Genomic DNA, 252,282 nt, shown 5'->3' on the forward strand with positions numbered 1-252,282 from the left:
CAACCTCTAGAACTGCATTTCTGGGTGTATTTCAAATGAGGGTGACTCTCAGTTTTTCCATTCCTTAGTAAAAATTCCCTGTGTAGTCCACACCCATCGGAGAATTGAGACACATTCTTTTAGATCCATGTATTCTGGCATAATTTGTGTCATCGCTCTATTAGACACACCTTCCAGGGACAAATACTGCGGGGAAGTATTTTTTGATAGTTGTTTCATATGTTATTTCAGAATATAAAAATTATGCATATTCACTGTATAAAATTTGAAAACTATAGAAAAGTATTAGCAAGAAAATGTTTTCTTCACTGACAAACCATCTACCCAGAAATAATTACTATTAACAGTTTATGAACTTTCTTCCCTTTATTTTACTTTTGTGATCATATCCATATAAGTTTTTTCACACCATGAGAATAAACTGCCTAGATTGTTTTATTTCTTCCATTAAAGGATTTTTAAATAACTTCGCCTTGCTTTTTAGGCTTTGATTACTGGGAGAAAATGAAGTAAATTAGAATGGAAGATTATCTAGTAAATATATAGATACTGTGTATGTATATTAATACATTCATTATAAACATGCATATACATGCACATATATACACATAGTATACATGATACATACATACACACGTACACACACATATATATACATCTCTATATAAATATCATTATACCTACTATCTTTCTCTCTTTCCCTCTCTTTCTTCTACCTCTTCAAACTCTTGTCCTTATATATTATGCTGAGGGTCTCATGATCTGAAAAGAAGATGATTTTTACTTTGAAAATACATTGATGCAGTCATTATCATAGCATAAATAGTTATTTAGGTCCATGGGGGAAATTATTTATTCTGTTCAGAAGTATAATATGGGAGATACGGATAGGAATCCAGATGGTTTAAATGGATCAGTGGCTGAGTGGCAGAGTAGTGTGTTACCTACCTAAAAGCAGCCAAGATGGGATGATCACTGGGTGTTATGCTATATGTTGGCAAATTGATCTCCAATTAAAAAAATAATGAATAAATAAATAAATAGAAAAAAAAAAGCAGCCAAGAGTAGTTGTGTTTTCAGATTGGTGTTATTCCTCCAAGGTTGTACTTTAAATTTACCCCTTAGAAACTTGGGTGAGAGATGTTGCTGTAAACAAGACATATTCAAGGGTCATCCCATGTGGATTCCCCTGTGAGGGTGCCCTGAGAATCACTTCCATCCCACAGAAGCATTTTATCAGTACATCCACTCCCACATGCTTGAACAGTGTGCACAACCCAGATTTCAAAATAAGCAGAGTTAACATTCTTGACTCCTCGCCTAAATGTGGGTGCTTGTCATGAGCTCATGCCTTTCTTTAAGGGTTGGCATTTGTGGTGCTTATGTTATCATAGGCTAACTGGACCAGGAAAAATAACATTGAGAGACATGTGCTAGGGACCATGCCTGGGACTCCAAAACATAAAAATGCACCCAGTGTATTCTGAGTCTTTTAGGGGGTCAGAAGTGTGGCAATAATTTTAGGGAAACTAATTTGTTCAGATCATGGCTCTAACACTGTCTGGCCAACTGTCTCTTCCTCTGAAAAATGGAGATAATACTAACTCCTAGGGCTTCTAGGTTTTTATCTAAATAGATAATGGACATAAAACATTTAGTAAATGCAAACACTATAAAAATTCTGGATTTGCACAGGTACTATGGAGGAAAGAGACTGTATTTTACTTACTTTTATTTTTTCAGAGCCCTGCACAATACCAGGTATACCACAGGAGTTAATTAATGCTATCCTATTGAGCAAATGAGTTCAGAGCTGGAAGTAAGAGTTGGGTCTACTATAGGCTACTGCCACTGATAGTTATGTAATTGTGAGTTTATCCAAGTTGTCTGTGTCTTAGTTTCCTCATGCATGTGATACCACTTATTCTGGTCTTCACATGGCTTCTGGGAGTATCTGATGAGAGAATGTATGTGAAAGTGCTCAGTAAAATTTAAAGCACTATATGAAGGCTTGTTATTTTTAAACCATTCTGTTTGCTGGGACATGTTCTGAGTAAATTTTCTCTAAATTCCCTTTTAACTTTGAGTATAGGTGATTTTCAAAAATAAAAATTAACAAGCCTTTGCAAATGTCCTTAACCCCTCTTTTGGGGTCTGTGCTCCATAGACAAAGAGTGTATTTCAGGAATCTACACAGCAGAAAGCACTCACTGATTTAAGAAATAGGGGCACCTGGGTGGCTCAGTTGGTTAAATGTCAGACTCTTGATTTCGGCTCAGGTCATGATCTTTTTTTTTTTTAATTTTTATTTATTTATGATAGTCACACAGAGAGAGAGAGAGACAGAGACAGAAGCAGGCTCCATGCACCGGGAGCCCGACATGGGATTCGATCCTGGGTCTCCAGGATATCGCCCTGGGCCAAAGGCAGGCGCCAAACCGCTGCGCCACCCAGGGATCCCTCAGGTCATGATCTTAGAGTCCTGAGATCCAGCTCCACATCACTCCATGCTGATTGTGATGCCTGTTTAAGATTCTCTCTCCCTCTCCCTTTGCCCTTCGCCACCCTGGTCCCCACACCCCACCCTTACACACACTCTCTAAGGAAGAGAGAGAGAGAGAGAGAGAGAGAAGGAAGGAAGAAAGGAGGAAAGAAAGAAAGGAGGAAAGAAAGAAAGAAAGAAGAAAGAAAGAAAGAAAGAAAGAAAGAAAGAAAGAAAGAAAGAAAGAAGAAAGAAAGAAAAAAGAAGGAAGGAAGGAAGGAAGGAAAGAAAGGAGGAAAGAAAGGAGGAAAGAAAGAGAAAGAAAGAAAGAAAGAAAGAAAGAAAGAAAGAAAGAAAGAAAGAAAGAAAGAAGAAAGAGAGAGAGAGAAATCATCATGTCTTTGGGATATACAGATCAGACCTTGTTTTGTTTTCTTGGCTTACACCCACAGCCCTTTCTTCCACAAATGATAGCTTTTCTGACTTTCTGATGATCAGAACTCAAACAATAAGACACAAATTTGTGAATGAATGTGTGTCTGAGGGAGAGGTTCAGCTATAGCTGACTCTCTTGGGCTCAAACTACAAAAAAAATGAATAAGAATGCTGCATTATATTTCCCTACCTACATACATGTTTCATGAATTCTAGTAAATATATTCTTAACTCATCTGCATTAATCAGGCACCAAATACCCCAAACCAAAAGCTCAAGGGACAAATCGGTCATCAGTAACTCAAAGACACAACTATGTTATCATTATCCTTTTGTCTAGGAAGCTTAAAATACAAAAACAACAACAACAAAAAAGAAAGAAGAAGAAGGAGGAGGAGAAGGAGGAGGAGGAGGAGGAGGAGGAGGAGGAGGAGGAGGAGGGAAGAAAAGAAAAAAAATCATTTTCAACTTTACTGAGGGTTATTTGAATGCAAGGATTGAATCAAAGTGACTCACTTGCTACCCAGAGCCCCCGGTTCCCTGATGGGCACATGGAGGAAGCCTTCAAGGAATATACATATTGAATCTCTGAATTAATTGTCAAATCAGTAAGTGCCGTAGAGTCCTGTAAGAGAATTATACTGGAAGCCACTAGAAAGTCAGGTCTCATTACAAAATCATCCACTATTATAATAAGCAATCAAATAAATGCATTAGATTGACAGTCTAGAAGCCAAAGGTTAGTTTTTTGAAGACTCATATATGCCATAATTTCTCCCTTATTTTTTAACAGATATATTTTATACCTAGAATGTGCTATATATAACAAGTCTAAGCTATTATTGTGGATCAAAAACATGACATGTAAGTCTTCCTTCCATTAACTTCTTAGAAGTTTACAGATAAGTTCACTGCCCTTAAACACAAGTATAGAACTTGATGTACTATTTTGTGAACAAATACTGTTCTTGATTTTCTATTTTTCCTACCTTTGATGTTTTTACTGGTTATTGGTTTCCTCATTTACTGACATGCTGTTAAATTAAAATATTTTTAAGTTGTAGTAAAAAAAAAATGCCTAACGCTGAATTTACTGTCAATTTAAGTGTACTATTAGGTAGTGTTAGATATAATCACATTGCTGTGCAATAAACCTCCTGAACTTACTCATCTTGCAAAACTGAAACTCTATACCCATTCAACAACAACTCCCCATTTTATCCTATTTTTGGCCACTGATAATGCTGCATATGTATTCCTTAGTCTTCTTACAAACATATGTATTTTATAAATTACCTCAAATCATTTTGGAACAAAGTGATTTAATGTAGATAGATAAATAGATGGATCATATATAAATACAGCCTGCAAGTTTAGAGTCATAGAATCTTGGTCTCTTACATATATCACATATAAAGTCTTAACATCACATATATGACCTCATTCTAAGGCTGAGCAAACACACTTGCTGCCACACATTTGTGTTCCTACAAATACAAACATAAGGATAAATTCTATTTAATGCATCACTCATCATAAATTACCAGATAATACATGGTTCACTTATAATTGTATATGCCACATAATAGATAGGAGAGAACCTGGGTCTTGCTAAATACTGATAAGTACTGATTCCACTGCTTATAATTCTAAACGTCTGATAAAAAAGAAGGAATAGTTTCCACAGTTTAGTTTCTGGCTCTGTATATTCTAGCCTGTGTTTCTCCTCCACTATTCACACATTTCCAATAGTAGTTATTATAGGGGATATCTATATGACCTCCAGCCGCAGGCTCAGGTGACACTGTGCCTAGTGAGTCAATATACATGGGCAAAAGGAGTATTCTTGGAAGTCATTCCCACTACAGGATGAGTGGCAATAACTGAACCCTGCACAAAGATAACTACAAACCACATAAATGTATCCCTCTGAAACACAAACTATAAGAATCTCCTGTCTAACTTGCTCTTGGTTGGATCCTAAAACTCCCACTGCCCCTCTACAGCCACTCTGTGTGAAGCAAAAGGCAATGAAGGGGAAATTGGAGTAGAATGGTACAGTAACATTAGAAGATTATAGTTCAAATATTTTACATTCATCTATTTTACAGAAACACAATGGCAATGTAGAAATATTGCTAAGTAGTTCCCAGGACTGTGCAGACAAGAGGTCTTGGCATTTATCTCTATTAAATTTATGCTAAATCTAGTTCTGAGATGAACCCTGGGGAAAACTTTTTGGTGGGCTTCAAAAACTGAGCAATTCTTGAAATGATGCAATCTTATGGTCACAGTATCACTTTTGTGATGTATCTGCCAAAAGTGCATTACTGCCTCTAATCATGAGGAAACATTAGTCAAACCGAAAATAGGGGATGTTCTACAAAATAAGTAGCCTACACCTTTCAAAAATATCTATGCCATGAGACATAAGGACATGAGTGAGTCAGGGTTTTCTCTTGCTATAAAGGACATTATTGGGATAATTGGAGAAATCTGAATAAGGTGTATACAGAAGATTAAATTTTATAAAGTTTATTGATCTGAAATTTCCTCATTTTCGAAAACGCACACCAAGACATTCAGAATAAGATGCATCATATCTGCACCTCAATGAATAGTTCAGGGGAAAAAAAATCTGGCGAGTGCCAAATAAGGACTTCCTGTGTCTTCTTATTTATCTCTCACTCACGTGGGCATTAAGCAAAGAAGGGGTGGGAGTGAGGAGCAGCCCTCACACAGCTGTTCAGGGATGTCTGGAAAAGAAGCCCACCCACATTGCTTTGGGACACTGGGTGTGACTTAGAGAGTATCAGGTTTGTCTGTTAGGGAAACTGCCAACCTCCTCCCTCCCCAGTGGGCCTCTGTGTTTCCTCCCATGTCCTCTGAATAGAGAAGTGTCCCTTTTCTCAGAGCCCCCCACCCCCAAAGCATCTTCTTTCTTCTCAGTAGACTCTGAGACATTAGCTTACCTATGTGTTTTTTTCTATTTGATGAATTCCAGTGACCTATGAAAGGTAAAGGTCAAATCTGAGGAAGCATGTTCCTAAGGCTGCAATGCATCTACTTTCTCATTGATATAAAAAAGCATTTGACCTTAATCCAGCACACTGAAGTTCTAGGTCCAGCCTTACTCCTATGAGATGCCCAACTTCAGCAAATATCATATTCATAGAGCACAAAGTTGGAAGGGTTAGTAGGATCCTCACCAAAGCAGAACTTGGTTTCCACTAAGATAGAAATTTTGGGGTTGATCTGAAGGAATGGTCTATAGAGTATTGTAGGACTCAAAAATCACCAAACTCCTCCGTCCCTCAGTCCCTCATCAACACTTGATGAGTTTACTCTATCACCTTGTGTGCTAAAAGGTTCTCTCCTAATTCCCGCATTATAAAAGAGGCACAGCCAGGATGACTTGGAGAGGATGGGACCTGAAGTTTAGTTACCCGAAATAAAGACATTCAGCTTCTCCAATCCCACAGCCACAGACAGCCAGAGCTCTAAGGAATGTGCGAGATCATCCACTTTAAGCCCCTCATAAGGCATCTGTTGTTTTCAATTGTCCTGTACTGACCCTTTCCTTGGGTAATAGAAACTCTATTTTCTCTTTGCTCCAGTCTTGGTGGGGCTATTGATCAGTGTGTTCAGACTTCTCCTGGCCAAACATGGCATCTTCCTTCGAAGAATTTGAACCTTAAGCTAAATGACTCAAGTTCAGAAAAACCTGTTGGGTCTGCTGTATTCTTGCTGTGGCATTATGAAGTGACTCTATTCATTCCTATTACTTACACCCCTGAAGCTATCCTGATTCTAGCCCTTTCCTGAATCTCATTTTTCAACTTTCTCTTCCACTCTGAATCTTCATGTTTTTTTAAACATATTTTCACATTTTTGGTTTCATTCAGCCAGAGTAACTTTTTATTGCTTATAATAAAAGAATCCTCTTAAAGATCAAAAATCTAAGGTTTAAACAAAGTAGGCTGCTTGCCTAAGGTCAGGGAGTAAGTTGGCACAAAAGAGCAGACAAAATCCAGGTTAGCCAGTTTCTTTACATATCTGCTGTCTCCTCTAGAGCTTTAGCAACCTTGGAAGAAAACAAGCTATTTCACATGGCTAAGGTATCCACTAGGATATATTATTATTGAACTCTTTAAAAGTCTAATGGACTTTTGCTTCTAGCCATAATTGAGTATCCAAGACCAGATTTGTTCTTCACAACAAGAAGGAAAAAAAAGGGAAGAATTCACACATTCAACAGCCATAAAAAAGAACCAGTTATTCATATATGGAGAACATCTTGAAGACAAGGAAAGAACCGAGACACAAAAGAATACATAAATACTACGTGCTCTCATTTATGTGATATTCTATATTTGCACTATCCGACATAGTAGCCACTAGCCATATGTGACTACATTTAAGTTGATTAAAATTCAATAAAAATAAAATAAAAATGTATTCCCCCAATCACAATAGTCACATGTGCCTAGTGGCTGCCTTGTTGGGCAGGGGAAATATAGAACATTCCCTTCATCAGAGAAAATTCTCTAGGATAATGCTGTTCTGGAAAATATACATCTAAAATATAATGACAAAAAGTAAAACAGTGATTGTCTAAGGTCCATGGTGAGAGAATTAACTATGAAGGGGATGTGAGGGGACCTTTGGCGTAAAGGAATAGTCTGTATTTTGGATGTGGTGGAGGCTACATGGTATATAATGTGTCCAAACTCCTCAAATTGAACACTTAGGACTAATGAATTTCATTGTACGTAAATTACACATCAATAAAGTTGATTCTAAAAAGCCAAGTGTTTTATGGAAGATCTCTTTAAATCACTTGTATTACTTATGATTAGATAATTTTTGCAGAGATATAAATATGTTATTCATCCACTGAACTGTATTTTGCTAGTCTCTGGAGATGCAGCGACAAATCAGCTAGCAGGCTCACCCTCAACCTGTTCATAGTCCAGTGCATAAGTCCAGGGCTTATGCAAAACTTTCTCAGATCCACAAAGGACGTAGCAGGTGCCCTTACACAAGTGCCGATATGATTCAGGACATTAGAGGTAGAGGAGTTTCCTTTCACTTGGAGGGATGAGAAAGGCTTCCTGTTCTCTAAAGGATTTGTGAGATGTGGATATATACAGATAGGGTTTAAAAACATTCGGAGGGCAGGGGACACAAAATATGATCCGAGGCAGGAAAGCAACCGTGAAAATATGTAATCAGTGGATGGATGCACAAAGAAGAGCTGTAGTGAAATAATGCTCATGGATGTAAGTGAGAAAACTTTGTGCTTTGAATACCTGAGTTTGGCAGAGTGCATACTCTCAGCTGCTAGGAGCTGGGAAAGAGAAAAGTGTCCCTTTCACTTATGTCCAGAATTTCAGGTCATAAATCCTGCTGTTTCCCTAAGCCCTTAGCTTTCTCTTCCTCTACATGCACATTAAAAGTCGTCACATGCAACGTCATTCAGACTTGAAAGTCTTGATCAAAGAGGCAATTTTCTTCTCCTAGGCTTCTGTGTACCTCATTCTATGATAGTCTTTTGCCTAAGAGACTTAAGTTGCTGGAAAAGCATGTAACTTGCGCACCACAGAAATAATTTATGCATTTGTAACCTGAGATTCCAGGGGGAAGACAGATGTAATATTAATATAAGTGGCAATTATGGTAATTATAGTATAATTGCTACTTATTTTCCCAGGTTATAGATGGTTGTGTGCTACGGGTTGGTGTGCTGTTGAATCTTAGAGAGTTTGCCTTTCTTCCCTTGGGCAAGGTAGCTCTCTGCATTTATTTCTGCAATGCAACAGGACCCAATATATTTCATAATTATTTATGTAAATTTTTTTGTCATTTAATATCTATCCTTCTTAGCTAAGTAAGTTTAGGATTTTTTATAACAGCTATTGATGTCAAGATATGCATTTAAATGGTCTTTTTTATAAATTAGGCCATAAACCTTTTGAAATTAAAAACACGCTAGAAATGTTTGCAAATTGATAACTTATTTGGGGGTCTGGAGCCTCTCCTGGTAATTTAAAATATTTAGATGAGTTCTGCTTATTTCCTAGAAGTAAACAAATATCACTAGGTCTTGCTATTTCAAATGTGATGCAAGCACCGGCAGCATCAGCATCACGTGGGAGCTTTTTAGAAATACAGAGTCTCAGGCCTTGCCACAGACCTACTGAACCAGCAGATGTGTTAACAAGATTTCTAGGTGACTCATAGATGCACTAACATTTGAGAAGCACTGCACTAGAGATCATTATTTCACCTCTCATTTCATAAATGGGAAAAAGAAGGCCCTGTGTGATGGTGCGGCTTGGGCATAGTCAAAGGAAATTGAGTGTTTCAATTTAAGAACTTTGTGTGGTCAGTCACCTGTATTCCAATAGCAGGAGTAAAGCCAAACACTCTGGCTCCAATTAACAAATCTATAATTAATTAGTAAAATGATCTTCCCTTCAAGTTTCACATTTTGTAGAACAAGCTGTTTGATTTGGCTGGGGCTCAGGCCCACATGTTTGTGAATTTCACAATTCACAGATGTTAGACACTCTGGTTAAGTAAGGGAAGAGAATGACAAGTTTTAAATAGCTTCTCCCTTCTATCCTGGCTGAAGCGACAAATGAAATATTTTTATGAAACACATTTTGAAAGAGGATTTCTTTTAAGGAAATGTCAAATTTCTCCGAAAGGAACCTTAGATTGTCTCACAACTTTGACTACGAATGTTACCCGTTTGCAGGTGACCTGTGATTAGCGGGGTGACTGGAGGATGTGAACTTGCCATATTAGTGACGCTTGAGCACACAAGCGTCACTTTTTTTTTTTTTCCTGCAGGAGTCTATTTTAATTTAGCTTCTGAATCATATTTCATTCAATTTCCAAATCCACAAAACCAGGATAGGTTTACAGCCTGTCTTCAGAAAGGAAGCAACTTAGGCTGTATGTAGACTTTTCTGATATTTTTATTTTTTGGATATATGAAGAATTTAGTGATGTGACTCTAAAGTAAGTCAAGCCGAAGCAAAACCAAAACCAGCAAAAAGGATAAGACACAATAAGAAAGCAAGACAGACTGATAGAGATGGAATAAACCAGAATGTTTTCAATAAGAGGCAATTTAAAATAATTTTGTAAGCTTCAAAATAGTCTGAAATAATATACTATTATTACTTTAAGAAAATGGTGTGTGTGTGTGTGTGTGTGTGTGTGTGTGTGTGTTGAGGTAAACTATTTTAAAAAAGAAACACAACTCGATGAAAGTTATTTTCTTTTATTTGGGGCAGGAAAAACTTCTCCGGGATGTGAATGGATATCTCTTTCTCTCAGTGGAGACGAAGAGTGAGTTCTAGGTTAAATATAATCAAGGAATTTCCCTGTCTTTGCTATTTGAGATTGTGACCACAACAGGCGGTTGGCTGAAAGGGAGAATGGGGGGGGCAGGGGGGAAGGAGATGAAAAAAAAAAAAAAAAGCTCCAGAAGCAGTTGCAGAAGTCCTCAAATCAAATCAGTATGCAGATACAAGGAAACATTAATTAGCTGGAGCAGGATGGACACTCATCAGCTCAGTCCTGTTATAAAAGTCCAGGCTGCTGAAATTAAACTCTGATGCCATTCATGCCAGCCTCCAATCACCAGAGACCAGAAGTTCAGAGATGCCTCCAAGTTGCCAACAAGTGTGGCCACTCTACCTCCAGGACTCTAAAGCCTTGGTAGAGGGGAAAGGACAACTTTGGAGAGGATGCCGGGCTGGTAAGAATCAACTGTTTCTGATGTTTTCGTCACTTGCTGAATCTCATTGGCTAAAATCAAGAAACGCTCCGCCTCTTTGCAAATGTGTGTGAAGGGGGAAGTGTCTAAACTTCTATGTCTGATAGCATTTGACCCTATTGCTTCTAGCCTCCTGGCTTTATATCTGGATATACACAGGTATATGTGTATGTGTTCTAGAAGTGTTCTCCATCTGTTGATTGTCAAAGAGAGTTGAAGGAAATGAATTGTGGAACTTCCCGGTGTGCCACCCTTCAGTACTGTCCTGACCCATACATCCAGCGGTGAGTTGAAACGTGACGTAACTTCTATCAAAACTTAATTGGAGTGCCTGGTGTATTATGAGTGTTTCTGCTGTCTACAAAGAGCAACCCCTCCTTGTTTATGAGCACAGTGATATTATTGCGGACTTTTTGTGAACTTAAAGTGGTCTGTGGGCATCTTTCTAATTTCCTTTTTGATTTCATGTCTGGATCTACAAAGTGACAAAGTTGGAAGACAATCTTCCTATGATTTCTTTAAAAAAAAAATCACACCATTTGAAGATATTTAAAATCTGTTATTTGCCTTGCTCAGCGGTCACCCACCCAAGAAGAAGAAATTTCATTGGACAGGGATGTAATAATCTATGGACTGTCTTCAAGTCAAAATAAACACAGAATTATGTTGATTTATACATTAAAAATAGATGAATAGCCATTGTTATCCTAACAGATGGTGGCTTGTCATTTTGGCTCTAAGAAATATTTTCTTCTTGATTTGTTTCATAACAAACATCATCTTTTGACAAGTCTGAATTTTGAAATTTGTGATTATACTGAATTTTATGTTGATAGAAGGGAACATTTGCCTAGCCCTAAGAGGGAATATTAGTGAGTGTGCACGATATGTGTGTATGTGTTTCAAATTAGAGTTTGCTATTTTTAAACTGGTAAATGAAATCTGAACAGTGTTTTTCCAGTCATAAAGTTATGGGAGATATTCAAGTCATATGTAGCAGTGTGATGTTGTTAATTTAACAGCATGTGATTTGATGTTGGAATTTCATACTTTATTTTATAAGACTAATGAGAGAGGTCCTCTGAGTGTTGAAAATGGTGGGGTTCCAAAGGGGTTAACTTGTCATTCACCACCGATGCTTATTGGAACCTCACACCAGAAGTAGAGTGGGCTCTCTAAGCAGGGCTCAGTTACTGTCACATTGCCTAGGCAATTATGGAAGATGTGTGATCTTTCTTCATTAATATGACTTGTCACCATGTAGGCCACTAATGTGCACTATGTCGACTTTGTTCCTCTTCCTGTGAGGTCTCTGGTAGGCTGAGAAAGCAGAAGCAGAAAAGTGAGGCAGAAAGGTATATGGTGGAGAAAGATAAGAGAGGGACAAAAAGGAAAAAAAGAGAGAGAGAGGGAGCAAGAGAGCTAGAGGGAGCAAGTTTGTGTTCTTCCAGGTTGAAATGAGAAATGTGAATGGTGATCTGATTCCTGCCTTGCTGTCTGCCACAAATCACAATGTTAGCAAAAAATAAAGGGCTCTGGAGTTTATGTTCTCAGGTAACTTGCAAATTAGATTTCGTTGGAGTTGGGGATTGGGTCAATAAAGAGCAAAACACCGAACATTTTCTAGTTCTCAAAATTATTTCTCCAGACTCAAAATTTTCTATTCTACTAAAAATCTTTTGGAGTGGTATTCTAAGAGCATGGTTCTGATGAAATATTAGCTATATAATGCTTCCCTTACAGACATCTTTTTTAAAGTAGGTACTTGGATCTACCTCAGCTCTAGTAGAAACTTTCTTCTATTGACTAGCAACCCACACGTCAACCCTGTACACCCCTGTCTACAGGCATTTCAAGTGATTGATGAGAGAAGCGTGTAAATATAAATAAATAAGAAAACTGCTTCTCATATTGTCCCAACAACCTGTTAATTCCTGGAACAAAAATCATCTGCTTTTGACATACTGTAAAATTCAAAATATTAATTGTACTTTAAAATAGTTTAATAAACTTTGTTAGCCAAGATTGTGTACTCTCCATTTATAATGAAAACTTGCAAATAAACTAAGGAGCCGAAAAATGCTTGTTGATGAGCATCTATTCTGTGCAAGGCACTGGAAATAGCAAAATGAGTAAGATCTGGCTGTAATATTCATTATTTAACTCTATGGTGCTTAATATATTTAATAACAGATATATTCTCCTCAAATATTTTAACTGTTTTACCACATATTTAAAGACTAATTATTACTATTTTCCTGTCTATACTATTTAGTGAATAAATGAGTAAGTGGATTATCACTGTAGGAAACCAACAATTCTGTGTATTGTCAAAGTAAGAATAAGTAATAGTCTCTTTAATGCCTAGTGAGTGAATGGGTTTTGAGCTGCTTTTTCTTAGCAGACAAACCTTGTAGTTCTCAGTTTACAAAATCTATTTTAAGAAAGACCAAATTTAATCATTCCATAATCATAGTCATCTACATAGTTAAATTTGTCTTTTTTCCTGACCTTGTCTTTAGAAAGAAGTCATGAAAGGGAATTTTCAAAAAGGGAAAGAACAGAATATCTTGTTATTTTTAACCCCAAGCTACCTTAATGCAGAGCTTCCTTTTATCACAGAATAGACTAAATGAGAGATGCTATTATCATTTATTACTGAATGTCAATGCCATTCCCCAAAAGCCAATGTTCTATGATAATCATTCTCTCAGCTAAAATTGAGATTTCACCCTCTGTTTTTATTTTTCCATTGCACCTAAACATATGGAAATAGTATACATTTAGTTGTGTTTTAGTGTTGATGCTAATTTACCTTAGTCTTTGCAAAAAGATTTTCTGATGATCAAAAGAGCGTGAAAACTACAGAGATAAGATTTCCCCTTTGATGATATTGACCATTACAAGGAAGAAGAAAAGGTGGGGAAAATCACAAGTTGAGCCATTTTATTGCTAACCAAATTTTAACAAAAATATCAAAGCATAGGTGAAATTACGCCAGATCAATAAATAAGAGCCAATGAGTAAGTTATCATTTCCTTAAAAATGAAAAGTATAAACAATGAATCCTGTTTATTTTTGTATTAGGTGAAAATTCAAAATGAACCTAAAATCTAGCATTTTAGAATCTAAATCTCCATTAGTTTATTGTTGGGTAATGATTCGGGCCTTCTTTCATCCCCCAGTTTTTAGAATTGTGATCTAATTTTTTAAATAGATTTTTAAACTAACTCTAAAATATTAAATCTTTTCAAAATAGAATTTTGAAAATAAACCAAAGTGATAAAAATGAATCAAGATTAAATTTTGAAATATGATAGCTGAGAGCTACAGATAAAACAAGACCTTTTACAATTTGAACCACTTGCAAGATGATTTTGTATTATTTTTGCCAGTCACCCTCTATTCAAAAAAGCTCAGAATGCTAACATGTCATATGGCTGAGTAAGAAGCATTTCCTGTGTAAATTACAGATCGATTGTGAATTTTATGCTTTGCTAGGTAAAAGGTCAACTTTATTAAGTATGTTTTCTAAATATATCTGAAAAGGAAATGTGGTGACAGAGAACTTATAGTGGAACATCACTTCATTTATCAGAGAAAATCACATAAGGGCAGAGGTAGCTCTGTGTTGGGTATCCTCCGCTGGCCTCTCCACATGCTTCCTCCGTTCTTCTTCTTGTTCTGCACCTCTGAAAGCTGATTTTTATTTTTATTTTTTAAAAGATTTTATTTATTTATTAAAGAGAGAGAGAGAGAGCAAGGCGGAGACACAGGCAGAGGGAGAAGCGGGCTCCATGCAGGAGTCTGATCTGGGACTCGATCCCGGGACTCCAGGATCACACCCTGGGCCAAAGGCAGGCGCTAAACCACTGAGCCACCCAGGAATCCCCCTGGAAGCTGATTTTTAAAGACTGCACTGACAGTTCCTTTCTCCTCTGGTTTCCTCTTGGGTTAGAAGTACATAGAATTAGGGTATATGTTTCCCTGGCCACTTCCCTCTTGAGTTTTCTACTAAAGGTTGCAGGTCCTATCAGATGCCCTTGCTGTAGGTCCAGATGTTCTGAGTTCAAGTAACTGGTCCCTACCCTCCCTTTCCTTCAAGCTTAGAGATGGTAACTATTCCTGGCCACTACTAACTCTAACAAGCCATGTACTGTCCCTTACGCCTTGGAAAATAGTCCCTTCATTAAGCTCTCCACAATCACTCTTTTTTTCAAGTGCTCTTACTCCTGTCAGGATCATGGCAAGTACAGAAAGTCAATATGTGCCCATAGTGTTGTTTATGCACACACAAAGCCTTCCAAAATTGATATAACATATAATGATACAACTTCTGTTGTGACATAAAGGATGTATCCATTCACTGCAGTGAGCAAACCACTTTTTAGTAAGGCTAATCCATCCATTTCAGCCATCTCCATAATCACTGTTTCTCTAGAACAAGCCAATATGCAGCAGTCTGTATATGCCATTTCTATCAGTACTTGAAGCAAGGCAGAAGGCAGGAAGAATTGGCTCATAAAGAAATATGAAGGGACAATTTATCAACAGGGACTAATGTATCCATCAGCTGTAATCAAGAGAAAATAAAAAACTACTTTAAACCCTTAAAATTTCACGAGAATAAGTTCTAAAAGACTTTTATGATCATTTGTGGTTAGTCCAAAGTATGATGTATCATAATTCTATATGCTACTCCTGGGCTGTAAGTGCATTTAAATGGCAGAGAGGTAGGGAAGTGTGTTAGCTGAATGCGCATGGAACTTGTCAAAAGATCTGAATAATAGTCTTAACTCCACCACTAACTGATTATATGACCTTCGTGAAACCATTTAAGCTATTTAAATAAAAGCTTCCTCATAAAGTAATTAGGGATTACAACCTCTGATCTACTCTGCACAGTTGGGACTTGGAGAATTATATATGAACCCAACAGAACTCTGAAAAGCATTCCCTTAGTGTACTCCTCAGACTTACTACTAAATCTGTAGCACACCAGGAAATGGGAGATTCCTTTCCAGTAATAATTGTGTCCTCACGTGGACATACCTTAAGTTCTATTTTGCTTGATATCATCTTTAAGAACAACAATTATGGGTCATAGTATGATGTTGGCTTATCTCTCTCAATGTCTATACTTCACAATTCAAATTGGGAAATCTGAATCCCAGAGGGGTTGAGTGATTTTTTTCCCCAAATCACAAAACAAAATAGTAGCAGAACCAGATCTAGAATTTAAGTTTTATGATCCAGTTCAATGTTATTTCTACCACAGCTCATAATATCCTTTTATTAGGACTGTATAGAATTTTAACAAAGTGTTTTCCAGTACCTTATGTATCTGATCCACCCGGGAGGTGGGCAGGTGTGGTAGGCAGAATAATGGACTCTAAAGATGACCAGATCCTAATCTCCAAAATCTGTGAGTATGTTCTATTACACTGCAAAGGGGGATTAAGGTTTCAGATGGAATTAAGACTACTAATCTGCTGACTTTAAAATAGATGATTTTGGATTACCCATGTGGGTTCAGTGTAATCATGAGAGTCCTTAAAAGTGGAAGTTGGAGGGAGAAAAAAGAGTCAACGATGTGGTGTGAGAACTCAACAGATTTTGAAGTTGAAAGGGGATCATGAGCCAAGGAAGGCTGGCACCTCCAGACACTGAAAAAGGCGAGATAACAGATTTTCCTCTACAGCCTCCAGAAGGAACGTAGCCCAGCCAACACCTTGATTTCAGTCCAGTGAGACTTGTGCCAGGCTTCTGACCTAAAGAACTGTAAGACAATGCATTTGTATTGGCTTAAACCACAAATTTGTGGTAACTTGTTATATCAACAATAAGAAACAAATTCACTGGGTAAATGATTTTTATCCCAAATTGTAGATATGATAATGGAAACTATCTTTTTGTTGTTGTTATTTGTTTGGATTTGTTTAACTAAAGGATGCCAGGAACTTATTGATTTTTTTCAATTTCTTGGTGCTGGGTAGGGATAGTAGATTATATGTTAGTATAATCCTAGACTCAAGGAATCTAAAGTAGAATCACACACATGGAAGTAATACAATGAGGTTTGAGGAAGGGTAGCAAGCATGTGCCGAGAACTGCAAATGCAAAGCGCCCACCCCAGAGGCAGCAAGTTCAAAGGATGATTTTTATTTATAGCATCTGTTAAAAATCCTCAACATGCTTTCCACAGAGGTATATTTATATTCAAATTGTCGATGATAACTGATGCCCAAGGTTGTAATGCCCAACTTCAGATTTAGGAAAACATAGTAATAGGCATTTTCACTTCCAGTGTTGTCAGGAATCCAAAGAGATGTTACATCAGTAGCCTCAGACTATGATTTGATAAGTCTAGGTGGAGCCTTGGGATTGCACTGCAAATAAAAACAAACTATTTCATTTCATGTAATTCTCAGACCACTATTGAGAAAAACTGCTCTAGACCTTCTGATGCTGTAAGTTTCCCAGTTAATTTGAGGTTTACAATTACTTTGATACCTCTCTCTGGGAAATTGAGGGTGAGGAGAAAGAATGCAAAACTAAAGCTTTTTTTGTTTTATCAAGCACCACAGATGATTCATTTGTTTGCACACTCCATTTTGAGACCACTATAGTGAGGCAAACTTGCACCTAGGGTCCCAACAGAAGCTTATAGAAAGGTACCCAATGATATGGACAACAGACATATGCCTTCCTAAAGGAGACTTCATGTTCTCACTTTTCTTTAGAGCCAAATGGATTGTGAGATTAAAGTGGCAATTTTCAATCTGTTTCAAGTCAAGAGAGCCAAATTTCTGATTAGCTGTTTTGCAGCTCAAATTTGTCCTGACAGAGTTCCTATCTCCTCTAAATAACTCACCAAGGAACAGTCCTCAAGCAACAAGTGATGGATGGATAAAGCACTATAATTATGATCAAAGTCCAAAGACTTCAGTCTATATAATTATGCACTTGCCAACCTCTGAAAGTCACTTTGTTCCATTTAAAATAGGATGAGAAATGGACATGAGGTGATGTGAACTTATTGGTTAGTCAAGGTTTTGGAAATGACAGTTATTACCATGTCGGTTTTACCTTAAGCCACAATATTTGGGGGATAATTTAAATGGAGAGAATTGTCACTCTGTTCTTATTGTTTGCCTTCTAGTCTCCCTTTATATATAAGTCTTTATTATGAATTAGCCTCTAAGTTCAGAAAGAGTTAAGGTAAAAGAAAAAAAATGGAAGGCTCAAAATCCCCTTGCCAATTTCAAATTTCTGGTACCTTTTTCTCTTTTTCAAATGAACAAGCTTATTTTGTCAAGTTGAACAGAAAACACCCTTTCTCACTTTCCATGAATTTTGTTAACTCTCTCATAATTGAGGGGAAAACCAGCATTACTATGTTGCTAAAACTGATAAAGCATTTTGACTCAAGAAGTACAAAATTGGATACTGGTGTGATTAATTTAATTAACCACATGGTTACCTAAGGTGGATTTTTTTCTTAAAGACTTTATTTATTCATTCATGAGACAGAGAGAGAGGCAGAGACACAGGCAGAGGGAGAAGCAGGCTTCACGCAGGGAGCCTGAAGTGGGACTTGATCCCGGGTCTCCAGGATCACACCCCCAGGCCGAAGGCAGTGCTAAACTGCTGAGCCACCTGGGCTGCCCCCTAAGGTGGATTTTTAATGTCAGCTTTGTTACAAATGGTAGTGTAGGTTGAAATAAATAATAGAAAATACACAAATTCACAAGGGTGATAACACTGAAATAGACTTGTTGACAGCATTTAACCTGCTTGCCCCATCATATCCTGACATTTTATCAAGGTGGGCAATTTTTAGACCTTTAAAAATACCAAGCTCTATGGGAGTGTCTGGATGGCTCAGTTGATTAAGCACCTGGCTCTTGATTTTGGCCCAGGTCGTGATCTCAGGACATCAGGCTCTGTACTGGGCATGAAGCCTGCTCAAGATTCTCCCTGTAACCCTCTCATTCTCTCTCTTAAAATAAAAAAAATAATATGCGCTGAGTGAAATAAGTCAATCGGAGAAGGACAAACATTATATGTTCTCATTCATTTGGGGAATATAAATAATAGTGAAGGGGAATATAAGGGAAGGGAGAAGAAATGTGTGGGAGGTGTCAGAAGGGGAGACAGGACATGAAGATTCCTAACTCTGGGAAATGAACTAGGGAGGGTGGAAGGGGAGGAGGGGGGGGTGGGGGTGAGTGGTTGACGGTCACTGAGGGGGGCACTTGACGGGATGAGCACTGGGTGTTGTTCTGTATGTTGGCAAATTGAACACCAATAAAAAATAAATTTATTATGAAAAATAATAATAAAAATAAAACAAAACAAAAACAAGCTTTATGTATTTTATCTGAAATTCATCATAGGCTTTTCTTCTTTATTTTTTTCTGTTTCAGCCAAACTTCTATTTTTATACTTGAATTTGATAAAGTCATTTATTTCTTAACTATGCAAATACAATAAACATAGTATATTTATCAAAGCTTTCACTGAGAAAAATCTCCTCCAGCTTTTCCATAATATTGATAACTTTGTCCAAAGAGAAAGTGCTAATAAGATGTGTTTCCATTTTCTTTTTCACACTTTTGTTATCTCAGAGAATGAATTAAAACCTTCTGCTAGACTTAGTTTTCAAACTAAATTTTGAGCAATCTAAACACTTCTAGTCAAAATGAATTTTTTTCAGCATCTTAATTGATACTATCTGATGGGATAAAGATTTGCACCTGTGTCAATGATTTTTTACTATTCTGTAGAGGCTGATGTGGATCTAATTGAGATTTCTTCACTAAAAGTTGGCATATTCATGAATCCCTTATCTTAAAGTTAGTACTGGCAAGTATAGGTCATCCTAGACGTTGCATGTGTACTGATGGGCTTTCTAACAGAATCTCATGTAGAATCAAGTCTCACGGAGCACAAGCCTTCAGGGTTGTCCTCTCTATTAATGCAATATCGGCCCTTCTATCTTCCATTCAAGGTACCACTTTATCTTCCTACATACAATCTATATTCAATTTTATCTCTAATTCTTGAATCCTTCAAAGCAATAAAGTAGAAAGTTTCTTATTTTGTTTTTGTTTTTTTTTTCTCTCTCTCTCTACTTCTCTTTTTTTCTTTCACAGAAGCTCTGGTTTTCTTTGCTTCTTGGGAAGACAGAATGTATATGAAAAAGCTAAAAATATCACAAAGCACTTTTCTTTTTAACCAGTCCAAGCTTCGCTCTGCAAAAGTGAAATTGGGGCATTTTGTAAACAAAAAGTAAGAAATTGTGACTGTAACATATCCAAAATAAAAACACATAAAGCTGATGTACAATTTTGTTTTTGTTTTTTTAAAGAAACTGATTTTTTTAATATATAGTTTATCTGAATTGGTAAGCACTTTTTTTTGGGGTAAGCACATTTTTAAAGAACATTTGTATTTACATTTTGTACATTAGCTCAGTAATGTATAAAAATAAATTGATAAATACTGCTGGTTTGGATAATCAGGAATAGAAAGAGAAAGACTAATCTTTTAAGTCATTTAACATTGCAAACTACAAAACTATCCAATAATGTTCAGCAAATATTTAATAAATCCTGGATTTTGGATATATGATAGGAAATTTAAAAATTCAGAGATTTTTAGTACCATTTTTACTGTAACAAAACTAGTTCTAGAATCATTCCTCTGGAATCAAGGAAGATCATTGAAGCTCAGGAGGAAGCATAAATGCTAGAACACTTTCGGTATTCTCAGATGAAACATTCAGATAAAGGTACTCGTGACTTGATATTAATGATATCAAAAATGATTTACAAGACACATAACACATTCTCAATAATAATGGAAGCCAACAAGGAAAAATGTAGCAAAACCGTTGTTTTGTAGCTCCGTAATTTTTTATACGTGGAAGTCAAAATAATTAATGTTTTATTCATTATATAAATTATATAGTAATTTTTAATTTATCATATATTTTTGCATTTAACATAAACTACATAAGGATCTCATTATTAATGCAATTTAAAATATTTATTTCCTTTTTGAGCATTTAGGTTGATTATAGTTTTTATTAAAATTTTTTTTAAGATTTATTTACTTGAGATAAAGCATAGAGAAGAAGAGGGAGAGAGAATCCAAAGCAGACTTTATGCTGACTGTGACTCGGGGCTTGATCTCACAATTTCAAGATCATTATCTGAGCCAAAACCAAGAGTCAGCCAAGTTACCCTATAATTTAAATTTAAAAATTTTAAATATTATATAATCATCTTTCTTTTGATTTATTTCCTTGGGATCATTCCATAAAACAAATATTTAAGGAAACCAAACTAATAATACATGTTCAATCCATACAAAGTGCCATGTAATTTACCTGAATCACTTTACATAATATATTTTTTAAGTAAGTAATAACCCAATTTGCCAACAAGGAAAAATTGCTCAGGGAGATAACCAATTTTACCAATGTGACTAACTAGTAACTGCCATCTAAGAAGTGAGAGGGTTGACAAATAAAAGGCAGTGTACTTTTTCAAGTTCCTGGAAAAAATTACTATTTTAAAGGACATGACAATGTATTTTGCCAGAGTCCTAGCTTTGGTTATTACTATTTTTAAATTTTGCTAATTCGATGGCTGTAAAATGATGTGGTCTTAATGAGCATTTATTTATTAACTAGGGCAGTGACAGGAACTACAATTACTAATTTTTAAAACCTCAACTTTTGATACTGTATTTTTAGAAAATGATGGTGAGACATAAGGCAGTTGAGTAGCTAATATGTATTGAATTATTACTGTGTGCCAGAAACTACTCAGCATTTTGTATATTTAATTTTACATATTTACTCCTCAAACCACCTTAAGATTTACTGGTATAATCAACTGCTAACCAATTAGGTAGTATAACATTTAAGAGACTGGATTTTGGGGCCAGTGTGCCTTGGTTCGGATTCTCTTTCTGCCAGTTGTTAGATCTCCTAACTTAATCTCTTTGTTTCCTCATGTATAGTAGCATCTACTTGACTGGAGTTGTTTGAGAATTAAGTGAATTAATTGTGTAAATGGCTTAAGATAGCATCTGGCCCATGGTAAACACTCTTTAGGTTGTAGCTCTTATTATTCAGATTCCATAGATGAAGAAATTGAGTCACAGAGTGACTTGTCCAGGTTAAAAATAGCTAGACACTGGTGGAGATGAGTAGGGTCCTGATTTCTACAACATTATCCTTTTATGATCAGTACTAAGTTAACACTCAATTTTATGGAGGAATGGTTTTGTCATGTCTTGTCTTTTTTATGCTTAGAGACCATAAAACTAAACATTTAACATTTTACAAAAACAGTCTAAAGAAGGGATATGTTACCAAGTATCTTTTGTACCATAAATACAACCCCAGAGAGCCACATTTGAGGACAAACTTTTCTACAAATGCATGGTGTGTGAGTGAGTGAATGAGTGAGTGAATGAATGAAACCCTTGCTTATCACAAATAATGTGTTATGTTCCTCTGTGATATAACATAGAACTTTGTTTTTATCTGATGGCATTTATATTTGCTTAAGTAAGCTCTTAATTACTTCAACTACATTGAGTCCCATACATAGCGGGTATCAATAATTATTAAACTCCACTGAAATGTTTTTGCTGTATATTTGTATATTTGTATTCCCTCTCCTTCTGTCCTCCTTGGCCTTTCTCTATCTTGATACATGATTTTAGACCAAGTAAAAGACCAAATAGAAGATATAGGTGGGTAGGAACCCAACCTATCGCAATTTTCCTCCTTGAAACAGAAGTAAATGTTGGCCAAAAAGCTGAAAAAAATAAGAAAGGCAAATGAATCTGGTTTGAGACTGGAGATGGTTCCTGGCCACACCCATCATTTACTCCCTGATAAAATGGTTTTGGTCATCATGTCAAACCACATGAGAATGTGTGTTGGGCAGATGCTGCTAGAAAGCAGAGGCAGCTTGAGTCTGAAACAGGCTTCACTAGTCACAAGGGAGGGGAGTGCCATAATTTTCATTGCTCAAGAATTCTGTTCAGTCTCCACCAATGGGAACCCCGAAATGAAACTGTCAGACTGGGTAACTAATGCTACTCTTGGTGGCAGCAGCCTATGGATCCTTTTCATTGGATGGAGACAGACTATAAATTTGTCTAGCACTTTGTCACTTCTAAGAACTCCAGAGGTCATAACAGACCCTAATGTTCCACCTCAGCCTGCAGGTGGTAGTTTTTCATGCACAAAGAGGAAGGTATTATAAACAGATACCAATCTAAATGCTAATGTGATTCTTCAGTTTCAGATTTTATTCTGGACTTTTTCTTAATTAGTAATGCCTTAAAATTAGGTCATTGCTGGGGCATAAAAATTTTCTAAAAATGGGAGTATCGGTGCTAAGACAGTGACTTGTTTTGTATGTCCATGTTCTGTGATGCGTAGTTAACCAAAGCTACTAAATATAACCTATAATTTCAACAACCTCTCTTAGAGGGCACAATTCAATAGGTCCTCCTCTGGTGGCCTCTTTAGGAACACAATGCAAACCAGAGGGCTGATGGAAAGAAATGATTCATTGTGTTTACCAAGAAAGCCATACTTGGCTTGCTCTCAGGAAACTGGCCTCCCTTTAACCATCATCCTCTTATAAGGTACAGTGACCTGGGCAGCAGTGTGCATACAGCCCCCCTAGGAAGGTAGAAATCAAATTGTCTTAAAAAAAAAAAAAAAAAAAAAGAAAGGTCTCTATCCTTCCTCTATTCTTTTGCTATATAAGTTTATAAGAATAAAAAAGTTAACACTAAAAATAATGAATTCCCAAATAAGTGGACTAAAGGATATGCAGAGTTTTGAAGATAATACTATTTATTTCATTTGCAATAAATATATTGCTTTTTTATTTTATAAATAGAAATAGCATATAGCATAATGTTTCAAGTGTATAGTGATCAACACTTCCATACATCACCAGATGCTCATCACACCAAGTGAGCTCCTTAATCCCCACACGTATTTCACTCATCCCCTTACCCACCTCCCCTCTGGTAACCATCAGTTTGTTCTCTATAGTTAAGAGTCTGTTTCTTGGTTTGCCTCCCTCTCTTTTTTCCCTTTGCTCATTTGCTTTGCTTTTTACATTCTGCTTATGAGAGAAATTATGAGTTATTTGTTTTTCTCTGACTGACTTATTTCACTTAGCATGATACACCAGCTCCATTCTTGTCATTTCAAATGGCAAGATTTCATTCTTGTTTGTGGCTGAGTAATATTCCACATCTTCATGGCTAAAAACAACAACACAAGAAACAACAGGTATTGGTGAGGATGCAGAGAATGGGGAACCCTCTCGCACTATGGGTGGGAATGCAACTAGGGTGGCCACTCTGGAAAACAGTATGGAGGTGCGCCATGTTAAAAATAAAACTATCTAATGACCCAGTAATTGTACTACTATTTACCCAAGGAATACAAAAATATAAAAAAAAATTTTTAAAAATACGAAAATATTAATTCAAAGGAATACGTGCACACTAATGCTTCTAGCAGCATTATCTGCAATAACCAGATTATGGAAACAGCCCAAGTGTCCATTCGCAGATGAATGGATACAAAATATTACTTCTTTTTTCAAGAAATTGATAGTAAGAGACCCAATGACATCATCTGCATGTCATAATTAAGATGCTAACAGATTTCTGCATGCAAAGATTAAATAATTTCAAAGTTCTTTTATAATAGTACTTCTTCAAAGGCATATTATTATGATATGCTACTCTGAGAATAATATTCTCTGAGCAGCGAGAATACGTAATTCTATAATTTTAAGTAAAATATATTTATAGTAAAGTTTCAATTTTTTATGCACCTCTATGTTCATTGCAGCATCATTCACAATACCTACAGTTTCAAATTTTTAAGGGGAAGAAAAAGGTGAGGATGGAGAGGAGAGTATGAAGAAGAAAAGACTTTCAAAAAGAAGTGTCATGGCCTCTTATTTAATTGTAACTTGACCCCCTTCCCTACATACATCCCTTTGACAGAGTGAGTCCTTCAGTTCCTTACTATGCTGTTTGGCCCATGTAACATCTTTCAAAATACTACTTTGTTTACTTGTTATATTTACAGTTTATCTGTCCATAGTGGAAGTTAAACTCTATAAAGGTGGAATATTTGTCTTGTTTCTGCCCTGATTTATCCCAGACACCTAGAATAGGGCTAGGCACATGTGGGTGTTCAGTAGATTACTGTTGGCTAATGAGTTACAGAGAAAGAGCTAATAAAAATTCCCTAGTCATTATTACTTATATTGTTTTTTCTGATACGATATAATTTCTTTAAAATGAGTGGACACAATTGTACTGGAAAAAAAGAGTTTCTCTTTCATTAGGAAAATAAGGCTTGAAAGAGTTGGATGAGTGAGCCAATGTCACAGAACAGGTCAGTGGAGAAATCAGGACTCAGTCACCATTGCTCACAGTACAGTGTTCTTCCCGCTAAACTTGGCCACCTCTCCTGTTTATAAACTTGGACATCTTGTTTGTCCAAATCCCTTATAGTTGTTCAGGGTTTTATCATGTTAAACCCTTTCACCTATAGGATTTGAGCCATAGAGCTATTATTTCCACTTTATAGGTAAAGAACCTGAAGGAGGAGAGCTAGTGACTTGACAAACATCACACAGATGCCTACTTGAGGGCAAAGGTAGGATTAGACTCCTGGAATCTAATCAATTGCCTTTTGTTATTAGATATTTTTCTCTTGCAACTGTTAATTTTGAAAAAATGTACTAAATACCATCCATGTGCCAAGCCCTATTCCACACTCTGGTGAGCAAAAAATTGTCACTGTTATCATGGAACTTATACCTTCAGCCCACAAATAAACACATCATATGTTGAGTGGTAGAAACTTTCCGTATAAAAGTGAGACAAGGTAAGGGGTATATAGAGGGAATGACAGGTTTGGAAGAAGTACTATATTAAATACATGGCCATCTTTAAATTTTCCTAGATGAAGTGACTTTGAGTGGAGATCTGAAAGGAATAAGGAGGGAATCTGGGAGAGAAAGAGAATCCCAGGCAGGGAGTGAGTGCAGAGAGATCAGAGTGACTAGAACAGTTAAGAGGTGAGACCAATTGTCAGACAGCAGGGCCACAGAAGGTGGATGTAAAGATTTTATTTTTCCTTATATGTTAAAGAATCACTCTGGCTGTGCTTGGTGGAGAAAAGACTATAGTCTTTAGAGTCTCTACAGCCTATAGAGCTCCATGGTTTCTTAGCATCTATGGAGAGTCTCTGGGCTTTTGTTCCAGATAAGGGCCGGTGGTGCTTTGTACCTAGGTGATAAATAGTGGTGATATCAAGGACATATTTCAAAAGATGACCAATACAGTTGTTGAAGTTTATAGATGGACCCTATTTGGGACTTGGCTGTCATCTGTAAAAGGGCATCACATTTCCACAGGATGGCAATACCTGAGTGAGTGTATGTCCATTCAAAGATAGTTCTCAATCTTGAAAGCTTAGAAACCTGATGTTTCAGCATAAGATGAGTTTCTTGGTTAACCAAATACTCTGAGGTTGATATGTGAAAATGAGAAAGTCAGCGTGTTAATTCTTTTAATGAGAAATATGACCGTCTTGAATAAGCTTCTGTTGACTGATAAGCATATTCTTTTCCTATAGACATATTATAGGGGACAGTGGATTAGATTCGGAATGTTGCTAGATGAATATGGCATAGCAGAAAAAAATGGAGGAAAATGGATAATTTGTTAACTCGATCTATCCATCTCCATATAACTAACTCCATAAAAATAGACTACTTAAAGGAACATATAAACACTCATATTCTTGGGCCAGAATATACAGGTGTCAGGACGGACCTGGAGACCCAACAGAATGTACCTCTCTTCTTATTTTTCAGCCCTGAGCAAGGACTAAGAAATTCTCTACTCTACTCTGACCAGCACATTCTGCATTTAAATATGTTAATATGTCTGATCAGAGTTAACTCTAGTTTTGGCCTAAGATCATTTCTCTTTGGTGACTTTGCCAATGAAACCCACTATCTTTTTGCTTTACTAGGAAAAGACAATGAATCTTATATCTCAGTTCCTGAGTTGTCCCTAGGGTATGTAACTATTATGAACTATCTTACGTAATCATCCGGAAATTCTGCTCAATAGTGTTCTCCTAAATTTAGACTGATTGAATCAAAACAAGTACAGTTTTCTTTTTAAATCATGATATCTGCTGGTCATGCTGTTGCTGCAGTTACTTTTATAATAATAATACTCAAGTAACCTAATTTCCCAGATGTCTCAGTTGAGTCTACCTAAAACTAGACCTTTTTGGATATATGGTAGGCAAGCTTTCACGAGCTGTAATTACTAAGCAAAAATTCCTTTGGGTGTTTAATTTTCTTAAATCTTTTCCCCTAAACCATGTTTCATTTATAGCAAGATGCCTATCTAGTTGTCTATAACATTTATATTTTTTAAGGGATTAAATCTAAACGGATTCCTAGTCTTTGTTGTTTTAGCTCTGAAAGAGTGTGTTAGGGAGAAACATCTCAAGTCTTTCATGTGGTCCTTTGTGCTTAGGGGAGAAATGGTTGAATTTCAGCCCACCCTCCAGTAGGGCTGAAGAGATTAAAGAATCAAATGATGATTAGATCCTCTCTTTATGTGTGTTTATGTTATTCATAGTAAATGCTATATACCTAATCCCCCATTTATTTGTGAGACAACTCTGTGCTTATTAGCTAAAGCTGGGAAAGTATGAGACCCATTTGCCAGCAAATGTATTAAAGTATAAAACCAGTGGAAGTGGAACCTCACTAAACATATAAAATAAGTAAATATTTAAATAAAATAATGTTTTTTTATTTTAAAAATGTAATCATGCCAAAGAGACAGATGACAGGTTATCTCTTTGTGACAAAATGAAATACAGATTATTAAAACAGAAATGATTGTGAAAGGAAGATAAGTTGGATTTTCTTCTACGTGTTATATGGCAAGAAATCAGTTTGATCTTAGAATCAATTTGTGATTATTTGTTTACTGGCTTTTATACTTTTATATTAGAATCTAAAAGTATCTGAAGTTACTATTTAGGGAATTTACTAAGAAGTAAAAAGTATACAAATTTTTATACATATATATATATTTTTTTTAATTTAAGAAGTATTTTTCAGCTGATTTTTTTGGTGGGACATATATGATATTACTAATGTTTACCTTGTAAGTGACTAAAGTTCTAAGTTATTTTTTTGCTTATATTATGTTATTTCTTTTTTTTAATAATAAATTTATTTTTTATTGGTGTGCAATTTGCCAACATACAGAATAACACCCAGTGCTCATCCCGTCAAGTGCCCCCCTCAGTGCCTGTCACCCATTCACCCCCACCCCCCGCCCAAAGTTCTAAGTTATGCCAATGTTATAACACCTTCTTATAATAAATACCTAAATATCAAACAAAAAAAAAAAAGAAAAGAAAAGAAAGAAAAGCCTAAAGGAATAACCAATAGAACAAATTGAAAGACCCAGAAATTATGAAGCCCTTCCATATTTGTGTTAATGACCTAGTTATTTAGAAATCTCTCTTGTACTGGGATACCTCACACTCAGATTTCAACATAAAATTTCTTGGCCCGACTCTTTCATGCCGTGTCCTCTTATTTTCCATTGTCACATGCCCTTAATGTAATTTTTGTTCAGCTTGATGAGCTGGAAGGGATCTTAATTGGGTTGGTGGAGAAAAGCCAAATTCTAGCTTTTGCATTCCACTGAGAACACCTGAGTGGGAAGATCATGGGACAGCTCTTGAGCTGTAACTCCCTGAAATGAATTTCATAGTGATTATAACCCTTGATCATCAGTTAGGAAAGAAATACCATAGCTTATCTACCCAGGGACTCACAGAATTTGCAGAAGTGAAAGGAACACTGGTAATATTTTTAAGAGCTACCTTTAGTCTATTGGAATGTAATTAAATGGAAATTGAGACATCTGCTTATGTGAAATCTTTAAAAATTAGTGACTCTTTGTTTAACTCCAACATGTAAGAAGCTTAGAGGTTGCCATCCTTTCTCTTACAACAAAGAAAAGCTGGATGCAACAAAAGTCTATTACTTTTCTTGGACCCATCAGTGAAGTGAAATTGCAGGACAAATGGCTACCATAAAACCTAAAACGATAGGTTCATCCAGAGAGACATACTAGAGATCTGCTTCATTGCTGCTGAAGCCATAAGATGGCAGGAACCCTTTAGTTGGTAATATTGTTTAATTGCTGGAGGTTGTGTCAACTAGCTCAGCAGTGAGAGACCCCTTGGAACTGCAGACTTAGGGGAGATCCACACTTTCCCAGGCTTCTCCCAGGAACCCCCCCAGGTTCTCCATATGGAGATTGAATAAAATCCTCCATTGAAGGGAAGAGAAAGAGAAACCATTGTGAAATAAATGGTTTTCTCCATAACACCACAAAAGGACTATTATTTAAAGAAAAGACTTTGTTAGAAGCTCATCATTTGGGAATCTTCTGACTCAGGCCCCAGTTGGGCTTAATGTCTTAGTAAGGAGCAAAAGTAACAAACATTGTTGATGATGTCAGCGTCTGCCTTTCAAGGAAACAGACCAGGAATGATGCAATCTGAAAGGGAGTAGTAGTCAGGTGGAATAAAGCCACTTCAGGGAAGAAACACTTCTGAAGATTACATCCCCGTGATATAAACACAGTGAAAGACTGAGATTTAATTGTCTCTATAATGGAGCCTTTTCCTTTACAGCATCACACCACTGTATCAACGGGACTTAAGTGTAAGAGGAGCGGATTGCAATGGAAAGACCTACAAGGCAGACTCTCGTAGAGGGAACCAGCCCTCCAAATCCCTCCCCCCGACACACAAAAGCACCAGAGGAATTTAAACCTGTGACACCTATACCTGTAGCAAACTTTAATTTAGCCTGGCTTCTAGCAGGATTGGCGTAAATTATTCCACTAAAAGCAAATTTATTTGTTTCTATCGTTGTATTACATACCAGTTTTCAAAAAAAATCCCAAGTGTGTGAAAGGTACAGTCACAGTATTAAAAACAAAACAATCATCGTAACCAGTCTCAGATATGATATAACCGTTGGAATTATCCAAAAGAAGATCAGTATGTTAAGGGCTCTCATAGAAAAAGTCAAAACATGCAAGAACTGATGAATCATATTAGAAGAGAAATAGTATATTTAAGAATCAAAAAGAAATGATAAAATCAAAAACACTGTAACAGTACAGTTTGTCCCGGGTATGCATTCAAAAATCAACTAATGTAATCTATCATATTAATAGGCTAAACAACAACAACAACAACAAAAATCACATGATCATATCAACAGATGTAGAGAAAGTATTTGATAGAACCTAACACCCATTCATGACACAAACTCTCAGCAAACTAGGAATGAATGGTATCTTCTCAAATTGATTTTTTTTTTAAATCTACAAAAACACCTAACAGTATCAAAAAGTTTAACATCCTTGTAATTAGAATACCAGGAAAAGAGAGAAGATAGAAGATATATTTAGAGTAATAATGGTTGAGGACCTTCTCAAACTAGTGGAACAAGAACTACAGATCTCAGAACCTCAGAAAACAAGAAGCAGAATAACCACAAACACCAAACATACACATACACCCCGCCTTGTAGGAATATCATATTTGAACCATATAAAACCGAAGACAGAGGAAATCTTGAGAGCAGCTAAGGGGGAAGGGATCATCTTACCCAAAGGGAAACAAGGATAAGAATTACAGCAGGCTTCTAAAAATTATTCAGACAAACAAGAAAAAAAAAAGTAGAGTGAAATAATAAAAGTATTGCAGAGGGAAACCCCCCACAAATGTACAAGTCTACATCCAGTGAGATTATGCTTCAAAAGTGAAAGAGAAAAGACTTTTCAGACAAACAAAAACCAAGGGAATTTATTGTCATCAGACCTGACTTCAATAAATCTTACAAGAAGTCCTTATGGCAGAAGGAAAATAATATAGGTAAGATGCTTGAATCAAAAGATCTTTCCTATATGAGAGAAGGAAGAGGATTGAAGAAAGAATGAAATGAAAGTAAAATAAAATTTTTCTTATTTTTTTTTCCTTAGAGATGGAGAGTGGGGAAAGGGAGAGAGAGAGAGAGAGAGAATCTTAAGCCGGCTCCATGCCTATTGCAGAGCCCCCACTGGGGAGCCCAACACAGGGCTCGATCCCCTGACCCCAAGATCATGATCTGAGCTGAAATCAAAAGTCAGATGCTTAACTGACTGAACCACCCAGGTGCCTAAGATTTTTCTTATTCTTAATTGATCTAAAAGAAAACCATTTAAAGAACAATAGTAACAATGTATTAAGTGATTAAAACATATAGCTAAGTGAAATAAATGACAGCAGTGTCCCAAGAGATGAGAAAGAGGAATCAGAAGGCTTTTTGTTATAGGTGCCTACTGTATGAAGTCGTATAGTGTTATTTGAAGGCAGACTTAGGTTACTAAAAACCATAGGGCAGATGTTTAATTGTAAATTGATACACAGAGAGGATATAAAATTATATCATATAATATGCTCAATTAAAAACAAAGCATGCGTAAAAAGGCTTGATGGTGGTGCAATCAAATAACAAACACAGCGAATAAAAAACCGTTCCAAACATGATCAATATAAATCCATCTAAACCCATAATCACCTTAATGCAAACAGTCCAAATAAAACAACTAAAAGACAGAGATAGCCTAAATATATATTGTCTGCAAAAAACTCACTTTAAGTATAAACGCTAAGTATACTCAAAGTCATAGATTTTTTTTAAAACTCATAATGACAAAATTTCAAACTAGAGGAGACCTTCAAGACGATCTTGTATTGCCTCCCAATTTTCTAACAGAAAAATCACACCCCATGATGCACTTTGCCCTGACCAAGAACACACTGGAACCAGAGCCAGGCTGAGGAAACACTGACTCAGAATTTGAGACTTCTGGCCCTGTCATTTATTCAAGATGCCATTTTTCAGTTTTCTTTCCTTTTGATCAAATATTAGTAAAATGGGATGACTTTATTATTTAGGCCTTTCCACTTACTTTATAAAACATTTTAATGTTCTCAACCTGTGCCCAATTTTCTGCCTTGGATATTAACTATAACAAAGTTCATCTACTTTTATAAAGAATAAAAATTTTTGTGTAGAGTGTTTAAGAAACACCTTAACTGGGCAGCACCGGTGGCTCAGTGGTTTAGCGCCGCCTTCAGTCCAGAGCGTGATCCTGGAGACTTGGGATCGAGTCCCACGTCGGGCTCCCTGCATGGAGCCTGCTTCTCCCTCTGCCTGTGTCTCTGCCTCTCTCTGTGTCTCTTGTGAATAAATAAATAAAGTCTTAGAAAGAAAGAAACACCTTAACCTTTTATGTGTGTGCATGGTATAAGGCTATAATTTTCATAAAGACAGAAGGGAGATGACTGGCGGGGGACAGTGGTGTGCTGAAGCTAGCTCATACCCAGCTCAGAACAGCTGATCATCATATTTCCAGGAATTCTGCAAGCCAGTTAAATATGGCCATTATTAAAATATAAAGTATATAAGCTTATAACTAAGTAAATCATATTAAAGGTAAATGCCATAAATAACCAAAAAATCATCACTTATTAATTATATACCACATTTTACAATTGTCCATGCTCCTCAGTGTTTATACTAATTGCATTTGTGTGACAAAACTACTCATTTTTAAGAGTGTGCTGCTACCCATGTCTTCTCAACTCTCCATTCGAAGATATCATTCTCATAGCTTAATATTGGCCACAATAGGAGTAGTTTCACTATGGAAATTAACATATGCTACAACTTAGGGATATTTTTTCTCCAGAAATCCAATTGTTAAGCATGTCCCAGATACCACTGTGAATAGGGGAATATCACAAATATTGATTGACTCCTGCTAGTCACATAGTCAAGCCTAGTTTGATATTACAATCTTGCACTTATTCCTGTTAAACTGCTTTTGCACAGGATCAGGTCCCAGTTTGGTGTGTTCTGTGTAAAAATTCCAAATAGTTTGGTGCCTATGCAGCTTAACAAATTTTACTTGAACAAGTAAATGATACTCGTAGCCCTTGAACTTGCTTGAAACTGTGAGGGTGCATGTCTGAGGGCATAGCCAATCCGCTGAGGATGGCAGAGTAGGGATAAGAGGATTCAGGTCCTTGATGATGCTATTGAACCACTGAATTAATTCTGGAATCATACTTCAGGCATCTTGTTATATGAAAAAATATATTATTTTAAAGTCACTTTTAATTGGGGTGTCTATTACTTGCAGCAGAAAGTAACCTACCTAATATACCAATTACCCTTTTTATAGATAAAAGTCAGCTAATTTATACAGCCAAGACATGAAAGTTCACTTAAGGTCTTATTAGCACTTCTATTTTAAAAGCTTGTCTTTTTTATTTTTAATTTTAAGTTCAACTTTGACTTAATAATAGCCTCCAGTATATGAAAGTGTTATTTGAACCTAGGTTCTTTATGTGAAACATCACCAGAAAGAAACTTGAAGTGTGAACACTCCAAATATATATTCATATAATTATGAGTACTAATGACTATGATGAATAACTGATATCTAACTTGAAATAAGTATAGTTTTCCTTAGCAAAGGAAATAAAAACAGAGGCCCATTATTCAAATATTTAGTAGGGCTTTCTTATTTTTGGAAGTTGTTGATAGCCATGATATACTTATCAAATATATTATCAGTAAGTCTGCATCCAGTTATAAACTGATAAGTATTATCTAATTAAACATCGTTTGTCCAATTCCTTGAGAATTCTAATAGTTATAAAAATAACACCTAGTTGGGGGCACCTGGGTGGCTCAGCAGTTAGTTGAGCATCTGTCTTCAGCTTATGATGTGATCCTGGAGTCCTGGGACTGAGTCCCACCTTGGGCTCCCTGCATGGAGCCTGCTTCTCCCTCTCCCTGTGTCTCTTCCTCTCTGTGTGTGTCTCTCATGAATAAATAAATAAAATCTTTAAAAAAAAGACATAGTGATCTGACTTTATGCTATTAAAATTGCAACCCTTTAACAGAGAAACTCCATTTTGGTTAAATTAGAAATAAGTATACACTCTATCATAACTCAAAACCCCTAAAGAGTGTTATACAGAAGTAGCACAGGATGTAATTCCTCTATGTAGTGTAGGGACAGAGAGTAATGAAATACATTTCTATGGTAAGCATGATGTTGCACACTCTAGCAAAAACAGTATAATTGGAAGTGTTCAAAGTCAACCTACAGCCTGAATTTCAACATTCTAGAGAAATAAGAATATTAATAAATGATTCAGAATAGGTAAACAAAGTAAAATAGTAATAGATTCTACAATATTGGTTAATCTGCTAGATTTGCCTTGTAGGATTTTAGGGGTCTTGAGGGCAGCTGAAGAAATTATTTGCAGCTTTTAAGGAGAATAGAATGATGCATTTTCCTAAATTCAAGCTTATTCCATATAGTTAGTACATATTTTACTATAATCCTATAACTGGCTCAGTGTATATTAACAGGAAAATGCTTTCATATGTTTTCTCAGTCACATGCATTTGTAAAAAAAAAAAAAAAGCCAATTTGGTATTTTAAAGTGACAATAAAATAACTTATACTTGTGATCATATATAAACACTATAACATTAAACAAGCATATAGGAAAGCTGTTTTAAAGCATTGAACAACAAATAGTGCAAGCTTGAAATCCTTGAAAGGAAAACTCACGAAGTGTGTTCCATGATTGTCCTGGCTCTCTGCCTGGGAACAATTTTCTAAACTATGATAGCAAACTATAGCCTGGGCAAAACACAGAGGTGCTATTGAAGCCAGAGCAAAGAGCAGAATTAAAATTTGCTGAAACAGTTGGAATCTGTAGAAGAACTCGCCAGGAGGGTTGAGCTGGGTAGGGATCCTAGAAATGGCTTCTATCAAGTCTCTAGCTGAGAACTGAACTTCCCAAGTGCAGGAAGAAGACTAGGGGAAGCTCACCAGCAAACAAATGCTACAGAGATGAGAGCAGAACAGAAAGACTGAAAGGTGTGCCCTTTTGGGAGACATGGATGTTCCATACCCAGCCAGCTTGAAGAAGTCGTGTTGATATCCTGAGCTGTCAGCTGAGACATCAGAATGATCATGCATTAAGAATATGGATCACGAGGGTGCCTGGCTGGTTCAGTTGGTAGAGCACGTGACTCTTGATCTCAGGGTTGTAAATTCAAGCTCACATTGGGTGTAGAGATTACTTAAAAATAAAATATTTTTAGAAAGAATATGGATCATGTCCTGCCTAGAACAAGCATCAGGACACTTTCTGTAAAGGGCCACAGAGTAAATATTTTAGGGTCCATAGGTTCTCTGTTGCTTTCATTGTACAAAGCATCTCTACACAATGCATAAATGAATGAATGTGTCTGTGGGCCAGTAAAGCTTTATTTACAAAAGATCCAAGTACTGGGCCATGCTTGACTCAGATAGTAGTTTCCTGACTCCTATCAGTCTTATATAAATTCTTTCAAAATATAGAGGAGAGAATTCTTCTCAGTTCATTTAAGAAATCACTGTATTCCTGATACTAACATGTGGTAAAGACATTACAAAAAAGAGAAAATTGCACATCAATATTTCTCATGAACACAGATGCAAACATCCTAACAAAAATATTAGCATATTGAATCTAGTGGTAGATAAACTAATAGCATATAATGACTAAGTTTTACCCTAGAAATGCAAGGTTTGTTTAATTATTTTTTTATCATTAGTTTCAGATGCACAGCTTAGAGATTTATCAGTTGCCTATAAAATCCAGTGCTCATTACATCAAGTACCCTCCTTAATGCCCATCATTTAGTTACTCCATCCTCCCACCCACCTACCCTCCCGCCAACCCTCAGTCTGTTTCCTAGAGTTAAGTCTCTTATGGTTTGTCTCCCTCTCTGATTTTGTCTTATTTGCCCCTGCCTTACCCTATGTTCATCTGTTTTGTTTCTTAAATTCCACATATGAGTGAAATCATACAATTGTCTTTCTCTGACTGACTTATTTCACTTAGCATAATACTCTACAGTTCCATCCACCCCGGGTTTGTTCAAAATTTGAAAGTAAATTTAATCCATCACATTATCAGAACAAAAGAAAAAACACATTATCTAAATAGATATAGAAAAAGTGTTTGGCAGAATTTAACATCCCTTTATAACTCTAGGAGCTAAGAAGGAAGGCATCTTCCTCAACCTGATAAAAAGCATCTACAAAAAACCATAACAAAACAAAACCCCAAAACCTACAGCTAACATTCTGCTGAATGATAAAACATTGAATCATTTCCTCCTTAAGTGAAGAATAAGGAAGGTTTGCTCTTGCCAATGAATATAATTAGTAATTTTTAAATATTACTCTGAAGGCTCTAGTCAAAGCAATAAAGCTAAACAAACAAATAAGTAAAATAAATTATAAAGATTGGAAACCGGGACACCTGGGTGGCACAGCGGTTGAGCGTCTGCCGTTGGCTCAGGGCGTGATCCTGTAGTCCTGGGATTGGGTCCCACATCGGGCTTCCAGCATGGAGCCTGCTTCTCCCTCTGTGTATATCTCTGTTTCTTTCTGTGTCTCTCAGGAATAAATAAAATCTTTTAAAAATAAATAAATAAATAAATAAATAAATAAATAAATAAATAAATAAATAAAAAATAAAGATTAGAAACATATAAAGTACATCAAAGAAATCCCTAAGGGATTTACTAAAACAACTTATTAGACTTGATAATTTACCAAGGTCACATAGTGTAATTACAAAAAAATACTTATTTTATTTCTGTGCATCAATAATAAAAAGTTGGAAGACAAACAATATATTATTTATAATAGTGTAAAAATAAAACCACAAAATACTTAGTAATAAATTTGCAAAAGATGGACAAGACATCTATATTGAAACACTGATGAGAGAAATTTAATCATATGTTTTAGCATCTGACATTCCTGGGGTAAAAAGAACAGCAACAACACAATTCCATCACCCACAGTTGTTCCACTCCCACAGTTCTCTTAACTTAGCTTAAACTCAGCTTCATTACGAAGATCTACTTTGCAGGTGGGTTGTTAATGGAGTTAGAAATATAATATGTAAAATAACTGGCATAGACTCTGTATCTGATGTAAGTTCAGCAAATGGAAATAATTTTGTTATTGTGACTATTATAAATAATAAATAAGATAGAAACTGAGATCCTTAGTGCTTGTGTTTCTTATATTAGTAGTAAAGAAGTCATAGGCAAGCCTTTGAATAAGCCAAAAAATATAATTGATGTCATGAGTGAAGATTAATTTTGCTAATGGTGAGAAAATGGTCTCTTTAGCCTTGTGTTTATTAATAAATTCTAAAGATGAGAAGCTAGAGAACAATATATGAATGGTGCATACACTAGGGTACCTATTTTATCCCAGATCTCTGCAGAAGTGCTTAGTGACCCAAGACTATGTCAATATGAGGGATTCTTTTCCTAGGAAAATGTTTCAGGACTTCTAAGCCAGACCCATTGGAACCTAGAACATGCCACTGAAAATCTGCATATATCTAAAAATCACAACTGCAATTATTGTTTGGAATGATGATCTGAAGTATCTTACGTAATTCACGCTCCTTGAAATGCAGAGACTGAGACAAGGACTTGACTGCTCATGGTTTATTTGGGTGACAATCCCATGGAACAAGAATGACTGTGCAGAGGAGAGAGGATAGGGAAAAAGTCCATATAAAGTGACTTATCAAGGTTACTACTGTGAGAACTGATGAACATCCAGAATGACTCCCAGAACTTTCTACTAAGAGAATAGAAATCAAGAATATTTATCCACAACCTCCTTTAATTGAAGATAATTTTAGGGGCACTAAGTCCCTGACACTCTCCCGTGCCCTAACTAGGCTGAGCAGATTTTTGCAGCATCAGAGGACAATTTGAAGCAGAATAGAGACATGAAATGGGTTTGAGATGACACTCCATTAATATATGGTAGTTCTAACTAGCATGGAAATGCTCTTTGTCACTAGGGCTGAAATCAGAAATAAGCTGAAGTGTTAATGACCTCCAAGTTGAAGCCCAATCTATGACACTGAGTTTGAAAACATAGGTTAGGTGTTGTTCACTCAACTAGGGCTGGAAAGTGGATCATATATTTTAGAAGTTTTTTCATCAAAGAAAAGTTACTCAATCAGAATATCTAATTGTTATGCTATATAGAAAAGATTGCCATGTCTATAGATTATTTTCAAAAGTTTGTCAGCAATTCTTCCATTTAACCCATTTGCCAGTAAAATTTGATTCTAACATCCAGGGCAACAAGGCTGTGTCCTCCCTGGATCCCTCCCAGACCTGAGTCAGGTAGGCTGCATCAAAGGAAATGAAGCCAAATGCAGCCGTGAGATACAATGCTGCCTAAATCTGTCTTCTAATCTAAGTGTGACCTCATTTAAAAGCCTCAAGACAGAGGTTTAGTTCTTAAGTGAAAAGTTACTCTGGTTTGGTACTAGTTCTATGGTGTGGGAAGACACAGCTCTTTCTTCAATGGAGCTAGAACCCTTCCCCTGGCCATTGATACACTTACAGAGAAAAACTTCTGCACCCCTTGAAAATCATTAGTATACATTTTAAAGTTTGAAATTAGGTAAGTTAGGTTATAATACTGAAATATTAACTTATTAACATCTTGCTCATATACTAACAAAATCATGTTTAAATTTTAATGGAAAAATATTTTATTCAGAAGAATAAAGGCAAAGGCATCAATTATTTGGATTTGACTTAACAAGAAAAATGCCAGATGTATAGGAGGAAGAACACAAAATAAACTTCAATGAGATATAGAGAAGACCTGAATAAGTATAGAAAATGCATAATCTTGATGGAAATACTCCATAATGTAAAGATGTCAGTTCTTCCCCAAATAAGGTACACGTGAGATGGAATTCCAATCACAATTCTAAGTGACTTTTGTTGTGTTGTTAGAAACTGACAAAACTATCTGGAGAAGTAAAGGGCAAGGGAACAGTGAAAAAAAAGTTAGATTTTTATTACAAGTTATTAAAACACGTTACAATTTCATAGTAACAAATTTGTAAGGTGAATAAAGGTGCAAGAGTAAACAAACAAGTCAATCAAACACAACAGAGATCTAAGGAGTGGATCCTGCTACTTACAGTTAAAAATCATTATTTGTGCTTATGCCAGTGAAAGAAATAGGAAAGTTTAACAGTTAAGTACCAAAACAACAAAAATGAGTCCCCAAAATTGTATATTTGTTAGAATTTGAAGAAGGCCTAAGTATAAAAGCAAAGGTAGAAACCATAAAGGAAAAGAAACAAAGGAAAACTGCCTTTGTTATAAAAATTCTAATTGTTTACATTGAAATAATACTACAACATATAAAATGAAAAGGCAAACAAGGAAAAATATTTCGATACATGGCACAGTGTTAATAGACTTAAGGTGTAGTATATTCACATATTGGGCAAAATAAAAGATCCATAGAAAATTTAAAGAGAAAGAATGCAAACGTCCAATGCATATATGAAAAATGCTCAACTTTGCCAGAAACTAAAGAAAGGCAAATTCAGGATGAGCTACCACTTTTATGCTGAATGATAAGTAGGCACATTCCTTTTCCTTTTAAAATTTAATACCCAGTGTTGTATGGGTTTCTGGGGAGTTGTACTTTCCTACATTGCTTAAAATTGTTACACCATTCTGTCAGAAAAGAAGACAATATTTTGCAAAAGCCTTAAGAATGTTTACCATTTGACCTGGCAATTTCATTTCTTGGAATTGACCATAGGGAAAAATTAGATATAGACTGTGTACAAAGTTTTTCATTGAATATTATTTATAATATATTATAATATATATTCAAAACAAATATTCAAAAACAAACCGAAGAAAATCAATATCGAAATGTCTTCTATGGCTTTACATTTTATTGATTTTGCCTAGAAAGCCTTTCACCCTTGTTCTGCATTGAAAATTTCTACTCAGAAGTAAGATGAGCATCACTTCTGCCTCTGTGACCTTATGGTCTTCTCTACATACTGCCAGGGTTCTTCTTCCCCCACTGCACCAAACCATCCATCCACTTCTTACACTAGCCTGAAATTTCTTTTTTTTTTTAAGATTTTATTTATTTATTCATGAGAGACATACAGAGAGAGGCAGAGACACAGGCAGAGGGATAAGCAGGCTCCCTGCAAGGAGCCCAATGCGGGACTCAATCCCGGGACCCCAGGATCACGCCCTGAGCCAAAGGCAAACGTTCAACCACTGAGCCACCCATGGCCTGGAATTCTTAAAGACAATGAATCTTTGACTCCCGGGAGCCTCAGTTACCAAATGGCACATAGAAGGTATTACAAATGATACTAATGAGCACTCAAATATGCTAGGAATCATGCTATGTGTATTGCACATGCTATTTCTTTTAATCTTCACACACATCTTATATAAATCTTAGATGATTTTATCATTTCCATCACACAGATGAGAAAACTCAGGATTAGCAGTTAATGAACTTGCATATCCATGCAGCTATTAAGTGATAAAGCTGAGATATAAGCCCAGGGTTATCTTATTCTATGGCTCAAATCCCCAGTGATTATGAAGACATTACCTAAAAATATAATAATATCTAACTGGTAGATAGCCATGTGCCAAGCATTGAATTAATGCCTTTATATCTATATATTCACTTAAGCTTAATGAAGATCGGTACTATTATTATCTCCATCTTACAGATGAGAAAATAGGCACAGAGCAATCAGATAAGTCACCCAAGGCCTTATGGCTAGTGAGTAGCAGTGCTAGAATGAAGCCACATCCATTACGCTTTGTTGCCTTGTGAAGCCCCTGCCATCTATGCTCTCATAACAATTTAGAACTCATGCTCAACCCCTTTACCTCCTCTAGGGACAAATCTTTCTGCAAAAATTCAATTGCTGACATACAAGATGCCAGAGCAACGGGAGGAATGCCATCTCTAAAATACAAAGGGCTACATTTCTCTGTCAGTATCCGGTGAATCAGTTCCATCCCCTATCACATTTAGCATATTGAATGTCCCACCATATAGTTGGACGACTTCAGTTCCTGAACACGGCCAAGATGATGACTTCATCCTCTGATCCTTCATTGGGAACGCGGGCTCCTCTTTATACTTGCACATGAAGTCATCGCAGTAGCCTGCCAGTCATACCCCCGGCTCACTACTTCTGAATTTACAGAATTTCTGTCTTGCATGACCTAGAATAACAACAGCTCAGCACCTGCTCGCAAAGTGTTAAAGCGCCCAATGTTCTCACCAGAAGGAAATCTGCAGAATTTAGACATGTCGCCTAAGATGACATGTAGGTTCAGTAAGGTTTTGTATTCAAAGTTTTGGGGACTAATGATATTTGATTACATCCTAGACATCTGCAGTTTCAACAACTGCAGAAGAGCAGTTGGTGGAATACTATTGTGACTAAATTGGGGTGTGAGTGGGTGAAAGACAACACACAGCATGATGTGGTCTTCTTGTAGAATTGTGACAATCTATCCTGAATACAGGGTCATATCACCCCAAATAAATGCTTTTCTTTCATTCTTTATTCTTCCAGCCAGTAATTCAACATTGATTCGGTACCTATCGTGTGCCAGGTACTTTGTTAGGTGCCAGTAATGTAAAGGGGAGCATGACCCATTCTTTGTCTTCAAAAACCTAACATTTTGTAAGAAAGAGAGATAGTTAATCAAACAATTGCCATATGCATTACAAATGCTGTGGTGGATAGCTGGATGGAGAGTTTGGAGAGCAATATAAACAGAGTAACATATTCCACTTTAGGAAGTGGAAAAAAAAAAGGAGTAAAGGGAATTTCGGAAAGTGGGAACTGCATATGTATGTTCCATGGAAAAAAGAGGGAAGGATAGGAAAGAGAAAAAGAAGAAAGATCTTTTTATCTTAATTGGTTTTTCCATGGAATTGGTAATTTGATAATAATAGTTATTTATCGCCCTTGTCTCTTCCCATTGATCTTAACTTTAAAGGGTTAAAGGCTGAAACAGAAGTCATATATTACTCCTTCAAAAATAACCCTGAGGCAATATGAACTAAAAACAAAAAATGAGAGTGGCTAAAAAGCAAATTAACAGAAAGATCATGGAGCCGTAAGATGAGCCCTGCTTTGGGAATTGGAAACCCCATATTCTAGAGACCTCGCACCAAATGGCCCAAAAACCTTGAATACTGTGCTTCACATTTCTGAGTCACAATGTTTCCCCTATAAAATGAGGACTTTGGCTAGAGGGTCATTAAATTATTTAATTTTATAGTAAAAGGACAGGAAGAAAGGGTGCAAATCTGTGGGTAGTCATTCCAGGAGAGATAAGAAAGCAGGTGGGAATGCTCTGAATGTCCAGGTCTAGGTCCATCCTAGGCACTGACTTCTGCCTTTGTCTTCTGATATATTTTAGAATCAGTCATTACAGCTTCTTCTCCTTAATACCGAGCATGAGAATGAGTAGGAAGAGATGTAAACAGAACTCTCTCCAAGGCAGAGGGTAATGCCATACAGAGAACCTGAGATACAGCACAGTAGAATGTCCTCAGTTCTCTGGGACCATAGATCCTACATCTTAAGTTTCAGAGAATGAATGGCAGGTGGCCTTGCCTGTGGCTCTCTTGGATATATGGATTCATGGACAATTCCCAAGAATTATGAAGTTCACTAACTTGTCAGGTGAGGGAAGACAGTGAAACATTTCAGTGGGAAGTTTATTTAAGGGAAAGTCGGGGGTTTTTAATGTACTAGACAGAGGAGGTCCATGGGTATTGGACTAACAAAGGACTAAAAATTTGCACTCTGGATAAGAGAGATGGAGATTATAAGGCAAAATAAGTCCCATTGTTGCCTGGTCAGAAAAGAGTCTTCAGTTAGAGACTAGGGAACTAGGATCACTGAAATCCATGGTCCTTTTTTTTTTTAATTCACTCAGTTGTGATGAAACAACTGTTTTGATATTTCCTAGGCTAGTGTTCATGCAAATGCAAAGCTTTTCTTTTACACAATCCAACCCCATCATTCCAGAGATGGGAAAACCAGCACAAGAAATGGGAAAGCTGGTTTGAATGAGCCCCTCTCTGTGTTGGAATCAGTTTGCCTGTATTTACCCCTGATGGCAGACTCATACATGACTTTGATGCCCTCTCCCAGCAATCCCTTATATTTTTATGTCCTTTGTGTAATGGGAACCTGTTTTGTGCTCTTCTTACATAATTTCAAAGGAATATGAATTAGAAATGAAAAATGAAATGGGCTGACCCATGAAAGAATGGGACGCCTGATTATCTGAGTTGGCCAAAGACTAGCAAGACAACCACATGGTAGGGCCACTGTAAAGAAATGCCAAGCTTCAAATGGGTGGTTGTATTAGGAGTCCTTCAAGGAACCTTTAAATTCTAAAGCTATGGTAGAGGGACTGTGAGCATTGTGTTATTTTCCCAGTAATGTTTCCTCTACCATGAGCCTGTTCAAAGTGGAAGTGGTGTCTTATTCGTAACATATTGGAATGTAGCAGGTGTCCAGAAAGTGCTTGCTAAAAAACCGAGTGGACACAAAATAACCGAGAGAAAGCAAAACAACTGGAGATCCCTTCCGGAAGGATGTCTATCAAGATTAGAGTGTGTTGTTGCCCTTTCTTTCCTTTTCATTTCAAAGAAACCCTCAACGCAGAGTGGTCTGAAAGGTTGCAACTTGCTTTATCTGTTATAGCTCTGCAATTGTATTAGAGGCAAAGTGAAGCAATGGTTGTATCAAGAAGTCCAGAAATAAGATTCAATGTCTGCTTCCTGAAAAAGAATTGGTGGTTGGGGGGATAGAGCGTAAAGAAAGATTTTGGTTTTGAGAAAAATATGCTAAAAATCTTCAGATGGTAAAACGCCTTCCAGTTGATCTTGTCTAACTCTCTCTTCACTCCTCACCCCAGCCCCCCAACAATTGCAAAGATGAGTAACTGGAGACCTACAAGGCGGTATGATTTAACTCAAGTCTCCAAATCTCAAAATTTTATAAATGCTATCAGTGAATGCTAGTATAGGGTGTGATCTTCCCTAAGATAAGAAAGATTTATTCTGATCCCTTTGTGTTTGAGGAAAGCTCTTTGATTTCAAACTGATACTTGATTGCTTAAGAGGGTGCAGTTTACACACTTCTGACCCTGAGAGTATTGGCTACAACGCCCCTCTGTCCAAAAAACAGCTGTTTAGTTTCCTCTAATTCTGAAGTTACTTCCTGGCCCATTCTCTCCCCAAAACCAAATGAGTCCTTATCAACTGTGCACTTTAGCAAGTGAAGATGTGGCTGCTGATAGGGTTCAGTCCTCCAGGGGTTTATGGTCACAAAGCTTGGCAAGGGAACTGATCAGAAAACTGATAGCCACTGCTCCAGCATCCCTACTCACCTGTCACCCCAGGACCTAGCCAGGAGCAAGCATGATGTCTTTATAAATGGTAGCTTGAGAGGTCCAGTCGTGTTCTGTTATAAGCAGGTGACTCGGGCTTTAAATGCTTCTTAAGCACATAAAACTGTTTCCTGCCGCCACATTATTCTTCCTTGAATTAGGAATCTCAGACCATTAGAGCTGAAAGGTACTTGACAGGTGATCTTTTATGAACTCCTCACTTCACAACTACAGAAAATAAGCCCCAGAAAGGAGAAATAAACCTCCTTGGACCACACATCTGTGATAGCAAATGGAGTTTTCTGACTTCTGGAATACCTTCCACCATACTCTGTTGCTTTCATCAGCTACATAGAATGACAAATCTAGAGCCCAAATCTGCCTTCTTAAATTGGAAAACAGACCCTGAGTTTCATTTATTTGTTCAAAGTCATACATCTACTTGGTGGCAGAGCTTATTCTAAAACAAAAATTCAGGCAGCTTGGGTGACTCAGAGGTTTAGCACCACCTTCGGCCCAGGGTGTGACCCTGGAGATCTGGGGTGGAGTCCCATGGTAGGCTCCCTGCATGGAGCCTGCTTGTGTCTCTCTCTCTCTCTCTCTCTCTCATGAATAAATAAATAAAAATCTTTTTAAAAAAATAATAATAATAAAATTCTTCCCCTAAAGAATTTGAGGTCCACTGATGGGCTTCTGGTATTTCCACGAATTGTTTATATGTGAACATGCGTCTGAACCGTGTGCATTTTTTCTGAGAGAATTGGTAACTTTCATTAGATTGTCAAAAGGGTCATGACCCCCAAAAGAATAAGTATATCCTAGATTACCTGCTCCTTGAAGCAGTTGTGATTTTTTTTATGTCTTCTGGTCATACACAGAAAAATTTTCTGTCTCGAATTATTGAAAATCTCTTTCTGGTAGTTCATTGCCTTGTTACAGTAATATTTATCTGTTATGGGACAGAGAATTGATCTTATACATATTGTATCCTCATGTTGTTATCCGAAATCCTTGTGCTTTTCATCTCCAATATGATGGTAACCCTTGCCTCTTTTCCTCTACCTTGTTATTTTCCCTGGCACAGGGAGTAACCCAAACACTTCCCATATTTTGAATTTGGAATGAGATGACATTGGTTTAAATCCAGGTTCTGCCCCTTGCTAGCTTTGTGACCTTGGAAAAGTTGCTTTTTTTTCTTTTCAGACTTCCAATCTTCAGGAAAGTCTTTTCAGTAGAATGAAATATAGTGCTTCCCACTCTGTGGGCAGAAACAACCACATAAAGTTAGGACAACAAAGTTAGGACAGTTTAGGTAGAGTACATGTTTACTTAATTTGCTCTTCTATCACCCAATGAATGGGAGCCAGGCGTGGCTCTTCCGGAGAACAGGATTCTGGCTCTGACATTAAATTGTTATTTGACATGGGAGCAGTCATTCTCCTCCACCTCCCATCTCAGGACCTCTGTTTCCTGAGGTTAGGGTGATTACAGTAACCCCTCCCTTACTTCTCACTAGCATTCTGTGGTCTATTTCGCTGTCACTGCAGTGTCATGTGGATCTTGGACATTATCATCATTCTTTGGGTTCCCCAGAGCTACACCTTGTAGAACTTCTTACGGACACATTCCTTCAAACTAATGCTGGGTGATACCTTCAGAGTCCAATAATTGAATTCCTCAGGAAGGAATCCAATCCAGGCTGAAATGAAGGGGGAGTGAGGAATAACGGCTGAGGCTTATTATTGACATGCGTAGCTGTTGTGTTATATTCTTTTTCTTTTGTCTAGGCCAACCCAATGTAGGTATTATTTACTTTTGTCAAATCCCTCTATTCATGCAGTTGCTGATAATTAACAGAACTATTTTTAGAGGCATACTTAATTCTTCTGTTTTATACCTTATGTTTTCAAAAGAGTTGGAATATGTTTCCACATCTTTGAAGTTTGTCCTGAGGATGTTTATTTGACCAGACTCTTTTTTTAAAAGGTTTTATTCATTTGAGAGAAAGAGAGAGAGATAGAGAATGCAAAAGTAGGGAGAAGGAGAAGCAGGCTCCCCACTGAGCAGGGAGCCTGACACGGGAGTCTATCCCAGGACCCTGTGATCATGACCTGAGAGCTGAAAGCAAATGCTTACTGACTGAGCCACCCAGGTGTCCCTTGACCAGACTCTTGAATCCAGTGTATTATGTAATAGAAAGTTAACAAGAGTTGGCACTCAAGAATTTTCAGTCTCTGCTCCATCATGATGAGCAAAATGCAATGATTTCAATGATCCACAGTATATTTAGTAATATAACCTTCTCCCTTACTCCTGGACACATAGAAAGGTAACTAGCTTACTTCATTGTGTGGCAACTCAGGGCTTCTTCACCTCCATACTGTAGACATTAGGGGCTGGATCATTCTTTGTTGGAGGAAGGGAAGGCTTGTCTGTGTAGGATGTCTCACAGCATCCCTGGCCCCTTTTCACTGGATGCCAAGAGGATGCCTATTCCTCAAGTTCTCTAACAAACAAAACTGTCTCCAAGCATTTCCAAATATTCCCCGAGGGTCAAAATCACCTTTAATTGAGAAGTTCTTCTTTATATGATTCATTTGCCTGTTTAAACTTCACAGTTCTCATCTGTAAAAGGAAAGCAACTTTCCCATTCAAGGAGTCATGAGTCTATATCGCTGTCCTCTGTTGCCTACAGCACCAGATGTTCCTTTGTTTTTCTGCTCCTGTACTTTTGGAGTCTATTACGATTTACTCTATAAACAGGCCAGTTTTTTTTTTTTTTTTAACTGAGTGACCAACAGAAATGTAGAACACAGAGCTAAAAGAATTCAAGTAGATCCTCTTGCCCAAGACAAATTCTTTACCAGTATGAAAATTCTCTTACCTTTAGATTAGCACAAATTCAAAATAATTGTCCCTACTCAAATTTCATTCAGTGACTCCTTTTTTGGCTTACGTAGTATTCCATGCTTTATAAAATAATTTGTTGGTTACTAATGCAAAGCCATATTTAGATGTAGGTATTATCATTCCCCAAATAAGCACTCATGTTTCGGGTATTTTACCAAGTTTAGTTCATACAGAAAAACTGTTATGCCTTATTGTCTACAACTACTGGTTTTAATTAATGTATATTTCCAAGAAAAGCATTTCCTTGGATAGCCACTCCTCAAAATCCAAAGTTTTTCTGAAGAAGGTAAATATATGAAAGAGTAACAAATCTATAATGGATTAGTTCAAGTAATTTGAAGAGTTAGTTGAGTACTAGAATATATATGCTTTATATAGCCCTTTGTTTCCATTTATAGCCTTTATTAAAAATAGGCCAATAATAGGATCTTTCTTATGAAGTTTAAATACACTGACACATGTAAAGTTCTTAGAACAATAGAATCTTTATATAGTAGATTACAGTATCTACACATAGTAGATGATATAAATATTTTTTATTAATTTGCTTAACACTCACATGTTCAGCAGATTACTTTGTGCATTGTAAGTAAAGGTCTATTGATTTTACTTGAACCAAATTACATTTAAATTGCTGCCAAGATAATTTTTTAAACAATATTTGAATACTTGGTATCATGTTTTATTGTAGATAGAGGATTATAGTATTCTGGATGTGATGATGATAATAAGAAAAATAGTATCTACTATACTTGTCTCACACAAATGGAAAAGAGTTAAAATGAATAACAGACATCAATACAAGCAGTTTCAATTTAATCGTTATTGAATTATTCAACTTAACTGTTATTGAACCAACTGTGGACTATGGTTAAGTCCTAGGCACAAAATAACAAAATGGCCAACAAGATTCCTACTTTTACAGACCTTATAGTATGATAGGAAAGAAAGACCATTTTTTCTGTTGTTGTTGTGTGTTTTTCTTAACTCATAAATTCTTCCCTTCAGAAAAAAATAGTAAGCCCCTCCTTTGTCCCAGGAGTTCCACCCTCACTGCCTCATTTTAATACTCAAAGCAACTCAGGTTGCTCTTAATACCCTGGTCTTCATCATGAAGAAACTAATGCACAGAGAGGTGAAGATCAGCCTTGGGGCCCAAAACCAATACGTGGTTTTAGCTCACTCATTTCTCTTGACTTAAAGTCATTGCTCTTTTTGTGCAAGTCTCCACATACTACATGCTACCTTGGTGTTTGGAAAATATTTTATTTTTATTAACTTCATGCATGTGGCATTTGAACAATAAAAAAACCTAAATTCAAAGTTGTGACATATTCTTCTTATTTTGTTTTAGAGTAGGAAAGGACTCTGGAGACTACATTTCAATGATTCTAAAACACCGAGTTTGGATTCAAGTACCATCAATTAATCATCCAGTTTTCCATTGTTTTCTCCGCAGAATTGATGTAAAAAAAAAAAAAATCCAGAATGACTAAATGATTGGAAAATAGGACTTAGTTACACTTCATCAACATAAATGTGATATCTTTGAGTAAAAAAAAAAATGATTATATATATTAAACATTTCTAGAGTTTGTAAAACTATAAATCTGTATTCTGACATAGTTTTGGGCATACCAGCATTAGTTTGTTGAAAGCCACCTCTGTTATTATATAGAGAAGTTGAATCTTTTTTCAACCTGAAATAAAATGGGGGAAAAAAATGAATCCTCATATTTAAGATTTTAAAGTTAAGTAGTTATTACGCTTGAGTTGTGATACTTTATACCAATTTTTACCAACTAGCTACTAAAGGAATTTAAGTCATCCCAGTTTGGCAGGGCTTTTTCTAGAAAGAGAAGAGTTTTGTGTGCTGATGCTGTTTTGTGACTAGGAACCACTTGTCTGATTGCAGTACTGAGTGGATAAATCCCCTTGTACCTTTTAGAAGTCTTAGTAGCTTAATCTGCATGGACATGTGAAGTGTCTGGAGTGAGCCTTGATAAAAGGTGGATCAACAGGTTGTGCAATAACTTGAGGTTAAATGCTTGCCCAGAGGCTCCTCTTGGTTGACAATTCTTTTGGTTTTTCTAATTGAGGTTGTTAAACAACAGCAGTAGAAGCAACATTGTGGTGATCAGAAACACAAGCAGCAATAATTTTTGACAGGTCTCCATCTTAGTTAATATGGCCTTTATAAGAAAGTTGTGCCATCATTTACAGACTATTTTAACAAGCATTTATTGAACACCTCACTTTGGGTCAGGCACAGTGTATGGTGCTCCCCGTACTGTCTCTTTTGGTTATCACTAAATCACTGCTGCTTAAGCATTGTTATTATCCCAAAATTACAGATGAGAAAGGGAAGCCACATTTGGTTAAGACCAATAAATCTTCTAGTTGCAAATACAGGAACTCCAGTATAGGGCAGGTAGATAGGTATCGCAGCTTGGGTGCGGTATCACCATTGAGAATCAGATATTCATGAGAACTATTGACCAGGCAGCCAATATAATAGCCGTGACAACAACATGTCTTATGCCCCTAGATGTGATCAAAGTAAATCTTCCGTTTTCACCTCAATACTGACACATTGTAAGGAAAAGAGTTGACACACAAATAGCTAGAAACAGGGCCATCTAGTAGCACTGACTTCTCTACTTCTTGAAGTTAAGATAGTGAGCTCTCTTACGCCCTTTAAATATTCCATGGATAATTTTATGAATGAGTATGGTATGTTAATAATCACAGTATACCATTCTAGAAACGTAAAAAGCCTTGGGTCATATTAATATATTCCAAATTTTCTTGACAGTCAATATAACACACAAATGATGTTGATGAACCATGGTTAGGCAGATTATCAAAGTCTACCCAAAACAAAGGATCTATGATTTGTGATTTCTTAAAGGGTAGTTAAGATGGGTTTCCAAGCTTTCTCAAGAGAGAGAGAGGCTTTGATGAGCGCCTGGATGGCTCAGTTGGTTAAACATCTGCCTTCAGCTCAGGTCATGATCCCAGGGTCCTGGGATGGAGTTCTGCACCAGGTACCCTGCTCCACAGGGAGCCTGCTTCTCCTTCTCCCTCTGCCTGCTACTCCCCCTACTTACGCTCTCTCTGTCAGATAAGTAAAAAAAAAAAAAAAAAATCTTTAAAAAAAAAGAGAGACTTTGAAACTAGAGATGGACCTGTGCTTACATATAATATCAAGATAAAGCTATTATCTTAACATAGTTTATGATAAAAGAGATTGAATAAGAAAGGCTCTAGAGATTAGTTTAAAGCTACTGTGCTCTCTCCTGCTGCCAGTTTATCAGCTCCTTGGAGTCAGTTATTACACCTCTCTAGGACTCAGTTTCCTCAATTGTAAAAAGGAGAAAATAAATTTTACCTGTCTCATGTGATTAGTATGAAGATTAAATGAGCAAATGTATATAAAAGTCTTTAAAGTCTAACACAGAGTAAGTCTCAGTAAATAATTGATTATTACCATTGCTGTGAATATTATTGTATTGGTCCTCAAGAAAGCTTTTGTTTTGTTTTGTTTTTAAGATTTTAATTATTTATTTGAGAGAGAGAGAGAGCATGAGCAGGGGAGGGGCAGAGGGAGAAGCAGAACCCCCACTGAGCAGGGAGCCCCAACTTGGCACTTGATTCCAGGACTCCAGGATTATGACCTGAGTTGAAGGCAGATGTTTAACTGACTGAGCTACCCAGACTCCCCTCAAGAAAGCCTTTGTATAGCAGATGACAACTCCAATAATTGATCCTAAAGAGTTATGTATGACAAAAAGGAATTAAGAATGTGTCTGTTTTTGTGAGGATATAAAGACTATGAAAATTCCTCTCTGAATATTTCTAAAACTCCCAGTTAAAGAAAGAGATAAAACAGAAATTTAGGGACACCTGGGTGGCTCAGCGGTTGAGCATCTGCCTTTAGCTCAGGGCATGATCCCAGAGTCCCAGGATCAAGTCCCACATCGGGTTTTGTGCATGGAGCCTGCTTCTCCCTCTGCCTATGTCTCTGCCTCTCTCTGTCTCTCTGTCTCTGTCTCTCTCTCTCTCTCTCTCTCTCTCTCTCTGTCTCTCATGAATAAATAAATAAATAAAATCTTAAAAAACAAACAAACAGAAATTTAAGTGAGGAATACCTGACTGAGAGATCATGGGAAAGTCCAACTGATTATGGGAAACTACTTCTCAGGACACCAGATAAAGGTATATGAGAACTGATGTATAGTAACATGAGGATTTATGTAATGTTTAAATTGAGCAGGAAATGTGAGAAGAATACAAAACAGTATTTTTTTGGATAATATTTACTTCTAAGGAGAGTAAAAATGGGGAAAAAAAAATCACAAGTTCACAAGGCCCAGTGGAAAGAATCTTAAACTTAAACTTCCCAATATGAAGCCAATCCACTTTCTGTCATTTTTTCAGGATAAGTGACCTTAGATAGTTTGCTCATTGTCTCTATACTCGTTTTTCACTTTTGCAAAGTGAGGATGATAATGCCTGACACACAGTCATGATTAATAATGTTAGTTGAATGAATTTTTTGAAACTGACCTCTCTTTTGATTTGACATGAGGCTTTTTTTCCCCTCTGTTTTTCTTTTCCCATACAGATCAACATAAATGCACAATTTACTCTTAATAAGTTGGATGGGTGGGTAATTCTTCTACAGATTTGAAATTCCTGAGTGTGAGCATGTTTTTTTTTTGTTTGTTTGTTTTTTTATGGGGCCTTAGAAATCCCTAATAGTGTATGGTTGTCCCAAGAACTTTCCTCATATGAGCACTGACAGACCTGTGCTTGTAGGTTAGTCCTGCTTAATTGGCCCTGGGGGCTCCTTGGTTCTGGAGCTGCCTAAGTGGGTTGATTACTAAGCTTCCAAAGGGCCTCTTGTTGTTTTAGTAGTTTCCCTGGGGGAATTAAAGGTTTTAACTGAATGTGAAACATCAGACAGAAACTGTAGGGAAGATTTATTGACAATGAATCTCAACTTTCCAAAAGTTCATTTTGAAACCAACTTCCTTCTCAGCCAAAATGATTCAGATTTGAAACCCTCCGGGGGCCTCTTTGGGACTTTAGAGCATTTGGGAGCTTTTTCCTTGCTGTCATAGATTATCTTTCCATTGTTTCTTGACTTGTTGAAGGGGAGATGTGATTGGTAAATCGTCTCTTCCCTTAGGGCCTCAAATTCTTTACTCATTCAGAAGATAAGTAGGACTCTACAATGCATTCCTCAAAGCTTTCTCCCCTGCATGGTCCTAGGCAACCAGCATGAGCCATGCCAAGGGTATACTGAGCAGGGTAGACGCCACAGGGAAAGAGCCAAAAGAGAAGGATGAGGTTGAGCCTTGCTGAGAGTTTCCATGACTGCTATTCTGTTTTTAACGAAGTAAAGAGTCAGGATTAAGTAGAGCAAAAAGCACAGACCTGAATTTGAGTTTTAACTCTGTTCTTTGAAATGTGTCTTGGGAAACTTAACAAACTTCTCTCATGTTCCTTTTCCTCTTCTGTAAAGTGTGCATTGAATAATTTTTGTCTCGGAGTGTTATTGATTGTATTGGAAATTACGTGTGTATAAAGAAGAGTAGGAAATTAATAAATCACACCATTAACAACAGGTGTTGAGACTGACTCGGGCAGTATGTGCCAAGCATTGTACTATGTACCCCATATGTATTTTCACATTAATCCTCTTGAAACCTGCACATGGGGTGCCTTGTCACTTTTATTTTGCAGATGAGAAACACCACATGGTGAGGCTAAATAACTTTCTGCCAGCCCATTGGTGAGTGGTACAGCCAGAACTGGAACCAAGGCTGACTCCAAATCCTGCCTTAGGTCCATAAACAACTTTCACTGTTCCTGCTTCCAGGGCTCCCAACTGAAGGTCTGCCTCTATGAAAAGGAAAAAATAAGGCCGGTGGCCACTGGTCTGAGTAGTTTATATATGACGGGATTGAAAGGAGAAGTAGAAGGGATGTGTACAGCTTTCATAAAAGTAAGTAGTTTTCAGAATCCAGCTCCTCAAATCCTAATGCAGAGAAGAGCCAGGAAGTATATAACAAGGCTCCATATTTTGGTCACACAGTCATCACTGATCCACAGGAGAATTTAGAGCTCTGTCACTTATATTTCTTTCTCAGAATAGAAGGAAACAGATGCTCAAAAAGTGGTCATGATTTATCTAGAGTTTCACAAGTCAGTTGTTAAGAGAGTTAAGGCCAGAACACAAGTCCCCAGCACGCTTTATGCAACCTCACCTCGTCCTCTAACGGAAGGACCACAATTAATGACACAGCCTCAAGATATCTAACAAAAATTTTCTCACTGGAAAGAACCTGATAGCAACCACTCACACTTCAGTGTGAATTAAAGGTACTTTGTCGTTACCTATCTTGGAGACCATTTTTCTGGGTTCCTATTTGAACAGCCAAGCCACATGTATCTTCTGTCTTCTTACCAACCAGATTTTCCTTACACATTAGACTAGTCCTTTGCAATAGACTGGAGGAAGAAGAGCCTTTGTAGTGGCAAAATGGTCAGTATGCTGGAGTGCGTATATGTGTGGGTATGTGTTAGCCTGCATGTGTGAGGGGTTCTGTCCTGCTCTGACTTAAAAGGTTAAGTAGCGAGGTCATGTCGGCTCATGTTATTTTTCTTTCCATGGGGCTCTTTTTTTGGTTCCCTACTTGGCAATGTTGAATTAACTTTTCAAGCCTCAGTTCCCATCATTTCGCTTGTGAAGCCATCCACAGCTTATAAAGTAGTTTCTTCAGCCTTCTAGACAGCCTAATACTTAGATAACATCTACCCACTGTTCAAATCTCAGTGTAATTGTCACTCTCAGGGAAATACCTTGACATCAGGCGTAGGCCCCTCTAATGCATGCTTTCATTGTGCCCTGTCTTCTCTTCTTCATGCACTTGTCAGAGGTCTATGAGGGCAATTACTGTGTCTCACTGTTGGCTCTCTCCCTCACCATGCTCTAAGTTTAAGGAGGGACAGGTCTCTTTTGTCCCGATCTCCATTTCCTCAAGACATAGTAGAGTGCTTAGCATAGAAGAATCATTCAATCAATATGTCTAGATTGAATGAGTAGCATGTGTCACTTTGTACTATACATAAATTTTTGCACTTCTGGCACTATTATTGTGTTTTGTTTCCTTAGAATTTAGTATAATGTTGGCAATTAACAAATGCTTTTAGAAATTAGAAAAACATAGTTTTTAAAATTCAAATTCCATTTAGTTAGCATATAGTGTAATAATAGTTTTGGGTGTACAATATAGTGATTCAACGTTTCCACACAATACCCAGTGCTCATTATTACAAGTGTACCCCTTAATCCCCATCACCTATGTCACCCATCCCCTGACCCACCTCCCCCTACCACCAGTTTGTTCTCTATAGTTAAGAGTCTGTTTCTTGAGTTGCCTGTCTCTTTCTTCCTATGCTTTTTGTTTTTGCCTTGTTTCTTAAATCCTACATATGAGTGGAATCATACGGTATTTATCTTTCTCCTACTGACTTATTTCAGTTAGCATAATACTCTCTAGCTCCATTCATGTCATTGCAGACGACAAGAGTTCATTCTCTTTTATGGCTGAATAGTATTCCATCACACACACACACACACATCTTCCAGATAGATAGATAGATAGATAGATAGATAGATGATAGATAGATAGATATAGATATATATACACACACATATATATGGATAAACAGATATTCATACATGTATATACATATATACATACATTTATATGTATATTTTAATGGTTTCATGTCTCAAATGTAGGTCTTTCATCCATTTTGGATTTATCTTTGTGCATACCTTAAGAAAGTGGTCCTATTTCATTCTTCTGCATGTTGCTGTCCAGTTTTCCCAATACCATTTGTTAAGGAGACTGTCCTTTTCCCATTGGATATTCTTCTCTTTGTCAAAGATTAATTGACTATATAGTTGCAGGTTCATTTCTGGATTTTTCTGTTCTGTTCCATCTATTTGTCTATATTTGCACCAGTATCATACTATTTTGATCACTTTAGCTTTGTAATGTAACTTGAATCCAGAATTGGGATGGCTCTAGATTTACTTTTCTTTTTCAAGTTTGCTTTGGCTATTTGGGGTCTTTTGTGGAAATTTTAGGATCCTTTGTAGAAAAAAATAATTTTGAATGAGTAAAATGAATAAAAGGCAAAAACTCGTTTCTGATGGAAGTTTTATAAATTTTGATAAATCCACACAGGTTAAAAAAACATTCGTAGAAGTGACATTTTTTTTCCTTTTAGAGGAAAAATACAAAAATTACAGAAATCTAGTGTTAAAAGTATTGTAATGTGCTATGATGTTTAGGTTTACATTTATTCAGTTGTATAACTGGGGAACTTCCCTCAAATGTTGTCCACATTGGTTTTTATATATAATATGTGGTCATTAAACATCTTCCTTAGTGATTGGCAGCCCAGGTTTTCCATGCCAAAGCTGCCTGGGAAGGAGTACATTGTAGGCTAATGAGCTTGAGCTTTGGTATCAAAGCTTTGGTTATGGTCTCAGCTCTGTCACTTTCTGGGAGTGTCCTTAGGACAAATTGCCTAACCACTCTGCATCTCAGTTTCCTCATATATAAAATAGGGATAATAATGAAACCTACTTCATAGGATTGGTATCTGGGTTCATTGGATAATAAAGATTAATTTGTAATAAGGGTTGATAAAGCACCATGTCTGGTATGTAGTAAGTGATAAAGGGGTTTGAGCTTAAAAAATAACAATATAGTTATCTCAGCTTTTCAAAAAAAAAAAAAAGTTCTCATAACAGAATTTTTGCTATATAAAAGAATTTAAGTAACTAATTTTTAGGACTTTGAGACAGGAAAGAGAGGGCCAGAAAATCAAACAGATGTAAGTCACCTATCTCAGCAAGTGTTTGTTAAAGGCATTAGTTTTCATTAGTATGTGATATATATGTCTTCAAATAAGCAATATTACATCAAATAATAAGTCATTCACAAAATGATTCCATATGGTAACATCCTAATTTATAATGGGAATATTAATACCTAAGAGTGGTACTGGGATTGCTAAGTATTTGGGGGTATGAATTTCTGCTTATTTCTACTGAAGCAGAGGAGTAACATCAAGGCACTGCTGGGGAGTAGAAAAAAACCTATGCTCTGGAAATTTAAAAAGTAAAGGCTTAGCTCTTATCTAGAACATGGTATCCTTGAGAAAGGTAGAGTCCCTTATCTGGGGGTCTCATGTCCTTATTGATATGAGGAGAAAGTTGTTGATTGGCCTAGGGTTTTCATCTTACTTCTGAAGTTTGTTTGTTTGTTTGTTTGTTTTTTCAAATAAAACTTTACTAAGAAACAGAGACAACTCAATGAATACAATTTGAACTGCTTTTCTCAATAAAAATGAAGAAATAAACACAGAGGGACAAGCATTGGACAAGATCATCTTCAGGACTCTTTCCCTCTAACATTCTGCAATCTGTTTACTTGAAAGGTTCCAACCCTGGCTATACCTTAGAATTGCCTGGGGAGTTTGTGAAAAAAACTAATATCCTTACCCAATCCCTCCAGATTCTGATTTAATGAATCTGGAACCTGTGCACCAGATATATATTTATCTATCTATTATATAGATAAATATTTTATAGCTTTCCAGATCATTCTAATAGGCATCCAGGGAGTTTAAAAAAAAAGTATTAATTCTCAGACACACTCCTTCTGCACAACCTCTCCATATACATTTAAAGATCAAATGTTTAAGTGCCTGGCATAATTCAGTGAAATGATTAGACACATTTCAATGTTTGTATACTTTTGAAAGACATTCCTATAGAACAAGTGATTGTCTTGATCTCATAGAAACTTCTGCCAAATATATATATATATACACACACACACACACAGAGATACACACACACACACACACACAGATTTCAGTATTCTTTATTTTTAGCCTATGGTTGTTGCTACCTAAGAGATGTCATCACTATACTTAAGTTGCACCTTAGCACAGAGCTGCTGCCTTTCTCACCTGAAGAGGTCCCGCCTCCCAAAACCTCTAGTGGGCTGGAGAGCATGTAGAGTTTGTTTAAAAAAAAAAATTTAATTTACAACATAATTTTATATTTGGAAAACTGAAAAGGAACCTATTATTTTCAAGACTCTCACTGAGGGAAAATCCTTTTAAGGGTACAATGGATTCTCCAGGTGTGCGAAAGATTTTTTAGATGTCAAAAAGTAGAGAGAAACACTGGTATAGACCTGAAAGGAGATCATCTGCCACTTTAAATTGCTCACACAAGGGGGGGAAATATCAGTTTGCTGTGGTTTAACAACGCCATCAATCCTTTAACAGTAGACGTGGCACTTCAGAGCCTAGAACGTCTGAAAAAAAAGGCCAACATTGACCTGACTTGCGAAACTAAAGAATTTATTGAGGAACCTGGGTGGCTCAAACAGTTAAGCACTGGACTCTTGATTTTGGCTCAGGTGATGATCTCAGGGTTCTGAGATCGAGCCCTGAGTCAGACTTCACACTGGGCATGGAGCCTGCTTAAGATTTTCTCTCTCCCTCTGCCCCTCCCAAAAAGAAATCAAAACTAAAGAATTTATTAATTCCATATTACACAAACATGTCTACCAAGCCAAGGACTTCTCTCACCTTGCTCTTAAATGTGCTTTTTAAATATGGAGAAAATCTCTACAGAACATTGTAATATTTTCCAATCACTCTCTAGTCTCAGCATTACCATCACCCAATCCAAACAATTTAGCACGCAGGATGACAATTATAGTAAGCTTATTTTGGCAGGAAAATAGATCAGCTTGCCGCTGTGACCTTAGTCCTTAATTCAGGTTTTTGCCCTAGAGACTCTTCCTATCTTCTGCCTGTGGGCTCTCAGCATCTTGTGACACATCAAGCTATACATCTGATGATGGTGTACTTCTTCTCCATCTAACACCGATAAATCAGACCCAGAATTACCTAGATCCTCCTATCAGCCAGGCAAAAGGTAAATTTCTCAAAGACCAAGGAACACAGGTTATCAGCAGCTGTGTTTAATAGATAAGGTAGGGCCACAAAGAAGACTTGAAATGTTGCCTAACGTACGAGCAGTTCTGACTCCAGAACCAGGCTGTTTCATGGAAAACCCAAACACGGCCCCCAAACAATGCTCTACATCTTGCATAATTTCACGCATACTTTCACACACAAGAGAAGATCCCGAAGTGTATATAACAAGTCTTGCTTCATATTACTTCATTATGTTTCCTTGAAAGCACTCTTGCTAGCCCACTTTCCTGAGATTTTAGCAATATGTAGACAGGGAATTTTAACTTTGCTGATAATTGTTGTCAATATTGATTATATTTTAGAACCATACTAAGCTATGATAATTGTTTTCAAAGATTTATTTCTTTATTTGAGAGAGAGTGCATAAGCAGGAGGGTTTGGGGAGACGGAGAGAGAATCCCAAGCTGACTTCTTGCTGGACGTGAGCCCAACATGGGCTCAAGTCCCCGACCCTGAGATCATGACCCTAGTCAAAACCAAGAATCGGATGCTCAATGAACTGTGCTACCCAAGTGCCTTATGATATGATAATCTTTAATAGCACAGGTTTATGATAACATTGGCTAAAACCAGAATTTAAAAAACTACTTTTATGGCTCCAACAGTTTAAACATTTCTTCCTTCCAATATCTAGCTTAGATTCTTGCATAATATTTGAATAGCTATAATCACAGCGCAGATAAAGTTGGATTAATTAAATATATCATATACACACTTTTCTGAATTTAACAGAGTGATCTTTTAATGACTGTACATAATATTGTACTATGTATATTTGCTGGTAGATAATAAAAAACAGTTCTTTCATGTTGACTTTTAGGTGAGTTACATATTTTTTGTTATTATTAACAATTGTCATAATCTGTACATTCATATATTTTATTTGTCTAAACATTTTCCTTCGGAAATAACCCCAGGCATAGGTTTGCTGTCTCAGAAGGTAGGATATGTTTATGATTACAGCATATTAAAATGTTTGCTCTTTTAGGTATTTCATAGTAAAACTTTATTAAGCAGAATGCCCCAAATGTAAAATTTAGATTTTCCTGAAAATTATTATTTTAAAAATAATATAAATATCAATACATTATAAGCATTATAAATTAAAAATCAGAAGTGCAAATCAAAACCACTAGGTGATATCACTCCATACCTGTTTAGAATGGCTGTTATGAAAAAGACAAGAAATAACAAGTATTGTTGAAGATGTGGAGAAAAGGGAAAACTTGTCCACTGTTGGTGAGATGTAATTGGTGCAGCCATTATGGAAAACAGTATGGCTATCTCTCAAAAAATTAAGAATAGAAGGACCATATAATCCAGCAATTCACTTTGGAGTATTTACCTTCATTTTCATACATATTAACTCAAGAAAATTTACATCTGTATGTTTATTGCAGCCTTATTTACAATAGCCAAGATACAGAGACTACCTGTATGTGTCGTTGGATAAATGGATAAAGAAGATGTGGAATAAATATATACAATTAAGATTATTCAGCCATTAAAAAAGAGTGAAATTGACATTTGTGACAACATGGCTGGGCTTTGAGGGCATTTTGCTAAGTGAAATAAGTCAGACAAAGAAAGAAATACTGTATGATTTCATTAAAGAGTAAATCTTTAAACTTCTTATTAAGGGAAAAAATTCTAAAGCTATATATGATGATGAATGTAAAGTGGACCTATTGTGGTGATCATTTTACAATCTCTACAAGTATCAAATCATTATGTTGTACACCTGAATTTAATATATAGTCCTATGTAAAATATACCTCAATAAAAAAAATTAAAAGTCAGTGAGACAGGGTGCTTGGATGACTCAGTTGGTTAACGTCTGCCTTTGGCTCAGGTCATGATCCCAGGGTCCTGGGATGGAGCCCAGCTTCTCCTTCTCCCTCAGCTGCTCCCCCTGCTTGTGCTCTCTCTCTCTCTCTCTCTGAAATAAATAAAATCTTTTGTAAAAAAGTCAGTAAGACAAATTTAAAGCCCACAAATATACTTTTTTTTATAAATTTATTTTTTATTGGTGTTCAGTTTGCCAACATATAGAATAACATCCAGTGCTCATCCCATCAAGTACCCCCCTCAGTGCCCGTCACCCAGTCACCCCCACCCCCCGCCCACCTCCCTTTCTACCACCCCTAGTTCGTTTCCCAGAGTTAGGTGTCTCTCATGTTCTGTCTCCCTTTCTGATATTTTTTCTCCTTTCCCCATTATTCCCTTTCATTTTTTTTTATATTCCCCAAATGAATGAGACCATATAATGTTTGTCCTTCTCCGACTGACTTACTTCACTCAGCATAATACCCTCCAGGTCCATCCACGTTGAAGCAAATGGTGGGTATTTGTCATTTCTAATGGCTGAGGAATATTCCACTGTATACATAGACCACAGCTTCTTTACCCATTCGTCTTTCGATGGACACCAAGGCTCCTTCCACAGTTTGGCTATTGTGGACATTGCTGCTAGAAACATCGGGGTGCAGGTGTCTCGGCGTTTCACTGCATCTGTATCTTTGGGGTAAATCCCCAGCAGTGCAATTGCTGGGTCATAGGGCAGGTCTATTTTTAACTCTTTGAGGAACCTCCACACAGTTTTCCAGAGTGGCTGCACCAGTTCACATTCCCACCAACAGTGCAAGAGCGTTTCCCTTTCTCCACATCCTCCCCAACATTTGTTGTTTTCTGCCTTGTTAATTTTCCCCATTCTCACTGGTGTGAGGTGGTATCTCATTGTGGTTTTGATTTGTATTTCCCTGATGGCAAGTGATGCAGAGCATTTTCTCATGTGCTTGTTGGCCATGTCTATGTCTTCCTCTGTGAGATTTCTGTTCATGTCTTTTGCCCATTTCATGATTGGATCCACAAATATACTTTAAAAAAATTTTGCTACACTTAATTTAATTATAAACTTACTACTAATTCAAGACAGATCTTAGGGGTACCTGGCTGGCTCAGTTGGTAAAGCATGTGACTCTTCATCTTGGGGTTGTAAGTTCAAGTCCCACATAGGATGTAGAGATTACTTAAAAATAAAACCAAGAGAGAAAGAAAGAAAGAAAGAAAGAAAGAAAGAAAGAAAGAAAGAAAGAAAGGCCATTCTATAGAATAGTCCTTCAATATATTTGGTCACTAGTCATAATAAAAGTATGCTGTTTGTGTAGCATATGTGTACTGTGCACACACACATATATATACATAGACGTGTAACTATCTATAAATTGAACCACAAAATTTCATGAAACAATACTGTATGCAATGGGATCTGATATATTCCAATTATTCCCTTGTGATTTATCCTATTCCAGTGTCATCCCTCACATTTACATGATTGATCATTTTCTCTTTTTCTTTTCTTAAGCTAGCTATAGCTCACTAAATTGATTTTATGATCTTGACCAGTAGATTAATAAACAGTCTTTAAAAGCAGCCTTGACAATATGTACAACTTAAGAAAATGATTTACTAACATTTCACTTCAATAACTATAGGCCCTATTTTTAACTATTTTAGCCAGTTTCAGCAAATAATTTTTCTGTCAGTGTTAGTAGTTATGATAGTTTCATTTAAAGAAACCAACTTGTTTTGTGAATGAAAGTCTAAAAGAAACCACAGTCTTTCAGCTTCCTCTTTTGCTCATTAGCCAGAATCTGATTTTTGGGTCTGTCATTTGTAAATTCTGTGTCAAAATTCACACTCTAACCAATGGCATATAAAAGCATTCAGTTTGGCTGTTCAATTTCTTCTCTGGCCTGAATACATCTAACCTTTGAGGAAAAATTCAAATGGATATACTTGCTGAGATACGGTATGTACAAGGGGCTGGGAGTGCCTGACACGGAGCAGACTTCTAGAGCATGTTTGCTGATCACAAACGAACAGATTACAAAAGGGAGCACATGCAGGAGTGTGGAGAATCAACAGGCCAGGGGCTTTTTTTTTGCGTGTAATGTTTTCCAACTTTTAATCTAAATAGCCTTTTTTTCCCCACAAAAGAGTTGATCTATGAGTTAGTTATCGCTTTATTTCACAAGCCTCTGGCTAACAGAAAGATTATATTTCTGTCTAACCTTTTCTTTGTTCCCTTGTATTTTTTTTCTTTTTTCTATTATGGGTATGAAAATCTAAAGCTGAAGTACAATGTTAAAAGATTAATTTGTCTTTGTTTTAATTCATCCACTGCATGTAGTGGAACATGTAGTAAATAGAACACTGGTTTGTTTTGGGTTTTGTTTTGTTTTGTTTTTTGTTTTTTGTTTTTTGTTTTTGTTTTGTTTTGTTTTGTTTTGCTTTATTTAAGAATTACAGTTGCTTTTTTATTTATGATGTCTTTATAAACATTTCCTGGATAATTAGTCTTGTCTTTGATTTATCACTCCAAGGAGGATACTTTGAGATCATACAGGGAAAGCTATAATAAGAGATGATAGAACTCAAGGATTATAGTCCTGCTTTAAGGATTTGGTCATACAACTTAAACTTTGTCCCCATTTTCTCTATCCATAGGATGGATACTTATGACCTTATATTTTGTAAGAATACTTTGGAATTGAATAAATATATGTATTGATAAATGCTCTGAGTTATTAAAATAAAGACATCATTATCGTATTATTTACTTAGCAATAGCAAGAAAAATGTGTGACACCTCAGATACCAAGTACTTCCTTGGGTCTATTATGTTTCTTTTAAAGCTTTTATTTATTTATTTGAGAAAGAGAGAGAGAGCAAAGAGCACAAGGGGTGGGGAGAGGAGCAGAGGGAGAGGGAGAACCAGACTCCCCACTGAGCAGGGAGCCATACTCAGGGTTTGATCCCAGGACCCCTAGATCACGTCCTGAGCTGAAGGCAAACACTTAACCAACTGAGCCACCCAGGTGCCCGGAATCTATTATTTTAAAAAGAAGTCTATTTTATACTGGACTTACATGACACTATTGAGTCATGGAGGTTTATGGATGTGTTGGGGGAGTAGGATAAGGGAGGAAAGGAAAAGAGAAAACACACTGAGTGTCCCTAGGTGTCAGACCTTGTAAATATACTTTCTCAGGTTAACTCTCCTAACATCCCCAGTGGATATAACCTATTATCCTAGAGGAGGAAAACATAGCTCAAAGAGGCCACGTGAACTTGTCCTTACCTCACGATATGTAAGTTACTGAGCTAGAATTTGAGCCCCACTACAAAATTCAGCTTCATAGGAAACCATGAGGTTTCTCAACTTCCAAATTGCTGCTTTGGAAACGTCTGTTTGCAGCTAAAATAGGAAAGGGCAGGGCTAATTTAATTAAAAGAAATAATTTATAATATTATCCAAAGAGATTTCATTTTTAGCTTCCCTCAATGTTTCCATTACAATTTTAGCTGAAGATTTGGATCATTTCTTATTTTATCTTGCAGGTTTAGCCACTCTAGTTCCTGGACTTATAAAAATACACTTGCTAAAGATGAGTTAAAGGGCAAGACTTATACTGAAATTTCTCTGCTTGGTTATTTGTGTAAATAAAATGGTCCTTTGGGAGAGTGACTGGAGGTTGAGTTGGAAGGGGGAAAGCTTGACTGAGTTAGGGAAATTCCAGATGACAGGATTGCCAGATCTCCTGCTGACCCTGTATTGCCAAACTCCACCTCCTGCTCTTGTGCAGGTGTGTGTTCCTTAAATAGTGATGTCTACAAATCAAGCAGTGTTAAAATGCAAAGCAGGGGGAATTCCTGTGCACTGGTTGCTGCCAAGTTCCTAGAGTTTTAACAGCGCACTCACCAAACTGCCTCCTTCCCCTCCAAAAAATATAAATAAGTTCAATATCAAGAATGTATTCATCAATTAGAGTGCCTCTCTGTTCTCTTGGAGGGTGTGAAATTTCTGTAAACGCATCAGTAATGGTAGCCAAGTCTAAGGCAACTAACTCTGTGTGGGTCTTGTGTTGTCAGAGATAAGGCTTTTGACCTTGATGTTGCCACCAGTCTTCTAGTTGAGACAAGGACTATTACCTCATCATCTGAAACAGATTTTCCCGTCTATGATTTGGGTGTAGTGCTTTTCAGAAACCTGCCTTGTAGAATTTAGGGCCAAGAACCCGGTTGCTACTGCTCAGGAGAAGGATGAAAGATCTGGGTTTTAATTCAAGGGTATATACAGAGTCTATATGTGTGTCCAGCACTATGCTGAAGGAGATGGAGGATGACAACATAAGAAAGAGCTATTGTATCCTAATAGGACTAGTGTGAGGTATGCTCTAACCAGGGGTAGACAAGAGCTGTTACCATGTGAACAAGGGTAAAAAGTTAAAAAAAAAAAAAAATTGCAAATTCTACCCGGAGGGCTTGGAGAAGATTCAAAGAGGGAAGTAACATTAGCTCCATGTCTTGAAGGATAGAGAAGATGGAGGCACTTCAGGTGGAGGGAAAAAAAAGCAAACAAAAGTACAGAGAATAGAGTTTAATTGGGGAGGGTGTGTTGCCTTGTGTTAAGGTGGTAGCATTATAACTGCATTATAATATACACGATATTGTCTGGCAACTAGAAAAATAATATGTGGACATACTGTCTCCATTTGGGTCCATCTCCTTATTTCATATCAGTTGGATTCTTGCACTGATGTTCTATGTCTTATGCTTATGGCCATTTGAATTTGTGACCCTGGGCTTGAATAAAGAATATGAGGGCAGGGGGTGGGTTGATGGAACTTCTATAATAGGAGGCTCTTGATCTGGGTGTTGGTGGATGGACAGGGAAAAAATAAAATATCCTTTATTTGAAGGATAAAGTGGAGAAGGTCTGGAGGCCCCGGGATAAAAGCAGTAGCTAGCTGGTAGGCAGAACTTGAGTTTCTTTTGGAGAGTTATAGGACCCAAGCTGGACAAGGAAAATACAGGGCAATTCAAATTACTGTACATTTATTGAGGTCATACCTTGCACCAACACTGCTAATAGGCACAGTGGTGGATATTGAGATACAGTAATACATTGCCCTTGTTCTCAATTATAAGGAATGGAGACAGACACATAAGCAAACTATTGCACAAGGCAGAGGGTAGTAATAGCTAGCAGTTTGCCGTGGAAGAATGGAAGACAGATTTATTGTGACTGGAGAGGGATAAGAAACATTTCTGAAGAATTATATTTGAGGTGCCATGTAAAGATTAGCTAGGTCACTAATTTGTAAACAAATATGACTGAAAGAAAGGAAAGGATGCAAAGAAAGAGGCCATCAAATGCAAGAACTATTTCAGAAGTTAAGACTAAGTTATGAATTATATTTTATTATAAGATGATATTAGATCATCAAGCATCTTCAAAGCTGTGCCATTGAATCTGGACTTCAAACTTGATAGGGAGCCATTGAAGATATCTGCCATAATCAAGTCAATTTATGAACTCCAGGGTGCTGGTGGACTCCATTACTGCCATATCTTATAGCTCTAAGAAAGAGCTAGATTCGTGTGGAATTTCCCCAGACCACCATACCATCAAAAGATAGGTCAGGATCAGAATTCCTTCTTATTTGGCTTAAAGATTAGATATGTATTGAGATGCACAAACCTAGCTCCTTAATATGGGCTGATGGCCCCTCCATCTCCACCTCCACCCTTGGGCTCTGAGAGCATTTGATTTATTCTCTGTATTTCTGGCACTTAACACACTGCCTGGCAAGTAATAGGTACTCAGTAAATGTTTGCTGAATGAATGGACAAACTACTAACTTGTTTTAACAAGTGGGGAAGAGCCTGGTTATCAGTGCTTGAGTAAACAATCTACACATGAGCATCTGGTTTTGAGCGGGCCTGAAAGCTAGCCTTTGATATTTCCTCTTTGGTCTTTGAGTTCTTGGACAAATAGCTGGTTTTCCTGAGGTGAGTCTCCTTCATTTGAAACAAATTTATCTTATCCCAAACCACCAGAAAGCAGTCTTAAACATGCTACACCAGCCTCAGGGGACTGATCCAGTTGCAATTTCACAAAGTCAAGCTTCCCATCTCTCTGACTTACTTCCTTTTTGAATTTTGAAAGGAGCGGAGATTAAAGGCTGCCATAAGATAACAAAATATATTTCAAATCTTTCTCTTACAAATACTACAGATGAACAATTAAATTACATATGAATTGCAGTTTCATATGCAGGGTTAATTGAGCAAGTTATTAAATTTCTAATATTATATTAAATAATCTATTTCCTGGAAAAATTTTATATCCCTTTTTATAATTGCAACTGATGCTCTCTTTACAATTGCATATTATATTAATAAACATGCCAATGGTAATGAGTGCACATCAGTTTTTAAGTCTTTTAAGAGATTGTACAAATCACTAATTAGGAAATATTTGATCAAGTGAAAAGATTGCGTCCACCAGAGAAAGAGTGGTTAAGGCCTTGTCTTTCATTCTCTCTGAAGCGTATTTTTTAAAGTTTCCATTTTTTTAAAAACACATTTGAAATCTAAAAGCAATTTGGGGGAGAGTTGGTTTCCAACTCTCCAGTTTATGTGAGATACACATGGATACTCAGTGGTATGTTGTTGGTACCTGGAATTAAATTAAAGACACCACGTGGGCACCCTGGGTGGCTCAGCGGTTTAATGCTGCCTTCAGCCCAGGGCCTGATCCTGGAGACCCAGGATCGAGTCCCATGTCGGGCTCACTGCATGGAGCCTGCTTCTCTCTCTGCCTGTGTCTCTACCTTTCTCTCTCTCTCTCTCATGAATAAATAAATAAAATCTTAAAAAAAAAAGACACCACGTGAATGGAATTGTGTATGTGTGATCTATGGTAACACAGTATTCTTACAAGTTGGAATGCGGAAAAAGAACTATTTCTAAGTGTTTTCTCTTCAAGTTCTGGGCTCATTTCTTCCTTGTCATGACATTTTAAAAGGTGCTTCTGTTCCCAGTCTTCTCTCCTAACCCTGGTGTTCTGCTTGTCCTGAAAACCTGCTGAGACATATGCCAAGAGATTAGGTCTCAGTTTACATCCCTGGGGTCATCCTTTCACATAGTGCAGGCCCATTGCAGAGATATCAACATTCAAAGGACACATACAGAAAAACAAGAAAACAGAAATCTTGCTTTGGCAGTTTCATTAAGTTGTAGGCTTGTAAGTTAGGTGCTTGGAAATCTTGAGAAGTTTCCTTTATGTAAACTTTGGCACTGTGTGAGTGACTCCTTTTGTGTCTTCAAGATCTCTTTCAAGATTTCCTTATTGGTGTACATGACTGTCTTTGATAGATTTCCCTTGATTAGCAATCATCTTTGCATCTTTCCAAAGTTCTCTCAAAAATGAGAGGCCACTAGGTTCTTAAGAGGGAGTATGAAAAAAAAAAGTGGTAAATAGATGTCAAAGCTTTCATTCAGCATGCACCTTAGAACTGAGTCAATTTTACACACACACACACACACACACACACACACACACACACACGAAAGTCACCTTTTTGAAAAAGCGTGACCCGAAAACCAAAACCAAAGTCCAAAGAAAGATTTGTTGGTGTGTATTTAGCAAACAGTTTTTATTTCCATGATTGACTATATTTTCCATCTTCCATTAAAGTTAGATGTGGCTATGTGATTTGGTTCCTATCAACGCAATATGGACAGGAGTGCTGCTTCCTATGTCCCCACTTCCTAAGATTACCATAAGATCCTTCTCACACCTTCAACCTTCCTCTCTTCTCTCCTCCCCTTCCCTCCCTTTCCCTCCCCTTCTCTCCTCTCTCTACTTATAGGCTGGATAGGGAGGACCCAGAGTAAGTTTTGGAGGCCCTAGAGGATAGTCTGGCATGGACAGAGGATTCTGGATCTTTGAGTCACTGCTAATAGGAAAGCTGCCTGAAAGGAAATGTCCTCCTAAGATTTTGTGTGAATGTGAAATAAAGTCTGGCTGTGGCATTTGTTTTGAGATTATGGCATTTATTTTCCACTGTAGTTAGCTTTTACTGTAAAACAAGGATCATATAGGATATTTTCTGATCATTGAGAAGATGAAGTTTTCAGGGAGGATACATTTGGTGTCTCTACGAATGTGCCTTGATCAGCATGAATACCTAATAGGTGTATGTCTGTCAGCCAAAGATTATTTCAATTACATACTGACGCTGATGGAAAATAACTGTACCTGTAATAAGGTCACAAGTGGATTCCTGGGTGGCTCAGTTGGTTAAGTATCTGCCTTCGGCTAAGTGTCATGGGATCAAGTCCCACATTGGGAGTCTGCTTCTCCCTCTACCTCTCCACCATGTCTGTGCACTCACTCACTGTCTCTCAAATAAAGAAATAAAATCTTAAAAAAAAAAAAAAAAAAGGTCACAAGTGCTGAGTCTGAGACCGGCCCTATGGTGGTTTTGGGTCCAGCCATCCTGGTATTATAAATCTGATGCTAAAAATCAAAGCAGCGAGCCGTGTATAGAATTTGGGCACTGTACATACACCACAATGAATCTTAATGTGGAATTGTGAAGATTGATCACTGTATAAATTTCTGTGCAGTGGTTTGGGTTGTTTTTCTTTTGTTTAAAAAAAATCAAGAGACCATAAAGCTGTCTGAGAAATAACTGTAAGTCTCTATGGAACCAAACTATGCTTCTCATTATAATTGCTGTGACTCATCATTCTTAGGGGATGGGAATTTCAGACCACAATTTAGGACAGTGATAGCCATTACCTACCTTTTATTGAGTAGCTACCAGGATCTGGACCAGATACTTTATTCTTACTGAAATGTACTGCATTAGATATTTGTATCTCTGTTTTCCAAATGAGGAAACTGAGGTTTAGAAAGCTTATATATAACTTGCTCAAGGTCAGGCATTTGTAGTGTGGCAAAATCAGGATTCCAAAGTTCATGTTCCCAATCAGTATGAAGGGTCACCCATCATAGACCCTTAGAATCTTTATCTTTAATTATATTAGATACTCCCCTTTCATGTATTACGCTCCCTTTGTGAAATCTATTTTTATTCTCTCTTCTTGAGTGAGGCCATACCCCAAGTGATAGCATATTTGTTCAAGACAATTTTGTTGTAATAAATTTACATCATAAGATTTTCTTAGATTCTCAGAAACTAGGCTTTAAATACATTGTGTAAATAATATGACGATTTACATATTTTTGTCAGCCTTTACTTACTTTGAATTCCAAAATATAATGGAACTCTTCCATGATCACCTCTCTATTAAAGAGATAGAACTTACCACACTTCCCCCCTCCCCAACTCTGTACCAATAGTGGATTGGTTTCATTAGAAGAAGAACTTTTCAGCTTTCATTTCACTCAACACGGTGGAGAAGCAAGAAACCTATAGCTTTTATTGCAATGGGTCTTAAGGATTTTATGGTAGCCTGAATTTTATAGCCGAATATTTGAAAGTTAGCCAAAATAAAAAGTTATCTTATTGGGGTACCTGGGTGGCTCAGTCAGTTAAGCATCTGACTCTTGGATTCAGCTCAGGTCATGATCTCAGGTTGTGGGATCAAGCCCCAAGAGAGGCTCTGTGCTCAGAGTTGGCTTGTGATTCTCTCCACCACCCTCTGCCCTCTCCTCACTCTCTCTCTCAAATAAATCAATTCAATCTTAAAAAAAAAAAAAACAAACAAACAACTTACCTTACCCACATTCCTTCCCCATAATGGCATTCATCTATTCTGAAATTTCTCTTTAGTCCATCTACAAATCATAGACCTCATCTCCTTTAAGAGTGAGTTACCAGAATCTCCAAGAATCTTTGCACCTAATTCATAATCATTTATTGCAATAACTTGCTAAAACATAGATGTACACATGTACAAAGTAAACACATGGATACACAGACACACAGTGTGTTCTGGCCTTAAACTGCTCCCATGTTCCGGCATCCCTAAAACTAAGTAGTTGTTGCTACTCCATTTAATAATCTGACGGACCCACAAACACATGCCCTTGTCTGGACCAATCACAGATCATCTCATAATAGATAATATCCTAAATATCATCTTTCCCATGGATCAAAGCACTTATTCGCTTGAGAGAGGTGTCAAGCCATACTTGCAACTTAATAACTTTGAAAAACAAACAAATGAATGAAGTTGTTTTGATAACTAAGATGCAGGAGACTTAGCTCCAGATGGCAGCCAACTGGTCCTAAGGCAAGGTGGGTAGAATGGCAAGTGAGAAGTTATACTGTTTTAAACAGCTGCACTATAGCTTTTTTTCACACAACTAGGCTACATTTGATTTTTTCCTATGCTCAATGTAGTCTTGTGACCTCACAAGCCTGCAGGTCACAGAGAATATCTGAAATTGGGATTATAAATATCCTTTGTAAACGAGGTTAGTCTCATTAATCAAAAGTAATCATGTTTGTCCAATCCCTATGTTGTTTATTGCTTCTGTAAAACCTGGGAATGAGGCCCGAGAAGATCTGTTCTGCACTGGATAAGCCCCGTCCTCTAGTGCAGTTTACTTTGCTTCCTCTTTCCTTTTAGCCTGAAATTGGATCCACTCTCCAAAAGTTGGTCTTCACACTGAACTTAGAAAGGGAAGACAAAATTCATAGTAATGAGGAACATATATATAAGGGATAGAACAGAGAAGTACATTTCTGTGGGAAAAGGAGAAAGCTTGCACTGTGATCCATTTTCCTCAGGCTCCGAGAACTAAAATTAAAAATTGATAAAGACAGATAACAGCACGATGGGCTGCCAATTGGAAAAACAGGAAGTGCTCATCTGTAACAGAATCAGCTATGAGGATGTGTCACAAGCATCAACTAGGGGTGGACTTAACACCATTGATTACCAAGAGTCTGGAGGGAAATCCCAGAGACGACATTGCAGTGATCAGAGAACCATAAGACCATTCTGCTCCTGGTATCCATAGTTTCCTTTCTTCCCTGCTCCTAGGGCACCTGGTTTAGCAGCAGTCTGTAGTGTTACGTGGCACAGCTCAGCAACTTCTTAGCCCTAAGCTTCTGAATGTGCTTCTGCAGCAGCCACCATGTCCCATTTGTCTCCCTGTTGCAGTGCCCAGACGTCACACTTCCATAGGTGCTCTTTTGGCATCTCATTTGTTAGAAATCTTTTTATACCCCAAACCATTTTTATAAACACTCCACTTGACCAACCCTGTGCCTCCTTTGTAATGTGAAATCTTCATGATTATGCAGTTACACTTTTATTTTTAAAGTCATGGTCAGCAAACTTTTCATATAAAGGGTCGAACAGTAAGAATTCTAGCCTGACAGGCCACACAGTCTTTGTTGGAACTACTGGACTCTGCCCCTGTGATGTGAGAGCTGCCTTGGACCGTCCTGAGATGATGCACAAAGCTGTACTCCAAAGAGCTGTCCAGAAACAGACAACAGTCATTTAGTGGGTGGTAGTTTGTAGACCTCTGTTTTACCAGAAAGTGTTACACTTTTTTTTCAGTCAGGTTTCCTTTGAGAGTCTTTCTCTATGGAATTATACCTCTCCTTTTCTCTTTGAATTCTTTGGAAATCTTCTCTGAAATGCAGATAAATGTCTTAAAGATCATGCTTCATTTATCTTTGGTCCTCTGACCAGTCTGGGTTGGCTAAGTGGTGTGGCATTTAAAAAGCATGGAGCAATCAACTACACCTTAAAAGAATTTTCATTTTTCACATGTGTTTAATTCCATCTATTTTATTTTTTATTATTTATTTATTTTTTGCTCTTTAGATGGATGTTAAAGAAGAGTCAGTTCACAGTCTTGAGGAACACATTTGTACCTTTCTTCTTTTCTCTTCAGGTTTCACAGGTTGCTCTATTAATCTTTTTCCACCCAACCTTGCCCCAAACCCACCTTCTCTAGCAAGCTCAATCTACAGATATCTCATCCCCTCCCCCAACCTCTGATTCAAAGCACTTTATTTTGCAGATTGACAAAAATACCCTTGCTAATTTTTTTTCTTCTTTCCTTTTCTCGTTTCTCCACTCCCAGATTCAAAAGCCAAAGAGCTAGGGCAAAGAGGGAGGATCGAGGCCACTGGAGGGAGTTCAGATCAAAATCCATGAACATTCCTCATTTTAATTTTTCATCTTGTCTAAATTTTCACATTTTTATTATCATTATTAGCTTAAGGATGTTCCAACTACGTGTGAAAAAAAAAACCCCTTGTACACAGTACCTAGAAAGAATATCAGTGAAAGTGGCCTCAGAGGCCATCCTCCCCAGCACACTTAGATGGTGTGTCTCCCAACATAAAGGGGATTGCAAGCCAGAGGGAGGGGACGAGAGAGACTGGCTACTGCTTCTCTGCCACACATTTATCAGTCACCACCTCCTCACAGACTTAGCCATTTCCCACGAAGACAAAGTAAGCAAACAGAAGAAGGCTTCCAGGGCCAAGGGCCACAGTGCAGTCACCATATAACCAGCTCCTGCACGTCGCTGGACAACTTAGAGTGCTCATCACACTGCCTTCGTACAGGAGGTGGGAAGTCCAGAAATGTGGAGTGTCACTGCTACCAGATGGGGTTGCTATCAGAGGACACTGACAGGGAGGACCTTCATGAAGACCTAGAGGCCTGAATCGAAACTTGGGCAACAGTAGCTCTTGGTATGCTGAGAAAGTTTCCAAGAGCCTTGATAGTCCTGGTCTCGGCTTGCAGCGGGCAGTCTTTACCAGGGGTTATTTATAGGTTTGCCTAGGTGTGTTGTCTGGCACCAGCTGAATGTAGAAAGAACCAGGGCTGGTTGTGTAATAGTGAAGAACAGTAGGCTTGGGATCCTAAAACAGTAGAATAATAAAATAGGAAGGAAACTTAATGGGTATCTAATAATCCAATTACCTTCTTTGACACAGAGGGGGAAAATGAAGCTTTGACAGGAAAAGGGAATCACAGAAGTTACCTCGCCAGTTAGTCCAGACAGAGAAAAAGAATATGGATTTTACTGTCAAGTGCTTTTTCCTCTGCATTACTCTTCTTGATGAGAAATAAGAACTTGGTGCAGGATGCAGGGAGAAGCCTTGGGATATCCCACTGAGGTGAGCCAGAGGAAGGTGTAGTGATCCATCTTGCTTTTAGAGGATCAGCTAGGACTTTGTTTCATAAAGGGCCTTCTCCAAACCACCTGGAAGGTGGCTCCTTGTTTGCCTCACATGCCCAGGCTCCTCTCCATGGATGTAAGGAAGAGCCGGCTGCTCAGGTGATTCCGATTTGCTTACCCCCCACTGGAGAATCACCAGCATGAGATGCCAATGGCGCTTAACAATGCCACAAATTAGAATCCCCTGTGGAACTTCTCAATTTTTTAAATAATCCTCCTTCCCAATTCCATTCTTTAATGTTCTGATTTAATTGGTTTGGGGTAGCACCCAGGCAATCTGGATTTTAACCCCCTCCCCCCTCCACCGACCCCCCCCCCCCCCCCAGGGATTCTAATGTGTAGTCAGACTGGAGAAAAGGGAGGCTGCAGGAAGCCTGGGAGTTGAAGCATGGAATGGGATGATAGCACAGAAGTACAGGCGTAAGGGGGACAGTCTGGAGAGAGGTGACTGAGGAGGAAATAGGTCTGAAGGCTGTGGCTCAAGAGAACAGGAAAGCAGAGACAAGGTGTCTCTTTCGGAGAGTAATGAGGTTCGAACAGGCTCAGGCGGAAGCACTTCGGAAGCCAGATTAAACAAAACAGCAAGACTGAGGAGGAAGTCTGTGGAGACCAGATCTACCTACCGGCTCTAGAGGGAAGGGCCTTTGGTTTTCTCACCGAGAAGAAAAGACTAAGGACAGGTGACTCAGAGGAAACTTCTGAACTGGCAGGTAAAGAAGAAATAATGGGACAGTTCTAGAAGAGGGATGCAGCTTGCTGTCAGCAATTCTAGAATCTTCGACCTTCAAATAACAGGGTTAAAAGTCTCTTGTAAAATGAATGATAAGATCTTTGGACCAGAAGGCCTGAGAGGTCGCTAGGGGCAGCCCCCTCACTTCCTAGCAGAGGAACTTGAATCCCAGGGAGGAGCTGGGGCTTGACTAAGAGCACCTGTTACCTGGGGTTCTGACCTCTGCCTGTCTCTGGGAGAGTCAGCACAGTGTGAGAGTCGGGATTACAGACTCTGGAGCCAGCCTATTGAGTTTACTGCCCTCATGTACTGAGTGTGTACTTTGGGGAACTTACTGATATTCTCTGTGCCTCAGTTTCCTGGTCTATAAAATGAGGATTAATATAGTCAAAGGCTATCCTGGATCGTTGGATGGATGAAGTACGTTAATATCCATAACGCATTTAGAACAATGCCTAGCATGTAGGATGTGTTATACAATATTAACTGTAATCATTACACCATACTGTTTTATTCAGGTGATAAAGAGATACTTTAGTGAGTAGGATTGTGGTAATCCCTTGCCCATGTGAGGATGGATATTTGGAGAAAATGCAGATTGGTCATAGTGCCCCATTTTTGATAAAAACTTCAAAGGGATTAGAATGTAGGTGAATCCCCAAGGCATATCTTTGCACACCCAATTTCTTTAAAGTGCAGATTTTGGAGCCTCATTCTAGATCATCACAAACAGAATCTTTGGGAGTTAGGGATAGGGAATTTGTGTTTTCCAAATGTGAGCCAGGTAGTTCTGTTGAACTTTAAAGTGTGACACTTACTGTCCCTAGCTGAGGAAGTGCAGCAGCCTTCCATGGTAAGATTCCAGGGCCTTCCCTCTTGTATGAGATAGGCACTATCCCCTTTTTCCACCATTACAGATCTGGAAATTGAGATTTACGGAGGCAGAATAACTTCCCCAGAGTCATTAGCTTTGTAATGAACAGACTAGAGACTGAAACCAAATCCTTTAGACTCCAGACTCACCATCCTCTCAGTTATCATGTGCTCTGGAGGAAGTAAATTGCCACTTGGCTTCGGTTTTCTTATCTGTAAAATGGGATAATTTTGGTATCTACATTGTAAGATGTTGTGAAAATTAATGCATATGAGGCATATTGCAGAGGACCTTGCCCATAGGAGCAATCAAATATTAACTGTTGTTTCTGCTCTAGATATTGGCATTGTTATGTGTACTCTACTTTCCAAATATTTCCTTCTACAGGCATCTGCTTGACACCCCCTTGGTGCCTGATACTGTGTCAGACTATTGAAATAAATAAATAAATGGTAATGTGAACTTTATCTCCAAGAACCAACTATTCCATGGGAAACTATAAATAAGAAACTGTACTATAAGATAAGATGCAATCCTGACCAGAAAGGAACAAAGAGTCATACTGTCTTAGTAAGAATAAAACTTATTTACCAGGAGCCCTTAGGAAATATGTCAGTCTGGGCAGTTCCATTTTCTAGATAAACATATACTCTTTAAATGGCATTTTAAAAAAATATATATTGGAAGGTAGATATTTCTGAAAATAAAGCATGCTTCTCTGTCTTTTAAACCAAGAATAGTATATACCATGTGAACTCCTCTTAATGATTCAGGATCACCATTGGGAGCCTTTTTTATTGGATTATCATCACATCAAAGTCCTCAGAAGCATCTGAGATGTATCTCTCTCATTAACCTTGTGCTTTTAAAAAAATTTTTCTTTCATTGTTGCAAAATATCCACTTCCCCACAGAAGTCATTGTGATCTGTCAGAAAGAATAGACTTGGAAAACAATTTGATCTTTATTTGTACACTAACTCTGCTAGTCTGTGTGAACAAAGGCCATTCGTCCTTCTGTTCATTCAACAAATATTTATGAATGTCCCATTATTATGTAAGGAATTCTGTTATTTACTGGGATGCAAAAATATATTCATGTAAGTTTTTGTCCTCAGGAGGCTGTAATGTGGACTTTCTTTATTCGTAGCTATAATTTCCTCACATCTTTAAGTGGAACTGAGGCAATAGCTAACATTGCAATGTTAGGAACTTGGGGTGGAGGGCAGTTGGAGAGGGAAATAGTAAATACAGATAGGATTCCAATTCAGGAAATCTCCTATGCTATATCATTCTTTATTAACAAGCATTATGGAGCATTTCCAAGCACTGTTCTGGACCTCAGCGAAGCAGCAGTGAACAAGGCAATCTGTTCGCATTGAGTTTACATTCCTGTGATGGGAAACTGACAATGTACAAGTAAATATATAATACAGTTTTAGATAAGTAATCTGAAATTATATATAGAAGAAGGCCATAGAGGATGAACCAGAGGTGGAAGGGTCTCTCTCTTTTTCTCCTGGTTCTTTGCCCAATGATGTCCATAAGTGTATTGCTTAAGAAATAAATCCTTATGATCTGTTAATTCAATATCAGACATTATTGCTAGGTACTATCCTTTAACATGTATCATATCACATTCAAGAAAAAGATCTCTAAAATTCATTGTTTCTTATTATATACAATTTATTTCCTCCCCTTAGCCAATTTCTATGTTTAATTTTCTTAGAATAAAATTTACCAGGACAAATTATTGAAGTAGTCATGGCATAAAAATTGTTACATCATATGTGAAGGAATTAGATAAACATGGTAATATGAACTTTATACAGAAGATAGACCCTGTAAAACCCTTTCTGTAAAGTGGGTTAAGCAAGGTCAAAAGGAAGTAGAAAGAAGATAACAAGAAAGTGGAGGGGCTGTGAGGATCAGGAATACCAAGATAATTGATTTTTAATGTTTAAAAACTTCTATTTTTTATACCACAGAAATCTTATCTCCTGTTATGATAAAATAAAATACATATTAAAAATTTTAGGTTAAGCTGTTTCAGTACCAAGACTTAGAATGAATGGAGCCTGGGCAGGTGAAAATATATGGTGCTCTTACTTTGAAGGGAGCCAATAAGCTAATTTAGCAAATTGATGGGGGTGAGTACTCCAAAGAATTTGTTCTTGAGTTCTCAGCTTCCTGCCATAATTCATTTTATTTTATTTATTTTATTTTATTTTATTTTATTTTATTTTATTTTATTTATTTTATTTTATTATTTTGTTTTATTTTACTCATTCTTAATTCTTCAGCCCATCACATACAGCCAATAAAACATGTAAAAGTATTTTGCTATAATTTACAGATAATATTGAGACTAAAATATACAGATTAGGTAAATTTATCTTTTAAAAAACAGAATATCTCTTATTACTCAATACAAACATAGCTTACTATTACTCTATTGGTGAGCTGTTCATCTTATCACTCCTAAGAATGAGGCTCATGACTTGGAAGTACCACTGGCTCTTGGAATATATGACCTGAATAAGTCTTTTAATCAGTTATTCAGCTGTAGAATATTGACAGTAATATCCATTCTATGAATTTGAGCCATAAATCCCTGCTATGTCTCACCATTTTTACCTCCAAAATAATGATTTCATAGGGTTCATATGATACACATTTTAGAATATGGCTATCAAGTGAGATGTATGTGGGTATAATTTCATACTAAAGTATAATAAATGTGAATCATTATTTATGTAGTGATAAAATATTGACCACTATGTGTGTGAGCTATGCTCTATGAATTGAGTTACCATCCCATATTTAAAATACTGATATATTAATAGAGATGATTAGACAACTACATAATTATAATACAAAGTAAAGTATGCACTGGGGCAAGAAGAGAAAAGCTTTGACGGGATCTGATGATAATTTATCATCTTCCAGATGATAAATTCTAGATCTGATAGTAGTCTTTAAGCATCCAGGGTGAGGAGCATATCCTTTGGTCTTCTAGTTTGTTTTTTTTTTTTTTTTTCTTTTTTCCTCATTGGTCCAAGATCACTTCTTATTTTTAGGTCCACCTCTGATATTCAAGTTGCTTGTCACTTCTTGAATTCTATGCTGAGCAAATTGTTGTTTCTTCCCTTTTTATACTCCCTAATATAATCGGCCATGAGGAAATTTTTCCAATTTCACACAGTATTAATCAATTGAAACTATAATTTGTCTTAAACTCTCAGAAGATCTTTCATACAGATCAGAGCTTGGCAAACATTTTTGTAAAGGGCCAGACAATAAACATATTAGGCTTTGTGGGCCACATGGTTGCTATTCCAGTTCTGTCAATTCTGCTGCTGTTGCTCAAAAGCAGCCATATATAGCACACAAATAAATTTAGCTCTGTCCAAAAAAAAATTTTTCCCCCAAAACAGCCAGTGGGGCCTGATTTGGTTCATGGGTAGGAGTTTGTCCACAGCTGGTCTAGATGAAAGATTACACTGAAAGTTCTTGGCTTCTAGTTGGGGATTTTGGTTGGAAATGTGTAGGAAATTTATGGAATCTTTGAAAACCAAATACAATCATTTATGTATATGTCAGTATGTGCATTTCTTTCTTTTGTCTTTTTCTATGCATTTATTGTGTGAAGCTATTGCTATGATCAGATTCCCAAAATAGGTCTATAACTAAGAAAAGATTGAAGACCAATGTGAGTAAAGTATTTTCTGAATGAAATCAGATGAATTTCTGGAGGTTTTAGGGAAGTGAACTTTTCTTCAATTTCTAAAACAACTCACTTTGAGTTGTCTGACAACAAATGAAGAACCATCTGTGGTGGTGACATTTTCTTCAGCTGACATTGTAAAATCACTCTCACTGATAGATCTCTGTTGTTATCCACGGTTTCTATTCTCCAGAGACTAGGTAACCAGTAAGGTCCTCCAATCCTGAGATCTTCTGGTCTTCTATGTGTCTCAAAAAAAAGTTTACTTCTATTTTTCCCCATTTTCTTACAATTATTTTTTGTCTAAATTCAATTTGGCATATTCCTCAATTCTAAGAAAATCCTCTGTGGATTTGTATTTCCCCATAGTCCTTCCAGAGCTCTGTTTTCACATATCTGAGTCATGGATGCTACAGGAACTTCCTATCGGGTCTTCACATTGGTGGAAACCCTAACATATCCAAACCCTGATGCCATGGTGATTACAGCTATTCAAATGTCTCTATATTGTAACTTGGGAGCAGTTCATGGATAAGTTCCTTGTGTGTAAGCTCGTATGTATCTATATTTGCATGGTGTAATGGTAAAAATGGCATAAAAGTAAGATGGACTCAAGTCTCCCCTGTCATTATCTTCTACCAAATGCCAAATTCTAAACTGAAATGGATCAGACTGTATTAACTGATCAATCAATTTATAGAAAGTGATGTTGGATGTTAACTTTTTTTGTATGTTCATGGATTTAGAAAGACTGCTCAGTTTACAAAAAAAAATTTTTTTTAATTTTGTTTATTTGGAGAGAGAGAGCATGGGGAAGGGCAGAGAGAGAGAATGAGAGAGAATCCCAAGCAGCTCTGTGCATGGGCTTGATCTCATGATCCTGAGATCATGACCCAAACCAAAATCAAGAGTCAGACGCTTAACTGAATGAGCCACCCAGGTGTCCCACAAAAAGTTTTAATTGTCTACTTTCTTCAGAGCATTTGCAGAGGAATCCAGGATGCCCTGGGTTTAGTATTGGAACCCTGCGGGCTTTCCGTGGGACTGTGAATAAAATCCCTGGGAGTACTTATATGTAGAAAGAAAGTATAGAGGATGAGAAATAAAGCCCTTTTCAGGTTTTGTTGTTGTTGTTGTTCTGTAACTCTGTGCTATAAAAAAAAACTAGGAAAATGGTAATATGACTTTTGACTCCCAATTCTTCATTTGTTAGAGGGCCTGTGTAAACAAAATGGAAACATCATTTCAATATATATATATAGATTACAATAGAACTAACGAAGAACAAGAATGCTTAAAACATGCTGAACTGAGGAAGTAAACTCAAACAATAAAAATAATAATAATAATAATAATAATAATAATAATAATAATAATATAGATGTCTTAGTCTATTCAGGCTGCTACAATGAAATACCATAGATTGGTGGCTTATAGACAACAGAAATTTATTTTTCATAATTCTGAAGGCTAGGAAATCCAAGATCAAGTTGCTGGCAGAGTTGTTTCTTGTGAGGTTCTGCTTCCTAGTTCATAGATGGCAGTCTTCATTCTCTGTAACCTCACTTGGTAGAAGGGGGAGAGAGCTCTTTGGGTTCCCTTTTATAGGGGCATGAATCATTTATGGGGGCTTTACCATGATGACCTAATCATCTCCCAAAGACCCCATCTCCAAATACTATCAGGTTGGGGATTAAATTTCAAACTATGAAGTCTGGAGAGGACAGAAACATCTAGTACATTGCAGTACCCTTTCTAGGGGAGCTGAGCTTTGTATTGAATGATAGCAAAAGTAAAGATTATGACGTAGGAGAAGATGGTGGAGTACAAGAGGTCATAATTTGAAAAGACTCCTGGCTGAAAAGAAACAACCTGTAGGATATATCTGGCTGAATAATTTGGAAAAGAGCATCTGCCCAAAGGAATAAAAAGGATGAGGGATGAAGTCTTATTACATTTTGTCCAGGGCACAAAGATGAGTGATTGTGAATTCTGAGTCAGAAAGGAGTAGCCGGATAAAAATGCTGTTTGGGGAAGATTGATGATCACACATCAGTTAGGAGAGACTGCTGACAAATGAAATGAGGGGCGTGGGGAGCTTCAGTGGGCTGGAGGTGTGAGAGATGGGGGCTATAATCAGAGAAATCGTTACCTTTAAGGCAGTAATTGGTTAGGATGGAGAGTGAAACAAAAAATATGGGATTTAGAGGATTTGGTACTTGAGAGAAGAAAAGATCACTCCCTCAGCGTTAACAACTTATGAGTTGACACTAGATATATAGACTTTGATGGGAGAATTGGGATTTTGTTATATACAATAAAGTATTATGGCAGAAGCAAGCTGTGGGCAATCCGATCTTCAGACAGGTGATAGTGGGAGGAGAAAAGTCTTCTGAATATGAAAGAGAAGTGAACTAATCATGGCAGAAAGGAAAATACAAGAGATTTTTCTTAAGAATTTAGTTTATTAGTTCAGTAATAAAATATATTATTTTATTGGTTATGACACTTTGTTGTTCAAGTTGATTATGACACTAAATGCATATTATCCATGTAAGTTTTTCTTTGCCAGGACTGAAGGTGTCATATGGGTGTGATGATGGGGTGAATATGGAGATAAGGAACAGAGTGGTCATTTTTCAACATGAAGTTAAAAAGGAAAGAATTCTATTTAATGAAGACAAGATGTTAATAGACTTGATTTAGATTGTGTAAGAAGCTTTCTGGAGGTGGACATATCTCAAGCATATGAATAAATTTACTCCTCCAAGGCTCTTGGGCATTGTTGCATGAGATGATGAGACAATTTATTAAAGGGAATCAAGGTGCTCTTTGGCATGCCTAGAACTAAGTATAACAATTAATAATCATAACGGTTGTCATAATAGCAGAGTAAACTGAAAAGATAGGAGCGTTTCCAAACTAAAAATAAAAATGGAATTATGTGATTTGAATGCTCCTGAAGCTAACTGGAAGACTCATTCTGGGGAAGATTTAGAGAGGTTGGTAGTAAAAGCTTAAGTAAAAATTTGATGGATTGATAGATTAGACAGATGGATAGATGGATATACAGAAGAAGTCAGGTTCAGAGTTTTAAACCACTTTTATCTGAGAAGTGGGGACACTCCCATAGTATTTGAGTGCTCAAGTCTCCTTGGAAAACAATAGGGACCTCAGCCGCCTTTACTTACACTACATTTGAGAGTCAGCTCCCATGAATATTGAGAATTTGCAGAAAGGACAGATATTCTGTTAATACCATGCATTGATCAGTACTTCATTTCCTGCTCATCTGAAGGAAAAAGGATAATTCTTGTGATGAGATAGAATTAGTAGGAAATTTTGTTCTTTCACAAATATCCTCCTATGAAAAAAACCTTCATATTGGTCAAATTCTATAGCGAATGAAAATAAGAACCACATATGTATAATATATATAGTTTAATAAATCATGAGCTCATACAATCTTAAATTTAAAGCCTTGCTCTATCATAAATAAATAAATAATAAATAAATAAATAACAAGCCCAGCTCTCTTATTAACTAGCTGAGTGACCTTGAACAATTTCCTTATCCTCTCTGAGCCTAAAATTGTCATGTGGAAAACTGGAAAAGCAGGTCCAGTGAAGTAAAATCCTATCATAATCAATGGCAATCCTTTCCTGCCAATCACCAGGCAAATAGAACACAAACCCAAATGAATGGCCCATGCTGGCTTTTCTGCCCTTTAGAAGGTCACAGTCCAGTGGGAAATTAGGAGCACAGAAGGTTATGGCAGAAGGTAAAAATTAGACATTGAAGGTGTTCTATTTCTGGGATGGAAGTACAAAAACTTTCAAAGGAGCAACATGCATGTCTCACTTAATACTAAATCCCTCACATCGTCTTTCACATAATACTCAATATATTTATTGTCGAGCCCTTTGCACATAAACCTTTGACTAAAATACATTATTAGATGAGGGTAGCAATACATTCACAGAGGGTTTTTTTTTTTTTAAATCTGAGCAATTTCACTGCGTTTTTTTCAATGGCTTTCAAGAACACAGATAATAGTACAACAATTAGAAAGTAATCAGTTTTGGGTATTTGCTTTTAACATAATTTAATTTTAAGTTTAATATTTTTAAATTTATAATAATGGCTGTGTTTAACAACTGGCTTGGAAAATTCTAGAATATTGAACATTCTGCTTTCATTAGCCAATATCCTAGCACATCAATGGATCTAGGCTAAATTCTTCAGGTCTCAGCCTCAGTTCCCTTGTGAAATAAGGTAGCAAGACTAGATGGTCTTTTATTTTTAAGATTTTATTTATTTATTCTTGAGAGACACAGAGAGGGAGGCAGAGACACAGGCAGAGAGAAAAGCAGGCTTTCCCCCAGGAAGCCTGATGTGGGACTCAATCCCAGGATCCTGGGATCATGACTGGGATCACGACCTGAGCCAAAGGCAGATGCCGAACCACTGAACCACCCAGGTGCCCCAGCTAGGCAGTCTTTAAGGGCACAACCAACCTTGACATTCTATGTGGTTCACAAAGGTTTAGATTCGCGTGTGATGCCATCTTTCCAAGTGCGGGCACAATTAGAAGGGAGAACTCCAGGTATGTTTTCCTGGAATTCCTTGTGCCACATTCTCTCTCTACCAGAGGAATGATATCCTGTCAAAGGAGCCTTTGAGTCAGGAAGCCTAGGAGCAGCCAGTGAGCTTCTGGTCTGCATCACTACTAAATCTTGTTTTATTTTGTTAAGTGGATTAGAAGATGTTTAATCAAATATACTTCTACTCTCATAGTATTAAGTTTGGTTCTAAAGGGGAGTAAGGAGGCTTTAAATACCCAGAAAATGATAAGGATGGGAACTGTTATAAGAGGTCAAGGGTTGGGTAATTCATGATGGTGGTTAGTGTCTCATGCATCAATTTATTCTTCCTGGGCTGTGGTTAAAGACCGATGCTGGGGAAAAAAAAAAGACCGATGCTGAATACAATATAGCTAGGGTGAACTGGTTCTTTTTTAATTTTTAGCTTTTCCATCTATTAAATAAGAAAAAAGTATGCTGAATGATCTCAGAGGTCTATTAATTCTAAAATCCATCTATAAAACTAAAGTTGTTTGGACTCTGAAATACTAGATTTGGAGATTTTTCAGGAGTGCTGAAAGAAAATGTGTGAGATTTGAGTGGTGACTTCTTGGGCAGAACAGGAATAGCAAGAGGAAATGAGACTGTTAGCAGATACCTCTTGGGGTTTTTAGGTCATTTCTACAGAGTAGGGTTTTGGGGGCGGGGTACATTTTGCTGAGTTAATGCAGAGAGTATAGGAGAGTTAATCCACAAAAAACAAGCTGAAAAGAAAAAAAATATGACTTGAGACTTCCTACTTTTGGGTGTGACTGGTTTGACAAAACCATTTGAACAGAGTGATTGTTCCATGAGTAAATTGATACTCAGATTCACCCAAAGGCAAAGCCTCTGAAGATAGGTAGGATTTACTTCACTCTTCCTGCCCTATGGCACTAGCTGATCTCCTTCCTTCCTTTCTCTCAATAATGTTTTACAACTTTATTCAGAGACTAAGAATCAATTCTGGGTTTGCTCAGGAAAGACCTTGAGGATTCTCTCACCTAGACTCCTGATTTTTAACTTTTTAACAGAACCTGTTTTTCAAATGAAATCTTGCTCAGAACACTAATATACTTAAGACAGGCAGAAGCCAAACTTCGTGGTGTTAAGGAGTGTCTGGAGTCCTACCAGTAGGGCCATTTCTTTATATCTGGTAAATACACTGAGGTACCAGAAACCCTAAAGTACCATGAAACCAATTTGAAAATCACTGATCTATTCCAAACCCCACTCCCATCTTTTGGAATAAAGTCCCCTTAAAGCTTGAGATCCTGGACTGAGGTACAGTAGGGGTAAGGGTGGGGAGGAGCTGTCGCCTAGTTCAGTGTAGCAAGCCTGAGATAAAGGTCAGCTAGGGGAAGATGAAAGGTAATGGGAGCATTGTTTTGGCCCAAGGACACAGAAAGAGAAAGAAAAATTTGAAATGGAGAGAAAGGAGGGTTAATTCAGGTTTAATAGAATTACTTTTGTGTGATACTTTTACAGCTTTAACAGGCCTTTCAAATATACTATTTAATTAATTCAATTCAGCAAGTATGTCCTGGATACAAATTATGTATTTGATCTAATCCAACCAATGTATTAACTACCAGGCACTGTATAGAAAGCGTGTAGCACATTATTTCGAGAGGGCCTTTCAACCACCCTGTGAAGCAAGCATAGTTGAAGAAAATACGGTGCAGAGGTGAAGTAACTTTACGATGTGTGAGTAGTAGACCTAAAATGTGAACCCAAGTCTGTCACACTTCAAAACCCATGTTCCTTCCACTCTACCGTCAAGGAAGTATAAAACTAAGAAATGCCAGGAGATATGGGCTTTGCCTTCAAGTTACTTAAAATCCTCTACACTTGGTTAATTGTCGAACAAACGAAATAGGATGAGTTAGCATTGATGAGATATAACAAAAGGCCAACAAAGTTTGGAGAAAGACAACTATATTTCAAGTAAGGGACAAGGAAACGCTTTGTGGGGAGGAAATCACTGAGGACTGCGTAGGCATCTGTGAGGCAACAGAGCAGAGATGACTGTCCCTATGTCACAATCAAGGAAGCTGAAGTTCATGGAGCTGGGAGGCTTGTCCTTTGCAGCTGGTTAGTGGTGACATCAGAAATACAGGGAAGGTCTTTTAGGAGTTGGAGAGAAACTAGAGAGAAAATGTGAACATAACATAAAGTGTCTGACTTAACCTTTTTGCTGATAATTGACTTTGTCCCGGTTTTCTCTGTCCCTAATTCTGCTAGCATTTGATTGTCTTCCCTGGACTGGTATGACCACTTTGCCTATAAACTGATATACTTATAAATCTTTCCTCCACACAGCTTCCAGATTTATTAATATAAAATGTATTCTGTAAGTCTCATGCTTCAAATCCTTTAACACTGCAGAGGTGGATATGCCAACCTCCACGTGTGATCAAAAATTTGTGTAGAACTAAATACACAATATATGCATGTGTGCAAATAAGTACAAGTAAAACTGAGAATTTCTGAATAAGATAAATGGATTGTAGTGGTATCAATATCCTAGTTCTAATATTTTAAGGGTTTTGTAAGTTGTTCCTTACCATTGGGGAAGTTGCATAAAGGGTGTATGAACTCTGTGTATAATTCATTACAACTGCATGCAAATCTATACTGATCTCAAAAAGTTCATTTAAAAATCTTTTGCAAAAACTAGAAGTATCGAAATATTTAAGCTTCTTTGAACATAGCATACAATTTTCTTCTTCTCTCTCTGGCTCTATTTTCTAGCATTCTCTGCCCCAGATCTTACACTATGCTAACATAGAATTGTTTGCAATTTTCTCACATACAACCGAAGTATTTTCCATTTTAGTATTTTGTTTATGTTGTTGCCATAGACTACTCACTCATATCATTATCCTTACCTGGCATAGCTAATTTCTTTGCACTGTTTAAGGCTCTTTCTTTGATCCCTCAGATGAGATGATATACTTTATCTTTGTAGTTTCATAGTGTTATACATACTCTTACTGTATTTATTAGAGGTTTGGTTTCTTGTCTTACCTTCAATACAGTGACCTTCTAGAGAGTGAGATAGTTTTACTTGCTTTTTATTTTCAGTGGCCTTTATTTTTGCTAGTAAATAATAGATACTGTCAATGTGTTAAACTTGAGTAAATGAATGTACTTCTTCATATAGTTTGGAAATTACCAACAATAAATCCAATGCTATTATCTTCTATTATGTAACCAGACCAGAGTATTCATTTGCAAATTTAAGATGATTGACTATCTTAGTACACTATTTATTAACACTTTATGATATTAACAGTAATGATTAAGAGCTTAGTTAATTTCATCCTGGGGTAAAATTAGTCTACTGACAATCACAATGAATCATAGACTGAGATGATCTGTGTAGATAATATGCAGACTTGGAGACAGCTTCACCTGAGAAAGGTATTTTCCTTCATGTATACAGGGATCAAGGTTATTTTTTTTAAGTAAAGGCAAACTTGGGGACCCAGCAACAAAATGGGGCAAACAGAAATAGTATTCATTTGCATCTTATTGAGATGTTTACTTATCCTTTAGTTGAACACAGAATTTTACACTCCAATTAAAAACCACCCACACACACATCAAAGTAAGCTAACCGGTGATTCAAAAAAAAAAAAAAAATCTAGGTTCAGAGGTTTGAGTTTATTCTCCCTGGGCACAATGCTAAGATGGTAGTTATGAAAGGTAAACTTCTTACTGTTTTCTGACTCTCCTTTTAACCTGCTAGAGGCAGAATGGACAGATAATCAGTAGAGAAATTTATACAACGGGTTTAATAATAGGTCACCCTGGCTGTCAGACTTAATGAAAGGAATGTTTGTTTTCTTTTTGAAATCTTCAGAACATAGATGCTGGGTAGTGGAAGCGTGGAGTTTAACAACATTATTAGATACAAAAGAATTTGTTCGAGGGTGTGATTATCTGACTTTATGGCAAAATGGGATCCATGACACTACCCAAAGGAACACCAATCACGCAACTTACAAACTTTGCTATGTATGCCTGGATGGTTCTGAAAATTCACCTGAGTTTTTCTTGATTGAATATGCTTTGGTTTAAATATTCAATATTGTAAATATGGGAACTATAATTCTAGTTTCATTTTTATTCTCTTAAGGTTCGTAGAAACCCCAGCTCATTTCTCTTGGAAAGAAAGTTATTACCGATCCACTATGTCCCAGAGCACACAGACAAATGAATTCCTTAGTCCAGAGGTCTTCCAGCATATCTGGGATTTTCTGGAACAGTAAGTATCAAATAAGCAAAAAATGTTGTACTTGATTTATTACAAATAGGAAAATGGGGTTTGTAAAAATATTGCTTACTAGGGCATGTTTCTAGAATCAATAAAAATCAGTCAATATTGTTGGAAAAATTTATTTCCTCTAATAGTATTTCTGTGTTCAAAATTCAGCAGAGATTTACTAAGTTTATATCACCAAAAAACCAGTATTCCAAGGTGGTATAATTTTGGAGCATCAGAAGGGCTCTCCTTAAACCATAAGAGACCATAATCATAGGAAACAAACTGAGGGTTGCTGGAGGGGAGCTGGGTGGGAGGATGGGGTAACTGGGTGATGGGCATTAAGGAGGGCATGTGATATAATGAACACTGGGGTGTTGTTTGCAACTGATGAATCATTGAACAATACCTCTGAAACTAATAATACAATATATGTTAATTAATTGAATTGAAATTTTAAAAAGGAAGTAGATGGGGATCCCTGGGGCTCAGTGGTTTAGTGCCTTCCTTCAGTTCAGGGAGTGATCCTGGAGTCCCGGGACTGAGTCCCACATCGGGCTCCCTGCATGGAGCCTGCTTCTCCCTCTGCCTGTGTCTCTGCCTCTCTCTCTTTCTCTCAATCTGTCTCTCATGAATAAATAGATAAATTTTTTTTTTTTTTTAAAAAAAGGGAGGTAGCTTTCCTTCCTAACTCCAAATAACTTCCCTAATGACTCCCTTGATACCCAAAATCTCTTCCTTTGGCTTAAAGACTCTCATCTGCTATTACAATACAAATACCCCCGAGAAGGTAAAATACTAAATTTGGTTGGTCATTTATGCCTTACTCGGAAAATGATTATTGTCTCTATTATTAATATTGAACTTGGGTAAGTGAATAAATTCAGGGAAAGATAAAAGAATATCAGAGTACTTGGCACACTAAAGGATAGGTTATAAAATAATACTTATAAATTGAGTATAAAAATACTCAATTCCTGATATATCCTTTCTCTCCCATGTTCCACCCAGCAATTTTCTGACAAGGGCAGGGATCACCGATTCCCATGGTACCAATAGGACTTAGATTTGAACTGTCTGAGAGGATACATTTGGCATGTGGTTGAGCTACAGTCCAAACCTAGAGTTTCTGAGTCCAATCAATGAGCTTTGGCAACTTTGAAACAGATAGCTCATTGTTATCAACTGGGTTCTTGTGTTTTAGTCCCATTCCCTGCCTAACATACCTTTGTTTGTCCTTGATGGTAGGCCCATATGTTCAGTTCAGCCTATTGACTTGAACTTTGCGGATGAGCCATCAGAAAATGGTGCAAGAAACAAGATTGAGATTAGCATGGACTGTATCCGGATGCAAGACTCGGACCTCAGTGACCCCATGTGGGTGAGTGGCAGGAGCTTTTCCTTTCATCTGTGGGCCATGTCCATCTTGAATGGATAAGACCATTGGGCAGAGAGTCAATGTGGTCAGCAGAGAGAAAATTAGGTGTTTGTGGATTTTGTGTCTTCTTCAACTCTTCTTTACTGTATATGTTTCCACTGGTGTGAGGAAGGTGGGTTGGGAATAATCCCTTACATTCTTTATCTAAATCGTTCCTTGTTTCTATTCCAACTTGGAGTGGATGATACCAGTCCACGGTTTTACAGGAGGTAGAGAGAGTCAGAACCAGAGTCTAGGTCTGAATTTTATCCAAATTCTATACTACGGCAGACCCTTCTCCCATGGAACTATCCTTCTTAAATAAAGGAGGAAGAAGTGAATTCAATGTGAACACACAGATTTAAGTACCTGGTAACAGAGTTAGAGGAAAGAAGGTAAGTAATGCATAAAATAGTATTTTTTGGGGGGGTGGAGCTTTGCCACTGAGTCACTCATGACTTCAGGCTTCAGTTTCTCATTATAAAGGAGACCAGGAGTGTAATGGGCTAGTAATAATAAAACACTTTTCTGAAATGTCTAGATGAAATTTTCTGTATTTATAGAATACGTAGTACTGGTGGGCTTTTTTTTTTTTTGTCTTGTCTTTTATTATTCTTTAGAAATTATTATTCATTCACCATACAAATCCTGCTGCTTTTTCTGTAAAAAAAAATATATACACACACATACGCACACACACAATTCAAACAAATCCTTCTAGAAAAATAGAGGGAAGAAAGAGCTAGGGAAAAAAGGTGATTTCATAGATCACATGTGGACATGATTTTGAACATCGCTTTAAAAAGACCTTGCCTTTCTTGTCTGATAGAAGATTTTACTGGAATTTTCACCATCTATATATTTTTCTAATCTGGATTGTACTATTTTTTTTTAATATTGAGATAAAGTGTGTCAGGACAGGGAAGAAGAAATATCCGAAAATATAAAGTTGCAACTTTGCAAATGTACTTATGTTTTGTCACTAAATTGTTAAAAAAAATATTCTTCAGTGGCCCCTTCCATTCTAATACCAATACAGTTCTCAATGATCTTTGAGCTAGTGAAAGGAAATGCATGGATAAATCCAAGGAGCAGGGCAGGTCACTTAAGGCCTTATAATGTATTACAATTAAACATAAGTAGTGGTAAATTCTGATTCGACAGTGACTTTGAAATTAGGATATTTCCAACTCACTTAATAATATCACCTTTGGATAGGTAGCACAAGCCTAGGCAAACCTATCTTTTTATATTCTCTCCAGGGATTTTCTGTTCTAATTCCTGAATTCATAAAAGCAAATTAATTTATATAAAGCTTACAATGGAGAATCAAGCCTTTTTATTTACAGTTTCTACTATAATTTCACATACTTTCACACACTGAAGCATATGGTTTCTTAATGTGCCATGCCCTGTTTTACCTTTTATATTATTAGAAATTTTCTCCTTAGGAACATCTTAGTTTTTTGTTTGTTTTTGGTTTGGTTCTCCCCCTCTAGCCAATTCCTATCTATCTCTCAACAACCAGTTTACCCTGTCTTCTCTGGGAAAATTTCCATATCACTATTCACCACCAGTTTGAGTTAGGTACCATCCTCTGAAGCAATCTAGGGTATCTTTTTAGTCCTATTACTTATTATGTTATCATAATATTATCATTGTTTATTTCTCTGTCTCTTGAGGGGACGGGGTCGTATCTTATTGTGCTTAGTATTTGTTACCACAGTGTCATACAATAGACCCTCAGGAAATTGTGCAGTCATATGAAATGAGACTTGGAAGTTATCTAAAAAAGTCAAAAAGCTCTCTTTAAAGCAGTCCTGTCCAAAAGAACTTTCTTTCAATGATGGAAATGTTCTAAATTCTGTACTGTTTAATGCAGTAGCAACTAGCCACATTTTTCCTATGGGCATTTGAAGTGTGGCAAGAGCAACTGAGAAACTTAATTTTAACTTTAGTCAATTCAAAGTTAAATGACCACATGTGGCTAGTTGGTAGAATATTGGGTAGCACGGTTCTAGAATATCTCCAGTCAGAGCACTCTTCTCTCCTTGAACATTCACAACAGCAAAGCTTCCTGTCCCATCCACCTCTTGGATTCCTTCCCTTGTGACTATGGTCTGTCAATGTAGAAAATGTTATGATTTTAGGTAATTTATTCTTTACTTTCACTGTTTTCTCAATTCTGTTAGAAAATACCCAGATTTGCTATCTGAGCAAAAGTTCAGTTATTTATTTATTTATTTATTTATTTATTTTTTTATTTTATTTTATTTTTAAACTTCAGTTATTTAAAGTCCATTTGGGTGTTTTTAGTCCATTTTTTAGCTTTGGAGAAATCCTAGTGGAGTATCTGAGTAAGAGTCATGGAAGCTATACAATGATGTTAGGGAAAAAGGAAGAATAAGAAGGGGAGAAAGCCAAGACAATACATTGATGAGATTGTCCTCATGGATAAGAGTCTAGCTGAGAATGCACTGCTGTATGGGTTAGAGGCTATTGTTATTTAAGAAATACTGATATTTAAGAGAATTATCCATTTGTACTCAACAATTTTTTCCTGTCAATTATTTATATATATGTACTTGATATTGGTTCTTTGAAATAGATGTTTAATAATGTTGCTAGGATGACTGACCTGATTGAAACTTAGAGTGTTCAATTTGAAATTGATCCAGATTTTCCTGTTATAATTATAAATTTTTGAAACTGCATTTTCTTAAGCATCAATGTTTGATAATTAACATATTTGATATTTCATTTAATATTTCCAATCACTTTGTGAATTTTATAAATTAATAAATCAAAGAAAAAAATAGTTCAATAACTTTCCTAGGATGACGTGTACATTCCACAGCAGTGTCAGTGTCCTATCCATGCTATCGGACTTAATCTTTTCTTTTCTCATTTTTACTACACAGTACTATATTTAAGAGGAATTTGAACTCTATTTCTATTTATGTATCTGTCTCTTCCATGAGCATTAGGATGACTGTGTGGAGAAACCACTTCTCCCCATGAGATGGTCCTATGGTAGAGTCTCCACACTTTTCCTTCTCTGAAGAGGCACAGGTCGCCATCAGTAATGATGGATAATAAAACAGTTGTCCCATTACTTGTTGGCACCTTCAAGCTTGAAATTGTTTACCAGATTAAACTGAGGGTAACACAAAATCAGGAAATAAGACCTAGGAACATTGCAAGGAATAAGGGATTGAAATAATTCAGGAAAAGCTGGAAAACAAAATGAAAATATGATTTTTCCAGTGATAGTTCATTTAGGAACTTAGGAAAGAAATATACAAGTTAAGGGAGAAGAAACTTGATTACATAAGCTTGCTTCTCAATTGCTGTTCTGTTTTTAATCTCCAAAGAAGTGAAATATTGCTAATAAGTTATAGTTTTGTATGAATCCTTTGTTTTCCCTTGTCTTAAGACCATTCCAACACCCTTATCTATGTCCACACGTGGAGGATACATAGATGGGAATATGTAACAATGACAGTGCTCAGCAACGGGAATGGCAAAATGGTAGATGTGGTCAAGATCCTGTAACTAGTGTTCTGGTTTGTAAAGTATTCTAAAAGAATCCTGGTTCTTCAAACAGACAACTGCTGCTACTTGGTAGCATATTTTCACTTTCCTTATGTATATAGGTTAATAGCTAAATAGTTCTAAAACTCTGCACATAAATTACTTTCTCTTTGCATATGGTATTTTTAAAATATGGATTTTCGCTAAGTGTATCCTCACCTTACTATGCAAGAAATATGAATCTGTGGACACAACATGAAACAGGATGTCAGATTATTAAGGACAGAAATCTTGAAATTGAGAATGGCATCCCATTTTCATTGAGATTTAATACAACTTTCACCTTAATAATTAGTCATGAAATGGAATCATGATGTTTTGCTCTGATTATTAAAAAAAAGGAATTTGAATTAGAATGATTTTAATATCCCTACACAATGAACTACATTGAATAGCAAATGAAGGTTGAATGAGATTTCTCAAAAATTTTTCATAATTTAGCCTATGTTTCCAAGATCCTGTTGGCTTTAGATTCTAATATATTCCTTTGTATCTCACCCTTGCCTTATTTACAAACTGTCTAAACATGCCTGCCATGTCTTCAAGAGGGAGATAGTGACATCAACATTTACATGTTTTCCTGGAATGACTGATGGAAACTATGTAACTTTTATTTTTGCATTTATTGGTCCTTTGTGCTTGAAAGGAAGCCCTATTTAGTTGAATTGGGTTTTTCCCTAGTGATTTGAGTGGCAATTACCTAAAACCATCCATTTTTGTAAATTCTTATTGTAGCATCCCATATATACATGAAGAGTCATCAGTTCTTCAGCTCTGTATCTCAAAAGAGCGGAAATTGTGTTTGTGTTTTGGAAAGGCTTAGGCCACAGCACCAAGCATTTTGCCCTACATTTTAACTGATCCAAGATTTCTATAAGATTTCAAGTATATATACTAGATCTAGCCACAAGCATTTCCTTAGTACTTTACTGTAAGCTATGTTCTTTGTGATACAGATGAAAAAATCATGGTCTCTAGCTTTGAGAATACCATAATATATCAAATGAGCAAATGTGTACAAAATTACACATATGTATGCATTTTTTTAAAGACACACGCAAAAGGAATGATTTATTGTGCCTGAGAAAGACTAGCAATATGTACAGAGAAGGTTATTTTTATATAGGCCTTGAAATATGAGTCAAATTGATCAAAACAGAATGGAAAAGAGGTCCAAGTTTCAGTAACTTTTTATGAAAATAATGTATTAAAAACTATAATATAATGCTCAGACATTTTAAAATACAAGACATAAGCGTTTGGCTAAGGAGAAATTTCTAAAGAAAAAAAGAACAAAATAAAAATTTGAAAAATCGATAGCACATGTCAAAGGTTTAATGGCCCTAATAAACTAAATGTTTAAAAATTAATAAGAGAAAGATGAAGTCCCTGCTTTCTGGCAAAGAGTCTAAGTAATTCACAAATATTTAGCAGATAAAATAGTTCAACCTCTCTAATAAAAAAAAATTGTGAATTCCAACAATTCATAGATGGTATCATAGATTATCATCTACCTGGTCAGCAAAGATTTAAATGATTGACGATATCCAGTGCTGATGATATTGTTGAGAAACAATCTTTTCACTTTGAGCAGGAATATAAATTGATATATTTGGAGGACAATTTTGCCCATTCTAATTTATTTAATTTTAAAGATAATTACCCTTCATCCATAAGTGCCACTTGTAGGAATTTTTTTTTGCACAACAATTTAAAATATGTAAATAAGTCTACACACAAACATACATGTGTACATATGGACATATGTACAAACACACACATATACGCAGAAATGAAGGCTTCATTGCAGCATTGTTTAAAATATCTATGAAATGGTAAGACCAGATAGAATTTTTTAGGCTTGAAAGTTTTAGATGCAGATAGGAAAGAAACTAGAGTTTAAAGCAAATGAGGGTTAAGCTCACCATTGAGAGATGGTATTAGCAATTATGATGCATGGTCATTTTCATCTTGCCAGTTTTATTGTTCATGAACCCCAGTGTGATTTCTGTGTTTGTGCTTTGTGTGGGGTATCTTTATGTTCTGGGAAAGATTATGTAGAATTGATATTATTTCTTATGAAATGTTTAGAAGAATTTGCTAATGAAATCATCTGGGCCTGAATATTTCTTTTTGGAAAGCTCTTTAATTATAAGTTCAGTTCTGGTAATTGTTACAGAACTATTGAGATGATTTATTTTGTCTTGGGTAAGTTTTCATAAATAGTGGTTTGTAGGGGCACCTGGGTGGTGCAGTTGGTGAAGCAGGAGACTCTTGATTTCAGCTTGGGTTGTAATCTCATGGCCATGATCTTATGGTTGAGAGATCGAACTCCATGTAGGTCTCTGCGCTCAGCATGGACTTTCCTTGAATTTCTCTCTCCTCCCTCTGCCTCTCCCACCCATGTGTGCTCTCTCTTTCTCTGTCTCTCTAAAGTAAAAAAAATAAATCTTTAAAAAACAGTGGTTTATAAGGAATTGGTTGATTGCATCAACATTTTGAAATTTTGTATGAAGAATTGTTGGGAGTATTCCCTTACTACTTTTAATGTTTGTGGGAACTGTAATATCTTCCTGTTTCATTTCTGATATTGGTAACGTGTGTCCCCTCTCTTTTTCTCTAACAGTCTCACTGAGGGTTATTAATTGTATTGATCTTCCAAAAAGCCAGCTCAGTTTCTTTGGTTTCACTGTTTTTCTCTACTATCTTTCCATTTTCAGCTTTATTATTTCTAGTCTTATTTTCTTCTGCTTCTTTGGGTTTATTTTGCTCTTCTTTTTCAGGTTTCTTAAACTGAAAGTTCTCATTATTGAGTTGAGATATTTCCTGTCTTCTAATGTTAGTATTTATGTTTATAAATTTCCCATGAAACACTATATTAGTGGCATCTCCTAAATGTTGATATGTTGTATTTTTATATTGTTCAGTTTAAAATATTTTCTGATATCCCTTGAGACTTTCCCTTTGACCTGTGTGTATTTATAAGCATGTTTAATTTCCAAGAATTTGGGTATTTTCTGTTATGTATCCATTTCAGACTTCTAGTTTAATTCCATGATGATCAGAAAACCTACTTTATATGATTTCAAAATTTTGAAATTTGTTAAGTTCATTCCATATATCAGTTTATGGTTTATCTTGGCAAATGTTCTGCGGGCACTTGAAAAGACTGAATTCTTCTTTTCTTGGGCAGAGTGCTCTGGAAATGTCAATTAGGGCCTGTTGGTTTATGGTATTATGAAGTTTTTCTCCATCCTTGCTTATTTTCAGGCTACTGGTTCTATTGATTACTGAGAGAAGGATATTGAATTCTTCAACTCCAATTATGGATTTATCTCTTTCTTCTTTCACATCTGTCTGGTTTTGCTTCATGTATATTGAAGCTCTATTTTTAGGTGCATTATTTTTGAGTTTGTTACATCTTCCCGGTGAATTGATCTTTTTGTCATTATATATTTCTCTTTATTCCTGGTAACATACTTTTTTCTAAAATCTCCTTTGTTTTTATATTAATGTAGCCAATTTAACTTTTGAGTAATGTTTGCATGGTAAATGTTTTCTTCATCCTTTTACTTTTGACCCATATTTATCATTATATTTGAAGTGAGTTGCTTCTTGACAACATATAGTTGGTCACTTTTTACCCATTCTGGCCATCTCTATTAATTGGTGTACTTACATCATATATATATATATATATACATACACACACATACAGTGTGTGTGTGTGTTTCTCTCCATTGCTCTTTTGTTTCCTTTTCTCTGACACTATTTAGATCAGTTGGCCTATTTTTAGTATTTCCTTTTAATTATTCTATCTTGGTTTTGGCTATATTTCTTTGCATAATTTTAATTGATTCTTTAGGGGTTGTCACGCCCATAATTTCTCATAGTCTATTAAGAATCAATATTTTACCACTTCAAATGGAATGTAGAAAATTTGCCACAATATTGGTTTCATAACCCTCCCTCATGATGTTGTATTTGTCATATATCTATGTACATTGAACACTTCATCAGACAATGTTATAATTTTTTATTTTAACTATCAAGTGTATTTTTTAAAGATTTTATTTATTTATTCATGAGAGGCACAGAGAGAGAGGCAGAGACACAGGCAGAGGGAGCAGCAGGCTACCCGCAAGGAGCCTGATGTGGGACTCGATCATGGATCCCGGGATCACACCCTGAGTCAAAGGCAGAGACTCAACAACTGAGCCACCCAGGCATCCCTGTCAAATGTATTTTTAATGAACTCAAGAGAGTAAGTCTATTTTATTGAACAGGAGGCTATTTATCATTGATGTTGTTCTTTGTTCATACTAAAGTTACAATTCTCACTAAATATAAATCAGAAAGAATAGGAAATTCCATGAACAGTTTAATCAGAATGATTTTTTTCAGAGAACAATAGGTACTTATATGTTCTAAGCAGGACCATAAATCATGTCAGAACTCTAATTTGCTGAATTTTTATTGAATGTTTATAGTTTATAAACATTCCCTCCATACCTCCCTCAACCTTTTCTCTCTCCCTGACTATACACACATATGCGTGTACACAGACATACACACACTGACTCACTGTAACTCAATTTGAACCTCATCTCTAGATGATTTTTAAATTGCAGAATTGTGTCAAAGTTGTTTTTGATATGCCAATTGTTTGTCCTCATTTGACAGATTTCTTTCTTTCTATCATCTATCTATCTATCTATCTATCTATCTATCTATCATCATCTATCTATCTGAAGAACATACACTGTGAACAAAGTATTCTTCAGTAAGTCTCTCTAGTGAGGCTACAAGGGACTAGTTAACAACATTGCTGAATGGGTCACTCAAAAATCCTAAATTTCCCTCCCTATGTGCCTCCTCCTGACTCAAAAGGTAGAAGAATCCTTGATATGTCATATAAACAGCAATTGCTTTCTGTATGTCTTGGTATCCCAGGCATCTGAGATGCATAATGTCTGCCAACTGTAAATCTGACACCAATATCAAGAGGTCACTTGAAGGAAAGTATCTCTGTTTTCCTTCTTCTCTCTTCCTACTTGATCTCCTTCAGGCTTCCAGGGCGACCCTCACATTGCTACTACCACTCTCTTTTTGCTTCTCCTACACATTCCCTTGTTCCTTTCTGAATGTCCTACTTCTTTCCCATCTCTACTTTCTCCTTGCCGGGTCTTCTAGAAAAATACTATGGTTTAGTGTAGGGAGACTCGATTAGAGGTTGTTTTTTGTTTTTGTTTTTACTTTGATGACTGCATTCTAATAGGATTTTACAGTTTATTACTTTAGAATTATGACATAAGATTTTTAGTCAGATACACTGTGGTTGGAATTCTGTCTATACCAGTTTTAGCTGTGTGAACCTCATAATCTCTATGAGCCTCTCTTTCCTCATTTTTATGGATAGACAATAACACCTATCATTGGCCTAAGAGAATTGCAATGATTTGTTTCATTATCTGATTTGTTTTCATTCAGAGTTCCTGGCATCTAAAAATATAGTCATTTAAAAATTATTATTTTTGTTATCACTTGTCTGTCTATCATAAGAACTCTGAAATAGGTGAATATATATTACCTTTCATAATAAAATACAGATTAGTAATTGCTCTGGTTATAAAAGCAATGCATACTAATGCAAAAGAACTTTAGAAGGAAGTATCAAAAGCATATGTAATCTCTATTTGGTGATAAAAGTTATAAAACTTTTAGGTTTTTTTTCCAGTTTTTTCCTTGAAGAAACAGATTCTATAAGAAGTATTTGGATCATGTCATATATAAATTTATAATCTACTTTTTTTCATTCAGTGGTGAACATATTTCTCTTATTCACTAATCTTTAAAACAACTTTAATTGCTATATTATGTCATTACATAGATGTACAATGATTTATTTAACTGTTCTCTTACTCATAGATTTTTAAGAGGAATATTTATATAGAAAATATTTTCTTGTGCTGGATCTTAGAAGTGTAATTATTAAGTAAGATTGTATGAACACCAGTGTTACTTACTTATTATCAAATTTCTTTTCATGAGTTTGTTTTCTTTTCAATTTATACTCCTACAACTGTGCAAAAGTGTCTATAAACTTTAAATTTTGGTTAAATAATCTCTTCTTTAAACAATGCAAATACTTCTAGGTAACTAAAGGAGACTCTAGGCATTTGCACATAGAAGGGAAAGAGTCCCTCTCAATATACCTTTGATTGCAATCTGTGGAAGGGATGGAATTTTGACTGGAGATGAGTGAGACATTTTGGAGAATAGAGCATCTGTGAGTGGGGTGAGCAGGCCTCATTGGAATGGAAACAATATGAAGAAAGAGGTGGAGAAAGAAGAGTGCACAATGTATTTCCAAGCTGTCCCCTAGGATTAGCCCTGAACATGAGAATGCACATAACCTTTTCTCCTATCTGTGTAGCACTTCTTAACTCTTGCTCTTGGGATCTTTGCTACTCTTACTTCTTGGTTACCCATTAAAATAATCATTCAACCATAATTTGTACCAAATAAGCTTTTGTTTGTTAGTTCTATGAAAACAAATGAAACAAACAAAATATATTCCACATAGAAAAAGCCCTCCAATTTTTAAAAGGTGGGTTTGTAGTTACTTATTTGTTTATGAGATGGCTCAATATCCACTCAGATCAGACTGAGTTCAGGTGTCCCCAGAAGAGCAGACTGTTTTCCTGTTCTGTTCTTTGTGCAGTGTAGCCAATCAGATGGCACCACTTTGTTCAAGATTGCCAAGCCAGGGACTTTTACCTTAAACACAAGTATGCATTTCAAACCTTGAACAAACAGTCTGCTTAATAAAATAAGGGAAAGGGTTTTCTTTCTTTCTTTCTTTTTCTTCTCTAGAAATTCACAAACATCACTTGACAGGTGACAGCTCCTCCCTTACAAAAGGGGCTGTTTGCTTTTTGCTTTGGTGTTTGGGTAAACTGCAGCACGCACTGGCAGAGAATTTATTGCCTAAGGGAAGGTGTTTGCAGTCGCTGTGTTTAATCTGAAAAGAAACCCTTTTCCTTCAGTCCCCTCCCTCTTTTTTGGGGAGGGAGAGTTAGAAATGATAGCCCCAGGGAAATAGTTCCCCAACACCTGTCTTTGGTGTAACCTCAGCAATGTTACTTAAGACACTATGCTTAGTGTGTATGCATTCAAAATGACAAAGTTGAAGAGGGCAGATAAACAGAAAGGGATTTCAGCAGAAACACAGGAGCTAATTCTGACCTTGCATCCTCTTAAAAACTGATGAGTTTGAAATCTTAGCATGCTGGTTTAGAGAGAATCTGATTTATTTGAAGCAATATGCCGTGAGTCACCTGTTCTTTCTGTTAGCTACCAGTTTACTTAATATAGTTTAATCTGCAAAACTTGGAAAATTCTAGAATATTAGACATAGGAACTGTAAACATGATGTAATTCTACTCTAGCCTTCTTTAAGAGATGGGAAAAATAAAATCCAAGTTGATTAGGGTGAATTTCTCCAATGTTTCCACTAGGGTTTGTGGTTGACTCTGGATTAAACCTAACTTTCTGGATTTGTAGTTCTGCCTTTACATCTACTATTAGAGAGGGTTGCTGATGAGCTCAAGCTCTGGAGGTACCTTGCTGCCTGCATTTGAATCCAGATCTCTCATCTACTGCTTGAATGACCTTGGCTAAATTCTGGTATGTTTCTGAGCTTCCATTTATGCATTTGCAAAATGAAGATGATAGTATAGGTGACATACCAGAGAAAAGTTATTTAGAGTATTGAGATGAGACATGTAAAGCAGTTTACATAAAATCTTGCATGAGGTCAGCTCTTAGTGGTGATGGTCATCACTGTTACTTCTTAGGATATGATAAATCTGGAAACAGGAAATTAGTAATCCCAAATAGAGCAATAACAGAATGCAGAAAAAAAAAGGTTATTTGCATGGATTTGTATTTTTGTATTGAAAAAGAAGAGGTAATATTTGGAGATAAACTAGTATGCTCTACAATGTGTTAAGCCCATTTTTTTTTCCCACTTGAAACTAGTTTCCTTCAAATTAAATCAAATTTTGAAGTAGATTTTTCTTAAAAGCTCATATACTGTGGTGTCCATTCAAGTCTCACTTTAATTACTAAATAGTATTTTGTTAAAAAAAATAGTATTTTATTTTAGTTAGTTGGGTATCATTCAATGTTAATATAATAACATTTTCTCTACTCCAGAGCACAAGCTTTGGGATTGGATATTGGATATCCCTGTGTTTGAATCTTATGTGATAAAGTCAGAGCTGCAAGGACTCCCAACAGTTTAGTCCAGTGGTTCTCAAAATGTGGTGCTGATGGCCAGCACCATCAGGAACTTTAAAAAATGTGAATATTTTGGGTTCCACTCCAGATCTGCTGAATCAGAAACAAGGAGAGGGAGGGCAACAATCTTTCAATAAGCCCTCTAGGTGATTCTGAGGGTGGAGAAACATTGGTGTAATCCAGTGTTTTAACCTATGTCTTTTTATAGGCCAAGAAACTCAGGCTCTGAGTGGAAAGTGACTTGTCCAAGGGTACAAAGCCATAATGACAGAGAAGAAACTTCAAGGCCAGTCTCTACTTTAAGATAGACATTTTTAGCTGTGGCTCATCTTAAAACATGTGGGAAGTTCTTCTGGGTAATGCCATTGAGAAAATAAAAAGGTAGAATGTCATAGTTTAGAAAAAGTAATAAGCATTATTTATTAAGTGGTTTGCTTTATGTCTTTATCAGTAAGATGTTGTTAAACAAATTCTCATACCTGGTTTTCTTAAATTTTAAGTTCATAAGAATCTTTTCCCTGGTAAAAAGACTAAAATTTCAAGCTTGTATTCTTGTCTATTCAACAAGAATTTACTGATTATTTACTAAGTTCAAGGCACTCTGCTAAGGTTATAAAGTTTAAATAAAAGAGCTAAGTCTTTCACTGCCTATAACTTAAAATCAGTGGGGGAGACAGCTGTGAAGTTAATGAACTAGGTTATAACTGATCTAAGTGATCATATCAAAGAAAATATTATTGCTTACCTATTGAGAGATAAACAATAAATGGGTACCCATATTGGATAACGGACCAGTTTAGTCATCAGCAATGACTGCTAGGCTTTGTAACTTTGGAGACAGTATTCACATCATACTCTATCAGAATCATAACTTTTAGGCATTAAGCAACTCAGTTGTCTGGCATCTAGCTAACATTTGCTTCTTTCTATACATGAGACTATTTTTTAATAAATTTATTTTTTATTGGTGTTCAATTTGCCAACATATAGAATAACACCCAGTACATGAGACATTTTCGGGAATGAATGAATAAATAGCATGTTCTACTCCCTAGGACCTCACAATTTATTATCAGACAGGAAACACATACAAACAATTCTTATCAAGATAGAAAGTGATAAGCACCAGAAGAGAATATAGACAAACTTCAACAGGAATTCTGATAATCATGTCTATATAAAAGCTCAGGAAACATACTGCCTATGTGAAAGAGGAGAAAGAGAAGTTATTTTAGACTATGAGAACTATCTAAGTTAGTTAGGGACCAGGCTTAAATGTGTGAAGCATTCTATGCAAGAGAATAAAAAATTTAGGTAAGAACTGGAGAATATTTGCCTCACTTTAGAATAACGCAAATTATTATTATTTTTTTAAGTTCTCTGGATCCACAAAACATATATGTGGGCTACTAGGTTGAGACCCCTTGAGTTAAATGTATAAATTAATTTGGTAAATTATGTATTAGAAGGAAGGTCAGTTTGGTTTGGCTGGAACCCAACAGGCAAGAGAAGGAATAAGGAAATAGACAAAGAGTTGGGTTGGGATCAATTTAAGGAAAATAGGAATACATTCTAACCTGGTGGTCTTGCAGAATTGATTATTGGATACAGAGTATGAATAACTAAAGGATTGTGGCTGGAGATGTGGAGGTGCCTGCACATGCATATGACTCCAAACTCTACAATGTCATGGGCTTACTGTTAAGTAGAAGTAGGTGTATTGGGATTAAGATTGCATTTCTCTCTAGGACTATTCTTTTCAGAGAAGAACCTGTTCACTTTCTACTTTTTCTTCCCTAGCTCTTAAAGTAGAACAAAGATGAAAATGAGAATTCCTTTACTTTAGGGAATAGGTGAATAGGCTACTAACTAAAAAATAAGAACCATGTTGACAAAAAACTGGAATAGAAATGGAAAAAAAAAGACACCCCCCCCCCCAAAACAAAACAAAACAAAACAAAAAAAAGAACCCAAGGTTGATAAAACCAATAGCCAGATTGACTATTTCTGAGTAGAAGGGTTATGGGGATTTTCATCTAGTAAAAGGTAGCATCTAAATGTAGGTGGGGGGGGGGGAGAGGAGAGAGGGAGAAAGCGAGACAGAGAAACAGAAAGACAGACTTCATTTGTGCAGTAAAAGCCTCTTACTTCATTTGTGGGCTATAGGTTACCTGAGTAAGGTGTCCGTCAGAACTATATTGTCTGCAGTGATTTGAACTTCATTTTTATCTCTTTTGTCTATCAAAGTTATTTTTTTAAAGATTTTATGTATTTATTTTGAGAGAGAGAGGGCACACATGAATGCATGAGTGGGAGGGGGTGGAGAAGGAGGAGCAGAGGGAGAGGGAGAGAGAAAATCTCAAGCAGACTCCCTGTTGAGCATAGAGCTCAAAGCTGGGCTCAATCTCACCACCCTGAGATCCTGACCCGAGAAGAAACCAAGAGTTGGCCACTTAACCAATTGAGACACCTAGGCGCTCCAAAGTTATTCTTTGTGTTTAGCAAAGACATACATATAATTCATCTATAGATTAATAAAAAAAAGTTCTTACTTCATTGTATTTATCATCCTCCCAAGAAGCTGAAGAGCTCTTAATGTACATTATTCAAAGCGTTTCTCACCACACCCTCTTAAAGAGATAGAAAGCAGGTGTTTTAATGTCTCAGCTGTGTACCTCCATGGCACAGAATAGTGAATCAGAAATTAGATATAAAATCCGCATGATTTGTCTTGGAATTGAGTGTGCTTTATTCCAGTGGATGTTACTACCTAATTAGAACTTAGATGGCCTTATAAAATATGGCTTTTAAAAATAGCCCTCTCCTTTAGACATCTGGGTTGGGTATCAAGATGACTTTTCTAAACCTGAACATTAGTGGAGTGTTAAGGATATAATGATGTTGGCTGCTGTGGACAAAGGGAGGCAGCACAAACTCTCTAGTGAATTCAATAGATACAGCCCATTCCCCATTTAACCAAGGTATTTATGTGCCTTCCAGCAATAGTTTATTTTGAAAAAGTAGCAACTCAGCTGCTTGGAATGGATCAGATAGAAAATGAAGAAGGATATGGAGGAGGAAAAAAATCTATTTTGTGATCATCGATAATAGGAAACTGATGTGTTCTAGTATGTCATCTCTTTTTCTTGAGATTCAAGAATTAACACATCACATATAAAATTAAGATCTTGGGAGGTCTTTTGGCATAGGAAGATAACTTTACTATCTCTTCCATTTTGATAAACACTCAAACGTTAGCAGTCGTGAGGTTTAGTGAAAAGCCACCTAGGAGTCAGAGGTCCAGGCTACCAGTCCTCGTGCTGCTGTCACTAACTGGCTTTCTTCTGATGAACAAATAACCTCCCCGTCTGAGTCCTATTTTCCTAACTTGTAAAAGCATGGAATTGGACTGGTTGATATCTCAATCCCTTCATCCATATAATGGATAAATCACCAATCTTTGCTTCTGAGTTCAGTCTTCGGCTAAAACTCCTTTTGTGTCTTAATGTGACTTTGATGGGAACATAGTGCAGGCACACATATTTTCCTAAACCATTAGTGAAAAACATATAAACTAATGTGCCCTGTTTGGAACATAAAAACCTGTTCTAAATAATAGCAATGTGGCATGGAATCTAAAGGGTTAGTGACTGTCTTTCTTTTCCTTTAATTCTCTAGGTCAAGGGGAAGGGGGACTTGCAAAAATCAGTACACGAAAGCAACATTTTCATGTTTGAGAAAATGAGTACTTCCTAATCAGTGCTGCTGGTGGAGGCGAGGTGGGCGGTGAGGGATTGTACTCCTGAAGATTAGTCATGAATATGAATACTGTCTGGAGCTGGAGAAAGGAGAATGGCCTGAGTCCTGCTACTCCCCCACTCCTCCTCCACTGTGCTACCTCCATCTGCCTCATAAGCCCGGAGGCAGTGTTCCTTCCAAACAACTACTTGCCTAACCAGTTCATTGGAATGTCTTTCTACAGACTGTGTCCTCATTCAGATTTCTTCTGAAAATGAACCTCTCTAAAAGCATAAATCACATTTAAAAAACAAAACACAGTGGTAAATGTTACACACAAAAATCTCTTCTTTGGTTTAAAAAAAATGCACAAACAAGCCTGCCCACCCTACCTTGACACTACAACAAAAATAAGAGCAATTAGGAAAACAGTTGCCTTGCACCTTTAAAGAGAAGGCTTTTTCTCTTGGTTGCATCTGTTCTTTGGGGTGACAGGTATTAAACTCACTTGATGTAATCTTTCCTGCTTACCACACAAACACACACCATGTCGATCCCTCGACTTGCAGTCTAGGAGTGATTTTATAAAAATATTAAATATATGTTCTCCTTGCTGGCATTTTAAAATAACAAATAATAAAGTGTGAAGGAAAAGATAAGAACTGTAGATGGACACAAATTTTACCCTGTAACAATCATGCCTTCAAACAAACATATGAAAGGTCTTTATCTATGAAAGAAGTTTAATAACTTGGAGTATGCACTGAGAAACCTTTCTTCATTGTATAATAGCATCTTAGACAAAAACTGAGGTGTCCATGGATTTTTTTTTACTTTCTTTTCTTCTTTTCTGACCCCATTGCTCATCTGCATCATACTAAAAAACCTTGAGTGGCAATGACTCACATGATATTTTCTTATTCTGGCTGCATACAGTTCCTAAATAAATAGGAATCATTTGTGATTTAAATTCATTGAAAAAAAAAATAAAAGTGTGCTGATCTTTTATGTAGTGGTAGTGGGATGGTGTTCACAGTGTTATAGACCTTGAATTTCTTGCTTTTTCTGGTGAAATTCTGAATGGTGAAGGATAAAAATAAGCATTTGCTTTGCTGGTTTTATTTTTGAAGGAATTCCCATAATCGTTTGAGGTTTGGCAAATTTGAAGTTTGGTTTTAATTTCAATTATTCTTCTGTAAAGACAGAATGAAACTTGCCTTATTAATCTCTCAAGAGGTTCAGCTAAAGAATAGTTCATGGTTGGAAACCCATGAATCTCAACCTTACCATGCAGAGTCTAGGACACTAAATCGTCTGATGGGTGATAGAATCAAGCCATTATCTTATGACTGAATTACCAAGAGGAAAGAAACGCTTCGTTCACACATTTCAATAGACTGTACAGTCTATACAAAAATAGGCCATTGTACAGCGAGGAGGGTGTTGCCATAGAAGTTTGGGAACCTAAATTCTGGTCATGAATTCTACACCCTTTACCTGAGTGACCTGACACATGTAACTACCACTCGCTAGTTTCAGTTTCTTTACTTACAAAATAGGTAACTGATATTCAAATCTAGACATCTTGATATCTAGATTTTGATATCCAAGTTTTCCTAGAATAACCCATAAAAATGAAAACTCATGAATATGTCAACACACAAAACAAATGAAGTAGCATTTTATTATTAGAGATTTATTCCAAGAGCTAAGTACTGTGAACTCTGTGTTTAAATATCCTGGGTGTATGAATAACTAACTCATCCTAAGCATTAGGGTTGTTGTATTTTTTCTTTTATAAAATGGGATTAATATGATTATTGTGAAAGCTAAATGAGATAGTAAATAGAAAGAAATCACAATAGCATTGCTCAATATTTTTTTAATATTAACTTTTTATTAGGCCAATCATGGAACACAATGAGTTGTTTTAAATAAACACAATTTAAGGGGTGGTTTTAATAAAAATTATGATTTAGGGCAGCCTGGGTGGCTCAGCGGCTTAGTGCCATCTTCAGCCCAGAGCACGATCCTGGAGACCCAGGATCAAGTCCCATGTCGGGCTCCCTGCATGGAGCCTGCTTCTCCCTCTGCCTGTGTCTCTGCCTCTCTCTCTCTCTCTCTCCCTCTCCCTCTCCTTCTCTGTTTGGATCTCATGAATAAATAAATAAAATCTTTAAAAAAAAAGAAATTATGATTTATCACCTTTAAGATCCAGCCTTTTTTTGTTTGTTTTGTTAGCGGTGTTATTTTTATAATGTAATTCTTTTTCTTTTTAAAAAAAATCTTGAGTCACAAAGATTATAAGTGGTTGCAGATTATTTTTTAAACTTTCTTTACAATTTCTAGATAATTGTTCATCAAATTGTTCCAAATCTGGAAAGACCAATAGCAAATATATATATATATGTATATATATTAAATTCAAAGCACTACAATCAAGCAATTATTTTCATTTTTATCATAAACAAAAAATTCTGACACCAAATCTTGAATTTAGCATATGCATCAAAACTTGCTATGATACAATAGTACCGACTGCACAATGAGGGTTGACTTGCCATACAGTTGACTCAACTTTAGACTGTCACAAGACCATGTACTGAAAATGTATTTGGCAGTGGTGTATGGATGTCATAGTGAGAGTTCTTATAGATTCAAGTGCAGGTAATGGATAAAATACAGGCCTAAAAAACAAGCATGCACACAAACACGCACACACACACACACACCCCTTCCTAATCAGTGACATTGATGAAAAGTACAAGCAAGTGTGCAGAGATGGCCAGAGAAGCATCATGCCATGTTCAACACAAAAGCAAGTTAATGTAGCTGCAGAAAACTTGTTTAAAGCCCATAGCCCATATCTACTACTTAACCAGTTATGTGACTTACAACAAGTTATCTCACCACCCTGTGCATCTTCCCTCATTTGTAAAATGTGAATTATAATAACACCTCCCTAATAGGCCAATATGAATATAAAATCATAAATAAAAATCATGTAAATTAAAGCACTAAGAATCATACCCTAGTCTTAAGAAGTGCTGAACCAATGCTTGCTCCCTACTGTTGTTGTTTTCTGACAACAGATGATTTATGTATAATCATGATATAGATGATTTATATTCCATGTTAGGGATGTATCAAAAGAGAAAGTTTTTAAAATGACTGTACCCGTTTAGACATCCAAACATGCTATGCTTCACAGTGGCCATCTTGGGCAGCATGGGCAGTTCCATGCTTGACCTTCTCCTTGTCACTCACCTTCAATGACAGCTTATCAGGTATATAAGAAAATATATGTCCTTGTTTCAAAACTACTCTTTTTTTCTCAGTTAGAACTGTCTTATCCAATTGGATCCCTCACTTTATACACTAAATTTGGCAGTGCTAAATACAGTTTTGGTTTTTGTTTTTTTTAAAGGCTGAAAATTTGTCACCATTAATTTTATTCCAATAATGAGTCACAAACTGATTTATAAATTATGACAGATTGTTCTTGAAGCTTGAAGCGCCATGAAAACAGGAATCATTACTTTCTTTTCTGTAAAACATATTAGAAAGCCTGGCCTAATCAAGTGCTCAGCAAATGTTTGTTGAATGGTTTGAAGGTCCAGTTGGCTCATCTCTTTAACCAATTTCTTAGCTCCCTAAGGAAGTAACACAATGTGAGTCTTCTGAGTGCCGCACAGAACCTAATGGACACCACATAATCATTCTACTCTGCTATTGTCTTGATCTAAGTTTTGAAAAGTAGACACAATCCCTCCAAAAATTTCTTGTCCGTCCTCATTGGATTTTTTTTTATCATTTCTATATGCCATCTATTGCTTCTTTTGTTCATCTAGAATATGTAAATATTAATTTAAAATGCTTCTTTGACATCTATTAAACAATTTGTAATAGAATCAAGGAACAGAAGTTTGGGCATTTGGGGAATTATCAAAAAGTATCGTGCCTAGAAGGCTGTTCTTTTTTCTTTGAAGAACATTTTTCTCTGAGTTTATGCAAATTTGAGGAGGCTAAACCAAATCTCTAAAGATTGTTAGGCAGGACAAAATGTTTAATGTTGCAAGTTTTCTCTTGAAATTAATCAGTCACTTCTGTATAAATCATGTTCTATGTCAGAGGTTTTCGTTTGAATGAATCAAAGCTAATTGCAGTAAGGATTTAGAAAATGATACCTATTCATCAAAAGCAAACAAATAAATAAAATAGCTTATGTTTGAATAACCTTCTGCAGTTTAAAAAAGTTATTTCATGTCCATTATCACTCTTGATCTTCACAACTACATGTAATATATATCTCATGCCATTAGAAGTACATTAACTCTTTGGATTTTTGCTGTAATTAAATGTTATTAAAAGCAATTTGACTTCATTAGTGAACAGGTTAGTATGTATGTCCAAATAAAAGGCACCCATAACATTCTATATGTTAAACAATTGAAAATATGACTCTTGTTCTGGAGTTCCAAGTTAAAGAATAGGATCTCAAAGATGCATATTCTTCTTTTTTTTTTTTTTTAATTTATTCATGATAGGCACACAGGGAGAGAGAGAGAGAGAGGCAGAGACACAGGCAGAGGGAGAAGCAGGCTCCATGCAACAGGAGCCCGACGTGGGATTCTAACCCGGGTATCCAGGATCGCGCCCTGGCCCAAAGGCAGGCGCCAAACCGCTGCGCCACCCAGGGATCCCAAAGATGCATATTCTTTAACATTGCTTCACACCCTACTTGCAGGTCATATTTATAAAAAGCTAACCGTGAAAGATATTTTCAGCATTGATCACCTGATTGACCTTGAAGAAACCCTTACTTTCTTGAATTACTCAAGATTGCCTTCTTTTTACTACAGATTCTTTTTTTAGACTTTCTGAGTTGAGTATTTGGGCATACTCAATGGTATCAGCACCACTTGGGACTGAATAAAGGATTGTTTGGTTGATTGCTTGGTTATCGGAGAGTGAGATCTTGGCTCTCATTCAACTAAAACAGAAAATGTCTGGGCAATGTCTGCTAATGTTGATCAGTAGGGTCAGTTCTCACCAACATTCAGCAAAATCATCAATTGATTCACTTATTAGAGTGTATTTGAAACTTTTTGCCGTATAAGACCCTGTTTAATATTTGTATGCCCAACCTAACAGTGTTAGTGGGGATATTATCCTCAGTAGGATGTGATAGTGTATCAGAAACTTTGTTTGCTGAGCACTGTGAAGTGATAAATTGTCCTTTGTTTACATGGCTAATTGTAAGTATTTGGAAACACTCCTTTTATGTACTAAGAGCAGCTAATGAAGACAGTTAAATGAACCTTTATAATGAATCTAGGAGTTCAAGTCAGCTAGGAGCTCTGCACAGTCTGCTAATTTGCTTCTTATCCCTGGCCAAATTTTTATGTATCACTTCCCAAGCAGGACGCCTATTCTGAATGGAATGGCAAGCCAACTTGTTTTTCTTTATAACTTAACACAGTATGCACTCTTTTAGAACGTTGGTGCTGGAACAAGTTTTAGAGATCATCTATTCAGTAAAGGAAATGAAGCTCAGAGAAGTAAAATGGCAAACCCTAGATTACATAGCCAGTTGATGAAGAAACCAGCCTAGCATCTACACGTCCTGATTGTTTGCATTATACTGTGATGCACTCTTTAGAAAAATAAGTGCTGGGGTTGCCCAGGTGGCTTGGTGGTTGAACGTCTGCCTTTGGTTCAGGGTCATGATCCTGGGGTCCTGGAATCGAGTCCCGCATCGGGCTCCCCATGGGGAGTCTGCTTCTCCTTAAAAAGGAAGGAAAGAGAAAGAAAAGAAAAGAAAAGAAAAGAAAAAAAGAAAAGAAAAGAAAAGAAAAGAAAAGAAAAAGAAAAGGAAGGGAAAGGGAGGGAAGGAAGGGAGGGAGGGAGGGAGGGAGGGAGGGAGGGAGGGAAAGAAAAGTAAAGTGCCTGTATACTATCTCTTGGGGAAACTCTATTTCCCCAATCTATATATACCAACTTGAGACCGTCAATTTGTCTTGGATAATGTGAAATAGTTGCTCTCACATTATCATTTTGCCTAACCACAGCATATTCTTATTCGGAGAAATTATCAAGATTCTTCTAATGTGTTTTGGTGTTTACTCAATGCCAAGTTAGGTGCCTAGACTACCATGTTTGATGGAAAGGTAGATTGAATTTCTGCAGCATTTCCAAGACTTGTGCTCTAAGAACATAGCACGCCCACCCCCCACATAATCTTGTCCTGCAGCCTTGGTGGTGTAATGAATTAGTCTTGCACGAGTCTGCTGCTTCTGGAGAGCTAAGCAGGGGATCAAATCCTCCCTTTGTAGTGAGACAAGCTGCCGGAGAAGTGATTGATATTGCAGACAGAAGTAGGACTTCAAGGAAGAAATAAGCAGATAAGTGGGGTAATAAGTAGATAATACTACTACTTTGCACTTAGTGTCTTTTATCTGAGCATCTGAAGGCAGCTGTATCCTCAAACATCAAGGACTCTCAATGTAAAGAGAGAATGGGGTCTCTCCTTTTACTTGGTGGCCTACTCTACAATCCATAAATCAATGAAAAGATTTCCTAAGGAAGACCAGTGGTGAAGATTTTTTTTTCCTTCTTTTCTCTGGGAAGTTAAGCCACCAGGATATGAAGCAATCTCTCTAAAAGTTATCTTGATCTTGATGCAATGTTCTGTGTGCACTTTCCCCTACAATGTTTGAATCTGAAAAAAGAAACTTCTACTGTACCAACTAAGGCATTTACTGTGTTTTTTAAAATCCCTTCTGATCATGTCAGACTCACTCCCTTTGAGTAATTCTCATGCTTGCATTTATATTACTCCTCAAAAATTTCCCTTGTAAATCTTATTTTAGGTCAAAGTCCTTAGACAGTAAATCTTTCAGACAGCTTCAGGCCATTATGGCTCCAAGAAACCATTGTGAAGCGAAGCTGTGTTTAATAAGGTTGATGGGCTCAGTTAGAGATCTGAGTATGCCTTCATTAATTTTGTACACATCTTGTTAATTCAGACAAAGAGTGTGAGTTGCCAAGCCAAAATTGTTTCCTTTAGCAGACCATGACTCAAAATTCAGAAGCCAGTTCCTAGCAGAGTTAGAGAACAATACTGGCTGCTGTGAGTTTTTGTATGTAAATTTGTTCCCTACTTAACAGAGACTAGAATCATTTTCTAGACATTGAACAACCAAAGATAAATACTAAGTGGCATTAAAAGTACTGTTGAACACCCTCTCCATTTTTCTTGCTGGATCAACTCTGTTGTGGGCTCCCCACATTTTTATTTGTTTGTTACTCATAGAAATCTTATGGTTAGGAGAGATCTTCAGGGTCATCAGATCTCACCACACGCAAGCAGTCTGGCATTTTGCTCCCTAATTGTAATATGTAAGTAAGTGGCATAACCTTGGGAGGGAAAGAAGACACAGATTCATCCAGTCTGCGTTCCCTAAACATCAAAAAAAATTTCACTGGATATGCAAAAAAAAAAAAAAACCCCTCAATTCATGGCTGTTTCACATTTTATGGTTTGTCTAAAGACAAATTTGCTTTCTTTTAACAAAAACTATTTCCTTTAAAACAAATTTCATACTTGGCAGAGGATAAAAAAGAACTATGTATATTTAATAGTGCTCCACAGCCATCTTTCACTGTGACTGAATTCTTTCGTGAGCTGATGGTTCTCAAGTCGAGATAGTTAAAGATAAAATGTAAAAGAGATTGTGAGTTTGTATCTGTGTGTGTTTGGGGAAGTAATATGATTAGAACACACAGATATTACATGTATCACTGTTTTGAGAATCTTAATACCTCTATTGGTAATTTTGGTAATTCTAATATCCTCTATTTTTCCCTTCCACTTTATAGATTGTAAACACTTTCTTTTTCTTTCTTTTCTTTTTTTTCTTTTTTTTTTCTTTTTTTTTTAAGTAGTCTCTATACGCGATTTGGGGCTCAAACTCACAACCCCGAGGTCAAGAATTGCGTGCTCACTGACTGGGCCAACTGAGCCAACTGTCCCAACACTTTTTCTTATTTGACAATCCTCACAGGTACCTTGTAAGTAAGGTAACGTACTAGTGATGTCCTCGTGTAATAAGTATGGAAACAGAATTTTCAGTTTTCACCGAGCCCACAGACTTGGCAAGTACCAGAACCAGGACTCTACCCTGGTTCTCTACCCTGCACACCTTTTGACTTGGAGCCATTGCTCTCTAATCCGAGTTCAAAGTGCTTTTAGGTATAGCATCAGATCCAGAGCATTAGTCTGCTATGATGAAGTGCTGTACAAAATCAGTAAATACCATCATTAAATATAACCTCAAAACATCATTTCCTTAATTGATCGTTTTGAGTATAAATCTTTCTACAGAGAGGAAAGAGTTAACAACTATGTATAAATAAGTCATTAGCCATGAACTGAATCCACTTGATTTAGCTTAATATGTAGGTAAAGTTTTTATGACTCCAAATTCACTCTCCCCCAAATCAGTCTTATTTCTTTCTTTTTCCTTCTTTTTTTTTTTTCATCCCAAACCCAGAGGATGCTGCTCTTCCTGCTAGATTCTACTTTCCTTTCAGAGAAGAGTAGAGACTACCTTCTGCACAATTACCTAGATCCTAATGTCACTTTTGTTTGTCTCCTTCTCTCCGTTTAGTTTTGTCTACTTGAGTACGCACTTTGCTTCCAAGCTTTTGTGAGGTGACAACCAATATACTCGGGCACTTCTTCCACTTCTCTACTTGTCTGACACATTTTGTCCTCAGTTTCTACTGTTATGTAACTTTTCCTTTCTCATTTAATTCACATATTTCTTTTACCTTTTAAATGGCCTAAACTTAAATCTGAAAAAAAAAAATGTGTTACCAGAGGGAAACAGAGATTAATATTTACTAATAGCTTAATGTATTTATTAGAAAAACTGTCCTAGTGACCAAAACTTAACTGATTTCAAAGCAGAACTTGAGGGATGCCTGGGTGGCTCAGTGGTCAAGCATTTGCCTTCAGCTCAGTTCCTGATCCCAGAGTCCTGGGATCAAGTCCCACATTGGGCTCCCCACAGGGAACCTGCTTCTCCCTCTGCCTAGGTCTCTGCCTCTTTCTCTGGGTCTCTCAGGAATAAATATATAAAATCTTAAAAAATAAAAATAAAAAAAAAACAAAGCAGAACTTGAGGCAGCCAAATGGGTACATAAGATGCAATTCTAGTACCCTTAGAATATAAACCCTGGTGGCATACATAAACATGCATTTCTCTTTGTGTGTGTGTGTGTGTGTGTGTGTATTTCTCTTAGTTAAAAACAGTGTATAATGTAATTCTTTCAAATAGAAATGTAAAACTGAGAATGATGAGACAATTTCATGTTCACAAACTTGTTGCCAAGTATTGGGACACTTAAGTTCCATTTGGGGGTTTTATATTGTCAGCCTCTAAAATGAAAAAGGTTTGGTTATATGATTTCTAGAGTCTTAATCAAGTCAGGGTTTTTAGTTCTGTTTTTACCAGTGCTTAGTACTGCTCATATCATCATCACTGTAAGCCAAGCATTCTCTTTCATCCCTTATCTTTGGAATACTGCATTTCCCTCCCAGATAAAATGGCAGAGAGCTTTCTCCCTTCCCTGCTCTTCTTGCTGAGGCATGAGAGAAAGTGGCACTCATTATGGGTATGCCCACTTATAGTTCTAGGAAATAATGTGAAAAGAATTTATGAGCAAATGCCTAATTGATTGCTAACTATGGAGACTCATAGACTTATATAGAAGAGTGTGATGGAAAAAAAAATGGGTCCTTGTGGTTGAATCCCTAAATAATCATGAAAACCGAGGCTAGTCCCTGCTAGGTTAGAGTCCTCCAAGGCTAGGGATCTATTAGGAGCACTGGTTTTGCTTTACAGTTCTGAGTGTAAATGTTAGCCCCAGATGGACGGAACATTGAACTCTCTAATTAGCCTCGCAGGTCTGTCTTTAAAGAAACAAGTGTGTAGCATCTAGCAGTTTAAAAAGCCATTCTCTGCATTGTTTGCTGAAGGTCAGAGGGCAAACGCTGTTGTGACAGTTGGGTGGACTTGGCAGGCACACTTCTCTGGAGAGGGTGAGAAAGAGGAGACCAGTTGATGTTAATCTTTGGTGATGGCAATGGCAGAAGACAGTTCCCTCTAATTCTAGAATCTTTTTGATATTTTTTCAATTCACGTGAAAATTTCTGATTTTTAACCCAAGGAGTTAGAAAAATAGAGTCATACGGAATAAGAGATGATCTAGCCCATACCTTTATTTCCAGGGAAGCTAACTCTTAAACCACAAGCCAGATGGTTTAGTTACCTTAAGCATAAGAAAGACAGAAATAATTCAAGCCCACCACAGTCTTATCCCAACAAATATTTCCTACTCCACCTTCCATCTTCCAAGTCCCCCCCATGCTCACCTAACTCCATTTTATTATTCTGAATACAGAATTCCATGTCTTTGTCTTTTGTCCCATGCTGTGGTTTTAGGAATATTTGATTTCTCTTGTCTTCCTTCCAAATCCTGCCCAACTGTAAGACTAAACTCCCTATTTCTTCACAGGGAACTAATCGTTCCTTCTCTCTTGTTTCCATATAATTGTTATTGGAACTTAACACTTAGCATTTGTTTTATTTAGCATCTATTTTATATATATTTAATCCTGACTTTATTGTTTTTTGTGGTTGTTTGGTTGTGTGTTTGTGTGTATTTTCAGAGATGTCTCTTCTATCTGAGGACAGATACTGACTCATATTCTTCTCTTTGAATCTTATTTTAAGACCATGGAGGGTCTCTAATATCCCTTCTAGCACTAACATTTATGACTTAATCAGGATAAAATGAAATCAACTAATGTTTATTAAAATTAACCCTGACTTTTATTATTCTGTTTATATTGCCCAGTTAGGAAGGAGGAGGAGGTAAAACTCAAATTTGACAATTTTCCCAGTAAGTGAACCAACAAGCATTTTTGACCCATTTCCTTCTAGAGTAACAGTGGAAACAAAGGAGAGGTGGTCTGATGATTGAGGACCACGCATGAGTTTTAGTCTATCTACACAGACTTCAAGCTGTTGACCATGACTAAAGAATTCACTATGGTTGCTAAATAAAAACTGAAAGAATGTGGACCATTTGGGGAATTAATTGGGAGAAATGATGCTGAATGTATCTTTTAAAGCGATGCTCAGACTGAAGCATCAGAGTCCGGGTTTGGTCATAATCTTACAGGTTTAGGACACAACACATACTGTCATCAACTCAGCCTTTCAGTACTGTAGCTCAAACATTTTACCCTGAAGAGAATCTATCCAAATTACAAAACCCAGTGAATAAAAAAGAATACTTAAAAGAAGAGAGCATAAGGAGTTCATTAAAATGGGGGTAGTATACCTATTTCATTCATTTGGCACCTGAATTACAAATAATTCCTCACCTTTATTTTTATTTTGTTGTGACTGCTCTGTAGCTTGTGTGTGTGTGTGTGTGTGTGTTCAGATTATTTATAATGGAACCTGACATTGCCACATGTCTCTCCCTTTTTTTTTTTTTTAAGATTTTATTTATTTGAGAGAGTGAGACAGAGCATGAGCAGGGGGTAGAGCAGAGGGAGAGGGAGAAGCAGGTGCCCCACTGAGCAGGGAGTCCGGGGCTGGTCTCCACCCCAGAACCCGGAGAGCATGACCTGAGCCAGAGGCAGATGCTCAACCAACTGAGCCAACCAGGCACCCCACCACATGTTTTTCTGTGATTTGAACACAATAATTTGAACTGTACTGGTTTCCATCTGAAGAAAGGATTTCTGCATTGTTATTAAGAGCTGTTAATCCTTAGTTTCTCTTTACTTTCAAGCAACATCTATTTTAATCCTAAAATAAATTCCTGTCTTTGCTGGAAATTACCTATATTTTTTTAGATGCAGCACTCTTCCTGAGTCTTTTTTTTTTTTTTTTTTCAATCTTTCTGTAACAAGTGTTGCAGAGTTGTCTAGGTAATGATCAATGCAAGTAATGTTTTCTCACAAAATCAAACCAGTGGCCTAGGGAGGCCAGAAGATCTGGCTCAACCACCTGGGTCACAAGGGGCACACCTACTTGGTTGCACCACTTTTTAATCGACTTGTGAATCAGGCTTGGGAAGCTGCAACTCAGTTTATTGTGTCTGTGACAGTAGGAAGCTCAGGAGATAAACAATAAGGGGGAAAAGCTGTTAAGTAGGAAAGTATCTTTGGGAGTCATTTGTGACAACAGGACCTCTCCTCTTTCCTGTGGAGCATGCAAACAAATTGATTTGCTCAGAGACCAGATTCCTCCCCCTTGTTGGGGCATGCATTGTGAGAGGGCAGGCTCTTTTCTGACTGGGCAACCTGTGTGGTGCAGGAGCACATGCAGCCTTAAGCAAAGCATATGTGTGAACTTGAATATAACATTTAACCCCTCTGCTACCTGGTTTCCTTATCTGAGATTTGGAGGTAATAAGGACTGCTTCACAGGTATATCTTAGGTATCACCAGAATGGTCATCCAAGAAATAGAATTTGAATGCCTATTATGTACACTCTCCAAGCTACAGGGATTACAGAACTAAACTGGGCATCATACTTGTCCCCAAGCTCATTGTTTAGTGTGAGATTCATGAAAATAGAACCAAAAAGTAATGAGATGAGATCTACAATCACGCAATATTGCTAGGACTGGGTAATTTAGAGCTGAAAGTAACTGGCTGCCTAGACAACGTGATTCATAGATGCAAACACAATGCTGTGTACACAGCAGACACTCAAGTGTTGAATAAAATAGAGGAAACAAGGTATATGGGTGTTGAAGAACACATTTGAGTTTGCCTGTTGGAGAGAATAAAAGAACCAAGGGGCACAGAGCTGCAAAATTATGAAATATAAAATCTATATGCTCTTAAGCTTCAAAGAATGCTAATACCCAATACTCTTACAGTATAGCTTCAAACTATTCCATCCTTCTTAGCCCATGAATAAGACTATTCAATAAAAGTACTCGACACTATGATAGGTAGAAATATAGACTATTTGAAAGCCAGAATTTATCATGCGGTTCTTACCACAACATTTTCAGGTACTCTTCAAGTTGGATTTGGTTTTCCAATTTGGTCATAAATCCCCAGAGTTCACCTCCAGGCCTTCTTGGCTAGGTACTGCCTTCTGATATTGTGAGTGCTTTACCTTCTTCTGTACTCAGTGTGCCTGGGACAACAATAATATCAGGAACAATTTTCAACTTTATCATTTTTACTTTTATTATTTTCATTTATTTAAATTTTTTAGAGGGGGGTGGAGAGAGAGAATCTTAAGCAGGCTCCATGCCCAGCATGGAGCCCCACACAGGGCTCAATCTCACAATCCTGAGATTATGACCAAGCTGAAATCAAGAGTCCAACACTCAACCAACCAAGCCAATCACGCACCCCTATTATTTTTATTTTTATGTCTTCCCTACTATTATTTTTGGATCAAGGCCTCCAATATCCTATACTTAGAATGAATGAAAATGGTTTTCAGAGACAGGTACTTTTGCCTGTTGTCATAGAGTGAAGATTACAGCAGCCTGGTAGCATTGCTGCCTAGGAGAGTGGCCAGGACATACTGCTTTGCCATTTCAGAGAAACATGATGGCTTGTCAGACTTTAATAGCCTCCACCTCTCTGCTGGAAGTGACAGGCAGGGATAGTGATCTTGGGTCCAGCTAGGGCTTCAGTCTTTTTTTTTTTTCCTTCTTTTGATCATTCTGACTTCTTTTTTTAAAGTGGTGTTCCTTGTTTTATTTTGTGGTAAAGAGTTGTTTTCTGCCCAAGCAGACATTATCCAAATAGTTGCACAGTAAGAGAGTAATTAGTGTCCCTTAGACACCTATGGAGAATCTGAGAATGTCAGGCCAAGAAAGGACTTTAGAAATCCCATGGGAATTGACAAACACTTTATTGTAGTTCTGAGGGACTGAGAAACAGAGAGGCTTTAAGGTCATGTAGCAATTTGTAAGGTTAATATAGTAGAACTTTAAAAATGTATTTAAGTCACCTATACATACACTATTTTTTTATACTTAGGATGTGGACACAGTGCTCATGTGAATAGTGTAACAGAGAGGATGAGTGGAAAACAGGGCTTCAGGAATGGCTTGATCCATTCATCACAGGCCCTAAAGCAAAGATGGTGTACATACTGCAGAAGGATATTCACAGATGGGATCACTGATGTTTTCCCAAAGCAACAAACCAGTGACTTCTCCATCCTCTGAACACATATCCTGTAACTAATAATGAGTGCAGACCACTGAGTTGAAACCCTAAAAGGACATTGGAATTCTCTGAAAGTCTGAATTAAAATAGGCAAAATGTGATTTTTCCCTGGAGTTCATCCAGAATGCCAAAGTTAATGCACCTTCTTTTTATTTTGCCTAGGGTTTTTTTTTTTTTTTTTCCTGGAAAGGGTGGAGATAATTTACATAAGAAAGAAAGCTGAGTTGCCTCAAGTATGGCCTCCAAGGAGACTGAGACAGCCCCACCCCCTTCCCCTGCCACCCAACCTAATATTCTTGCTGAGGAGCAAAAAATAGAGGAACTAAAAGAAGCATAAAATCTCTAGGGATGAAAACGTCATAGAAATTAACTGGTCTATAATATTAACTGCCTCACAAGCTTTTTAGGAAGGAAATACCACAAGGAAAAGATGTGAGATATAAAGTTGATAGGGAAGGTGTCTGTCTTCAGCAGTAGTAAAATCCAGATTATGGTTACATAGGCAAACACAAACTTCAAGGTGACTAGAGTTGTAATAATATAGGCTGCCAAATATATAGGAAAATTAAATCCAATGAACAGATTGGAAAACTGCAAAATGGACAGGGAACTGTCTTGTTTTGTATAATATATAAATTTACCCTCAGAGCCAGAGCTTAAGCCAAAATCCGTGACTCTTGGGAGAATACTCTTCATGCACGATTCTTAAAGACAAGATAGATCGCCTTTCTGTGGTTTTAGGTAGGGAAAATTATTTAAAAGCTAGTATTGTATTGAAATATATCTCAGCGTGGAACCAGAATGAAAGGGGATGTGTTGTACAATTAGCTTGAATTAATATTTGTTCATGATCTATCCATTCAAAAAAAAAAAAAAAAGGAGACTCAGAGGTGAGACCTAAATCACAGTTTTCTGCTGGTGATACCAGAACTCTTTCCACTATTCCAAACTGACAGTTGGCGCAGACCACTTCCTCCGGCAGCAGCCATTTGGAGGCTATGGCAGGAGAAGGATGAAAGTTAGTGAAACACTAAAAAATCCAGTATTTATGGAAATAAGAATTTATAAAAGGTATCTAGTAGCCATGTCCAGAACTACAGATATGAATAAGTAAGAGGATGAAAAAGTAGTAAAATCTATTCAGAACTTACTATAAGCTAATTACTGCCATGGGATTGGTTAGGAAGTTAAATGTTATAATTTGGCATGGTATTTTGATTTTATCGATGAAGGTTCAAAAAATCTAAGTAAACACATCAGTATTCAAATACAACTTAGTTTGATTTGAAGACTTGCATTTCCCAAAGCAGAGCGATCAATGGGGATGGAAATGAATATGTTCATTTTAATGAATAATGTATAATAGCAATGGAAGGACGTTAATTTTGTTTGTGCATTTTTACTCTAAACTATGAAAAATATTTTAAGTAATAGTAGCTGCTAAAGATATCGTGGTAAGGTAAGCTCTGTTTTACATTGTTAGTCTAATGATAAACAGGTATAATATCCAGAAATCATTATAGTAGTATCTTTTGGCCCTTAAAACATTGAATGTCTTTTAATTGAATAATTCAACTCCTAATAATGTGCTTTTTGCTTTAAATTTATAGTGTTAAAGAGAAATAGAAGCAAATGAATGCCCAATTAGTATGAAGTGGCTAAATTAATTCAATAACAATATGTAGCAATTTAAAAACAGTGTTTAAAAAAATACATGTAAAGAGTTGAGTATACAGTCATATTAAAAGGTTAATTTTTGAAAAGAGGCATATGCAGATATTTACACAGACCCATATACATACATAACAAATATATCTTTAATGTATACTATCACAGTATAGAGTAGTATATATCTCTGGAAGAGAATCTACCAAAATTTTAAGTGTTTACCTCTAGATTCTGGGATAAATGACATAGAAGTAATTTTTATGTAATAAAGTGATAAGAATTCTTATTTCAATATATATAATACTAAAAAAGCAAAGAAACTTGGAAAAGGTGACAAAAATGGGTGATATCTTATTAATATGGAAAACACTACTCCAGTGGGGTAGTGATTGGAAGGGAAAACAAAGGACATTAACACATCATTTAAAGAAGAAATGCAAAGAGCTAATTAAACATATTAAAATATATTTAATCTTGTTCATAATCTGGGGGATTCATGTTAAAATAAGGAAATAGTTCTTTTTATTTGTAAAATTGGGAAAGATAATCTTCAATATTGTGGTTCTTATCCTCCTATAAATGCAACCCTTTTGGAAAACAACTTGATTCTATGCCTGTCCAGAGACTTAAGTTCATAACCTCTGACCCAGTACTTTTAGTGGTAGAAATACTTAACATGGGAAAACGCTCATAATAGTATGAAAACTAAACATATCTATATATATATAATTTTAAAACTATACCTATATCTATATCTATACCTGTATCTATATCTATATCTATATATTTGATCCTACCTTTGGCTACAGAATACATACATAAACAGAGGAGGAAGATCGTGGAAACTTAACAGTAATTCTCTTTGAGAAGTTTGCTTATAGATGGTATGCAATTTTTTTTTCACCTTTTGCCTCTAAGTATCACAATTTTTGTAATCTAAAAATTTAAATGCATATTAAAGGCAGTGCTAGGAGAGGATCTTATCTGCATGCATTTGTGTATCTCTTTACCTGGACTGCTTTGGAGTCCTTCCAAAGGAAGGCACTATCTAAATTTGGAGAAGTGGTTAACAATACCGTTATTTTTATAATCATGGAGTGAGGTGTCTGGTGAAGGAGCTATGAGCATGGCATTGAAGGAGGGATAAATATTGGGGTGGGAGGAGGTATGAAGACATAATCTTCTTGAGCAGACACAATCTTCTTGTGTGGATTAGAGGGCCAAAATACAGAGGTTCTACTCTTGATTTCATCATTTAGTATTTGTCTGCATTTAGGTGTCTTCATCTTCATCTGCAAGATAGCTACAGTAACAGTACCTAAATGATAATTTTGTATGAGAATTAAACAAATTTGATACATATATATAATACTTTGAAACATATATATAATACTTTGAAGAGTGCCTGCTCCATTAAAAGTACAAAGAGAGAGAGAATCTAAATCCTGTCCCCATTTTACCTTCTACTTGACAGTTTACAAAGATAAAAAATGATAGCCTGAGTACATCTGTAAGATTTAGGAGGAATTCGGCTCCCTTTGTATGCCTTATAAGACTCATTTTTCAGTCTAGCTAGTGACCCTAAGATGGATATCATCTTGTATCTTGCTTTGGAACTTAGCCTTAGAATAAAGAGAACATTGCTTTGGTGAATTAATTAAGTGGCTTTCAATAGCTTCTATGAATGCTAATTCTCACCTATCCAGAGCAGGAGGGGAGAGAAATCACTTGGGAAGGATTCGAGCTCTGAAAGTTAACTACTGAGTGTGTTCTGTGTTGGCCATCTTTTATGGTAGCTGGCATTGAAATGATATAATTGATTTTGTTCTGCAGCAGCTTGGAAAGTCCCCACATTTGTCAGCTTTTACACATGCTCTATAAAACCCCAATCCCTTTTAACTATCACGTTTTGTTATTCTGACAATTTTCCTTTTGATGGATAATTATTAAGAACTTGAGGTAACTGTACTGAGATTGAAATCATCATTTTTTCCTCTTTTCTATTTTCATTACATACTGTGCATTGATGCCCAAGAAAAGGCATCTGTGTCATGATAGATTCCTGAGGGAAAAAAAATCTTCTAATTCTTTCTTACAGAATGAACTGCTCAATAGAACTTATATTCATCACATTTTTAGACATTTACTGTGATATGACGATCAAAAATGTACTCCAACCTCAAAGTGCATAGCCCACTGGGGAAACAGACAAGTATACAAAATTTGGCATTGTAAGGTAACATTTTATTACTGTTTTTTATATACATTCATATAAAATAAAAGAAGATTTAACTTCAACTAGGGATTTGGAGAATTCCTCATGAAGATGGCATGTAAGGAATATGAAAATGTTTTGATTAATCAGGTAAAGAGAAAGAACTGAGGAACTAGACTGAACAGAAGGGCAGAAATGGTCAGCTGGGGCCAGCATGTGGCAAGCAGAGTGGAATATGGAAAGTGTAGTTGAGAGCATAGCATGAGGCCAGACTGCTTGTTTACTTTAATAAATGTCTACCTAATCCTGGGCAAATTTACCCAAGCCCTCTTTAACTTCTCTTTTCTCTCATTCAGTAGAACTGAGGTCTTCATGAGGGAACCCACTAAAACACAGATCTCCAATCTGTGGCTTCATGAAACCTAAGCATTTCCCTACCCTCTACACCTACCTCCAACCATCGGAGGCAGACATAGATCTAGGAACACAAAATTGCTTCCATTTTTTGGGGTTTTTGTTTTTTACTTTTTAAAATGCTGTAGGTACAATGGTGTTCCCTACCCACTTCACACAGCATGGATTAAGAAGTTCAAGCAAATGTTTTATGTGTACCAAGGACTTCTACACTTGCTTAGCTTTCTTACATAGAGATATAAAATGGAACTATTGATGTTTGGTATATTAAAGATAATATGGCAAGTCAGAGAGAAAAAAATGATAAAATGATAAAGGTAAATTATCTGTTTTGAGTGGAAGTGGATCTTCATTTGTTTCTCATACCAATATAAGTTCCAAAGAGTTAAAAGATTCACATGTGAAAAAAATGTTAAAAACTATAATAATATAAGGTGATATTATGGTTAAAGAATTTCATAATGGTGGGCTGGGAGAAGCCTTTCAAGCTATGTTTGAAAAATAATACATCATAAGGGGAAAAATGATAAATTTGACTATAGAAAAATTAGGATTGTTCTACACCAGAAAAGCAACCTGTAAAACCATATATAAGTTTGAAGGACCAGACACACACATGCACACAGCAGAAAAATATTTCCAGTGCTTATAATAAAGGGTTAATATCTGCAAAACATAAAGAGCTCCTGCAGGATTAACTGTTAAAGGGGATAGGCAACAAAATGTTAATAGTATTATGTCTGGAAGTCAGAGATGTTGAACCCACATTTTAGATGACTACTCTTTCCGGTGCACTAGATTTACAACAGTGGCATTTTCACCCCTGCTTCTGAGGCCATGAAGCTTTGAGGAATCTAGAAGAAAGGGCTGAGAACAGAAAGTTGTGAGCTCTTGATAGAGTTGTTCTGACTCCTATTTGGGAAACTCACTTAAAATTTTTGAGTTTATTTATTTGCAAAATGGGGATAACAATACTGACATACATCACTAAGTCATTAGGGAAATTAATGCACATTGCTAAACTTTTCATATCCCAGGATAGGCATTATTAGTACAGAGTGTGTGTGGGAAGTGGCTTCTCTAGAACTTCCTGCTTAAGTAAATGTCTGTTATTTATATAGTATTTGTGCTAAATTCAAATTTAAATGAATTGGTAACTAGTAGCTTATTTTTTTTATCATGAGAATACTAAAAGCATAAAACACAGTTTTCCCCCACAATACTGTACCTGCTTCTTTAAGTCGTTTAAGCATCTTGATATCTGTACACCTTAATGGCTTAAATTGCGCAGTTTGGAGATGAGCAGATTGTTATATAAATATCCAAGTAAAATAGGAAGGATCCTCTAAATTGCTTCCATGGATTCTAGACAGAGAGTCTTACCTTTGTAATGCTCTTTAGAATCATTTAGCTCTGCCCCTCACTTCACAAAGAAGGAACTTGAATTCAGAGTGATTCAGTGACCTGCCCCAGAGGGGCAGAGCTAAATAAAGGCAGAGCTGGGATTAGAGCCTGCATTTCCTAGTTACTGCTGTAACCCCCAGTCCTGTGCTGTATCCCCTCAGCTATCCAAAGTACCTGAATAGCAGTGGCAGGCAGGCAGATAGATAGATAGATAGATAGATAGATAGATGATAGATAGATAGATAGATAAAGATTCATATGTCTTAGATTTTGTTCAGCATCTTAGTAGCTATGTTAGACACAGACCATCATCCTCAGAACTGACTGTGCTGAAGGCTGAGTTGCTCAATAGAATTTGGCATTTTAGTCTATTGAATCCTGCTGGGAATCTTCGACTTTGTAAAAGATGAAATTTGTTTACATTTGGATAGAACATCAACAACATTTGAGTCTGTGAACCCTAGATTTAGGATTCAAAAAGTTATGCTACCCCACTATTGTACAAAATCATCCAATATTGGCTTTCTGGGCAGTTGTCCTAATGGCATTTACTTTGCAGCATTGATTCCCATGCATTCAGATTCTGATACATTCAGAACTGCCTCATGGGCTGCACAAAAAACAACTGAGACCAGGTCTACACATCTGTTTTTAAAAAGCACCTTGGTTGATTCTCAGGGTCATACAAGTTTTTGAACCACTGGAATAGAACACAGATTAAGGAAGCAATAATCTTCACTGTTGACCTGAAAGTTGTCAGTGGGTATAGAATTTAAATACATGATACAAATAGTTATACTGCATTTTGTAAGTAATTTCTTTTCCTTTTTTATTTTTTTGCCTTGTACCAGAGCTCATTTGGTTAATCACGTGTAGTAAGAAGTCATCCTCCTAATATTTCAGAGAAAAAAAATGCACATTACGTCTGATATAAATTTGTAATGTTACAAGATATTGTCATATTCTTGGACACTTGATCAAATGATGTTATTGAAATTTTTGCAAAAACAAAAAACAAAAAAACATTCCTACCAGTGACTCAGGCTTTAAAATAAATATGCCAATAATCATATCGTCCTTTATGTACATGCCTTTAATGGATGCAAAAATAGAAGTAAAAAGGAGGCAAATCTAAGGTCATGAATACATTTATAAACTCTGTTTCTAAAGTTTATATACTAACCTAGCCTGGCTTCTGATTCTCTTATCTTCTTACCTTTTAAATTTTAGAAAAAAATATCTAAGGATTTATTTCTAGCTGTCTTGGCTAGTGGTACCTTGAGGCAGGACAGAGGGACTTAGCTTTCTAAGCGGGGGTGGAGGTGAGGAGTCATGTTTTGACATAGTTCTGACTGAATTACATGGAATACTCAGCAGTAACAAGAATATTTTAGTGAATCTAACAATAACCATCAGGGTACCTCTCATCTTCACTAAATTATGGTAACCAGGACCAGGTTCTATAATAATGTTCTTCTGTATCTATGTATATATATTTTTAAGGCAAAGGCTAACTGATTTCTCATACTTTAAGATTTATTCTATTTATACTTTATTAACTGTTTATAGTAAAAGATATTACCTTTGAGCATTAATTAAGAAACAATAAGTAAAGAAAATATTTAAATAGATAAACTTGTATCGATTCCTAGTCCTAAGAACTAATGATAGAAAGAAGTGGTGCTTTTTTTTTTTTTAATGGGCTTAAAAAAATGGGCACTTTTCCCAGGATTTCTATTTCCTGTACATAATGTGGATGTTTGTTTGTTTTTACAAGTTAACGGGACCAATGGTTTAAATTGTACTTTGATTATGTTCTGAAAAAAACTAAATGGCTTGTGTTGGCATAACTTTGTGTTAAACCACTGGCATTTCTCTGTGGAGAATAAATTGAAAACTTTTTAGCTATCATGCAGTGGATTTTAATTTTTATATTGAGAAAACATAACCATGGATTTGAGTATTTAGTAATGGATTTGAGTTTTTAGTAATTAGTTAGAAATTACTAACTTTATGTAGTCATTCTTAAAACTTGACATCTAGTTTAAAAAAAATAAAATAAAAGCCTTCCAAAAGCTTTCCCTGAAGTTTTACTTTTCAATTGCAAAGGGTAAAATAACCTTCTGAAATGCCTTCTCTAAGTCCTGGTGGTGGTACGGTCTGTGGTTTGTTTGGGGAGATTTTGTTTTGTTTTTAAGAGAGAGCACTTTCTTATGAAAGACAAGGGAAAGTTTTACCTGTCTCTCTCCTGCTTTTTTTTTTTTTTCTTTCTTTCTTTTTCTTTTAAAGATTGGTGATAAGGAATTCTAACTACTTAATGAGATGGGAGAGGCCTCACTCCATTGGAGTGGAGGACTCCAGGTGGAAGTTGATGGATTGGACAGGTAAAGAGAAGAGTCCCGCCCCCTCATGCCTATAGTTGGGTATATATTAGGGAACCTAAAATTATGTACAGAGAGAGAAAGAGAGAGAGGGACTTGAGTTCTGTTATCTTCTTAGTAGATTCCTATTGTCAGGGTCTCAGAGGGGGTGGGGGGGTTGGAAAATCCTGGAGCCAGAAGAGAGGACAGCGGCATTGATCAATCTTACTGCTAACATGTTGTACCTGGAAAACAATGCCCAGACTCAATTTAGTGAGGTAAGGATTTTAGATTTTAGCCCTCCATTTAGAGATGCTTATTCAGTTTTATTTTTTAAATAAAAGCTTACATATTTGTGGTTCTTGGTCACCCAATGTAATGTTTTTGCAAATTGTGTATAGGAATCTCCTTTTCTTGGTTAATGTTTTCTGTGGTGACTGTAAGATTTTTTTTCCTTTAAGTAGGAGATGAAATTAATAGGAGAAGAGGGAGAAGAAAAATTTCTGGGTGACATTATGTATTTGAAGAAACCCAATATTCAGGAGTTTGTAAAATCATTTTTTGTAAGAACAGACTGGGAGATCAGCTCACATTCTGCTAGATACATGGAAATAACTTCTCTGTTGGGTATTCACAAACCAGTAAGACAAATTAGTTGACTGTCTTAACTCAGTTAAGTTCTCAGTTCTATCTCCAGACTTCATCCTAAAAGCAAATGAAGCTTTTTCAAAATAATCCAGGTGAGATTTTTTTTTTTTTAAAGCCATCTTCATTTTGAATTCTATCAATCCAGAGACCCACCTAAATCCTCAGGGGACTTCATTCATGTCCCTATTGTCTGGTGATTGACTTAAGACTTTCACTGTGTAATGACAAAATTATTTGGGGGTGATGGATTATTAAATATTTATACATGTGTGCATGGCAATGTGTATCATAGCGTGTAAGATTTTATGTAAGGAACTGATGGTTTGCCTCTCAGATCGCTCCTCAAATTTGTCTCAGGGATTTAAATCACTGGGCAGAGGGATACGGAAACAAAACTCCTGAAGAGACTGCAAGGCTTTGAGGAAGTTTCCTAAGGTTGAGGGAGGTCTAACAACAATATTAGTTTACATTCCTCAGAATAGGGCAGCTGTGTTGACACTAATCAGATTGGGGGGGGGGGGTGCGCGCGGGTGGTGAACGTGAGTTCAGTGTTTCGGATGAAAATGCTTGCAGGCGAATGCTTGGAAAAGTAGACTGGAGTGCTCAACCTGAGCTCCTTAAAAATCAAAACAAAGTGCATAGGACTCGGGTGCACACGGCAAAAGGAAGAGTCGCGCGAAGGGCACCAGAGTGGGGCCTGCCCTGTCATATTGACCATGCTATTGTCTAGACACCTGAACTGTGTAAATATAGCAGGGGAAATATCGAGTTATCTGCAGAAGGAAAAGGAAGTGCCTATTTTCCTTTAAAACATTCAAGCAGGCTTGCTTGTCCTCAGTGGAGAAACTTGAGTTTCTTGTTTTGCTTTACCATGGAAAGGTAGCTTAAAATGTTACCAAACGGTTAAAAAAAAAAAAAAAAATGGAGGTGACTTTAAAGATGATCTTGTGTCTATGTGATCCCGTGTTGGCCAGTCTGAATCACTAGAGACGTGGTCTGGCAGTCCTATCATATCTGACTTTGTGTTTGTTCACGAGTTTTTTCACACCTATATTTATAAGCAGGCTGGGATCTGCTTTTGTGTCTAAGTTGGAGGGGGTACATAGGGAAGGTGGTCTAGAGATGTCTGTAAGAAAAGTATGAAGTTGCTGCAACATGGAAAGTAATGACTATTTCTCAGGAAGGGAAAAACTATGTAAATGATTTGCTTTAGGAGATACCAGTAAGAATTCTTGCCTTTTATGGGGGCAAAAGAATCATGTCGTATGTGAGCGTATAGCAGACTTATGGTGAGAGAAAACACCTTTCCGTGGGTTTGCAGTTTCAAAACTTTGGGTAAATGTGTATAATTGGGTGTCCAAGTTGTCTCTTTTCTCTTGGAATGCTGCTAACATGTATAAGAGCGTATCTCTAAAAAATATGGCTGAATTTCTCCAACTTCCTGCATCTTTTCGTATATTGCTGTGGTGAATTTTATATCTTTCTACTAATGTGTATATTATGAGTAATTTTATAGCTTGATTTTCATCCTGTTGCTTAAAAATGGCTTTCTTTGCTATGTAGTGTTACGTTTTAATATCTTGTCCTCCGTAAAAATGCAGCTCTCTATCTGACTAGACAAAATGTCTGGGACCGCATGGCCCTGAGAATCCGGAAATTTAATACAAAAGTTGTAGTGTTTTAGGATTCATCTTGAGATAACATTCGTTAGAAACCATTAATACAGAAACAGTGATCTATTATCGCACAAAAATATTTAAAAAATGGACAGATGAAGAATAAAGAAGCATGTAACTCCCATGAGAGTGAAAATCACTTTGAAACTAGAACCCAATTCTCTAACTTCAGTAATTTTTAAGTTTAATTTGTTAGTAACGTCTTTGGGCCGATAACTCCAAAACAATCTAAGAAGACCGTTCTTTCTCTACTCCCTGTTCCACAGATTTCCAATTCTCTCCCTCTGAGCAGAGGTAGATTTTGGGAAGCTGTTCGTGAACAGGCAGGGGCCCGGAAGGGAGGAGAACATGGGCAGGATGTAACAGGCTCGGCTGAAGGAGCCACCCTTGGGTTACAATGGAGAGAGTCTTCCAGTAAGCACCTCTCCACTGTGCCATGCTTGGAATGGTGCAGCCTCTGGGACTGTCTTAGCCTGAGAGGGAGACTCAAAAGAAGGGAAATTCTTCATAGATTAAGTTTTAGTTCAATTTTCTTGCTAAACAACAACAACAACAACCACAACCACAACCCTGGTCTCTGTGTGCGTCTACATGTGTGCGTGTGCACGTGTGTGTGTGTGTGTGTGTGTGAGAGAGAGACACAGAGAGAAAGAGAGACAGAGAAACAGATTCTCATATCTTTCTTAGAAGGACATTTGGGACATTTCTTATTAAAAGTCTATCTGGGTTTCTGTGTGAAGATGGAAAGGTACTCAGGTTAATGGGCTCCTGCTTTCTAAAACTAAACAGGACATCAAGGCTCATATACTGAGACACGTCATTTTACAAATCAAGGTCAAGAATCCCTCTTTCTGTAGTTCAGAGAGCTATAGGTGTCTAAATCAGCCCCATTTACTTAATTTAACCTTTTTCATGTCAAGAGAGAGAGAATTCATTCTGAAAAGGGCTATTGTAATTCCTAGTAAATGCTCCAAAAATAAAAAAAAAAATTGTATAAAGAACTGATGTGCAAATCTACTTGAGAGCGAGAAGAGTAATTGGAAGGCAGCAGTATAAGATCTCAGAGTTCAGGACCGTGCCATTTCACTGACCTCTGGGCCTGCGTGGTCAAGGGAACCAGTCTTTTCTATCCTAATGCTGTCTCCAAGAGACATTTTTCCCATGGGAGTGATTTTTCTCTTAATAGTTAATAAATGTATTATCTCAAGCTTTCCCATCTCATCCATGTTTGAAATGTTTAGCGCCATAGGTAAAAGCATAGTAGGGAAGAAGCAGAAGCTGCAGATTTAATTTAGCTGTCAGCCAGCCTGTGTTCCTCACTCCATGCCATGGTCTTAGATTGCATTGCTTGTTTTACAATTGGTTGCTCTCAAGCCCAGAGGGGACTGGGAGAAAGAGATCTTAGATCACAGATCATAGATCATACTTTCTTTTGCTACTATTGGAAAAATGAGTGGTGATAATAAATCACTTATCCTTTACCTAGATAAGGAAAAAGCATGTTTGGTTTGTTTTGTTTTTTAGAAGAGCAGTGATCCTCGACTGGTATGGAGAGTACACTAAGAAACATGAATGAATGTCTGGTTAGCTATGGCAACCAAAAAAGAATTGGTTGGGTTTTCGTCATACCACATGCATCTCCTGAGTGCAAAGTTACTAAAAATTTTTTAGACAATGAGTATGTATGGAATTTGGATTCTATATTCTTCTTATTAAGGGAGCTAAGTCTGAGGTTAAGAGATTTTATATTTATCAAGGAAGGAGATGGGTCAAATGGATGAGAAGTATGTTGTCACAGATGTTCCTGAGCTTTCTTTGAGGTGCATAGGATTGCTTTGGGTGAGACCTGAGCTTGTAAGATAGAGGAATATAAGTAAAAGTCCTCCCTTCATAATAATATTTTGAAAGTAAACTCCCCCTCCGTTGAATACCCTAATTTATTCTTTTAAGTGGTTTATGTCAATAAACAAGGAAGAGTGAAGACAGATACCAAAAGATACCTTTGTGAAAAATAACTTGTTTATTCCATAAAAGCCTTACTATTCTGAAGATGAAGAGTTTTCCAAGTCCAGTGGACTCAGAATTTTCTTTTGAATGTATGATGAAAAAAAAAAAGGTGAGATGACTGATAGACCATTATTGTTCAGTGCCAATTTAGTGGACGGAGTCACCTATGCAGGATATCCAGTACAGTAATAGATTTGGGTTCGGGAAGAAAATGGATTGAAGTGTGAAGGTCAAACAGTGAATCCAAGAATGAAGCTATGGCCGTAATTCCTAATCTCTTAAGAACACAATTTGGAGGCATAAGAAAATAGTAAAATGTAGGTTATTGATGTGCTACCTCTCTATACATTTTTTAATTTTCACTGGTGCCTTTTCATTAAGTTGAATTTTGTCAATAGTCATGAATACCAAGTATTGAATGAGGAGATACTTAGAAGTCCAGAGGACCGACTTACTCTTTTTAAATAAGTGTGTACTGAGCATCCGTTATGTATAAGATGGTGTGTAGGATATGAAAATACACCAAGAAGATTAAAGTTCACAGAGGAAATGACCATATACAGTTATAATACAGGGCAGATCTTCATTGTCATATGAGGAGTGTGAGCTAGATAATATAAAGAATCAAAGAGAAAGAGAGTACCTTGAAACAGGAGGGTCAAGAAAGTCTGTATGTGTAAGTAGAATGCAGCTGCACTTGGAAGGTCAGTTAGAACTTTCTATGTCCTTGAAATATGAGAGGGAAGGAGGATTTTGGGTGAAGAAACAAGCATCAGCAGAGGCATGGAGTTGGGGTGAATGCTGGTGTACTCAGCAATGTCAAAGAGTTCAGATGGAATCGAAAGCATGAAAAAATTAGGAAATAAAGTTAGAAATGTCAGATAGAGTGACTCATGGAGGGCCATGTCGCATGTAATAATGTGGCGGTGATAAATCATGGAAGGGTTTTGAACAGAGGCTTGGTATAATTGGAGCTGTGGCAGGGCACACTTGGGGAGGATACATGACTCTGCTCAAGACCACCTAGGGGTATAAAAATGGGTTTCTCCACATTGCACATTGGCTATCTGTCTTTGCAAGAATATTCACTGCTTCTCTGGAACCTTTGGAAGGGTAGAAATGGATTGCGTCTGAAGTCTTATACAAATTAGGTATTCTCCGTGTGTTGCTCTCTTTAATAGCTATGGTCTCTGCCATGGATAAGTTGGTTTTGGTTTGTCCTAATTTATGCTTGCTATTCAAATGTAATCACAAATAGAGCCACTTTCGCTTTCGAAAAGTGTTCCATTTAGAAGACAAAGCATATGATCACCCTACAAATAAAGACCTGCTCTTTCATTTCATATTTTCCCCAACCCCCACCCCAAAATGGAAAAGTTAAATAAATTTGTTTGTAAACAAACACAGTAGTGCTCCACAAACTTAGATTTATTTCGTCCACTTAGATTATTTCCCCCACAAAAGCAGCATTTCCCTACAACCCAATATTTACTGAGAGTTAATTAAGAATGGTCACAGTGCTAGGCACTGTAGGGAAAACAGAAGTGAATAGGTTGCAGCCACTGGTATCTGAGAACTCACAATTCTCTAGTGCACATAAGGTATTAAAAATGACTTCAGTATGAAATAGAATGTGGTAGGAGACACTAAAGGCTTTCAAAGATAGTGAAATAGGTTCAAACTATTCATGATGAAGGTAACATTTCACTTCATTTAGGGACCAGATTTTTGCCAGGGTGGGGAAGGCAGGTCATTCTGGGTAGAGTAGAAAATTATTACAAATACAAGGAAAAACTTCACAGGACCAGATGAAAGAGCATGATATATTGACTGGGAAAGAGAATGTTGATTTAAATACAGATCTGTATTTAGTATGAATGTCAAAATGAAAAGCTGTTGTAGAAACAGCAACAAAATATGGTAGGGACTTCTATCTTACTAAGAACTAGAACCTATGAATATTTTGAGAGCATGGACAATGTTCAGATTTAGAGATTCAAAACACTGTCTACATGCTGCAGGCATGACAAGTATCATTCTGCAGGGAAGGAGAAAAATTAGCCCAAATGTTGGGGCTGGGTGAAGTCGAGGGTTTCCTGATCTCCCTCCTTAGACCTATGTAGGGATAGATATGATATCTTATCCCTAAAAGGACCCAGTAATTACATTCTTAAATTATCAACACCAAGAACAAAATCCAGACTGCTTCTTTATGTTAATTAGAATTAACTTTATTAAATAGTCACCTTAGAATCAGGATGAGAAGACCATTTCTCTGGTCACTGCTCTAAATGCAAATAGTAATGCTGCAGCTAAATGTGAGAGAATACACCAAGTATGATATTTGTTGAAGATGAGAATCACAATTGGGAAATAATAGAACAGAAGCAAATATGAATGTCCCATTTAAGAAACAAACACCCCTCCCCCAAATTAAACAAAAAAACAATAAAAAAAATCAAGATTTTGGTATCTCAAGTGAAAAAATCTTTACCATATTTTTTTTCAAATTTCATTTTGGATGAGGATACACATTTGCATTTAAGATTTGAACAGAAATATGAGGGGAGGACTTGTCTTCACCCATATTAATATCCTTTCCTTCTCCACTCTCCTTCATTACTTCCATCTCACCCAGGAAGAAAATGTAGACAATTAAGGAGATAATAGAGGGGTAGGTTGTTGGGGGAGGTAACTCAGTGACTTGATTTAAATGCAAAGAGGCGGGCAGGAGGGAGAATTGGCCCTTCAGATAAGTGGGGGGAAGTCCAAGCTTGTGTCTCATTCCTGTGTCTCCTTACACACCTAATCCTCCATTAACATAAAGTGGATTTTGAAAATATCCAATATTGAAAAATGATTGTCCTGCTTTCAACTCTGTACAGACATTCAGGGAAACAGTGCAGTTCCAGAAATCACCAAATTGCTTATAACCTCCTTTGCAGAACTAAATAGTTAAATAAAGTGCCTGTAAAGTCTTTTCAGAAACAGTATTTTATAGTTCCCCATATTGGGTTTTCTTACTGGTCTCATAATCTAGCACACCTATCCTATTCAAAAGGTATTCCTTTTTATATTCTGAAAAAAAAATTCTTGGGAAGTTCTCATTGCTAAATTTATTTCTTATTTGATAATGACTAAGTTTCTACACCCTGCTTAAGGTTGTTTTTCAAAGACAAAGTAAAATCAGGCTGTTGTGTAGATGGCAAGATGGCTTTACCAGGTGATATTTACCTGTCAATTTGAAATTCAGTAACTGGTGTTAAGGGAAAGCAGATATTGGTTCTAGGTAAGGGAATAACTGGCAACAATAAAACATTTTTGGAATGTTAGTGGATGAGGGTAGAGTGTAAATTGATATCTCATGCTAACCCTGTGATCTGAATTGCATCTTGTCTGTGTTTCTTCAATGTTAAAAAAAAAAAAAAAAAAAAAAGATTTCCTTATAAAAGCCGAAAGAGGGAATTTTGAGTCAAGCGGTGGTGTGTTGCCAGAGGCGGAAATTTATGAAACACTCTCGTCAGCTCTTCTGGAAACACTACAAAAGAAATAGTTCTACTTTCTTATTGGTGCTAAAGCCACTAATAGGTGCAGTTTAGTATAATACCCCGATGAGAATTACCACCCCCAAAGTCAGCTTGCCTTGGAAAGAACTCCATACAGGCATTTTCTTTTTCCTTTCAAGCTTGCGCAAAAACACCCAAAGGGGCCATTTCCAATCCAGGCAGTGAGCTTTCTCAAGTTTATTCTTTCTCAGATCACAGAGACAATGGAGAATATGCCCTGTTTACTCAAATCAGTCTGGATTAGTGTCACTCTATTGATGGAATCAGAATTAAAAGGAAAACCATTACCCTCTCAACGGGCAACATCAGATGTTTTGGGAATGGCTTGATTACTTTTAAATAGACCATGGGAGACTGTCACCAGACTAAGGCTGAGGACTCCACAGTTAGACACAGTGAGAAAGAGAGACCCTGGGTGAAGTCCAAAGCCCTTAATAAGCCTGAGGCTGGGAAATGATTTCCATAGCCAGTCCCAAAGTGCTTGAAAGGCTGAAAATCAGAATAGTAAATTTCCAGAGAAGGTACTTTTCCTGGCTTCTTTCTATAACTCCAATACCACCCCACAGATATTTCTCTTCAGGTCAAATGGTTTCTACTTTTTAAGGCCCTGCTGGGAGGCTATTTCACCTTTAAACATTTCTCACCCTCCCTGACCACACACACACACACACACACACACACACTTCAGAATAACCCCCCTTCCCCTTGAACTCTCCTGCACATCTCTGTTCATCCCTCATTGGTCTCCCTATGGACCAGGGGCCTTCTCCCCAATTCTAGACTGAAGACTCTTGGTGCGTAGGGATGCATGCTATGTATCTCCATATCCTCTCCAAGACCACCAAAGGAGGTCCCTGAATGTGACGGAGGCATGCATCTGCTGCTATTGCATGAAGGGGTATCTTCAGATAAAAATATGGCATGTTGTATGTACTTTTACAGAAATGGCTCTTTGTAACTGACCTGTGCAAAAAGCAAACTGATTGCATACATTGTACAAAGCCTTGTCTCCACCTGTATGTTCTGAATGGTGTGGTTTTCTTTGACATCTTACAAGTCTCTCTCAAGCTCTCTCTCTCTCTCTCTCTGTCTCTCTCCCTCTCTGTCTTTTTAAATGAGCCCTGGTATTTATTTCCATTATACTTCAAGTAGCAAGAAAGTTTTTAAAAGACAGGGAAGTTTCCTGAGTAAGAAATGGCTTGTATTCTAACAGAGGTAAACAGTGTAAAGTGTGTGCTGCTTTCATTTAATTGATTACCCATGAGAACAGAGAATGTGTTTGATTTAAAAAAAAAATAAAAAACGAAATAGATTTAGATTGTTATCTTGCTTTGCAGTCACTTTTTAAAAGTGTTTACTTGCTTCCACACTGATTCATTTTGTCCCCTGATTCATTTTGTCCCCTGTTTGTCTCTTGATCATCACCAGAGATCTGGGGTGGTTTGCTGTGGGTGAATAAGCTTGATGATTTGCAAACACTTTCCCGTTTCATTTTCTGTGGTGTTATTATTACTAAAGGATGTCTGAGAAATCTTTAAGTCATTTTGTTCTTAAACATGGTGTCCTAGTTTTTTGTTTGTTTGTTTTCTCGTGTTCAAATAAGACACCAAGGAGCTGTTGTAATTATAAAACTGATTGATTATTACTTTCAAAATGGGATAAAGAGGATGAAATGAATAGATGGCTGTCTTTTCAAAGTAAGGCATGTCTTCTGCATAGCTGGAAACTTTGGTTTTATTTTGTAGTTAAAAGTGACAGCTTAAAGGAATACTGCAATGTTACATAAGTCACCATGTCTAATTATAAAGCGTAGTAAATCACTGAAAATTTTAATCTCAAATACAATGGAAAATGGAGCAATCAGCAAAGAACCTGACAAGCAAAAGCAAATTAGAATGCATGAAAGTGTCTCTCATTTGAATATGTATAGAATAGTAAAACTGAGTAGTATACTCCTTGTTTCATGTTTTACTTTTCTATCTGCAAATCAAGGCTAATGTTTTAACCTCTGTGTGTGTATTATAAAGTCTGGGAAATGAAGTCATGAATTTAGACCATTTGCAGGAAAGGTTTGTAAGTCTGATAAAGTACAGTCTCAGTTCCACAAAACATACATTGTAAATCCTTAATTAGGGCATTATTCTAAACTGACTTCTAGCTAACTGGGCAGAAAATCATGGAAATTAGGGAGGGAGGGACAAATTTTGTGGCCTATCCACCAGAAACTAATGTCTTACTCCAAGCTTGTTTCTGGGTGGTTTCTTTCCCAAGAAATCTGCATTTGGCCACAAACACCATCCCTAGGAAGTGAATAATTATATAACCACAAAAATTTGGATTCTTACTGCTGACCTAGATGCATTAGAAACAAACTCTAGGCCATTAGGTAAAAAATATTGCCTTGGCACAAAAATGTGTATGTGTTTGTTTTAAGGAAGTAGAAGCTCATTAATAAACTTCCCAGCTAGGCGTGAGCTACCAAGTATTACTCATTGCCGTGTGAGTGACAGGACTGGCTATTCTGCTACTAGTTCCCATAAAAGCTGAAGCTAAAAGCCCAATTCTCACCTACCAAAACAAAGCAAAACACAGAGTAAAGGTCATAGAGATTATTTGGAGATGCACCATAACATTAATTTAGCAGTAGTATGTGCAGACATGAATCGGATTTGAAGGCAGACTTCTCTCAGCATAAAAATCAACACTTAGTTGTTTTAGAATAAAAAAAGACATCTTCTGGAAGTGATTTTTATTTTGAAATGATTTGCACTTATTCCTTCAATAAATATTTCTGGAACAGCTACCGTGCCTCAGACCCTGTTCCAGGTACGAGACTCCATTATAACAAGAAATAATCTCTCAGAGGGCTGTGGTCTAGCAGAAAAGACAAATATTTAAAAAATATATATTTGTACGGATAATCCACATCAATTACGTGATGCCAGGGGAAATTTCAAGCAGGATCCCCATCGTGGGGGAAGACATGGAACTAAAACGTACAAGATGAGCTAGGATGCATGTTGCCAGCATGAAGGCTGACAACTGAAAGAGTTTGCCTTTGAAAACCTGGAGGAGTGCCTATTTGCTGGTTCTTTAGTCAGCAAAGGAAAGAGTTTCAAATAGCGTGGCATAGACCACTTTAAAGATCTGGGGCCTTTATTCTATGACAGTTGGGACCTACTCAAAATCTTCAAGCTCAAGAGGGACGATGTGATGTCACCCGCACTGAGTTTCTGGTGGCCAAGCTCTAACGGTCTCTCACTCTTTGCAATTACACGTATTCTAAGAATGGTTAGTTTTATCTCCTGTCTTTAATATGAAAAACTTTTTTTTAAAAGAAATATGTCATTTGTAGCGAAAGATTCCAGGCAGATATTTGAGCGACTCAGATTTACATGCAATCAGAATGAGAGATCCGTAACAATACGGGTTCTCAAGCCAGATTTACTGGTTTCTCACTTGGACTCTGTCACTTGCTACCTTAAGGGAGTTACTTAATCTTGTGGAGCTTCAGTTTCCTCATCTATAAAATATGCATAAAACATAGGACAATAATGCCATTTAGCTCATGAGGATTAAGTGAATAAATAGAACTTAAAGACTATAAACATAAAACACATAGTTATGGACTCAGAAAGATGATCCGTAGTGGTAGTGGTGGTAGTAGTAGTAGTAATAGCTAATACTCTTTTTTTTTTTCGTAGAGAGGATTGGATATTGATACTACTTGTGTTTCTGATTTTTTTTTTAAATCCTGATGGTCACTATTTATTGAAATTGTTATCTTTCAATTTCGCAACGTGGTAAACAAAACTATCTTCTGTGATTCAGTGTTAATCACATTCAATCACCCCATTGATTTAGGTCATAATTTCTGATACGGCCTAGACAGATATATCCTATATATAATATAAGACAGATATATACATTATGTGGTCTGACAGATATATCTTTAAGTATTTTAAATTCACTTTGAAAACCAATGAGACATTATTGATGGGCCTCTAAAATCACCATGGTATGCTTTCCATACAGGTGGCCTCATCGTCACTGAAAATTTTCATTGCTATGTACTCTCTTCTTTTCACATTACCAGTTCTGCTCAAGAAAGCTATAGAAATAGTGGCTGTTACAGATTGAAAATGTCCTCCCACATATTTTTGTTTCAACTTTGAAGAAATTGAAACTCTGTGTATTTTTCCTTCATATCTGCATCTAGAGTTACTGAATATTAGAATTATACCTTCCTGCTTTCTGCTCAGCCCCATGTTTCTTTGGTATATGATGATGACAGAAATTTCTTGCAGACTTCAGATGCTCGTGATTCTAATTTTGTTCACTTGGTCATTACTTCAAGGGAATACTGGCTTAAGGCAGAATGTGAAGTTTATTTTTTCTTAATTGAGCTCTCCACAGTGTAAAGTGGGAATATTTGGGTTGAGTTTCAACTTCAACACAATTCATTTCCTGGATTTGCAAATGCTATTGTCTAGTATTTGCCAACATTGCTGACCACCTGATCGCCCAACTTGTATTTTATTTGTCTCACCTGCGGTTGTCTGGCGTTGGTTGGGGCTTTTCGGGAGCTCTTTCCTGAGTTATGGAATCTCAGACCTCAAAGGAATCTCAGCACTTTGCGTCAGAACATAAAACCGTCTAGTAAACCCTCTGCCTGCTGTCAGAAGTCCCTGTGTGCTTAGGTGCTTTATTCTCACATGTTGTTTATTGGAAGGGATGAGTGTATTTTACCTCCAAATGTTCACTTTGGGGGATCATTTGGAAGATAAAAGAAGGGAAATATTTTACAACGGAAAAAAAATCTGGTCTTGAGAATAACGTGATGCTAAATAAATTCTTAAGGTTGAAGGATTGTACTTAAACTTGACATTATAACACAAATATCTTCTTGGCTGCGGATGGAGCACTTTAAATTCTAGCATAAAAGAAGCCATCATTCCTTTAGGTGAGGCAGGTGATAGAAAACTAAAACACGACAAGTATTTCTCCCTAAGGCAGTGCTTGTTGAAAAGTCACTATCCTGCTGATATTTGGGGATGAAAATGTAGTACCGCCTGCTAGCACATATTTGAAATGAATGTTTTGTCAAGCCAGGGTCAGGAGGAAAACCGTTTTCTTTTCCCAAGAGGTAGCTTTAGAATCTTCACGAAAGTCCTGAGGTGAAAGGTCCCCTCAGCTGAGGAAAGCATGTGCATGCTGCCTGGAACATTGTTGATTTTTAAGCTTGGCCTGACCAATCTGTCTTAAAAAGTAATAATAATAATAATAAAACAGGTTATCTCATTTTTTGAAAGTAGCCTCGTGGCACCCTAAAATAGCTTTGTGGATGAGTGTGGTCATTCACCGGAATGTTAGAATTGATGTGCCTTTTATGTTTGATCCTCAGAATCAATCTCCTTATAGGAAGCTAAGGACCAGGTGGTGCATGTGCCTTACACAGAGATTTTTCAGCACGTTAGTGGCACAGGGCTGGGGGTTAGACTCCACATCACCCAGTCTAAGTTTGGAGTTCTTTTGTGTTACTCAGATCTATTCAGGAATGTAAGTGCCAAAGAACATTTAATTCCTTAGCTTGGTCTTATAGTAAGTCAAAGATTATAGATATAATTTCTTGAAATAAAATTTGGGCAAGTGATTGTTTCCTGTGACAAGGGGACATTTAAATGGAAGTAAACAAGTTGTGATTTTGCCTCTCAGCAGTAACATGTCCTATTCCTGATTTGGCTCTCATTTTTTTTTATTAACTTCTTGCTATAGACTGTGGCTCTTATTGCCATGTGGTCATAAACTATCTATTACAGATAGTAGTATCTGATGAATAGAACTTACACAATTTCTCTTATACAGATAAATTGGAGGAGAAAGAGTTGCAGGAGCACAAATTACATCTAAGTCTCTCTTTGCATTTCACTGGTCAAATGACTTAATGGGGATCCTTTTTTGATGTTAAATTCTTTTATAGGAAAGTGATGACAATGCCAACTTTAAGCATAACCCAAGTATTCAATACTGAGTTTTGTTTACAGTGCTACATACTGGCACATTATTTCTGAGCAGATGAGAAGAAAATTTAGGCTCACATTACTTTCAGATTTAATGATAACTTATTAATGTAATCCAGGAAAGAAAAAGAGATGAAACTACAGGGATTGCATTTATAGGATACTCCTAAAGCAGTGCCCACTCAGGAAAAATCTAGTCTTCTATATTTTAATTCTAATCATCCAAATTGAAGTTCAGTGAAGAAATAAATCAGACCCTAGAGATGGCTATGAGAATGAAAAAGGTGGAAAAGAGGAGAAAAGCAGGAAAATACTCTTTTCTGTATTTGGAATAGTTCTTACCTATACTTACTCTTTCCTGATGGTAAAAGCAAACAGTTTGAGATTCAGCCCCTGAGTATCTCTTCACTTCATGACAGTTCCGTGTTTCAGAACACCCCCAAGGTATCCTGGGATTACCTGAAATATAAGTCTCAGGGAACAAGGTGCGTTTCATCCTTTCTGTGGTCAGATTGGCTAGTCTGTGATGAACCTGAATATATTCCAGTTATAGATGTTGCTAAAAAAAAGAACAACAACAACAAAAAAACAAAAAAAAAACAACAAACTAGGGTCCAGGGGGTGAGTCTTCTACTTCAAAGTTATTTTATAGGAAATGAGGCATCTGTCTGAAGCCAGAGGAAATCAATTGTTATACTTTATTCGGCATATTGTGTTCATTTTACCTTTCAGGATTTGTGGAAAGATGACTGCCTCCTCTTCCAGATGTGTTAGGGTAGATAGATAACATTTCCATTCATTCATTCATTCACTCATTGCGTATCTCGAGAGTATGTGAAGTTTATTTCAAGATCAAGATACCTTGTGGCTAGAAAGGAACAATTCTTATTTCATTTCAAAAATTCTAATATTTTTTGTTGAATAAGAAATACATGGGACATAGGAGACCCCATAGAGTTCTACTGAGGGCTTTTTTTTTTTTTTTTTTGACTAGCATGAAAATGTCCAGTTCTAACTTCTGAAGCTCTTCTCCTGGTCATCATAAATAGGCATTACATTAGCATCCTAGCATAACACCCCTCCATGTTCATGGAATTATAGTAAAGAAGGGGCACAGGCATTACTTCCTTTACCCCACCAGCTTCACTTTGGTGGAAAATGAATTAATCCTCATTAACCTGGTACAGAGCTAACTCCATACATACATACAAAAGTGTGTAGTTGCAATGGGTTCTGGTTCTTTTTTTTTTTTTTTTTAATGTTTTGCTATCACCATTTTAAAACAATAATCTATGACCCAGAGGCCCTGCATTTTCATTTTGTAATGGGTCACACAAATTATTTTGCTGGTCCTGCCTACATAGCGCTTATCTTCTTGGCTACGTCAATCTGCCCTCAGCCTCCAATCCCACTTTGTGGACATGTCCACTCTCTTGTCAAATCAAAGAGGCAAATAAGAAACTGTTGCTGTTGTTAAGTGAATGCTCCTTAAATTAACCGCAAAAGTACTCTTTCTTATGGCAAATTTATGACACTGATTTTTAATAAAGCTCTGCAAAGTATCCAAGTAGATTCCCAATCATGCAATTCCTACTTTGTGTTCTAGGCAAATTAAAAGCAAGTAGTGTTGGTTTTATGCTTTTAAATGGTTTTGAAAGACAATTGAGGACACTACTTGACATATGTTTCCTTAAAGTAAAATTCGAGAAAAGTTTGAATTGAAATGCGTTTTCCCACTTTTGTCTTGGATAGTAAGCAGCCCTGTGTCTAAAGCTGAGAATTCCAATGCGTAAGTGGAGGCATTAGCATTGGAAGCACACTCTGTTGTTATTAAGTAAAATATTTCTCCTAAACTGTATAGAATTAAAAATGCTGGCATTTAAAAGCTTTGCCATCAGCACCTACGGTGCTATGAAATGACTGGGAATATGGTTTCTGCTTTTTTAGTACCACCTGATATGTTCAGTTCTACAGCTACACCAGGGGTCTCCTTTGTGCTTCCCAAGTAAATGCATTCTCTATTTCTCTTAAGACCTTCGAGAAGCACTGAGTGTTTGCTCACTGGCTTTTAAAACTGGACCCCAAACTTTTCTCTTTACATATATTGAAAAAAAAAAATTCAAAGGGCTATGTTTCTTTGTTCTCATCCAAGCCCACAATTAGCCAAAGTTCCATTCTGTGTAGCTGGAAGGAGGAGGAAAGGGGTGGCTCAACAGGCATTTTACTGCCTGTGAGAAAGTGCTCGGCGGGTTTCTTTGTCCTTTCTGTCAGGGCCGACTGCTTCCCTAATTGTAGTGCTGTAGGGAAGCACGTGCCTCTATGAGCATTATCTGATTCCTACAGGACGTACAGGAGTGCTTTGCATGCTGACCCTTAACTTGAACACAAATAATATCTTTGCAATCCCATTCCTAGGCCCCTGCTGCTGGCCTGCATGCCTCCAGACTTGAGTTCAGCTGGGGTTGGGAGTGTGGACACTGGGGCAAGGGGTGGGGGCTCCTATGTTGTTCGCTTCTCCCCTAGTTGTATCACCTGCAGTTTTGGCCTCACCTGTTAGAAGAGTACAAATTGAAGCTGGACCAGAGGACAGGAGTAGGAGCTGCAGAAGTCAGAGGAGAGAGAAGGCAAGACAAACAGCTGCTCTTGTCAGCAGGGGGAGAAGTGTAAAGAGATTAATAGTTATTTGAAGAGCAAATGGGGACGTGGCATTCGGGCAGTGGAATGCGAATGTATAAATGTCCTGGGATGGGCATGCGGCCTGTAACATTTAGCCAGATGCTCTCTGGACTGAATGGAATGGCCGAGTTCGTCCTTTCGCCTCCCTGTGGGAAATACCTAAAGTTTAGTCGAATAATTCAATGTCGTTAAGATTTTCGTCCACCTTCTATTTCTTTGTGAGCTTGCTTGTTCTCCATCACTTGACTTGGTCGGGACTCTGCAAGTGCTACCTCAACCGAAGCACCTGACTCCTCATTTCCTTTATAAAATCTGTATCAACAAGACTGCTTTTTCTCTTCTTGCTTTTGCTTTGTTCCCCCTTCCTGGGCTTGAAGAGACAATGAGATTGACGTGGGTCAGAAGTGTTTACACGGGGAAAACTGGACCATACAGTGGGTGCCACTTCTGGAAACTGTCCCATTTGCGTCCACTTTAGGAATGCTTCGAATTATCTCATCGGGCTGACAGGTGTGCTGGTGTTGGGCAGGGCCCTGGACTCCATCAGAGTCAGAAGATTTGGTTTCAGAATTCCCACTCTTTGCTTATTAGCTGGTACTTGAGTAAATCACTCCTGCTCTCTGATAGTAATACATTTGTGTGTGTGTGTGTGTGTGTGTGTATTAAATGACAAGTTAACTCATTCTTTCCATACACATCGTATCTAGTGCCTACTCTGTGCTTGTTGGCACAAAAGACATAAGAGCATCTGGCAGAGGAGCTACATGAGCTAATATACTTCTGAATTGTATCAAATATAGAATGTTAATCATAACGAGATGGGATTCCTCTTCCACATGTTCTATGCTGGCAAAGAATAAACTGCTACAAAGAAAATGAAAGAATGGATAAAAAATTAGGCTGTGTTTGGATGACATACTAGCATGCTACATTTAAAGATATCTAGATGGCTTTCCCTAACCTTGCTACCTGTGTGCTTCTCCAGTCTCGAAGAAGTGGGTCCTTGTGGGGTGGGGGTGGAAGCATTCTTGTTACCCTGGGGCAGAATTTAGAGTGTAAGACTACAAGGACATTTGGAGGACATCTGATTTTGCTCCATATACAACTATTTGATGCTTCAAATCCCCTTTAGAACATACCATCCAGTGGTCTTTCTCATTCTGAATACTATGGCAGGAGGTGGAAAATACAAAGAAATAGGAGGTGGTATTTATTTATTTTAAATACCTTTTTTTAAAGATTTTATTTATTCATGAGAGACACACAGAGAGAGGCAGAGACACAGGCAGAGGGAGAAGCAGACTCCCTGCGGGGAGCCCGGTGTGGGACTCCATCCCAGGACCCTGGGATCACGATTTGAGCCAAAGGCAGATGCCCAACCGCTCAGCCACCCAGGTGCCCCTTAAAGACCTTCTATAGAGCTACTGAGCCCTGAACATTGTTGCCCAGTTTACTAATAAATGCATATTTTACTTTATCTTTAAATTTAAGTATAGTGGACATTCAATGTTACATCAGTTTCATGAGTAGTGATCCCAAGGCTCTGCCCTATGCTTTGCTCCCGTGCATGTGGCCACTGTCTGATACCATGCAACGCTTCCACAGCATCACTGTGCGCGTTCTCCTCTCAGTGGCTCCTCAGGGGACCACAGTCTCCAAAGGCCGCACAAAAACCCGTGTGACCTGTGCCAGGTCCTGACGAAACACACACAGGCCTCAGACGTCCCTTGGTCCTCCTATGACGAAGCGGTCGTTTGGCTTGGGCTGTGAGGTCTCAGAGGCCCACGGTGCATTTCTGTAGAATGCACGCACCAAGCGACGCCTTTTTCGGAGCAATGGCCTGCCGCGTGCAAGAGCTAACACTGGGCTTTCTGGGCGTCCCGCAGCCACAGTACACGAACCTGGGGCTCCTGAACAGCATGGACCAGCAGATTCAGAACGGCTCCTCGTCCACCAGCCCCTACAACACAGACCACGCGCAGAACAGCGTCACGGCACCGTCGCCCTACGCGCAGCCCAGCTCCACCTTCGACGCGCTGTCCCCGTCCCCCGCCATCCCCTCCAACACCGACTACCCGGGCCCGCACAGCTTCGACGTGTCCTTCCAGCAGTCCAGCACCGCCAAGTCGGCCACCTGGACGGTAAGCGCCCCCCCGCCCCAGCCCACCCCCGAGGGCTAGGGCCGGCTTGGCCGCCCTGCGCAGGGACCACCTGCCACAGCTTAGAGACCCGCGCCGCGGCCGCCAGCGACCTTTCGTGGCTGGGTCTTTAACACCGAGCAGAGCGAGGAGAAGTGCCCCTGGGTGGTTAGAGCCCCGATGCGGGAGCCGAAGCCCAGGTTCTGGCGGGTTCCTAACAATGTCAGCAGATCTGTGCCTGCCTGCTTCACCCCGGGGGGTGGGGGGGTGGGGTTGGGGTGGGAGGAGGTCCGTCCTGCATGAGGGTGGGGGGATGAGGTAGGGGTGGGAGGGGGTCCGTCCTGCAAAAGTTTTTGGGAGACTCTAAAGCATTGTGCCAACAAAAAGTATCATGAGCATGGGATGCGTAATTGCATGTCCAAGAATGCAGGATAGTGATCAGTCTCATTACGCGGAAGAAGTAAAAGTCCTTTTTTTTTTTTTTTTTAAGATTTTATTTATTTATTCATGAAGATTTTATTTATTTATTCATGAGAGACACACACAGAGAGAGAGAGAGAGAGAGAGAGAGAGAAGAGAGGCAGAGACACAGGCAGTGGGAGAAGCAGGCCCGGTGCAGGGAACCCGACGTGGGACTCGATCCAGGCCTCCAGGATCACGCCCTGGGCCTAAGGCAGGTGCTAAACCACTGAGCCACCCAGGCTGCCCATAAACGTCCTGTTAATATGCGATTAAAAAAATGAAATCACCAAAACGGAGTAATAAGAAATTAAAATCTCACTTATTACCAAAGGGCTAAGTTTGCTTATACATGTAGACTCTGTAGCACGAGTCATGACTTAACTGATACTTAGGAATTTAATACATTTAGAATTTTTTTTTCCTCAAAGAAGCCTCCAAAACTGTACATCAGAGTCATCAATTAGTCCAAAGAGACTCCGATTAAATAGTTGAAAAAAAAAAAAAAGGACTTTACGTATATAATGTTTCCAGAAAAACATAGAGATATATTCAAAAATTAGAAAGGTGTAAGAATGTTTATTCTCTTTCAGAGTTTGTTTTGTAATGTATTATAAATAAAATTCATATATAAGGGAGGAGACTTACAAGACCGGTTTTAATTACTTGATCAAAGAATGCCCAACACCAAAGTGGCATGCATGTTTTTCAAGCAACTTAAAATTTGCATGGATTATAAGTGCTTCCCAATATTATCACCTTATTGAGAAGTAGCTTTACAGTTGTTTTAACAGTTTTTTTCCCCCATCTTTGGCAAATAGGTTTCTTTGGAAAGTATTTTACTTTTTTATGTTACAGCGTCTAGCTCGCTATAGCATTAATCCAACTGTATATCCTTTATAAAACAATCTACATTTGTGACACTATGTCCCATGTAGTTTCACATGTGTTCCCTCATTTTGTCTTCACTTCTTAGTGAACTAGGTAGGACACAATTTATGATTCCCATTTTCCTAGCAAGAGAAGCTTAAGAATGTGGAGGTTAAGTGACACCCCTCAAGGGACAGAGGCTTTTGTGTAGCTGGACCTATTTCTGATTGTCCCCTCCCCAACTAGATTGTGTTCTTTTTCTCCCATTCCACATCAGGATGTTCAAAATGGTCTAAAATTTTATTTTTGTGCTTTTCTTTCATGGTTTGAGAAGCGGTTCTGTCATGGTTCATATTTCAAACATAAAGTCTAAGTATGAGCCTAAAATCTGATCTTCCTCCCATGTGTTATTTATCAATTGTGTCACAGTCTTGAGTGTCTTTTATATTAATAATCCTGGAGAATGGATCCTAAAGGTGAGTAAACTTAGAGTCCATTGGCCTTAAATAAATATTGGTTGATCCATCTAAGTAATATCTTGCTGAAAACCTGCTGGAATAGCCATTTTATAAATGGAGCATGATGTGCGTTAGAATAGAGGTCGCTGCTTGGGTGTTCACAATCCCTGATCTTCCTGGCTAACAGGTTCTTGTTTGCATACTCAGGCCAACCTCCACTATGTTAGGAATAAGCACGTCGGAAGGGCTAATGGGCCTACTGAGGCAACTAATGATTGAGCATTTCCCTTCTAAAATGCTTTAAGAACCATGGTTGTGGAACTTGCTACAAGTGGAACATTAAATCCCATCTCCCCTCACCTCCCTCATCACCTCCTCATACAGAAATCTTAAGGTTTTTCTCAGATTGAACATCATTCTGAACCATCAAAGAAAGCCCCATTCTCAGAGAAGTAAATTGTGTCACAGAAAAAAAAAAAAAAAAAAAGGCTGGGGAGACATACCTAAGTGGTAGGTTAAAAAAGAAAAAAAAAAATCTTACGGAGCATACTGGTAAAATTTCCTTATGAGGGACAGCAGTGAGATCAGTACCCTGCGTGAAGGGGTAGGCACTGCTGCAATGGGGAGGGCCCCTGTTTGGGGGCCAGAAAACCTGGATTCTAGACATGATCATCTTTGTGACTTTAGCCAAGTCACTTCGTCTTTCTCGAGATCAGTCGGTACCTTTGTGAGGATAGGGAAGAGTCCGGTGAAACCTACTTTCTTTTCTTTTATGGTGGAGTCCTATTAAATCATCATCATAGGACATTTGTAGAAGGACTTAAGTTCTTATTATGTATTTTGCCTGCCATGAATGAACAGCCTTGATTAAGCTGTGTTGCCTTTCTTGGCTTTCCTCCAGTCCACCCTACAAATTTCATGAGACAAGGTGATTGAGTTAGTTGTCCATTCTCTCCTACTAGAGTATCACATGGTGTTTAGAGTTTTAGTTTTAGTAAGTACGTTAGAAAACCATCAGTTTTCTTTTAGGCCCAAGTGCATTTCTCCTAAATTTAGGGCATCTGAGTAGCTGTTGAAATCACCTAAAAAAACCCCTAAGATCTTAGCCAAGGACACCAGAATCTTGTACACAACAGCATCTAACTCTCTGAACCAAATTATATATCTTCCCACATAGGCACAGAACCTCACTGTTTTTAAAAGTACACTCTCACCTGTTTATTTTGTTGGGCCTCACGACTATGGCTGTTAGCCCCACTTTTCTAAATGAGGAAAGTTAGAGAAGTAAAGGTGACAAGTCTGATCACCAGTCAAGGTGGGTGAGGAACCCAGGGCCCCTCACTCTCAGCTCAAGTCTCTCTGCCATCCTGTCTAGACGGCCTTTCCTCCTGATTGATAGAAGGAGACGTACAGGGACATCCAGGCCCTGTGTGGTATGGTGCTGAAGCCCAGCTGATGGAGAACTTTTTAAATATCAGATCATATAACACCTATTTATTTGACATCTGTGCATTTGAAAGCAACTTTCCAAAATAAAATACTATCATTTAAAACTGCCCACAAACAGAAAGCAGCAGAAGCAGCTGTCATTAGGAGGAGCCACACTTACTGCATCGTCTTCTGGTAATTTTTTAATAAAAATCTTTTTAGTACCATTTTATCACTTGTCATCATCCTCTCGTGTTTTCTCTTTTAATTCTCATTTTACTCAGACTTTTTGCCAAAATGTAATTAATATCTTTACAGCATGTATGCTTATTTGCTTTCTCTATTTTTTAAATAACAAATGTGTTTCCAGTTTCTTAAACACGTGATATTTATTTTAAACTTCTTCCACCGAGATAAAATGAAGTGCGGTAACCTTTTTCCATATTCTCTATCTCACAGACATGCACACACATACGTTCAAACCCAAACCCAAACCCACCCGAATTTAGGACTTAGTTTTAGATTCCTTTCTTATTTCTATAATCTGATGGCTGCTATAATCAGAGAGGCCTCCCATGTAACATCACGAGGTGCCGGTCTACTATGGTAGCAAGGAATCATTAGCCAGGAGATAGTTGACAGGTTTAAAGATGGCAAGAAACTTAGGTGCAGATTTTGATTCTGCAAGTTGCTAGCAGCACATGGGAGCTGGCCAAATGGGGATGTTAATACATTTTTATTATGGGGATTGTATGACCAGTGTCATGCTCTCATGGGCACCTGGCTTGTCATAGGGATGGATATAAATGTTTACTGAATCTGAATTTTGATCCCTTCGTTTCATGAGTTTCCTAGTTTTGTGAGAGTTCAGTTGTGCAAGTAATAATTTGAAAGCAAAGCAAAATGTTTCTACTTTTTTTTTCATGCTTTTGGGCTATTCACATGCATGCTCTAGCCCCAAGAGACTGTGATACTATCCACTATCTAAATATATGAGTAAGATAATATGGAATGATAACAGGTTGTCCTATAGGCAGACGTCTGCAGGATGGCTGTTCTGTTTTCCTATGCCTGCCCAAGTGTTTTCCTCTTTGCCAGCGCAAGGAAGGGCCCTCTCCAGATTTGAATTAAAAAACAGTTGACTTCAGCATGTATTTCTCATTTTCAGTCCACCACTTCATTTATGGGGATGCCTTTTTTTTTTTTTTTTTTTTTAGTCACCATGTTAAATAAAGGATAACAGTGGATTTCACTTATGGAAGAGTCGATATATTGATTTGTGGTGGCGGAGTACTGGAAAGAGCCTACGTACTCATCAGTGGGAACCATTTCAATATTTGGTGACATATCCAAATAATGCATTACTCTGTGGCCATTGAAAAGATTCATACGTACTGCCTGGAATGCTTTTGGACTGGTGGTTGAGTAAAAGATAAGCTTTCTACGGCACCTACTTGAGAATCGAGAGGTCTGGTGAGAACACCACTTTGGGCGGCAGAGTGTTCCCTCTCACTGGACTCTAGTGACCAGGCCTCTTTGTGAATATAAGTCAATCTGTCTTGATTACCAGCCTCACACACATTTGTCAGTTTGTGAACTCTTTTTCTCATAACCCATGACCCACAGTATTATCTGTGTGCAAACACTGAAAAGCCTCAAGTTAGTGTTTTTTGCTGTGCTTTGAGAAAAAGACCTGGCCTTTGGACATACAATCACTTTTTTTGGTATTATGATTTTTCCCTTCATAGATTTCAAGGTCTTGGAGGACAGGCCTCCTGACCCACTGCCCAGCACATTTTCCAGCATACAGTAGGCCCTTAATAAATATTAAGAAACTTTGTTTTCTCTTCATGGCTAAAGGAAGCAATTCTAGTTCCAAGCAGTGTTCCTCAATTCTGACTCTGATTGTTAACCATCCGTAAATTTGATGCTTTTCCCTCCACCCATGATTTATAGACAGCATTCTTCCTTTGCCTCTCCTGCTCATGCCAGCCTCGTGTCCTGCTCAGAGCTTTGAAGAATCTGACTTGAGCAAGTGGAGAGATTAGGGAGGTGGCATTTGAAAGGGGAACAGCCAGTTCCCCGGAGAGTTTCATTGATCCCAGCGTATCAGTCCTGCAAGCTCTCTTGCGTTGGCTTCACAGGCGAGCTGAGATGCATGCCTGTGGCCCACCCTCCCTGTCATCAGGTTACCTGTAATGTAAGACTTCCAGAATAAGGCTGCCAGCTTTGCAGAAATCTAATGCAAGCCAGCCCGTTGCGTGGCCCTCTGGAATCTTGGGACTCTTAAGAATAGCCCATCAAAGGACATGATGTACAGACAAACTTTTTCACGGCGAATATGATTTATCAACTTCTTTTCACAAAGGAAACACTTTTGTCCTCAAACTTTGAGCTGTAATTGGGGCTTGAGCTGATCTCATAATCGAGTGGCTGTTAGATTTTATTGCTGAGGGACAGGAGAGAAGTCGGCAGACTTGGCTCCTGCTGGTGATACATTTGTTATCCATAATGAGGTTATTTTCACTTCCTGACATAGCTGTCCTGTAAATCTCCTGAGATACATATAGGAGTCCCTTTTTTGTGCCCCTCTCATGATAAAGAAAATAATGACACTGAATGTCATTCAGTGAATGAGCACATTCACCTGTTATCTGAGCTATTTCTTAGTTCCACAGTATTGAGGAAGAATCTCCTAAAGAAAGGACTTGAAGATTCTTGGTGATGGTTCATGTTTAAATCCAACACTTGATTGGATTTATTTACTCATTTTTTTTTTTTTAGTATTTTATTTATTTATTTATTTATTTATTTATTTATTTATTTATTTATTTATTTATGAGAGACACAGAAAGAGAGGCAGAGACACAAGCAGAGGGAGAAGCAGGCTCCATTCAGGGAGCCCGATGTGGGACTCAATCTTGGGACCCCAGGATCATGCCCTGAGTCAAAGGCAGGTGCTCAACTGTTGAGCTACTCAGGCGTCCCCCTTGATTGGATTTAAAAGTGAATTTCCATTACAAGACATGCTGCAGAGGTATTGTCCCCAGGGCAGAGCAGAATAACTTCATCAGTATATTTGCCCTAATTTGTTTGGATTGACTCTAGGTCAATGTATTTGTGATAAGCCAGTTTCACCTAATGTTTATGACCCTCCCATACTGTCCTGAGTGATTCGTTGAATGCACTTTAGAGTTTTTATTTAAAGATAACTTTTTAAATATTTTATTTATTTATTCATGAGAAACCACAGAGAGAGAGAGAGAGAGAGAGAGAAAGAGAGAAAGGCAGAGACACAGGCAGAGGGAGAAGCAGGCTCCATGCAGGGAGCCCTAGGTGGGACTCGATCCCAGTTATCCAGGATCAGGCCCTGGGCTGAAGGCGGCACTAAACCGCTGAGCCACCCGGGCTGCCCTAAAGATAAAAATTTTGACACTGATCTCTTATATCTAATATAATGAGAACTGACCACTTATTTTTTTTTATATTTTATTTATTCATGAGAAACACACAGAGAGAGAGAGACAGGGACAGAGACAGAGACGGAGGCAGAAGGAAAAGCAGGCTCCATGCGGGGAGCCCAATGTGGGACTCCATCCTGTGACCGCGGGATCACAACCTGAGCCAAAGGCAGACACTCAACCACTGAGCCACCCAGGCATCCCAAGAACTGACCACTTATTAAAAAGAAATAAATAGCAAATTTAAATAAAGCTGGCATTTCTTTTTTCCCACTACAAAGTTTCCTTTTTTCCTCCTTGTTCTCTCTCCTGATCCTTTTTTTCCTTCCTCCTTCCCTCCCTTTTTCCCCTTCCTCCTCCTTTTATCTCCTTCACTCTGTTATTATTAGTAGTGGTCACTTTTTTTTGTTTTGATTTTAGTTTTATAAGTATTACCAGCCACTCAGTATCTTGTTTTTTTTTCACTGAAGCGTTGAGTTCTTGGAATGGTGGATTAATATTAGGAAGATCATGTTATAAATCAGTCACCATGGGCATTTTCATAAAAATAGGAATTGGATCATCAGGCCCTTTTGGTTTAACAAGGCATTTTGACTAGAAAAGGGCTACCTGAGAGGTGGCAAATCCAAATGTCAGTGGGAATCAAAGATGATAATGGGGATGGCGGCAAGATGAGATCATATACGCTGTCTGCAGGGGTATGTCTTTTGCACCCCAGCCTGTTGTCATGGGGGAAAGTAGACCTGGCATTAAAATAATATTTTTTCAGAAACAGCTAGAAATCTGGATTTGCATGTAATAGCTCTAGATCTTTAAATGACAGTAGTAATATTGCTTTTAAAAAATAAGTTATAGGGGCACGTGGGTGGTTCAGTGGTTGATCATCTGCCTTGGGCTCAGGGCATGATCTCAGGGTCCTGAGATTGAGTCCCACATCGGGCTCCCTGCAGGGAGCCTGCTTCTCCCTCTGCCTGTGTCTCTGCTTCTCTCTCTGTGTCTCTCATGAATAAATGAATAAAATCTTTTTTTTAAAGTTATAAAACTCTATAGACCAAACAAAACAATAGGCATGCTGAAAGAACAGTGACAAGGGAAGATTATGTGAAGTTTAAATACTGTAACTGGAAACTAGAACAAGCATCTAAGGGAAAGATTATCAGTAAATATATTTCATTCAGAAACAATAATTCTCCATCTCTTTAAAAACTTGTATAGATTAATCCCTTTCTTCAATAAATTGAGCTGGCATTTATTTTTTTCCCACTACGAAGTTTTCTTTTTTCTCCTTGTTCTCTTTCCTAATCCTTCTTTTCCTCCATTCTTCCCTCCTTTTTTCCCTTCCTCCTTTTCTCTCCTTCACTCTTTTGCAACACAGTTTCATTGAAGATTTTTTTTCTTGCAATAAATGACTTTCACCTTCTCATTCCTCATAAAAATTTTACTGTATAAAAAATATAATAGTGTGCATTGTTGGATCCATTGTCTAAGGAAAAGATCTCATTTCTTTGTTTTTGTTTTTATCATTAGAGAATTTATAGGACTCTATAACTCACATCTCTAAAATTGGCCAAAACTGTAACCAGAAAAGGGCGGTGAGAGTTAAAGAGCTTCCAAATCAGTTTTCTCCCCTCACTGATGGCTTATTTTTAATTGGCATGTAGAAAGTGTGCTGGAACAAAAATCACCTGAAAATTGAGGTATAAACAGAGAATAGTGTCATAAGAAATTTTAATGACTCAAAAGAAATATAGTGTATCATTAAGCTTGACAAAGATCCCCTAAAATCAGCCCAGAATGATGTGAGCCATTTATGAGGAAATATTGCTATGAGTGCATATCTTTACCTGAGTTCTACACTTCTTCCACTTGCACTCCTGATATTAGCCATTTTCTTAGTACGACCAAGTCTTGCAGTGGTTCCTATCCCCTCTGATGGTGAAGGGCAGATGTATTTTTTTCATGAAAGGGGTTAGCAATCAGCTGTCATGTCATGAGTAAAGCAACTGTGTGTAAAATAAATCCTCATAATTTTATATCAGTAGCAATTACTATGTCTACTAGGTCACCATGACTGGAAGACGACTTGAGATAACATAGCTTTCTCCACAACCACTTCCAATTCTCTGAGATGAAAGGAGAGTTTATTGTAAGGAAAAATCTTAGACTCTTTGAAGCCCTGCAGATGTTCCATAGACGTGGAATGGCTTTTAGAACAAGGGGTCCTGTAATTAGACACATGGAGGTCTAAAGGTAATGATCTTAGCAGCAGTCTCTCCTGTGGTTTTTAATAATGATTATGGCCCCATCATCAGGTTACCCTCAGGTGAAATTTAAAAGAAAATTTGATAGTAGCCAGAGATCTCATTCATTGTAGGGTAAATTAGGGAAGGATTCTCACTTTACAAATAGACTGAAATTCTCATTTTAGTTTGAATCTAATGATGAAGCCTCATGATGTCTTAGTAGAAAAGAAAACAATATAATTTGCCACTTTGCTATTGTATTACTAAGGTCTGAAGACTCGGAATGTGACTTTTGAGTGTGTTATATGTGGAATAGAGAATTTTCAAGTTTGTCAGCCATACAGGTGTTTCTTCGTGGGTTATTAATTCAGTTTTTATTTTTTGCTTTTTATGCTGTTTAACCAGCACCATCTACTAAGTCTTGTGCAAGAGTAATGAAGATGAATACTCCATTTCAAAATACTTTTTTTTTTTTTTTTTTTTTGGCTGGAGAGGGAATCTTAAGCAGGCTCCCGGCTCAGCCAGTGAGCCTGATGGGGGGCTTGATCTCCCAAGACAATGACCTGACCCAACATCAAGAGTCTGATAATCAACTGAGCCACCAAGGTGCCCCCAAATTACTTTTCTTTCTATTGGTTGGTTCCCATATTGTATTAGACAGGAAGAACACTATCACTAACACTTAAGCTAAGAACACTTAGCTGAAGGGTCCTCATTTGAATCTGAGAAGTCACCTGACAGGCTCATGAAGGGCGTGGCCCATAAAATAGAGCAAGGACTCAGAGGGCAACTTTTGGGTGCTATCAAGCTTTTGAGCTGGGGCAGGTTGTTCTGTTTCTGCCCACCATCTGTTCAATAGGTCTTACAGTATTTACTTGGCAGGATTGTTGTGAGGCCTAATTAAAGTTTATGAAGCTCTTTGGGAGCCTGAGAGATCAAATTCTAAAAACATGATATGTTATTATCTCATCCTGGATTTTTGCTTTTAGATTTACCTGCTTGAATGCTACATCAACCCACGCTTACAATTTAGTCAGTTTCCCGAGGTTTTCCATTTATAAGCAGAGATGAATAAAACAGTATCAATATATAAATCCCTAGAAATAAAAGTGGGATGAAAACATATGTTATGTGTGTGTATGTGTGTGTTTTTCTAATGTAAAATAATTTCTTTTTAAAGCATGTTTAATTGGATCCTGCAATTGTTAATCAGTTAACTTTTTTTCTTAGTGTATTATCGATAACATTTCAGCAGAACCAATGATAAAGTTTTAAATTGTGATCATTTTTATGAGATCAGTAAAAGAAAAATACTTTTTCTTAAAAATACAAAAATAAATATTTATACTTATTTATTTATAAAGATACACATATGTTACTCTAGTTGAGTAACAAAGGCATTAATTTACAATAATTATGATTTGGGCTTGAAAGATATTTCTTTCTTCTCTCTCTCCTGCTTACTTACTTTTCCTTCTACCCTGTGTGTTAAGATTTTCACATTTGTGAATATAGAGCCTTGATGCTAAAGAATATCCATTGCTTCTACCTTTTCTTTTCTTTTCTTTTCTTTTCTTTTCTTTTCTTTTCTTTTCTTTTCTTTTTTTCTTTCTTTTCTTTTCTTTTCTTTTCTTTTTTTTTCTTTTCTTTTCTTTTTTTTTTTTACTATTTTGTATTTTTGGAAAAGCAAATCTCATTTTCCCATAGGAACAACATACTTATTATGGATTATATTTCTGACCAAGGACTTGTCATCAAGGAAGTCATAGATATGATTAACTTTATGTCAAAAAACAAAAATCTGCTACTGTGAGCCACTGTAATAGTTTAAAATAGCAAAATAATTCTCATAATCCTATAAAACTTGCTTCAATATCTTGAATGTCTCAACATTATTAAGTTTACTTATAACTTAGAATTTTAAGTTATTTTTATGAAGTTGACTTATCTAAAACTGATATGCTGTAATAATAAACATTTTAATTAATATTTTGATATGCCAGAATTTTGATGCATTTGATGTGTAATGATCTGAGATGCCTATGTTTCTCTAAATTTTCCCTAGAAAATTAGAATGAATACTTATAAAACATCTTCCTGTTGCTAAGAATTCTTTTTTTTTAAAAGATTTTATTTATTTATGCATGAGGGACACACACACACAGAGAGAGAGAGAGAGAGAGAGAGAGAGGCAGAGACACAGGCAGAGGGAGAAGCAGGCTCCATGCAGGGAGCCCGATGTGGGACTTGATCCTGGGAATCCAGGATCACACCCTGAGCTAAAGGCAGACGCTCAACCACTGAGCCACCCAGGCGTCCCCTGTTGCTAAGAATTCTATTCAAAAAAGAATTCTATAGTGTTGCCCAGGCTTTATTTTAAAAATTTGAATAATTTTTAAGGTATTATTAAAGATTTTGCTTATAAGGAAAAAAAGAAAAGTCTCGATCCTATTGAATTTGAAATTCTAGTTTTTGTGTATGTCTAATACTCCTGACCGTCACTACTATTTCCAAAGCAGAACAGTCTTGAAAAGATAAAATGTTTCCAAAAGCAAGTGTTTACAAGAAAGGCTGTTAGTACTCATGAAGTGAACTCTGTTCCTTTGCTTTAGTAATGGATCTTTGAGGATTCAAGTTGTATATTCGACCCAGGATTTGGTGCTTACCTTGAAATATTATCTATTCGAATTTATCACCTACCCTCACTCTTTTGACCTTCTGTACAAAAACATGGAATTTGTACATAAGGCTTTTGGGAAATGGTGTTTGATAGTTAGATGAAGTAGATTTATCAGTAAGTACATTACAAAGTATTTTCGTAATACAAATTTGGAGTAACTTTTTTTATACTTGCACAGTTAGAATAGATGTGCAGAGAATGTATCCTATTATGATCATTAATAATTTCTTCTTAAACTAACCCACATAGATAACTAACCTCTTTCTCCTTTGCTATACTTATGTAAGTATGAGTCAATGCACACTTGTTTAAAATGGTTTACCTTTATTCCCTTTGAGTTTAGAAAGGTACCTGACAAATAACCATTTTAATCAGCCTCTGAAAAATCTTATCCTCCACCTCTAAGAGTTACCATAGGTAACTCATTCTTTAGGCTTATATTGTTCTTTCATAGTATTCACTGGTAATGGACCATATTGACGTTTATCTACGAAGACTATAGCTTACATTTTTATATTTAGGTGTAACAAAAGCATTTTTTTTTGCAGGTATGTTTATTTTATGCCTGAAGGTCATCACGTAATTTAATAAACAGTAACTCATCTATGCATTTTTTTGGTATAAAAGCTAGAATGGGAACTATTCTAGTGAGGGGGAACTGAGAACTGAGGTGTCTAGAGAAAAGAAGATGTCTCAGCTGCAGGACCTAAAGGAAATATAGACTCCTTCCAGGCTAGTTTCCTACTCAAGAAGCATTAAAAGGATAGCTATTTGTTTAAGTTCCCATAATGTATTCATATCTCAGCAGTGATTTCTTGCCTAGTGCCCCATGGTTTCAGCTATAATGCTTCTCTTTGCACAAATGTTGGAGGTGTAGGTAGAAGAATTGTCCTGAGAAGAGTCCCTTTGTTAAGTTTTTATAGAATCTTCTTTCAGCCTCTACCCAAGTATAATCATCATCTTGGATACTTGGGGATTAGGAACAGGGAGGGGGAAGGCCAATCAAAAGGAAGAGCAGAGAGTGAAGGAGAACATGGTTTTTTGAAAACATCAAGTGGATTCTTCTGGGAAAGTATCATGTGCACTCTTGGTTAGTTGGGTGTTACCTAAGATGCCTTAATAGAATATTTTCATAATATGGACTTTTTATTATTATTTTTTTAATATGGACTTAAAAAAAAAGATTGATTTTATTTATTTATTTATTTATTTATTCATTCATTCATTCATTCATTCATTCATGAGAGACACAGAGAGAGAGGCAGAGACACAAGCAGAGGGAGAAGCAGGTTCCCTGTAGGGAACCTGATTCAGGACTCTATCCCAGGACCCCAGGATCACTGCCCCAGTGAGCTGAAGGCAGACACTCAACCACTGAGCCACTGAGGCGTCCCTATAATATGGACTTCTAAAATGAGAAGAAGAGTCAAGCCAGTTGAAACTGAATGCTAAATTCCATCTCAAATCTTGACTTCCTTGATTAATGCATTCTGTAATCTACTAGATATTTTTGCTTCCAAGAGTGAGAACATGTATCTCTTATTTCCTTCAGTTTTCTTCTTAGGAGGGTTGACTAAGTTATTTCAGGAAAGGAGAAGAAAGGGGACTTCTTATTTTCTTTTACCTAGCAAGTCTTATTCTTTTTTGAGGAATCTGCATTTTATACCCAAAACTAGGTGATCTTAGTCAATACAGTAAGTATGTCATTCTATATACTTTTCTTTTAAATGCTTTGAAATTTCCAGGAAAGAGGGTCTCCATAATTGTCTGCTGGTATTGTAGTGAAATAAAGACAAGTAATACAATTTCCAGGTCTGTTTTCTGTGTGAAGTACTGATGGTTTGACTTTGGTAGGTGTGAGGCTTAGCTCTTCAGTTAGTGCCACAATGTAATTGAAGCAGTATTTTAAGATAGATGCATTTTTAAAATGTTTTATGTTCTTTTACCCATTAGCAATATTCTCTTATTATAATTACTTGTAAATCTAAGCTTTCCTTCCCGCTGTCTCAGAATACAACCTAGCTTTACAGAATTTCATAGAGTCTGCCTTTGAGGGTCATGTTGAGTATCTTACAAGGAAATGACCAGAGCTGCTTGGACATCTTTTGTCATTGATCTCAGTAGAGGGTCAGTTGTGCTCAGAATGTGGAGATTGTCAGGACAAAAAAAATTAAAAGTGTAAGGGGATAAAAAAAAAAGTGTAAGGGGATTAGAATGGATATATTTTGCCTGGGTACTGCCCACACTGTTGTATGAGCAGTGTGAGAGGTTACATCCTTCTAAACTTGCTTACAAGCATTCCCAAACTAGCAGATTTTCTTTTTAAAAATGACTTGACAATTTGTTTTGAAGTTGTCACTTGGGCATATGGTTGTGGGGCACAGATTAGCTCCTAATTTATTGCTCTCTAAATGTGTTTGACATCGGAATTTAGACTTTGGAAGCAAAAAAAAAAAAAAGGAATACTTTGAAACATTTAAGCTATTAGAATAGGAGATTTATCTCTTTTCCATCAATTCCTGGTTTAAGATGGAAATGTTTTCTCGACTGCTAACTTTCAGTGAAATGTGATATTGGTACTTACAGTGTATCATTTTTAGTTATCTTACAGGGCTGACGGTTACATATACTGTGACCATCCTAATAGGTATCCAGCACATCTTTGCCTTTTCCTGAAAACAGGGACCATGGCTCTTTTCCTAAGATGAGGACAAGTAAAAGTGCCTAAGGAGGCAGGGTGATGAGTGGAAAGAATTCAGTCTTTGTGGATAGAATAGACCAGGGGTTGAATTCCTCCTCTCTCTATCTATGTGGCCTTGGGCAAGATACTCCCTAGGGCAGCTTCTTCATCCCTAAAATGGGAATAATACATCTTTAGGTAACACTTTATTGATAGGATTAAATATAATGGCTGTAAAGTGCCTAACACTGTACCTGGTCAATGGTGATTTTTAATTGGATGGGTCATAGATTTAGGATTAGAATTTAAACTAAAGCCACCACACTCATGGATTCCTTGGGAACTGTAGTAGGGAATCCTCTTTATGGGGTAACTCTAGTTTCTGGTGCCACCACTTTATGGTGGAGGTGAATACATTAGAAGAGTATTTTAAAACTTTTATCATGATTAGGAGCAGAGGAAAATGAATCTCTACCTTGGCATCCTGAGGGTATAATCTGAGTTGGTCCTGATCCTTAGAAGATATACACTTTCTAGGCTTTTGTTTTGTTCCTGTAAAACATTTCTTTTTTTTTTTTTCATTTTAATATCTTTAAATGTTAACTCCCGAAAGTTAAATAGCATTTATCTTGTGGCTTTGAGCTACATACTGCCATGTATATTTCTGATGTATAAGTACCTTAAACAATTGTTGAAGAAGAACAATTTTTGAGGTAAATTAATGTACTCTGGAAGACAGCACTGAGAAGTAATTATTTTTACAGCCTCAACCCTAACATGGCTAGGACCCATGCTATGAAAAGATAATATTGTTATTCCTTTATTGTCAGCTTTTCTGAAACTAGCTACATTCTAGACTCGTTTGGATGGCCTGAGAAGGCCCAGTCTCCACAAAAGAGAGGAAGTCACAGGGCAGCAGATTTAGCTCAATGTGAAGAACGGACTGGGTTCTACAGGGACAGAATGCACTGCCTCCAGTGGTCGTGAGCTCAGCCACCACGGTGTGTGAAAGCAGGTGGGACCCTTGACTCAAATTTTAGATGAGAGAATGAATCCAGTAGCCTCTGGAAGTTCCTTTGAATTAAAAAATCTGTGCATCCAGACGGGAAGTCCTTTGTGGCTGGAAAGAAAGAGAAGGCCAGCAATGGATGACCTGCTCCGTGCCAAGCAGTTGGTGAAATGGGGAAGAGAGCAGACTTTCCAGACAGGCCATGGGGTAGGAACACGAGGGCAAGCAAGCCTGCTTCTGCCCTCCCAGGACAGCAATCCCACTCTCTGCCTGAAGCTGTGGTGATGTATGGGAGACTGCACAAGTTAAAACTCAGAAGGTAGGATGAGGCCAGCCTACGCAGATCAAGGCACTTGGACTGTGTCCCACGCGCAGTGTGCTGACATGGAAGACTTCTCGAGCACAGGGATTATCGTGCTCAGATCCGTACACAAAGCCCACTAATCCAGCAGTGTGTGGAGGACGGGTGAAGAGAGATGGGAATAAAGGAAGCAGCTTGGAAAATGCTAGATTGTGCAGGCACTCAGTGGTGGGCCTGAGCGCTCCCCCGTGATATGGGGCATGTGAGGTGGGAAGGGCAGACGTGAGGGAGCACCGGAGTCAGCTGTGGAAGTCCCTGCTCCCGGGGGCCGCGCAGGGAGGACGGAGGAGGAACAGAGAGCCGAGGAAGGCGCTGAAATGAGGAGCTCTCTCACTGGAGGGTATCTGTTAGTAAGGGGCTGGCAGCCATTTTTCGGCTGGAGCTTTTGCAGATCACGTAGCCTCCCTGCTGCCTCCATTTCCTCATCTTTCAAAGAAGGATCATGACACCGACCCCCAGGCTTGCTGTGAGGGTCAAGTGAGATGACAAGGTGCAAACCCTCGAGTTTGTAAACCCTGAAGTCCCTCCCCGTGCAAACCATGGCTGCTGTCCTGGGGTAGAAGCAGCAGGTAGGCCTGGTAGCTTCCTGTCTTGCAAAATTAACGTTCACGTCCTTTTACTGAAGTTCAAGCTGAAGGTGCTGCTTGAATGAGATGATTATTATCCAGCCTATTTCAAAACTTCCTGCCGTGTTCTCTCTCACCCCTGGTAACAAAAGCCAGAGGCCTACTAGCCTCCAGACACTTGACCCTCCTGCTTTTCCTCTCTCCCTGAGGAGAAAGCCAAGTAGCCTTTAGAATAGAATTCACACTCCTCTCCGGGCCGATGGAGACGGCTGGCTGTGGGAGATAAGGACCTTTTCGTAACTGGGGTGTGCTGGTTGCTTATGTCGCGTTTTCTCATTAGGATGACTGCTGTCACACAGGTCGCATTGCCCCTTCTCGCGGTGCTTGAGCACAGACACATTAACATGTGTGCCTAGGTCAGAAGCCATCCCTTCCAGGGACTGATTTCCCCTTGAAGCACTGGTGAGGGGAGAGGCCCTTGTCAGAATTCTCATGACTGAATCATTGCCATGAGCTAATGTCTCCAGCTTTATGAGTCACTGCTGGCCCAGGCATCAGTTTTGTAGGTCAGAGAAATGAAGACGCAAGTGAGACTCCCCTGTTGTCCTTAGCACGCATGGGGGAAGGCAGGCAATTGTCAGGTTGGAGGCCTTTTGGAAATCAGATGTTTGGTCTTCTCCGTAAGGACATAAATTAGTGGAAGCGTTTAAGAGTTAATAATAATATTTCAAAAATCCTCTAATTTTTGTGTGTGTTTTGTTTTGCTTTAGGCAAAGTAGGTGAAATGATGTGTTTGGGAGATGAATGTTCTTGTAATAGGCAAGATATAGCTTGCAGGAGAACATCTGTAACCAACCCATTCTGCATGAGACAGGGCCAAGGCTTGTTTGTGTTTTAGTGCCTGTTCGAACATGTCTAATTTTAAAAAGATTTATAAAGTTTTAGAGGATTCTCCTTAAAATATCATTTCTTCACATAGCAGGTATATGCATTAATAGCCTACTGGCTAAAATATATACCCTCATGGAGTGTACGCAGTGCCAACATTGAGCCATATGGTATAAAAATAGCTGCTGATCTGAAGTGGATGTAGAAAATATTAGGAATATCAGGAACGGTTCATGAATCTACCTGTTAATTTAGCAATAGGCACAAAGAAATTATGCTTTCCAGATTTTTTATGTTTCTGATACAGATTTTATAGAAAACATGAGAGAAATACTTGGATATTTGCTCCCAAATATTCAGGGTTATTGCTCAAATATTGATCAAAAAGACGGTAACAGAAGGGGGTACAGAAGTTAGTAAGGGGGAATAAGCTTAAGTGCCGTCAATATCAGTTAAACAACAGGATTTTTAATTGTCTTTGCCTGTCTCTGTGCTTTGTTTTTATTGTGTGTGTGTGTGTGTATATATATATATATGCAGACACATCATATACATATGATGTACATAATCATATATATACATCTATATATAATTTATGTACATATTCTTATATATGTGTATAATATATGTAGTACATATATACGTATACACATGTATATTATATATACATTATATATGTACATATGCATTCTGTATTGTATATGCATATATATGTGTATACACACACACACACACACACACACACACACACACATATAGGTAATACCCTGTGGTGGGGAGAGAAACTGGGAAACCTACTTGCTTTTTTGTTTTTCTGTTTTTTTGTTTTAAGATTTTATTTATTTATTCATGAGGGATACACACAGAGAGAGAGAGAGAGAGGCAGAGACACAGGCAGAGGGAGAGGCAGGCTCCATGCAGGGAGCCTGACGTGGAACTCAATCCCGGGTCTCCAGGATCACACCCCGGGTTGAAGGCAGCACTAAACCACTGAGCCACCCAGGCTGCCCTGTTTTTGTTTTTTAATAGACATTATTACATACCTTCTTAAGTCTTTGTGCTTTAAAAAGTAATAACATTTTATGGCAGTGATCTGCTTCTTGACAAACCTTTTGAGAAGAAGGTTGGGTGTCTGTGCAGTAATTTATAACAAATACTCAGGGTTTACAAGAAAGACGGTTCTTCCCCCACGACTCCTGCAGCCCATCCTATTTTCCCTCACCTTCCTCCTTCTGGTTCCTTTTTTGTTCTGTCAAGGAAATAGGCTGCATGGATAAAAGGGCAGAGAAAGCAAGGAAAGGATAGGGAGTTGTAAGAAAAATAGTCAGGAAACTTCCCAAGCTTCACATGTAGTAGTTTGTTTCAGCAAAATGAATCTTTTCAGATTCTAAAAGGGAAATTGGTATCATGAAAGTTTCCCGACCCACAAAACTGAACTTTTTCATACTTTCTGAGGCATCAGTAAGCATTTCATGCATGAAGGACAGGTGTTGCCCTCTGTATTAGAAAATTCAGAAGCGTTTTGTCACTTAAATTTTGATTATATTTGATCAGTTTCTTGGAAAAGGCATTAGTTTGCATGTGAAAGCTTTTGTTAATAGATATTTTAAAGATTTTTTTGGACACCAAAATGTTAACAATGGATCTCTCTAAGAAACAAAACTATACATGTTGTTCGTTTTAACTATTTTTCCATTTTCAATTTTTAACTTTTTTGGTATATCAAGACACAATTTTTAAATTTTTTTTTCTTTTATTTATTATTTATGATAGTCACAGAGAGAGAGAGAGAGAGGCAGAGACACAGGCAGAGGGAGAAGCAGGCTCCAAGCACCGGGAGCCCGATCTGGGATTCGATCCCGGGTCTCCAGGATCGCGCCCTGGGCCAAAGGCAGGCACCAAACCGCTGCGCCACCCAGGGATCCCAAGATACAATTTTTTTAGGGGAATTATTCTTTTAAAAGATTTTACTTATTTATTTGAGAGAGAGAGAAAGAGAGAGAGAGAGAGCATGAGCCGGGGGCAGAGGCAAAGGGAGAGGGAGAAGCAAGGAGCTGGATGCGGGGCTGAGCAAGGAGCTGGATGCGGGGCTCATCCCAGGACCTTGGAATCCTGACCTGAACCAAAGGCAGACACTTAACTGACTGAATCACCTAGGTACCCCTTTTTGAGGGGAAATATTAATAAAATGCAGTATCAAGGAACTATATAGAGATAAGGATCTGAGTGAAATATCCCAATAAAAAGATAGAATATTTTATTTATTTTACCAGTAAGTTTTAAGAAATTTCAGCTATGTGGAGATTCAGTAATTATGTGAAAAACAGCATTTTTTTTCTTGCAATATTCCAAATTTTACCTTTGCAGAAACTTTAGAATAATTACCCACCCAAAGTGGGATGACCAAGCATACACTTATCATTGTTGTCATAGTATTTCCCATCTGATGCTTCATGTGTTTTATATGCTGTGTCTATGCACTCATATCTCCAAGTACCTTTGTTGAAGCTAAGTCGGAGGCCCCAAATCAGTAGGGTCCTGATTGTTGTTGCAGTTTGCTAAACAACACCTTAGTGTCAAAACTCATTTCTTAACATCAAAAGGTACAATTTGAAGAAAAACGTGCATAATCCATAGTTTACAAGTTGGGGTGATGAAACTAGTTACCAGAGCCCTATGGGACTCAATTTCCTCCTCTTTCAGATGTAAATGACCTTGCTTGCAGGATATTCAGAGTACAGTATGTGATGCCCATAGTCCAGTGCCTGCCACCGAGCAGGCCCTTGATCAATCAGCCTTGTGATTATTAGACCTAGTTGCTGTGGGGTAATCATATTAATAGACAGGTAAGCTCACCTTCTTCAAAGAGCTCACAGTCTATCAGGCAAACTGATAAAGCTAGCTGTAATTCAGTGTGACAGGTGCTATAATCTGTCTGGAATGTCCCCCTACCCACCACCCTCCTCGTCAGCCAGACAGACTCCTACTCATCCTCTAAAACTCACTGAAAGCTGTAATTGTAGATGAAGCTTTTCCTTGGCATATCCCTCCCCCTGACATGCGTGTGCACACGTGCACATACACACACTCAGGAGTTCCTTCTCTATGTTCACTACGCTTGGTATACGTAATCGGAATCCCAGTGTATGGCATGTATGTCTCACGATTACCATGTGAACTCACAGGCTATAGCTTTTTCATCTTTATATCTGAGTGCTGGAACATATAATGGGTCTCAACAGATATTCGTTGGAGAATATTCCTTGTCTGAACAAGGTGTGATACAGCACAGAAAGCAGACCAATTTGCCCAGCCTCCCAGAGGAGTTAACATTTAAAGCTGGCTCTCCAGAGACGAGCAAGGTCTTGCAGCGTGGGAGAAGGAGAAAGGACATTCCAGATAGAGGATCCAGGTGAGTAACAGCATGGACATGGAAACATGCTGTGTTAAGTGTCAGAGGAGGAAATAGGTATACCTGGACCAGGCAATTTGGAGAGAACCAGAAAGGAGCAGGAAATGGGGCTGGGGAGAAGTTCACAGAGCCAGCCTGAGAGCGGCTCTGAATCATCTCTTGGAGTTTGCCTTCAGTCTTGCAAGCACTGAGGAGGCATGGAAGGACCGTGAATGGGGCAGCAGCGGTGTGGAGGCAGGAAGACTGAAGGCAGAGACGATGATTGGGTGGCTGTTGTAATAATCAGATCAGAGATAAGTGCTTGGGAAATGCAGGTCAGTGTGGGGTTTGGAGCGGATTCGGAGTATACGGTGCAGAGACAGAAACTCACTCTCCCTGGTTGGGGTTGTTTTGACTACTAACATAGCATTTTCTGCAGAGTTGATTTAGAGCTGCTTTTAATCACGACTATGGTAACAAAGGCGTCGATGATATATTCCTGAAACATTAGGGGAGGTTTGGGTGCAAGGCTTTACTTTTTTTTCTCTTGAATTAGTCTTCGCTATTTATCCTATTGTTTTTTTGTGTGTGAGAAAGTACCCACATGTCTGTAGTGGGCAGATTTAAAAAAAAAAAAACAAACACTTCCTGTTCTCTCTGCTTCTGCCTTTCATTGGAAATGTCTGGGGGGAAGTTTTATTGATTGAAGAAGGAAGAGCTCTTGCCAGGGAGCTGGTGATTGCCTTGATGGTTTTGACCAGGCCATTCTGCTGCTTTGGGCCATGATTTTCTTATCTATGAAACAAACATTTTGAACTAAATATTTAAGCCTTATTCCTGTTTCTTATCCTAGATGTGAGAATTAACACTTCGGGCCTTTTACTGAGCCAAAATAATATATTTAACAGTAGCTCAAAGAAAACAGAGGCATCTTTTACTCCAGTTTGGGGCGTAATGAAAAAAATCAATGCTATTTTATAGTCAACCATTAGAAAAATGTATTTGTGCTTTAACCCATGGTTGGCCCTCAACATTCAGTGAATTGAGTTATAAAGTCTCTTCATTCCCCTTGCTGACCATTAGGGTTCATGAATTTATTACAAGGGATATTTATTGTTAACAGACTACTTTTATTTTTACTGATACACAATAAAGGATTCAAAATTCTTTACAGGTACCATATTTCTAGGCCTTGCTGTAGGAATTGGACCAAAAGAGGATATTTTGTAAATCACCTGCCTAGAAACCCAAGCATCTGAAAAGAGGGATCAGGAAATCAATTTCATGCTTCTTCCTGCTTTAGTGCCTGAAACGTGCTGTTTCTGAGAAGCATGCTACCCAGATTGCTTTAATTGATACTAAATATAATACGATTAAGAGCTTTAAGCATTTATTTAGAAAGGTAGATCCATGTAAAGAAGTTAGAATCTACTGTCAATCTTTACAGAACCTGCTTCTCTTTCTTGTCTCCCTGATTATTTGACCCACATATGAAGGGAGGGAAAGGAACAGATAGAGAAAAGTGCATGTATTATTTTAAAGGTATAACGAGACAGTCTTCGGAGCAACTTCTTTGAAAATTAGTTCATTTCATTTCTTAACTAAATTGCGTGTCCACGATTTCTACAACCTCTGACAGTTTTCTTCAAATATTTGCCCTTTTTTCCCCTTTAATTAACAAACCAAAATGTAACCTTCACTTTTTTTCAACCAAGTAAACTCTTTCTCCGGGGTAGATTTGTATTCATTGCACAGGCATACCTCACCTGACATACAGTCTCTCTTTGTACCATTCAGGAGTTGTTAGTACTGTGTTAAGTATGAGCTAAATGGTCAACCTTCATTTTCTTGGACTCTGGAAGGAAAGGCAAGTGGCTATTTAGTGGGATTAGAATAGGATGTGGGGATAGGGGGTTGATGAGAGAGTATCAAACTATTATTGAGGCAAAGACAGTCTGGCATATCTGAAGTTCAGATTTTAGATCTGACAAAGGGAATCTGGGTGGTGAAGAAAGCTAGACCTTTATAAATTATAGTTAAGAGCTACCCTTTTAACAGTCTGCCACAGTTCTTGATACAAAGGATTGATAACTTGTGGGTTTGCAAAACAAAACAAAAAGCTATCTACTTTTCAATTTGATTTATAGTCTCTCCCATTTTCATGGCAAGGGTTAGGGACAAAGTTCATTTTATCACACTAAAGAAATATTCTGAAGCCATCTGGAAATTGGATATCAGCATTTATTATTATTATTATTATTATTTTGGAGTAAAACCTTGCAGTTTAGAAATAGAGTTGAAAAATCATTAGCGTATTTCCTTTTCATAAGAGTGAGTTTGTGTCATGGACCTCAGTGATGTATTTATTCATTTCAAATATATTTTTATTTGTTTTACATGTGTCATTTCCCTTTACATAGCATGCAATTTTGTTCTTGTTTTGTTGTGCTTACCACTTGAGTGAAGGATGGACAAGGTAAGGTCTCTGTCTAGAAGTTCATAGCCTTCTGGCTGGGAAGACAAATGAACACCTATAATTATAATAAAGAAATTAATACGTTTCACAAGAAAAATAGAGATAAATACATTTTCTCTGGGCTTTGAAGGAATCAGAGAGTGTATAGACAATCGGTAAATACTGTTGGGATAAAAGAATGAGTGTGTAAAAGTAGAATGGACACCACTTACAAAGTCTGGTACAATTAAGACACAAAATGATCATATAGAACTCTGTAAGGGTAAAAATACTATATATGATTATTCTACTACACTACTAGGGAAACAGAAAAAACCCAAAAGTTTCTATACCTGCTTTTTCTGGAAGAGATGGGCCAGAAGTGCTCACTCAGAGGAGCAGGCTGTCCTTATGTTGTCTGTGTGGTTTCCTTTCTCAGTGCCAAAGCTGCCAACTCACCCTGAAATGAAAATGGATAGGGACTTCAGAGCTGAGATAGGTGAGAAGAGTCTTGTACCCTCTGTCACAACAACAACAAAAACCCTTGTGATTTCAAAGGGGGGAGGGATAGTTATTTAACTCTTCCATTTTGGGTTCCTTAGCTCCTGAATTCTTTCTATGTCCATTAAATATTTCAATTTGACTTGATTAGTCACCTTTATTATTAATTTTCCACCTAGTCATTGATTTCAATATAAATCTACCGCAGAGGATAGTTTACATAGGCAGAAAGTTCCACACTTTCTAGAAAGTTCTTTTTGAGGATATTTCTTAGTTTATTTTTTTAAGTAATGGTTTTACTGATACCTTTATTATGTATGGAACATTATCATTTCCATGATATCACTTGAGCCTCACAACAGCATCAAAGTTCAGTGTTGTTATCCTCATCTTAATGTTAAGGATGAGGACACAGAAGTTCACAGGTGGAATGAGGAGCCTGTGTCTCCAGACCACCAGACTTTGGTTTTGGTCATACGTTCACTGTATAGTAGCAACTTTAGGACATTCTGCCCTAATCTGTCCTGTTTAAGCCCCCTCCCCATTCCTAATCTTATTTCTGTATTACAGGAGCACTGTCATTAAAGAAGTGGGCACTTGGCCTATAAGTGATAGGTTTTAATTTATAACATACAGGGTTGGCATTTTAATTTGGGGCCTAGAACTTGCTGTGTCATGAAAGTTATCATGCTCTCATTAGGGGAAATGAATCTTTAGACAATGTGAGCATTCATATTTCTTCTTGTTGCTGGGTTTTACTAAGTGACTAGCCAATTAAATAGTTATCTTTGACTTCTCTGAAAAGGACTTGACGGGCTAAACTATTCTTCTTAGAGTCAACCCCAAGGACTGGCAGATGGACAGCCAGTAGAGCCAAAGTCCTAAATCAAAGGAGATTGCTCAGGCCCAACTTTCCTGAGTGTAGAGCTCAGGTACTGAAGCTCTGGTCCAACTCAGGTACAATAACTAGAGCTAGAGAAAGCTTAACAGCTAAAGCCAAGAGTAATGACTTAGCAAGGAAGGGTAAAATAAAAAGCTCTTTGCTCCTTTCTTCATTTCCTCATAAAACAATGTTTGACTTACATTTTTACCTCTGGCAGTAGAGTTAATTATGCTCTTCTCCTGTATATAGTATTATGGTGTCAGAATTTGGCAACTGATGAGCAAATTCAAAATTTAGATGATGGGGTAAAATTAATAGTTACCATCTATTGAGCACCAGGCCAAGAATCCATAAGGCACCTCATATTATGGTAACTGATTCATACAACAATTCTTCAAGGTAAGTAATTAATACTCACATTTTACACATGCAGACTTACTTTCCTCTCGAGGCTTAAAGTCATCTAGCAAATCAATAGCAATGCTATCCTCATAAATTCAGGAATTAATGACCCTTGAGTGAAAGGCCCTTTCTACAGGTATCTTGACTTTCACACTTTTGTGGCTGTTACATTTTTGCCTGCTCAAATTTAGGTTCTTCTAAGGAGATCAAAAAAGCAAGGACAAAGGTGATTTTCCCTTTTTACCTTAAGGACCTTCCCTTATTCACTATTGACAAATGATAAATAGGATTAGATTTGCTGGGGCCCTCCCTCATTCCTGGTACATTTAGTCCCTGCCCCTAGGGTGGGGAAATAATATGAGCTTCCACTCAGTATAAGTTCTCTATCACTCATTATTTAATTTCCTTTTCATTTTCCTGTTCTACCTAAAGCAAAGTATGGTGGGGGAAGCAGAAGTGATGATAGTGATGGCCTCAGGAAGAAAACAGGGTAAATGAGCAGGAGCAAATAGGTACTTGAGATCAGTATGTAAATAAGTTCATCTCTATTGTAAAACAAACCATCATGATGCCTTTGGCTTGAAAACTGCCTTCCCAATTTGTGAGCATGTTTAGGATTATGTAAGTGCAGTGTCTTAATAACAAGCACAACACCTCTCACCCAAAGAATGCAAAGTGCTTTGCAAACAGTAGTACTCACAATACTCTGTGATCTAGGGAACTTTTTTTTTTTTTTTTTTTTTTTTTTTTTATGCTCTGTTTTATAGACTGGGAAGTCAGCTCGGGAGGTGTACTGATCTGTTCATGTAAACAAAATAGATCTACGACTAAACGCAAAGTCCAGCTTCCTGTCTCCTTAGACCACGCTGAAAGGTTAATCTGATGTCAAAGATGGCAGTTTTCTCTGATTTCCTTTTTTGTGTCTTTTAAGAAGGGGAACATGAATTACACTGTTACTATAAAGTACTTATATTTGCATAGAGGGTAGATCTTAAAAACATTGTGTAATTAAGGCAGTAGTACTTGTTTCCCTGAGAGAGCGAGAGAGAGAAACCAGATCTCTGCTCCAGTGCATTTTAAAACTCCAGCAATTTTATTTTAGCAATTAGAAAAGATTATTCTTTTGCATTTGACCATTGTCTGCACTTGAAGAGAATGCATGGATTCAAAGTAGAAGATATTTTATTTTGAAAGGTACACAGGAAAGAACAACTTGTTATAAGATTTGTTCCAAATGTATGTCTGTATATATTTAATTACAGGTAAAAGGAAGAAAACAAGTGGATGTGTGTGCACGTGTGTGTGTGTGTGTGTGTGTGTATGTGTGTGTGTGTGTGTATGTGTTGCAGATAAAACAGAATTTGAGGGCTAGGAGACATGACGATACTTGTAAGGTATGAGGAGACAAGACCAGAGGCGCCGGGAAGCTGGACTACTGTGGAGTGCTGGTTGAGGCTTGTCTTTGCCCCATGGCCTGCAGCGTTTATGTAGAAATTGGGGACGCTTTGACTCGTTCCAAAGCCTTACCTGATCAGACCTGCCCAGGTTCGAGTTTGGGAAAAAAAGTGTTTGAAGTAAACAGGAAAATTACTCACCTTAATGATGTGTTTTACTGGCACTGACAGTGCTTTGATAGTCTGACAGATTTTTTTTTTTTTTTTTTTTTTAAGTTTTGGAGAGGAGAGACTTGGGGGAATTTATTAATATTCTATTTGGAAAACATAGATTTTTAAGCTTTGGGGTAAAGGTGTGGGAGAGGTAAGCTTTCTGCCATTCAGATTTCATGAGCTTGCTCCTCCTCCTATGTTTAAATCAGGGATATTTCCATTAGGTATTTCTACTGAAAATCAACAAGAATCTGTGACCATTTATTCCACGTACTTTCTGTACATGTGTCTCCCCAGTCATTCTGCTGTTGTTCCCACAGAATAAATTCTGTCTAACACTTGGGCTGTGGGTTCCCAAACTTGCAGTTCACTTTCATCTATGGTGGTGATTAAGACCATAATCCAACTGGTTTGATGAGAGAGTTTGGTGCACCCAACAGTAGCACACCCTCCCTTTTCTTTTTTCATTGGGAATGCAGTTCCAAAATCTCTGCACCTAAATCTCTGCCCAGGATGGGCTGTTTTTGTTTTGGGTGGTTTTTTGAAGGAAAGTGTGTATTTTGCTATTTTGTTCAGAAATAATAGTTAGATGTTGATTTCATAAATTTATTTTTCATTCCTTGGGGTTCCCCCCCCAAACTATTAAAGGATACACATTTCTCAACTTTGGGGACTGAGAACTGGATCATTCATTGCCAAATATTTTTATCTTGATTGAGATAGAGTTGGGTGGTCTGGTCCCATGAAAGGAGTCTTAATATATGTCCCTGATTCCCTGTGACGTTGGTGGAATCCAGACTTGCGCCCAGGTTGGGATCCCACACATATAGGGTTCGAGAATTAAATCCCTTTGAGCTTTCCTTTTAAGATTCTCTATAGCTTGTGAAGCTATCTACAGGGCAACTTGTATAGTCAAAAAGAATACAGATGGATGGTTAAAGTTCATTAAACTTCAACTCCTAAAGCTAACAGACTAAAAGTGGGAAGAATAAATTATAGGTTATGAAAGCCTTAAAATAGGAGACCTTTGCCAGCTCTCTCCCCTTAGTTCTCTGACTGGGAATACTTTAATATCTTTTTTTCGTCTAAGTCCTAATTGGAAATGAATCAGTGGCCAGTCAGATAAATGAACGGAAATCTTGACTATGGTGTGTGTATACCACCCTGTGTCTCACCTATAATAAGCATAATGAAAGCATTGCAGTACATTCATACTGCATGCTTAATCCCTGTTCTGTTAGCAGCCATTTGTCTGTAACCAGAGCAAATCCAGGTTCAGACTATGAGGAGATGTTCTCTAGAAGTGGGTTAAGGAAGATTGGGCTTACTAGTCAGATGTTCCCATCAGCATGTCAGAATGCACATTCCTTTGGTTAAGTGGATAGTGGTTTATTTCCATGGGTATTTGCTGTTTTCAAGAGATTTTGCTCTTGCTTCTATCCATATTCTACATTTGAGAAAATGGCAATTTTGGAAGAAAAATTTTGTTTCTTTTTTTGGTTTATTTGTTTTACTTAGTTCTTCTAAGGAGTTAAATCAAATGCACATGTGCAACTTAGAATATCAAAAAATCCAGGGTGCCTGGGTGGCTCTGTCAGTTGAGTGCCCGACTCTGGATTTTGGCTCAGGTCATGATCTCAGGGTCATGGGATTGAGCCTCAAGTTGTGCTCTGCGCTCAGCTCAGAGTCTGCTTGAGATTCTCTCCCTCCCTCCCCTCTGCTCATCCCACTGCTTGCGCACTCTCCCTCTCTAAATAAGTACGTAAAATCTTAAAGAAAAAGAATGTCAAAGAATCCCTCTTTAAAGAGTAGATTTTGTTATTTCAGTTCGCAGATAATATGAAACTGAATGGTCCCAGAGTGGTGGAGATTTACAAGATCATCAACCTTTATTAGTGGCAACCTAACATAAGGACAATGAAATTCTTTAATAAAACACTTTCTAGCATTAGAACTAGTAGACAGTTGAAAAGCATACCTCTTCTAGGGCTAGATGAACCAAAAAGTTCTTGCTCTGTGACCTGCAGAAATAGACATTGATTAGTCAAATGATCTCTCATCTCATGCCCCCGAGAAACTAGAGTTGATGGCATCAAGATTATTCGGTTCTGGTAGTACCTCTCATCCCTATTTTCATTGTTCCTGTTCTAGAGTGAGCCCATATGCCTCTGGATCAACTGGTATACTTGTTTCCAACCCTGCCCCTCTCTCCCTTCCCTCTTCAGTGTCAGGCAGAGGCATCTCTCTAACACACCTCGCAGATCTAGGATCATTGATGCCCTTTGTTGATGACTGCACACTGACCTCTAAGCACATCATGCTCTGATCAAAGTATTCCTTTTTGGCCCAAACTCCCACTAATAACAATGATCTCTTTCTGTTTGTAAAATGTCTTATATTTTTCAACACACACACGTACATATTATCACATTTAATCCTTATAACCTGTCAAGTTGGCAGTTATTACCCTTACTTCTCAAATGAAGAGTTATGTAACTTTTCTGGAGATCTGACACCAATTTGATGCTAGGGAAATGAGCCTTCCGCCTCTGTGAGTATTGTGTTCCTCACAGCATGCTGTGATTCCAAAAATATACTCTGCCCCACTGCCAGCAGCGATATTTCACGGTCCTCAGAAGACGATATTTGTTTTGTTTTCCCACTCCCATGCCTCTGCTCCTGCTATCCCTTCTGTCTAAGATATTCCCCCTCTCTCCCCTCATTCCTATTTACCAGAATCTCCTCTATCCTGAAATAAGATTAGCAAAATGTTTAAAACTGTTAAAGATAGGTGATGGTTTTGGTAACTTTGAAAATGCCAAGAACAAAAATCTAAGATGTCTCTATGTCCTTCCCAGTGAGGGTTATCAGATTTAAGGGGTGGGGGGGGGATGTCCAAACATCCAGTTAAATATAAATTTCAGATAGACAACACAAATTTTAGCATAAGTACATCCCATGTGTTTATGGGATGTACTTATGCTAACAAAGGAATCATTGGTTTTAACTGGTGGATCTGGAAATGCTATTCCCTGCTCAAACAACAACTCTTTAAGCAGAAGTGAATTTTTTTATCCCTCCCACCACACTGAATTCAGCATTAGTGAGGTGACAAAAAGTCTGCACATGCATTTAAATACAAGCTGAACTAGCACACTTATCTTCCATAGTCTTTGGGACCTCCTTACCTCTCTTCCAGCCTTCTTTTTCCTTTGTGTCATATCTGTTTCCTTCCTCTTTCCCTTTCTGATACTGTTTCAGATTTGTTCACAAGGACGACTGCTCTTAACAGGTTTGTTTATTTTTCTTGTTAGTGCTAAAACATTTTAATAGATATACTCTATCTCCACAGCATAACTAAGACAGTTCTATTGCATTCTTTTCCCCGTTGGGGCTACTTAGAATATTAAGTTTATGAGGAATGCAAAAAAAAAAAAGGAGCCTGCAAGATGAAGCATGTTTTCATCTTAAACAAGTGAACTATAGGGAAATAGGAAGTAACATTATGATAAGCTTTTAAGCGGTATTACAAGTAAGGAAAGGGTTTGTTTACATCTCTCCCTAACCTCCACCTCCTTCCCCCATCCCCAGTAAACACAGACACCTACATATTAGTTGGCCACACAGTCCCTAATTATCAACCATGGAAATAGACATCTTAAAATTATTTTAGTTCTTATGGATTTATTTAAAAAGAGGCAGGAGAACAAAAGTGTAAGACTTGGCTTAAAGGTATTAAGTAGCAAATCTGATCTAATTTTTGAGTTACACCATTCCTTGGCAGTATCCCATAGTTCCCCTAGGATCTCAGCGTTCCAGCACGGGGACTTCCTGTGCTTATCTGGAATTAAGAAACTCCACAATTTGCTTATATGATGATGTAGCCTTGAGAGAAATTCATCTTGTCATTGTTCCCTTGCAACCTTAGGGGCAGCTGTAGTTAAGGCATCCCGAAAGTCCCTTAAACTTTTCACACATTCATTGTAGCCCACTTACAAGCCCCTGGTACTTTAAGTGCAATTTAAAAATCCAGTAAATCAAAGGAGATCAGAGATCAGCAAGCATGGCCTCTGTTTATGTTTTGAAATCCGTTTGCTACTCATTTGCCTTCTTTTCCTTTTAAAGATTTATTTGTCATTTTAAAGGTAGAGGAAGGGGAAGAGAGAGAGGAAGAAACTGTCTTAAGCAGACTTCAAGCTGAGCGCAAAGCCTGATGCAGGGCTCGATCTCATGACTCCGAGATCAGGGCCTGAACCGAAACTCAACTGACCCTGAGTCAGATGCTTCACCAACTGTACCACCCAGGCACCCCTATTAATGAATATTTTTAAATTCCATTATATTTATACCTGGGCATCTATTCTCTGAGGTAAAAGGAAGGAAGGATATAAACTATCAGAATAATGATTATCAAAATTGTTGTTACTCTTTCGTGGACAGATTTAACCTCTTTGCTCATCTGACTTAGTTTCTGTCAGGAGGACGTGCATTAGGCTTACGGTTTAAATATCGTAGGTAGATAACACAAAGCAGAACAAGTACTGTGGCCTCCCCCCAACACACAGACGATCACAAAACATGATGTGTTATTAAGAAAGAGAATTAAGAATCCACTCGCCTAGATTTCAGTTACAGTGAGAAAACTAGATTTCCAATATATTTTTTCTTTTTTTCTGTCTCTACTCTTTCTTCTTTGTTTCCTGATTCACCCCAGAACATACCTTCCTATTCATGAGCTAGGTCTTGAGTCAAAGAGTCATCTTTAAAAGTTTGTCTTGAAACTACTTTGTGGCTCTGAAATAACTTTGCTGGTCTCTGGTCTAGCAATAAAGTTGCACAGTATAAATGACTAGTGGGACTTAACATGGTGGTACCATGAGGAGAGCTGCTGTTGGTCACACGCTCTTAGCTGGACCCATCGCTGGACTGGACACACGGCCTGGCTTCCACCATTCAGCCCTCACAACAAACCCAAAGAGGGTTGTGGTATTAGCTCTTTCTTGGAGATGAGTCTGCAGCTCCAGCAGGCTATGTCACCCTGATAATGTGGCATAAGGATTTGCAGAGTCAGACCACCTCATCCCTAGTGCCCTGAGCTGTGCCCTGAAAGGCGCTGCCATCAAGGGAACCTGGAGTTGAACTTGGCCCTGCTCCTTGGTAGCTGTGAAAGATTAGGAAACTTATTTAACCTTTCTGAGTCTCAATTCACTTTTCTGGCAAATGGAGAGTCATAATATCTACTTCACAGGTTACTGTGAAGACTATATTAAGACATAAGAATTTAGCAAAGTACTAGACTAAATCATGTTCAGTAAGTATTAGCTTATGGGTTTTTTTTTTAATATGCAGCAAACCCAGGTCCTACTTAGTACATATGTATCACCAGAATATTCAGATATTTGAATATTTGAGCATGCATTAGGAAATTAGGAAATGCATTAGGAAATGGCAAAGGCTGTGGTTCATTGAAAGATGCAGATCCTAAATTTTTCTTGTTCATGCAATAATCCTCCAAACTGTAGATATCTATTCATAATTCTACTAATTGAAACCTGAACTTGGAAGTTATGCAGTTATTTTAGGAATGAATTGAGTTGTCTATTTTTCCTTCTTAAAAAAAAAAACTGTGAAACTCTTGATGTTGTAAAACAGAGCTTAACTGAGTGTGTGTCTCTGTGTGTGTGTGTCTGTGTATGTGTGTGTTGGAGAAAGGGAAGGAAGGAGAGAAGGAGAAGTAGGGGATGGTAAGCACATGTATTAAAGGTTTGGAGAGTATTTGTTGCAATGTTTATAAACCTACATCCTTGCGAGGTGATGACAATTTTTCAGCGTCTCAATAACTTTCTGGGACTTTACAGCCAGAAAGCACTTTGGTATTCATGTTCCATTCATTATGTTTGTCTCTTCATTTTAAATTCCATTGTCTGTTAGCAATATTTATTTATACTTATCTTTTCTAAATGGTAAGTTTCCAGAGAGTGGGGACTTGGTCCCCAGCCCTTCCCGTCCTAACATGTAGTTGGGTAACCTGAATGCAGCAATGGCCCCATAAATGCACAGGGAGACATCCTACAATGTATCATATGATGTGTCTACATGCACAGTAGGTGCCCTCAATTTGAAAACCTAGATTAGAGGCTTGGCCTTGTCCTCTACCCCTGTTTTGTTGCAAGCAAAACTAGCTTACCTACTTGAGCCTCTGATTCTTCATGGACACAAAGTAGAGACAGATGATTCACTCGTACAGTTAGCTGAGAATTAGTAGTGTATATGGAAGTACTCTATAAACCGTTAATGACAACGCAGGTGGTGAGTGCCAGTGTCATTTCTGGAAATCAATAGATACTATTATGCTCCACACTGTCTAGACATAGTCCCCTGTCTCTTCTTGTAAGACTGGCCCACCAGCTTTGCAATAAAAAAGAGTATCCTTAAGATCCGAACAAATTACCATGCTTGGAATAGAGTTTACTTTTAAGGTTAATTTGCACATGAAATGTCAAAATAAGCCATGAATCTAATGCATGAGAACTCATAGGTTTAGTAGTACCTTGCACAGGGTACCTGGGCCACTATGTAGGCTTAGGCATATACATGTGTCCAGCAGTGACAAGTTTCTGAAGATGTTTCTGCTCACTGCACAGGTGCAGCTCCAGCAGGGACCAGAGGGTTAAGAATTGTATCCTGGGAGTCATTTTGAAGGAGAGCACAAGGGTCTATGTGCAAGTAGAGACAATGGCCTTCCACTCTAGCATCCAGGGGTTGAAGAGGAATAGCCACCAGGGAGGGACTCCTGCTGGTTTGAGAGCCACAGTGTGAGGCCTTGTCCTGGACCAGGGATAGGAAACATTCTTGGTGGGCAGTGACCTGAGTTCTGAACAGGACCAGTGCCTTTTTGACCTGAGGCTGCCTTTTCCATATGCCAATGTAAGGGCTAAGGAAGAACTAGGGGTGTCAGGTTTAGAACCTGAGGTTGAGAGAAAGGATAGGGATAGGATCCTAGGGCTCTGCTGGCTGTGAGGGATAGTGAGTAACCCTGAGGGGAAGGAAGACACTTTTCCTTAAGGGGAAATGAGGGCTAAACCCCAGAGAGTGCGCTGGTTAGCCACGGATGCTGCTGCTGGCCTTGGAAGGGAAGCATTGGTTGGCATAGAGTGTTTCTTGTCTAGAGTGTGCATGTGCTCCTAGGAAGCTCTCCGATATGCCCGCCAACCCCCAGATGACACCTCAAAGAGAAGTGGTATAGGAATGTTTTACAGTGAAAAGATCACGGGTTGGCAATTAGGAGTTACGGGTCTAATCCTGTCTTATTGCTGATGCGCGGTGTGACCTTTCCCCTGAGTTTATTCTCTTTTCTTATAAATTGGACAGTTCAACTAGATATGTCCAACGGAGTGCCTTGTCCCCTGGAGCTTCAGTTCATGCTAGAAGAATTTTTACCCCACATATAGTTGTATCTTCATGTATGGCTGGGGAGTGTCCAGGTTTGTTTTACAAGGGGACAGGGAGTATGCACGCCACTCAGGAGGTTTGTTTGCAGCTGTGTGATCCGCACTGAGAAGACACGTTGCCCAAAGTTCCATGCTCAGTCCTAACATTTAGCAGAGTGGTGGTGCTTTAAACCTTTAAGCCCTGGTCTCTGCACACATAAAAGAGGAGAGTCACCTTACTACCTGAGTCTCCACAGGTTGTTGTGACTTCAGGAAACCTCAAAGGTAAGGCAACATTTATTGAGCACCTGCTGTATACCGGCCCCTCTGACAAATACCTTCCGGTGTCCACCTTGTGAAGGCAACCGCAAATGGTATTACTGGTCAAGCAGGGTTGGCAGGGATGGCCCTGACAAGAGACACGAAATGAAAGGTCATTTTACCCTCCTGGGGAGATACAGTTGCAAAATTACCAATCAGGTCTGTCAAATCTTTTTAAACCGGCTTTCCAAACTCATACCCTCAGGCAACTAGAACCAGGCTGGCGGGCTCCACCCCCCACCCCTTTCCAAGGTCTGTGCCAACACGCTGCCCTCCAGAAAGGAAGGCTGCAGCTGCCTCCCCAGCCAGGCCAGTGCCCAGGGCTAGCCGCAGAGCTGCCTGTGGCTTCCCCAAGAGAGGTCTCAGGGCACATCCCGCCCTGCCGCGGTTTATGGGTGCAGTCTGGATGTCCCACCCCCCTCCACCTGCCAGGCCCTCGGTGGGCTCCCGCCTGGGCTTCACGGGGAGCGGGTAACAGACAGCCCACCTGCTTGATGTCAACATCTGTGGGTGCGGCCCTGGGAAGAATGTGCCGCTCCCAGCCTGGGCTCAGGTAATTAATCCCCACAACTGACAGGTGGCAACAGGCGGCCCTTTGGCTGGGGCCATCAGGAAAAGTGCTTGGAGGAAGGATTTTTTTTTTTAAACTATCAAGCGCACAATTCGTACATGTCTGGCAGCTAGACGACTGTGGCAGGAAGGGAGACAGGGAGGAGAAGTTGAATGCCTTGCCAGAGGACCATGGGGCCAATTTGGGGATCTCTTCCTGCCCAATCATGATGATAGATTCAATAGGACATGGTGGCCAGGGATCTGTTTGCAAGCTCGCTTTGCAGATTTTCCCTTCCTTTGAAGTAGATGCAGTCCTAAGTGGAATGCCTTAGTTGTGAATGAAGGAGGGGAAATGATTTGCATAATGTGAGGCAGGAAGTCAGTGGGCAAGTGGATAACTAGAATCCTGTCCTCCTGCCTTCCTATTAACAATTCTTTGGGCAATATTTACAGACCCATTATGCATGTGCAGCTTAGACATGGGGGATAAAACTGCGGTGTAGTCACGGGAAGGATAACCTTTTGGTTCTTGACCGGTATTCTGGTTTTTCACCTAGCCTTTTAAAGTTGGCTTCTCAAGAGAACACCCCAACCCTCCCCCAGACCATATATATGCATTCACTTCCTGTTTCTGTTTTTGGTATTTTCATACATCATCCATCAAAACCATGACAGAACAGTAACCTGATGTCTGTTTAAAGTATATTTACTTAACTAAAACCTTTAAAGCGGTCATTTTTCATTTATTAAAAATGAAAAAAAAATCTTCCTAAAAATGACACTTACAGTGTTTCTCAAGTGAATTTATTTATAGATTTATTTATAGAATAGATTTATAGATTTATAGTTAATTGAATATGGTATATGATTAGCCTATACAATTATACAATTATATGTGAAAAGGTTGTTCAGCCTATTTCAAGCAGATCATACTGGGGCTGTATCTGGCTCTTTATAGCTAAGACTGTTTTTGTATTTTAGTGAATTAGATAGTTATAGTTAGTTGACCAAGCCTCTTGATCAAAAATTATGTTCTGACCTGAATATTTTTATTTTCAAGCATCTCATTTCTGCCCCTTAGTGATCTTTCCCTCTCCAAAGTCAATTGCCGGAACTTTATTTTGTCCTCTTTGAGTACCCCATCTGTTTTATATGATGTTTTTTCCTACCAATTTCAATTATTGCTTTTATCATCCTCTTACCCTCATAAAAGGGGCTTTTAATTTGGCAATTCCCAAGAATACAGTTTAGAAGACAAAAAATTGAAATCACTGAATGCTTTAGGATAACTCTGACTAAATTCAGATTGGCTTTGCACTTGATAATTGCTATATTTAGATGAATGGAGTTGTGACAGCTTTGGGGCTTGCCCTTTTTTCTTAATTATTTTTAGGTTATTTGAAGTAGTAAAGACCCCACTTTCACCTCTTGTATTCTTTAAATTCTCCGCAAATACGAACTATAAATTAAAAGCACACCTAGCATTCCCTGTTAGTGAATGGTGGTTGTCTTTTAGATTATTTGTAATTCTCATTATTTTTTTCTTTTATCTCCCTTTCATCAACCCAAATTCATGGAGAAGGCCAGAGAAGTTGATGTATTTAAGCCTTGGCTTAGGTTTTCCTCTATTTTTAAGACCTGGCCATCCTCACAGTCGATAATTTGCCCTAAGTGTTAATGGAGCATGGCTGCATCTGGTTTTATATGCTAAGGTTTATTCTGTGGGCTAATGTTCAGTAGATCAAAATGTACATAGTTTTAAATTAGAAAAAAAATTAAGACATTTTCTTTTAGCATGATAGCATGCCAGATGTGGATTTATCTGCAAGCTGGCACTATGCTTCAGAAAAGCTTTGACACTATCCTGTGTATCCTACTGCTGCTTTCCTTGAGGATGGATTGAGTAGTGAGGTGAATTTTGTAATTATTGATCTATTTATTCCATGGAATTTTATTCCTTCCATGTTCTTGGAGATTTGCTGGTGAAGTTAGCCTTGCAATTTGGGATTTGCATAAGGTATGGCATTACTTCTGGGAGAAGTTGAGAGACTAAAGTGTTTTGTTTTGTTTTCTTCTTGATGGAGTGGGGAGGGAGGGTCTTTGTTGCACCTTTAGGAAAGGGAGCTGTTGAAAAATTATGCAGGTGTGTGCTAGCTGGCATCTCTGTGCATTGTGATACTGAATTACCAGTCTGGCAGCCAAGAGCATGTAATATAGTATGTCTACTGAGGCAGGTGGTGATGGTGGGGTCGTAGTTACTGGAATGCTTTTTTCCCCACTTCTCTTTGCAACATATTATTAGTAAAGGAGCTGAATTTACTCTTGTTTTCCAAAATCCCCTGGAGTTATTTTATTTGAACATGATATTTGGCTTTGTGCAGTTCACTCCTCAATATGCCAAACCTCCTCCCCTCCTTCCCAAAACAAAACAAAACTTGAGCAAAGCTTGCTGTTCCATTTTGTCAGGGATATTGTATAGCAAGAAAGAAGTTAGTTCATTTGTTTTGAGGCGCCTCTGTTCCATGACACTGTAGAAATACTTTGTTCATATGGATGCTCCAGACTGTGGAAGAGGACATTTGGTTGAGGCCCTACAAAAAATGTGGCTCTTTGTTTTAGCTCATAGCCTAGTAATTCCTAGGAATAAACACACCATTGAATGTGCATACGTATACATCAGTACATACATCAATTCCCACTCTTTATATATTTCTGATCAGAATGATTATTAACATTCTGCTTTCTGCCTTCAAAATTCTTTTTAAGAGTTACCTTGCCAGGATAAACCTGGTAACTGGTTTCTCTAACAGATTTGCACCAGATCATAAAATATTCAAAATGGAAGAAACATAGATCATCTAACAGAGTTCCCTTGTTTTCCTCCTATAGGTGATTATTAGCTCAGTGTTTGGGGAGATCATGTAAGTTGCCTGAAATTCCTCAGTGACTGAGTGTCTGAAGTCCATGACTTTTTTTTTTTTTTGAGAGATCAATATATTTTTTAAAGATTTTATTTATTTATTCATGAGAGATACAGAGAGAGAGAGAGAGAGAGAGAGAGAGAGAGAGAAAGAAGCAGAGACACAGGCAGAGGGAGAAGCAGGTTCCATGCAGGGGGCCTGATGTGGGACTCGATCCTGGGTCTCCAGGATCATGCCCTGGTAGGTGCTAAACCGCTGAGCCACCCAGGGATCCCCGAGAGATCAATTATTTTATCTTTGAAAGTAAATTCTTTCATATATGCTTTCTTTTCTTTTCCCTTTTTTTTCCCTCTCACAATATTTCATTTTCTAATTTTACATTAAGATTTGCATGATTTTAAGAGCCACAGTTCATGTGGTATCTTGCCTAAATATATGAAAAGGTTACTATAATCCACAGCTGATTTATCAAATCTAGGACCTGCTGAAAAAAATTGGTTCTTAAAACAGCTGGTGGACATTTCATGTTATTCTTATGTTCAAGATCATTCTGGAAATATACTACAATTTAGGGAAGAAAATCTCAATTCCTGGACAAAGTTATTTACTAAACTAAAAAGCATGTGATATTAAGGCAAATAGCATTATGGAATATCCTTGTAATATTGTAGGGAAGTGGTGGTCATATTTTATTTTTTAGATGAGCTCTGAGCTCTGTACTTGTTTTTCTAATCATATTGCACATTTATGTAAATTCACTTTGGTACAAAGTACACCAGTTCCTCCTGGGCCATGTACTCAGAGTGTTAAGACTACAAGGTGCATGAAAAGGGAAATCAGCCTGTATATCAGGATGGTCCTTGTTGCTGAGTGAGTTTGAGCAAGTCTCATCCCTTCTTTAAAGTCTGGATCCTTCCTCTGTAACTGGATGGGTTGAACCAAATGATCTCTTGGCTTTTCCTGATCTAACTTTATAAGAAGAGCTTGGCCACTGTATCTTAAACTAAAACTGCCTTGAAACAAGGGAATCCATAATAGAAACAGAGAACCAAGTTCTTTGCTTACCATGTGAGTTTGGTTTTGTATAGAAACTCAGTCATCAGAGTATAATGTAATTGTAAAAGCATTAGCTTTCCAGAAATAAGGAAATCTGAGTTCGTCCCCGCATTGCCTAGATTTCATTGTGAAACCCTTAGGAATAATTTCTTCTGCCCTCCTGACCCTCCAAACTAAATAGAGCTTCACATTTTTCCCTTGTGTTCCTCTGCTTTTTCTTCAGAACAGATATTATACTCCTAGAAATAATTTATTTAATGTCATTGCTCCCTTTACACCAACTCCTTTTGCCTAAGAGATACTGCTAGTTCCCTGGAACTCAAAACAGAGCCTGCCATGAAGCAGGGGTTCAATAAATATTTGTTGAATTAATGAGCCAATTTCATTAGGTTTTATAACTGAAAATTATGGGGAGAATAAAGTTTGGACAAGACCTACTATAATGGTCCTTCAGGGTTCTACCATCTTATTTCTATATTCTTTGTCTTCTAAAATCATGAACCTGCAACAGTTTTACAGGTAATGCCTATATTAAATCTACAGATTAAAGTTTTTAATTAGGAAATATTTCAAGCCTACAAAAACAGATAAATTTGGATACCTGAGTTATATACCAAAATGCTAAAAAAATAATATTGTTTCAAATATATTTTTAATTTTTTACTGTATATATTTAATTATTTATTTTAAGATTTACTTATTTGAGAAAAAGAGAGCATGAGGGGCCAGGGAGGGCAGAGGGAGAGGAATAGAGAATCTTAAGCAGACTCTCCACTAAGTGTGGAGCCTGATGCAGGGCTCGACCTCATGACTCTGAGAGCATGACTTGAGCTGAAACCAAAAGTTAGATGTTTAACCTACTGAGCTATCCAGGCATCCTTTAAATATATATTTTAAATAAAATATGACAGGGACACTTGGGTAGCTCAGCGGCTTAACACCTGCCCTCGGCCCAGGGCATGATCCTGGAGTCCCCGGATCAAGTCCCACATCAGGCTCCCTACATGGAACCTGCTTCTCCCTCTGCCTGTGTCTCTGCCTCTCTCTCTCTCTCTCTCTCTCTCTCTCTCTGCCTCTTATAAATAAATAAATAAAATCTTTTTAAAAATAAATAAAATATGACAGATAAAGCAAAAGGTCTCCCTCCATTCTATCTCATTACCCTCTCTCCTTCCAACTATTAAAATGAATGAATACATCTACATATAAGAACATGGATAAATGTTGAAAATATGAGAAATGAAAATAGATTGTTGAGATTAAATTTTGAGCAGTGTAGCTTAAGTAAATTTTAAGGACACACAAAATTGTATTGCATTTACTTAAGAATTTATGCATATGTATTTTAAGAATATATGAAAGCAGATAAGCAAATCCATTCATTTTTTAAACAAATGAATCTAGTAACTTCACATCATTTAGAACTTAGTGATTACTAGCAGATAGATATGAACTGTGTGATTCATTATAAATGGTAATATTCAAACTTCAGGAGATTTTTATTATCTGACAACAACTACTTCCCGACCAGGTTGAAATAGTGTTTTCGCAATGCCCCCCAAATTACTTAAGCTACATTAAACAATTTATATAGAAGATCTTAGAAATATGAGGTTTCAGTAATAATCATAATACATGCTTTTATGTTGGTCTTTGCAGTTGACTAAAGCTTCCCATATCCATCCATGATTTTTCTCCTCTACTCTAAAAGATGCATACTGTATGTTCCATATATGTTTTTTTCTATTTTCTGTTGGTGAGAAGTGAAGTGACTAATTAAAGACCCAGGCAGTGAATAGAAGACGCAGAATTTAAATCTTGTCTCTTGACCCCTAGCTCAGTAACTGTTGCTTACAATTGATGGTGTTGAGTAAGAGACCTCTAATGCTCTCAGCTTTGAGAACTAAGCCCTTTCCTCTTTCACAACAAAGTTGGCTTATTAATCCCAGTGTTACCTCATGTTATTTTATTTTCTTTGTTCAGAATTAAAACCAATTATCTTTTCTTTTTTCTATTTGTTGAAGAGTCCACTGACTAAGCCAGGTCTCATTTTATACTGACTGTTGGGAGCCCTAAACTAACTCTCATTCATCCTTTGATTTTAGAAAAGGCATAAGCAAATAACTGGTATTATTTTTGCAAGCATCTTTTGTTCCAGTGAAAAACAGTTCTCAGTCTGTTTTTATGCTTTCGTGATGAAAACGAGAGCACTGAATTTTAGTAAGTCCCCAAAATTCCCTCTATCTCTCTACCTTTTGGGTCTTTTGTATTGCCCTAGTTTGGGCCCTCCTTGTTTCTTGCCTGAACACCTCCTCCTGATCAGACTCCTTTCTCTTACTTTGTTCAAGTCTTGCTCCTACCAGCTTTGCTTTATTTAATACACAGAACTGGTTATGTCCTTCCCCTGCTTTGCAATCTTTAATGATTCTTCTTTCCCTGTTGGTAGAGTCCAGCTGTTTCTTATGACATCCAAGGCTCGTCAGAATCTGGGAGCTGCCTTCCTAGTTTAGCCTCATTGTTTTCTGCTCTGCCCCTCCCCCTCCTGCCCTGCCCCCTTCCATCCTGCCCACACTTACATTTCAGTCATAGTTAAAATCTCTCTGCTTATATTCATGATGTTCCTGTCTGTGGAAAGCCTGCTCTCTGCCTCTTGACTCTCTCATCCTTGGGTTCTTGGGTACACCATGTAGCTGGTGAATAACTTGCCTTGTAAGGCCTAGTTTAATATCACTACTTTAATATCACTATGAAACTTTTCTTCTCTTGTGGAATACATTTGCTTTTGTCATTCTCTCTCATCTCCAACCAATCCATCAGTATATCTGGTTAAATTATATCCAGAAACCAATTGCTTCTTGCCAACTCTACTGCTGGCTAAGCCACTCTCATTCTTTACTTGGATCATTTGCAGTAGCTTCTGATCTCTCCATTTCCATCTTTGATCTATAAAGTCTGTTTGTCACATAATAGCCAAAATATTATTAAAGTGGAAATCAGATCACGTCACCTTCTCAAACCTCTCCAGTGTCTTCTTAGCTCACGCCATGGTAAGCTGAAGTCTTTCCCTGGCCTGTAAAGCCTTATATGATCTGGGCTTCATATGTTGTCTGATTCAGATCTTATCCCTTGCCACACTGTAGTCTTCACTCACTGGTCTCCTTGATAGACATACTCCCCCCAGGACCTTAGCACTTGCTGTCTCTAGTAATTGAAATGTTATTTCCCTAGGTGTATGCATGGCTAACTCTAGTGATTCCTTCAGATCTTTCCTTTAAATATCAATTCATCAAAGAATCCTCCCCTGATAACCCTTGATAAGATAATAAACCCCTCACACCACATTTCCCAACTTCTGGCTCTTTTACTCTATCTCCTTTAATTTTATCCTTTGTTTTCTTTATAATGTTTATCGTTATCTGATATAGTATGTAATTGTTTATTCTAGAATATTAACACCTGTAGAGCATGGACTTTGCTTTTGTTTATTGCTGAATTTCCAAACCTAAAACAGAGCCTTGCTCTATAAATGGCAAATTAACAGTTTATTGCTCTATCTTCTGTAATACCATAATACATTATACATACCTCTGCTATACACAGTGTATTTGTGTTGTTTGTGTTTTGTTCTGCCTCTTAACTGTGAGCAATTTGAAGGTAAGACTGAGTAAGCTTTTCTTTCAATTTATTTTATGTTTTAAAGACTGTGCTACACAGTAAGAATACATAAGGTCCTGCATTCCAAAATTTTTAATCTTATTTCTCTGTTCCTCATACAGAACCAAGTACCTACATTGTATAGCACATGCTTAGTAAACATTTGATTAGTAATTATTGAATGATGTACAAGTGGGGAAATAAATAGATCCATGCCTAGTTTAGAGTGGCAGCTGATTAGCAGATTCTAATATAGAATAGAATCATAAACACTATAAATTTGAGGAAGAAAATAATATATCTAGAACAGCAGACTCAGATGAAAAAGATGACTGGATAAGGTAAAAAGGGAGATTTAATGAGTTCAGGAGCATTTGAAATGCAATAGAAGAATTATGATTATTTGTAGTAGAACAGAACTGGGACACCTGGGTAGCTCAGCGGTTGAGCATCTGTCTTCAGCTCAGGGCGTGATCCTGGAGTTCCTGGATCAAGTCTCACATTGGTCTCCCTGCATGGAGCCTGCTTCTCCCTCTGCCTGTGTCCCTGCCTCTCTCTCTGTATCTCTAATGAATAAATAAAATCTTAAAAAAAAAAAGAAAAGAATACAACGAACTCTAGAAAACCCTATATATGCTTATGGAAAAGAACTTGTTGACAAGCTTTTTTAGAATGCAGACAAAAGGTAAACATGCTAACAGTTTTTGAGTATATAAAATGTATGATAGAGAATGTGGATCCAAAGTAAGACTTAGATATTTTTGAAAATTAAGAGTAGAAGAAAAAAATAAGTAAAGAAAAATTATATTGAGATGAGCTCAAACATACAAGTTGAAAGAGCTCACCAATTCCCAAATAATCCTAAGAAAAATAATAGAAACATTCTCACTTCTTTAAAAAAAAAAAACAAATAAAAAATAAAAAATTAATAAGGAAACAAAATCCTGCAAGGATCTAGGGAGAAATAAGCATCTTAATATAAGGGAAGAAAATTCAAATTGACCGTGGGCTTCTCTATAACATTATAATATACATTGATTCAGTTATCCCATTTCACGGGATCCAACTAAAACTAACATATATAATAAGGATTTGTGAATTAAAATGTGCTTAATAGTGTTATTTTTAATATTAAAACTAGAGTAAAATACTCTATAAGAAAGGCGTGATTAAGTAAATCATGGTATGTTTCTTTAATATTATCATTGCAATCACTAAAATTTATATTTTTAAATTAGAACATATTCATGATATGTTAAATAAAAAAGATACCAAAATGTTTGTTATGTTCCAGCTTATATTAAGGTGTGTATGTATGTGTTTATATACATAGGAAAAAGTCTAAAATGTTTGTGGTGTGTTATCTCTGGGTAGGGGAAATACATCATATATTTCCTTTTTTTTTTCAGAATTTCTATGTGCATGTTATAATTATGAAAAAACAGACAACTTTATGAAAAAAAAGAAATTGAGAAGAAGTTATAAGTTTTTAATCCTTCATAACTGCTTCTAATAGTGCAGCACTATAGGGAAAGAAATGTTTTACCTTCAAACACAAAGTTTGGAATGTTTAATGTCCACCCAAAAACTACTGGAAACTCAATGCAATGGACTTGCATCACCAAAGAAGTTCTTAGATATAGGAGATTCTCTTTTCAGATATAGAATCAACTGGCTTTCTTCCTTTGATACCTGTAAGTAGAAAAAAAACTAGCTGGGGATAAAAATAACCTTAGAACAGCAGTGAAAAAAAATCCATTTAGAATGATAAGAAAATGGTGCATAGAGGAAATAAGTTAAAGCCAGAAACAGAATCCATTAAATCAGTGTAAGTCTTAGAGAAAGAATTATTTTTCTCAGGAATGTTAAGTGTGGTCCCACATACTGGATATGAAGACTGAAGAAACCTCTAAAGGAAGTACTTCAGATGTTCCTCCATATTAAGAATATATTTAAAATGTTATAGATATAGCTAAAGGGGTGCCATAGAGGGATTTTTGTAGAATTAAATCTTTATATTAGAGGGACATAAAACTCTAAAATCAATGATCTAGGTTATCAAATTAAAAAATAAAAATAAAGCAATGGCAAATTGAACCATAGTTCAATTTTTGCATTTAGGCAAGAATAAAAGTTAAAAGTCATGCATATTGAAAAGGAAGGAATAAAACTTCTTTACTCACAGTTAACATAATCATCTATGTAGAAAATCAGAAGATATCTACAAAAAACTACTAGAACTAATAAGTTAAGCAAGGTCACAGGATGCATAGTCAATATACGAAGATCAATTATGTTTTTACATACGAGAAAAATAAAATTAGAAATTAAAAATTTAAAGTAGCATTTAAACATTTTTTTTTTAATCATGAAGGTTGTGATGAGCACCGGGTGTTAAATGCAACTGATAAATTATTGAACACTACATCTGAAACTAATGATGTACTATATGCTGGATAACTGAACTTTAAAAAGTATTAAAGGAGCTATCTAACAAAATATGTGCAAGATTTCCAAACTAAAAAGTATGAGACATTCCTGAGAAAAATTAAAAGTTCCTAATTGGAGATATATACCATATTCATGGATTAAAATACATAATATTGCTAGTATATCAGTTCTTTTCATGATGACCTATACAAAACAATGTCATCCAAAATTCTACCAGGCATTTTTGTGGTAATTGACAAATAGCTTGTAAATTTTAAACGAAATTTCAGAGGATTGAAAATTGCCAAAACAATTTTGAAAAAGGACAAAATTGGAGGATGTATCTTCCCTGATTTTGAGACTTTCCATAAAGTTTGAGTAATCCAAACAGTGTGACACTGAGATATATGAATTAGATGTACAGATCAATAGTAGAGGGCAGTCTAGATAAAGATGTGAACACATGTGGTCAATTAATTTTCAAAAAAGATGCCAAGACAATTGAACAAAGGGAAAGATTGAGATAAACATTTCTACAAGTGTTGCTGGAACAATTGGATTACTGTTAAAAAGAGGACAAGGAGGAAAATTGACTGAATGTTGATATAGAACTAAATGCAAAAGCTAAGACTATAAATATCCTACATATAAACATACCAAATCCTTCTGACATTGGGATAGACCAGTATTTCTTAGGACACAAAAAACATAAGCCTTAAAGGCAAAATATTGATAATTCCTTAAAAGTCACTGTTTTGGAAAAGCGCACAATATAGGTTAAAAAAAAAAACAAGCTATAGACTGGGAGAAAATATATTTTAAAAATGTATATCTGCTAAAGGAATTTTATCCAAAGTATATAGAACTCTTTCAACTCAAATTAAGAACATAAGCAACCCAGTTTAAAAATTAAAATTTAAAAATTTTGAAAGATTTGAACAAACACTTCCAAAAAGAATAGTAAATAAATATATGAAATAGTATAAGTTGAATATAAATATATTTATTTTGATTTTATATTTTAATTTCTTTGTATAAAAATATAAACATTTATATTTTTCATATTTTATTATACAAAATATAATTGAAGTATATGAAAAGATACTGTGCATATGTTTAATCATCAGGAAACACTAATTTAAACCACAGTGAGAACCATTACATGCCTGCTAGAATGACATTAAAACTGACAATAGCAAGTGCTGACAAGGGTGTGAACCCTCATAAGTTGCTGGTGGCAACATAAATTGGCACAGCCTCTTTGTAGAACAATTTGACAGATGCTTATAAAGATAAGTATACACTTAGTGAGCAATCATACTTCTAGGTCCCTATCTGGGAAAATGAAAACATGTGTCCTCACTAAGATTTACATATGAATATTCATAAGAGTTTCATTCATAGTCAATACAAACTGGAAATAATCGATGAATAGATAAGTAATGGAATTCCACTAAATAATAAAATGGAATACTGAAACATGCAAAAACATGGATGAGCCTCAAAAGCATTCTGCTTAATGAAAGAACCCAGGCACATAGGATGATATACTCTATTGTTCCATTTCTATAAAATTCTAAAAGAGTGCAGTGAGAGAAAGAAGGTATATGGTTGCCTAGGAAGGGATCAGGGAGATTAGCTGTAAAAGGGGCAAAAGATAATTTTGATGACCAGGGCTGGGGAGGTATTTATACAACTGTGTACATTTGTCAAAAGTCATCAACTCTTAAAAACTGGTATACTTTATAGTAAATTATACCCCAAAGTTGATTAAAACAAAAAAAGAAGAATACATACCCAAAAGCAATTAGACCTGAGAATCACAGAATCTCAAGTCAATGTTGGGAGCAGTCTAGACGTAGATTTTAGAAGTCTCAGAGAGGAAGAGAGAGACATTAAAAGGAGCTAGATGTGTTCCAGTTTTCACCATGTGCCAGCTTGAATCACCAGTGTATTTTAAAATCTTGCCATAAATCAGATTGTCTTTGCGTGTGTGTGTGACCATGCAGATGACTGGGAAATTGATGAAGGAGATAGTGGCCATTAGGTAGAAGAGAAGGGAAGTGGGGAAGTCTAAAGAACTATGAATACACCATAGGCCAGGGGACCTGAATTCAGTGCTGGAAAAATATACATCAGCACAGACTGAATTTGCCACCAGGAAGGAAAAAAATAGAAGAAGCGTGACTTTGTAAAGAACTGAGCACACCAGGCCTCTTCACCTCCTCTAGTTACTGAGCAGCAGGCCTGATAGTTTAACCAGAAGCAATAAGCAAGATGGATCTTGGCCCTGGTCAGATATTTAGACTTAGTCAATATGAAACCTTCATCATTAAAACTGGAAAATGTGGTCTACTGTACTGGATGCAGTCCTCGCTGAGGGGTGCTATCTAAGTTGTCCTAGCTTGGTGTGGAGAACAGAAGAAGAACCTGAGTCACTCCCGGCAGGGAGTGGCATGATTGAATTGAATTGTGGGTGATGCACATACAGTGTGTTTGAGGCATTAAGAGGTTTGCATGGGTAGAACATGGGGTGGGAAATGAATATGTTTGGGGGGTGAGGGGAGCAAATGAGAGATAGATGGGGTCAGAACACAAAGGACCTTAACAAACCATGTGAAAGATTAGGGCCTCATTCATGATTTGCCCTGAGCTGTAATCGGAGTACCTACAGGCCACTGGTGCTGGACTCCAAGGTTGGTTTCCTCCTTGTCCAGGATTTTTTTCAGTTCTATCACACACTGCCCCTCTCTGCAATTAAACGAGCAAACATTATTACACTGAGAAATAAATAAAGAGGAATTGTTGATGGCGACGCAGCTGCTTTTGAGCTCATTTTAATGTTAAGGAAGATTGTACGCCTTTGAAGTTGATTCAGAATATGGCCGTGCTGGGGGAAATTAGAAAAAGGTAAAAGTGTACAAAATTGGACTGCCCAGCCAAGAGAAATCGATACCAGGGACTGTTGTTCCGGGGCTGGGGCCAGGACTCTCCTATACTGGTTGCTAACCAGCTCTTCTCTGTGACCTCAGGCAAGTCCTCTCTATGCCTCAGCTTTCATATCTATAAAATGGGGATAATAATGCTGATTCATTATCTGTTATCTATAATTCTGAGATCCAAAAAGCTCTGAAAACCAAAAGTTGGTTTCGTTTGGTTTGGTTTGAATTGCATTGTTTGTGACAGACTCATTTGGTGGCAAGTAAGGCCTGAACTTTGAAGCTCTCTAGTCATTTCCCAGTTGGTGTGAATAGTCAGGAATTCTGAAGAAATGGTAACATTTGATTATGGGGTGCTGAACTGTTTATGTGTCCCACCAGAGGTGTTTTTAATATGTGATATATGAACTCTACTAGCTTTCTAAAATGAAAACAATTATGGATTCTAAAATATCTGGCCCCAAGAGTTTCAGATAAGAGACTGTACACCTGTAATACCTTCCTCGTAGGGTTGAGGATTCCATTTCTGACAGCAGAACTCGGGAAATGGTAGAGTCATTATTATTTGTCATTATTCAGACTCAGATATTAGATTCCCTTTCCCCATCCCTGAACATTAGTAAGGAAAACAGCTGATGATGCCTAGGTTTGTTTTTAGTACTTTTACACCTTAGTCTGTCAAATTTGATTAATAGTATATCAATTATTGAAATAGGATTTTTTTTAACTTTCCTACACTGAACACTTATCCTTCTTCTTTTCTTTTCTTTTTTTCTTTTTTGCAGTCTTTACATACTTGGGTAGATGCTTTATTTGCCTTCAGGTGACAAACTTATTTTTCAGTCATTTTTCCTGAGGTGAATCTTATGAAACTCATGCTTACGTTATGTATCTCCTAACTAAAACACAAAGGGCTATGCTTAATTTTCTGAGAGTTCTTAGTAAAAGTGAGTTCTTAATGTCTCCTAAGGAGGTGTCTTTGGAAGGTCATTGGTTAAGAACACTAGCACAAAAATACTCTTCTAGTTTTCATTCAATGTTTCCCGAGTAGAATTTTATTTTTGCGGTCGATTTTTGGCATGCTCCCTGTTTCCTCAAGCTATATAAAACCCTGTTGCTGTGTTAATCCTTGACCTGTGGGCATGGAGAGCTGATTATGCAACACACTTCTAGCATTAGGAAATTTTTAACTGAAAATTTCATCTACTAAAATGCTTGGGATGAAAGAAATATTTAATAAATAAAACATTTCCAAAGAAGATATAAAGCAATTATTTCTAAATGCCTGTTTTTTTGTTTGTTTGTTTGTTTGTTTGTCTTTTTAAGTCAGACATTTACCTTCAGTCAAAGTTGGGTTGAAACATATCAATAATAAATATTTTTACCACTCTGGCACCTAGTCCCCAGTGTCTTTCCCCTGGAAGAATGTTGCTGCCAATTTAGGATTGCAACCTGTGTGTGTGTGTGTGTGTGTGTGTGTGTGTGTGTTTACCTTTGTTTTGTAAGTGTTACTAGGTGCCCCACTCTTGGCTGGCAATTCTGGTGCCTAGTGGTTTCACTGCAGCAGCAGAATGAGGAGGAATGCAGTAATGGGGTATTGACCTTCAGAACAGGGATGTTAAGGTTTAATAGAATGTAAGGATTAGAATGGAGACTTTCTACATTGGTTCAGAGATCAGGAGGGGAAGAAGAACAGGCTAAGACCTTTTTCTTCGATTTGGTTCTTGGGATCATCTTTTTCCCCCTATTTTGCCAGTTCTCCAACCAACCAGCCAACCAAGCAATGACTGAATTTCCTTTCTCTGAAAAGGAAATTTGGGGAGGAAAAGTTTCAGTCATTTATGAGTGAAGAGATCTGTATCTTGATGGCTTTTGTCATCATGATTTGTGCCATTATAACAGGCCAGTCCTTTTTGTGAGAGAATAAAACCAAATAGCCCCTTTCAGCTTTCTCATTGTCCTAAGCTATGGCATGAAAATATAAGTGCAATAGTTTGGGAGAATTTTTGCTTTGCATTTTTCTAGTTGGGTTTTACCTTGGGTAAAATCTCTTTACTCTCTGCCAGATAGTCCATCTTAATCTTTTCCCCATAAATCCTATTTCCTATGAGTCCCTCTATAGTATTATAAGGGCAGGATAAATTGTAATCTGTTTAATATCTCTCAGTACATGAGGACATTGTTTTTTTCCCACTTAACTTCTAGTACTCAATGAAGTTGTTTGTGGTATGAATTATTTAAACCCCTCTGAGACTCAATTTCTTCATCCTGAAAAGAAGATAATAGGAAATAATGACATAAGTGTGTTTTGATAAATGTGCACTCTTTTGTCAACATAGGATTTTATTTAAAGTAGGAAAAAAGATTAATTTGATTAGTGAATAGAACTCCTTCCAATAAGATTGCTAGCGGTCATCGTCAGGTGTGTAGTAGCCAGTCATGAATGTGTATCTATGGAAAATGAACCCGTTTTCCTTGTTCTGATTTGGAATGTAACAATATCTCCTGTTGGTTCTCTCCTCCCGCCACCACCGGCCTATCTCTAAGCAGTATTCCACTGAACTGAAGAAACTCTACTGCCAAATTGCAAAGACATGTCCCATCCAGATCAAGGTGATGACCCCACCTCCTCAGGGCGCTGTCATCCGTGCCATGCCTGTCTACAAGAAGGCTGAACATGTTACTGAAGTGGTGAAACGGTGCCCCAACCATGAGCTGAGCCGTGAATTCAATGAGGGTAAGAATTGGGATCTGGGGCTGTTTGGCTAAGCTTCTTGAAAATTGAGACCCTGTGGAGATTTTTCTTTGGGGGAGTCCATCGACCTGGTTCGAAACTCTGCACCCTGAAGGCAGCTCAGTCTACATCTTTGTCTAACAGAGTGTCTGAGAATAATGATATATGCATCTGTGGCTCTATAACAACTGGACTGTTTGATATAATATTGGTGATTATTAGATGGCCTGGACTTACTTCTAAATACATGAGAAAAATAGAAGAGGAAAGTGGGGGAAAAGCAAAAGAAATGAAGATAAATAATGGATAAGAAGACTAAGGAGAAGATCTAGGACATAAACTAGGAGGGGGTACAGCAAAGTAATGGATTGGGGGTCAGGGAGCAGGTATCTTGGGGCCTCCTTTAAGTGCTGTGTCCATGGATAAGTCATGTCCCATGTTCTGAGCCTCTGATCCAAGAACAGCTTTACAGAGGAGGTCACTATTTCTGAGGGTTCTCTTACATTGGATATTCTAAGGTTCTATGAAGGGAGGCTAAGTGAGGAGCAGAGGAAAGTAGAAAGGAAGGACAAGAGAACATCTAAGTATTCATCAAAGAGTGATCTGGGTACAGGAGGCTTAGAAGTGAGGATACCTTATATAGAAAATATATTAAAAATAGAAATATTGGTAGGTAGCTAGTGTGAAAGTAGAAATAAATGGTAAGGAAAAATTAACAGAGGAAGAAAGAGAGTGGATAGAAATTTCAAAAGATAAAGTTAAAATCATCCCACCTTAACACAACTACTTTTTTATACATTAATTTCCAATCCTAGTCTACACAGCTTCATTTTCAAAACCTTTCCATCTTACTTTTCACTTAATAATATGCCTTAAAGATTATTCCTTACAGCTAGTTTTCATTATAGGTTTCCATAACTATCCTTGATCCATCGAGATGGTATAACTCTATTTTGTTTTGCTTTCTCACTGTTTGACAAAACAGCTGTTTTTAGTTTTTGCCAAATAAATGAGTCTTCAGAGAGCATTTTCACACTTAACTTTTGACTTTTATAGAATGATAATATGTACCCAAAGGTTAAGAACATCTTTATGGCTCCTCCTCCCAATTCTTAGATTAGCTTCTTTCTTTTGTAGCTCTGTCAAGTATCCCAATTTTGCAAAATGTGGCCTGTGCTCTTTTAAAAGCATGCTTCCCTTTTCTGTTCCTCCAACCTGGAGCTCTTTCAGCACCAGAAAACCAGTAAGTTTCTCATCTTTAGGTACAAAACCAGGGGTCCCAGGCTGGTCGGTCAGTAGGATGTACAACTCTTGATCTCCATAGTTATGGGTTCAAGCCCCACGTTGGGTGTAGATCTTAAAAAAAAAATCAGGTGTAAAGATGGAGACTTTATAGCAGAGAAAGGAACAGGCAGTGGAGGTATATCCTTGCAATCTATTACATCATGTTAGTATTTTTGCTAGACAATTTTGAGGAAGCATCTTTTCACAAGCTGAGATTTGGGGGTTTTCTTGTTTGTTTGGTTTTTATGAACTTGTTCCTTTCCCTTCCATTTTCATGGAAGCTAAGAAAATCTGCTCCATAGATCAGGGCAGAGACATAATTAGAGTTGCTTGAAAGTTTGAATTGTTAACCTTCAACACCAGAAACAAAGGATTATTCCCTTAAATATAGATGAGCATTGCAGCCCTTTCTATTGCTAAAAAGGCATACCTGCATTTATTAGATGTCTGGCAATGAGATCTCTTCCTTTTCTTAAGGATGTATATTTCCTCTACTAAACAAATCACTTCTTTAGCCACCAATATATTGTATATGCAGTTTCATTTCCTTTTTTCTTTTTTTTTTTTTTTTCCTTTTTGAAGGCAAGGAACTAACTGTTTTGTCTTTCTCTGTTCTGCAGGACAGATTGCCCCTCCTAGTCATTTGATTCGAGTAGAAGGGAACAGCCATGCCCAGTATGTAGAAGACCCCATCACAGGAAGACAGAGCGTGTTGGTACCTTATGAGCCACCCCAGGTAAAAATATGAGTAGTGGATTGACTTGGGAAAGCATTTGTTTTGGTGATAAAAAGTATTTGGAGGATCTCTTTCTGCCTTAGTGTTTGTCATCAAATATAAAACTTTTCGTATTTCTTCTCTCCCTCTTTACCATACTGCTTCTCTGTCCCCTTCAGAACTCCTAAATCTGTACTGGTTAATTTGGTAACATTGCTCTGTACCCATGTTCTCATTTTAAAGGCCAATAATAATTAAACTTGTGATTGGGTAAATACCTGACCTTTTCTTATCTAGAGAATTTAAATGGCAATTGAATGATAGTAGATGTGCACTGGACGCCAGTATGTTCCTAATTGGAATACAAATGAGAGACTCTAAGGGGGATCTCTTAGCTGAAGTATGGATGAACAGGTGGCAGATTAGGAAAACAGACTGGTTCTGTGGTGGGAACACTGGAGTAGTGAAACCAGAGTATTATGGTTTGCTGGCTTGCTGTGTAGACCTTTAGCTTGTGGCTCTCCCTCTCTAAGTTTCAGTTGCCTTGACCATAAATTACTACTTGGGAATAGATGATTTAATCTCGAGGACCTTTCCAGCTCCAGAGTGTTACTTATGGAAGTGTACACTTAAATCTGTGTTATCCTGTTTTGTCCACATGGGGGAATATCCCTGGGTGTTGCTGCTAGTTTGGGTAATTTTTTCATCTCTCCCCCTGCTTGAATTAGGTGATAGTTTTAGCTTGCAAATGAATAGGATCAACAGGATCAAGAAGTTTTACAATTTAGGGGCACCGGAGTGGCTCAGTTGGTTAAGAGACCAATCTTGATTTCTGCTCAAATCATGATCTCAGGGTCATGAGATGGAGCCCCAAGTCAGGCTCTACACTGAGTGGGGAGTCTGCTTCTCTCTCTCTCTCTCTCTCTCTCTGCCCCTCCCCCACTCTCCCTCTCTCTCTTTAAAATAAATAAATAAATCTTAAAAAAAAAAAAAAAACAACCATTATGTTTGAAAGCCTTTTTCACCTAGCATCCAGTGCTGCAAACATGGTTTTAAGCTTCCCAAGAGACAAGGCATAGGGGAATCTACGATGGGTTGTAGAGCTTGTCTTGCTAGAGGAAAGCCTATCACCTCATCAGAAGTGAGTTGATTAACTAGAGGAGAAAACTGAGAGGAAGAACATCAGTTCAAACCATTGTTAAACCAGACTCTTTCTCCTCCTCCACCCCCCACCCCCCGTGTTCAGGTCGGCACTGAATTCACGACAGTCCTGTACAATTTCATGTGCAACAGCAGTTGTGTTGGAGGGATGAACCGCCGTCCAATTTTAATCATCGTTACTCTGGAAACCAGAGAGTAAGTGGCTTATGCAGAATTGTCATTCTGCAAAACACCGTGGGCAGAGGGCAGCGTGAAATTGTGTTTGCTCTGTCATTAACTTCCCATGTACAGCGGAGAGCTCCCCTTGAGTTTGTCCTTTGTGCTTTAAATCCTGGCGGCAAACACGGACATAAAAGATCTAAGAAGGTGGAGACAGAATAGGGTAGAGGGAAGAAAAGAACTGGGAAGGCATGCAAGTCACTTCATACCTGAATTCTTGACATTTGACTGCAGGAGTTTCTGATTAGACAGTGTTTGTTTTCATGTGGCTCCCAAGGCAGTTAACAGTTTCTTTGAGTAAGTCTGGGCTGCCTAAGGGGGTTTTATCCAGAAACATCCACTGGCTTAACTCAACTTTCCTTCAAAATCTGTAGCTAAATACAGCTGTTCAGTCAATGGCTTGGAGCTTCTTCGCAGAACAAATGGAATGTTATTTACTAATATTGTTTGTGGCGTGTGGTAAGCACTTTTGTGCTCTGCCAGGTGCTTCTGGGTCCATCCTCAAAGCCTCCATGAGTGAGCTGGTAGTGATGGTGGATGGGTGATGGCTGGCATTGGATCTGGAAAGGAGGGAATCCCAGGGACTTGTAAAGTTCTTTCCAATTTTACCCTTTGGCTCCCTCCTCTCTGCTTCCTAGTGGGCAAGTCCTGGGCCGACGCTGCTTTGAGGCCCGGATCTGTGCTTGCCCAGGGAGAGACCGGAAGGCGGATGAGGACAGCATCAGGAAGCAGCAGGTGTCGGACAGCGCAAAGAACGGTGACGGTACGAAGCGCCGTAAGTAGCTGTAGTAGCCAAACGGGGTAGGGCTACACCTGCTGCAGGTGGGGGCGCAGGAGCCATGCTGGGGAAGCCGCATAGAAAGACCTCAGGCTGTTAGGGGCAAGTCCCACCTGAGGTGCCCCAGCCAAGTGGCACTTCAGGTGTGCACGACACAGCTTGGCAAAAGCATTGAGGACTGCTTCGCCCGGCCTGCCTCATACTGCGACTCCCAGACCAGAAGTGTCAGCATCATCTTGAAAGTGGGTAGAGATGCAAATTCTTAGTTCCCAGACCTGCAGAATCAGAAACTCTGGGTATGAGCTCTTGGTATCAGTTTGACTTTCTGTAATTGTAATGAGGGCTGAAAATATGATCTGCCTACCTTGTGAATTCCTGGAAACAGGGAGATTGACAACGTATTTCAGGAAGCACGGTCTGGGGAAGATGCAGATCTGGGTCTCATTGAGTTTTGACTTGTAGGGCCCTCTGGGTGCCTCAGTTACCTCATTTATAGTGAGGCTAATGACTTAGGTCTGTTGTTTTGAGACTACTTTTGTTGAGCAGTAAAAGCTTTTTATAAAAAAAAAATGAAGTATTAAAAATAAACAAACAAAACCCCCTACAATGCATGTAGACTAAATCAGAGCAGCTCTAGTTGAAGGGGTCAGGAGTTGGGGGTGGTCTGGATCCCAGGTTCTGCGCACAGCCACCCATTGCCTGTGTGGTGGAGAGGCTTAGACCTCCAGGTAACCAAGGGTAAAAACCACAGATCCACATGTGCATCTAACTTGTGAGAAGGTGATTCTAGAAGGTGCTTTGCATAAGCCTGTTATCACTACAAGTATTTTAAAGTATACCACACTACGACTTATTTCATGAAAACATGTTTTAATCTTATTACTGATTAGTGTCCAGAAGAAATATAAATTGTATTGCGTTTTACAGAACAACAGAATCTTATAACAGCTGCTCATCATCAACTTCTAACTGTTCAGTATGATTTGCCCTTCCTGTTAGGCTCCTTCTCTCCTTGATTGTTCCTTAAAAAAGTATATATGGGGATCCCTGGGTGGCTCAGTGGTTTAACGCCTGCCTTTGGCCCAGGGCACGATCCTGGAGTCCCAGGATTGAGTCCCACATCGGGCTCCCGGCATAGAGCCTTCTTCTCCCTCCTCCTGTGTCTCTGCCTCTCAATCTCTCTATGTCTATCATAAATAAATAAATAAATAAATAAATAAATAAATAAATAAATAAATAAGTATATATGTATGTGTATATATACACATACGTACACACACTGCGTACATATATGTATAAATCTATCTCTACCCTAATTTTGCTCTTGAGTCTGTCTGGTGGCATAGTTTCTATATGCTTCCCTGACCACCTCAGTTACCTATAAATTAATAACTTTTAATAACAATAGATTATCTGAACTTTGGCAAAACAGGATCATTTCTATCTCCTGGACCCTGGGTGTGGTTCCTAATGTTGGAAACCCTTAGGATTTATGAGCTGCATCCACTCACTTTACCAAAGGGTCCTGGAAGTTATGTGATGCATGCTCCACCATGGGAGGGCTGAACACACTGGATGCATGGGCAAGACAACTTCTACGACACACATTCACCTCCTTGGAAGATAAATGATCTGAAAAATAAAACACCAAACCAATTTATCTTCCTTTCCTTAACAGCTGTTCACAGACACACGCCAGCAAGATGCTGGATTCCTGCAGCACCACTTAGGCCAAAGGCTGTTTTCCAGCTTTCCGGATGTCTTCCTTCTACTTACTCCTCCTCCTCTCTTCCCCCCTCCCGCCTCATTATTGTTAGGCGTAATGTAAATGCAGTTATCACCAAGTAAATGGATGCTTAGGACTGGAAACTCTAATCTCATGGGTTTGCTGAGGCTACTGTCTGTTTAATAAATGTATTAGTGCTTCAGAATTGTTCCCAGGATGAAACTTGCATTTTTCCTCCACCAGCTTTTCGTCAGAACACACATGGCATCCAGATGACATCCATTAAGAAACGGAGGTCCCCAGATGATGAGCTGTTATACTTACCAGTGAGTCTCCCTTGAGTATTCACAATTGCTTCATTTTTGCCTTCTCTGAATGAGCTTCTCCTCTGTTGTCATCTTATTATCTGTGACAATGAGAAAGGGACGAGGGTGATTAGGGAGGTAAAAGAGGGAGAATGTATTGTTTGAAAAATCAGGACATGATCCCTCTCTTCCCCTGTCTTGACGTGTGTCAGTAGCATAGGCTCCTCTACCTATTCACCCAGTCAAAGCTATTCTTCTGATATAATTTTCTTACCCAAATATTTAAAATTAATTTGCAGTTCATTATTTAAGAATGATATGATTACCCTAGACAGTGTGGCCATACCATACTATGGCCAAGACTGAGATTTTGTCAGAAGGAGCTCACAGATTTGACAGTATGGCAATTTTAGACTTGACTGTGATTTCTTTGAGGAAATGGTGTAAAGAAAGCCATGCGAGACAGACTCCTCAGTTATATGTGAATGGCCAGAAGACTCAGCCCAGTTGTTGTATAAGAGCACTGTTCATTCCTACAAGGAACGAGTCCTCTGAAAGTGACTAAGGTTCCCTTTTTAGACTATGATTGGATTCTTATCACCTTAGGTTTTGGCATCTAGAGTGGCAGCAAAGTCTTGGTAACCAGCAAAACCCTAGACACCATCTTAACTTACCTGAGACCCAGGAAAGCAGGACCAGGAGATTTGCCTGGGAGGTGCCACCTTTGTATTGAAGTTAAAGCAACTCAACAGGTTTGGGTGTGCCACACCTGCTTCCCTACCTTCCTTGGGCCCTGACCTTCAGGGCAATAGGCTGCTTGCTAGTAAAACAACAACGAGACAGTGAGTTAGCCAAGATTCTCAGTGTCCTTTTTTCTCAGGCTACATATGGAAATGGACTTGTGAACTTTGTTGGACATTATCCTAAAATACTAAGTATTCCAAAAGACTTAAATATGTTTTCAGCTGCTGAGATAGGAACCCCTGGAAAAGCTCTTTCTAACGAAATTTCAATTTGTCCTAAGGAAGGAGGTAGCTTGTGATCAGCTACATTTTATGTTTAGTGAAGAATTGCCAAACTGGAATGTATGAATTAAAAAAAAACCTTTTAATCGAGCATGATTTTAGTTGGTGTCTGTTAGGTGGCAAATATGCTAGGGCCTGAGTAGTTAGAGATCAGTGGGATATAATTTTTACCTTCAAAGAGCTTGCCTCCTAGCAAGGAGACAGAATGTAATGAAATAAATACCTCAGCAGAGCTGGGCATGATGCCATAGGAAGACATAGAAAAAGGACAGACGCTCACCCAAAGACAGAGGTCAGGGAAGCTTTGCAGAGGTGACCACAGAGCTGGGATAAGTAGGAATCAACCTGACATATGGTAGAGAAAACCTTTCCATTTCTAAATTCTGACTAATCCTGCCTCTCTGCGGGGGGCAGGGGTGAGCAAGCAAAATGCCTAGGGTGCAGAAATTAAATAGGCACTCGCTCTCGGGACCCTGCAAGTGCTCATGTGCCCTACTTGCCTCACTGCAGTCCTAGTCCTGCTCATATAAAACCTTCTATATGAGGTTTTTAAAAACCTTCTTAAAAATCTTTAAGACTCTCTTAAAGAGAGAAACATATTTTACCTTAGCTGAAAACTTCTGTCTTTCCAGAGATAGTTAATAGCAGTTACTTCTCCTTACTTTTGGTAGTTACTTCTTATAAAATCACCGCAAATGCTGTTCTAACCAGTATAGAATCATTGCTCCTGAGGAAATCCGGGATTAAGTTTATGTGAGCCTCTGCTCACAACATCTTCAGCCACCAATCAGTACATAACCTTGCTTGATGTCTGTTTCTGTTTAGGGACACTTTATGTAATATATACTATTGATTCATTAACACTGAACTCATGACCAACAGCACTGTAACTCCTGCCCTAAGTGAGGCTATTACTATACATTTTCTCCATAAGGTACATCACAGCCTTCTAGAATCCTAGACAGCATTTCAGCACTACTGTTGGGGGCCAGTTTAAAGAGCAGGTTCCCCCCCAAAAAGAGAGAGAGAGAGAGAGAGAGAGAGGAAAGAAAAAAAGGAAGGAAGGAAGGAAGGAAGGAAGGAAGGAAGGAAGGAAGGAAGGAAGGAAGGAAGGAAGAAAATGTGGAAAATGTGGCACTAAATAGACCATGGAAAGGACACTTATTTGCAACATGAAAGCTGGAACAAGACAGCAGAGCATGGCCTTCTTCACTGGAGCTGGGAACATGCCTGCGAGGCTGCGGCGGTCACTCTGTGGGTCTGTGAATGATCACAGAGCAATGCCAGTATTGGTTTTCACCTTACAGATGAATGTTAGTAAACAGGTGAATGCGTCAGCATGGAGTCCACAGATAAGGAGGACTGACTGTACTGCCGGCTGTTCTAGAGTTCTTCATTTCCCCTTTCTCTTTCCTTATGGTCTGCACGTAGGTGAGGGGCCGCGAGACCTATGAGATGCTGCTGAAGATCAAGGAGTCCCTGGAGCTCATGCAGTATCTGCCTCAGCACACGATCGAGACATACAGGCAGCAGCAGCAGCAGCAGCACCAGCATTTGCTGCAGAAACAGTGAGTGTGTCGATGTGTCCTCTTAGGAGGCGTGAGTAAGCGTGACCGTTCATTTGCATCAGAAGTGGGGTGCTGGGTGGGGGATGTAGAAGGTGAGGATGTGAGACAGCAGAACACCGTAGGTTCACATGAGCTCGTTGTTCAGTTTTAACAGCCTTCTAGGTTTCTTTCCATAGCCTTGAGAAGGTCCACCCAGCTTCTGAAATTGATGCTAAACCATTTTGGGTGAATTACAGAGACTTGCAAAGAGTTTGTTCTCTCAACCCCTCATCCACACACACCTATCAATAGAAGAGTTTTGAGCACCCACTCTATTCTAGCCATAATGTGTATATTTAACAACATGTGATCTTCCCTCCTCCCAATGGATTGGCCTGTACCTTGCCTGAGATACACACAATCCACTTCTGGGAAAACCACTGTAGACTGGGAATAACACATAGGTTTTGCGATATGTGGCTTCTGTGAGAGCTCTGTGGAGGATTCTGAGACCTAACACACGCTCATTAGAAAGCTGTGTGGATGCAAAAGGTCAAAGCAGAATCTAATTGCCATGATTTAGCATCTCTGTTCTTGGTTATCTTCCAGCAATACATTTTTACATAAATTGGGCCACATTTGGCAACCATTTTAGAATATACATGCGATGTATATATTTATATGTTAATTTTTACCTTGAGTCTTGAGCATCTTTGATGATACTATTTTGTGAATAATCAGAATAGAATAGTTCTTATGGGAGAAAGGAAAGTTATCAAATTAAGTCTGTTGATACTTAACCCTTCTGTGGTTAAGAATAATCACTTGTTAGCTCAAGTAAGTGTCTATATTGGAAATATTGGCAAAGTCTCTGTAGATAATGTAAAATGTATACATTTTGGGCCCATTTAAGTATTCCAAACATTGGGGCTCTACTCCTCAGACAAGAGGGAATAAAGCTCAAATCATCTTGCCGAAGGCAAAGATTGTCTTTTATAATAGAAATGTAAATGAACAGTAAATAATGGTTATTTTCTGATATATTATTAGCTGCTATAGAGAGCCATGGAAAATGTAAGAAAGAGGGCTCCTCATTCTCTTTTTAATCAACATAAGTGCAACTGAGGAGTTGGACTGCATATGTGATAGTCAAGAAGCATCTCTGAGCACCTGTTGGCTATGGGGTACAGGGTGGGCAGCAGAGGGGCAGAAAACAAGTGTGCTCTCCCTTAAATGACTTCAGGCTCATTGAACATTTAAGAACTTTTTTGCCTGGAAGGGATCTCACCATTTACTTTGAGCATGAAAGTTTTGCAAATCATAATTAGAAGGTTTTATGGTAAGGCTGAGTGGGAAGTTTAATCAGGAGGTTTCTTGGGGAGACAGAGTATTCCAAAAGAATGAGACTCGGGGTTGCAGACAAAATTCCCATTGCCAATCCTATATATTATTTAGGATATATTCAAGTGTAAAACTGATTTAGTTCTTGAACAATCTTACAGCAGGGATCAAAGAAACAGACCTGTAACATCATTTACAACTGAGAGAGGATAAGTGCCTCTCTCTTAAGAGGGAAATATGCAAGTGATGGTATTAAGAAACACTCCCAAATTGCCTCTAGTTCTCTCTGGAAATGTTTGGCTCACCAAAATGACCTCAGAAGCATTATATAGTAGCATATCATGCAGAACTCGTTACTCCATGATAATCTTTTTCCAACTAACAGGAACAGTACTGTCAGGTCAGGCCAAATTGATACTTATTGAGTGGTGTGGTTTAGAAAATCTGACCATTTAGCACAAGAGTTGACAAACTTTTTTTTTTTTTTTCTGTGAAACACCAGTAGTAAACATCTTCAGCTCTCTGGTCCGTATGGTCTCTTGCAACTAGCTACCTAGTTCTGCCTCAAGCACAAAAGCAACCACAATATGTTAAATCAGTGAGAGGGGCTGGTACTTTTTATGGACACTGAAACTTTAATTCCATATAACTTCATATCATGAACTAATTCTTCCTCTAAATTTTCATACATTTTAAAAATGTAAAAACCATTCTTAGCCTATGGGCCAGGTTTGGCCCATTGACTATAGTTTGCCAGTTCTTGTTCTAGGTAAATGAGTGGATCTTCCTTCATTGCCTCTGAAGGCTTAGTTTTTATTTGTTTGTTTATGAGAGAGAGACAGGGACAGAGATAGCAAGAGGGAGCATGAGCAGGGAGACTGGGGCAGAAGGGAGGGGGAGAAGCAGGCTCCTCGGTGAGCAGGAAGACTGAGGTAGACTCGATGCTAAGACCCTGAGACCATGACCTGAGCCAAAGGCAGATGGTTAACCTACTCAACCACCCAGGCCCCCTGAAAGCTTAGATTTTTTTTTTAAGATTTTATTTATTTATTCATGAGACACAGAGAGAGAGAGAGGCAGAGACACAGGCAGAGGGAGGAGCAGGCTCCATGCAGGGAACCTGCTGCAGGACTTGACCCCAGGACCCCAGAATCACAACCTGAGCCAAAGGCAGATGCTCCCCCGCTGAGCCACCCAGGAGTCCCTAGGCTTAGAATTTTTTTTAAAGCTGTATTTATTTGGAATGCCTGATAAAATGTAAATAGATATATCTTATATCCCGTATCATCTACTTTTAGAGAGGTATGAAAATGTTTAAGAAAGCCTACAGTGATTTTTAAAGTGCTATTTCGGTATCTGACAAAACGACACCCTTTAACAGAGCTCTCTTTTGTCTGAGAAAGTTAGGCATGCCCATCCAGACACAAAATAGGGTTAAGACTGGAATAGTTTATTCATGTAACAAACTTTTTATTAAATATCTGTTACGGGGAAGCATTAAGGATAAAGATGGGAAAGAGGAAGTTCCTACCTTCCCATAGTTTACAAATTCATGGTGAATTCCTAACCAGACCACTTTTTGAATCTTAAGAAAGCTCTGCAAATTCATTCTGAGCATTGTGTAAGTTAATAAGACAATTTGAAACAACTCCTCTAGATCACGCCATAAAAGGAATCATTTAGTGACACGCTTCTAGAGATTTTATAAGCAAGAAGATCTGCCTTAGTCAGTCGGGGGCTTGGGAAATTTGTGTTTGTTTGCATGGTGTACATGAACATACAGAACCCTATGTTCACATGTGATGAGTTATCCAGTGCTTAGTCTGGATGGCTGGCACTGCTCTGAAGGCAAATTATCTTATAATTCATATTTCATAAAGCAGTCTATTTCATCAAAGAAGAAAATGCATATTAAAATTGTGTTACTTTCAAAAGCCCAAAAGATATTAGAAACATATTGTCCCTTTTCTGCAAGTGTAGCAACAGATAAATAGTGATGGAGCAGAGCCTCATGGTTCCCTGGGGTATCCGTTTAAAAGCATTATTGCATGTTTTTGAGTTGTTATCTCCCAGTGTACAAGAGCTAACTTCAGTGTGATGATTTGTGCATGGAAATGTGGCAGACTGCAAAATGAAATCTTTGCAAAATACAGACATTTGGTCTAATTTTGCCTTTGTTATGTCATATATACACGGCCTCCAATGATTGATACACATCTCTATAAATTCTCCAGTTGCTGTGTTCTTCTCCTGGGTTTTTTTTTTTTTTCCAGCTCTCTTTATTTTCATGCAAATCTCCAAAAAAGAGCATGAATGACTAGACAAAGAAAAATGGAAATCTAATTCCCTGGCAATCATTTGAAAAGAATAAATCAGCTTGGAAAATGCCTATAATAGCCTGTGATTTCCTTTCCAAAAATATAGACCAATTTTATGCTGGTAAGGGATCAATTTTGTGCTTTTCTTTTTAGTAGAGGAAAAATTAGTGGGAAGGAAATACACAGTTTCTACTAAGCGGCAATAAAATATTTTCAGTTGAATTACTTCTATTAGTTTCTTGCTGTGTGTTTTCTCTCTGCTTGCTTTTTATTTGTGCATGGTTTTCCTTTTGCAAAAATCCCTTCAGCTACCTTCATGATCATAGGCTTTATGGAGGATAAGTTGCACATTGAGTTTTCGTGAATCAAATTGTTATAGATATAAGGAGGCTTTATACCATTTACCAAGAAATTTGAGTTTAGTTGATTTGCTCACATTGGAATAAACATCTGGAGTTATGTTTCTGGAGTCAGAATCTAGTGAGGGGACAAACTAGACCCACTCTTAACATTAGACTCCTTGCCTTCACATTTTCAAGGGACATTGGCTCTTAAGACAATTTTACAGAAGCTGCTTGAGACCTTTTTAGCAATCTTTTGATGTGCGCACTTTGAACCAAGAGTATTACTTTTTCATTTTCTCCTGTAGTTTATCCTCCTTCTTGGCTTCCATTCTGATCTCAGGCCAATATCCTTTTGTTAAAATTTTACTTACTCTAACTCTTATTTTCCCCTGGAAAATTATTTTTTTAGTTTCTACCGGATGGATTTATTTGAATCGTAACACAAATATGTGACATCCTAAGAGTCCCCTAATGTTTCCTAAGGGTGTCCTTGATTATCCCTTGACGATTGTAGATGATCAGTAATGCAGGTCAGAGAATACTGGAGTAGAATGGGATCTTCAGGGTCATAGTTCTAATCTCATCATACCATAGCTAGGGAAATGGAGACCCAGTGAATAACACCTGTGATTTCATGGTCAGCTCATAATAAAGCTACGATGACAGTCAGATTTGGAAGACACAGCTCTTTGCAATGCTTTGTCTGCTTCATTAGTTAAGAAACTTATAGTAGTAAAACTAAAGCAAGCATCTGTGGTCACTTTTAGGTCTCTTGTATCAGTTGGTATTTATCCTTTCAGTATGAAGTCTTATCTCTTTAAGCTCTTTTGGCTATGACTCTCTCCAAGAATATCGATAACATTCCCTCAGATTGCATAGCTGAGGGGGAAGCTAGCAGTATTTTTGGCTTTATCAATATGGGAGAGAGAGAGAGAATACACAAATCTCTATCTCATCAATAGGTGTAGTTTAGACCATATTTCTAAGTTTGATTTAGAAATCATTCACATGTCCAGAGTATTAGTTTGAAATTGCCAGTCTCATAGATGAAAATAGGTGGATATTGACAGTTTCATTTGGTTCAACCTTATAGGTCAAGGGACCTGCACAGCTTTTATAGTTTACACAGCGTTACTTTCTGAATTTCACAGCTGTGTTAGACAGTTGTTAGGGCAGAGAGTTATTAGCTTTGAATTGGTAATGAGGAAAAAACTCAGACTAATTAAATTCAGGTAGATTAAATCACTTTTCTAGGTTGTCATATCTCATTGCACTACAAATCTCACCTCTAGGTCTCAGTGTTTGAACCCCTATGGTCCATATACTCTTATCATAACGAAAACATGATTTCTGCATGTTGTCTCATTCAGCCCCTTGCTCCAGGAGAGGCCTCAAAGTATAACATCCAAACAAGAAGTCCAAGCTATAGTTTTTTACCTGAGAATAAATTGCTTCCCTGCTAATTTGTATGCTGGCACATTCTTTAAGATGATCTCAGTCCTTGCTGGTGAGGATGGTTGACTGAATTCCAGCCCTAAGCAGGTAAAAATGGCTTTGTTCCTTTGCAAGGAATAACCAAATGTGACTCAAAAGCCATCTGGGAAATAATTCCCAAACAGATCATGGGGTTGTGCAATCTTTAGCAAAATAAAAGGATTTGTTCCTGGCATCCTTGTGGCATAATTGATTTCTTAATTATGTAAAAGTTGCTTTCATGAGTTTGATATGTGCATTTGTAGGCCAAGTTTGTGACTGAAAGGATTAAGGTATTTATCCATCTCATTCTGGGCACATACAAAATGCTCATTAAAGGTTCTTTACAAGTGGGTGATGATGCAGCCCCCAGATTGATAAGATCATATTTCTTCATGCTTCATAGTTAGGCTAGACAGGAACAATAATGAGGTGTCATAATTGGGCCGATGACATTTTCCCAAAGATTAAAATTAATTCTTGTCTCTGCATTATTTTTCAATTCATTGAGTCCAATGTGCCAAACACTTTACTAAGTACCATGACCTACCCTGACACAGCAGTCCTCAACTGAATCACTTGTGGAACTGGTTAAAACTATATCTGCTTGGGCCCCAGCCTGGTCTCTGAGGGATCTAGGATTTTTTCAAAGTTACACAGGTGATTCTGATTTTCTGGTTAACTACCACTGCCTTCTCTCATTTCATAAAAATCTTGAGAAGTCCTCTCTGAGAAATTTTAAAGGAGGATGATGAGGAAGAAGCAGAAACAGCTTTCTAGGCATTCTCTTCTGTCTTTCTGTGATCATGAAGGTAGGAGGGCGTTTCTGTATTCAGTTGATGTGGATATATGAAGTCCAAAGCCTTCACCTCTCCTTTTTCTCTGGTTCCTCTCTGCAGTCTCCTTTCAGCCTGCTTCAGGAATGAGCTTCTGGAGTCCCGGAGAGAAACCCCGAAACAGTCTGACGTCTTCTTTAGACATTCCAGCCCTCCAAACCGATCAGTGTACCCGTAGAGCCCCGTATCTGTATTTTGAGTGTGTGTTTCTTATGTTCCCATGTACGTATGTGTGCGCGCGTGTGCGTGTGTGTCGAGCCCTCGTAAGCAGGACTTGAAGACACTTTGGCTCAGAGACCCCACTGCTTGAAGGCACACAGCCACTAGTAAGAAAATCTTTTGAAGGGACTCAAAACTTACAAGAAAGGTCATTTTCTGCAGATTCTGCATCCTTAGATCTAGCACTGGGCAGTCAGGAACCCCTGTGTTTGTCCGTGAGCTTTTGTGTTTTTTCTTAGAAGGGAGGGGCTCAGGTTGGAAAGAGGGGCATTACGATGGTTAGTGGAACCCTTTTCTGTTACTTTCTGTTGTGTTTCTAAAACTCATAAAGAAGCTTTTTGAGCAGGTCTCAAACTTAAAATGTCTTTTTAAGAAAAGGAAAAAAAAGTTGTTATTGTCTGTGCATAAGAAAATTGTAGGCGATTAAGAGCCTCAGGCCATTTTAATGCTGGTCATGCAATAATATTGCAAATAGTAACACACTAAGGTGTCAAGTATACTGCTGGGCAGAGAGACGATAATTACTGTAAGTAGCCAATGTGGGGAGATGGTTCTTTTCTTCTTTTTGAGAATTTGCATTATCAGTCTCCTCCCCTCATATGTAGATAGAAAGTTCATGAACACTGTGTCAGATCCTACCACTGCCACCTTGTTGGCATCTGATATGATGGTCTTCCTTGCTTACAGAAACCCTGGAGCCCTACCCCCAAAGCTGTTGTCTAGACCCCAAGGCAGATAAACCTATTTTGTCATTTTAATAGAAGGGTAAAACCACCCCTGTAATATTGTTCCAGGCAGTTATAGACCATTTTTCAATGGCCAAAATGGAGTTCAAAGTCCTTTCCACCAAATCTATGACTAATTTGTTTATTGGGGCCCCTATATCTCAGTCCTTACATATAACTAGCTATATTGCTGGCACTGTTCACACTCCTTTGTCCACGACACTTACATTTGATTTAAGTGGTTTCCAAGCAGACACACGTTAAAATCAACACTGCTGGTCTGAAACTTAAAGATGGAAAGAGTAGCTGATTTTTTTTTTCCTCAAAGAGTTTAGAGAATCTATTTCTTTCCATTTTAAAAATGTATTTAAAAGTCATTGTATGAAGACTTTAAAAATCTTCCCCTACGTCTCCCCACACCAGATCACCGGCCCTTTATTCTGTGTTATCACAGCAATGATTTCTTGTTTTTGAGGCTGTTGCTTTATGGATGTGTGATTTTAATTTTCAATAAACTTTTGCATCTTGGTTCATCTTGCAGTTTTTCTTTTCTGTCTCTCTTCCTTTTTTTTTTAATTCCTTAAATACTAGAATATTTACATTTGAGTGCTTGCTGTACCACGTGGAAGTCTAAAGAACAAGAATAATGAATAGTCACTGGTTCTGTCTCCACTTCTGTCAGTATTTGGTGTTTTTACTTAAGATGCTCTGAATTAAGGTCATCAGTCCTAAAAATACATTTCAGTTCCTACACCAACTTGAAATATATTTTAGCCCCATGGGTGTTTGATTTCATCATAAGGAGTCAGGCACTATGGTATCATTTGTCCACGTCTCTGAACAAGTCTCAAGCTATAACTTAGGTTGCCAAACTTAAATCAAATCCAGGTTTACTAAATTATTTGGCTTCTGTGATGTAGGCATTAGCAAATATTCATCCAGAAATATGTAATGGAACCAATTGTCCATTTTTTAAAAAATTACACTATGTTCTGATCTTTGAGTAACTGTTTTTAAATGCTTCAAAAACCATTGTTTCTGAATAAAAATAATTAATGTAATAGCTTTAAAAATACTTAATAAAAATATTTTTATATTTGAGATAAAAGCATATTAGTAAAATCAGATAAGCTCGTTATATTGGCAAGGTATTTTCAATAAAGGTAACAACTTTCTAATCGTCTTTCAAGGGGTTCACAAATCCCTAAAAGGGTTAGTGAATATGTTTAGTTTTTTTAACATTTGCCTTTTCTGTCACAAGTTTTTTTCTTTCACCCCATTTTTATGTAAGTTTTTAATAGTGACATATAAATTAATATATTTGAACTAATGGAAAATATTTTATAATTATAGTTGATCTATCTAGAGAATCAATGATGCCTTTTTATTTAAAAATCAAGATTACCCAGCTAGAGAGTAAGGTTACAGGCAGGACAGTAGTGGACAAAATTTTGAGGAGGAACACCACCTTTTCTGAAGTTACATGGCTTCCCTTTTTTTGACCTTTCTCATATAGGTGTTTTGCTTTATCTACAGTATCACTTTCCCTCCTCAGATTCTGCACTCCAGAAATAGTTTACTGAGATAGATTTACCCTGGGGTATCACCAGTTCTACTAAAGAGTTACTTTTTAACTAGCAATGGGAGACTTAAGGAAAAAATAAAATAAAAGAAGAAGAATCCTTTTCTTGAATTATAGGTATCATCAGCAAGTCAGAGAAGATGACTTGAATTTGTGTCTTTTCAAGCATTTGGACTCTCTGTCACATAAATAGTCACTAGGCTTGGATTCAGGAAAACTATTTTTTAATCCTGGATGATCTAAATGTCACTTATAGCTCTGAGATACTGAATTTTATTCTAAGCAATCTACACAGAAGACTGAGTCATTAGAATTAAGAATTGGGACTTGACTTTTTCAGGATTTCTCTTCAAAACTAGAAATACATGAAGTATACCTTTCTATATTTCTGTTATGTTGGATTCCTGGAAAAATCTAGTACTCCTCTAGAGAAAACAGTCTGAACTGACACCTGGTTGTTTTTCTGAGGATAGTTATATTCTCACTTTTTTCAGTTTTGGGGTGTGTGTGTGTGTTGGGGAATAGTGGGTAAAAAACTCATAGTGCTACAGGTCCTGTTGTCCTTGAACACTTTTTCCTTCTCTTCAAATTCCCCAGTAATCTTTAGGATTGTACATTCAAGAACTATAACATAACATTATATGTGTAAAGAGGGAAAAAAGGTGGTTTTTCAAGGCCTTTAAATTGGTCACAGATTTATTCAGCTTCGCTCCTTTTTCTGTGGTACATAGAGCTTATCAGAATGCTCTTTGTATTTCAGACATTGCAAGCTGAATAATAAACAGACTGGCCTGACCATGCTCCCTGTGTCTTTAACCCTCTCTTCCACATTAAATGAGAGGCATTCAGAATTTTTTACTTGTTTGCACTCTCTTGTCCCCTTTCATCCACTCAACCTAAATCCTGGATTTGTTCAAGTGAGAATCCTTGCCACTTCCTTCTGTTAATTGTTTAACTGATGCCTCTCATCCCCTTGACCAAACACTAGAGTATGAAACATTTGATCCTGCAGGGTAAAAGTTAAATGAACCATTGTTTCTTGAGCATCTATAAATTATACGACAACGTCCAGGGCTCTTACATAATCTAATTTAATCATTTTTTTCCATAAAGAATGAAATATCATTTAAGTTTTTATTTTTAAATTATTTTTACAAATCCATTATTTTTTAAATTGAAGTATAGTTCACATACAATATTATATTATTCCAGGTGTACAATACAGTGATTTGACATTTATATACACTACAGAATGCTCACCGTGTTAAGTGTGGTCACCATCTGTCACCATACAGAGTTATTACTGTATTATTGACTCTATTCCCTATGCTGTACTTTACATCCCTGAGACATTTATTTTATAACTGGAAGCTTGTAACTTTTAATCTCCTTCACCTACTTAGCTCATCCCTTCAACCTTCCTCCCCTCTGACAGCCACCAGGTGGTTCTCTGTATTTATGGACTTATTTTTGTTTTGTTTCATTTGTTCATTAATTTTACTTTTAGGTTCCACATATAGGTAAAATCATGCAATATTTTTTTTTTCTATCTGACCTATTTCACCCTACATAATACCCTCTAGGTCCATTCATTTTGTCACAAATGGCAAGATCTCATTCTTTTTATGGCTGAGTAATATTCTATTATATAGATAAATAGATAGAGTTATCTATACATACATCACATCTTTATCCATTCACATTTCAGTGGACACTTCAGTTGTTTCTGTATCATTTCCATATTATTTCATGCTAGTCTTCATAGCACCTTTTCTAGAATAAGTATAATATCTGATCTACAGATTAAGGAAATGAGATTCCAGAGACTGTACATAACATCCGAAGTCAATTATTTTATGCCAGATCAATTAATTTGTGTAAGTTAGAACCTAAACATCTAAACCTGGATGTTTTGGTTGACTCCAGAATTCATGTTCCTTCTTTGTTCATCTGTGGTTTTTGAGCTAACTTCCTAAACTAGTTAAAGCTGCTCATAATAGTGACCTAATAAAATGGTAAAAAATAAAGACCCACAAAAACAAAACAGAGAAGGGATGTTTAGGATTTGGAAGAAGGAGGGCAGCCCCAGTGGCTCAGCGGTTTGGTGCCGCCTTCAGCCCAGGGTGGGATCCTGGAGACCTAAGATTGAGTCCCATGTCGGGCTCCCTGCATGGAGCCTGCTTCTCCCTCTACCTGTGTCTCTGCCTCTTTCTCTCACTCTATGTCTCTCATGAATGAATAAATAAAACCTTAAAAAATATTAAAAATGATTTGGAAGAAGGAATGTATTATAATAAAGAGTCCGGGAAAATGCAAAGCTTTCAAACATATTTTTATTTTCCTAATGATGGACATCAGTGGTTCAAGCAGTGCTTCCATTAGCTCTTGATTGCATTTGACTGATTTTGGGGAATGAGAGAGAAAGAGGTCCCTTTAGGTTATAGAAGACCAACCTGTCTCTGGTGTCTGAATACCCTGGCATCTTAGGTACTTTGTTGTGGGCAAAGAGAAGAAGTACCTGGCAAAGCAACTCTTGGCTGCCTTATCCCGTGCTTTTCCGTACTTCTCTAAGACCATTTGGATTTACAAATGTTCCTCAGTATATCCAAAGTGCTGACTCTTAATGCAAGGCTTCCATGCAGGGATTGAGTGGATTCAATGATAGTTGGGGAGGCTGCCTTCGCTATAGCCCTTGCCCCAACTATACATTGGTCATCTACATTCCTCTTACCACTTCACCCATTTGTTAAAAAAAAATTATTTATTTATTCACGAGAGACACAGAAAGAGAGGCAGAGACACAGGCAGAGAGGGAGGAGAAGCAGGCTCCATGCAAGGAGCCTGATGCGGGACTTGATCCCAGGAATACAGGATCATGCCCTGAGCCAAAGGCAGACGCTCAACCGCTGAACCACCCAGGTGTCCCATGTCTCGATTCTGTAACTCACTGCACACTACTGTCTTATTTCTGGGAAGTTGCCATAGAATAAAAGAAAGAAAGTCTTGGACTAGGAGCCAAGAGACCTTTCAACTCATCATTTACTAGTATGGATTTATGTACATTTGTTTTTAGGACCTTATGTTTTACACCTATGTAAAACAGATGTAATAATTGCTGTTCATCTCTGCCCGCCACACTATGTTCTCCTCCATAGGGATGTGGCAATCACTCAGAAAATGGATAAAGGAGAACTTAGTAATCTGAAGTGTCTTGAGCTGGGAGGACTTACTATATAAACACCTGTTTATATGATATGGACCTATAATTTTGTGAGTTCTTAAAAAAAGTCTAAAGAGAAAAATCAATGCCCTCCTACCTTAAAATCAGTAATTGTAAAATGCAGCTGAATTGTTAATTGTACATCAACTGTCATACTTATTTATGCAAATGTGTACGCAGCATATTGTTTGAATTCCTCTAGCTGTGGCTCTCCAGTGATAAGGAATGGAGCCTTCCCTGTTTTGTGTAATTATGGAGAATGCAGAGCGGCAGCTTCAAAGCCCAAGTGTAGTCCTATTGTAGCCTTCAAATGCTAGAGCCACCTTTTATTATTCTTTCAGACATTACTATATTACGTTTGTCTGGAACCTGGGTCCATTTAAACAGCCCTCAAAATTTTGTATTTTATAGATCTGTAATAAAACTCAGAAAACTTTATTTTTCCTCTGTCCACTACTACAAATATGGCTGCAGAGAGGAAAGATACAGAAAATAATGCATTTTATTGGACGATTGTAAAAGGGGGGAATGTTTCTCACCATGAGTTAGAAACAGGCTCAAGCCCAGTCTTCATTCTGTGGTCACAGCAATTATTCACTACAAATTCCATATAGTCTATAAAGTTCTTCATCTTCTCCTTTCCAGTTCTCTTGATACCCTACAAGGTAGGTTGGATTGTTATCCCCATGTACCCACTAGTCTATGAACATCTCACAGATGGGACTGTTTCCTACCAGCTTTTCTACTTTCTACCTCTAACATCCAGCTCTATATGTATTTAGTTCATATGGCTTTCCTGTGAGAAAACAAATGCAAAGATGTTTCGTGGCCCACCCAGGGAACAATGGTTTCTAATATCTGCTAGAGAGAGTCTTAAACTTTGATTTTCTAATGCTCTCTCCTACTATGATTATAGTAGAAATTACTGGTTCTACAATCAGAGGAAAAGTGAGGGATAGAAGTTGAGTAGGGAATATTGTATGTAATATAATGCATCATATGACCAACCAATCCCAGTAAATTTCCAAATTGAAGTTATGCTGAACAGATTTTTTTTTTCCCTTTGTCTCCCAGGAGACTTGTCAAAAGTCAATAGAATAGTTGTCTGGGCTCCAGGCTTCTCCTGTGTGGAGAGGCTGTTGGCCTCCCCGTGGGTTCTCTCGTGGCCTGTGAACATCTAAGCTGAGAAAGCACGTTTCTGCAATGGGGCCCTCCGTGTGACAGCTGGTTGTGCTGCCAAAATTCCTCGTGTGATTGGCTTTGCCCTTATTTTTTGCCTCTTCCAAATGGCCCAGGGGGCTGCAAATGAAAGGGCCTCAGCTGCAGTTTGAAATTGGCATCTGCATGTCTTTCATAAGCCTGTGGGTCTTCACCAAGTTCTTTTCCCTTATTGATTTTCAAGCTTGTTTGACTTGCAGGGCAAGAGAGGAGAAAGGGATGGAGGAAAAAAAATAGAGAGGCAGAAACAAGATGCAATTACACCCCCCCCCCCTCCAAAAAAAAAACAAGAGATTCTTTAGGAAAACATTCAACTTTGTACTCCATACATGCAGGAAAAAAAAAATATGATTTGATGATAGCCTTGCAATCCCTTTCTCATTAAAAAGAAAAAATAAATACGTTCTCAGGTGGAGACACAAATAACTTCTTGTGGTAGGGCTCTGAGGAGTATTTTTGCAAGCGTATAGAGTTCAAGGCCCAGCTTCATCTGAGGCCTGTGGAGTCTGACCAGTCCCACCTCATCAGTGTCACACGCTCACCATCCTTCCCGTGTCTGTGTTCCTAGGACCTCGATGCAGTCTCAGTCTACGTACGGCAACAGCTCCCCACCTCTGAACAAAATGAACAGCATGAACAAGCTGCCGTCCGTGAGCCAGCTGATCAACCCGCAGCAGCGCAACGCGCTCACTCCCACCACCATCCCCGACGGCATGGGAGCCAACAGTAAGAGCGCCTCCCTTTTGCTGCTCCTTGGGGGTCCTGGGGGCTGGCGCCGGGGAAGACCCTGCTCCGGGTTGGGGGACAGGCTTGCTCCTGGGCCCAGGAGGGGCGCAGTGGGACAGAGCAGATCACAGCCAAGGGGCGTGAGTTTCTCACAAGGAACATTCTGTTACTTTTGAAGTGTGCAATTCGTGACAAAGCACAGAGGTAGAGGTAGAGGAGGGAAGAGGATCCGTGTGACAGCCACGGTCTACTTTCTGTCAACCTGGACAGGGGCCCACCGGCTCCCTCCTTTGAGAAAGCAAAAAGGGGGTACACCCAGCAGGTGGGAGGCTGCATGGTGTGGTAGGCCTCAGAGTCCAGAGCCATAGACGGCAGTCTGGACTCCGTGGCAGTATGAGCTGTGCGATGGTGGGCAGTGGGCAGTGGGCAGGTCCCCTCTGTGCTCTCCTGCTCCGTTTCCCTTCACAAGATTACCGCGCTGCACGTTGAACATCTTACGGTTCTGTGTCCCTGTGATCTTGGCCTTCTCAGCTTGTCTGCTCCGCCCGCATACAGTCAGTTAGGAGCTGGCCTAGAGGAGGGCATCCCCCTTTCACTTATTCACGCGCAGATTCCTCGCATCAACTAAGCATAAGAGGCTACTGTGAGAATCGGGCCTCCAGATGGATGACGATTGCTGTATAGCTTTGCTGTAAATAGAATTAGCTTATCTGCTGGAACAAAATCTAGCAGAGTGGCTGCCCAAACTAGAGAAAGACAAAAGGAGGTAAAAGTGCAGGAGGATGTCGAAAACCCTCAGGGATGCAGAACCCAAGCACTGCCCTCAGAAAACAAGGCCTCGGTCTTGTCCTTTGAAATCCTTGATTATTCTGATCAAGCCTTTTAACGTGCATTTCAGTATTGTCTCGAAGAGACTAAGGGGTCTTGTTTTTGTTTTAAGAAGTTAGGGAAGCAGGATTGTGACACTATGGTCTGATGGCAAACATTCAGATTCACATGAGATAGAGTGTATGCGGTACAGTTGCCTGGTCTGGCAACAAAGACTTGAGAGCCAGACTGCTCTCTGACTAGTGATCAATGCATCCTAAGGCTCAAATCCTCACCCTTTGACAGGCCTGTTGCTTTGATAGTAAAAGGAAAAAGCACCATGTGTGTTTTTACTTTATTTTCTTCCTTGTGACATCTTAGAGTCCTCTTGTTCCTTCACATTTGTGTAACTTACAGTTTGCCTGCTTCTCCTCATTGACACTTCACAATTTGTCTTTGATATCCGTCAGCAAAGTCAGAGGGAAAACTGATGAGATGCGATAATCCCATGCTCCCAACAGGCTGGCCTATTAGTGGCAGAGGCCTTTCCTCTTTGGCATATGAGTATTTGCTAAAATAAAAGCAAATTGCATTAACCTTTTTGTAGATATGTACCTTTGCTCTTTTGTTGACCCAAAGACAAAATTTGTTTTGTAAATATTATCAGTAGTAAGCTTTTCTTCTCGATAGGTAAATGTTTCCAGTTCGTAGTTTAGTAAAAAACCAATCCATGTTGCTGTGTCCCTGACTACAATTCAGAAATGGGCCATAAGAAAGAGCTGGAATCTTTCATTTCATCCCTCCTTATTAGGCCTATGGTTCCTGAATATTGCAAAAAATCCTCCTGTCCCCAGACAAATATTCTAGATGTCACTCTCTCATTCACAGATCTCCACGTGCGTTCACTGCACCTCAGTTTACCGAGCATATGATCTGTGCCAGGCACTGTGCTAGAGTTTGTGGGGATCGGAGAAGTGTACAAGGTTTAATCTCCGTGCTTGAGGAATTAGCCCAATGAGAGAGACAGAGATATAGCCCATGAAGGCAAATGCAAAGAGGAATATGTTAACATCAGGAGTAATGAGCAGTTAGAGCAATAGAAGCAGGGAGAGAAGCAGGGGGAGATTGTCCCAAGAGAACATGCAAAGGTCGCAAAGTGTGGAATTAGTCTGGAGTTTGGTGACTGTTCTGTTGGATGAGAGGTAGGGTGAGTGACGGGGTGCAATGAGAGAGAAGGCGGAACAGGAAGGCTGGTGAATGAGGCCCTTGGTAACGTTAAACCAGGCAAGATGGACCACTGGGAAGCTGGTGCTGATGACGGCAGTAACCCTCTCTGTTCCTCCTGCTTCTGTTCAGTTCCTATGATGGGCACCCACATGCCAATGGCTGGAGACATGAATGGACTCAGCCCCACCCAGGCCCTCCCTCCCCCACTCTCCATGCCATCCACCTCCCACTGCACTCCCCCACCTCCGTACCCCACAGATTGCAGCCTTGTCAGGTGAGTCCACGACATGTGCCCTTGGGGGCCTGGCCTAAGCAACTCTGGGTGGCGGAGGGTGGACACTGTCAGAGCTCATGATGCAGTTGGGAGAAAAGAAAACAGCCCTTCCCATGGTGGAAGTTCAGCACTGCTACCTCTGATCTGTGGAGCGGTCAGCGGTGTTTGAGGAAAACACTGTGATCCTCATGGGAAAAAAAGTGAAAATGCGAGTTGATAGGCATATCATTTTTCATGCCTGTTTCCCCCATCTTCACTTACCCCATCCTCCTCCCTCAGAGTGTTACATGGTCAGTATGGCCTTCAAATTGGTGCTCAGGGCTGGGGTTCCCAGAAGGGCAGTAAACTTGCTATCTTGCTCCCTTTCCCGTTCTCCAGGACTCATAGCTCTCAGCCACCGTGGCCTCGTGACATGGGAAGGGGATGTGCATAAACAAGTTCTAGTGTTTGCAAAAACCACGGGGACTTTCAAGAGCCTGATGGCCGCTGCTGCTTTGCCATAGGCCAAGTAGGCACGCTCCAGGCAGGGGGGTTCACACAGCCAGAAGAAAGAAATACAGGAAGCCTGGGAGATCTTTTCCCACAGAGGCAAGAGCGGGTGCCACATCTCACGCCTAGTGTGCATCGCCTGCCCCTGCTTCGTGTGCAGAATGATCCTTTCATTGGGCTGCTGGAACAATGTGTGTTGATCCCCGTGTGACTGATGCAGCCGTACACGGCAGCATCAGTCAGAGAGATGGCAAAGCGCATGGCTTGTGCCGCCCAGCCTGGGGCTCTGTGATGGTGCCAGCTCCTAAAAGGAGGGGTCTGGATTCTGCGTAGGACCTAAATCAGAAAGCACTAACGACTTCATACCATAGTGGCCTCCAGTGTTTCTTAGCCATGTGGACCATTCTCAGGAACCCCCAATGCAAAGCAATTCAAGTACAGGTGCTCTTTTGGAAGTGAAGAGGCAGGAGGCAAGAGCGCTGGGAACCTGACCACTGGACTCCTTCCTTTCACCCCCTGCAATGGCTCCTAAGGCACTTACCCGTTTAAACCCCTAAAATTCCACCAATCACTATTTATTTGGAAATCGCTGCTCTGCACGAATCCTTGTAGTTGATTTTGATATCTATAGACCTCAAGTTCAAGCCACTAACCATCCCCAAACCTCCAATCCAAGGCCCACATAAGATTTATCTCATCTGCCCCTAGTCTCTCCTGTAGGGCATCCCAGGGCAAAATGTTGGGTTTTTCCTTTATCTCGCCAATGCAGTTGGGGTGAACTTTCTTTTTCTGTTTCCTCCTTCCTCTTCCCTCCTCCCTCTGCAGTTTCTTAGCGAGGTTGGGCTGTTCATCATGTCTGGACTATTTCACGACCCAGGGGCTGACCACCATCTATCAGATTGAGCATTACTCCATGGATGTAAGTAATTGTTAGACTTTTCTCTTGAGTTTTATTTCTTCCTTTTCTCCCTCTGGTGACATCCACCCAGTAGTTCAGTTCCCCCTGGTTTTAACATTTGTTTTTAATCATACCCTCAATCTTCAATTTTGGTGGAAACCATGACCAGATTAGAAAGATTCCCAGGCCTCAACCTACATACATGAGGAGCATAGCAACCAGTCCCTCTGCTCGGCAGGTCAGCCAACACTTGTCTGTTGCATGAATGCTCTATTCAGAGTGGGAAAGAGGAAATCCAGTTCCCGCCTCCATGAAATTTATAACCTCTGAAGAACTCAGAGAACTTTTTAGATGGTTCTCATTAATCTGTGTGAGACTAGAAGGAAGCAAGTGATAGTATTCTCACTTTAAAACATGGAGAGACCACAGCAGAATTATTCACATGAGTTGAGGACAGAACCGGAATAGAGCCCTCAAGTGGAAGCTTCTGGTCTTTAACTCTATTAACTGGCTTCTTCTACCTTTCTTTAAAGTCAGACCTTAAGGAGGATTCAGCTATTCCTCTCAGAACCATGTGTTCATTTATTTTCAATTCTATCAGAAGAGGGCCAAGTCATCCCTGACCATTGAGCAAGATCACTGGTCGTGGTTCAAGTCCCATCCATGCTTTTTAGTAATAATGAGACCTTGGGGTTATCCTTTTGCCTGACTCAGCCTCAGTTTATCAAATTGGGCTCAGTATCACTCCCTCTGGCTTTGATGTGCTTGGTCTTTTGGAGCAAGCTGGAGAGAAGGGAACTTTTTCTTCCTTCCTTCACCGCTTCTTGAACTGCTCACATGGGAGCTTGTATTGTTCTGGTTTATAGCAATCTGATTTTCCTTCCAGGCTGCTCTTCATGCTGCTCTCTTTGGGGTTTACTATCCTCTTTTCCAGCTTCCAGAGGGCCCTTTGGACTGGTGGAAGAAGATACTGTCTGCCTCTGCTGCTGCTTCTCTAGTTGGGATCTCTTCTTTCCCCTCCTTGAGCACCGATGCTAGAGATGCCCCTGCAGCATGAGAATGCCCCAGCCCCATGATGACAAGTATATGCCATACTGCCCCTATGCCCTCCTCCCCCCGCCCCCAAAATCACCCTGGCTGCTGCTCCTGATGGAATAAATTATAAGTGAAAACTATAGAGAAAACCTTAAGAGTAAGTTTCAGGAGGTTTCAGTTTACAATAATTTCCATCCATTGAATAGAACAGAGTTGCCCTGTGCTTGACAGTCCTACATGATAGAACAGGGAATTTATCCCTTCCCTATATTTTTAGAATTATGCCTTCCATTTGCTGACTGTCCCCACTGGGGGTATGTCAGGATGCTCCCTTGGCTATTAGGATCTGGAGATGTCCTCCATAAGTCCCCCTCTGCTGGTGTTGGCTAGGTCTTGTGCCAGGGTCTGGGCCACAGCTTCCTCACCTGTCAGTTATAAGTTCAGATCTATCCAGAGAATCATGCAGCTAGATGAAGGGCAGTTTACAGAGTTCTGGACTTATTGAGAGTTTCAGAAGCATAGTTATGCTTCCTTATCTATGTGGGGATTGCCTTCTTTATAGTGTATTCTTCTCCTAGCATGGAAATCGGAGGACCCAAACTACGGACATCCAAACTGGGAAATAACTGGGAGGCTGTCTTATTTCTGCATCCTTGCCTCAGCTTCTTCCCTCTCATTACTGGAAATAGAAACCTCTTTTCCAGCTTGTCTCTCAACACCTGTCTGAGTTATTTGGCATCCCTTCCTGGAAAAAAAGAATGTGGTTAAATTGGGGAGTTTTCATGAGTATCCCCTCTAGGATGCTGGGATGGGTTAATAACAATTTAATATAGTAATGCAAGTGGTTAAGCTTTTGATCATGTGCTTTATAATATGCAAAATACTTTCACATCCGTATTTACATCCAAGCCCATAATATGCGTTGACCATAGAAGAAATTCCCTTTTACCAAGGAAGAAACTGAAGCCAGAAGGGAAAAATGACAGGAAGAAAGTCTGAGCCAGTCAGTGATAGAATTAGGACCTCTGTCAAGGTTTTCTTCCTGCAAGCACAGTGTTCTTTCTGCCCACCATGCTGCTTCATAAAAGACGTGAGCCATTGCCCAAGCAAGTTCATGAAGAGAAGGCAGATAAATGTGACCAATGTCACCAAGTTAGTTAAGATCAAGCATATTTGTAATGTCTTCTACTCCCATTCCTAGAATGTGGACACATACCTGCATTTGGATGCCCTGATTTATACAAACACCAAGCGGCCTTCTGGCCGTTAGGGCAGTGGTAGGCTCAGAGGCTGTCCTGAATCCCCAAATTGTTTACTTTAATCGTGTAACTTTAGACTTGGTCGACCGCTCTGACCTTCAGCTTTTGGATCTATAAAACAGGTGCAAGGGTATCTGCCACTAATCTGAGCATTAAATGAGATCATGAATGTCAAATAATTAGTTAAGTGCCTGGCATTTAGAAAGTGTTCATTACCTGTTAGAGATCTATTTTTTAAAGATTTTATTTATTCATGAGAGACATGGGGGGTGGGGTGGGGAGAGAGGCAGAGACACAGGCAGAGGGAGAAGCAGGCTGCATGCAGGGACCCCAATGTGGGACTCGATCCCGGGTCTCCAGGATCACGCCCTGGGCTGAAGGCGGCGCTAAACCGCTGAGCCACCCGAGCTGCTCCCTGTTAGAAATCTTTCATTCTCATCTACTCATTGAGTGGTGGCAATGATCCGTTAACATCCCTTCTAGTGATTAGAGCCAGGTAGATTTTTTAAAACATTTTATTTATTTATTCATGAGAGACAGAGAGAGAGAGGGAGAGACACAGAGAGAGAGGCAGAGACCCAGGCAGAGGGAGAAGCAGGCTCCATGCAGGGAGCCGGACGTGGAACTCGATCCCAGGTCTCCAGGATCATGCCCTAAGCTGAAGGTGCCACTAAGCCACCAGGGTTGCCCCAGAGCCAGGTAGATTTAAGAGTCAGAAGCTACTCTTATTTTATGTTTTCGTTTTAGGATTTTTGCCCTCTGATCTAACTACTAACCCTGATTTACCAGCAAAGAACCTGAGACCAGGGGAGAGTAAGTGGAGTGTTATCCACAGACAGAGATGGCACCTGAAGGCTGTACCTTTTGCTTAGTTATATATAATGCCAAAGACTATTGAGAACCAGTTACATTTTCCAAAGTAGAATCAATAAATCCAGGTCAATTCGATCTGACACTGGGAATGACAAAATGATGTTGACTCAGTGTCCGCTTGTCCCTTTGTCCTAATCCTCCCCGATTCCCTTCCCTATTGCACAGGATTTGGCAAGCCTAAAAATCCCTGAGCAATTTCGCCACGCCATCTGGAAGGGCATCCTGGACCACAGGCAGCTCCACGACTTCTCCTCCCCTCCCCACCTCCTGCGGACCCCGAGTGGCGCCTCTACAGTCAGCGTGGGCTCCAGCGAGACCCGGGGCGAGCGCGTTATAGACGCCGTGCGCTTCACCTTGCGCCAGACCATCTCCTTCCCACCCCGTGATGAGTGGAACGACTTCAACTTTGACATGGATGCTCGTCGCAACAAGCAACAGCGCATCAAGGAAGAGGGAGAGTGAGCACCAGGGTGTGAACTCTTCCCATCCTCTCCCCGTCTGTCTGCCTCCCTACAGGGCGCTAGTACTTGACCTTCGAAGCATTTTCCCTAGCTCCTCTTCTTCCTCTTCTCAGTCTGCCTCCTTAAGGGAGGAAGAAGTAAGAGGCTCTCTTTGATCTAATGTCCAGCCTGGCATCTGATTCTGGTTCTGGCTTTAAGCCTTCAAATCTATTGCTTGCAGGACTGAAGTTGTCATGTGTAGGTGGAAGTGAGCAAAAGAGCAGTGGGTGTCTCCTTAAGCTGCAAAGATTCCTCATTAACTTTTATAAAGCATTTTCACCCTTATAGTCTAAGACTATATATATAAATATATAAATATACAGTATATATTTTTGGGTGGGGGCATTGAGTATTGTTTAAATGTAATTTAAAGGAAAGGAAATGGAGTTGCACTTATCAACTTATTTTTTTTTTAATGTACTTGTTTGGATGGCTTATCTATACCCTTTCTTTCACGGGGTATCATGTATGTAATAGGTATCTACAGCTTGATGGCACACATGACTCATAAAAATGTCCCTTCTGTTCGTTTGATGCTACACAATAGCCACATCAAACTTTTGGGTTGATCAAGTAGTTTTTACATTGCGTATTTTATGGGTGAGACTGTATACATATGTATATGGTTCTCTATGCTGGCGTTTTTTTTTTTATTTTACTGGTATTGCTACTAGTGATGGTAGTTCACTTTGGGGTTATTAAAATACCTTTTGAAGCACAGCTAATATTATTTGATAAATGCTTCTTTTGAAAACCCTCCTATTATATAACATTCTGCAAGTAGAGGCTTGCTTATCTTTCTCTCTTCAAGATTTAAAACAAGAGTAGTGAAATTCTAAAATTATTAGACCAGTTTTCCTGTGGCATCAGTTGGATCACTCTATCATTTTTCATTTTTGATCAATAAGAGTTTGACTTTGTTGGAAAATAACTGTGAGAATCGAGTTTCCCGTCCATCTCTCTTCTGGACTGTCATAGACATAAAAATGTCCCCACAGATCAGGGAATAAGCCTTCCAATGGAGGTGATGCTTGAACCACATAAATGGAGAGTTATCTTCAGACTTTGGGAAAATGTGTGACAATATTCCTATAGATCTTTCAGAAAGATGCTTTTTTTCCCCCAAAACTCTAAAACAAATATTTTGTACATATACCAATGAAATCTAAAATCCTTCTGTGCATTCTGGTAAAGGGCTATGATTGCACATAAGCTTCCACTTTTGTTTTAAAGTGCAAAGGGGCTAACATTGCTCAAAAGGATAATGTATGAGTTTCATCTGAAAAGTGTATATATATTTTGTGTGTGAAATTGCATACTTTGTGTTTCAGTTTTAATTTTCTTCTTGGGATAGTGGGTTTTCCAGAACCACAGCTGAAACTTTTTTTTATTATTATTATTGTTTTTATATTTTCAGGGAAACACCATTTGGTAAGACTATGATGTCAAATAAAAAAAAGGCTATAAACTGTAAGATAGGGGGAAGGAAAGTTGTTTTTTATTATTATTTTTATTTTGTATGTTAAGGAGAGTAAGTCCTTGATTTCAAAGTTTTATTGTGCTTAAATGGTAAGGGGCACTGTTAATTTGTAGAAAAAAATATGCAACTTTGAAAACCTACTAAGAGGGGGAATGAAAACTGTGCCTTGGCAATACGTGGGGGGTCAGATGGCTTCCCCTACTGTCTTGAGGGTTTGAACAAACCTAGGACTTCTTCTGAGATATTTCAGCACTGTTCAAGTAGCACTAGGGACTCAGAAGTTCCTGTACTGTATCTTATGTGTTTGGCACTAGCCAAAGCTAAGCACAACTACTGGCCTCATGTCCTGGTGGCAACTTCTGCTCTTTGAGTATAGGAGTAGCTAGGAAAAGAAGAGTAGACAAGTGGAGAGTGAGCTTAGTAGAATTCTACAGGCAGAGGGCCTCAGCTCAGTGCACTCTGCTGACAAGTGGATGGGTTTTTGGTTTGAGGTGATTGGAAACTGGGAGAATAGAACTTTCTTCATTAAATCCATTTGCCTTTTGTTTTCTTGATATTCTCCTAAAATACAATATGTGGGATGTTGAATGTCAAAGGTTGTGTTTTTTTATTATTTTTATAATTGTACAAAAGTCAAATGTCAAATGTTTTATATGCTTTATTAATGTTTTGAAAATTTCTTTCTTATAGATGTGATACTTTTTTTTAAGCTTCTGTTGCTTGTCTTTTGGTATTTTGTGTAATGGCCTTTTGGTGAGCCAGAGGCAAATTATAAGCCATTTATGTTTGCCAGGACATGCAATAAAATTTAAAAATAAATAAAAATGCATTGAGAAAATGGTGTTGATGGTGTGTGTGTGTGGGGGGGTGTGGGGGTGTGGGTGTGTATCTGCATCTGTCAGTCCATCTGTCTGTTCCTTGGTTTTGTTTTTATCATTGAGAAAGAGGAAAAGGCAGTGAAAGAAACATTACAGAGGTTCAAATGTTGATGTTTCTCACTCAGACCAAATAATCATTATTTTCTTATTTTGAAAATGCCAGTCTATGAGGCAGGAAAGACTAGGAAGCAAGCTATCCTCATTTGATACATGAGATACTCCCAAATGTGATACTTTATTTCATTGGAATCAGAATCAGTTTGCTCTGGAACAGGGACTAGACTACAGATATTCCTATCATGTACTTTTAGTGACCTTCACATGGCAATGACCTCAGCAGTGTGGGGAGGGGTGCAGATTACCTGGTTGTATGTGAAAACAACACTACAGATGGTAGGCTCAGGGCACGTTCCCCTTTAAACTCAGTGTTAATATCACCTTTCAATCATATACATTCATTCAGCCAATAAAATGTCTACTATCAAAATGGTTTAATAATTTTTACTAAAGAAATGAAAAAGTTGTTCTTTTATGGGCTATAACATTAGATGGCAGGAAAACAGTTTAATACCTTAGATTTATTAAATAATATTACAGAATAGCATTGTATATAATATACAACTTAAAAATATCCATTTTTGTTTTCCTGTTTAGATGTAGAATCATATTATGAATGTATACATTCCTATAGGCAAAGCAGGTTCAGCTTAAATTAGGGGTACCAAAGGTTTCAAAATTCTTATTCCTTAAAATTTAGGTGATCCCCCAAAATGAAATGATGGATGCCATGTTTCTAGGGAAAGAAAAATAAAATGCAAAGAAAATGGTTAATTCTTGTTGTACTATTAAGGCACTTTGAACTCAATTGCAGTTTATTTTTTGAGCAGTTCTAGCCATTTATATAGATTGCCACTTCTTGGCTTTTACTGTCTCTTGAAGGTCTTCTGAAGCACAAAGAAAAAACTTTAAAAAAACATTTTAAGACTTTTTAGTGTAGTTTTTGTTTCATAGCAAAATTGAGAGGATAGTACAGAGAGATATCCCATGTGGCCTCTGACTCCACACATGCACAGCCACCCTCATTATCAGCATCCCCCACCAGAGCGGTACAATTGAGGAATCTGCATTGACCCATCATTATCACCCAAAGTCCATGGGTGACATTAGGGTTCATTCTTGGTGCTGAACACTCAATGGGTTTGGACAAATATACAGTGACATGTACCCACCCTTATAGTATCACACAGAGTGGTTTCACTGCCCTGAAATTGCCCTGTACTCCGCCTATGCATCCCTCCTACCCCAAAACTCTGGCGATCCTCTTACTATCTCCATGGTTTTGTCTCTTCCAGAGTGTTCTATAGGTAGAACCACACAGCATGGAGTTTTTTCAGATGAACTTCTTTCACTTCTTCACATGCATTTAAGCTTCCTCTATGCGTTTTCATGGCTTAATAGTTCATTTCTTTTTAGTGCTGATAAAATATTTCACTGTGTGAATATACCAGTTTTTTTTATCCTTTTACTTACTGAAAGACACCCTGGTTGCTTCCAAGTTTTGACAATTATAAATAAAGTCTCTATAAAGTCTCTACATCATCCATTTTTTCCCAATTACCTCTGATACACACCTACCTTCAGCATCTGTCCACTCGTGAAACATCTGGGGTAAATTTTGGTGCTTGGGAATGATTAAAGAATATGGTCTTGTGTCATTTTAGAAAAACAGGATGGTCAAGTTCTTGTCCCCAAAATTTACATTTAGCAAAATTCTACTTGCTGAATAATTAACTGTCACGCTAATAGTGCAAAATAAATTCTCAACTCCTTTGGGTAATTCCAAAGAGTGAGATTGGTGGATTGCATGGTAAGAATTTGCTTAGCTTCGTAAGAAACTGCCAAACTGTCTTCTAAAGTGGTTGGACCTTTTTGACTTCCCATCAGCAATGAATGAGAGTTCCTGTTGCTTCATATCCTTGCCAGCCTTTGGGTGTGTTGGTGTTCTGGATTTTGACCATTCCAATAGATATGCAGTGGTATCTCATTGTTTTAATATGCATTTTCCTGAGGATGTATGTGGAGCATTTTTTCATATGCTTTTTTTCATAAGTATATCTCTTTCAGTGAGATGTCTGTTTTGTCTTTGGCCCTATTCTTTTTCACATTTGTTCTCTTATTGTTTTAACAATTCCAAAACTAGTTAAAAAATGAAATTTATGTCTTGCAATTATCATAGGGCCTGTGAGACTCTTTATAAATCTAAAATACAATATGAAAATCTAGTGATTTTGCTTTTTCATATCTTGAGACATTTTCTCTACCATTGTAGGAATTACTCTATTATTACTTCTCAATTCCAATGAACCAAGAAACAAAAGACTAAAATTTTTAAAAAGGGAAGAATGATGGAATTGTTCAAAATTGTGCTAATACATGGTATCCACTTGCTACATGTGACTCTGATCACTTGAAATGTGGCTATATAAAATTGAGATGTGCTTTAAGTGCAAAATACACATTAGATTTCAGAGACTTAGAATAAAAATAAAGAATATAAAATCGCTCACTGATAATTTTTATGTTGATTCCATGTTAAAATGTAACCCCATGGATTAAGTAAAACATATTAGTATTCATTTTATCTGTTCCCTTTTATATCTTATAAAAGATCTTATATAAGATAAGATATCTTTCCTTATATCCTTTACATTGCCCACTAGGCAATGTAAAATTATACAAATGACTTTCACTACAGCCCTATTGGACAACTGGCCTAGATCAATGATAGTAAGAAAACTAGAACAGTGGTGAGATGAATCTACTATTGCACAATTATCTAGTCGTCTTCTGTGTTGCCCAAGAGTAACACATCTTCTTTTAAGGAGGTATAGGAGTCTTTGTAATCTTCATCTTTGTAATCCACTTTTAGTTTTTCATAAGAATTCCTAATTTTTCATTTTTTCTTCATAATGGCAAAGAGATTAAAATTGACAGAGGAAGATGTTTCAAAATTGTTAATTCAGAAGATAAATATAAAGAGACTGTGCCACTTTGGACCCTGTGAAGATGGTGAAACAGATAGTCTGTGTTCAATTTCAGATTGAGTTTTCATGTGATGATCTCCTAGATGAAATTTTTCAAGCAAAAGGCTCAATGGTTGAGAAATACAGTTCTAGGGATACAAAGGATATGTGGTGCTCATATCGCTAACTATTCAGCTAGGAACATTTTGCCATGTGAATTTTGGGGACAAGAACTTGACCATCCCATCTTTCTAAAACGACATGAGATAATATTCTTTAAAAATTCCTGTGTGCCAAAATTTACCCCAGATGCTTCGCCAGTGGACAGATGCTTAAGGTAGGTGTGTATCAGAGGTAATTTGGAAAAAAAAATAGAAGATGTAGAAATAGTAACTCATCGAATTGGTCATTCCAGCTAGTGTTTATAAATGTAAAAATTAAAAAAAAATTTGCAATTCTAGAGCAAGCAACATGGTCATCCTCTCTGCCTCAAAGTCATGAGTCAGCAAATGATCCAAAAGTTTTTCAGGTATTGCATTTTGATGATGCAAATACAAGATAAATAATCAGAAGCAATAATAATAAGCTAGAACATATCAGAGCCGTATTTGAAATCAGTACTTACAAAACAGCTATGTCCCAGGTTGCATGATAGTTCATGAGTAATTAATTGCACTCAGAGGATATTTCCCATTTTGTGTATATGTACTACTAAAATCACGAAAACAAAGAACAAAATTTTAGGTTTACTATACTAAAACTCTTATGAAAATTTCTGATGATGTTTTTCACTGTCTTTATTTTTCTATATTTCATTCATAAAATTAGTAAAATGCTTTAAAAGAATTAGACAATAGTGAGCAATGACATTTTTTCCTGCTATGATATTAAATAGCTTCCCCGATATTAATAGTTACAGAACACCGAAGACTTAATGTCAGCTAAACATTCTTTTCTTTTAAACATTCTTGATTTATCTAAAAATTGCATAGGACTTCTTTTTTTTTCTGAATTTACAGAATTGTATTTTATTATTATTTTTTAATTTATTTTTTATTGGTGTTCAATTTGCCAACATATAGAATAACACCCAGTTGCATAGGACTTCTGAGTCCCAGGGACCATCTCTCTGCTTTTGGGTTCATTGTCTGGATTATCTAAGAAGGTAATCCAGGGATCCTAGTTGGTTTACAGGCAGTCTTTTGATAGCAAAATAAAAGTGGGAATAAACAACTGTACATGAGTGATAGGTACACAATGGAGCCTTCTTGACTCAGGAAAAACACCCTTAATCATGAATCAGGGCACCCACAGACTGACATTCTCCTTTCCGTGATTCTTTCTCTTTCATATCCTATAGTTCTCTTACTAGATAAACTAGAACGAAGGATACCTCTAGCCTTGAGTCTAGATTTCCCATTCTCTTAGTACCTTTAAAACCCTTAGAGTCCATTATTATTTTTTCTGAACTTGACTAACTTTGTCATTTCTCCTGGTGCTTTGGGCTTATTTCAAAAATGGTAATGTGGACATGTAGATTTTCATGGAAATACTAAAAGACAGAATAGAAAGAATGTATCACTGAAGTCTGGATTTTGGGGCCAGATGCTTAACTCCCTGTATCTCAGTTTCAAAATCTGTCATGTGAGAGATGCTGAACTCCTACTACATAAGTATTTCAGTTGTGTCCTCTAAAAGAGAGCTGAAGGATGTCATAAAACAACTCTGCCAAAGGAGATACGAGGTTATAGCTTTAAGACAAATTACAACCTTAAAGTTCAAATATATATATATATATTAGATAAGAATGGTTCATTAGTTTAAAGTATAGTTTTTAGAGTCAATATTGGGCGTGCTCTTGCAATTTGTGAGATTTGTAATTCCACACACTAATTCTGAATCCATGTGCCAAGTGGGTGGCAAGTACTGACTGGTAGATTTCTCCTTGGCAATTCTGATCAGAATTCTAGGCCTAGGACCTTGGAGGTAGAGTATTTTGTAATTCGAGTAAAAGTTACATGCTGAGGGCCAAGAGACAGGAAGAGATTTCTAGCAAAGAAGGCTTTGCATAAGGCACAGCAAGATAGTATATTAAGAATTTCATGGCACTTTAACTCATCTGACATTTGTTCTATAATATGAGGAATACCACAATTTTGTCTGCAAAAGAAATTATAATGATTCATGATAATGGTTTTATACTTCTAAACTCTAGGTACTACCTTTTATAAGTTGATTATTCAGCCCTACTGTTTTTCAGCTAGGTCCACATCAAGCTGTCTCTAATTTTTCTTCAACTAACCAATACCTCCCTAAATGTTAGAGAAAGCACTTGAAAGCACTCACAATACCCAGTTTCAGAAAAGCCTAGATTTTAAGGGAGAGTGAAAGGAGAAAGAATACAACGATCAACCCATTGTCAGATTCCGGGCTGTGAAAAAAATAGAAATTCTGCTGTGTCATTTCACAGGGCCTCCTGCCAAATGCATTTCGGATGTGTTCAGAACGTCTGTTCTCAAGGATTTTGGAATTAGAGTGGCATCAAGGTACCAGCGTGTTTGGTATATTAGAATGAATCCTGGTATTCGTAAATATCCAATATTCTTTTAAAAGGATATGCTAGGAAATTCAATTTTGTGAGAATCACCCAGGCAGGAGAAGCCCTAAGAAATATATTTCTAACATCTGCTGTTCAAAGTGATTCTTAGGCCACTGGGAAGTGTGTGTGTGTGTGCGTGTGTGTGTGTATTTTTTCTGTTACTAACTTTTGTAACAGGTGCATTTCAATGTCCCTTCCTATTGCCTTTTGCTTTCACCCTGATTTATTCATAGAACATTCCCATTTCTTTGCCTGTCTCCCTCTCTTCTCTACCAAAGACACCCACGTGGTATTTCATTCTCCACACACACGATGTTCCCAGGAGAGTGGTGATTCCCTCTACGGTGGTTGGGGTCCAGGGCTATTTGCACCTTGCCAGGAGTTTCAAGCCATTGCTTGGAGGCAGTTGCCTGCTACCTCATTCTAACTGACCGCCACCATCAGACCTGGGATAACTTCAAGAGTCACATGCAGGCCAGGAAGTTCTATCTAAGTGTAGTCTCACCAGGGCTCGGCAGAAGGCATCATGTTGTCCCACGGCTGGCTAGTGCTCAATCAGGATTCAGCAATCAATGGGAGTTCTGTCTTCCTGTAGACTGCCCTTCTTCTCTCCTCATATAATATCCTATTCATGACAACGTAGCTTGGCTGCCTCTCCCCTCCGTCTTTCATCTCCTCAGCCTCATTACTTTTTGTCCTGGGGTACAATACCACAGTCTTTGCTCATCATCACAGCCTCTGTAACACTTTGACCTCCCTCGGTGAGGGTGGCAGGAGTGGTGAATGTCTGCCTCTCTCTCGTGGTTGTAACGCATTCTTTCCTTTCCTGAGGAAAAGAGCTCTCCTGTCTCTTGGCTGAAAGACTGTTTTCTTATGAACTCCATCCCAATTATATCCAAGGTACTCTTGTGTAACACCAGGCTCTCCTCATGTTGAATGGGTCGTGTGCATCCATGCGGAGGGGGTCACAGGTGGTAAACTTTGTTAAGAGAATCAGACACAACATGCTGAACTCTTCAAAGATCTCCACAGAGGGGGCACATGGGCTTTGGTGCTTCCCATCAAAAGCGTTGCTCAGTTTCCCTTGATACTTTCTGGTCTCTTGCAAAGCCCTGTGGAAAACTCAGGACTGAAAAAGGCACAGCACTGTGATTCTTAGAGGAGCTTGGGCATCATCTCGTCTAACTTTCTTGGGTTCTGGCATGGGGAACTGAGGTCCAGGCATGAAACAGGACTATCCAGCTCTCAGAGCAAAGCTGCATCCAACTAGCCAATAACAAGGAAGAACTGTTGGTCCCAACCTTCCTTCCCACCTGTAGTGCAACACAACACAGCCTTCGCTGAGAAGAAGTCTCTTTTCTTTGCCCTTTTTTCTTGTTCTTTTTGATTCTCTTTCTCTGCAGAACCTGGCTTTGAGCACTTTTGGGTGCTGCCTACAATCTCCTGAAGCCAGAAAATTCCTGAGCTTAACCAGCTGTATCACCACTCCCACACTACAGGCAAATCAGTGTCAGCATTGAAAGGAGTCTGGAGGAAATGAAGGAGAGCTTAGCTCTGCATTCAGACCTCTAGGTTCCCACCACCAGCTGGTGACTTTGGAAAATCTACTTAACTTCTCTTGCCTAGTAGACCTCATGTGTAAAATGGGGGAAGTGTGGCACCTTGTAACTTTTTTTGTGAGAACTAGAGGTGTTCATACCTGACAAGCATTTTTTTTTTTTAAAGCAGAAAGTATAGTTAATGGTCTCTAGGTGTCAATTTTATTTATTTGTTTTTTACTTATTAATGAAAAGAATTCCACATGTCTGTCACAGATGAGTTCTGGGAACTTATCAGATTAAAGCCACTAGTCTGAGTTTCAAAGCTTTGCAGAAGGCCTTTCTATGAGGAAGATCCTCCCACACTTTGAAAGGAAAACATTAGTTTTCCTTTTCCACTTCGTGTTCAGAGGCATCAGGAATCCAAAGCTGGGATCATGAAGAGATGACAGGGATAGAAATGAGGGTTACAGAACTACACGGGTTCTAGAGTACAGAGCTCAGTTCTAGTTGTCCCTCTGCTATGAGCACATGTAAATCTTTGGACTAGACAAGTAGGTCTTGGTCTTTTCTATCCCAAAGAGAGAAAGAGAGCTCTGAGTTTTCTTCTAGCATGAGTATTCTAGAAGCGTGTAGTTCTACATGAGGCAGAACTTGAAGAAGACAACACTTGAAGAAGACAACAGGACTGCATACTGACATTACATAGCTACAATTAAGAGGCCGCAAGAATTAATACCATGTAGGGGAAAGCTGTGGGAGTTACTGACAGGAATTGCTGGGGTAAAAGCGAAGGTTTGTGCAACAGCTATAGGTATTTTCCACAACAATATACCTCCAGCACATGCCTTTCCCAGCAGAGACACCCTTGTATAGTCTCTCAGGAAATTATATATATAATCATACATACATATATATATATAAAAATATATACAAATTATGTATATATATATACATATACACACACCTTTATAAAATCAAGAAAAACCTAGAGAAAATCTAGTAAAAGACCTTATGACTTTGATTACACAAATACATTTTAAATTTGTTCTGTTCTTCACAAATACGGACTCAGAGTTCTCTTAGAAATTTCATATAAGCTATCTCTTTTGACTTGTACAGTCTTGTGTAATAGGCAAAGCAAATATTATCGGCTGTAGTTTCAGATAAGAAGGCTGAGGCTCCGAGAGGTCATGTGCATGCCCAAGTTCACAAAGTGAGGTAGGGGTACAATGAAGGGTCACACAAAGTCATTCATCTACTACAGGGCTCTTTTCCATGGCACTACTATCTCCAAGTTAGCAAGTAATCATTCAGGGGGCCACTCGCCGTGGGTAGAACATAAACACACACCCAGAAAGCAGATGGCTACTGTCTTGTGCTAGACAGTTCCAGAATCTGTCACCCCCAGATTATATCCAATACACCCAGACCCTTTAGTGGAGGGAGAGTCCTTCAACTGCTGGTCATTACTAGAAAAATAAAGCCCATCTACAGTCTGCCACTGGCTTACTCTTTAAGTCTCATGGCACCCAACCAATTCTGACTACTCAACATTCTCTGCTAGAATGCAATTTCACTAAGCAGGATTCTTTATGTTGTTCATCAACAAATCTCAATACGGCAGTCACTTGATGACTATAAAATGAACAGACAATCGTGAACTATCACACTTCTGCGCATTGCCACACTATTCTTTCCAACACAATGCCTTGACCTTACTCTCACCCATCTCTTTATGATTACCCATCTTTCAAAATGAACTCAAACATCATCTCCAAAACCAAGCTTCCTTGATTATCCAGCATAGGTATGACTCTACAGCACTTGCTTGTATTCCGTGTTTCTGTAACACAGTATAGATGACCTCTGCTACTCACTTTGATTTTTGGCAGGGGGCTCTTTCTCAGTGCTAAAAAGCATTTTAATTGTCGTGATGTAGAAAATAACACTTCTTTTACCCTCTGGGAGAAAAAAAAAGTGAAAAAGAAAACAAAATAATTAGAATACTTCCAATTACACTATCTTTCAAAAATACCTTCTAAAATCCAGGCACTTCTTGTTATAAGAATGATCATTCTTGCCTCAGAACAGTAAATGTTAACTTTTTAGAGCAGGTACCCAATTCTCACTGGTCAGTGAGTACATCCTGAGAGGTCTGTTCCTCTTCTGTATAGGTAGTTAAATGGTTTGACTATCATCCCCACTTTTATAGAGGTCACCACAATGTGCTTTTGTTGCTGTTATTGTGTTTGGCTTTTGGTGGTTGTATAGCTCTTGGAAGTTTTTCCCACACAGTGGTCACTTACTATTCAATATTTTATCTCAACTTCCACGTAAAGTGTTCAAAACATACTTAAGTATTTAGTAGGGTTTTGAGGTTTTTTTTTTTTTTTACTTATAATAAACAGGAAAAACAGGCAATATGTTTTTTTTCTCTAAATAGTTTTCAGTGTAAGGAAAAAGATGAAGAGACATGAAACTAGATGGCATATCCAAAGCTTCTCTTCATGCACCTGTACAGTCTGTTCTTGAAGACTTTCTTATATGAAGCATCAGCTGTGGTTCGGCTCCTGTCTATTATAGAAAGGAAAGAGCTGTGACGATGGGGAGCGCCCCATTCCAAGCTGCGAAATAACTTTTGGATTAGAGATCTGACCTGTTCTTTCTATCTTCCTCTGGATTCCTTCCCAGAGTCAGAAGCGCCACTGACATATACTCTGGCTTCTGCTTGATTGGCCATTGGCTTGCCAGAGATATGCATTGTATTAGGGGAAAAAGATTTAGTATCAACAGAAAATACCTTAAGCCCTGTGGTGTGAATGGAAGTGTTTTCCTAGCATACATAACATTTGTACTTTAAAGAGTATGGACAGGTTTTTTAAATAATGTGATACATGTCACAGAAAAATGCCCCAGAAATTAGGATTAACATTTTTTTCATAATTGCTACCACCCTCTGTGTGTGTGTGTGTGTGTGTGTGTGTGTGTGTGTGTGTGTTTATAAATCAGACATTCCGGCAAAGGTAAGGCCCCCTTATTTACCTCCCATCTATAAGCCTATAGATGAACCCATCTTTCCCTATGACTTCCTCCCATTACCTTGGACGAGAAAAAAAAAATCTCTCTCACAAATTTAGATCCAATCTATTTTTATGTAATTTTCCATAGTACAGATAAATACATTTCATAGAGACAAACAATAATCATAAACATAATCATAGCATCTGCTACTATTTATTGAGGTTTATTTTTACATCAGATTTTCTACCTCCTACAGTCCTGTAAGGTTAGTAATGATATTGCCACGTTTACAGATTGAATTTGGATTTGTCATGGAGCTTTGAATATTTGAAATAATTTGAACAAGGCCACATGGAGAGTAAATAGAAGGACTAGGAGGGAAACACCACTTTTTTTTACTTTAAAATCTTCATTCTTTCCTCTGATTCTTGTTGCCTCTTCTAAAATGGTTGAAGAAAATGTGCCAATGCTACTGAACTTGAAAGCCCATACTTTCTAAAGTGTTCCAGGTGCTGGGAGGTATCTTTAGGAACAAGATAGGGTGAGTAAGACTTGGCCCTTGTCATTTAGGTGCATATAGTCTAGGGTTGGGAAGAAGGTAGTAGAAGATACAGAAACATAAATATCTGTAAGGCTTTTCAGAGAGAGATTATAGTATGAAATACATGGGAGAATCTAGAGGAAGGAGAGCTGCTTTCAGTTAGAGAGATCTAAGACACTGCTGGAGAAGCAGCATTTGGACGCTTTTGTGTGGTAAGTGCCACAAGCAAAGCCGTAACAGAATGATCATAGAGTGAGCCAGTCTTTACATGGCTTTCATTAGTTAGGGACATGAATGGGTCCCTGCAGTGTCATATTTGTATATGACCAAGAAAGAGAAGCCACTGCACCTACTTCAGGGAACTTTTGCCTCTGAAAGGATTATGGAATTTTAGAAAAAGTCTATTCTCCTGGTGCTCTACAGCTCAGCTGAATGTTTAAAAATTGCTGATGAGAGGGGCATGGGGACCTGGCTGGCTCAGTCAACAGAGCGTGGGACTCCTAATCTCAGGGTCATGAGTTCAAGCCCCACATTTAGCATAGAGCTTACTTCTTAAGAAATGCTAATGGAGCTAGACACCCTTCAGAACATTTGGACAATTGCTCAGTTACTCTTGGATCAACCAGCAGATTTTACTCTTTCCAATATATGGGGCGAGGAGCAGGAAAACTCTCATTCCCTGGGGAGAATGCCACATGAGGAATGGCTCAGTGTTCTGTGCTGAGGCTAGCTGATAAAGGAACCACCAATGTCCATAAAAACACTAGTAACCACTGAAAAAAAAATCATAGAAAACTGAAAATGGTGAGCTGATAGGCCACTTCATTCTACAGGTAGGGAGACCGAAGCCGAGGTAATTGGAGTCAGTCTCCCAAGGTCACATAATCAGTCAGTGATCAACCTAGACAACTTCCCAGGTGTCTTCTTCATGTCCACTGCAGTACTCTTCCCATCATTTCACAGTGATAGCTTTCCTAATCACTTCTCTGAGTTTCTTGGGCAAAGCATGCCCTAGTTTGGCTTAAGCCAAACAATAGCACACCAGCAAAATCCTGAGAGTGAAGATGACTCCCCAGGATGTTAGGTGAGGGCAATCTGCCCTCAGTGTTTAGATCTTCTATGGTAAAGAGGCAAGTCTGTTCTTCTCTGAACCTCCCTGATGTCTGAGAACCCCACCTGAGCCTCGAGGGACAGGGCCTGGCTGAGTTATCTGATGAAGTTAGCTTCTGTCACTGCACCCATATACTGTTATTCCTAAATTTCAGTTAAACGCACAGAGACAACATGGTCCGGGGCAGGGGGAGTGATTTCCGTGGGCGCAACTGGAGAGACGGTCCCATCAGAGCTCAAAAACACCTGCATTGTCCAAAGGCTTCAAGTACTCATGCTGTTCCAAAACAGCTGAAGGCCTGCCTTGAAATGAGACCCAGAATGCGTTTTTGGGTTTTTTTTTTTTTTTTTTTTTTTTTGTAGCAAAGTTAATCCTACTGAATGCTTCTTCAATTAAAGAAGCAAGCTCGAGGGGCAAAGAAATAGACAAATGAATTAAGCCTTGGTGACTCAGCTCTTCTTTCTTCCCTGCGCTTGTCGACCAGCCAGGAATGTGGGGAGGAAATGAGTTAGGCCAAATCTAGGCTTGAGCTCCAGGAAGCAAAGAACTAGGATCTATACACACCCAAGGTGATTCTCCTACAAGATGTTGTTTCTTTACAGTCACTCTTCCCTAGCACTTGGCTCCAGTGAGTGAGAATCTCACATTTACAAGTCTGGGAAGAACGTGAGTGGTGAGAAAGGTATGGGTGCCTAGGGAAAGGCACTTTAGGTGTGGCTAAAGAAGTCTCATTTCCACTAGGAGGGAACTAGGTGATTTACTCTCTTAGGTTAGATTCCCTACTATTAGACCCAGAAACAAAAATTCGTAATATACAAGTGATTTGTTGACAAAGTGCTCCAAGGGAAAACAGTAAGAGTAGGGGAAGCAGAACAGGGAAGGGAACAATGCCAACCAGGCAGGAGTTAGGTATTAGGCAAAGTCCTAGGCAGAGCAGCTTGAACTTGGAGGTGAACTCTGGAATGTCATGTTGCCTCAAAGAGGTCTCAACCTGAGGCCATGGAGTTTGAGTTTCATAACCTTGTACCTATCAGTTCTGGTAAATGGCAGTGCGAGGAGTATGTAAACTCACAGGCACTGCTAGCCATCTAGGTTTTCCAAAAAGGGCCCCTGTAACCAGGAGCAGTAGTCCTCCAAAAACAGCCACGATTTCAGACTATCGGAAGTAAAATACGCCAAAGCCCAGGGCACATATTCAAGAGCAGAAGTGTTCCTTTTTAAGTCTGCAAACAAATAAACAACACCTGAAACCAGTTACACTCTATGTTGACTAAAGAGAATTTAAATAAAAACTTGAAATACAAAAAATTAAAAATAAAAAAAGTACCATTGGTGATGCCAAGTATCAATACCAGTAACAATAGCAACAACAAAAACCATTGTTCTGAGGGCATCTAGACCTTGAACCAATGGCAGACTTTCAGATATACTCCCTGAAGTTTTCTTTTGACTTGGGGATCCATGTTCAAGAGAATTAGTGACCTTGATTTACTAATTTGCAGGCAATGTGCACACACTCCCGTGATATGCCATCACTGATATGTACAGTGAGGTGGTTCCAACTTATACTCTATGGTAAAGCAAAACCACTGGGGCTTAGTAGTGTTTAACTCTTGACTCATCCTTTTGCTAGCTGAGTAACTTTATGAAAGTTACTTTACCTCTAAGTGATTCAGAGAGCAGGGAAGTTGTCATGAAGAATAAATGAAAGAAGCAAGGGCAGCCTTTAGTGACACAGTCATGGTACATGGGTAAACTGAATCAATACTGATTATTACAAATGATGACACTAGTGCAGAATTATTGAATCAGTGTATTATATACCTAAAGCTAATATAACACCCTATGTTAACTCTACAGGAATTGAAATTTTAAAAAGAATGATGATGGCAGCTATAATGATATATTTTTCATTTATTTATTCATGTAAGTATTCAACAAATACTTGTCAAGCACCTGCTAGGTGTCAGAGCCTCTTCCAGACCATGACTTACAGAAATATTAGGCAAAGGCCTCACAGAGATTCCATTCTAGTAAGAGAAATAAATAATAAGCATATAAATAAGTAACTACTACAATGTTAGTTGCACTAAGAAATGAAATTAAAAGTACTGAAGCTAGTAAAAAATAAAAAAGAGTGGTGGGCTTGAGGATGGAGGTGATTATTCCATACCATGGCCAAGGAACACCTCTTGGGGAAGAACAATTGAGCAGAGAGCTGGATGGGCCAATGGCCTGAGCCACAGAACGATCTGAGGAGGAGTGTTTCAGGAAGAGATCACAGTTAGAGCAAAGGCCTTGGATGGAATGTACTTGGTTGCTAAAGACATAGGAAGAATCCATTGTGACTAAAGTGGAGTGAAGCGGGCCAGGAGTATGAGGAAATCAAGTCAGGGACAGTGGTAAGGACCAAGCCAGACCGAGCGAAGTAACCTATGGTAAGAAGCATGACTTTAATTTAATGTGAATGTGATAGGAAATCAGTGCAGGGTCACAGTGACACGGAAAGTGAGAAATTGGAGTTACATTTTTGAAAGTGTACAATTTTCCCCATATGTCCATGTAGGGCACAAGAGCAACTATGCAAAATCACTTCCCAGGAACACCCCTGGATCTCACATAATCCCCAAGATCAGTGAGCAAACTAAACTCTAATAGTAGACACGGGTTACTAATTCATTCACATTGCTATATTGTCTTCCAGACAGTAATAGTAATGATCTGTAATATTTGCAAAGTGAGTCTACAGAGACAACCTCTAATATCAACATAAGGCTGCAGAGATACCATCAGAGTATCTTTAATCTTTAGTTTCTCTTATTTTGCTGGTTTCCAGTTTGGATCTTTAGTTTTTCAGTCTTTATGGAGTATGGTCTGTCTCATGCAACTGCTGTAGGTTGTCTTATGTAACAAGGCTGCCTGGTTTGCTAGAAGCAAGACTGCCCACTGTGGGAAATTAATTTTTTGATGCGTTCCATGGGAGAGAAATTCCTTCTATTCAGACACCTCTGATGGCTCCTCACTGACTACAGATCGAAGTTCAATCTTCAACTGAGTGCTCCACACATCTTCTTCCCTGGACCAGACAGCCTCTTCCAATGTGCTTTAGCTAGCTATGTTCTGTTTGTTTTTTTAAAGATTTTTTTTTTTTTTTTTAAATTCACGAGAGACACAGAGAGAGAGGCAGACAAAGGGAGAAGCAGGCTCCATGCAGGGAGCCCGATGATGGACTCGATCCTGGGATTCCAGGATCACGCCCTGGGCCAAAGGCGGCGCTAAACTGCTGAGCCACCCAGGTGTCCCTAGCTAGCTGTGTTCTAACACACCTGCCAAAATACAACTCTACTCCACAGCCTCTCAACCACAACACACACAGTTTTACTGCCACATCATCGTTCGTCTCTTTTATTTGTTTCAGTGTTTTATGCCTCCCTTACAGCCAAGCTGAAGCCCCACCTGTGTGGTACGGCCTTTCCTGACAACCAAACTTCCCAGGTTATTCTCTCCTCTGAACTTCTGCAGTTGTTACATTGAGCATATGACATGATCCTTTGAATTATCCTGATCTTGTAAAGGACACATTTATCTCTGCGAGCCATCTGTGATCTTCCTGAAGGTCAGGATCACATTTTACATGTCTTGGTATGCCAGGCCCTCTGGATATATATATCACTTGAGCTCCCCACCAAATTCAGCATTTCTCAGTCATGCTAATTTCACACCTCTTCCCACCAGTCAACACGTTCCTTTTGTGGAATACATATATCTCAGCCCACAACCCTACATGTGCAAGAAATTCCTTTACCTGGTGCTTAGTCTAAATTGTATTGGTAGGTGGGTGGGTGGGTAGGGTATTTAGGTACATCCAATCATCTGTCCAGCCAGCTATTCACTAAGGATTCCATGATCCTGTTTGGGCCCTACTCGACCATTCATGAGTGTTACTATGAGAGATTTCTTTCTGCCATGCCAATGTCCCCATCCCTGGTCTGCAGCTCTCTCCATACCAGGCTTAGAAACCTGGTAATATTTCCGGCTCCACCTGCCACGACTCACACAGTATTTATACTGAATTCTTACTACCTTCTCAGGCCTCTGTTCTTAAAACAGGAGGTACGTCTTCTTCCTTCAGTACCCAATACCTATATTCTCATCTCTTTCACATCACTAGGTATAGTCAAGGAAAGCTTCTCGAAGAAGAACATTAGAATAGATCCCTGATTGAGGTGAAGTGCTGAGCCACAGAAAGACCTGAGCAGTAGTGTCCTGGGCAGAAGCCATAGTAGGAGTGAAGGGTCTGGATGGGAATATACTCTTGCTCTCTCAGTGAGGAAAACCTCTATGGTCTGAAGGAAGCCAAATCTCATTGTTTTTCAAGTATTTTGTCTCTGCCCAAATTCTCTTAGTTACCCTTAGAGATTTTACAACCAAATTCAGGAAAAACACTAGCACATCGTTATCTAATTCTACCTTGAAACTTCTCTATCTTAAGTCAACAAGATTAGAATAACTATTGTTTTGATTAGGAAGATATATGAGCATATAGAAAAACTGCCAGGCAAAAATAATGATCAGGGGCATAAAATGTCTTATCGCAATTATTTTAGTAAGTAGCACAAACTCCTCTTCTCTTCCACTTAACCCACATCAATCTGGGAGATAATTTAGACTTTTTCTTCTTACCCATCAACATTGGCCTTGCTGTACATAAAACCGATACCAAAGATAGCTTTGTGGCATAAACACTAAGCCCCAGAAGAAGATTCTGCTTGAGAGAAATACATGAATGAACTAATTCAAAAAGTAAAAGTAGATGGAGATAGACCATAAACATAGAAGAGATAGTGTGATCTAGACATTCATATAAGGAGAAATAAATTGCATCATATGGTCTCTTGTCTTCCCTGAAACTGACACAACTGCCTACATATTCGAGACATTCAGCAGGCATTTGTCGTTGATGATGATAATGACCTTAGTGTCCATTTGAAGATCACCTTGTAATTTTCTGATTTTTCTTAAAGCTGGAATCTGTTGTTTCTATTACAGAGCATATTATCTTTCCAAAAGCCCACTGCATACGGTTATGCAGTTTGAGCACTGAACATACAGGCACAACATCCACAGTTGTAACCTTGACTATAAACATCATATACCCATATATACTTTTTAAGATTTTATTTATTTATTTGAGACAGAGAAAGCATGAGGAGGAGGAGCGACAGAGGGAGGCAGAGAAGCAGACTCCTCACTGAGCATGGAGCCCTACGCACAGGGTCCCAGGACCCTGAGATCATGACGTGAGCCCAAGGTAAACGCTTACCTGACTGAGCCACCCCGTTGCCCCCACCTGTATATTTTTGACAACAATTATAGATAGATAGAAAAAGAAAGTGCTTTGTTTTAACAAAACCCACATATAATGGCAAATTCCCAACAGGTAGAAGTAAAGGGTCTTGAGAAAAGGGCAGCATTTTATAATTTACACTGTTGCCATATGGTCTGAGGTCTAAGTATCAAAGAACTCTCTCATTTGGCCCTCAGAATTTCACTTTCAAGAACCATCTGAATGCTTGATTTTATTCACACCAGCAGATATTAGGAGTACACCCAGTACCATCATTTAGTTATAAATTAAAAACAAACCAACAAAACAGACATCAGGGACCACTCAACTTTTCTCTCCTTCCACAAGCATGTATTAGTCTATACAAAACATGGTATTAGTATCCACCCAAAAGAAGCCAAAGTAAAATTATAGGCCATTAGACCTTGTATTCACCCTAAGAAAGTTCACGATCTGATTTATGAAATAACCCAAAGACAAATGGTTACAGCACAATGTGAGGAGAGGAATAACTGGTACAAAGCGCTGAGGAAGCACCAAGAAGTGACTAGATCTGCCTTAGGGGGTAGGAGGAGGCTTTAGTAAGGAAATCACAGTTGCCCAGGATATTGTGGAATGAATGGGGACTTTCCAGGCAAAAAAAAGGAGGGAATACTTCCCAGAAAAAGAAAGCAGAGCATGCCTATCTCAGGGAAGTGAACATTGCTGCTATAAAATACTCACTGAGGCTGGACCTTGAGGTGCGTGGGTGTGGACAAGAGCGATGAAAGGCAAAGCTGGTAAAGCTGGTTGAAGGCTGCTAGGATCACAGAGGGGCCTGTCTGCCAGGACCTCGAATTTGATATGAATAGGGAGTAGAAGAATGTAACCCTGTAAAGGAGAAGCTTCTTCAGAAGCTGCTGGGGGGGAGGGAGGCACTCTGGGAGCTGAGTTTTAGAAATGTCTCCGACAGCCTTGTGGAGATGGAGTAGAGGAATAGAGAAGTGCCAGTGGAGGTGCTAGTCTAGTCTAGATGGGAGAGGGACAAATATAACTTCAGGAGCCTCCTGGGAACCTCTGGCTTTGCAGGACACACAGTGGAAAAGCCCTCACTTTCTTGAGAACAAGAATCCAACTCTGACTCCTATTCTGTCCACAGCATCAAGCAGCTCAGGGTATCCATTTCTGATATACTATCTACTCCTGATGCCCACAAATAGCAGTGATATTTATTGACCATCTCTTTGTTATTGGCTTTTATAGAATTGTGCTTTCTTTCCCACAGCACTTTCCTCATATTTGGAAATTTTCTTTTATATGTGTGTTTATTTGACAATTGTCTAATGATCCTCACTAGACTCAAATCTCTGAAAGATCAGGAATTGTGCAGGTCTTTGGTCATCCCAGCCTGTGGAGGCAAGCACAGAGCCTGGCATGGAGTAGATGCTCAATAAATGTTTGTTGAAGGAATATTTACTGAAATATTGAGAAACAGAGTGACAGCATTCAGCTTGGTAAAATGCTTGGTTTTCCGTGTTTCTCAAAGTGTCAAATTATTCAGTCTGTGATTTAATTATGGTTGAATCAAGTGTCCCCTTTCAGATCTCAAATTTCCCTTCAACACTGCATGTGAGCACTAGCTCTGTGCATTAAATTTCAGACTTGAAGCTCACTTTAAATGAGAAGTAAATTTGACCAAATTATTTGATTCTCTGGACTTAAAATTCCCAAATAAAATACTACCAATGACTTAACTTGGCTTTGATTATTAGTATTTCCTTTCCTTTCTATTCTTTCTTATTTTATTTTATTTTCTTCTATAACTAAAGAGGACTTTTTTAACCTAGGGCAAGCAATTTTTCAATCATGACTTTAAATTTGATGAGGTTCCATTAAGAAACTCTGTGCATCTCCTACATCTAACAGGCATACACATAAAGAGACAGTCAAAGCACTTCATTAAAGGCAGAAAGATTAAGGCAAAAGATTACACAACAAAACCACCCACATTCAGTTTTGCAAGGCTAACAGTCAGCTTGAATCATCACCCTACAGCGGCCTGCATTCCGTTCCAACTCCTGGCTTCAGCTTAACACTCAAGACTCAAGAAAGTAAAATATTAGTATTGGTGACCAAAAAGGCAGGTGTGTTTCTCTTTCCTTGGTTACTCTTAGCCCTGGAGGCACCAATTGTTTCTTGTTTTTGATTTAGTGAACACAGCTCTTGGGAGGTAATTAAAGAACTAGCACAAATCTTAAGATCACCAAAGAATAACACTTGATCTTATTTCAAGCAATGGAATCACTGGCTTAAGAATCTCAGAAACTAGTGTTTAAATCAGTCTTACCCATCCCTGCTGACTCCCATTAACAACATCTTCCATGTTATTCACCCAATCCTTTACCAGATTCTTCTCTCAAATACCAAATTTTTCTTTTCTACCTTTACTTGTGTTGTTACCTTGGTAATGCCTCTTTCCTGGTAATCCAACTCGTTCTTCACATGCTCACTTAAATGCCACTTTCACATTCCCCATCATCATTCCAGGCAAACTGCATTATTCCTTTCCCTTCTTTCCTATAGCACATAGTTTATGTACTGTTAGCTAGTCTTTCTACCCTCAAACATTCCACTTACCTGTTTGTTATTTTCCTGCTATTAGATTACAAGCCCCTTTAAGTCAGAAACTGTGAAATTCATATGCACGGGCCTACGTAGAGCCCAGTTTATGCCTCAGTAGTGTAGACAGGTGATACCAAATGATGAGTAAATAAAAGTATTAGAGAACCTTTACATTAATAGATAACGGTACAATAAGAGAAATAATTAAAAATACAAGAAATATTTGTTTCGGGACACCTGAGTGGCTCAGTTGGTTAAGCATCTCCCTTCAGCTCAGGTCATGATCCCAGGATCCTAGGGTTAAGCCCCGTATCAGGTTCCCTGCTCAGTGAGGAGTCTGCTTCTCACTTTCTTTCTCCTCTCAGCTGCTTGTGCGCTTGCTCTATCATAAATAAATAAATAAATAAATAAATAAATAAATAAATAAATAAATTTTTTAAAAAATATTCATCTATAAGAATGAGAGATAAAATACAGAGCAAGGTCAACATAATTATTGTACTTGAGCATTAAACTGAACATGAGTTTTCTGGTAACCAATTAGAAAAGGAGAACTAAAGATTACATTACTCACATGATCTCTCTATCATCTGTCTATGAGCTAAAAGAAAGTAAATACCTGTCAGGAGAAAAAATATACAGAGTTGCAATAATTTTAATACACAATGGCAAATGATCAATTCAAAATTACTGGTTAGGCCAGGAATATGATAAATTAATGACAAGAAATGAGGGATCCCTGGGTAGCTCAGATGTTTAGTGCCTGCCTTCAGCCCAGGGCATGATCCTGGAGTTCCAGGGTTGAGTCCCACATTGGGCTCCCTGCATGGAGCCTGCTTCTCCCTCTGCTTGTGTTTTTGCATCTCTCTCTCTCTCACTCTCTCTCTCTCTCTGTCTCATGAATAAATAAATAACATATTTTTTAAATGATGACAAGAGGAACAAAAACACAATAAAAATTTATCAATGGGTGAATCACATTTTTTTAAAAAGTATTTTCCAAAACTGACAAAAGAAATTAACCACAAATTCAAAAAGCTCTATGTTTCTTAATCAGGATAAGTACAAAACAAACAAATACCCTCAAATGCATCAGAGGAAAACTACTAAAAAAAAAAAAATAAAAAATAAACAAAAAACAGAAAGAAGATTTTAAGAGCATCCAGAAAAATAGACACATTTCTTTCAAAGATGTAAAAAACTGATAAGGTAGCTCTTCAAAAGTGACAAAAGCCAGAAGACAAAAGAATGGTATTGTAAAAGTAACAAAAACAAAACTCACAATCTAAAATTTTATACCAAACAAAAATAGCTTGCAAAAATATATTAAAATTAGAGAAAACTTCAAATAAATAGTACAAAAATTCTTTGGCAATAGAGACACACTAAAATATATACTAACAGGTGTCCTTTGGGCAAAAGGAAACAATCCGAAACTGAAATTCAGGAAGGAAATTATTCTAGACAGAAATGTAAATAGGAAAAATAATGGCATGAATACCAATAATATAAAACCATGCTGGCAATATAAGGCAGGGTTTGAAATACATCAAAATATTTGACAATAATATTTTAAAAGGCTATATGAGGAAAATAGAATTTAAGTGCTCTCAATTTCTCACATTTTCTGGAAATGGACAAAACACAAATTTTGATTATGCACTAATAATTAAAAAAAATTCATGTTGTAATTCCTAATGCAACATGAATTCATGTTGTATTCATGTTGTAAAAGAATAGAAAAATAATTTATAACTCATAAGTTAATAGCTGGGAAAATGGAATGATAACTTTAAAAATGATTACTCAAAAAGAAGACAACTAAAGAGAAGAAAAGAACAGATGGGGCAAACAAAAAAAAAAAAACAAATAGCAAGATGGTAGATTTAAACTTAAAAATATCAGTGATAAATTGTCTGTAAACAAACTACATATTTCAGATCTGATAAAAATAAAAATGCACATTCAATTTATGAGTCACACCTTAAACATAAATATGTAGAGAGGTTAAAAATAAAAAGAGTGGAAAAAGATATAGTATGCAAATATTAACCAATATTTACCTGCTCTTATTCTATTACTATCAGAAAAAGTAGGCTTTAAGGCAAAAAGCCTTAAAGTCTTTGTTAGAAATAATAAGAAATAAAATTTGTAACAATTATACATCTCTCTGTACCCAGTAAGACTATAAACTACAAACTACCAAACTATAGTCAATGTGAAAGATTTAAAACTTTCCCTCAATAACTGATAAAATAAGCAGAGAAAAGTCAGTGCAAATGGAGCAGTTTTGAACCATATTTAACAAACTTGATCTTAGTACATCAAAGTATTAAAAATTATAAAGTATGTTCACTAGAAAAATATACTACATAGTATCCTAACCAAAAAAAAGTAAAAATCCCAAATATCTTCATATTAATTGATATTCTCAAGAACTAAATATATAAATCACGATGTAAAGTACAAAATACTTTAATGGCATGCAAAAATGTGGTATATTAAAATTTGTAGTATTCAGCTAAAAGTGACATAAAAGAAAGACTTTTGGCTTTACAGGCATGTACTAGAAAAGAAAGAAAGCTGTACATCATGATTTAATTTTCATCTTAGGACACTAGGAAAATAACAATGAAAGGGATTTTCCCAGGAAAGCAAGATTAAACGTTTAGTCAATGCGATTCATATTATACAGAGAATAAATGAGAAAAGATAATCATTTAAACAGATGCAAAGATAGCATTCGATAAATCCTACACCTATTCATGATTTTAAAAAACCCTCCTACAGGGCAGCCTGGGTGGCTCAGTGGTTTAGCGTCGCCTTCAGCCCAGGGCATGATCCTGGAGACCTGGGATCGAGTCCCACGTCAGGCTCCCTGCATGGAGCCTGCTTCTCCCTCTGCCTGTGTCTCTGCCTCTCTCTCTCTCTCTCTCTCTCTCTCTCTCTGTCTCTCTCTCTCTCTCTGTCTCTCATGAATAAGTAAATAAATTTTAAAAAGCTCTCCTCATATTAGCAATAGAAGACAATTTCCTTAATTTGATGAAGGGCATCCAATGGAAATAGAAGATAACTTTATGGTAAGGGAGAAACTGACAAAACTGTACTGATTATAAAAGATTTGAAGAAAACTGTTGTGCATATGTGCATGAGTGCATGTGTGTGTGTGTGTGTGTGTGTGTGTGTGTGTGTGTTTAAGGCCAACTGCGTACTTTATTCACTTCAATAGGAATATAAACTGGTGTAATCTTTCAGGAAATCAGCAGAGCAACATGTTCAAGGAGATTTAAAATGATCATACCCTTTGACCGAGAATTTTCACATCCTAGAATCTACTAGAGAATCTTATCATAGATATAGGTAAATATTTATGTGTAAGAAAGTTCACTGAATAATTTGTTTTTATTCATAGAACCATATATTGAACTTTAAAACCATGGTAATTAATGTTCCTTACCTTTTCTTTTAGAGAACACAATTTACCGCCAAAATTATTTAAAGATTCAATTATTTCCTCCTCTTCCTACAAAGAGAAAGGAAAAGTGTACAACAATTCTTTTACCTGTCTTTAAACTGTCAAAGTTCCATACAGGTGGCAAGACTGGTTGAGGGAGGTTCACAGCTCACAGGCAGATGGAAATCTACAGCAAAAATATCTATGCTTCCAAAGAGTTTCAAAGAGGACCATCTTCTATGACAGTAGAAGTAGCTTGGAGTAATTAGATCAAAGTTTTTGTCTATTCGGTTCAGTAAAGCATTGATGTGACATGTGCTAACCAGAAGCTAAGCTCTAGATTTTACCAGTTGGACTTTCTCTGTTAACGTTAGGGTCCTTTTCTCTCTACATGCTCTTATGATCACTTTGTCCCTCTACTTTAGATTCTAGGCACTATCTCAACATAGTGACTTACAT

The 252,282-nt window shown here is 38.0% G+C and overlaps 1 protein-coding gene across 10 annotated transcripts; it reads left to right on the forward strand.

Moving 5' to 3' along the window:
• The first annotated feature begins 10,430 nt into the window (after positions 1 to 10,430).
• On the forward strand, positions 10,431 to 228,545 carry TP63 (tumor protein p63). Of its 10 annotated transcripts, XM_077880065.1 has the most exons (15): positions 10,431 to 10,691; positions 10,890 to 10,993; positions 87,463 to 87,591; positions 88,837 to 88,969; positions 145,473 to 145,727; positions 195,920 to 196,106; positions 198,008 to 198,123; positions 199,349 to 199,458; positions 200,121 to 200,257; positions 202,230 to 202,312; positions 204,748 to 204,884; positions 218,708 to 218,865; positions 221,029 to 221,173; positions 222,488 to 222,581; positions 225,893 to 228,545. In XM_077880065.1, the coding sequence occupies exons 2-15, from the start codon at positions 10,932 to 10,934 to the stop codon at positions 226,187 to 226,189; spliced, it is 2,043 nt and encodes a 680-aa protein (XP_077736191.1). In that variant the 5' UTR covers positions 10,431 to 10,691; positions 10,890 to 10,931; the 3' UTR covers positions 226,190 to 228,545. The 10 variants fall into 10 exon arrangements, with proteins under 10 accessions (XP_077736191.1, XP_077736192.1, XP_077736193.1 ...); XM_077880066.1 differs by having other exon boundaries at positions 10,431 to 10,993; positions 200,121 to 200,245; XM_077880067.1 differs by lacking the exon at positions 10,890 to 10,993.
• Positions 228,546 to 252,282: the final 23,737 nt, after the last annotated feature.

This window comes from Canis aureus, chromosome 31 (assembly GCF_053574225.1).
Source record: "Canis aureus isolate CA01 chromosome 31, VMU_Caureus_v.1.0, whole genome shotgun sequence".
In the NCBI taxonomy this organism is placed as follows: Eukaryota; Metazoa; Chordata; class Mammalia; order Carnivora; family Canidae; genus Canis; species Canis aureus.

Excerpts from the sequence above, each read along its gene's own strand:
- TP63 (XM_077880065.1), top strand. The coding sequence starts at position 10,932 with ATGAATTGTGGAACTTCCCGGTGTGCCACCCTTCAGTACTGTCCTGAC. Across the intron at positions 10,994-87,462 it reads CCTGACCCATACATCCAGCG|GTTCGTAGAAACCCCAGCTC; the intron begins GTGAGTTGAAAC and ends TATTCTCTTAAG. Across the intron at positions 221,174-222,487 it reads ACAGATTGCAGCCTTGTCAG|TTTCTTAGCGAGGTTGGGCT; the intron begins GTGAGTCCACGA and ends CTCCCTCTGCAG.